Genomic DNA, 288,358 nt, shown 5'->3' with positions numbered 1-288,358 from the left:
GAGGTGGGCCCTTGGGTTACCCACGACTTCTGCCTGACTTGGCCGCAAATCAGTGCTTCCCACTACCCCATCGTCATGCTCAATCACTTGCTAGAATGGCTCACAGAACTCAGGAAAACACTTACCTTTACTGGTTTATTATAAAGGGTATTACAAATAATGCAGACACACAGCCAGAAGAAAAGGTACATAAGGTAAGGTATGTGGAAGGGGTGCAGAGGTTGTAAGCCATTTTCCCCAGTTCAGTAAGCCAGAAGCTCTCTGAACCCTGTAACTCGGAGATTTTTATGGGGGCTTCATCACATAGGCATGATCTGTTATTAACTCAATATCCAACCCCTCTCTCCTTCCCAGAAGTTAGGGGGTGGGGCTGAAAGTTTCAAGCTTTTAATCATGATCTGGCCTTTCTGATGACCAGTCCCCATCCAGGAGCCCACCAAGAATTGCCTTGTTAGAACAGAAGATACTCTCATCACCCAGGAAATTCCAAGGGATTAGGAGTTCTGTGTCAGGAACTGAGCTCAGAGACCAAATACAGAACAAAAGATGCACCTAGAGCCCTTACTGCCCAGGAAATTACAAGAGATTTACAAGTTCTATGGACCCAGCGTAATGGCTCATGCCTATAATTCCAGCATTTTGGGAAGCCAAGGCAGAAGGCTAGCTTTAGCCCAGGAGTTCAAGACTAGCCTGAGCAACATGGGGAGACCTCATTGCTACAAATAATAATAATAATAAATAATGTAAATAGTGGGGCATGGTGGCGCACCTGTAGTCCTAGCTACTGGGAGGGCTAAGGAGGGAGGTTCACTTGAACCCAGGCGTTTGAGCTTGCAGTGAACTATGATTGCACCACTGCACTCCAGCCTAGGCAACAGAGTGAGACCCTGTCTCAAAATAAATAAGAGAGTTCTGTGTGCGGAACCAGGGGCAGGGACCAGATATATATATATATCTTTATATATACCAGATAGATAAAGTATTTTTAACATATATGTATATATAAAATAAGTTCTAAGGCACATGTGCACAACGTGCAGGTTCATTACATATGTATACATGTGCCATGTTGGTGTGCTGCACCCATTAACTTGTCATTTACATTAGGTACATCTCCTAATGCTATCCCTCCCCTAGCCCCTCACCCCACGACAGGCCCCGGTGTGTGATGTTCCCCTTCCTGTGTCCAAGTGTTCTCATTGTTCAATTCCCACCTATGAGTGAGAACATGCGGTGTTTGGTTTTCTGTTCTTGCAATAGTTTGCTCAGAATGATGGTTTCCAGCTGCATCCATGTCCCTGAAGGACATGAACTCATCCTTTTTTATGGCTGCATAGTATTCCATAGTGTATATGTGCCACATTTTCTTAATCCAGTGTGTCATTGATAGACATTTGTGTTGGTTCTAAGTCTTTGCTATTGTGAATAGTGCCGCAATAAACATACATGTGCATATGTCTTTACAGCAGCATGATTTATAATCCTTTGGGTATATACCTAGTAATGGGATGGCTGGGTCAAATGGTATTTCTAGTTCTAGATCCTTGAGGAATCACCACACTGTCTTCCACAATGGTTGAACTAGTTTACAGTCCCACCAGCAGTGTAAAAGTATTCCTGTTTCTCCACATCCTCTCCAGCACCTGTTGTTTCCTGACTTTTTAATGATTGCCATTCTAACTGGTGTGAGATGACACCTCATTGTGGTTTTGATTTGCAATTCTCTGATGGCGAGTGATGATGAGCATTTTTTCATGTGTCTGTTGGCTGTATGAATGTCTTCTTTTGAGAGGTGTCTGTTCATATCCTTTGCCCATTTTTGATGGGGTTGTTTCGTTTTTTCTTATAAATTTGTTTGAGTTCTTTGTAGGTTCTGGATATTAGCCCTTTGTCAGATGAGTAGATTGCAAAAATTTTCTCCCATTCTGTAGGTTGCCTGTTCACTCTGATGGTAGTTTCTTTTGCTGTGCAGAAGCTCTTTACTTTAATTAGATCCCATTTGTCAATTTTGGTTTTTGTTGCCATTGCTTTTAGTGTTTTAGACATGAAGTCCTTGTCATGCCTATGTCCTGAATGGTATTGCCTAGGTTTTCTTCTAGGGTTTTTATGGTTTTAGGTCTAACATTTAAGTCTCTAATCCATCTTGAATTAATTTTTATATAAGGAGTAAGGAAGGGATCCAGTTTCAGCTTTTTACTTATGGCTAGTCAGTTTTCCCAGCACCATTTATTAAATAGGGAATCCTTTCCCCATTTTTTGTTTTTGTCAGGTTTGTCAAAGATCAGATGGTTGTAGATGTGTGGTACTATTTCTGAGGGCTCTGTTCTGTTCCATTGGTCTATATCTCTGTTTTGGTACCAGTACCATGCTGTTTTGGTTACTGTAGCCTTGTAGTATAGTTTGAAGTCAGGTAGCGTGATGCCTCCAGCTTTGTTCTTTTGGCTTAGGATTGTCTTGGCAATGCGGGCTCTTTTTTGGTTCCATATGAACTTTAAAGCAGTTTTTTCCAATTCTGTGAAGAGAGTCATTGGTAGCTTAATGGGGATGGCATTGTATCTATAAATTACCTTGGGTAGTATGACCATTTTCACGATATTGATTCTTCCTATCCATGAGCATGGAATGTTCTTCCATTTCTTTGTGTCCTCTTTTATTTCACAGAACAGTGGTTTGTAGTTCTCCTTGAAGAGTTCCTTCACATCCCTTATAAGTAGGATTCCTAGGTATTTTATTCTATTTGAAGCAATTGTGAATGGGAGTTCCCTCATGATTTGGCTCTCTGTCTGTTATTGGTGTGTAAGAATGCTTGTGATTTTTGCACATTGATTTTGTATCCTGAGACTTTGCTGAAGTTGCTTATCAGCTTAAGGAGATTTTGGGCTGAAACGATGGGGTTTTCTAAATATACAATCATGTCATCTGCAAACGGACAATTTGACTTCCTCTTTTCCTAATTGAATACCCTTTATTTCTTTCTTCTGACTGCCCTGGCCAGCACTTCCAATACTATGTTGAATAGGAATGGTGAGAGAGGGCATACCTGTCTTGTGCCAGTTTTCAAAGGGAATGCTTCCAGTTTTTGCCCATTCAGTATGATATTGGCTGTGGGTTTGTCATAAATAGCTCTTATCATTTTGAGATACGTTCCATCAATACCAAATTTATTGAGAGTTTTTAGCATGAAGGGCTATTGAATTTTGTCAAAGGCCTTTTCTGCATCTATTGAGATAATCATGTGGTTTTTGTCTTTGGTTCAGATATATATTTTTATGATGTCACACTCACCTGTGAACTACTTTCCCAAATATTACTGTCACCTTCCTCACTCAGGCCTACCCAGCTTTGTTCCCCTGAATTTTAAACATGACAACTTTGGCTCATGTTTGGGAGTCTTAAGAAGTATTAACTTCCATTTTGGAAAAAAAAATATTTACAAACTATGCATCCAACAAAGAACTAATATCCAGGATTTATAAGTGACTTAAACAAAACAACAAGAAAAAAACAAAACCTCATTTAAAAGTGGGCAAAGGACATAGACACTTCTCAAAACACATACAAGCAGCCAAAAAACATTTTTAAAATGCTGAACATCACCACTATCAGAGAGAGGCAAATCAAAACCACAATAAGATACCTTCTCATACCAGTCCAAATGGCTATGATTAAAAAGCCAAAAAACAACAGACGCTGGCAAGGCTGCAGAGAAAAGGGAATGCTTATACACTGCTGGTGGGAATGTAAATAAGTTCAGCCAGTGTGGAAAGCAGTTTGGAGATTTCTCAAAGAACTAAAAGCAGAACTACCAATCGACCCAGAAATTTCATTACTGGGTGTATACCCAAAGGAAGATAAATCATTCTACTAAAAGGGCACATGCACTCACACATTTATCACAGCACTATTCACAATAGCAAAGATATGGAATCAGTGCTGGATTGGTGGATTAGATAAAGAAAATATGCTACATATACAGCATGGAATATGGAATACTGTGTAGCCATTAAAAAAAGAATGAATTAATGTCCTTTATAGCAATGGAGATGCAGCTGCAGGCCATTATACTAGGTTAATTAACACAAACAGAAAAACAAATACCATATGTTATTACTTATGAGTGGGGGCTAAACATTGGGACAAATGGACATAAAGATGACAACAATAGACACTGGGGACTACTGGGGGCGGAGGGAAGTAAGGGGGAAATCGTTGATCAATAGAAGCCCAAACCACAACATCATACAATATGTCCATGTAACAAACCTGCACATCTACCCGCAAATCTAAAATAAAATAATTTCTAAATAGAAGTGTAACTCCCATTTTGAGAATTCATTTTATGATGACTTACTTTAACCAAATAGGTTTTTGTTGTTGTTGTTGATTTGTTAGCACTCTACAAGCTGTTTTTGAGTACACGTTTAAGCAGCAAACTGCCCCTTGCCCCTGGGAAAAGTTTACATGGAATTCCAATCTATGATAAAGATCAAAGCCCCCTACCCCCGGGAAAAACCTCATGTGGAATTCCGATATATGAAATCGATCAAAGCTACTTTGGTTGAAACCAGGCAGGGATTTTTTTCCCCTAAAACTTTACTCATCCCTATTCCCAAGCCAAGTGACCCTCAAGTCTTTTCAGAGAACCCCTAAGCTTAAAAGTCATAGGTCTACACCAAACCAGAATCCAGTTTGCTGAAAAGGGAACTGGGAACAATCATCAAAGTATCCAAGTGTGTAGTGAAGTTCTCCCAGGCAACTTAACTTTAAAAAAAAAATGTCTTAAAAGTTCAATTTGGCCAGGTGCAGTGGCTCATGCCTTTAATCCCAGCTCTTTGGGAGGCCAAGGCAGACAGATTACTTGAGCTCAGGAGTTTGAGACCAGCCTGGCCAACATGGTGCAACCCCATCTCTACTAAAAATACAAAAGTTAGCCAGCTGTGGTGACGCATGCCTGCGGTCCCAGCTACTCAGGAGGCTTAGGTGGGAGGATGGCTTGAGCCCAGTAGGTGCAGGTTGTAGTGAACTGAGATCACGCCACTGCACTCCAGCTTGGGTGACAGAGTGAGACCCCCATCTCAAAAAAAAAAAAGAAAAAGAAAAAAAGTTCAATTTGTTCCATTTTTATAGTTGAAGCTCAAGATGAAGCCAACAGCATGGTTATGTTGCAACAGACTCATTTCATCAAGCACTTTCTATGTGCCAATTAGCAGGGCTTATCTTGTTCTATGTGTCTGATAATAATTCTGCTCATGTTCCATTGGCATGAGTCAGTCTATCACAGCTTTACTTGGAATACAGGGGAATGGTGAAATAAACGTGTTTATTTTAAATAAATCTTTAAGTTGTGGTGGGCCGGAATTCAGACAGACATAGATTATACTGAAAGATAACACATTATTTACCAAGTGCTCAATGGCTTATGGGGTCACTACATTGTTCTATACTTCTAGAAAAAAATGCAGCAAGTTCTCCCAGGCCTGGAATCATTCATTCCTGTTCATTAATATTGTCCTAACCACGCAGTGATTTTCAGGCATCATACTGTGATACATTATGCTCTTGTGTTAAGTTATTTGTATAGTTTGTATAGTTATTAACGTAGAATATACATTATAAGTCAATTCAATTATACTTTAGAACTTAGAGCCAAACCACAAAATATGGAAGCACAGTTTAATATACAAACTAAGATTAGACTATAATGCTCTGGGATTTTTCCTTTGGTGTTAGGAGAGAAAGTCACTGTTTAGTTTGCATGGTCTTTCTGATTATGCCAGAGAATTCTGAAACCATCATCTCCTCATTCTTAGATATCCTGAATGTGTATATGAGAAATGAAGACTATAGAAGCCCTCGAGTCTATGCGATTCAAACCTATGCTGTCTTAGACAGCAGACATATAGCTGTCACAACAGGATGAAAGATTCATTAACAGAGTAATTTCAACAGATCCAGTGAGCATGTAAAGTATTTTTTTTAACTTTTAAGTTCAGGAGTACACGTGTAGGTTTGTTACACAGGTAAATGTGTGTCATGGGGGCTTGCTGTACAGATTATTTCATCACCCAGGTACCAAACCTAGCACTCATTAGTTATTTTTCCTGATCCCCCTCCCACCCTCCATCCTCCAATAGGCCCCAGTGTGTGGTGTTCCCCTCTGTGTGTCCGTGTGTTCTCATCGTTTAGCTCCCACTTGTGGTACTTGGTGGTATTTGGTTTTCTGTTTCTGCATTCATTTGCTAAAGATAATGGTCTCCAGCTCCATCCATGTCCCTGTAAAGGACATAATCTTGTAAAGTATTTCTAATGGCAAAACATACAAAAATGTGTCATTACACATTGCAGGAGACAAGGTAGCCTGCTCCCAAATAAGGGCACAGATTCCCAGATTCCCACAGGGTAATCACCAGCACTGAGTGAGGATTCTACCAGACATGAGAGGTTTCCCTTGCCTTTCTTATAGAAGGTTCTGCAAGACCCTGCTGACCCCCAACTCCTAACACACTTTTCAACCTACTTCCAGCTGATCTGAACAGTACCTGCTCACCAGGTGCAAGGAACTGATACAAAACAACCCTAGCACGTTGCTGAATGTTTACCGTGAAACAAAGGAAATGGGCGGCCAGTTTGCCAGGCACAACATCCCCTGGCAGGCCCACTTGCAGTCCAGTCTGGCAACATGATCATGCAGACAGAGTGAAAGGGCTTAAAGTCAAGAAACGGTACCAGGCAGTGTAGAAGACAAGGATAGTGAAACTTCTTGTCCTGTAGTTTCTGTAAGTTAAGGCCTAGCCAGCTGGCTTAGGCGTGGTTCATCATTCATTCATTCACTCATCTACGAATGACATGCTTTTTAGCCCTTTCTGCAGTATATAATGAACAGTAGAACCAAGTTCACATAGCCTGCCCTGTGCTTGTTTCGGGATGTCTATAAAAGCAAGACTTCATTAGGACTGCATAAATGGGAGAAGGATCATTTGAAGTTTTAAATAAATGTATATAATTTACCTTTAACCAGATATTTAAAGGCAAGATTGGAAACTAAGAAAAAAAAATCACATTATTTCTTAGATTTAAAGGACACATTTTAAAAATATATATTTTTTTAATTTAGTATGGACTATGGTGAGACTCAGTATTAATTAGCAGGCAGAAATCGAATGTGGCACACAAAAGCACAATACAGGAAGACTTGTTAGAAGGCAGTGTCAGGTAAAGGCAAACCTCAAATAAACAGGTCCCTAGAACACTCTGTAACACATAAGTATTTGCTTCTTTGCCCAGCTGGTTCTTGTATTCCCAAAATCCTGTGCTGCTCTGAACATGCACTGGGCAGCATATAGAGATTAATGGTTTCTAACTTTTTTGGAGACAGCAAAGTCTGCATCTAACCAGATTTTCCTGGAATCCACCTCATTTGTGGGATGTTGACAACCTCAAGATGATTGAAATCAAAACTTTCATAGTAACAAATAATTCTAGCAATGTAACATTTTCTCTCCTTACTCTTCTTCTTCCCTGAGCAAATGAAGTGTGTTTGTATTTCAGGTCTCCAAATACTATTCACAACATTTAATTTATTTCTGTACTCTCTGACTCACATTGTTTTCAGTTAATGTCATCTGTTCTTCTGTTTTATTTTTATTATTATCTAGTTCAATTTTTTTCTTTTTTTGAGACAGGGTCTCATTCCGTCATCCAGGCTGGAGTGCAGTGGTGTAATCATAGCTCACTGCAGCCTTGACCTATTGGACTCAAGTGATCCTTACGCCACCATGCCTGGCTATTTATAAAATTTTTTGTAACGATGGATGTGGGGGCTGGGAGTCTCGCCATGTTGCCCAGGCTGGTCTCAAACTCCTGGCCTCAAGCAATGCTCCTGCCTCAGCCTCCCAAAGCACTGGGATTACAGGCATGAGCCAACATGCCTCGCCTAATTCAATTTTCAAAAATTAGTTCTCAGTTATTAGCATAGTAAACGTCAATGATTGCTTTTGGCTGAAGTAAGGGCAGCATCTGTGGGAAATCTACAAAAACGATGAAATTATCCTGCCACCCGGCAAAAGCAGGAGAGCAATAAGATCTCCAGAGAAAAACTAGCAGTATTTTATGCCAGAAAAAAAAATGGCACATTCCAGGATGTCTGGTATTTCTACTGCATTTATCTACTGCTTCAGTCCTATCGTAAGGGCCACCCAGAACACTGTAATTCCATTTTTGTTCCCCCCAAATCTCAAGTGTACGGGTAACTTGAGAAAACAAAACTCTGGAAAGTGAACCCCTTCTGATCAAAGATCACTTCATAGAGGAAAATTTAAAACACCTGATGGGATAACACTCTAGAAAAATGGGGAGTCCGTGAATTCCCTAATGTGGCGTACTCTACACATAACCAAAGGAAGCTCACAAACCCCAAATGTGGCCAGAAAATATCACTTATTTTAAAAAGACAGAATGAAATTGACATAGAATAATTATCCTTGTCATTCTTCCAGCATAGCAGAGTCCTTTCATCTACCGTGTCACTGACTGGAGGATGCAGTTTATGCTGGGTGAGCTTCCCAGGAGGAGGAAAAAAACAACAACTCATTTTTGTGCACACAGCCTCAGACAATTGATTCTTTTTGGATGGAAAATTAATCCTAGCTTTATATCACTAGTAGGAAGCTTTCTGTAACATAAAATGCAGGCACAAAGAAAAAGAGTATTTTTATTCTATAGTTCCTGCTCTCCCTTTTTTTTAAACAAAATACTGCATTCCAACTTGCAAGTGAAGCTGTGCAAGCCCTAATTTTCCTCTTTGAAGCCTCGCTTGCCACGGGTGGCATTGGCAAGGATAGATTCTATTTTGCATACATGCCCAGTCAAGCTTTCTCTCAATCTTAGTAACATCTGGTGTCCCTCTAGCCTATCTGAGATCCATAATTACTTCTTTACTATGTTAATGACTGTAAATATCTCTTCCCCACTACCGTGCTTCTTTCAGACTTTTCTCTTTACTGTTGATACATCATTGTAAGAAAAATAAGACAATTTCTAATTCCCTGGTTGAGATCTTTGCCTCACAAAATGATGACCATCACCAGGAAGAATCGTTCATAAGTAATGGTCTGAACCAAGTGATTCTAATACCATATGTAAGATCATAGCTCTTCTCAGAAACCATCAATCCATTGTTCTAGCTTTACTAGTCCATGTAGATCCAAGACTCCTCTCTCCAGGGACATATTTGGCTTTCCAGACTGTGGGGAAAATTTTTTGAAAATGCCAATAATTTGGAAAAAGACCACCCACTATTATGTTGCTTTACTTCCATATTATCCTTTTGTTGGCAAGGAAGACAGATGTTCGAAGCAACATCTCACTTAAGCCTGGGAATATATTTAGCCATAATGGACCTGCCAACCCCTGACTCCTGGGTATGTTTGTTTCTTTAACCAACTGGGAACTCTCAAGCTGTAGCAGGGAAGACACTCCTTATGCATGGAGAGTCCACTGCTACATGAGCACCTCCGAAGTCGCCAACAGCCTTTGTACAAAGTCATACAGAGATTCACACTTCAACTCTTCTAAGGTCAAAGGAAATACACCAAAAGTCAATATTTGCATACATATATCTTTAGCAATGATAATAATAAAATATAAATTTTAAGACGGAAAAATCTGAGATCTCACTGGGCCTGCAACTGGGGCTTTATAGGATCCTGCCTGACATCTGTGGACCATCTTTTACATACTGTGCCCAGATATTCTGGTATATTATGGGGAGTTTGTGAAGTAGCATTTTTCCTTGAGGGGTGTTTTGAGAGCTGCATCGGCATAAGTATTCTGTGACTCTTCCCCTCCTGTGATCTACGGTTAGACTGGGGACAAGAGCCTGGCACACACTATGAAACAGGAACTATAATTCCATGCCCCTCCACACCCAAGAATATGAACACTGTGAGAACAAGGTCCTTGTCTATATGTGGACTGTATTCTCCCCAGTGCCTAGAACAGAGCCTGGCATTTACAGCAGGAGTTCAATAAGTATTTGTTGAGTGAACAAATGAGAGAAGACTTTAGGACAATCCGTCACAAAATGCTTCTCTTTGGGGGTGATATATAAATGTGGGAGGACTTCTAAGAATGAAGAGAATGCATTGCATAGACTGGAGTGCATGGAACAGACATTAGCAGAGATAGCCAGGGAAGGGAGAGTAAGATTTCAATAAGTGGAGGGCTCTCCACTGAATGGGAGTGGGCTTGGGAATAGCAGCCAAGGCCCCCACCAGGCCAGGGCCAGGTGATCTGCATGGAGATTCCCCTTTTTACCTTCTCCACAACCTGCGCTCACCTCTACTTATAGCCACTACCCCGAACCACTTCTTGGAAAGCCAGATATCAGTTCCTTTGCAACTCTGCCCACAGATAGGGCAGAGAGGAATGTGCTGCACCCCCCGCCCTCCATCCCTTCCCAATTCCCAAGAATCTCTCCTCTCTCCCTTCTTACTCTCAATAACTTTTTCTTTTCTATTTCTCTGGAAGCACAGCATCATCTTAATGGGCTTGAACTTTTGTGAAAGAAGAGAAAAAGCTTCTGGTGCTTGTGATTTCCCCACAACACAGATTCTTGGGCTGGGTGTCATGGCTCATGCCTGTAATCCCAGCACTTTGGATGGCTGATATGGGCAGATCACGTGAGGCCAGGAGTTTGAGACCAGCCTGGGCAACATGGCAAAATCCCGTATCTACTAAGAAATACAAAAAATTAGCTGGGCGTGGTGGTGTGTACCTGTAGTCCCAGCTACTCAGGAGGCTGAGGTGGGAGGATCACTTGAACCTGAGAGGCAGAAGTTGTAGCGAGCCGAGATCCAAAAAATAAAAATAAAAAATAAAGGATTCTTGCAGGGGGCCTCCAATAGTGGCAGCAAATGTTAGCAAATCAGGGAGAAAATATCAGGAAAAATATAGGGAGAAAGTATAGGGGGAAATATAGGGAGAAAATGAAAACCTCTATAAATATTTCAAAAAAGTAAGCTTCTAAAATTTCTGTCAGTGGCTATAGGACCTCTTTGTGCTTTCTTAGAGCACAGTAGGTAAAATAATAATGTGGAATTTGTCAAAATAAAAAGAGTTAGAAAGCAACCCCAAATCCTGAGATCAAGCCTGATGTGTATCCTCTGGGGAACTTACAATCTAACAAAAAACGCTGCCACACATCCAGGACCTTTCTCGTCAATGGCCTTGTTAATTAAATATTACCGCAGGGGCCGGTCTGGAAGTAGGACTGCATGCAACTGAGATAATTAAATTGAGGAAAATACAAACTGAACTGAAGCAAAGAGATTTGATTTCATGCATGAGTCATCTCAAGAACGTGACGATTTGCCGATTTGAGAGATGAAATTAAATAACTCATAAACTTGTGACACATCGAGCTTCAACCCCACCGATTTTCTCTCTGCATCCGCTCTTTAGTCTCTTGAGGGTTTCCATGTCCTAGAAATGAAAAAGTCGTGCATGTGCTGCAACCGTGCATAATATTTGTTTTTGGGTGTACAATAAAACCACAGATAGCTGAAGCTCTCAGAGAACAGTCTCAGGGTTGCCTGAGGGTTAGCTAGAGGATGCTTTATAACATGGTTTAGACTCAGTGAGCCCACGTTTCTGTCTCAATAAGCTGAGAATGATGAATAGAATTAAATTCCTTTTTAAAATGACAATAATTATAAAACTTTCCCTGTTTCTGGGTTGTGTTTAAGAGCACAGGTAACTAATCTGGTCCTCCTGCTTCCATTCTCCACCAGCAAAGCCCAGAATCTTCCCAGGAGAAGACTGCTAATGACGAGGATTCATGTCACCCAACCCAGCACACAGGAATGATGTCGCACAGTTAACTACTAATCACACCAACCAGTTTTTTACTTATCCTGGAAATGTTTATTTAATGCCCCAATCCATATATCAGTGGTTTGTCTGTGGGTTTTTTTTTTTTTTTTTTTTTTTTTTTTTGAAGGGGGTGGTTGGGAGGAACCTACAGAAAATATTATCTATTTTAGTGAGAGCTCTAATTACTTGAGCTCCAGTTAATTGGGGTTTTTCCAAGCTTTTCTGTTCTCTCCATATGGCAGCACTTTGTAGAAGAAGATAAAAGGGGAAGCATTTCCAAATTATAGCCAGAAGGAAGTACCAGGAGGGGCGCATGCATAAATTTTAGTAAAGAAGAATTATTAATACTTTGATTCTGAAATCAATCAATCACCATCTGTTACCATATTTGCCACTTGGTATTCTAGGGAACTTCTACTCTATGTTAAAATATAAATTGGAATCATTTTAATTTCTATGTTATGTTCTCATGGTTACTGGGGTGTGGGTGTGTGGGTGTGTGTGCCTAATCTGAGCATCATGAACAGTCCTGAGGTCAGCAGTGGAGAAGGGGGTGGGAGACTGCTGCTGGAAGACAGAACAGAGTGGCCAACCGTCTGCCTCTGGAGTGAGTGGGCATGAATGCATGGTGTTCTTCTGGGTGTTTTGAAGTTGCAAAGTCAACCTTCCACAGAGGTGGAGATAAAGTGGAGGTGATGGATGATGGCTTCCCGTCTTCTCAGGAAGCAACATTTCCTCCATGTGGTGAGGCCCCATCTCTTGGTTTCTTTAGGATGGTTCCTTCCTTGGGGCCGTCATTCCTAAACACTGCCTCCCAATCCCCTCAGGCACTCCCATGCCCCCACCATTCAAAATGTACCTCGATCTACCCCTATCTCTTAAGAGCCTGCTCTCAACTAGTTATCTATGAGATGTGATTTGCTAAAGCAAATTCGTGCTAGGGTTTTAGAGATTTTTAACAACTTACATGTAACTTCTCCCGAATAACAAATTCAAATATAAACCCAAACTGTATTTAAACCTTCCTTCAACTTCTTCCATCTAAGCATCTGATGGTGAACTTTTAAAAATCTCAAAAGAAATAAGAAAGAAATTTATTTTTTTTACTTTATTTATTTATTTATTTATTTATTTTTGAGACGGAGTCTCCCCCGTTTCCCAGGCTGGAGTGCAGTGGCACCATCTCGGCTCATTGCAACCTCTGCCTCCAAGGTTCAAGCGATTCTCTTGCCTCAGCCTCCCGAGTAGCTGAGACTACAGGTGGGCACCACCGCACCCGGCTAATTTTTGTATTTTTAGTAGAGATGGGGTTTCACCATGTTGGCCAGGCTGGTCTCCAACTCCTGACCTCAGGTGATCTGCCCACCTCGGCCTCCCAAAGTGCTGGGATTACAGGCGTGACCCACTGCGCCTCAATAAGAAAGCTTAAAGGGAAATGAGAACTTTCCTGAGCTCTCTGTTGTCACCATGAAAGTGCCAGCCTATTTCTGTGAGTAAAGCAGGGCCTGTGCAGCCTTCCCCAGTATTCAGGGGTAACTGTCGTTGTTGTAGGATTTATCATCCATTTAACTGTTGCTTTAATCCTCCTATTACAGTCTCAGAAGAGCAAAGATGTCAGCTTAACAGAGTACCATTAAGAAAGGAGGTGGCCAGAAAGCTATGACCAAACACTCACCTTCCATTTGTTTCTCACTTATTTGCAGCCTGTTTTTCATTGTGATTGCTGCAGTGGGTTAGGAGCACCGAAGTGGGTCACCAGAAATACGATCCGTGCCTCAGCTGATCTGGGCAGAGTTAGAGTAACATGGAATCTGTTTATTTTAATTTATTTTAAAATGATTAAAGCCCTGTTTACTTTCTCTAGTTATGTTGCTTAGAAACCTCATAATTCTGACTTGAATCCAAGTTATAAATGGAACATTTGGAAAACTATGGAAAAGTGTTCTTGGAACCCTGTCATCATTTAAGGAAATTTTTCTCCATGTTAATTCTGCATACTCTCACACATATGTACAACTGCATAAATCTAATTTAAAACTATCTATTTTGAGTTGCTTGCCTGTGTATCATAAAGGAGGAAGTATTTTTCTCTTTTCTCTAAGTTATTGTCTCAGAAGATAAAAGAGATACTTCCATTAAGTTGGTATTGATGGAAAGAGACTTTTTTCCCTTCTTTCCTCCTTTCATTCATTCTTCCTAGGGAGGAAAAGCAATTAAACCTATGAGCAGCCCCTTCCTCTATCAAGCAGGGGACAATGTGTCAGCAACTAATGCCCATGTGTGGTCTCTTTTATTATTTTTGGCCTTCTCTCTCTAAAGAGATGGTCCTCCTGCAGCTACCCATGTCCACCTCTTCACCCCGCTGTTAGCCTGTTGGGGAAGGGCCTGCCCCTGCAGGGTTAAAGCCAATACTTGTCCAGCTGCTTTGCCAAAACTAAGTTTGTAAATGCAATTCAGGGCACAAGGACTAAGAAGTATCTTTTGGACCCTGGGCAAGCTGCATTCTGCATTCCAGCTTTACCAGTAATGAAGCTATTATTTTGGTTTCATATTCTTATGTTTATTTGCCAATCAGCCAAAAACTTGAGAGAAGGAGTGTGTTTCACTCAAACCCCAACAGGTGGATGTAATAAAATCATGGACTAGTAGCATCTCTCTACTGGGAAGCAGGCTTAGCTGAGCGGTTCCCTCATAGTCTATGAGCAAATTAAGACCGGGGGCATTTAGCAACTTGCCCAAAGTCATGCTGATAGTTAGTGACCAAGATGGGACAAAAACTCAGCTCTCTGGACCTTGGATTCAGTGATCTTTGCATTATTGTTATGTTACTCAGGGTCAACCTTGGTCACACGCTCTTGAAATCTTTGTATCTGTCTCCTGCCATCACCTTTGGGAACTTCAACATCCAAAGCTGCCCCTTTAGCAACCAGATTGCCTCAGTTTTGACTTTCAAGAATCATCAGATTCTTGAACTCTTCACACACCTGTCAGACAAATATCTTTGCTATGATGGAGGACACTTACTGATATAATGGAATCGGTTAGACAGAATGTCAACTCAATTTGTCTCTTCCCTCTACCTCAGAATCTTTAGACTTCCTCTAGGGTCAGTCCTGGTTATTTTTCCCTTCCTAATTTTTATCCATCCCCATGTCTCCAGTGTTGACCCTTTATGTGTTGACCATCAAAATTATGTTTTTAGACCAGACCTTGTCTCTAAAGTCTGGACATATATATGCAACTGCTAACTAAGCATTCCCCCCAGATGGCTGACAAGTAACTCAAACTTACCATGTTCAAAACTCAAAACTTACTGTCATGATGGAATCTGTTGGACAGAATGTCAAAGCATACTGATCCAGCAATGTGGTACGTTGTAATATTCAAAAGCATGTTGCCCCACTCATATAAAGCCTCTCCCTCTATAGATTATTTCAATAAGATTTTGAGTATGCTAAAGTTTCTACCATCTTCAAAACAAGCATATAAACAAGCAAACAAAAGGCTCCCTCCACCACACATTATTCCTTATTACCGTAGCTTCTCAAAAAGCTGCTACACTCTCTAACTCCATTATGTTACCTCCGTTTGCTCCCTACGAGCCTCCCCATCCTACTACACTCACCAGCTAATGTTCCCTTTCTCTTTTCATCTTGCTTGGTCTCTCAGCAGTGTGTGTCCCAGCAGACCACTCCTTCCATCCTGAAACACAAAGCATTGCACTCTCCTCATTTTATCTCCCAGTCTGCTCTACTGCTTGATTCTAGTGGGCATTGTGATTACCTCCTCAGAAACCAAGCAGGCTTAGATTGCAGGGCCTTTCATTTAAGTCATTCTTCTTCATTATTCCTCAAATCCTATTGACCTTCTCTCCTTTCATTAGATCCTAACAAATCTGACTATTCAACTACCTCATTCCTCAACATGGGCAGTTAAATATGCCTGAAGAAAATCACACACCAGTATTGTCCAGGTATTGAGGTCTTGGGTTTCAGTGTCACGGTCAACGAACAGGGGGGAGCTTGACTCCATTCTCGATATTTGCGTGAGTTGTATGTGCTTCACATTCATTAGCCTAATCCCATTCTGAGGTTTAGCAAATTTTGTTTCAGGGCAGGGCATGTGACCCAATTCTGGTCAACAAAAACAAAAGCTTTACTAGGGGTTTCCAAGAGAAAAGCCTTCTTCTTCCTCTGAGACATCAACAATCAGACTCTCCTTTCTCAGAGTGGAAAAGGGAATATTAGCCTTGGAAATTGTAGACAGCCGCCATCTCGCAACTAGGTAAAGGAGTCAGCCTTAGGAGGAAGCTAATACCACATAAGGCAGTGCCCAGAAATGGGAAGAAACTGGAAAATTTATGGCATCATTAAACTGCTGAATCGAATCAACTCTGAAGCCCATGTTGCCACTGGGCTTTTTCATTACATAACCTTTTACTATTCAAGCCAGTCTGAATTAGTATGATTATCTGCATCCAAATTCACTGTTTCTGATTCACTAACTGGCCTTTAATCTTTATACTTCCTCTAGGGTCAGTCCTGGCCATTTTTCTCTTCCCATTTTTTATCCTCTCACATGTCTCCAGTGTTGATCATTTATGTATTGACAGCCAAAATTATATTTCTAGACCAGACCTCGCCTCTAAAGTCTAGACATATGTATGCGACTGCTGACTCAGCATTTCCCCTAGATCAGCAGTCCCTAACTTTTTGGCACCAAGGACTGGTTTTTGTGGAAGACAATTCTTCCACAGGCTGGGTCTAGGGGATGGTTTGGGGATGATTCAAGCACATTACATTTATTGTGCACTTTATGTCTATTACTACTACATTGTAATATATAATGAAATAATTATACAACTCACCATAAGGTAGAATCTATAGGAGCCCTGAGCTTGTTTTCCTATAATTAGGAGTATCCATCTGGAGGTGATGGGACACAGTGACCGATCATCAGGCATGAAATTCTCATAAGGAGAGTGCAACCTAGATCTCTAGCATACGCAGTTCACAACAGGGTTTGTGCTCCTATGAGAAGCTAATGCTGCTACTGAGCTGACAGGAGGCGGAGCTCAGGTGATAATGCAAGTGATGGGGAGGAGCTTAAATACAGATAAAGCTTCCCTCGCTCACCTGCTGTGCAGCCTCGTTCCTAACAGTCCATGATCCGGTACTGGTCCATGGCCCAGGGATTGTGGACCCCTGCCCTAGATGGCTCACAGGTTACTCAAAATTATCTTGTTTAAAACAAAAGTTATCTACTCCACCCACTAATCTCCCCAGGTACTCACACACAGCCGGTTTCCCCTACCAGGTTCCCTGGCTTAATAAATGCACCAAGACTGAAATTTAAGAGTCATCTTTGTCTCTTCCCTCTATCTCACCCCCTACCCCATATTCAATTACCAAACTGTGTCAATTCTACCTCCTAAGTAACTCTAACCCATCTATTTCCCTACATCTTTATCATCTCTACCTTAGTCCAAACCTCCAACATCTTTGCCTGAAATATTCGATAGCTCCTTCTATCTAATCTCCCTGCCTCTTTACTTGCCCCCTCTAATGCATTACTGGCTTTGCAGCCTGAAGGAACTTTGTAAAATGGAAATCTGATCATGATGCCTCTCTGCTTAACCTTTCAGAAAGTCCAGAATCATTATAGTTAATATCATCATCTCACATTAATTCTGCTCCAAAATAATAATGACAGTAGCAACTATAATAGTCATAGCTTTTTGTTTCATTTATTTGGTTCATTTGTTGAGCTCCTATGGTGCTAAGTTATTTGCAGTACTTCATTTAATCTTCCCAACAATACCATGAAAAAGGTACTACACAGCATCCTTTTATGTGAGAGGAAACTGAGCTTTAGAGAGAAGATTAAGTAGCATTCCAGAGTCACCCAGCTGGAAATAATAGAACTGGGACTTAAGCCCAGGTTTGCTTGATTCCAGAGATTGAGTTCATAATTGATACTCAGTATGACCTGCAAGCCCCTGTATGATTTGGTTTCTCCTCACCTCATCTTTATCTCAGGAAACTCTTCCCCAAGGTAATAATCCAGCCACACCAGTCTCATGTTCCTCAAACATGTGGCCCTTCCTCACTAGTTCTCTCTGTCTGGAACATTCTTCCTCTCCCTGCTTCTCTGAGACAGGTCAGGCATCAGAATTTGCAGATGCAGTGCCTCATAAACATCATCCAAGACCCAGCTCTTTACATTCTCTGTTGTGCCATCCACAGCCTCCGTTTCATCCTAAACTAAGTTCTTCTTACAGGCATGAGATGGCTGCTGGCAGGGTGTGGCAACATCCTTCCTTGTTCATGTCTGGTTGAAGAGAGAGTGGGTGTCTTTTCCCCAGCCACGAAACAGCATTTCTTCCCCTCAATTTGACTGGGCCAATTTAAGTCATGGGGTCTCTGTTGCTCAACAAATAACTGTCACCAGAAGTATGCCATATGTGACAAGAGGCGTGGAATTACTAGTGTGACTTAGACTAATATGCGTGTATCCTGAAAGCAGAGGCCAACTCCCCAAACTATACTGCTGTGACATAATGGCTAAGAGGGTGTAATAAATGTTGAAAATATTATGCTCCCAGCATAATATTCTCAACATCAACCCTCTGCCAAGTTAGGTCCCATTAATTCTTCATAGTGCACTTTAAAATTACTAATTGATTCAATACATATTTCTTAGATGCCAGACACTAAATGAAGCAATAGGTTTGCAATGGTGAACCAAAGAGACAGGATCCCTGCTCTTTTGGAGTTTACAGTTTCGTGGAAGGGACAAAGATAACACCGGCAGACATGTAATTGCAATGTGTGATGGATGCTCTATGGGAAAGCAGGTTACTAGGAGAGACAATAACAGGGATTGAAATTAAGATTTGGTATTTGAAATGGCCATACTGAAGACATGCATTCAGCTCAGATGTGAAAGGTGAATAGAAAGAACCAGCAAGTAGTAGCAAGTAGAAGAAACAGCAAGTGACACAGCCCAAGGCCACTGACAATCTAATCCCTTTTCACCTTCACCATTTGCCTCTTTGTTTTCTTCCCTTCCAAATGATATAAGCATCTGTGGAAAATTAGAATGTAAATTTGTAAGACCTACATAACAGGGGTCCCCAACCACCTGACCATGGGCCAGTACCAGTCGGTGTCCTGATAGGAACCAGGCCACACCGCAGGAGGTAAATGGCCGGTGAGCAAGCTTTACCACCGGAGCTCTGCCTCCCGTCAGATCGGTGCATCATTAGACTCTCATAGGAGCACAAGCCTATCATGGACTGTTTATGTGAGGGACATAGGCTACATACTCCTTGGGAGAAGCTAACTAATGCCTGATGCTCTGAGGTGGTACAGTTTCATCCTGAACCATATCCCCACTGTCATCTGTGGAAAAATTGTCTTTTTCAAAACCAGTCCCTGGTGCCAAAAAGGTTGGGGACCACTGCTATATGTTATAAGTATAAAGTTATTACTAATAGAAGGTAAGGGGGGGAACTAAGGGGGAGTGGTTGAGAGGGGGTCAGGTAGCTGATGTTCCATCTTACATAGAGAAGATCTGAAATACTGACTAAACCAATGGGACTAAAAATAAAGGCATAAATACATTATTTAAGAAAAAAGATAAACTTCTGGTTTAAGATGGCAAACTAGACACAAGCTTTCTCTCACCTTCTGTCCCTTCAAAATCTCAGCGAAGTAAAAATATAAAAGTACTAAGATGAAGAAAATAACAAAATAGCAGGGAACAAAAGAGTGGAGGGAAAGGGCCGGGCGCAATGACTTGTAATTCCAGCACTTTGGGAGGCCGAGGCGGGTGGACCACGAGGTCAGGAGATTGAGACCATCCTGGCCAACATGATGAAACCCCATCTCTACTAAAAAAAAAAAACAAAACAATTAACCGGGCGTGGTGGCAGGAGCCTGTAGTCCCAGCTACTCGGGATGCTGAGGCAGGAGAATGGCATGAACCCAGGAGGTGGGGTTGCAGCGAGCTGAGATCACTTCACTGCACTCCAGCCTGGGCGACAGAGCGAGACTCCGTCTCAAAAAAAAAAAAAAAAAGAAATGACAAAGATTGCTTGCAAGCCCCAGAATCTGGGAGAGAAGCATGGAACAGATGTTTCCCTGAGATTCTCCAGAAAGAACCAACCCTGCCAACACCTTGATTTCAGACTTCTGGCTTCCAAAACTGTGAGAGAATAAATTTCTGTTGTTTTAGGTCACTAAGTTTGTGGTCATTTGTGAAGGCAGCCCTAGAAAACCAATACAGCTTTTCATCTGAAAGCTGAATATTCAAATTCAAATTCCATAACACTGAGCAACCTCATTCCTAGGAAGATGTTCAAAGAGATTTTTGCACATGAACAATACCTCATTAATAAAATGATGCACTTTGTTCACAAATGGCACAACTTAATCCAGCATTGACTGGATACTGTGATGTAGTCACGAAGTGAAACATTAATACAGCAATGAAAATGAATGAACTACAGGTGCATGCAACATGGAAAAATCCTAGAAATCTAATGTTGGGTCATAAAGTAAGTCCCAGAAGACTATGAATGGTTTAATTCTATTTTTATATAGCACAGATACTAGCAAGTTTAAGCAAAATATTGTTAATGTATGCATATCTGTGATAAAACCATTTCTTACAAAACTAAACATGTGTTTACCATATGATTCAGCAATTGAACTCTTAGGCATTTATTCCAGAGAACATAAAATATATGTTCACACCAAATCTGTACATGAGTGTTTATAGCAGCTTTATTCATAATAGCCAAAAAATAAGAAAAACAAATGCCTTTAACTGGTGAATAGTTAAACAAACTGTGGTACATCCATACCATGGAATACTACTCAGCAATAAAAAGAAAAAAATAACAATAAGCATAACAACTTGGATAGGTCTCAGGAGAATTGTGTATGAAAAAACCCAGTCTCAATACATTATACTTTATCATTTCATTAACATAGCATTCTGAAAATGACAAAGTAATAGAGGTAGATTGCACATTGAAAACCATAAAATGTTGCTGAAATAAATTAAAGATGCAAATAAAGGGAAATACACCCTGTGTTCATGGATTGGAAGGTTTCATATTGTTAAGGTGTCAATATGACTCAAAGTGATCCACAGATTTGATGCAATCTCTGTCAAAATCCCAAAGGCATTTTTTTTGTGAAATAAAAATCCATCTTAAAATTCATATGATATCTCAAGGAATACTGAATAGCCAAAACAATCTTGAAAAAGGACATAGTTGGATGTCTTACACGTCGTGATTTCAAAATACATTACAAAGTGACAATAATGAAAACAGATTGGAAGTGGCATAAAGACAGACGTACAGACTAATGGAACAGATTAGAGAGCATAGAATAAACTCATGAATATACAGCCAACTGATCTTTGACAAGAATGCACAATGGGAAAAAAATGATCTCTTCAACAAATGGTATTAAGAAAACTGGGTATCTACACACACAAAATGAGAAAAAACAGGAATTGGACCCCTTCCTTACACCATACATAAGAATCAACCAAAATGGATTAAAGGCTTAAATATAAGACTGAAACTGTAAAATTTGTAGAAGAAAACATAGGGGAAAAGTTCTTGACGTGAATCTTAGCAATGATTTTTTGGATATGATATCAAAAGTATAAGCAACAAAAGTAAAAAGAGATAAATGGAATGACATCAAACTAAAAAGATGTTACATAGCAAAGGAAATAACAGAATGAAAAGGAAGCTTACAGAATGGGAGAAAATAGTTGCAAACCATCTGTCTGATAAAGGAGTTAATTTCCCAAATACATACGGAACTTCTACAACTCAATAGCAAAAAGTAAAATAAGTAACCTGATTTTTAAAATGTGTGAAAGACTTGAACAGACATTTCTCCAAAGAAGACATAGAAATGGCCAATAAGTATATGAAATGATTATCAACATCATTATCAAAGAAAGGGAAATCAAAATCACAATGAAGTATCACCTCACATCTGTTAGGATGGCTACTATTAAAAAAAAAGATAACAAATGTTGGCAAAGATGTAGAGAAATTGAAAACTTTGTACATCACTGGTGGGAATGGTGTAACAGCTATGAAAAACTGTACAGAGATTTCACAAAAGATTACAAACAAAATTACCACATGATCCAGCAATATACTTCTGGGTATATATCCAAAATAACTGAAATCAGAATTTCAAACAGATATCTGCACTCTCCTGTTCATTGTGAGATTATGCACAATAGGCAAGATATGGAAACAACTCAAGTATCCATTGACAAAGGAATGGATTAAGAATATATGGTACATATATAATAGAATATTAGTCAGCCTTAAAAAAAATGAGCAAATCCTGTCATGTGGGAAAACATGGATGAACCTTGAAGACATAAAATAAGACAGTCGCAGAGGGACAAATCCTGCATGATTCCACTTACATGATGTAACTATACCAGTCAAACTCATAGAAGCAAAGAATACAATAGTGGTTGCCAGAAGTTGAGGGGAGGAGAAAACAGGGACTTGTTTAATGGATATAAAGTTTCAGTTATGCTGTATTAATAAGTTCTAAGTTCTAGAGAGCAGCATAGTGCCTATGGTTAATGATACAGTATTGTACACTTCAAAATTTGTTAAGAAGGTGATTTTGTGTTAAGTGTTCTAACCACAAAAAATAAAAATAAAAAACAGAGGGACACAAGGAAATTTTGGAAAGTGTTAGATACATCTGTTACCTTGATCATGATGTTACCATGGGTGTTCACATGTGTCCAAACCAATCAAATTACACAAATTAAATTTGTATATCAATTATACCTCAATAAGCTTGGTTTTTAAAAATAGAGATGGAGAACAGATTAGTGATTATTAATGATTAGAGAAGGGGAAGGTAAGGAGAGAGATGACTATGGCTATGAAAGGCCAGCATGAGGAATCCTTGTGATGGAACTGTGTATCGTGACTGTGGCAATGGTCACACAAATCTATATATATGGTAAATTTTCATAGAACTACAACACACAAACACACACAAGAATAAGCACATGTAAAATTAGTGACAATGTGAATACTGATAGATCATATTCATGTTAAAATTCATAATAAATTCCTTCTTTCTCCTGTAACTTCAGACTCACCATTCATTCACTGATTCATTTGTCCATTTAACACATATTTGCTGAGTATATTGTATACCAGCCACTATGCCATGGGCTAAGTATGCAACAGTGAACGAGTTCCACTTGTTGAGAGTACAGTTCCAGTCCTTATAGTGTAGCATGGATGGGACAGGACAAAATTACGTAATTTTATAAGTAATCCATCAAAGTTGTGAGATGAACATCCAATGTTTTGATAACATAAAACAGGGAGACCTCACCTTGTCATTTGAGTCAGTGAAGGCTTTCCTAAGAGAGCACTGCTTAAGCTCAAACTTAATGAGTAAGCAGAAGCTAAATAAATAGCTGGAATCTTGGTGTTGGGAGGAGGAATTGTTTGAAGCAAATATAACATGTGTTCCCTCAAATGTTGCCTTGAGCTGGGGAATAACATGGCTTACAGGAAGTGAAAAGTGTTCAATAAAACTGGAGCAAAGACAGTGAAGGGGATAGAGCTGCCATATACAGACAAAGAGGTAGTCAAAAACTAATTCATCCAAGTAGACTATTGTAAGCAAGAAAATGACCTTAGGAGAGAGTGGCTGAGGAGCAGTGAATAAGATCATTGGACATGATATGTCAAGGAACTAAGACATCATGAAGTTGTATTGGATTGGAGGGATCATGGCAGATGGGAGGCAGGACTAGATTGCAACTCTGACTCGAATGGACAGTGCAGCATGTGGAAGCTCGCATAGTGAATTTTGGCTCCAGAACAACTGCAGGAATAAATCAAGAAACCTGAGAGGACCCACAGACCCCATGAAGGAAGCAGACTGCTCCTGCAGGACCCGGGAGACACCCCAAATACTGTGAGTGCCCAAACATTGGAAGTAGGAAAGGGAGATCATCCGCTCCCAAACACACACCCTCACTGGGGAAACTGAAGGCCTAGATTATGGGAGAAGATTTTAACCTTACTTGGAGCTGAGTCAATATAGAGAGCTGAACAAAATACAAGGGTAGAGGAAGCAGCAGGAAAACTTTGGGAGCTCGCTGGGTCCCCTAGCAACCCATTTTTGCCTGGCCTCCCAGGGGTCCTCCAGGAGGGCAGCCAGACATGCTGGGCAAAAGGCCACAGGGAGAAGGAAATCTCTAGCTGAATTTTGTAACAATTTAAACTGATTGGGAAGCCTCCTGGCCAGAACTCCAGGGAGGCTGTGAATCCAATGTGCAGACTCCACAAGCTGGGGAAGAAGGAAAGCCATATGTGCTTTCGCAGCTGTGAGGTGGGTGGCCTGGGGCAAGTTCTCAGCCCTTCTCACCCACTGCCTGGAAACTTGGTTGGTGCTGTTGGGTTGGGAGGGCCACAGTGGGAGTGAGATCAGCCCTTCAGATTGTGTGGGAGCTGGGTGAGGCCTTGACTGTTGGCTTTCGCCCACTTCCCTGATAACCTGCACGACACAGCAGAGGTAGCCATAATCCTTCTAGGAACATAACTCCATTGACCTAGGAACCTCACTTCCATCCCTCACAGCAGCCACAGCAAGACCCACCCAAGGAGAGTCTGAGCTCGGACATGCCTAACCCTGCCCCCATGCAATGGTCCTTTCCTACCCACCCTGGTAACTGAAGACAAAGGGCATATACTCTTGGGAGTTCTTGGGCCCCACCCAACACCTGTTCCTCCCCATACCACAGCTGATGCTCTCTGGAAAGCGCCACCTCCTGGCAGGAGGCCAACCAGCACAAAAATAGTGCATTAAACCACCAAAGCTAAGAACCCTCATAGCGTCCATTTCACTCCCCTGCCATCTCCACCGGAGCAGGTGCTGACGTCCATGGCTGAGAGACCCAAAGATGGTTCACATCACAGGACTCTGTGCAGACAACCCCCAATACTTGCCTGGAGCCTGATAGACTTGCTGGGTGGCCAGATCCAAAAGAGAGATAACAATCACTACAGCTTGGCTCCCAGGAAGCCACATCCATAGGAAAAGAGGGGAGAGTGTTACATCAAGGGAACAGCCCATGAGACAAAAGAATCTAAACAACAACCTTCAGCCCTAGACCTTCCCTCAGAGCCTACCCAAATGAGAAGGAACCAGAAAACCCACTCTGGTAATATGATGAAACAAGGTTCTTTAACACTCCCCCCCCAAAAAAATGACACTAGCTCACCAGCAATGGTCCCAAACCAAGAAGAAATCCCAGGTTTACCTGAAAAGGAATTCAGGAGGTTAGTTATTAAGCTAATCAGGGAGGCACCAGAGAAAGGTGAAGCCCAATTTAAGAAAATCCAAAAAATGATACAAGAAGTGAAGAGAGAAATATTCAAGGAAATACACAGCATAAATAAAACACAATAAAAACTTCAGGAAATAGGCCAGGCGCAGTGGCTCATGCCTATAATCCGAGCATGCTGGGAGGCCAAGGTGGGTGGATCATGAGGTCAGGAGATGGAGACCAGCCTGGCTAACACAGTGAAACCTCATCTCTACTAAAAATACAAAAAATCAGCCAGGTGTGGTGGCACACACCTGTAGTCCCAACTACTCGGGAGGCTGAGGCAGGAGAATCACTTGAACCCAGGAGGCGGAGGTTGCAGTGAGCTGAAATCATGCCATTGCACTCCAGCCTGGGCAACAGAGTGAGACTCTTTCTCAAAAAAACAAAACAAAACAAAAAAACTTCAGGAAACAAGGGAAACACTTATAGAAATGCAAAATGATCTGGAAAGTCTCAGCAATAGAATTGAACAAGTAAAAGAAAGAAATTCAGAGCTCAAAGACAAGGTCTTTGAATTAACCCAATCCAACAAAAACAAAGAAAAAAGAAGAAAATATGAACAAAGCCTCCAAGACGTCTGGGATTATGTTAAATGACCAAACCTAAGACTAATCAGTGTTCCTGAGGAAGAAGAGAAATCTAAAAGTTTGGAAAATATATTTGGGGGAATAATTGAGGAAAACTCCCCCGGCCTTGCTAGAGACCTAGCCATCCAAACACAAGAAGCACAAAGAACACCCAGGAAATTCATTGCAAAAAGATCATTGCCTAGGCACATTGTCATCAGGTTATCTAAAGTTAAGACAAAAGAATCCTAAAAGCTGTGAGATAAAAGGACTAGGTAACCTATAAAGGAAACCTGTCAGATTCACAGCAGATTTCTCAGTAGAAACCCTACAAGCTAGAAGGGATTGGGGCCCTATCTTCAGCCTCCTCAAACAAAACAATTATTTATTAGCCAAGAATTTTGTATCCAGTGAAACTAAGCTTCATATATGAAGGAAAAATACAGTCTTTCAGACAAACAAGTCCTGAAAGAATTCGCCACTACCAAGTCACCACTACCAATTCACCACTACAAGAAATGCTAAAAGGAGCTCTAAATCTTGAAACAAATCCTGGAAACACATCAAAACAGAACCTCTTTAAAGCATAAATCTCACAGGACCTATAAAACAAAAATACAATTAAAAAACAAAAACAAAAAACCAAGGTATAAGGGCAACAAGTAGCGCAATGAATGGAATGGTACCTTACATCTCAATACTAACATTGAATGTAAATTACCTAAATGCTCCACTTAAAAGATACAGATTGCAGAATGGATAAGAATTCACCAACCAACTATCAGCTGCCTTCAAGAGACTCACCTAACACATAAGGACTTGCCCAAACTTAAGGCAAAGGGGTGGAAAAAGATATTTCATGCAAATGGACACCAAAAGTGAGCAGGAGTAGCTATTCTTATATCAGACAAAACAAACTTTAAAGCAACAACAGTTAAAAAAGACAAAGAGGGATATTATATAATGATAAAGGGCCTTGTCTAACAGGAAAATATCACAATCATAAACATATATGCACCTAACACTGGAGCATCCAAATTTATAAAACAATTACTATTAGACTTAATAAATGAGATAGACAGCAATACAATAATAGTGGGGGACTTCAATATGCCACTGACAGCACTAGAGAGGTCATCAAGAAAGAAAGGTAACAGAAGCAATGGATTTCAACTATACTCTGGAACAAATGGACTTAACACATATATACAAAACATTTCATTCAACAACTTCAGAATACACTTTCTATTCAACAGCACATGGAACTTTCTCCAAGATAGACTACATGATAGGCCACAAAGCAAGCCTCAATAAATTTAAGAAAATTGAAATTATATCAAGTACTCTCTCAGACCACAGTGGAATAAAACTGGAAATCAACTCCAAAAGGAACCTCCAAAACCATGCAAATACATGGAAATCAAATAACCTGCTCCTGAATGGTCTTTGGGTCAAAAATCAAATCAAGATGGAAATTTAAAAATTCTTTGAACTGAACGACAATAGTGACATGACCTACCAAAACCTCTGGGACACAGCAAAGGCAGTGCTAAGAGGAAAGTTCATAGCCCCAAATGCCTACATCAAAAAGTCTGAAAGAGCACAGACAGACAATCTAAGGTCACACCTCAAGGAACTAGAGAAACAAGAACAAACCAAACCAAACCCAGCAGAAGAAAGGAAATAACCAAGATCAGAGCAGAACTAAATGAAATTGAAACAAACAAACAAACAAAATACAAAAGGTAAAACAAAAAGCTTGGTTCTTTGAAAAGATAAATAAAATTGATAGACCATTAGCAAGATTAACCATGAAAAGAAGAGAGAATATCCAAATAAGCTCAGTAAAAAATGAAATGGGAGATATTGCAACTGACATCACAGAAATACAAAAGATCATTCAAGGCTACTATGAACACTTTTATGCACATAAACTAGAAAACCTACAAAAGATAGATAAATTCTAGGAAAGATACAACCCTCCTAGCTTAGGAAGAATTAGATACCCTGAACAGATCAATAGCAAGCAGCAAGATTGAAATGGTAATTTAAAAATAACCAACAACAAAAAAGTCCAGGATCAGATGGATTCACAGCAGAACTCTACAAGACATTCAAAGAAGAATTGGTACCAATCCTATTGACACTATTCTCAAGATAGAGAAAGACAGAACCCTCCCTAAACTATTCTATGAAGCCAGTATCACCCTAATACCAAAACCAGGAAAGGACATAACCAAAAAAGAAAACTACATTCCAATATCCCTGATGAACATAGATTTCCTTAACAAATCCTTAACAAAATACTAGCTAACCAAATCCAATAACATATTAAAAAGATAATTCACCATGGTTAAGTGGATTTCATATCAGGGATGCAGGGATGATTTAACATATGCAAGCCAATAAATGTGATATACCACATAAACAGAATTCAAAACAAAAATCACATGATCATCTCAATAGATGCAGAAAAAGCGTTAGAAAAAAATCCAGCATCCCCTTATGATTAAAACTCTCAGCAAAACTGGCATGCAAGGGACCTACCTCAACATAATAAAAGCCATCTATGACAAACCCGCCACCAACATAATACTGAATGCGGAAAAGTTGAAAGCATTCCCTCTGAGAACTGGAACAAAACAAGGAGGCCCACTCTTACCACTCCTCTTCAACATGGTATTGGAAGTCCTAGCCAGACCAATCAGACAAGTGAAAGAAATAAAGGGCATTCAAATCGGTAAGGAGGAAGTCAAACTCTCACTGTTTGCTGATGATATGATTGTTTACCTAGAAAACCCTAAAGACTCCTCCAGAAAGCTCCTAGAACTGATAAAAGAATTCCACAAAGTTTCCAGACACAAAATTAATATACATAAATCAGTAGCTCTTCTATACATCAACAGTGACCACACTGAGAATCAAATGAAGAACCCAACCCCTTCTAAAATAGCTGCAAAAAAAACAAACTTAGGAATACACTTAACCAAGGAGGTGAAAGACCTCTACAAGGGAAACTACAAAACACTGCTGAAAGAAATCATAGACGACACAAACAAATGGAAACACATCCCATACTCATGGATGGATAGAATCAATATTGTAAAAATGACCATACTGCCAAAGGCAATCTATAAATTCAATGCAATTCCACCATCAAAATACCACCATGATTCTTTACAGAATTAGAAAAAACTATTCTAAAATTAATATGGAACCGAAAAAGAGCCTGCACAGCCAACGCAAGACTACGCAAAAAGAACAAATCTGGAGGCATCACATTACCTGATTTCAAACTGTACTATAAGGCCATAGTCACTAAAACAACATGGTACTGGTATAAAAACAGGTATATAGACCAATGGAACAGAATAGAGCACCCAGAAATAAACCCAAATACTTACAGCCAACTGATCTTTGACAAAGCAATCAAAAACATAAAGTGGGGAAAGGACACTGTTTTCAACAAATAGTGCTGGGGTAATTGGCTAGCCACATGTAGGAGAATGAAACTGGATCCTTATCTCCACCTTACACAAAAATAAACTCAAGATGGATTAAGGACTTAAATCTAAGACTTGAAGCTATAAAAATTCTAGAAGATAACATTGGAAAAACCCTTCTATACATTGGCTTAGGCAAGGATTTCATGACCAAGAACCCAAAAGCAAATGCAATAAATACAAAGATAAATTGCTGGGACTTAATTAAACTAAAGAGCTTTTTCACAGCAAAAAAGAACAGTCAGCAGAATAAACAGACAACCCCCATCATCATAATCTTTAGTTCTCATCCCATAATCTTCACTAACTCCCCAAAGCCACCCAACTAATAGTAGTAGTAGCGATAAAATTACTGATATGGGCAAGAGATCAGTTGCTGTGTGAAGGCATCTTAATTACTAGCTCAGGTTGATTCCTGGGCTAGGCACTCAACCCTTTTGATAGGACTCTCCTCCATCTCAGGTTCTCCCTCTCTATTGGATTCTTCCAGATTCCAGCTAAGTTCATGTATTCCTTATTGTAATATTCTTCCTTAACCTTGTATCCACTCTGGCAACTGCTGACTCTTCACAGCTAAAGTAAGTGAAAAGCTGATAGCAGTGGAAGAGTGGTATCAGAGTTGCCTCTGGGGTCAAGAGAAGGACTTTCGCTACAGAGTCCTATTGAAGATCCCTGTGAGTCACCTATCTGAGGTCCTCCCTAACACCCTTTCAACTCCCACTTCCACACAAGGTTGTGGGAGTCTACTGAAATTATACATTTTTTCTCTTTAAGTTTGGCTTATGAAGAGAGAAGAAAAGCTGGGAAAAAACAAAGAGAAACTTCTATTCATTAAAAAAGCAGAGGAGAAACTTCCTGAAGGCATGAAGTTGGTCAGCTTTATCTATCTAGTCACAAAGAAGCAGCCACAGAGGACTGCCATTTATCCAAGTGAGGTGAAATAGAAAAATATAGCAAAAAAGATTAAAACCCAAGCAGAACATAAATAAGGCTAGAGCCACCTGATAGCAGATTTGAACCTTCTGCAAATGACATTAATGACTAAGGGCTGTTTCACTCACAGCACAATCTTGAATGGAGAAAATCACCTGCCAGAAATTCAGGTGCCATGGAAAGAAACCCAAGTGCATGATCGTTTTTATATTAGAAAAAGACAAATTCAGGAGAGCCATGTGTTGGATGCAAAGCCCCAGAAGATTGCAAAGCAATAAAATAGAAAAACAGGCAACCAAAGTTGCAGGTCTAAAAAGGACGTGGCATTCCTTGTCATAGTGAAGGAGGAAAGAAAGCAAGCAAACAACTAAAAGCTAAAAAGTTTGAAGTCGAATAATATCTGAAAGAAAAGAAGCTGATTATAGATGGTGACTCCATAGCAAGACCAGAGTCATAGGAACCCTCCTGCAATTAGACACAGGCACAACGTCCTTCATTAGATGAAAGTCTGCAGGAAAAACACAAAAAACAAAGATTGTCAAAGGTTAATCTTCTTCCCACATATATTCCATTTCCAGAACTTTCTGATGATATTCAGCAGAAAATTATAAAAATTTTAAGAGGCCAGGTGCTAGGCTTACACCTGTAGTCCCAGCACTTTGGGAGGTTAAGATGGGAAGATCACTTGAGGTCAGGAGTTCAAGACCAGCCCGACCAACATGCCAAAACCCCATCTCTACCAAAAATACAAAAATGCGTTGGATGTGGTGGCACACGCCTGTGATCCTAGCTACTCGGGAGGCTGAGGCATAAGAATTGCTTGAACCCTGGAAACAAAGTTTGCAGTAAGCCGAGATCACACCATTGCACTCCAGCTTGAGTGACAGAGTGAGACTCTGTCTCAAAAACAAACAAACAAATTTAAAAAGAGAGCCAAAGGAGGAGTGAGGATTCAGATAGCACGGCAAAAAATGAAGAGCAGTTGGAGGACTAACACTACCCAACTTCAAGTATTTCTCTAAAGCTATGGTAATCAAGAAAGTGTGGTATTGGTGAACTAATAGACAAATAGATTAATGGAACAGAATAGAGAGCCCAGAAATAGACCAACATAAATATTGTCCACTGATCCTTGACAAAGAAGCAAAAGCAATAAAATGAAGCAAAGAGTATTCTCAACAAATAGTGCTGGAACAACTGGAAATCAATATGCAAAAAAGAATCTAGACACAAACTTTACATCCTTCACAAAAATTAACTCAAAATAGATTATAGACATAAATGTAAAATGCAAAACTATGAAACTCCTAGAAGATAATATAGGAGAAAACCTAGATGACTTTGGGAGTGGCAATGACTTTGAGTATGGCAGTGACTTTTTAGATATGACACAAATGGCATGATCTGTGAAAGTATTGATAGACTGGACTTCATTAATATAAATTTTTGCTCTGCAAAAGCAATGTTAAGAGAATGAAAAGAAAAGCCACGGAATGGGAGAAAATGAGTGCAAAAGACACATCTGACAAAGAACTGTTACCAAAAATATACAAAAAGCTCTTCAAACTCAACAATAAAAAAACCCAATTAAAAATGAGTCAATGACTTCAACAGCTACCTTACCAAAGAAGATACACAGATGGCAAATAATCACATGAAAAGATGTTCCACATCATACGTCATCAGGAAAATGCAAATTAAAACAATGAGATACCGCTACATACTTAGTGAAATGACCAAATCCAGAACACTGAAAGCATCAAATGCTTGGGGGATGAGGATCAACAGGAACTCTCATTCATTGCTGAGAATAGGCAAAATGGCACAGCCTCTTTGGAAGACAATTTTGAGGTATCTCACAAAACTAAACATACCCTAAGCATATAATCCCGCCGTCATGCTCCTTGGTATTTACTCAAAGGAGTTGAAAATGTCCACACAAAAACCTGCACATATATGTTTATAGTAGCTTTATTCATAATTGCCAAAACTTGGAAGCAACCGAGATGTTCTGTAAGTGAGTGGATAAATTCGCTGTGGAACATTAGACAATAGAATATCATTCAGCACTAAAAATAAATGAGCTATTAAACCTTGAAAAGATATAGAGGAAACATAAATGCATGTTACTGAGTGAAAGAAGCCAATCTGAAAGGCTACATACTGTATGATTTCAACTCTATGATATCCTGTAAAAGATAAAACTATGGAGGCAGTAAAAGATCAACAGTTGCCAGGGGCTAGTGGGGAGGGACAAATAAGTAGGAGAAGCACAGAGTATGTTTAAGGCAGTTAAACTACACCATGATAGTATAACAGTGGATATGTGTCATTACATAACTGTCCAAACCTGAATATAGAACACCAAAATTCAGTCCTAATATAAACTGTGGACTTTGAGTGACTATGACATGTCAATATAGGTTCATCAATTGTAACAAATGTACCACTCTGGAAGGGGATGTTGATAATGAGGAAAGTTATGCATGTGTGAGGCAGGGGGTATTAGGAAGTCTCTCTACCTTTCTCTTCCTTTTGCTTTGAATGTTAACTATTCTAAAAAAATAAAGCCTAAAAAATTGATGAGTATGCATATTAATCTGAGCATATTGAATCTTTAATGTTTGTTTCATTTGTTTATTTATAGAAAATATTATGCATCTCCTTTCAATGACCAAAGCTTTATCCTTTGGTTTGCAGTTATATATAAATGGAAGTCCGTAATTCAATTTTAGGGAATCAATAAGATCAGCATATGCTGTGATAAATTATTAAATATCATCCACCCCTTCTGACTATGCTTTTTCAGTAGATGACAATATGACCTTTCCTTCTATCTCTGTCATAAAACCATTGGTACATTCTCAGCAAACTATCGCAAGAACAGAAAACCAAACACCGCATGTTCTCACTCATAGGTGGGAACTGAACAATGAGATCACTTGGACTCGGGAAGGGGAACATCACACACCGGGGCCTATCACGGGGAGGGGGGAGGGGGGAGAGATTGCATTGGGAGTTATACCTGATGTAAATGACGAGTTGATGGGTGCTGACGAGTTGATGGGTGCAGCACACCAACATGGCACAAGTATACATATGTAACAAACCTGCACGTTATGTACATGTACCCTAGAACTTAAAGTATAATTAAAAAATAAATAAATAAATAAAAATAAAACCATTGGTAGATCCAACAGGCATTTTTAGTCCTTGCTATTTTAAGTTCTCTACAGCACTTGGTCCTTTTGACCACTCCTTCTTATGATATTCTCATATCCATCTCTTTCCAGATGCCACTCCATTTGGTTCCCCGTGTACGGCTACTGTAATTCCTTCTTCTAAAACTGCTCTTTGTACTTATTCTCCCTCCTTAGTTCAACCTTCAAAACATTTTAGGGTTCCATGCTTAATTCAACTCAATAAGCACTTTTGAGCATCAAATAATGTGCAAGGCATGATGGTCAGTACTGTAGGTACCAAAATGAGTAAGTCATGCAAATCATGGGAGAAGCATACAAATAAAGAAGTATAATCGAAACTCGAAGTGCTACAATAAAAATATGACTCATCCACGGGGTCACAGAGGGTAAAGCAGTGAACTCTGTCCCCTTCTCTCTTTTCCTAGGTGTTTTAATTGGGCCTCTTCAGTTGTAAGAGAGGTTCACAGAGATGATTCAAATAAGGAAGAGTCTGTTGTAATGACACACATGGGCAATGAAGAACAAAGGTGTCTCACAGGAACGAAAGAACAGGGGTGTGCTCTGTCTTCCTGTGCCACATCACTTATGCCGCGTGATGCTTTCTACTTTCTCACAACTTCAGTTTGCACACAGCCCATAATGGTTCTTTCTCTATCTTGCAGCATTTTGTCAGTTTCAGCAACCTCTACCAATTGCCACATTTACTCAGTGTTTATCAGTGTAAACTCCCGATGGGAAAAAAAAAAAAAAGTCTTGATTGGTCCAGATAATCTTTTTGCACTAGGCTTTGTCAGAAATCACCAGCTAGCCTAAGGATTGAAAACGAAAAATAAAATCCTAAGCCCCCCAACCCACTGAATGGACCCCCTGTTGGCCAAGGGGACCCCAGAGAAGCCTTAAAAACTGAGTTCCTGGCCATGATGGGTCAGGAGGTCAGACAAGCCTCATCATACCCTCTCCCTTTTGAAGTTTAGACATAACAACTTGCCAGTGTTAATATCAAAATAAGGCTGACAGAATGGACTCTTTATGGCAATAAGATACCAAATTCTAAATAGGACCTAAGGCCACACCAGGCAAGGGTTAAGTCATGCACTCCTACACTTAAAATAAACTAAGTTCTAACTGCCACAAGGTTTTTCCTTACTCTGAAGCTAAACAAGCACTGACCTCAAGATAAGCAATATTGAAATAACTGCAGCTCACCCACCATCAGACGCTGACTGACTCCCTGTTTCACAAGCCACAACTACAGTTTTGATTGAACAAGAGACTGATTTCTGTAACTTTCTCCTGATTAGAGACCACCAGCCATGGGCTGACTCTGGCAGGTTTTACAGCCTGTGTACTTGAGTGCCTTCCTGTCTCTGCTTCACCTTTTGACATATCTGGCCTAACTGTAATGCATTTAAATGTTCAGTCTCCACCTCAGGGTGAACATGGGTTGTATGTAACATACATGTTCAACCTGAATGTGCATGATGACCCTCATCATGAATATTCATAGCTCCTCTGTAACCCATTGAATATGTATACTTGGCCAACCTGTTCAGTATAAATTCCTGTCTCATCTTTCCCTTGAGGTGCTTGTTTCTGGGCTTTGGCCAGAGGCTATGCTTCCCAGTCTTTCAGAATGGCCACCTTGCAGGCTGTAACCCTTTATAAGAAATGAAGTCTGCTTTCTAAATTTATAAATTGAGTAGTTGCTTTTCTGTTAACAGAATGGAATCCACTTCCAATCCAACCCTCTGTGGTTAGAAGCGGAGATGAACATGTGATAAAGCCCATTTCAACACTGTCCTTTTTGCAAATCTTCAGAGACTTAGAAAGAACTCTATTCTCATTAGCATGGCCTACAAGGCCCCAAATGATCTGGCCCTGGCCCACCTCTCAAGCTTCATTTCATGATGAAGTTCCTAGACCATGTCAGGTTCTTTCTGCTTAAGGCCCACTGCATATGTCGTTCCTGCCACCTGTATCATGAACTAGAATGTGAGCTCCAGGAAGCAGGGACCTTGTCTGTCTCCATCACCACACAATCACTCATGCCTGGCACAATAGGGATTCAAAAAGCATTTGTCAAGTGAATGTTAAAATAATGGTTTCATTATGAACAAAGTTCATAACAAAGTGAAATAATGAACAAAGTTGTCTAAGGCTCACCTCTACAGCAGAGGCTGTGATTAGGAAGACATAATTCCTGATGCCTAGCTCATTGGCTGAGCAGACGTCCTCCTATGTTTTCCACTGCTAATGTTTTCCACACCTATATATTGTCAACCGAAGTTCTAGTCTCAGTTTCAGACCTGCATTTCCAACTTCCTCTGATCTTCAACTAGACACTCCATGGTGATGTCAGGCCTATTTGTCCCTCAAGCCTGTACCTCTTTCCATATTTCTTCCTTTCTGTGCTTTCCCCATTTGGCCACTCACCAAAATCAGAAACTCGATGATCTTTCCCACCTGACCCTCACTCACCACTTAACCCAATTATCTTATAAAAATCTTCTTATTTGCCCTCCTGAAGTAGCTTTCAAACCTGTCCTTCCCTCCCTGATCTCATTTCCATTGCCTGAGTTAAGGCTTCACTGTCTCTCAACTAAAGGACTGGAATTCTCTCCCTGCTATAGACCAGACGATTCCCTCTTTGTGCCTAATCTTAGTCACAACATTGCCATCACAGCGATCTTTTAAAAACACAAATCTGATCCTAACAATCCTCATCTTAGAAACCTATGTTGATGTCATGGTCGAAATAGTTTACAAGGTTTTTCATAACTGGTCCCTGCCTACGTTTCTGGCCCTATTTCCTCCCTTTTGCTCAACCCCTTGTGTACTGTTCCCCGATATTACTGAATGCCTTGCTTTTTAAAAAATTCCTTATGTGTATGTGCATCCTGTTTCTTCTACTTGGAACGCCTTCCCCACCCATCTCCCCTTAACCTAAACTCCCAGGAGAACAAGTCAATCTTCAAACACTTACATGGACAAACTGTGGGAAAAATTGATGAAGGAAGTTGAAGAGAAATAACAAATAAATAAGGTTCTTGCTATGCTTTTAAAGTCCCTAGGAAAAATAAAAGAATTTTGAGGAAGTGAATTCCAAGTGCCTGGGCATTTTACCCAGAGGACACTCCCAAAAGCAAAGGGGAAGATTATCTACGAAAATACTCAGCACTATCACAAAGAATCGAAATCAGCATAAATTCCTGTCTCCTCTTTCTCTCCCTTGAAGTGCCTGTGTCTGGGCTTTGGCCAGAGGCTATGCTTCCCAGCCTTTCAGAATGGCCACCTTGCAGGCTGTAACCCTTTATAAGAAATAAAGTCTCCTTTATAAATTTATACGTTAAGTAATTGCTTTTCTGTTAACAGAATGGAATCCACTTCCAATCCAACCCTCTGTGGTTAGAAGTGGAGAGTGTACATGAGATTACACTGACTAAAATGGAAAAAAAAAAAAAAAGCTAGCAACTTTTATGTTTCTGTGGAACCCAAATGAACATTCATCATCAAGATTAGAGGTACCTGTGGTGTGAGACTTTAGTTCCAAAAGATATTGTAGGATCTTCACAGTCCCCAAGTTTCAGTGGCTCACCTGTTAAGCTCAATTCGAACCCGTGCTCAGTAAATAAACTGGTCTTCAGCATAGTTATGCCAAAGAAGTGAATTGCCTTGATAAATAACTGATATTGTACAATCATTCAGAAATTGTGTAATCATATGCATAAGGTATTGATTTATTAAATCTGTACAGTTGAAAAACATTTCAAATAGGCAAAAAACTTACTACATACTTTAAATTATTTCCTCCATGAAGTGAAATGAAGAAAGAGAACATCCACTTTTTTAAGAGGGTTATGCTATTAACAGGGAAGACTAGGTCTCCCCTGTTAATAGGAAGGACCTTCATTTCAGGTCGTATTAAAAGAAGGAAACAAAGGATCTACTAGTGGCTCATATTAAATAGGGAAAACAAGAAAATCAACATAAGATGTCCCCTGTTTTGTGAAGCTTTTCTTTACTCTTTACTACAAGATAGAATTAATGCTCCTTATGATCTACTTCTGCAACTTATTAATACTTTTATTATTGCACATATCTCACTCTACTGTGATTATGTACTTATATATCTGTTCCCCTTACTGATCTGTGAGCTATTGAAGGACAGAGACACTTTGCATCATTTGTACTCTCCATATCTGTTCAGTCTGGAGCCTCTGGATGCCTGATGAACTAAGTATACTAAACTAAAGAAGGACTCTCCTTGTCCTTCAGAGAATGTTACTGGCACAGGAATATCTCAGCTTAAGTAAAGAATATGCATTTATTTTATTGACTGGAACTCTAAGACCTACGTAGAGGCAATGTCCAAAATGCAGCCAAGTTCCCTGACAGGTCTTTAAATCAAGCATTCTCTGTTTTCAAAACTCTATCCCAACTTCTTGCTGCCGTGGTCTGCAAACTCTTGGTGATTGCTTAATGATCTCCAGCTGTTTTCACTTTCAAGATTTTAACTTTTTCTTTTGTGGACCAAAATGCACTGAACAGCTTATAAGGAAATGGTATTTTGAGTGAAATTATTTCTTATACTTACCTCCTAATTTTAAGTGGCCCTAAGCACCATCCACCCCAAACATAACCTGTCCTCTCTCCCACCGTCCATCCACTAAGTACCTGTGAATTCCATCACCACTGATTCCAATGGAACCCAGAATTCCTTTCTTATGTACTAGCTTAGCACATCCATTTATCCCAAGGCTTGTTGGCAATGTTGGTAACTCTGCTTTTCATCATATGACTTTGGTGCTGTATATCATTGGGCAATTCATGAACTTGAATTTTCTATGAAAACACCACCGAAGCACAGTCCATCAATTGTTTCATGGAAAAGCGAGCAAAAGAATTAGCCAAGGATGGCTTTGCCCGAGGCCCAATAGCTCAATAGAAAACATTCTTTTTCCATGATAGAATGTCTACCTATCCAGATAAACTCATATTCTCTCTGCATATTCTTTGCCTTGGATGTTTAGCCAAGTGTCAATGCCTGAAGAAAAGAGCAGAAAGCTAAAAGCATGAGTCCAGGGGTTAGACTCAGCTTAGAACTTGCTCTGTAATCTGAGTCAAGTCACCTCCTTCTTCAGTTGTCATTGTGGATTTCACCAGACAAGTACTTAGGCTAGGAAAAAAAAAAAAAAGTATCAAACCTGTGCTAAAGGTACTTTTACACAGTGTCAAGGACTATGAATGGGTCTGAGATTTTACCCAACTTGAAATCTAACAAGCTGGTCAGCCACAATGTCATGGATGCTGACAAAAACAAGATTCCTGGGTCAGAGGCAAGCAGAGCAAGCAGCATGAGAGTTGGCATATTTGAATCAGCACCTCTTGCTCCCGTGCTGTACGGGAGTGACACACATGCACCCAGAAGGAAGCCTGAACACGGTTGCATTTCAGGATAGGAATTCTTGAGTTTGGGGAACGTGAATCTTTTACAATGGGCAATAAGCATGCCTGCTCTAGGGGAAGGCACTCTATGTGCCTAAGGCTGTTTGCTATACAAACATCCTTGAAGAGACAGTTCAGAACAAATGGCAACCAATACCTTACTCACAAAACATGCTGCAATGTGAGAGATCCTTTAAGAATTATCTCCCAACATTTGGCAACCTGTATATATATAAAAGAAGCAAATTATACTTATATATCACTTTACTGGGAAAACTGTTTCCAGAACATATACTTAATTATGGTCTTTCTTTAGAATTCAAATTTAATGCAAATGATAACATGCTTTCCCAATAAACATCTCACTTTATAAATGGAGCTTTATTCTCTCAAACGCCAAGCAACAGTATTGTATCTATTTAATGGGATATCATGCTTATTAGAACCTATCATTATTTGAGACTCCAATATGGACCAGAAACTGCTAGTTTTGTGGTAAACCTATATTATTACATTTTATCTTCAACATTTACTGTAAATTAGACATTATTTTACAGTGTTGGAAACTGAAGCTAAATAAATGATCAACATCTAGGTACATTTGCTTCTTTTTTTTTTTTTGAGACGGAGTCCCGCTCTGTCGCCCAGGCTGGAGTGCAGTGGCCAGATCTCAGCTCACTGCAAGCTCCGCCTCCCGGGTTCACACCCGTTCTCCTGCCTCAGCCTCCCGAGTAGCTGGGACTACAGGCGCCCGCCACCTCGCCCGGCTAGTTTTTTGTATTTTTTAGTAGAGACGGGGTTTCACCGTGTTAGCCAGGATGGTCTCGATCTCCTGACCTCGTGATCCGCCCGTCTCGGCCTCCCAAAGTGCTGGGATTACAGGCTTGAGCCACCGCGCCCGGCCCATTTGCTTCTTAAAGACATGCTTTTTCTACTAACCTGTGTGGTTGGCATGGTAGCCAACAAATAACACATGGATAGTGAAGTCGCCTGAAACCTAAGTCGTAGTCATTGACAACTAAGGTTTACTGAGTGCTGCCTGAACTCTGTCATTCTCATTTTCTAAGCCAGTGCATCAATCTCATGTGTATGAGAGATACCTGAGGAGAATGTGAAGATGTGGATTCTTAAGCTTCAGCCCAGAAGATTCTAGTTCAAATGATCTTTGTTGAGGCCCAATAATTTCTATTTTAAACAAACTCTTGAAAATATTTTAAATGTTGGTGGTCCTTAAAACTCATCTGAAGAACACTAGGAAAGAATAAAAGCTATAAAAAGAATGACATAAGAGCAGTGACAAGGTGGCCACTCTAGAGCAAACTTATAGTTTTACAAAATGTAGGGGTGCCAGTTAATTTGAAGAGCTACTATAGAAGCTAATCAGAAAGAGAAATTTAAACAACAACAAAAACAGAAGCACACATTATTATCAACCAAATGTGGGACTGGATTATGAAAAATACAGGGGAAGATAATATCCAAAATATATAGATATAGAAGTGACCTGGTTTGTTATTTTATTATTTAAATTAAGAATTCCAGATACCAATCTTTTCACAAAGATTTATTTCTTACTTCCCGAAGATTTTATGAGAAATAGAGCAGACCGGCATGCAGGGAAATGCCGTGAAATTTGCAACCTCTGTGAGCCTCAGAAAAATGGGGATAATAAAGTTGGCTTTGTAGGGTTATTATAAAGATTAAAATCATTTTTCAAGTATCTAATGTAGTATCTAGCACACTGCAGGTACTCATTAAATGTAGTGCAGGTATGTGCTTTTCTTTTGTTTTTCCACCAAAGTCACAAATGAGTGAGAAAGCAACAACTGATAAGTCAATCCTGAGTCAAGCTTGGCACCAAGGCTGATTATGAAAGGTTCTTGTCCTGCTTCCAGCGCCTGACTTGAGAGCTGAAGCAGGAAGGGGATGCTGAGAGCAGTCTTGCATTCTAAAGATGAAGGGTTTCTGCCAGAAGGTAGAACTTTGCTTTTCGTGGATACTATGACATTATGTACTAAAGTTCGGTGTATTCTTCAGGTTTGTCTCTAATAGATGTGAATACAAATCAGTGATATTTAATGATTTCCTATGTATTTTATTCAATAGCTTAGGAAATCTAATTCTCAAGGATTAAGTAATTTTAAATGAAGGATATAAGATATGATATAAGAAAAAAGAAAAGTTGCAATATATATTGGGTTGATATCTGAAGATTATTTGTCAGTCTGTGTCTGAAAGCTGCAATGTATAATCCATTTGGTTTTTCATTTCCTCTATTCAAATTCTATCTTCAATATAGTGAGCCCAAACAAAACCAATTCCTTTCATGCCCTCTACTGGATATTTGAAGTTAAACATCAATAACACTGCAAAGTAACCAAAATAATGATACACATAATATCCAGAATGTTCTTTTATAGCCTCTTTAAATAAAAATTCAGATACATTGGTTCACTGATATCAGAATTCCTTTTTCTGCCTAAAAATGCAAATTTCAGAGTCACTTCTTCATATTATATGGAAATTATTTGTTGAGGGAAAAGGAGTGAATAAATGTAGTTTGTATAACTGTCACCTTTGAGGTGTCTCAAAGGAACAGTGGTGTCACTGGCTGCTGTGATACTTAAGCTTCCTTTTTGTTTCTGTCCTGGTTCTATAGTAAAATCTACCAGCAGTTGAAATCTGTATTAGAAGGGTGGGATGGTAGAGCCTACAGCTGAAAAAATTCTCCATATTAGCTGTTCCCATCAGACAAAACCCATCAGAAGGAAGGCAAAGAAGTTCTTTGCTTGGTGATCTGGCTGTCTGTGACCATCTTGGCATCCACTTTAAGGGTGTCTGGAAAGATGTCCCCTTGCCCCCAATTCAGCTCACCTACCCTCTCCCAGGGCTTTGTTTTACTCAGCAGTGCCATACCAATTATTAAATTTGTAAAATTTCTATAGCAGTTGTTACGTGGCCACTGCCGTTAGCTACCATCTGCCACTCACCACACCCTGGCTTTCTCACAATCAAGAAATTGAAAGGTCAAATCCGGGTCTACTCACTCCAGGAAATTTCCAGATCCAATCCACCCAGACCCCTACATCCTTCAGGCCCTACACAGGCCTAAATGGGTGTAGTCCTGTCTATGTCAACCGGGCCTTAAACATTAGCACCAGAGGTGTTACCACAGAGCTACACGTCAGCAGGACCAAGGAAGAAAGGAGGTCCTATGTTTTTCTCTCTATGTAGCAATAATAGGTAAGATTTATGGAGAACATATTACATGCCAGGTACAATACACATTGTTTCATTCACTCTGTAACAGCTCTGTTTTACAGATGAGTAAACAGAAACATCTGATAACTTCTACCTAGTGCATGGAGAGCTAGAATTTGAAGCAGGTCTGACCAATACCAAAGCCTGATGTCTAGTGAATTTCACACCATGCTGCAAATCTGAAGACTCTGCAGCAGATTTTGAAGGTACTTCCAGCAGAGGAGTTTCAGAAATGGTTTGCACAAACACAGGATCACCAAGTGATCACATGGGAAGACCACGTGGGAAGGTGGGTAATCTCAGTCACTCTCAGTTGCACCCTGTACTTCAGGGAGGGGAAGGGAACAAAACTTCGGATTACCAATGATGCAACTCCCATAAAAACCAAATAAGAAAAGCCCCACAGACTCCTCCTTCAGCCTGTTATTTAATATTGGGTGCTGAAGGATCTTTGGGGATGAGAGGAGGAACAATCATGATTCTCATGCAAATGTAAAACATGCTTATGTCAAACTTTCATTTAACTCATTAATTAAATGAGGTAGCAGATAAAATACTAGTAGAAGCTAATTACTCAACATGAAATCCCATAGCTCAATTGCTTGGTGATTGAGAGAACAAGGCTTCATTAACAACAGGTTCAGAGGAAGTCAAAAAGCAGAGACATTTATAGATCAGGAAGAGTGAAATGGATTTGCAAATGGAAACAAAATTGGTGCTTTTTTGTGTGTGGACACGGGGAGAAGTCAATTAACTTTCCACTGGACAGGATTTATTTATATGTCTATGGACATATTTTCATTGCTATCAGTTTTGTACAAGTTAACTTTGATCTCTACAAAATTGTAAAATAGCCTAGTCAAAGACAAAGGTGCATATTCTGATAGGAACATAATCCCCAGCAGTGGTTCTAGCATTACCTTTAACATTACCTTGAAAAGACATTAATCCTGATTAATCTTGTTTGTTTGTGTATTCCAATGTCTTTTTTTTTTTTTTTTTTTTGGAGACTGAGTCTCCCTCTGTCACCCAAGCAATTGTTCATGCAGTGGCAAGATCTCAGCTCACTGCAACCTCTATCTCCCAAGTTCTAAATGATTCTCCTGTCTCAACCTCCGAGTAGCTGGGATTACAAGTGTGTGCCACTACACCCAGCTAATTTTGTTTCCTAACATGGATCAAGTGGTGAAAAAATTAATAGAACTGATTCGTTAGCACTGGCCTACCTTTATGAGCAGTTGCCATAGGGTTTGGATTGGGGAATGAGTAAGAAAGATTAGGAAAATAAAAATTTACCTTCTCCAGCCTCATTCTCAGCACAGTATTTCAGAGATAAAATATAAAAGCAAAGATCTCTAATCCCAGCACTTTGGGAGGCCGAGGTGGGCAGATCACCTGAGGTCAGGAGTTGGCCAGCCTGGCCAACATGGTGAAACCCTGTCTCTACTAAAAATACAAAAAATATAGCCAGGTGTAGTGGCATGCACCTGTAATCCCAGCAACTCTGGAGGCTGAGGCAGGAGAATCGCTTGATCCCACGAGGTGGAGGTTACAGTGAGCCGAGATCGTGCCACTGCACTCCAGCCTGGGTGACACAGTGAGACTACGTCTCAAAAAATAAAAAAATAAAAAAATTTAAAAAGCAAAGATATGTTCTCATTTATTAATTAATGTAACTAGTTCTTATTGACACCTACTATATGCCCCACTCTAGAAGACTATGGGTCTACATGGGTTTCCAGTGAACTAGTCAAGTAACCATGACTACACACATTTAACACCAAACAAGATAAACTACCAATCCAAAAATACAGTGTAGAAAATTCTGTTCACCTGTTCATCACTTAGGCAGTTTACTCACCCATTTGTTTTTTCATGACTGATACAACTTGTCAGTGAATTTTTCCCCATACTCTTGCTCCGCCTACTCCCATCATCCCCAGCTCTAAGGCTGGAGCATTCTTGCTCATTTGAAGGTCTATTAGAACACCCCAGTAAAGTAGTAAGTCTTAAAGACAGTATCACATCACAGTAGAAATGGGATACGATTTTTCTTTGATAGCAAAATCATAACCCTTTCCAAAAAAAATGTACAAGCTGGAGGCCTTCTTTCCGTGCCTTTGATCTTCGGCCTTATTATCTAAGATTTTATTTAGACTTGATTTAAAGTTTGCAAAATTTCAAATCAAATTAGGTCTGTATTGATGTAAACATGGGTGAGCCAGGGTGCCATTGGTGGGCAGAGAGAAAGATGACATGTATCTACCAGAAGGTGGCAGTGTTGTTTCTCCAAACATCTCACAGGGCAGACAGGCTCTAGAATGTCAGGATTAAAAACTAGGTGAGGTTGGCCGGACGCGGTGGCTCAAGCCTGTAATCCCAGCACTTTGGGAGGCCGAGGCGGGTGGATCACGAGGTCAGGAGATCGAGACTATCCTGGCTAACATGGTGAAACCCCGTCTCTACTAAAAATACAAAAAACTAGCCGGGCGTGGTGGCGGGCGCCTGTAGTCTCAGCTACTTGGGAGGCTGAGGCGGGAGAATGGCGTGAACCCGGGAGGCGGAGCTTGCAGTGAGCCTAGGTCAGGCCACTGCACTCCAGCCTGGGAGACACAGTGAGACTCCGTCTCAAAAAAAAAAAAAAAACTAGGTGAGGTTATTTCTTGACCCATTCTACAGTTAATTCTCACATGCCATATACAATAAACAATATGGTCTCAATCTACTGCAAGATTCATATCAAATAATTCCCAAAATATACACAGAGGCAAAACATCATCAAAATATTTTTCTTTTAAAGTATGAGTTGACAGAAATGTATTGATCCATCACTTTGTGCAAGTCTTCCTGCTGAAGTTCTATGTGGAAGACAAATGGAAATAAAGGATCTTTATAAGGTTCTTTAAATTCCTTTATGGAATTTGGGATATACCTGGGAAGAAAAACTATATTCATAAAATCATCAGAATGTCTCTCATTTAAAATTCCTGGCCCCAATCTAATTAGATGCTTCTTTCCTCCTCTTAGACACTAAACTAGTCAATTCTCACCTAACTCTTAGGTCTCTCTTCATCCTTAGCCTATCACGGCCATGCTTTATTTAACCCTTTCACTTCTTTGACTTGAAGTATCTCAGCACTTTACATTTTTGGTGCTGGAAGGCAAAGAAAACAAGTCTCAAGGTAGCCCTTTCCAGTGGAAATCAAGGGGACATTTCTCAACCTTTCTTCCCAGACAGCCAAATAGTTCTGAACTCTGAGATCTTGGGAGGATGCCTGACTTGAGCCTTGCAATTTTCCCAAGGCTTACTAGCCAATGTAACATTTCCCACAGAAACCCCAGCAGCCTATCTACATGGAACAAAATTTAGTAGCCAACAATAAAAAATAAAAAGGCTTATATTGCTTATATTCCCCACAACTTTAACCGTTTCACAACTACATGTTAGTATGTTTACTAATATGTTATAAAAAAGAATGGTTAGCATTCTTTACATTCTCCTCAGCTTGCCTCAACAACAACAATAATAACAGTCATCAGTAGTCTATTGTAGGGTCATTTTCTCTATCATGCAAGAGTTCTTGTTTGGTTGTGATTAAATGAAAGTCACCGTATGAACACCACATCTATATTACTACCATGGCTCAGAAAGCTCATCAATTGAGTGTCTCTGACACAATTTTACATAACTCTGGAAATGACATAGTGGGGATAGAAGGAGTGGTTAGTTGTGCATTAGTCTATTTTACCACGCTTACAGACAAAACAAATACTAAAGTCAGCTAACATCTACTGCTCTCTCTTCTCTCCACCATCTCTCAGATTTAAGGTTGTTTTATTAAAGTTCATTGCTGAGAATACAAAGGCTGATGCTACAGAGGGGGAAACACCAGCTCCACCACCAAACAGCTAAAGCCATGTGCGCCTGCTCCATGAATGCCCATTTTTCATCTTTAGTGGGCTTCAAAGTTAAATAGGACAGACGACACAAAGGAAAATACGACTGCAGCAAAAGACAGAAACTACACTGTGGCTACAATTAAATCTTCATACCAATCATGCATTTTTAATGTGAACGTTTATGGAAATTGTCTCTTAATGTTTAGGTGGTGTTTTTCTTCATTGGTTATTTATGATGCTTTGATCCTGGAAACACAAGCTAAATGAGAAAGCCAGAGAAAGGGATTTACTTAACAACAGATAACCTCGTCCTGTTACAAATTACAAGAAGAAAGCCAATCATCTTTCGAGCTGCATCATCATAAACAAACTTAAAAAGAAGAAGCCATCAGGATTCATGGCATCTTTTTTCCTTCCCAACCTGGAATTCCCCAGTATGCACTGTCTGACTGGTTTCTGTTCTCTAGTAGGGATAGGTCCTTTGCCATGTTGGTTAGCTTAATTGTGCCATTTTAATATTTGGAATGTGAACATAGAAAAAAATTTTCAATAAAATCGAAGAATTAATAGTTAAATGCCTTCAGCCAAGTAGAAATAGTTTAAGGGAGAGGGCGGTGATGGATATTAACATAAACTTAGGTCTGAGAGTAGAAAAGAAGAAAGGGCCTGAGAACCCCAGGAGCGAAGCTGACTCTGAGTCTGTTCAGTTCTTCAGTGTTGATTCAGGTCTCTCAAAGTTAGACCTCCAGAGGGGTCTTTATTCTGAAACGTGAGTGTGAGATTCTAGGAGAATATTATAAATCTACAGTGGACATTGTCCTGGGATTAAGCTTCTTCAAACACATTCACCAATGTGAAAGCCACTGAACTCACATGCTAAGCCTCAAAGCAAGAACACCTTTTATTTGATTGTACCTCTCTCAAATTACTTGTCCGGCCAGACGCGGTGGCTCACGCCTGTAGTCCCAGCACTTTGGGAGGCCGAGGCAGGCAGATCATGAGGTCAGGAGATCAAGACCATCCTGGCTAACACGGTGAAACCCCGTTTCTACTAAAAATACAAGAAATTAGCCGGACATGGTGGCGGGCGTCTGCAGTCCCAGCTACTCGGGAAGCTGAAGCAGGAGAATGGCATGAACCTGGGAGGCAGAGTTTGCAGTGAGCCGAGATCGCGCCACTGCACTCCAGCCTGGGTGACAGAGTGAGATTCCATCTCAAAGAAAAAAAAAAATTATGTATCCTTGGATGATTGCTTAGGACACATATTGATATCAATATGCCTAGGACACATATCATCCAAGAAATTCTGCCATTTTCAGAAAAGCTAATTGATGTTTGGCTCTGTGTCCTGAAAAAAAATGGATTAATCCCCACTTCACACTAGGGATAAGCTCTAGAAATATTATAAACATATTGAAGATGCCTGGAGTAAACAGAAAAGCTAGGAACTTGTGAGGCAGCTTATTTCCGTATCAGGAGGAGATCCCACGAGTCACTCATGACCATTCACATGTCTAAAGGAAACTTTCCAAGTTTTGCTTTTACAAAGCCGAGAAATTGTGTCCCCCATGGTAAATAAAATGCAGCAAACAAGGTAAAAAGAAACTGTCTTAGGTAGTCTCATCAACCAGTTACCCACCAGGGATGACAGCTCCTGGCTACCCTCCAGCCTGTGAACAAAGCCAGACCTCCCAGATCCCGGGGCCTGCTGACGTCTACCTTTTCTTAAGTCCATTCTTTAAGCAGCATCTTCCTGCCTATCAGGCTTGGGCACTCTCTGAGGTAATGCAGAGAGCCAGAAGAGAACTCTACAAAAAGGGGTGAAATCATTCATGGAATCTACAGGAATTGGCATATTGTCTGAAATGGTTCCATGCATGACTTTGTCACACATATTAGCTGGCCTGGCCCAAAGGGCAGGATCGTTATCAAGACTGAGATATTCAGTTTACTGCAGAGGATGAGGACTCTAATAATAACAGTTAAAACCATTTCTGGAAGGGTTCTATAACAGCACCCTTAGACCTGGTGCTAACCACCTTTGAATCCACATACATAACATAAATAAGTGGAGTTTTTAAAAAATGAAATAAAGTCGCAGTTATTTCTTATTCTGAGTTGTGTTCCATGACCCTGTTCACCTTGTGGAAAAGTCGCCAAGCTCTCCACTTAAGAGTGTGTGCATTTCCATATACGTCAGTAAAATGTTTCCTTTAACAAAAAGGCAGAGGATTGTTTTAGATATGGTATCATCAAATTCTGATCTGTAGGGCAAATCCTGCCACCTACTGCTTTTGATGACCTGTGATCTACAAATGGTTTGTATATTTTTTAATGGCTGGAAAAAATTAGAAAAATGTTTCATGGCACTTGAAAATTATATGAATTTATTGCAACACAATTACATTCATTCCTTTATATATTGTCTATGACTGCTTTGGTGCTACAACACCATAGTTAAGCAGTTGCAACAGAGACAGTATGGGCTGCAAAACTTAGAATATTTATATTATTATATGCTATTTGTAATATATAGAAATATTTGTATTCATATCTTTCACTTTACAGAAAATATTTGCTCACTCTTGTTCTAAATTAAAGGGCAAAAGATACAGGACAACAAAATACAGTGCATGATTCTTGATGGTTCTAGATCAGAAAAAAACAATCCTATAAGGAATATTTTGGAAACAATTTGGGAAATGCAAATATGTTTTGTATAAAAGACAGTAAATTTATAACAATGTTAAGTGTCCTGGTGTGGTAACAGTATTGTGGCTATGTGAGAGGATGTCCTTGCTCTAAAGAGATATATACTCAAGTATGTAGAACAGGAAGAGTCTAATATTTGTAACTTACTTACAAATGATTGGGGGAATATGTACAAAGAGTGCACAAATGTATCACAAATGTGATAAAATATTAACAATCAGTAAATGTAGATAAAGGATATAAGGGTTTTTATCCTCCTATTCTTTCAACATTTCTGGAGGTTTGCAAGTTTCCAAAATAAAAAGTTGAGGAAAATAAATACAACCATAAAAACAATCATTTTAAAAGAACTCACCAGTCAGGATGTAAATGATTGATCAGTGCCACATGCTGAGGGTCAATTAGTTAATACAAGTGGTTTGAGGTTTGCATCTAAACCTCTTCAGCAGTTGTATTTTGGGGGTTGTCATCTATCAGCCCACAGTTCTCATCCTTGTGGCTTTTCTGAATTCTCCTTTCTGTTTTTTCTGAGCTGATTCCAGACTGCGAGGGGTTTACCAAAGATTTACTTGTCATTTGATCTCCACATTTGCAGCAAATATGATAGTCAGTGTTTATCCTGTCTTTCAAGAAACTTTTTTTTAATTACCCACATACAATGTGGTTTTCTGTTTTTCCTAGTGGGTCATAGAAATCCATCATTAAGTGTCATTTTGCCTTTTAAGAATTATTTAATTCCTTGAAGATTTATTATCTCTTTAATCAGAGCAGACTCTTAACACACCAGTAATGACCAGTAATGTACCAGTAATTACACACCATTTTCAACCTATATTTCATCTGTGTATTTTTATGGGAGTTTCTTTTCTAAATTATGCTTTTGTCTATGGGCAGTAGTTTTGAGGTTTAGGAACCAGCTGATGTACAGTTTATCTTGAAAGGCTACATATGGATCTGCAAGGGCTTTGAAATTCCATTCAGAAGCACTTGCAGGCAGGGACCATAATGCATTGCTGATTCTGGAATGTAGTAAATGTAATTGTCACTCTTTGGGACCAGTCCCTTGACTTTCATGTCAGGTTGGCTCATTTTAATATAAAATCCATTTTATCACATTTATTTTGTCTCAGATTGTCAAGCAGAGGCTGTGCACGTTGTGGCTTCTCAAGGAAAAGAAAACAGCATTTGTTTTATTAATAGAATCGATGGTTTCTTCAAAGCAAAAATGTAGATCAGAAACAAATTATTCTTTGCCCACTGGCTGAGATTTAAAATATCTCTCCAACTGTCACAGAAAAGAACTAGGCTTAATTCAATGTAAAATGCATGAACCAGTTTCTAAAAATAAAATTGGAAGCACTTTAGTTGCTATAAACTTCATTCCAGGAAAGTGAGTTATATGAGTATTTTATATTGTTTTATGGGACTTGGAGATTAAAATGATTTTTGGTTGACATCGTGTCGGCTTCCTATTTGAATCAGTCCAGAATGAAGCTGAATAGAATTACCGGGGAAAAAATGAATGACCATTACTGGCAGTAAAACCACCAGGCTTTGCCAATAACATTTTAAACACATATACATACACTTTACACCCCTCCACATTTTTTATTGCTTATGTCCACATAGACTGAAAGTTCTACACCAGTGGTTCCTCTCGAAGCTCACTCTTGGTGACTGAAACTGTTTTATGGCATGGTCAGCTCCACAGTTTGGAGGAAGGGCGCAGTAATCATCTCTCTGTGACCCTCATATCCCCAAACTCCCATTCAAAGTCAGCAATAGGTAGTATTAGCTTCTTCCTCTGAAAAGATTAAGCTCTGATGGAAATGAAATATTTGGTGAGCCCTGAATAGGGCTTTTGCAAAAGGAAGTGCAAAAGTTAAACAATCAGACATACGTAGTGGAATAATAGTTTATATCTTTTTTCTTCTTGGTAATTTCTTTTTATTGTCCAGTACTTCCATCATTTCTACTGAACCTTAATGCTAGGGCTTATTATCCCAGTGAAGAAGGAACACTAAAAATCCCAGCACGAATGAAAGAATCAAATAATGGGCTCGAAAGCCTATGTTGAGTTCCAAAAATAGGTTTTAGGCCTATGGCAAAGACAGATTTGAAGGAGATTGGGGGAAGGTTTCTTAAGCTCCAGAAGGAAAAGTACATGAAGCTCTCAGAACATAGTGTTTTACGACAAAGTCTAATCTCTAATTGCAAAAGTACTTGTCCCAAAATATAGAGAGATGATAAGACTTGAGGGAGGGAGCTGGAGAGAACATGGGGAGTCAATCAGCTAAAGGGAGTTAGTGATGTGGTCTCTGTAAGAGGGTTCCACATGCTGCTCCCTCTGGGTCCAAAACCCTGGGAAAGAAGGGATGATGGAAGCCTTCAGAAAGATGCAGGAAGACTCTGTGTCTGAACTGCTGGGAGGAAGCCGCCTTTCAGGGCACCCCATGCCAACATGGAGTGGCTGCAGTAAAATGGAAAGAATGAGGCAGGTTCAAGGAGAAAGGAGATGAGACCCCACCTCATACTCAGATGCCACATTGAAGGAGCCCCTGCAAGTGATCAGGGACTTGAATGAGCACAGAGGGAACTAAAATATCAACTTGCAGAAGAGGAAGAGAGATTCCCACAGTAGAGGCTGTGGGATGGGCAGCCACAGTCAGAGATGAGATGGGAAAATGTTGCTGAGTTTCAGAAGCTAGAGAGCCACCGGCCAATGTTGAGGCAGGAACTACGGGAAAGCAACAGGGGAGACGCCAACCAGCAGAGCAATTGTCCTGCAGTGAGCCTGTTGTGAGAAGAGGCTTTGAGTGACAGCAACAGTGGATGCCAGTGGAGAAGTAATTGCAGACCAAAGGTTTCTCTGCCAATGTCAAGGTCATGTGTAAGTCTTCCAGAGCCTCTGACCACCCCCAGGGAGACGGGAAGGAAAAGGAAGGTGAGGTGAAACAAAATGACTAGGTACCCCCAAAGAGACTGAGTTTAAGCTAAATGCAGTGGTTCTCAGCCAAGGACAATTTTATACCTCCAGGGACATTTGATATGATCTGGAGACATTTTGTGGTTGGCACAACTAGGAAGGGCAGGAGGCTCCTGGCATCTTGTGAGTAGAGGCCAGGGATGCTACTAAACATCCCAAAACATATGGGACAACCTTCACAACAAAGAATTATCCTGTCCAAAATGTGAAGAGTATTGATGTTGAGAAACCCTGAGCCAAAGTAACTGAGTTATCAGCAGAAATAAGAACATGAGAAATGTTTAAAAAGGAAATTTACACTTTTGCACACCCAAATTCCTGTAACCGAACACACACACACACACAATAACACAAAGATAGAGGTTTGAAGAACATGGGGGAGTGGAAGTTAAAATGGTAGTAGACAGCCCTGAGAAATATCAAAAAATTTTTAAGCTCACAACAGCACTTTTTTTTTTAGGCAAAAAGAAGTCTTGCCGAAAAGTTACAAGCAGTCAAAATGTGACTATTAGTGGCACTATTTTGACCTTGTAGCTTTTGCTTCTCCTTGGTCAACAAAAGGGTATGCAAGCTGCACTTTCCCTAGCTGGGTGGAAAAAAAAAAAAAAAAGGGGCAGAGGAAACTGGAATAGACTTCTACTCCACTGACACTGCTCCTCAGACCCAACATCAAGCTAGACAAGCAAGCCCTGGCTGGTCAGTCTAGAGATTGTTGTTCCACCACTGAGTGACACAGGCCATGCTACATTTACAAGAAAAAAATGAGCAGGAAAAACAAGTGTAGGTCACTGGGGTTGAGCAGGCATCCACCCCTTCAAAACTTTGCATGGAAGAGGTAATCCTTATAAGAGGCACAGCTTACCAAGGCACAGACCCTACAGTTCTTGTTGTAGCTGAATGAGATGGTAATATCCTGGCTGCTTGTTTCAAAGTCTGTGACTCAGCAATGTATTCTGGTATCACAGACCTGGGGATCACCATCAAGTTCCTCTGCCTGAGAACCGGATCCCAACCTGGATCGCCTGGCTATGATCGCCTTGATCTTGGGATCCTCCAGGAGGGAAGGGTTCTCAGCCTTGGCCCAGGGGCTGTCAGGAGAGCCAAGGGGACTACAGGCAGTCACCACAATGCCTTTAGAGTGGCAGTACTGGATTAACTTCTCCTGAGTGAGGCACAGGTGGCACTCCATTTGGTTAACTGCTGGCTTATAGTTTAACCCAGGTTTGTTTAATATCCTCTCAACCTGGAGATGGTTGAAGGTGGAGATGCCAGAAGCTTTCACCAGCCCTTCATCCACCAGCTCTTTATGGCCACCCATGTGTCCACAATGTCAGTGTCACTGGGAACCACGTGCCTGACTCATCCAATGGGAAGGATTCCTTCCCAGGCTTACAGCTGGCTGGCCAGAGAACAAGGTAGTAGTCCAGGTAGCCCTGCTTAGGGTCACTGAGCATCTTCTGACAGGCTCCTTTCACCAGGCCCTTCCCATGGTACGTGCACCAGAGTTTGCTGATGATGAAGAGCTCCTCATGCTTCACCATCTGTCCCCTGAACTTCTCCTGAATGGCCACCCCTATCTCATTCTCATTCTGGTACCTGGGCTCAGTCGATGTGGCAGTACCTGATATCAGTCACCACCTTCACAGCCTTGGCCACCTGGCCTGGAGAGGACATTCAGGTGCCCAGCCCCAGGATGGCCATCTTCGTGCCATTGTTGAGCATGAGGTGGCTGGCCATGGATGCAGTGCTTCCCAGACCACTTCCCAGAAACATGCACAGAAACTTCAATATTTAAAGGTTAGGTAGGAAATACCAGTAAAGAAAGACTTGGAAGAAGCCGGGAGCCGTGGCTCACGCCAGTAATTCCAGCACTTTAGGAGGCCGAGGCGGGTGGATCACGATGTCAGGAGATCGAGACCATCCTGGCTAACATGGTGAAACCCTGTCTCTACTAAAAACACAAAAAAATTAGCCGGGTGTGGTGGTGGGCACCTGTAGTCCCAGCTACTCAGGAGGCTGAGGCAGGAGAATGGCGTGAATTCGGGAGGTGGAGCTTGCAGTGAGCCAAGATCGCACCACTGCACTCCACTCTGGACGACAGAGTGAGACTCTGTCTCAAAAAAAAAAAAAAAAAAAAAAAAAAAAAAAAAAAAAAGAAAGACTTGGAAGAGGGACAGCAAGGTACTAAAGACACCAAGAGAGTGTATATTATCACAACAACTAACGAAAAAGGACAGAGGAGCTCAAGGACAGAGTAAACAGTGTAAAATGCCCTAAGAAATCAAGGTGATAAGCTAAATGTGCAGATGAGTTGAATTCTGCTTCTTGTCTATTAGGGGAGGTGGGGAGGAATGAGATCCAGAGAACACATGAAAGGATTCACTTTAAATGAAAGAGATTCCTCCTCCACTGGAACGGGAGAGAAGAGAATAGGTGCTAATACAAGTAGGTTTATAAATCGTATTGCAATAAGTTGTGAATTTCCCACTTAGGAAGCAAAAAATCATCTGCAGAAATTGAGAAGAAGAGAAGAGAAGCCAGAGAGTGTGGAAGATTTGAAATGGCAATTACAGAGAGTGGTGGGCCAGTCAATGAAATCAATTTGGTAGGATGCACGGGCAGCATGGAGTGCCCAGTTGAGGATGGTGACTATGAAACTGTAGTGACAATGGGCAGCCTATACGTGATAACTCCCCAGCACTTCTCAGCTGCCTGATACAATCACAGAGATGACAAAATAGCTAGTTTAGCCAACAGAGGGTTTGGTTAGGATCAGTGGTTATTTAACTGGGATTTGTGTCAGAATCACACTGGGAATTTTTTGAGAACACTCACACACATGCATGGACTATGTCCCTGAGATTCCAGGCTTCATAAACCTGATGGTTGGCCAGGACATTTGTGTTCTGAGGAAGTTTCCCAGTGATGTGCAACAGCAGTTATGAACCACTCATCAGTTCTGGTGCAACTAAAGAAGACTGACAAGGGAGTGAGCAAGAGTGATATTGGAACAATGGGCAGTAAAATCTAAGCCAAATTCAAGAGAAAAGTAAAGACACAGCGTCTCACAGTTAGGGATAATACAGAGATCAATAGGTAGGAGATCCCATAAACTCAAATAACAGGACCTATATAGAAAGAGTGCTTACACCAAGTCCTAGAAAGGGCGAATTTAGGCTGGGCACAGTGGCTCACGCCTGTAATCCCTGCACTTTGGGAGGCCAAGGTGGGTGGATCACCTGAGGTCAGGAGTCCGAGACCAGCTTGGCCAACATGCTGAAACCCCGTCTCTACTAAAAATACAAAAATTAGCTCGGCATGGTGGCAGGTGTCTGTAATCCTAGTTACACAGGAGGCTGAGGCAGGAGAATCCCTTGGACCTGGGAGGCGGAGGTTGCAATGAGCTGAAATTGTGCTACTGCACTCCAGCCTGGGCGACAAGAACAAAACTCCATCTCAAAAAAAAAAAGAAAAAAAAAAGAAGAAAGAAAGAAAAGAAAGGGCAAATTTAGGGGACATTTTTATTCTCATCATAACTTTTTATGGAGAAGAAAACAATAACCTATAGTCTCCCATAAAGCAGTGTTTTCAGGCTGGGCACGGTGGCTCACATCTGTAATCCCAGCACTTTGGGAGGCCAAGGTGGGCAGATCATGAGGTCAGGAGATCGAGACCATCCTGGCTAACATGGTGAAACCCCATCTCTACTAAAAATACAAAAAAAAAAAAATTAGCCTGGGCATGGTGGCGGGAGCCTGTAGTCCCAGCTACTGGGGAGGCTGAGGAAGGAGAATGGCATGAACCAGGGAGGTGGAGCTTGCAGTGAGCCGAGATCGTGTCACTGCACTCCAACCTGGATGACAGAGCAAGACTCTGTCTCAAAAAAAAACAAAATAAAACAAAACAAAAAGCAGTGTTTTCTTGTAAATGATGGCCCAGAAATGCTTGTTATTTCTTTGATACTAATTAAAAACTGAAATTTCCACAGATTGATTAGGTCATAGAATGTTGCCCATAGCGGCTATAAGCATGTGCTCCATTATTCACAGATGTCTGCCCACAGTGGACAAAAACCAAAAAGAAGAACACACTTTAAGTATGGAAAGAGAAAATCCATGATGAGAAGGGCTATCACTACACTGACAGCTGGAGCTCCTGGGGAAGTTTAATCACTTTACCATAAGCCATGGTTTTTTTGTCATCCAAACTGCAAGAGAGTAACACTAAATAAGAGACAGAGGTTGTAACATTCTTAAACAATTCATACTTTGCCATTTTCCTGTACATTTACTTTTATAATTCTCCTTATAGTAAATAAAGTTATCTCTATAAAAGAACATTATTTTAGGATGGAGGCAATAAGAAGACTTTGAATAATGAGAGCCTTAGAAAACAAATTCGAAGAATTTTCACCTCGAGATAACAAATTATTTAGATAGATCATGTTTTTAAGACCAATGAATCTTTAAAGTTGTCTGCTTCTAATTTCAAGAATATTAGCTATGATCTGTGATTTCTCATCCCCCAGCAGCCCTTCTGCCCAACACTACCAACAAGGAAGATTGCTTGTGCATTGGGTTCAGTGTCTAACTCCACTGGCATAGTGGAGACAGAGCCTGTGCACTGGCCTGAGGGGCTGAACAGAGTCTGTGAAGAGAAGAGAACACCCTCTGAAAATTGGCCTCCTAGCCTGGCCTAAGGGTGACTTCTCCTGTCACACTCTATGGGGTTGGCCAATGGTGAAGGAGTAGTCTCTCCTTGTAGCATTCCCTCAGGGACAAGTTTCTATATTAAAATCTAGCGGCTTCTAGAGTTTTGTTTTGTTTTGATTTTTTTCCCCAGGATTGGGTCCAAACTCAATGGCAGAGAAGACTCTTCAGGGTCCAGCCACTGGTTCCATCTCTGGCCCCTCTCCTATCACTTTTCTCTCTCTCTCTTTGAAGCCTGCACACCAGCCACACCAAGTGATAGTATTTCTGGGTGATAACATGCTCTCATGACTGTGTCTTGTACATATGTCTTATACACAATCCCCTAAACCTCCTGGTTGGGAGACAGAGCACAGATTCTATTCCCAGCTTTGCCATCAACTATACAGGTGACCTCAGTTTCTCTGTCTATAGAATAAGGGGGTTAGAGGCTTAATCATTGCTAAGTTGTGGCCTATGGTTCAAATCTGGCCCCATATAAGCTCAGACATGCATTGTGTGTGTGTATGTGTGTGTATCACTCTCCAGTCCAGCCCAGCCCAGTCCCCCACTTTCTCTCATCTATACCCAGCAGTGTTACACATTTACATCAGTTTCTGGCCCTTAAAGGTACATTAATAGGCCACCAAGAGGCCAGATGAGCTCTAAGGTTTCTTCCATGTGAAATAAATTAACTCCAAAAACACAGGCTCAAGCAGATGGTAAATGTGCAAGAAATGCATAAAAGACCTCAGCATCAGGTACTAGAGACCCTATCAAATAGTCCTGGACTGACACCAAGACCTTTATAAAACAATCGGATTGTCTTGACTGATCCCATATGGCTAACGACTTTGCTTTCTTTTACCACGTGGCTTAGCAGGTATTAGCACCATTGCTCCCGGGATGGTCTGCTTTTCCACACAAAATCAAACTGATTTCTCCACAGAACACCTGTTCCTTTTGAAGCTGTAACCCAATGATCAATAATCTTTATTTTCCTTCCTGAATAATAATTTACTCGAGAGAAAACTGAGGTCCTACTATTTCTCATTTTAACATGGACTAGTATCTGCAAGTTTCTGTTGTAACAGAGGAAATCTGGAGCCCATTTCTCTCAACCACTTGATTTTGACAGGATCATGAACCACTGGAATTCCAGTCCACCCTGGGGAAACATGTTGCTCAGACCTGTGATATATGCTCATCTACTCCCAACATCCATTTCCTTTGACACAAAGTATATGGCCTTTCCTCTGACCAAAGCCCACTTCTTCTTAAACTAGTTTGAACCTTTTTTGCACTAAACTGTATGCTGATCAGGTGTGGCAGAAACAAATAAATCATCCAATTTTCCCAAAGAGAAAAGGCTATGACGACTGCTAAAAGGCAGAGGACTGGATCAGAGGGTCTGGTAAGACCCCTTCTAGCTCATCTGTTTTGTACTCTAAGTTCATTAAAAGATTGTGCCAGTCCGGGTGCGGTGGCTCGCGCCTGTAATCTCAGCACTTTGGGAGGCTGAGGCAGGTGGAGCACGAGGTCAGGAGATGGAGACCATCCTGGCTAACATGGTGAAACCCTGTCTCTACTAAAAATACAAAAAAATTAGCCGGGCGCAGTGGCGGGCACCTGTAGTCCCAGCTACTCAGGAGGCTGAGGCAGGAGAATGGTGTGAACCCAGGAGGCGGAGTTTGCAGTGAGCCAAGATCACGCCACTGCACTCCAGACTGGGCGATACAGCTAGACTCTGTTTCAAAAATAAAAAGATTGTGCCAAAACAGTGAATGCCTCATAATAATTCATGAATAGAAATTATTGCTGAAAAAGAAATGTAGGCCGAGTGCGGTGGCTCATGCCTATAATCCCAGCACTTTGGGAGGCCAAGGCAGGCGGATCATGAGGTCAAGAGATCGAGACCATCCTGGCCAACATGGTGAAACCCCATCCCTACTAAAAATACAAAAAATTAGCTGGGCGTGGTGGCACATGCCTGTAGTCCCAGCTACTCAGGAGACTGAGGCAGGAGAGTCAATTGAACCCAGGAGGTGGAGCTTGCAGTAAGCAGAGATTGAACCACTGCACTCCAGCCTGGTGACAGAGCTCCATCTCAAAAAGAAAGAGAGAAAGAGAAAGAGAGAGAGAGAGAAAGAAAAGAAAGAAAGAGAGGGCCGAAGCGCGGTGGCTCACGCCTGTAATCCCAGCATTTTTGGAGGCCAAGGCGGGCGGATCACCTGAGGTCGGGAGTCCAAGACCAGCCTGACCAACATGGAGAAACTCCATCTCTACTAAAAATACAAAAATTAGCTGGGCGTGGTGGCGTGTGCCTATAATCCCAGCTACTCAGAAGGCTGAGGCAGGAGAATTGCTTGAACCCGGGAGGCAGAAGTTGCAGTGAGCCAAGATTGCACCACTGTACCCCAGCCTGGGTGACAGACGCAGAAAAAAGAGGAAAGAAAGAAAGAACGAACAAACGAACGAAAGAAAGAGAGAAATGTAATTGTCTATAAATATACAATACACCTTCCTCTCCAAAAATGAAAACAGAAAATCATTGAGGATGTTCACGTGAACACAATAAATTCTGGACATCAAAGGAAAGGTCAAAGTAACATGGGGCTAGAATACGCAGAGCGGCGCCCAGAGATTTGAGAATTATGTTCAGGTGATGATCTACAGCTCTGGAGACTCCAGACCTGAGATCCTTGGGATGATTTATGACTGCAGAGCTATGTGCAAGAAATGTATTTGGAAGCGGAGCAAAGAAAGATGAGCTAGTGTCTCAATAAGTGCTTGTAATCCTCTGAGAAACAGCTAAGTCCTTTTAAAATTTATAACAAATATATGAACATTTCGGATCTTGATTACCTTTTGGAAATGAGTACGTACTGTGACTGAAAAGATAGGATGGGGATACATGCAACCAGAATTATGGTGGTTTTCAATTAATAGCATTCCTTTGACAATTTATCTTTTATTTCTGAAACTTATTTGGCTAGGCATTATATCAACTAAGAACTCTACAAGTTGACTATATGGTATAATCACACAACTACATTCTAATAACTATTCATCTGCACAGCAGTCAAAAGGGCTGCTTTGCACCTACCTGGCAAAAGAGATCAATATGAGAAAGAAGAAAAAGCAACAAAAGGGAAAGAAAAGTTAATGGGAGGAAGGAAGGGAGGGAGGAAGGAAGGGAGGGAGGAAGGAAGGGAGGGAGGAAGGAAGGGAGGGAGGAAGGAAGGGAGGGAGGAAGGGAGGAAGAAAAAAGTTTTTTAAGTTAAGCAAATTGTTAACTTATTCCATCTCCAAAGTTGAAAAAGATCAGACAGTGACTAAAATAAACAATTTCTCCCCAACTCTATTTTGGTTCTTCTTTTTTGGATTTTTTTTCCTCTATTGCTTTAGTAAGTTGTACCTTTTGTTTCTATACTTTTAATGGTTACCCTAGAAATATAATACCATACCCATGCTTATAAAAGACTAAAGTGAATGAAAATCTTTACCATGTTCTCTGATGATACAAAGCTTAAATTGTGCTAAATTAACAAAACCTATGAAAAGAGAGAAGGGAAGAAAATGAAGAAGGAAGAAAGGAAAGTGGGAGGAGGAGAACACAAGAATCGAGAGAGAAATTTTCTGAAAAGATGTTTTAAAGAATGGCCTTAAGAAGGCAGACATCAAAGTCCTACAGATAGGGTAGAATAAAATGGGAGCTCAAAAAGAGAAAGTGGTTTGCCCAGCATCACACAGATAGGAACAGAGCCAGTACTTGAACAAAATCTAGTACCCTTTCCCGTAATCTCATGCTGCATCACTAGAAACTGCTACTCAGTGCATGTGGCTTCCAAAGAAGTCCCAAAGGCAGGCTGGGCACGGTGGCTCACACCTATAATCCCAGCACTTTGGGAGGCTGAGGCAGGCAGATCACCTGAGATTGGGAGTTCGAGACCAGCCCGACCAACATGGAAAAACCCTGTCTCTACTAAAAATACAAAATTAGCCAGGTGTGGTGGTGCATACCTGTAATCCCAGTTACTTGGGAGCCTGAGGCAGGAGAACTGCTTGAACCGGGAGGCAGAGGTTGTGGTGAGCCGAGATCTCACCATTGCACTCCAGCCTGGGCAATAAGAGAGAAATTCCATCTCAAAAACAAAACAAAAAAGAAGTCCCAAAAGCTACTGCTAAAACCCCTTTGCAGGTCAAGGTTTGCAATGTTTCCCCCCACTCCCACCTCCACTCCACCCCCAAAAGAATGACAGTATTGGCAAATCGATCAAATAGATGTATTTGCAACCAAACAGAACTAAGACTTTCATTCCTAAATAATAACTCTGGGGGAAAAGAGTCTACATGACTGATGGCCGTTTGGAAAACTTAGTTTTTCTTTTCTGTATAAATAAACATCATTAAGTATTTGCATGGTACATCCAGTGCAAATCGAACATAGGTGATGCCAATGAGCCCTCTTAAAAATGCCTTTTTCTGCTTTACCCATCCTTCTCTATATAATCAGCTCCTTGGGAAATCCAAGTATATGCTGGTATGGCATAATGAGCCATACCGTGGCCTTCCACTTCATTTCTTTATCCCTAACATGAAATGCATGCTATCAATTTTAACAGTTCTAAAATTGTCCTACCTGTAAGATGTTATTGCATTACAGTTGTACATTGCAGTGAAATGTACATTACAGTGAAATAAAAAGGAGCTTTTGAAAATGTCTGGATGCTTTTACGGACGTTGCTTCATGAGGATTTGAACTAATTTGGTCATGGGAGAAACTGTTTTAAGGTAATATGCAAAATATGTCTGTATTTTAAATATTAAATTTTACAAAAAATTGGCAGCATGTTTGCCTTGTAGTTTGGGTTTATTTTTCCATTAAATGTGTACAAGGAAACAGTAAATTAATCCTTTGAATTAAAAAAAATTCATTTTGTTTCAAAATTGAGCCCAAAACAAGATTCCAGAACCTGATTTATTAGCTAAAGTTTTAAGGGATTAGATACAGTTCTACTCAAAAATCAGGGGAAAAGTACCACAGTAATGAAATCACCTTGTATGAAATAATCTATATTACATAAAACTCTACCAGTGAATAAGCATCAGGAAAAACATTACACAGTCATTAGGGTCACAAAGCTAAGGGGAAATAATGGTAAATTCAAATGTTTTATAGTTTGAGCTTAGTCACACTGGGATTCATGAAAAGTGCTAAGTAAAACAACTGAGCCCCCACGTCTGAGAGTCTAATAATAACTATTACGTTGCCATTTACGAAGCACTTACTATGCTAAGTACCTTACACACATTATCCCATTTAATCTTCACAATAACTTATGAAGTGGGTAATATTTTTATTTCATTTTTATAGATGTCTAACTAAAGCTTAGAGAGATGGTCCACAGTCACTCAGATGATAAACAGAAAAACTCCTGCGTCAAACCACGTCTGACTCCAGGATATGAATTCTTCATTATTATACAATGTGAACTTTCTATTAAAGAAATCCATTGTTCGTTCATTCAAACAAACACTTCTGTTGATCAAACAGCCAGCAGAAGTTTTAAAAAGTAATCAGATTTGTTTTTTATAAAGCTTTGCAATGGAGTAACAAATGGACTATGTGGAGGAAGAGACTGGTATCAGGCACACTGCTAGGATGCTACTGCAGAAGTCTGAGCAAAACGTGAGGAAAACCCCTACTTAAGCAGGGGCAGTGGAGATGGAAAAAAGGAATCAACTTTAAATATATTTTATAATGATATGAGTAAGCGTAGATGAGAAACTTCATAGTAAGGGGTGAGGGAAAAGGAGTTATTAAGGATGACCCTGTGTCTTCTGGCTTGGAGCCTGAGTGATGCCGCTGATGGAAGGGAGAGTACAGGACGACAAAAAGGCTGAGAACAAGCTCTTGAGGCCAGTGGAGACAATGAATTCAGTTTTGGTGCCTGGGGTCAATCATTTATGTGCACAGCTAATGATAGTCGTAAGAGTCATTACCATGTGGATAGAGGTTAAAATCAAGGGAACAAGTGAAATCACTCAGGGAGGGTTTATAGAGTTAGAAGAGGGAAAAAAAAAAAGTAGTAGCTGGAAGAACCCTGTGGAATACCAGCATTTAAGGCCTGGGCAGAGAAAGAAGAGTAGGCAGCAGATTCATAGAAACAGAGGACTGAGTGGTGGGAGAAATGGAAAGTGCTGTACTCAGGAAGCAAAAGGAGGCAGTTCAAGAAGGAAATGTACAGGGAAGCCAAGCAAAAGAGGATCCAATATAGCTCTTTGGATTTAGGCATTAAAAAGCCATTAGCAGAGTAGATACGGAACAATGGAAGTCAATGTCATCTCAGAGTCATCAGAGCCTGTTTGGGATTAGAAATAAACTACTTTTGTTATGGAAGAAGGCTGTCAGAGTCTTACTATGGCTCTTAAAAATATATAGGCCAGACATTTGGTGTTCCTACAAATTCAGAACTATGTGGTTAGCTGATTCCAGACACTGGCATTGCTTGATCTGTTTCTTTTAAAATTTTAATTCAAAGTCTTAAAGTGAGACATCTTAGATAATAAATGCTTGATATCCCATAGTTGTTTTTATATAAGCCATAGGAGCATGTTATATACAAAGAATATATGTCCAGACACCTTGACTAATTTAGTACTCACATTATGTCAAGAGCTCCATCATTCAGAACTAGTCCTGATGGAACGGAGAACATATTTTTGTTTATCAGCTAAAATGAAGCCATCACATGCCATGAAAGAGTATCAATGTCCCACTGGGTCTGCCAGTTTTTAAATCATGTGATTTGTGATTAATGTTTAATTTGGGGATTCTCATGATCTCAAATTTTGTGCATTAAAGAAAGTTTATTTTTATACCACACAATTTTAAATTGAAATAATTAAAATTCACATAAAATGCACCTATAGTGTTTAAATTCATGTTACTTTATATGTTAAATGCTTAGAAAGGCTTTTTAGAAGTTAGTATTTGACAAATTTAAGAGAGAACATATTTTTACTTTACTATATTACTTTAAAAATAAGGTTTTTTGTTGTTGTTTTGGTTTGGGTTTTTTTGTTTGTTTATTTGTTTGTTTTTTAGACAGAGTCTTGCTGTTGTCGGCCGAGGCTGGAGTGCAATGGCGCAATCTCAGCTCACTGCAGCCTCAGCCTCCCAGGTTCCAGCAACTCTCCTGCCTCAGCCTCCCAAGTAGCTGAGATTACAGGCACCTGCCACCATGCCAGGCTAATTTTTGTGTTTTTTAGTAGAGACAGGGTTTCACCATGTGGGCCAGGCTAGTCTCCAACTCCTGACCTCAGATGATCCACCCGCCTCGGCCTCCCAAAGTACCGGGATTACAGGAGTGAGCCACTGCACCTGGCCAAAAACAAGTTTTATGCAAATGTAAGCTGTATTAGTACTATCTTTAATCAAAATGTTGAAGTCACTTAATAACACCTTACTATTTGATATACTCTTTTAAGCTGATAGAACTTGCAAGGCGTTTGTGTTACTTTGAGCTAATCTTCACTTTGACTGAACTGCCTAGCCCAATCCTGTGTTTTATGTGAAGGACATAAATTATGCTGTTTTACAGTTGAGACACTCGGTCTCTGAGAAACTGAAAAGAACAACTTGAGTTATGGGCAAGTTAGAGATTAAATCAGACAAAGAATGGACAGATTTTTGTGCTTCCAACTCTATTATTTCCTTCTTTGTTATGCCACAAATAGGCTGCTCTCTACCCATAACCAGCTCTACCAATTTGATGGAAATGAGTTGTTTATATATAAAAAGAAGTCCTCATTTTGTCATTTTCACTTGCAGCAACTAGGAAGATAACTATCTTACAAAATCTACATCTAGAAGTATCTATTACCTCAAAATTACATACGCCAATGACATGTAATAGGTCAATATTAACATGTTAACGAAGTTAACATTGATGTCGACTGGAAATAAAATGGCCACATGAAGCAAGTCCAGATGCTAACAATCTGTAGTCACACAAAATAGGAGGGCTCTTTAAAGCTGGAAAGCCATTTAGTTTGAAGGCCTCAGAGGAGATGACTTCAACAACAGCGTTGAAACAGAAGGAAAAAAAAACCCTTTTCATTCACGTTCCAATTCTGCAAAGACTGAATTCTAACTGATTAGAGGGCATGTGACAGCCAAATGAGTTTGAACAATAGAACAGAGTGTGGTGGAGGGATTCAAGTTTGGGGCTAGAAAGCTGGAGTCTTGAATTTTCTTTAAGGCTTTGCCAATGACTTGCAGCCTGGCTTTACCCTAATTATTTATGCCCCCTCTTTCCCTCCAATGTTACAATCCCTTTGTCTATAGAAATCACAGGGAAAATTATTTGTAGCATGCTTTGTACAATGTATGCTGAGATAGCAAACTATGATAAAGAATTCTGTTCGTCCTAGCTGGAGACAAATGGACAGGCTAGACCACCCAGAGGTAACTTGGAACACTGGTAAATTTTTAACAAGTAATTATGTTCCTTCCCTGTTTTACATTTTATTGTGAAAAAATTGGAAAGTACAAAAAATAAAACTAGATAAATAGATAAAAATTCACCCATCATCCCTGCTGATATTTGGTATATGTCCCTTCAGTCGTGTGCTCTGTGTGTGTGTGTGTGTGTATGCATGTGCTTGTGACACACTATTAATACACTCTTAAAGAGAAAAAAATTGTGTTTAGTAAATTACAATCATACTCCACATTGTACTTTCTAGCTTGTATTTTTCACTTAATAGATAATATCAACATTTAAAAAAAAATCTTTCATGACTTTTTGGTGGCTGCCATATTAATATGCTAAATGTACATATTATTATTTAATCAATCCCATCTTGTCAGATATTTAGGTTTATTTTCAACTATTTGTTATTTAAAAAAACCTGTATTAAATATCTTTAAATGTGAATCTGAGTTTCTAATTGATTACATGATTAAGAGAAGTTTTGGTTACTAAAATCACTGAATGAAAGGATATGAATAGTCTGGGCTCTTAACATATATTACCTGATGGCTTTCCAGAAAGATTATACCAAATTACATTTTAGTCAGTATTGTATGAGATTATACAATTCCCTAAACTTTCTCAAATAATGCTGTTATCCCCTTTTTCATCTTTAATATTTGATAGGTGTTTTAAAGCATTTTTTAAAATTTATTTTATTATTACTGAGCAATCTTATTGAATTGGGAATTAGGATAAGTATATGTGAATTTTTCACTGAAGCTCGTATTTTTCAACCTAGAAGGCAAGATCTTTTATCTCACTAAAAGAGTGTCTTGGAAGTGCAAACTTCTGGCTTATACTTAAAGAAGAAAACAGGAACTGAAAGCCCCTGAGGATACTCAGATTTCTGCCAATGGTCTGGAACAGGGATGGCAAGTTTATGCAAATATATAATGCCTTTGTTCTCCCTCCTTTCCCTCTGTTAACTGGCAGACATCACTAATTAATTATGACACTATTTTCTCAGTGAGCCTAGATGTATTCTCAGAATTCTTCCCCACACTACTACTGCTGATATTAGCTATTATCTCTCTTAGATGGCACTTAAGATGAAACCAATTTGCCTTCCTGGCCCAGAGAGCAACCTACATGTCCACAAGAAAAGATAAATGCAGGGAACAGTACAATGTTACATGGCTGCTAGTCTCTTCCTCTGATCTATTTCTCTCCCAAATATACATCATAGAAATGCAGTATTAGCTACACATACATTTTTCCCATTGTGTGTCTTCCATTAATGTATACAATGTGCTTAGGAAAGTTCTCACTCCTTTTCCATGTCCTCCTTAATTTCTGAGATATTACTCCTTGAAGATACTCAATAAATACCTGTGGCTATTTAACAATGTAATTGTCAGGATTCTACGCTCTTAGTAAGTCTAGTTCTCTTCAAAACCCATATAAATCCTTCCTCCAAAGTTTGCCCTCACTAGCCATCATTCAGTTATGCTTATTCTCCCTTCCAATCCCTTTCTATTTTAATGTCCCCTTTTATGCTTTGTTACCATTCCCTAAAAAGGTACCATTCCATGGGATTTGGAATGGCCATGCCTGAGGCAAGTCCATTAAATAAGCATGCAAGAGGGTGAGTGCTGCGTAAAGCATCTTTAGACAGAAATAAAATCATTCTTACATAGACTATCTATCTTAGAGAAATGGTGCTCTTTCATTTTGCTACAAAAGAAGAGAGCAGCTGGTAAATAGTGGATAATAAGAGCTGCACTTTCAATGAACAACAGAAAAGACCAAGGTCAGAGGAACTGATGAGGAACGGCTAGTCAGCCTTACTTATAACGGAGCTTAGCCTGACTCCTAGTCTTTGCCTCTCTCTTCTTCCAGTAGCCTGTGTTACCTATGACCAATCCTGAGCTTACGCAAGAAGAATTTTAAGATGTTTCTGTACCACTTGAAATTAGTGCATCTGGTTCTGACCTTGGGCATAACTGATCATGAAACTTCCCATGTATTCAGTGTCATTCGTGTACTTAACATTTTTGAGCACCCATTATGTGCCAGACACAGCAGTAAACAAGATAGACATAATGCCTGCTAGAGGCAATACAAGGGATAGTTTCGGGAGGCCTTAGACATACCATAATCTCCATTAGCCCCTTCCTCAACCCAAATAAACTCCTAGTCCTTCTTTGTCTCTGTTTCTGTTTTCTGAGACAGGGTCTCACTTTGTCACCCAGGCCGGAGTGCAGTGGCACGAACACAGCTCACTGCAGCCTTGACCTCCCCTGCCCAAGCGATCCTCCTGCCTCAAACCCCCAAGTAGCCAGGACTACAGATGTGTGCCACTATGCCTGGCTAATTTATGTCTTTTCTGTAGAGATAAGGTTTCACCATATTGCCCAGTCTGGTTTTGAACTCCTGAGCTCAAGCAATCCACCTGCCTTGGGCTCCCAAAGTGCTGGAATTACAGGTGTGAGCCACCATGCCTGGCCACTCCTAGCCCTTCTTTTCACTAGATTGTCACTCAGATTCTCTCCTGTAGAGACATTGGAACTACCACTGATCTGATTCTTGTACTCACGGAACTTAGATTTAGTGGGTCAAGCACCAACAAGTAAGCAGTCAATGACAACCCCGTACTGCACAAGCTCTGACTATGGCATTACATGGTGCTGTGAATGCTCAAGAAGGACATCAAATCCAAGTGTCAGAGAAATGACATCCAAAATGAGGCTCATGGTGGTTAATTTTGTGCAACTTGGTTAGGTTAAGCAATGCCCAGATAGCTGGTAAAACATGATTTCTCAGTGCATCTATCAGGGTGTTTCTGGAAGAGATTAGCATTTGAATCAGTAGAGTAAGTAAAGAAGAGCCGCCCTCATCCATGTGGGTGGATATCATCTGATCCAGTGAAGGCCTGAATAGAACAAGAAGGAAGTGGAAGAGTGAATTCTCTCTCTCTTCTTGAGCTGAGGAATCTATTTTCTCCTGCCCTTGGACATTAGATCTCCTGGTTCTCAGGCCTTTGGATTCCAGAACTTGCAGCAGCAGCCCCCTCAGTTCCCAAGCCTTTGGCCTTGGATTTGGACTTACACCATCGGCTTCTGTGTTTCTCAGGCCTTTGAACTTGGGCCAAATTACTCCATCAGCTTTCCTGGTTCTCCAGCTTGGAGATGGAAGATGGTGGCACATCTCAGCCTCCATAATTGCATGAACCAATTCCCATAATAAATCTCCTTTTACTAATCTATCTACTCTCTCCATCTCTCCATCCATCTAACCTATTGTTTGTTTATCTGGAGAGCACTGATAGATACAAGACCTAAAGCACGGTATGACTTAGGTAGCAAAAGAGGCAGGGGAAAAGACTCCTAAGCAAGGTCAGAAGGAAAGAAAACATGACATATTCTAAAAACTGTCAGTTTTGTGGGGTAGAATGTGAGGAGTGAAGGGTAAGAGAAAGAGAGTAAATCTCAAGAGATGAGGATGGGGAAGTGGCAAGGGCCAGTCGAAAGAGAGCCATAAGCCATGCTATGCAGTTTGGACTCTATCCTAAGCTAGACAAATGGGAAGTGAAACCAAGTTTGAAACAAGCAAATAAACTGATCAGTTTGTGTTTAAAACACTACTCTGGCCACAGAAGTGAGAATGGAGAGGAGTCAGTCAAAGATTTTGGGGAGGAATTCATCAGGAAGCTGCCTCAGAGGGTCATATGACTGGAGCCAGGATAGTGGCAATGGGGAAGGGAAGAAGTACAGGGGTTGTATTAGTTTGCAAGGGCTGCAGTAACAAAGTGCCATAAATTGGGTGGCTTAAAACAACAGAAATGTACAATCTCACAGTTGTGGAGGCTGGGAGCTTGAAACTGAGATTTCGGCAGGGTTATGCTTCGTCTGACAATTCTGGGGTGAACCTTCCCTTGCCTCTTCTGGCTTCCAGTGTTTGCCAGCCGTCCTTGTTTCTCCCGGGCTTGCAAGTGCACCACTCCATTCACACGGCTGTCTCCTCCCTATGTGTCTTCACCTCCACCTTCCCTCCCTGTGTCTGTCTCTGTATCTAAATTTCTCCTTTTTATAAGGACACCAGTTATACTGAATTTGAGCTCACCCTAATGACCTCAGTTTAGCTTGATTACCACTGTAATCTTACGCGTACCTTCGAGGTCCTGGGGATTAGGACTCCAACATATCTCTTGGGGGGACAAAATTCAACCCATAACAGGAGTTCTTTTTTACTCCAAGCCCCATTTTTCCCCTGATGCTCTGGGTCAGATGGATGCTTTGTCGTCTGGGCCTGAGCCCTTGTCCTCCGTGATATGGCACGGCCTGGTTCTTCACAGCCCTTCTTCCAAAGGCTAGAGTTGGGATCCTTGGGACTTTCCTACTGCCACTGCTTGCCAGTTCAGCTCTCAAAATATTCTCCGTATCTGAAATCCTCAGCCAAGGCTCTGTCCAGCCCCACAATGCCCCATTCCCAGGATGTGACATACCTGTTGCCAATTGATTTTCCTATCAGCTGTCACCTATTTTGCAACCCACTAGATCAGTATTTCTCAAAGTGTGATCCAGAGACCACCTGCAGCAGAATCACCCTGGAGTACTGTTTACAATGTGGTTTGTTTTGATCCACGTAACCCCACTGAATCAGAATCTCTCTCTAGCTGTGGGGTCTGGGAATTCATGTTTGTAACATGCTGTGCTAGTGGTTTTTGTGAGCACTCCAGGTTATGCATTCTGTTTACCTGGCTTCCTCCCAGCACCACTGCAGGGTCTGCCTCCCAGGGTTGGCACTGCATCTGGAAGTAGGGTTCATCCTAGGCCCACCTCCCTTTCTAGTCTTTCCCATGCTGTCCTGGTTAAGCTTAACCATTCCAAATCACCAACGTGGATCTCACAACAAGAGGAGGAAGAATAGTCTTGAAATAAACTATTCTTATGAAGAAAAGACTCAAGTATTGGAATTTCACTTGGCCTGATGAGGGCAGGTAATTACACACAACTGATGAAAATTCAGTGAGAATAAAGTTATTTATTGATGGGCTCTAAGAATGCCCAGAAACACGGTGGCTCACGCCTGTAATCCCAGCACTTTGGGAGGCCAAGGCAGGCGGATCACAAGGTCAGGAGATCGAGACTATCCTGGCTAACACAGTGAAATCCCATCTCTACTAAAAATACAAAAAAATTAGCCAGGCGTGGTGGCAGGCACCTGTAGTTCCAGCTACTCGGGAGGCTGAGGCAGGAGAATGGTGTGAACCTGGGAGGCGGAGCTTGCAGTGAGCCGAGATCACACCACTGCACTCCAGCCTGGGTGACAGAGCGAGACTCCACCTCAAAAAAAAAAAAAAAAAAAAGAATGCTCAAAAACATTTAAAACTCAATAAGGTATCAACAGCAGAGTCATATAATGATTATGTATATATAATATATATATAACATACTATGATATATAACATTATATATCGGCTGGGCGCGGTGGCTCACGCCTGTAATCCCAGCACTCTGGGAGTCCGAGGAGGGCGGATCATGAGGTCAGGAGATCGAGACCATCCTGGTGAACACGGCGAAACCCCATCTCTACTAAAAATACAAAAAAAATTAGCTGGGCATGGTGGCGGGCGCCTGTAGTCCCAGCTTCTCGGGAGGCTGAGGCAGGAGAATGGCATGAACCTGGGAGGCAGCGGAGCTTGCAGTGAGCTGAGATCGTGCCACTGCACTCCAGCCTGGGCAACAGAACGAGACTCCGTCTCAAAAAAAAAAAAAAATATATATATATATATATATATATACACACACACATATATATACACACACATATCTTATACATGTATAAAAACATAAAATTGATAGTGGAGATAGACTATCCAGAGCCCTGATTGCTTCCGTCAACCCTGAACATTCATCACCACTCTAATTCAAAAGAATCATAGTCTGAAAATTCTCAATCATCTGATATTTAAACAAGGAAATCTACCTTCCGATGGTTTTAAGGATTTGGAGTTTTGAGTTTTACTCCAGTATAAGTGTGTATATGATAGAAGTATGCAAAAATGCTCATTTTTAAAGCTCAGTTCACACATAAATTTTTAGTTTTTGTTTGAGGGATTGAAGTTTCAACTCTAACCCCCAGAAGAGAGCAGGCAGCAATCCCAGTGCTGAAGCAGCACTCCTATGGGTGCCAATAAATATTTGATGATGTTAATCATTTTCTTGCCCAAGGCTGAGAGAGTATCATCAACGGAGGTATAGGCGCACATCTCCTCAATGGTTTGCTCTTATTTATACATAAAACTCATCTCAGACTTTTACTTGTTAATAACGTTATATGTTGTAATGGTAGAGGGTTTTCTAAGTGCAGATGCCTACCAGTTGTATATAAGTGAATCCTTCAGTATGGAGAATAGAGTTGGGAAACTCCAGAACAATGCATGGGTTGACAGAATGATTGATTTCACATTTAAATCGATGGAAGAACTAATGTAATTATTCAAACGGATTAAGCCAAAATAAACCAATTTGGTCTACAATTATATGTCCTGAATACTTCAGTTAAATTGGGCTGTTATTCATTTCATTTGCCCATTTTATAAAGATGAACCCACCATAATTACACTGTTTAAAGAAAAAGATGCTTCCGTGCAATTTTAATTCACCAAACTTGCATTTCTAATAGCAACAACAACCAACCTATATGCAAGCAGCATTTGCTATGCATTGTTAATCTGCTTTTAAACCTACCTTCATAATTTAAAACAAAACAAAACAAAACCTTTCTTGATGTTTATTCTGCCTTCTTTAAACAGTCAATGCTAAGGTGAAGGTGTTTTATAGTAACAGACAAAACCAGAGATTGTTGAGCCTCTGATACCATCAGAGACTTGGCAAAATTTACTGGAATAAGAGGAAGCTTGTCTTTCCTGCCTTCTCACCTCTTTTTTGACCCTGGGCCTACCATATACACAACACTTTCTATACTGAGCTTCAAGTTATCCTCCATTGTACAAAACCTCTTATTGAAACCCCATTGAGGTTTCAAACCCTACCACCCTCTCCAAGTATCCTATAAAATAATTTATATAAAATACTGCCATTCTCATTTTCCCTACTCCATTTCAAAAATATTTTCCTTAGCTAGAAATGAATAAAATCTAGCTGATGAAAGTCATCCACATTAATGTTATATTGTAAAAGAGTATTCGATTAAATACGGAAGAAAAAGAATAAAATAGGCTTCTCAGTGGTCCTCTCCATGGTAATCTACTTTTTCATGACAGATAAACAGGAAGAACAACTGTGCACCCCACCTTTGAAAGAATGCCTCCCCATCTTCCTGTTTACTGCATACTTTGCAATACGCTTTCTAACTGGTTAATCTTAGCCTTTCTAATATAAATGTGACTGTGCTTTGATGATCTTATATGTAGACCTCAAAAAGAGTTACTCTTTCATCTATTCCCATGAAATGGTCCCTCTGAAACCCAAACAGAATGTAAAAAAGCTTTGATTTTTTACTTCATTTTGTCTACTCTTATACATATAATAATCTCTCTGGTTTTAGATACTGTAGGTAATTTGGGAATCCCAAACTATGTAAATAACCACACCCTTCTCTAAGTTTAAAATATCCACAAATTACTTCCATAAAAGACCTTTTGGAAAGGAAAGGCCAGCACTGAAAATATGTGCTGTTTTTTCATTGATCTCAATTTAAAAATAGCCCCATACCATGTTGTTAGTATTTGTTTTTCATGTGCAGCAATAAAATAATTCACTGGGGCAAACAAAAGTTGAGTTTTAAAAGGCCAAGGCAAGGCTGGACCTGGTGGCTCATCTCTATAATACCAGCCCTTTGGGAGGCTGAGGCAGTAGGATCCCTCAGGCCCTGGAGTTTGAGGCTGCAGTGAGCTATGATGGTACCACTGGACTTCAACCTAGATGCAGAGTGAGACCCTGTCTCTAAAAAAAAAAAAAAGGAAAGAAAGAAAGAGAAAAGGTTGGGGAGGCAAGGTAATTCTTTTTTTTTTTTTCTTTTTTTTTTAGTGTTGCAAACTTTATACATTTAAAAATTGTGCTAGCCAGGTGCGGTGGCTCACACCTGTAATCCCAGCACTTTGGGAGGCCAACATGTGTGGATCACCTGAGGTTAGGAGTTCAAGACCAGCCTGGCCAACATGGTAGAAAGCTGTCTCTACTAAAAATACAAAAAATTAGCTGGGCATGGTAACACATGTCTGTAATCCCAGCGACTCAGGAGGCTGAGGCAGGAGAATCACTTGAAGCCAGGAGGCAGAGGTTGCAGTGAGCTGAGATTGTGCCACTGCACTCCAGCCTGAGTCACAGAGCGAGATTCCATCTTAAAAAAAAAAACAAAACAAAATGTGATCTTGTGTCCTTTAGATTTCTTCTTTCTTTTGCAATGAGATACATTGGGTTAGGTTCTATTTTAAAGTGTGTCTATGTCTGAGCCTATACAAAAGAAATAAAAACAAAAGGCAAGGATACTGGTTGCAGGCAAACTTTAAACTCTAAGAGCAAAAGTTACCAAACTGGCTCAACTTAGTGTCAGGCCAAACTCAGTTTAGGGACAGGGCTATGATACAAAACAATAACTGCACAAATAATATTTAACAAAGTAGCATTTGAGTGTAAATCTGAATTACTGTGGGAAGAAAAGTTTATAGCCTTTTTTTCTCCATGTTGAGGTTTATCAGCAGAGTTTCACAATGGGAAAAAGAATGTAACTGTCATATGATAAACTGCATTTATACAGAAGAAATAACGAACTTCATCCTGAAGATAAACAGTTCAATACATAAGCATTTCAAGCTGATAAAACAAGGGTAGATTAAGAGCAATCTACAGCTAAGCACTCAAGAGACCACAGGTAGGAATGCAGCCTGACCCCAATGCTGAATAAGAAGAACATTTGAAGTATTCCCACTACTATGCAATGCTAGAAGCCTGTAGGAAGCCTTTATCTTAGTAGTTGTGGTAGTTAGAATAGAGCCCAAAATACTGTAACAAAGAGACCCCCAAATCCAGTGCCTTAAGTAAGATGGGAGTTTGCTTTTTTCACAGATTACTGCCCAGAGGTATAATAGTTGAGCATTCTGGGGCAAGTAGGTGGCTCTGTTTCAAGGACAGACAGGGAAACAGGTTTGCTTTTATTTTGTTGCTCCACCTTCTGTTAAGGTGTTGTCCTCAGCCTCATGACTGATGGTGGTTCATTAGCAGCACCAGACCAAGTTCCAGCTCTCAGAAGCAGGGAATGAAAAAGGAGAGGGCAACCAACCTCTTTTTCAAGGACATGCTCTGGAAACTGCATACATCACATATGCTCACAGCTAGACACCAAGGAGCTGGGAAATGTCATTCTGACACTGAACAGTCAGGTGTCCATCTAAAACGCAAGCATTTCCCTGCTCAAAGGAGAATGGATTTGGGGATTCAGTTAGCATTCTCTCCCATAATAGTTAAGGATGATAAGCATCAGAATGTGTGTGTGTGTGTATGTGTGTGTGTGTGTGTGTGTACATAGTCATACACAAACATTCTTAAGACATATTAGGGGCTTATATGTAAGGCAATATTCCTTAATGGCTAAGATGGATCGAAGGTAGACTTTGAGGCTAGGAAAACTTGAGTTTGAGTTGATCCTGCATCTCTAACTGACTAAGTCTATACATTTTGGAAGCATTCATTTTCTTACCTATAACACAAAGATAATTCTTACCTCATAAACTGGTATGAGGGGCACATTAAATAATGTGTATTGTTGTACAATAAAGAATTTGTCATAGATTCCTGGCAGGAAGCTCCTAAAATTCTTGGAATTTCCCCAGTGGTCATACTGTCTTTGTTATTTTCATGAGCCCCTCGGGTCACACCTGAGTTTATGCTAATGAGACAGAGAAGGTCCAAGATGGGTACTGGTTATCAGAAAGACCAACCATGTAGTTAGATGGTTGGGGCTTTGAGCCCTGTGATATCAACCAGTCTCCTGATCTCTGGGGATAGGAGAGGGCTGGATATTGAGTTCAGTTGTGTGTCCAATGATTCAATATGTAATGAAACCTCAGTAAAAAAAAACTAGACACTGAAGCTCAGTGGATCTTCCTGGTTGATGAACACATGGATGTGCCAGGAGGGTGACACATCCTGATCCCAGAAGGAGAACGCATGGAAGCTCTGCATTCGAGACCCTCCCAGACCTTGCCCTGTGTGTCTTCTTTGAGCTAGTCTTGATTTCCATTCTTTATAATGAAACTCTAATCATAAGTGTAGTGCTTTTCTGAGTTGTGGGAGTTGTTCTCATGAATTATCAAACCTGAAGGGATTATGAGAATCTCTGAATTTGTAGCCAGTCAGTCAGAAGTGTGGGTATCCCAGGGACCGTTGAAGTGCGGCTGGCATCTGCAGTGAGGGTAGTCTTGTGGAGGGCTGAGCCCTCAACTTGTGGGGTCTGCATCAACTTTAGGAGGTTAATACCAGAACTGAATCTTGTTAATTCCTCTTTGACATAAAGCACATGCCTTGGCTAGCCAGGCAAAGGCAACTTTGTGAGTCCAGAGCCTACTCTTCTACTCTTCCTCATGGTGGCAGCCCTCAGAATATAGGTACAAGGTCACCTTTGGCTTGAATAGAACCCCTCCTTCTCCAGTCACTTCAGATTCAGAAGGGGTCATAAGCCTGTGTATTTTGTAAGGGCACTTGTGCAGGAGCCTTTAAATTGCAGGCAATAGACCAGATGATCTTGGAATATGTATACGATACTTAAAAAAGTACCTGACATGGCCAGGCATGGTGGCTCATGCCTGTAATCCCAGCACTTTGGGAGGCCGAGGCGGGCAGATCACGAGGTCAGGAGATCAAGACCATCCTGGCTAACATGGTGAAACCCCGTCTCTACTAAAAATACAAAAAATTAGCCGGGCGTGGTGGCGGGCGCCTGTAGTCCTCGGAGGCTACTCGGGAGGCTGAGGCAGGAGAATGGCATGAACCCGGGAGGCGGAGCTTATAGTGAGCCGAGATCGCACCACTGCACTCCAGCCTGGGAGACACCGCGAGACTCCGTCTCAAAAAAAAAAAAAAAAAGAGTACCTGACATGTGGTAAGAGTTCAATAAAAGCTATGTGCGAATATTGCTTAAAAATATTTTTTAAATTTTGTTTAGAGGCAAGGTCTTGTTCTGCCCAGGCTGAAATGCAGCAGCACAATCATAGCTGACTGCAGCCTCCAACTTCTGGCCTCAAGCAATCCTCCCACCTCTGCCTCCCAAGTAGCTGGGATAACAGCTACTGCACATGGCTAATTGTTTTTCTTTTTTTTTTCAAGAAATGTGGTCTTGCTGTGTTGCCCAGTCTGGTCTCAAACTCCTGGCTTTAAGCAATTCTCCTACCTCAGCCTCCCAAAGTACTAGGATTACAGGCATGAGCCAGTATGCCCAGACTATTGCTTTTAATTACTATTATTATTAGGGTTATCATTACTTGATTGAATTACTGAAATAAACCATTGAAATAATATTTAAGTATTTTTCTGTAATCCTTTCATCAGAGTTTTGTAAGGGTCTTCCTCAACATGTGGCTATCTGTAAGCTTCTTTCTAGAAACAGAAAGTTGAAATGAGGGCCTTGTGTCTCTACCAAGTTAGCAAAGAAAACCCAGTACACCAGCAAGCCTTGCTTCAGATGAGTAACAACCATCAGCAGCCTCCAATTTAAAGGCTCCTACACAAGTGCCCTTACAAAATACACAGGCTTATGACCCCCTCTGAATCTGAAGTGACTGGAGAAGGAGGGGTTCTATTCAAGCCAGAGGTGACCTTGTGCCTATATTCTGAGGGCTGCCACCATGAGGAAGAGTAGGCTCTGGATTCACAAAGTTGCCTTTGCCTGGCTAGCCAAGGCATGTGCTTTATGTCAAAGAGGAATGAACAAGATCTAGGCAAGAAAGTTATAGGGAAGATTTTTAAAACACGTATGTATGATAGGAAAAACATGTGATTTACAGTTTGGCAGGACTGTGTTCAAATCTAGTCTTTGCCACCAACCAGCTTTATAACTTGAGGCACATTTTTTAATCTCTCTGAATGTGTTTCCCTCTTATATAAAACTGGATAATAATGAGGCACTCATGAGGTTGTTGGAGGGAAGCAATGAAATGATGCACGCAGAATGTTTACCATAGTGCCTGGCCCGGAGTAAGTGACTGAATGCATGTTACTTCCCATCCCTTTCCCTTCATGGGGGCACGGTGGGAGGAAAATCTCTCTACTCGCTTACTATTTAAAAAGCCCAGTGCAGAAAGCTTTCTAAGATCAGATTACCAGTTACTCTTTTCCTGAAAGGCAAGTCTTAGGTTACAGTTTTACTGTAAACATCTCCAAAACACTGCAGGCAGAAAAATCAAGGAGATTTGCAGTTCCTAGAAGGATTCATGATATCCCATGAAAGTTCATATTTCAAGGCTGATCTACTACTGGTTGATGGGATTCTGTCATCAGGGGTTTTCTTTCTCCATGTGGCTTCTTAGAAGATAATCTGACCTTCACAGTTTATTCCCCACAATTTGTCCCTTTGCACAGATATTGTTTTCTATCACATAACCATTTAGAGACTATTCCTGTTCAGTATTTGCTGCAGGGAATGGAACTGGACTCTTCCACTAATGAAAAATCTTTTTATTTAGTCAGAACTTTTAACTCTTCTTTCCTCCTCTCCGCAGTGCTAAAATCCTGCCTGCCAATATTACCAAGGTAGGAATGACTGCAAAGTTCAAAACTGCTTTCAACAGATACCTATTTGTATGGTGCCACGGAGAGGTAGGATACGGATCCTTCAAAGGCATGTGCTTTATGTCATGCATGGTCTGCAAGTTGCTGGGCGAGGAAACATCATTAGACTAATACTAATCAACCAAAAATTATGTATTTGTAATTAAGCATGGTTGCAAACAGTAACTATAAAAATGTTCACTCTAGTATTTTTTAGTGTTTCTACTTCATAAAAAAGGTAGAAACAAATTAATGCACAGCCCCTAAGGAATTGGTTAACTTAGTTACTGAATTTATGTGTAATAATAGATTGCTATTTAGCTATTAAAAATGAAGTTGTAGAAATACATTGATTAGCATATTTACATATTAACAGTCTAGGTGTGCCAAAAAGAAAAGAATAAAATTATGTTGTACAGTCTCATTTTTGTAAAAAAAAGTTTATATATTATATATACACAATGAATATGCCAAGGAAAATATCTAAAAGGATATGCACTAAAATGCAAGTGATAGAATTACAGTCGAGTTTTATTTTCTTTTTTCTACAATATAATTTCAGTTATTTCTATCAAGAATATGTATTATTTGCATATATTTTAAAAGCTATTATAAGAGTAATTAGTTCCTGATCACCTCACTAGGCTCAGTGAGATGTAAGAAAAGCATAATAAGGCTTCACAGTAAAAAGAGTTTACATGCTAGAACAGGCAATATATTAGAAGCCTCAGCCAAATACTAGGATGCTTACCTCCATACTAAACTCTCTCGTGTGCAAGATAACCATGGACAAGCCATATCCCATTTCTGTACCTCACTCTTTCCATATGGAAAAGCACAGTGACATTCCACACCTCGATATGATATCACTGAGATTGGGTGTATACCTCTTACATGCTCTGGGTCACAGGAAAAACCCACATACTGTCAGCACTCTGGATTTCCATTAGTGATATCGGCCATGGGTTTGTCGGCATATTTATTTAGTATTTCTATTTATTTTGCTATTATTAGATTATGTCCTGGAAATTTTTCCATGCATCACGGAGAGAGGCTTCTCTGTGGGAAATCTTAAATTGGTAATCATTTCCATCAGGAGCAAAGAAGATGTTTTACTTTTTGCTTCTCTGTTAAGGTTGAGGAGATCTTTTATACATCTCTGTATTGTTTGGTTTTGCAGTGCAGGCTTTTCTAAAGCAAAATTTCACAGATAGTATGGCCTCTGATCAGAGAGCAGGGTAATTCAGCAAAAGGGAAATTAAGAGTTTGCAGTGGCTATTTAGACAGTGTGCAGGCCACTAAAGAGAAAGTAGATTATAAAATAGAGAAATATCTAAAGTTGCAGGTTGATCTTCAGCTTTTATAAACAGTCTTTATAACTTCTACATGAGATTCCATGGTTCATACTCTTGAACCTTTGCAATGTCTAATGATACGGAAAAAAAATGCTTATCTAATCATTTAAGAAGAGCAGAGAAAAGGGTGATTGCTACCAATTGTTTCTTGAAATTAACAGAATAAATCCGACATTGGGTATTAAAAACTGAATAAATAACAATGTTAATAAGCTTTAAATGGGTTTCTGAGACTCTTCCTGATTAACTATATCATGCACACTTCTACATCTGACAGAAAACTGAACTACTGAAAATCTTACTCTGAGGTTGTAGATGATCAGTGTCAGGTACTTAATTATGATTCATTTTCAATTCCAATTTAACCATTAATTAAAGTAGGTATCCTTGACTTGACATTCAGTGCAAGAAAACCTCAAAAAGAAAATGTATTACACAATTCTGAAAAGCCACTGCCTGGCTCCTTTATATGTGTTGCTCACGGTAGCTATAGTAACCGGCGTTTAAGACAAAAACACACAAAATCAAAGTCTTAGGCTGATGTGACAGTTCTCAAATGGCTTTGTTCTGTGTCTAAGATTTCCCTTCCTCCTCTTGCATCATATTTCACCCCAAAGCCTTGAATGACTAACACACCACTTGGGGATGGGCAGACCAATGTTCACAGGAACAAAGGGGAAAAGCGTGGGCTGGAGACAGGCTGTATTAGGACCACCTGTCCTTTCAGAGAAACTAAAATGTAGATGTCCAGTGCAGCTAGTGAGACTCAGTCCCCTCCGTGTTCTGCTGGGAAAGAAAGAGACTGTTCTGCAACAGCTGTTGCATTGTGTGGGCAGTGCCTGTCCATCCCCCTCCAGGAGCATAGATAGGGTCAGCCCCTGCATTGCTCAGCCACAAACTCACCGTAACCTTGCCTGGGCTGAGCACGGGGTGGGAGGGTGGTTTCTATTTCTAGACTAAAAAAGAACAGATGACTTTTCATGTTTAGTTCTAAGCAAATAAAGAGGAAGGGAACAGGGTGGGAGAGGGAGCTAGAATTAATACTCTGAGCATTTATAGAAAAGAAATTGGGGTAGTGATTTTTATTTGGGCTTAAACACTTTAGTGTATTTCATTTACTATTATAGCAGATGTGGGCCACACGTTCACACAGAAAAGTGGTAAATAGAAACTATTCCATTTGGGCATTCATGTTTTCAACATAAAGGGACATTGACTATTGTATCCAATACTAGCCTACAATGCTAAAGGCACACTTTTCTAATATTCTATTAATTGAGAAAAATTAGGCCACCTCCAAAATATGGGAAATTATAGACCCTGAATATCCCTTTTGGAAAACTACATCTGACATTACATTGCAGGGCATATTATCATGGTTGGAATATTTTTACACATGTAAGCCCTTAATTGAATGACAAACTAATACTTCTCAAGAATTTCTTTAAAGGAAGTTTAATATTTTGGTTGGCAAATGTGCCCAGAGGAAGTATTACATTAATAATACTTGCTTTTAACACAGTTCATTTCTTTATGTAGTCAGAATGCTTTATGGTGGATTAAATCCACAAACTGAATAGAGAATGAATGCACTTGAGCTTTATGACTTATTCTGTCTAAAGAATACTCTTAAGAAGCGCAAAAATAAAACCTTGTCTCATGCCTGAGGGTAAGGTTAAATGATTAATGGCTTGAAAAAAATAGAGAAAGTTACAATATATGTAAGGAAACAATCCATTAATCAGCTATGAGGAGAATATACAATATTGTTTTGCTAATGAAGATCATAACTGTAGTCGAGCCTTGGACCTACTCAAATTAAGTCAGACCTACATTCAATGATGTGGGGATAAAAAAATATTAAAAATTATGATCCATAACACAAATGCTCCATTTCCTCAGGCTCCTGGGTTCAATCACATATGTTGGATGGGTTCTTTGACAATGCTAAGTGGAGAAATGGCTTGTAGAAAAGAGTTCTAGAATTTTCCTAGATGTCTGAAGTGCTGCACATGACATTTATGCCAGAAAAGTTTATTTATTAGCTTAGATCCATGTTCAGTGCCCATGTAAATAGCAGGTGAGGTGAGGGAACTATAAGTCTCATTCTGTTGATCTTACCTGCATTTTTAGTATCAAATCCAAAGGAAAAGCAGCAGCATTTTAAGAGATACAGCTACTGGAAATGCTTTATTTCAGTCAATTGGCAGACAAGTATAATGTGATTACTTAATGCAAAGGGACAGATGCCTCTTAATGTAGCCATTAGCAAAAGAAGGGTGTATCTTATCGATTGCTATAGCTAATAATCATGCTGATAAATACAAAGTTGGCATTTATAAGGCATTATGCCTTGAGCAGTTCAGATATTCACAAGGGGGGAAACAGAACCAAATCAGGGGTTTCCACTACAAGTGACTTAGGCTGCTTGCCTGGCTCTTCTGACAGAGTTGGTCTAGAAGCAGAGCAACATTCTAAATAAAAAGTACATAAGGGCACTAAGTGCAGGCACAAGGGACTTGGGTGAGCTGTTAGGGTACCAAAAGTCCCACCAAAATGAACGTCCTTCCTGGCTTGATCCACCGACAAGCATAGGCTTGGGGTCCAAAGAGATCTGATGTTAAAACATAATTGTGTGAACTGGCACAAATTACTCAATCTCTCTAAACCTCAACTTCTCATCTATAAATTAATGGATTTTTTGAGAAATAACAGATAAAGTATACAAATTGCTTACTTAGCACAGTGCCAAGTACATATTAAGCCTTTTCTCTCTCTCATCAATTTAATTCCCTTGTTATTTACATCACTGTGTTTTGTTTTGTTTTGTTTTTTGTTTTCGTTTTTTGAGATGGAGTCTCACTCTGTTGCCCAGGCTGGAGTGCAGTGGAAAGATCTCAGCTCACTGCAACATCCACCTCCCAGGTTCAAGCTATTCTCCTGCCTCAGCCTCCCCAGTAGCTGGGACTACAGGCGCCGGCCACCACACCTGGCTAATTTTCGTATTTTTAGTAGAGAGGGGGTTTCACTGTGTTAGCCAGGATAGTCTGGATCTCCTGACCTCGTGATCCGCCCTCCTTGGCCTCCCAAAGTGCTGGGATTACAGGCATGAGCCACTGCACCCAGCCTACATCTCTGCTTTAGGTTTAAAGCAGAGATTACATGGCAATATAAAGGCTGTTCATTTGCATATCAATACATTCACTTACTCAACATTTCATCAGTTGTTTGTCTTTTCTTCCCATATTTCCACATTTGAAGGCAAACCATGAAAAAAGCAGAAAGGCATGGAGTTATTGTAAGGATAAAAATAGGTAATGCATATAAAGTGCATGGTGGAGGTGAGCATTCATACATCCATTTTCTCCACTAACAATTACTGAGTACTGGCAATATGTATGTGACTATGCCATACATAGTGGGGCACAAAGGAGAGCTAGAATTGGGTCCCTACATTCAAGCAGTTCACAATCTATGTGGAGTGCTAATGAAGATATATTAAAGTATTGCAGCAGAGTAGGACACCAAAAACGCTCTCCAAAAAGAGGCAATGCTCGAGTTGAATCTTGAGAGAAAGACAAATCAACCAGATTAGGAGTAGGGGAGAGTGGAAAGTGTGTTAAGGAGTTGGGTAGGGGTGGGAAGGGAAGAAGTGCCGGGTAAATACAACATACCTAGATCTTCTAAAGCACCTTTCAGTTCCCTGCTCTCAAACGTAAGCACCCAGGGATTGCCACCCTCTGGGGGAAGCTCCCAACATGAAAGACGGAGCCCCAAACATAGAAACATACCAAAAAAAAAAAAAAAAAAAAAAAAAACAAAGAACAAAAAACAAAAAACAACTTTAAGGAAATACAAATAGGACAAAGAGAACTCTTTAAAAATCATGATTAATATTATGATTGCGATTATGAAAGATACCATACCCATGAAACAAGAACAGAAGGCTATAAAAATTTTAGAGAATGGCCGGGCGCGGTGGCTCACGCCTGTAACCCCAGCGCTTTGGGAGGCCGAGGCGGGCAGATCACGAGGTCAGGAAGATTGAGATCATCCTGGCTAACATGGTGAAACCCCGTCTCCCACAAAAAACTAGCCAGGCGTGGTGGCGGGCGCCTGTAGTCCCAACTACCCGGGAGGCTGAGGCAGGAGAATGGCGTGAGCCCGGGAGGCGGAGCTTGCAGTGAGCTGAGGTCGTGCCACTGCCCTCCAGCCTGGGTGACAGAGCGAAACTCTGTGTCAAAAACAAAACAAAACAAAACAAAAAAATTTAGAGAACAACAACAAAAGAGCCTTTGGAAATTAGAATCTTAAGAGCAAAGCCAAGAGAGTTGAGACATGAAGAGAAAAAAACTAAGGAGATAAAATAATCTTACTTTTAAGATGGACAAAACTGAAATATGTTACTATGTTAAAAATTTTAATTTCCCTTTTAAAGGTTTATAGACAGGAATTATTTCCAGTACCAAAGGTAGCTGATTGTGAGGTAATTAATTATCCCCTTCGGAAGAGGAGGTGCTGAAAAGAATGAAAAGATAAAAATGAATTTTTATTCTGCAGTTTACAAAAATTATTGTTTCCCATCCTGTGAGTGCTGTCAGTGCACAAAAATCATATGACATAAAGTGGGGAGACTCTATTCCCAGTGTTGTATGTGTTAAAGAATATGTATGTATTGGAGACATGGTCTTGCCCTCTCACTCAGGCTGGAGTACAGTGGTGCAATCATGGCTCACTCACCTCCCAGGCTCAAGCAATCCTCCCAGCTCAGCCTCCCAAGTAGCTAGGATTATAGACACACATCATGACATCTGGCCAATTTTTTTTTTTTTTTTATAGAGATGGGATCTTACTATGTTGCCTAGGCTGGTGTCAAACAATCCATCCATCTCAGTCTTCCAGAGTGCTAAGATTATAGGCATGAGCCACGGCACCTGACCGAGAATCATTTTTGAAAGAAGATAAAGTCGGCTGGGTGCAGTGGCTTACACCTGTAATCTCAGCACTTTGGGAGGCCGAGGCAGGTGGATCACCTGAGGTCGGGAGTTCAAGATCAGCCTGACCAACATGGAGAAACCCCGTCTCTACTAAAAAGTACAAAATTAGCTGGGCGTGGTGGCACACGCCTGTCATCCCAGCTACTTGGGAGGCTGAGACATGAGAATCACTTGAACCCGGAAAGCAGAGGTCGCAGTGAGCCAAGATCATGCCATTGCACTCCAGCCTGGGTAACAAGAGCGAAACTCCGTCAAAAAAAAAGAAAAGAAAAGAAAAGAAAAAAAACAGAAAGAAAGAAAGAAGGAAAGGGGAGGGGAAGGGAAGGGAAGGGAAGGGAAGGGAAGGGAAAGGAAGGGAAGGGAAGGGAAGGGAAGGGAAGGGAAGGGAAGGGAAGGGAAGGGAAGGGTGGAAGAAAGAAGGAAGATAAAATCATGACTTCCAAAGAACTATAAAATTAACACTTTTTTTTTTTTTTTTTTAATTGAGACCGAGTCTCGCTCTGTCGTCCAGGCTGGAGTGCAGCGGCGCCATCTCGGCTCACTACAAGCTCTGCCTCCAGGATTCAAGCCATTCTCCTGCCTCAGCCTCCCGAGTAGCTGGGACTACTTTTTTTTTTTTTTTTTTCTTTTTTAGTAGAGACAGGGTTTCACCGTGTTAGCCGGGATGGTCTTGATTTCCTGACCTTGTAATCTGCCCGCCTCGGCCTCCCAAAGTGCTGGGATTACAGGCGTGAGCCACTGTGCCCAGCCTAAAAAATTGTATTCAACTCATTAAGAGTCAACCAATAAGTGAGTACAACTAATTCAGAGACAATTTAAAGTACCACACATTAACAGTGAGGTGAGGAATGCTGAAATGATTTTGAAAAACAAAACTTGGCAAGTGGATTTTGTTTGCCTCGATTTATAATACCTGAATCTTAAATGAAGCTATAAAGTATGCTAAAATTTTATTAGTGTTTGGACTTACAGTAGAGCTGTGATTCTTAATTGTATTACCTCTATGTTTATTTTTAAACTCGTTATTGTCTGTATTAGTCAGGACTCATCAGAGAAACAGAACCAATAGGCTATATACACACATACACATCTGTATAGAAAGAGATTTATTATAAGGAATTCGCTCACACAATTATAGAGGCTGAGAAGTCCCACAACCTGTGGTCTGCAAGCTAGAGACAGAGGAGAGCTGCTGGTAGAGTTCGAGTCCAAATCCAAAGGTCTAAGAACTAGGAGAATCCAAGGTGTAAGTTCCAGTCTGAGTGTAGGAGAAGATTAATGTCCTAGCTCAAAAACAGTCAGGCTGAAAGAATGAATTTGCCTTTACCCCACCTTTTATTTTATTCAGGTCTCCAATAAATTGAATGAGGCCCACCCACATTTGGGAAGGGAATTTGTTTTATTCAGTCTATCAATTCAAATGTTAATCTCATCCAAAAATATCTTCACAGACACACAAAATAATGTTTAACCAAGTACTTGGGCACCTCATGGCCTGCTCCAGTTGACACATACAATTAACCATCATATTCACTTCAATTAAGTAGATAATCAAGGGTTGTTTCTCAAGTATTCATGATCCCATCTTAATTGAAAAGCCAGGGCCAGGCACAGTGGCTCACATCTGTAATGCTAGCACTCTGGGAGGTTGAGGTGGCAGATTGCTTGAGCCCAGGAGTTCAAGACCAGCCTGGGCAACATAACTCTACTAAAAATACGAAAATTAGTTGGGTGTGGTGGTGCATGCCTATAGTTCCAGCTATTCGAGAGGCTGATATGGGAGGATCACCTGAGCCTGGGGAAGTCAAGGCTGCAGTGAGCCATGATTTCACCACTGCACTCCAGCTGGGTGACAGAGTAAGACAGACAGACAGACAGACAGACAGACAGAAAGAAAGAAAGAAAGAAAGAAAGAAAGAAAGAAAGAAAGAAAAGAGAGAGAAAAGGCAAATCTCCTTTGACAACTTTCTGATTTTTGCCTTCCCCCAAAATGGATAAGCCCTTGATAAGGCTGTCAATTAGGTAAATTATTCTTCAGCTCCTTCTTGTCATATCCTAATTTGTATTTTTTCTAGTGTCACAGCCCCTCTCAAAGACCGAACACCAGAACGTGCACTGCTAATTGCCCAAGGTATTCCTTTAGCCAAGCAAAACCAAATGCTAAAGATTTTCTTCTCATCCATCAAACCCATCTATCCTGTGTCTCCTTTCCTAGAATTTTTTATCTTTTAATCTGAAACCTATTTCATGTTACAGAATTATGTCCTTTCCCAGGTATCATTTTCATTTTAACAGTGAAAACATAAGATATATTTAAATATTGACTACGTATTGAGTACCATTTTATGTTCAGCATTATGCTCTACCTCCGTCGTCATACATCGTCAATTTCTGGATTCAGAAAGCTTACATTCTATTATATTAATAATTGCTATAGTAACATTATATATATAAAGTCTCTTCAGGGTGCAATGGCTCATATCTATAATCCCAGCACTTTGGGAGGCCAAGGCAAAAGGATTGCTTGAGGCCAGGAGTTCAAGACCAGCCTGGGCAGCATAGTGTGTCCCCTTCTCTACAAACAAAACAAAAAATGAAAATTAGCTGAGCATAGTGGTATGCACCTGTAGTCCTAGCTACTCGGGAGGCGGAGGTGGGAGGATCACTTGAGCTCAGGAGTTACAGGCTGCAGTGAGCCAAAATCATGCCACAGCACTGCAGCCTGGGCAACAGAGCAAGATCCTGTCTCTACAAAAAAAAAAAAAAAATTAAAGTCTCAGAACTCCTTGATATTCAATTGATTTTAACAATGGTGTCAAGACAGTTCAATGGGGGAAATAATAGTGTTATCAATAAATGGTACTAGGACAACTGAATATTCACATTCAGAAGAATGAAATTGGACCCCTACCTCACACCACACACAAAAATTAACTAAAAATTAATCAAAGACCTAAATTAAGAGCTAATGCTATAAAACTCTTAGAAGAAACCATGAAGTAAATCTTAATTACCTTGTGTTATAGACTTAATTGTGTTCCCCTCCAACTTTGTATGTTGAAGCCTTGATTCCCAACATGACTATATTTGGAGATAGGGTCTTGAAGGAGGTAATTAAGGTTAAATGAAGTCATGAAGGTAGGGCCCTTATCTAATACGACTGACGTCTTTATAAGAAGAAGAAAGGGCATGAGAGCTATCTCTCTCATCACACACACAGAGGAAAGGTCATATGAGAAGGTAGTCATCTGGAAGTCCAAAAGAGAGGTCTTACCAGAAACCAATTCTGCTGGCACTTTAGTCTTGGACTTTTAGCCTCCAGAACTGTGGAAAAAATACATTTCTGTTGTTTAAGCCACACAGTTTATAGTATTTTGTTGTGTCAGCCAGAGCAGATTAATATACACCTTGGGTTAAGCAATGATTTCTTAGATATACAACAACAGAAGCATATGCAACCAAAGAAAAATAGGTAAATTGGACTTCACCAAAATTAAATATTTTTGTGCTTCAAAAAATGCCATCAGGAAAGTGAAAGATAACCCAAGCAATGGGAGGAAATATTTGAAAATCATGAATCTGAGAAGGGACTTGTATCCAGAATATATAAAGAACTTTTGAATAGACATTTCTCCAAAGAAGACATACAAATGGCCATTAAATATAAGAAAAGATGCTTAACCTTCTTAAACCATTAGGAAAATGCAAATCAAAACCCGAATGAGATACCTTATCACACAATCTAGGATAGCTACAATTTAAAAAATACAATTTAAAAAAATTGTTATTTAAAAATAATATAAACAACAACTGTTGGGGAGGATATGGAAAAATTAGAACCCTCATACACTGCTGATAGGAGTGTAAGATGATACAGTCACTTTGGAAAACAGTTTGACGCTTAAGCATAGAATGACTATATGACCCAGAAATTCCATCTTTAAAGGAAATGAAAACATATGTCTACACACAAACTTGTACATAAGTGTTCATACCAGCATTGTTTTTTGTTTGTTTGTTTGTTTGTTTTGTTCGAAACAGGTCTTGCTCTGTTGCCCAAGCTGAAGTACAGTGGTGCAATTTCAGCTCACTGCAGCCTCTGCCTCCCAGATTCAAGCAATTCTCCTGCCTTAGCCTCTGGAGTAGCTGGGATTACAGGTGTGCATCACCATGCCCGGCTAATTTTTGTATTTTTAGTAGAGATGGGGTTTCCCTATATTGTCCAGGCCGATCTGGAACTCCTGACCTCAGGTGATCTTCCTGTCTTGGCCTCCCAAAGTGCTGGGATTATAGATGTGAGCCACTGCGCCTGGCCCCAGCATTGTTCATAATAGTTAAAAAGTAGAAACCTCCCCAATGTCCATCAACTGATGAGTGGATAAAAGTAATGTAGTATATCCATACAGCAGAATATTATTCAGCCATAAAAAGGGATAAAGTATTGATACATGCTAAAATATGGATGAACCTTGAAAACATTATACTAAATGAAAGAAGCCAGTCACAAAGACCACATATTGTATGTTTCCATTTATGTGAAATGTCCAGAAGAGCCAAAACTGTAGACAAAAAAAGTAAATTAGTAGTTGCCAGGGGTTAAGGGGAATGGAGAATGGGGACTGACTGCTAAAGGGTATAGGGTATTCTTTAGGAGTGATCAAATGTTCTAAAATTAGCTTGTGGTGAGAGCTGCATAACTAGGAATATACTAAAAGTCACTGAATGATATACTTTAAGTGGATGAATTTTAAGGTATGCAAAATCTATCTCAAGCTAAATATATGTACATACAACATGTATAATATGTGTGTATATATGTGTGTATATACATATACATATACACACATACATATACACATATATACAAACACACACATTTCTTTTTTTCCTTTTTTTTTCTTTGAGACAGAGTCTCACTCTGTCATCAGGCTGGAGTGTAGTGGCGCAATCTTGGCTCACTGCAACCTCCACCTCCCGGGTTCAAGTGATTCTCCTTCCTCAGCCTCCTGAGTAGCTGGGACTACAGGTGTGTGCCACCATGTCCAGCTAATTTTTGTATTTTTAGTAGATATGGGGTTTCACCATGTTGGCCAGGCTGGTCTCGATCTCCTGACGTCATGATCCACCTGTCTTGGCCCCCGAAAGTGCTAGGATTACAGGCGTGAGCCACCACACTTGGCTTTTAACTTTTTATTTTCTTGAGACAGAGTCTCGCTCTGTCACCTAGGCTGGAGTGCAGTGGTGTGATCTCAGCTCACTGCAACTCCGCCTTCCGGTTCACACCATTCTCCTGCCTCAGCCTCCCGAGTAGCTGGGACTACAGGCGCCCGCCACCGCGCCCGGCTAATTTTTTGTATTTTTAGTAGAGACGGGGTTTCACCGTGTTAGCCAGGATGGTCTCGATCTCCTGACCTTGTGATCCACCTGCCTCGGCCTCCCAAAGTGCTGGGATTACAGGCGTGAGCCACCGCGCCCGGCCTTTAACAATTTTTTATAATAAAAATGCACTTTGAGATAAGAAATAAAAGTTCTTTAAAATAAAAGAAAGCAGAAAATATTATGGAACTATATTAATATTTAAATACCTAAACATTAAAAAATATATAGATATAACAAAACTTCCAGAAACAAAGTTAAAAGAGGAGTCAAACTGGAAAGATATCCATAAATTATGTGTCAGTGGGTAAAAAGAAAAAGAATACCCCAATATAAAAGCTGGCTAAAGTAATGAACTGTGATATATAAAAGAAGAAATGTGAATGTATTTTTGAATAGAAAAAAATACTTAACCTTGCCAGTACTCAAAGACATGAAAAAATTAAAGTAATTTACACTTTGTACTTGTTGGATGAGCAAAGATTAAAGTGAATAATCCAGAGTTGTGTCAGAGTCTGGAAAATGGATTATTTATCATGGTTTTGACAAGATAAATACAGTATAAACAGTTACAAAATTTGGGGATGGAAATTTCCAACTATATTCTGAAACCCTTAAAATATAGCCTTTGACCAGTTGAGAATTTTTTTCTAAGAATATAATCAGATAATTGTATGTAGTGTATGTTTAGCTAACAAAGATTCAAAAGATGCTTCCCTACACTACTAATCTGAGAAACTCCAATCAAAACAATATGCTATCTTTCATCCATAAGACTGTCAAAAATTTTAAGTTTTTGCAATGTCAAGCACTGGCAAGATTCTGAAAATACAGATATATTTTGGTGTTTGAAAGCTAAATTGGTATACAGTAGTCCCCCTTTATCTGTGAGGGATACGTTCCAAGACCCTCAGTGGATGCCTGAAACCTTTGATCACACCAAATCCTATATATACTGCTTTTTCCTCTATGTACATACTATACAGCACAGATACACTGGACAAAGAGACGATTCATGTCCCAGGTGGGAAGGAGTGGGACAGTGCAAGATTTTATCATGCTACTCAGAACGATGCACAATTTAAAACTTATGAATTATTTCTGGAATTTTCCATTTAATATTTTCAGACTGAGGTTGACTGTGGGTAACTGAAACCAGAGAAAATGAAACCACAGATAAGGGGGGATGACTGTACTCACTTTGGAAGACAAATTTGACAATGCCTATTTAAAAAAATCCTAAATATACTCTATGACTCAATAATTCTACTTTTGGGTGTCTAACCTAGAAAAAATATACACATTCACAAAGAAAAACATATAAACACATGCATGTTCATGTATTATTTGTAATAGAAAAAAACAGGGGGCAGCCTAAATTTCCACATGTAAGAGACAGATCAATAAGAGATACGAAGTCATACGATAAAGGAATGAATTACATATATGTATAACTACATGGGAATGGATCCCAAAAAAATTTCTGAACAGGAAAAGCAAATTGCAGAATCATATTTGCAGAACAACATTACTTATGTAAAAAACACAAGGCATTAGTAAATGTTTTTGATACATATATAATATAAATGTATAAAAGTGGGTTGCATTATGTAGCAACTCAGTTATTTCCTCTGAAGAGAGAAGGGAAGGGATGAGAATAGCAAGTGGTGGCCACAGGGAATTTTCATTTTACCTGGAACAGTCTCACCTTTTTAAAAAAAAAAAAAAAAGAAAAATTATTTGTATATTTTTGTATTTTTTAAAAGAAGGATATTTGTATATTTATATATATGAAAAGGCTGGGAAATGATGCATTGAAACATTAGCAGTCGTAATTCTGGGTAGTGGAAATTGAGTGTTATTAGTTTCTGCTTCTGCATTTTTGTTTGTTAAAAATCCAAGCTCATCACCCAGAGAGATGCATATGAAAAATCTTTACCACAGCCTTGTTAATAAAAAGAAAATAAGGCCATATGCAGTGGCTCACACCCATAATTCCAGCACTTTTGCTTGAGCCCAGGGGTTCGAGACCTGTCTGGGCAACACAGCAAGAACCTGTCTGTATTTAAAAAAAAAAAAAAATAGAAAAATTTAAAACAACTTAAAAGTTCCAAAATAGTATGTTAATTAAATTATGTTATACCATAGAAGAAACTATTATTAAATATAATAGGCGAGGCGCAGTGGCTCACGCCTGTAATCCCTGCATTTTGGGAGACTGAGGTGGTGGATCACGAGGTCAAGAGATCGAGACCAGCCTGGCCAACATGGTGAAACCCTGTCTCTACTAAAATACAAAAAAGTTAGCCTGGCATGGTGGTGCGCGCCTGTAGTCCCAGCTACATGGGAGGTTGAGGCCGGGAAATTGCTTGAACCCGGGAGGCGGAAGTTGCAGTGAGCCAAGATTGCACCTCTGCACTCCAGCCTGGGCGACAGAGCAAGACTCCGTCTCAAAAATAAATAAATAATAATACGGATGCAGACATTTAAAAACTAAAGCAAAGTTTAACATAAGTTTTAAAAAGCAAGTGCAAACAGAATTTATGTTACAAATCCATTTTTGTGAAAAAGAAGCAAACATTTCCAAGTGATGAGTCCGTGGGTAACTTCCTTTTTGCACATACTTGCAGCACATCTCAGTTCAGACTAGCCACATTTCAAGTGCTTCTCTAAAGAGATCTTTACTAATTAAGTAATAAAGTTAATCAAAGAAATAAATAGTCTATTGAGAATAGGAGAAAAAAGATAAGTCAATATTAAACCTAGTATCACCCCAGGTGATATTCAATGTTTTAATTTAGCTTCTATAAATTCCTTTCATTATCATTTTAAAAACCTGTCTAGCAACGGCGTTTCCCATGGAGACACAGAGTTTCATGTTGCCAAATGAAACTTTCTAATGAGCAAAAATAATTTGAGACAAAATTTCCTACTAAAATGCAAGTGATTTGTTGTGCTACCTCCTCATATGAGACAACTGACAACACAGAGCAACAAGTTCCAGGTATAGGAACCTGAGTTCTGGTCCTCACCAGTTATTTCTAAATGATAGAGAGCCAGACCTCCTTCCCCAGAATGACCTAGAGTGCTTGTTAAAAATAAAGCTCCACCCGGGGCCTGACTCTTAGGATGTGCTAGGCCCTGTTACGCACAGATTCCTATGCACACTAAAATTTGAAAATTTGTGCCAAAGACTCATCTCAAATTGCTGTGATTTTTTTTAAAGAAACTTTGATTCTTCACTAAAGTGCTGATCCTAACTAATTGTTATGAGGAGGATACGCAGTAGAACCCTTGAGCTGGCTTTAAAAAATCCAAACACCAGTGGAAGCTATTGTTACCAGTCATACTGTCTCAGAGGTGGAATTTCATTTTAAAGAGGACCAGAGACTGAAGGAAATGCTTCCAGCATGGATCATCTTTAAGTAGTCCTAGATAGGAAAGATAATATGGGTGAGGGGATTTCTCTGCATCCAAACCACAGAGGAGACTGTGTAAAAAGCCAGGCCCAGGCCCATCAGATGGTGATGAACATGCCAGGACATGGATCAAACTCCCTAGAATGCAGAGAATGCCTCTGATCCACCAAAAAGAAAGTCTGCTTCTGACAAAGGACCCTCTTCAGTCTTATGCACCTTAAGATGATAACAAGCATTGCTAAACGGCCTTTATGAAGACGTTTTAAACAGTTTTCCTGGCCTGGCGTGGTGGCTCACAACTGTAACTCCAGCACTTTGGGAGGCCAAGACAGGTGGATCACCTGAGGTCAGGAGTTTGAGACCAGCCTGACCAATATGATGAAACCCCATCTCTACTAAAAATACAAAAATTAGCCAGGCACAGTGGTATGCGCCTGTAATCCCAGCTACTCCGGAGGCTGAGACAGAAGAATGACTTGAACCCGGGAGGCCGAGGTTGCAGTGAGCCAAGATCGCGCCATTACACTCCAGTCTGGGCAACAAGAGTGAAACTCCATCTCAAAAAAAAAAAAAGAGGTTTTCACTATCCCTTTCCTGCCTGCAGCCAATTTCTGGCTATAGGAGGTGGCGATAGAACAAGAAAGCGAAGTGCTCCATCCTCAGTAAATGTGAGCAGTGGTACACATGGAGCCCCCTCTGGGGTGGAATGTTCTAGACTTGCATTGCTCCCTCTGGTACTCATTGGCCACATGAAGTTATTGGGCACTTGAAATGTGGCTGGTCTGAACTGATATGTGCTATGAGTATAAAAAACAAACTGATGTTAAAGACTTAGTTAAAAAAAAAAAGTGTACATGATTTCATTATTTTAAAATTGTGTGTTGAAGTAATATTTTTTATATATCTGGTTAAATATATTATTAAAATAGATTTCTTCTGTTTCTTTGTACTTTTTAAATACGACTACTAGAGAATCTTGACATACACATGTGGCGGCTTGTATTATATGTCTGACAACAATCCTCTCGACTGAAAAGTAAGCAGGTGCTGCCTAGCAAAAAAAATATAATAGACAGTGGCCACTCCATTGCCATTTAACTTAGCCCAAACAGAAACATGGTTTCCTTTTGAAAATGTCTCAGTCTGACTTGCACTGAAGTTGCTAAGAGATTTCCCTCCTTTTCTCTGCTGAAGTTTTCTGTGGTGAAAAGAGAGATGCACTCTTGTTTTCAGTCTCTCAGTTCCTCAAGATCGGGGACCATGTTGTACTCTATGTGTTTGTTGCATGGCTGCTCAGTCACTATGCCTGCAAGATAAAGATCTGCCATACATCAGAGATGAACCACGTGATCACCATCAGTGCACACTCTCTTCTATTGGTTCCGCCAGATGGTTGCTCATCAGTATTTGTGGTTTTTCATTAGTGTTCACATTTGTAGATGAAGAATTATTGCTAGTTGATGAGCATTTATTACTAATGAGTAAATCTCATCTACAGATGGTACTAGAATTCTGGTTAATGCCGAACAATAATGCTCAAGGCAATTCAAGCACCAAAAGACACCTGTTTTGTAGAAAACTTGGGGAATAAGAATATATATATATATTCGAGACAGAGTTTCACTCTTGTTGCCCAAGCTGGAGTGCAATGGTGCAATCTTGGCTCACTGCAACCTCTGCCTCCCGGGTTCAAGCGATTCTCCTGCCTCAGCCTTGCAAGTATCTGGGATTACAGGCACGTGCCGCCGCACCTAGCTAATTTTTTGTATTTTTAATAGAAACAGGGTTTCACCATGTTAGCCAAGCTGGTTTCAAACTCCTGACCTCAGGTGATCTGCCTGCCTCAGCCTTTTAAAATGTTGGGATTACAGGCATAAGCCACTGCGCCAGCCAGAATATATTTAACTAGAAAAAAAGAAGCAATAAGATTAGAACTATAAATAGAATATACATTCAGTAATCGTAGAGGGAAGACCTTGATCTAGGAAGGTAATAGCTGGACAGAAAGAATTTCAGATGTGAGTATGGATTTTAGAGCTAAGACGTATCTTCCAAACTGGGGAAAGCCAGAAGCCATTGTAACTCTGTGTGTTTAATTATATATTGAGCACTTCTTATAAAATGATAAATAGCTTGCGCATGTATCCATACATCTGCAACATACCCCAGCACATATATGTGCACATGTGCACTCACACACACACACAGGTAGAGTTCACCTGACATCACCCTCCTTATATGGCTAGAGGCTTCACCATTTCCATAAGAACCCCTTATAGGAAATGTGAAGCTTTTCAAGTATGAATCTGAAAAAGTTTAGAGGATTGTAATGTTTAATCTTGAGACATTTGTTTTTCTGTGGCTGCTTGTACCAGTGAGCAATTATCAAAACAAGGATTAGCTAAAATCCAGCTTTTGCCAGTTCAGGAAAATCTGTGGGTCAAAGGGAGGAGTTTTTCAAAATCACAAACACTTTTTGAGGGATTAAGCAATTCATTACCAATGTGCCTCTCTGTGGGACCTGCCCTGTTCTTCTGTATTCCAATATTCTTTGCTCCCAAACTCTTACTCTGTCTTGTGTGTGTGTGTTTTTTTTTAATTTCATAATATACTGCCAATTGGAGATAACCTGAATTATAAGATTCCTAAAAATAAAAATCGTCCTGTGAATTTACGGGCTATGCTATCAGTCCTTCACATAATTGTGTAAGTCTGTTCAATAACACCTGAGATGCTGTGTTGGAAAAATAAATGGATGGGCTGACTGCGGGGAGAAGGGAGCAAGTAATTTTTGGAATTTGTAGCACTTTAGGAGTTCAGACAGACCTGTAAAGGTGCCACGGTGGAGAATGCAGAGTGCCAGGAGGGAATGAGGGCCTTGTGAGAAGTCATAGCAGCTGCTGAGAGGAAGGCATAAAGGGAGGTGAGGGGAATGTTGAGGACAATCTCCACCTGGTTCCAGTTTTCCTAGGGTACCATACATTGGCTTAGAAGAAGGATAATGTATGCTGTTTCCTCCCTCATGCCTCTCATTCCTGCAAGGACTTCTCCCTTCCCCAACCATTCAGACCTCAGGCAAACAAGATCAATGCTATGACTCAACTCTTTTCTGGGATGCATTTGCTTTTTTTTTCTAGCCTGGGACCTTGATCTCCATCTGTAACACTGATCTTTTTTTTTTTTAAGAAAAAAGAGATATTCCCTAATGCAAGTGGGGGAAGTGGGCATAAAATGGACTTTTAGGACAAAATAATTCTTAAGATATAAACAACCCATATACAGTCATAGATCATTTAACGACAAGATATGTCCTGAAAAATACATCATTAGACGATTTCATTGTGTGAACATCATAGAGTGTACTTATACAAACCTAGATGGTTTCACCCACTACACACCTAGGCTATGTGGTATAGGCTATTGCTTCTAGGCATTAGGAGTATGTGACTGTGCTGTGCAGCATGTTATGGTACTGAATACCACAGGCAACTGTAATACAACAGTATTTGTGTATCTAAACACATCTAAACAGAGAAGGTACAGTATTATAATCTTATGGGATGGTATTATAATCTTATGTGATCACCATATATGGACTGTCATATAAAGTATGGTATTATAATCTTATGGGACCATCATATATGTGGTCCATTGTTATGTGGCACATGGCTGTATATAATTTGCATCCTCTTAATAGCCTCAGGCTTCTAATAAAGTAGTTTTGTAAGTCTTGACATAATTAACCTATGATCCCAGAATAAAGATAGTCCTTTATATAAAAACATTTCATTTCATAAAAAAATTCTCTACATTGTCTTTTTAAGATTATTTTCATCATTATTTTGCAGATTGATGAAAATGTTTTTAAGGATAGCATGTGGGGTGCTGTGTGGTCAGACAGCCTCAGTGCTAGTGCCGCCATTTGGGAATTTTCTCTGCTTTCCATCTGATACCTACACCAGTCCCAGGCTGACTTCCTTTTCTTCCTGGTTCAAAACCACTACCCACTGCAAAACCTATCACCAAATGCCTCTTTCCTGTTTGAGGGAAAATGCTCAGCTCCTGAACCCACTAAGGAACTGGGTTCCTCTCAGCTCATGATACAATGTCCCCCTTACTTCTGCCCAAGTTGAGTACAATGACACACGCTTAGCATCTCCATTTCTAGAACCCAACAGCAAAATGAAATCACAAGGGAAAAATGCAGAGCATTGCATAGCAGTTAGAGGAGGGTTATTCTCTTCTATTACAAATGTAGCAAACCTGCACCTGTATCCCCTGCATCTAAAATAAAGGTTGAAATTATTTAAACAAACAAACAAACAAACAAAAAACAAATACAAGGGGATGGGGATGCCAGTAAGTATTTAACAACTGGATCTCTGAGGGAAGCCCTAATTTGTAGCATTTGCAGATTTCTGTGTTGGAAATACTCCCATTATGATTGATGTCTTGCCACCAGTGTGACATCACTTAATGTGAGGTTGGGGAGAGATGTACAGCAGCACATCATGACAGTACTTCCAGCACCCAGATTCAGAGGGACCACAAGAGCACAAATAATAGTAAAATGAGTAACAATTAACAAGTGATGAGCTTAGAGTATTTATTACCTTTGTTTTCAATATAATTTAATTATGTTTATACCATTTAATTTTTAATATCAGCTGTGTTTAACAACTGGCTCACAAAATTTCTGAAATTTGACAATGGGTTTTGTGAGGCAGGGCCATGGGTTCCCAGCACACCACCGATGTGCATCCACCTTGAGCAGGAAACTCTTCACCTGCACGTTAAGCAGGGATGTGCCTTGTGACAAGGCTTTCTGAAATGATGGCTGTAAGGATCTGCCACAAGTGAATTGGGACACAATCAAACACTTAAAATCCTATGTTCATCTCTGATACATCTGGGTTTTTGTTAGAGATTCCCACCCTAGCATTGACCTTACTCAAAGCTACTCAACTTGCAAATTCTAGCGGGCTTGTATCCAGAGGTAGTGTAGCTTCAAGCATAGTTAACTTACATGCATAAGTCAAGAGGGAGTTGACCCTGTTATTTCAGAATCACTGTTACACGTGTGTGAAAAGTAATGGGGTTATATTTTGCTTGCGTTAACTATGTTTAGATTTAAATGAGTATAATTTTCTAAAACAATAACATAAATCCCAGAGAAGAAAACCTGTTACTTGCAGGAAAGCAAAGCCAGAAACAAGCATTCCACTATCTCCCTTTCCCCTTTAGCTGGGTGGTTAGTCTTCTGACAACCTAAAATATTATTTTAGGAGCTTGAGACACGGAGAGGGCACAGACAACCTGAGAGAAAAGGTTACAATCACAGTTTGGTGAAGAGAAAATACTCTCAAAGATAATATGCCATGACATATTGTATTGAAGTGTGGCTTTCCATGAGAAATTCCACATCACAAGGTTCTCATGTAATACAGGACTCAAGTCGCCCCTAATCTTCAAATCCAGTGTCTAAGTGCTAGCACAACCTGCTGTGAAACAAGCCTCTTATATAAATCCTACACGCTGTAATATTTCTGCCACGAAACAGAACACATTTGCCAGGATAATTCCCAGCAAAGAAAGTTACAGAAACCAAAAGAGTAAACAGAATTCCTTCTCTCCACTCACCCCATCTTTTACTTGTAGACAAGGTTTTGACACACAGGGACTGCCCATTTTAGGGTTAAAGAGCCCATGCAGAGATTTGACCTTTAAAGAGAAAAAGAAAATGAAAATTGTATGACACCCTCAATAGGGGATATTTTGAAAGCTAACTTGGGATGCTTTGTCTAAAATGTATGACCAGGGAATTTTTACCAATGGAAGGTCGGTAGAGTCTTCATCTGAGAATTCCTGACCAAGAGTGACAGGGCTGGATACCCAGAGGCAAGACCTCAGCCTTCACACCCCAAAACAGCACCATGGCCTCCACATAACTCAGGAAGCACCCTTTTTTTTTGTTTCCATTATTTTTGAAAAGGTTCAGGTTGCTATATTCAGTTTTTTGATCCTACCTATATTTCCTAATGAGATGTTCAACAGCTTTAACATCTATGTGACTATGACATAGATGTTATGTCTAAAACACCGGTGCTGAGACCTAGAAAGCCAGTTTTCCCTCATTTCTGTTAACTGAGTATTATGGGTTGAGGTGTATTCCCCCACACTCAATTCGTATATTGACCCATATGCTAAAGTCTTAACCCCCAGGATCTGAGAGTGTGTCTTTATTTGGAAATAGGGTCTCTACAGAGGCGGTCAAATTAAAGCGAGGTCATTAGGGTGGGCCTTTTGTTGTTTATTTGGTGTTTTTTGTTTTTTTTTTTTGAGATGGGATTTTACTGCGTCACCCAGGCTGGAGTGCAGTGGCATGATCTCAGCTCACTGCAGCCTCAACCTCCCAGGCTCAGGTGATCCTCCCATCTCAGTCTCCCAAACAGCTGGGACCACAGGCATGACCACCAAACCTGGCTAATTTTTGTATTTTTTGTAGAAATGGGATCTCGCTGTTGCCCAGGCTGGTCTTGAACTTCTGAACTCAAGCAATTCTTCCACCTCGGCCTCCCAAAGCACTGGGACTACAGGCATGGACCATTGCCCCTGGACAGGATGGGTCTTAATCCAGTATGACTGGTATCTTTATAAAAAGGGGAAATTTGGTCACAGAGACAGGCATGCATGAAGGAGGATAATAGAAAGCAGATGGACATCTACAAGCCAAGGAGAGAGGCCTGTAACACATCCCTCCCCGATAGCACTCAGAAGGAACCAACCCTGCAGACAGGGCTTGATTTTGGACTTGTAGCCCCCAGAACAGTGAGACAATATATTTCTGTGGTACTTTGTTACAGCAGCCCTAGCAAACCAATATACCTAACATATGCTATAGAGCCACATTGTTCTTCCACATCACAGTGGATGACAAGCCCTGGGGCCACATCTCCTTCCTTGAGCTGTTTGGAGACAGAGTTCCAAAGATAGCAGACAACTTTTGTACTCTGACTATTATGGGTCAAATTGTATTCCCCCACACCCAATTCATATGTTGACTCATATACTGGAGTCCTAACCCCCCAGATCTTTGAGCACTGGAGAGGAAAGAAGTATTCCTGCTTTCACAGAATTATTCCAGGGGTTTTATGCCAGCATGGTGACTTCATATGCCTTAGTGGTACTGACACAAGTTCATCTATGGGGAAAAATTTGAGGATGAGAACTTCATCCTAACACATACAGGTCCTGGCATCTTGTCCATAGCAAATTCTGAACCCAACATAAATGGTTCCAGTCTATCATCTGCACAGCTGGGCCTGAGTGGTTGGATGGCAAGCATGTGGTTTTTTGGCAAGGTAAAGAGGGAAGGAATATCTTGGAAGGCACAGAGTGCTTTGGGTCCAGAAATGGCAAGACCAACAAGAAGATGGCCATTGCCAGCTGTGGACAAGTCTAATAAATTTGGCTTGTGTTTTATCTTAACCACCACACTGTTCTTTCTGTAGCTCAAGAGACTATCCCGCCATCCCATCTGCTTGCAATGTCCATTATCTTTGTGCTCTTGTTGCAATTCTTTGGGTTCCATATTTTCCTTATTCCCCTCTAAGTCTAGCTGGATCACAGAGTTAAGTTTATAATTATGAAATAAAGGCTAAAGAACAAGAACAAACGCTTATCTCCCCAAAATAAAATATCACGAAGCAATCAAAATGCTAATGATGTAAAAACATCCAATGAGAGGGAAGATGGCGGGGAGTGGAGGGAGAAATGTTAATATTTCTCCCTCGTTTGTTGGCTCATGGGTGATTTTTATGGCCTTAAGTAGCAATATTTTCTAAATTCTTTACAAAAGACATGAATAACCATTATAATTAGAAAAATATTAAAAAAAAATCTTGGGTACCAGAATACATAAAACAATTTCTTATGGGAATGATCTTGAGATAATTTGGCCTAGTTTTTAATTCATATAAATATTTTATTTTAATAAGTATACATATAAGTGGACACAAATCTTAAGTGTACAGCATAAATTTTCGCAAAATAAAGTAGCCACATAAACAGCACCCAGATAAAAAATTGAGCAACACCAGCATCCCAGAGACCTCTCATGCTCTCTTCTATTACTATCCCCTAAAGATAACTGTTACTGTCTTCTAACACTATCAATGGCTTTACCTCTTTAAAAAATGTTATGTAAGTGGAATCATACAGTATATACTCTTTTTACTCAATGTTTTTGGTGCGGTTCCTCCAAATTTTCACATGTAGACATAACTTGTTAATTCTCATAGCCAGATAGCACGGGTTGGCAAACTGTGGCTTACAGGCTTACAGGCCAGCTGACTGTTTTGTAAATAAAGCTTTATTGGAACACAGCCATACTCATTCCTTTATGTCTACGACTGCTTTCATGCTACAATGGCAGCATTGAGTAATTGTAACAGAGATCATATGGCCCTCAAAGCCTAAAATATTTACTATCTGGCCCCTTACAGAAAACAGTTTGCCAACCCCTGCGATATAGTATTATGTGCCTATGCCACAATCTATTTATCCACTATACCGTTGATGAGCAACTGTGTTGATTTTAGTTTGGGGCTATCATGGAGTTGCCAGATTTAGCAAACAAAAATACCTAATATCTGCTTAAATTTGAATTTAGACAAATAATAAATAATACTTTTAGTGTAAGTATATCCCAGATATTGCGTGGCAACCCTAGGCTATGTGAATATATATATGAATACATAAATAGCATAACTATGAACATTTGAATAGGTGTCTTTTGGTGAACGCGTATACACAACTCTGTTGGGTATATTGCTAGCAGTGAAATTGCTCAGCCATGAAGGATGTGTATGCTCATGCTTAGCAAATACTAACAAAGATTTTTCCAAAGCAGTTTTACCAGTTTACAGTTTCACTAGCAGTGTAAGACTTCTTATCTTTGGCAATCCTTAGTACAGTTGGTCCTTTTAATTTTAACCAACGTGATGGGTATGTAGTGGTATCCCATTATAGTCTTAATGTATATTTTCCTGCTGACTCCTGAATTTAAGCATTAGTTGGGCTGTCTTTTTCATGGTGACCAGTGATTTATTATATGCTCGAACTTCAGTTAGTGAACTAGAACAATTATATATCCTTTCTCTTTGTCTCTTCATTTTCTCTCTCTTTGGAATTTGACTTGGGGAAGAAGAAGAAAAGAAAGTGGGTTTCAGCATGAAAGAATCTAAACAGTCATTAGTGAAAGAGTGTGTAGCAGTGCTGTTCAGTAGACCTTTCCGAAGAAGTAATGGGAATACTCTGTATCTGTGATGTCCTGTATGGTAGCCACTGGCCTCACACAGCCCTTGAGCGCTTGAAATGTGGCTACTGTGACTGAGTAATTGAGTTTTAAATTTTTATCAATTTTAATTAATTGAAATTTAAGTAGCCACATGAGGCCAGTGACTACAGAATTGAACAGCGCATGACTCACAGATGGGCTGAGCAAAGTTATGAAGAAGCTGATACAGGAAGACCTGCTAAAATATGTCAATGGAGGGTTTCTCTTTCTGAACTCCGAGGAGCTTTTCAAATAAGATTGGTCTGGAGAGAGTTTTGGGTGGCTGGAGGTATTTTCACCCCTCCTCTTACTGTGCCTAACCTTACTATTGCTGTCATTCTCACATTTCTGTATTATTCCATCTCCCTTGTTCTGTTCCGATGCTGGTTTTTCAGTTTTTCTGAGCTCTCAATTAAACACAGTGAAATGAATCTCTTCCAAGTGCCTTTTTAGTGACTAAATTGAATAGTTGGCTCAGAATGCTACAAAGTCCTCTCCCTCAGGAAGAACCAAGTTTTACCGTTAAGATCCTGACAGATTTACCAGCTTTACCTGACACCTCTTGGGGTGGCCTCCAGGTTCACACCTTCTCCTTTTTAGGAAGACCCCCAGACACACAGGGATAGGTCCTGAGTGATCATATTTGAGCCACACAATCTTGTTATGCTTGCTGTAGATCCGTGGTTCAAAAAGTTTCAAGTGTGTCTGAATCAGTTGGCGGACTTGTGAAGACACAGGTGGTGGGGACCCATCCCTAAAGCTTCTTTTCCAGTAGGTGTGTAGGTGTGGCCCAACTATCTGCATATCTAACAAGTTCTCAGGTGATACTGATGTTGCTGGTCTGGGGATTGTACTTTAAGAACCACAGCTGTAGATAATGAAGTCAGGGACTGTTGCCTGACATAGGACAATAAGCTTCTCTCAGGAATTTGAAATTTGGAACACAGAGCTCGGAGTCCGAGTGTTGTAGACCAGTGCTCTGGAGAGAAGGGCTGAAAACTATCACTGCTTAGGTTCCTAGTTTGTTGGGTTCCTGTTTGTCTTGAGCCTTGATTGTTTAATCCTTCCAATAAATCCCATTACATTCTTTGTTTTGCATAAACTGGCCATAGAAAGTTTTTGTTGTCTGCCCCTAAAAGAACTTTAAAGCGTGAGTATGTCAGTTAAAATGTTCCACCAAAAAAACAGAAAGGATCCTAAGAAGTATTTAAAACAGAGATAATGTGGTCCAGATAATTGGCCATACTGTGATAGAAGATCTGCGAAGCCAAACACCCAACGCGGAGATTAGCAAGAGCAGGAAGCTATCTCTATTGCTAGGCAGGGGGGACAAAGGGAGAAGGTGGTGTTACTAGGCCAGGGTGACCTGAAAGAAGCTGGAACCACAACAGACCAGTCCAACAAGGAAAATGCTGCCAGAAACATCACCCAATGCACTTCTGAGGAAGTGAAGAAATTTCCTAGCTTCTCCCTCCCTCCTGCCTCCAATCCCCCCAGCAGTGCCTCTCCATGCTGGGAAGCTTGGGAAAAGCTCCCTATGTTACTGAGGATAGCAGGGGGATCCTGAAGAACAACATATAGATCTGAGAACAAGTCAAGGACTGGCACTGTTCAACCCTGAATTTCTCATTTTAGTCTACAAAGTACATTTTGCCTACTTACCAATTAGAGTGAGATAATATGTGCATGCTATATTCTTTCCAATAGTCTCTGTTAATAAGAATTTTTAATTTAAATGGGTTTTTATTACCTTGTCCCATAATTAGGCATGACATTTCTGAGATAATCTTTTGGGAAGAATTGCAAATGATATCAAGAACTAACATTTGTATAGTGCTTTTCAGTTTGAAAAATATTTTTACATGCCTCATTTAATTTAATCCTCAAAAACCTCATGAAATATATATTATTGTTAATCTTATTTTATAAATAAGGAAACAGGCTCAGACAGAATAAATAACACAAATATGCAAAGTAACATGGATCACAAATAATGGAATGGCACAATCCCAAACCTGGACTTAGCACACAACCTTGATTGTTGCAAAACACCAAGCTATTGCATGAAAGTACACGCAAGGCTACAAACTTTCAATTCTTTCTCTCTGTTGATACCTCATTTCCTCCCTTATCTAAAATTCAATATCTAGAGTAAAACCTTGTAACCAGCACTGACAGAGGTGATTTTAAAAGATCATCGTGCCTGGCGCCTTCTCCTCATCCCCTACCTGTATAGACTGTCAATTAAATCTATTCTTAGTGGTCTCACAGGTTCCTAATTAATAGGCCACGATTATGGGATGAGGCAGGGCTTTTCATAAGGTCTTCAGAACAGCAGCAGTTATGTAAAATGAAAAGATAGAAAGTAAAGAAACCCATTTTGACTGATATCAATTAGCTAGACAGAGTGCGTGTCTTTGATGATTTATGAGACTACTTGGCCGCCTAGAAAAAATTAAATGCAAACATATACAATGATTGTGTATGAAAGTGAGTGAGAGTGTGCGTGTGAGTTCCCTTCTGTCTCCATAGAAGTGGTTAAGCTTCCTCTGCTACTAGTTCTACAGACTGTATTTCTCATGTTAAAGAGCTGTCTTTGTTTCCCTTGGTTGCCAATGAAACTGTGCAGGGATCAGTTCAAATCTATCACCACTTGCAGAGAATTTTTCCAAACACAATGCCCTCTTTCTATATCTATTATCTATATTTATAGCTATTTGATAGGAAGAGCAGTTCACATGTGCACTTCTCCACATTTATGTGCTTACAGTCTATTGTGTATGCTGTCCTTTATACGCAGATGACTATGTCACATGGCACATCCCTATAATATTGTTAAAGAAAATGGAATTTTTGTTTTCAGACAGACTGCATCTTCTCTTTCATTACTGAAGAGCTAAGAGAACTTGTTGTAAGGTGATTTCTCCATTAAAATTACTCCTCAGAGTGTGCCTCAATAACATACTTTTATCTACAAGGATAAGCCCCATCTTAACAGAAAGGCTCCACATTCAATTTATTGACTCAATAAATTTCAGGCTCACTGATTATGTTTCAATCTAAAAGCTTTACACAGTTATAAAACTGGAAGAGCTTTAGAATCATCCCAGGTCAAGTTTCTCTCTGAATATTTTTCCACTATGAACTGCATTACATTAAGTCTACCCATTAGTTAGAATATCAGTGATTATACCCCTGATCTGATGGCCAGGGGAATATTTATATTGTCAGGGTTCATTTTAGATAATACTTGAAATGGACGAAATAGCTGAGGACAGAAGAGCAACATTCAAAGCTATCTTCTTTCAGGGGAGGAAAGTGGGTCTTGTCTATAAAGAACAGGCTTGTTAAAAGAAAATCAGAATTCATCGCTAAACATCTCTGAGCAAAACAAAGCATTTCCTCTCCCCTGAGATCCTCAACTAGTTTCATAAATATTTTTTCACTTGAACCCAACTTAGTGTTGCAGAATGAAAGGAGAAAATGAGTAAGAAGAATTTCACCAACACTTCAGTAGGGAGTTGTCTGAAATCTTAATTGTGAACCTTTTTTTCACAAGATGCAGTCTTCTACAGATATTGCTAGTGGAACGGGTATGTGAGCTGATCCTTATATGGAATTGAGAAACATCAAATGCCATTAAAATTTACATTTACAACTCGCGTAACTAAATGCATTGATTCTTTTCATATTAAAAGACACTTGGTATTCACTGAATAATGAAAAATGCCACGGAAAAAAATATGTATTTACAACCTGCCTAAAGTCAGAATTCTGCTACACACCTTTTGCTTACCTTTAAACAAACATTTAGTTGTGTTAAGAGCTGGGCAATTCTTGAACGGCACGATGTTGTTTGGTTTAATGTCTTTATAAAAATATTTGAAAAGAAAGATATGGAGAATGAAGGGAGAGTGTTGTGGATTTAAAAACATGTGTATACACAGATACACAATTTATTCAAACTTTAGACAAGACGTTTTCTTCCTGGGAGTGGAGAGTCACCAGGGCGGGAAGTCCGCTGCAGGGATGAACAAAAGCATGGCTGCGCGATAGTATTATCTTTGCAGCAGCAGCAGCAGCAGCAGCAGCGCCCTGACAGAGGGTTGCGGCGACTGTCTAGTCTATCACACCGCATTTCTGGTAGTGACAACCTCCGTTATTCTGTCAGCTCAGCCTACTAAGTGGTTCCCTGCGTTCTGACTGGTCACCTTGTCTCCGTTAAACGGGGAGGAGAAAAGATAAAGGTGAATTGAGCCAAGTGGGATACAAGGAGATTCCTCCGCTTTGGGACCGGCGTCGCCCCATCCTCTGGGAAGTGTTGAGCGGGGAGAATTCAAGGACCGTACTTAACCCAGAAAACACTAAGTCCTCTGAATTAGCTGCTACGCCTGGGGAAGGCAGAAAAGTCTTAATCGTCCCTTCCCAGCAGGGACCAAGAAAGACCAGTTAGAGCGAGCCTGGCCGGATCACGCGAGCCCCGGACCCCTCCGATCCTTCAGAGCCCGCGCCGGGCAGACTAGAGGTCAAATCAACAGGCTCGACCGCAGGGCAGCCCTCCCATTCTCCCGTGCGGTCCGCAGCTCGGATTCGGAACGACCACCGCTAACACTGCAAGGCTGTAAGGCTGGGAGGGGGCGGGTCCTGAAGGGGGAGGGAAAAGGGGCGGGGCAGAAGAGCCGAGGAGTATGTCGGGAGGTGTAGCTCCACGAGTCCCAACAGCAAAGCTGTCCCAGCCCCGCTAATAGATTGGGACTACTACTCCCAGGAGTCTGCGCGCCCTACCGGAGCGTCCATGCGCAGTGGGAGCCACTTTGTAGCCTATCAGGCGAGGAGAGGGTGATGTCACCTGCGAGTTAGTAACCTACGAGCGGCTGTGAAGGAAACTGTTTAACCGGATCCCATTGTACCCAGAGTGCAGAGGCGCCTTTCCAGCATGCAGGGGCTGCTCAGGTAAGGGGGACGCGCCTCCTTGCCCGTCGCACTCATTCATTAAGTGGCACCGCTCAGTGGTGCGGGGGTGGGCGTGCTTCCGTGGGCCGGGCACTGAGTTCGCGGCGCGCTCTCCCGCTGCCTTCCCGGAGCTCCCGGGCCAGTAGGTAAATATTAAACCCGTCCTTCAGGTTGGGTCTGGGTGGGAACGGGACTGAGACAGCTCTCGGCTGCCTAGCTGGGGGTGGGAAAATGGCTGCAGCGCAACGCAAACCGAGGCAGCAGGGAGGAAGACGCCCCCAAGGACGGGGGTCCCTCCCTTCTTTCTTTCTAAGGCGCCCGGCTGGCCGGGGAGCCGGCGGGGTAACACTCGCTGCCTTGCTGCAGGCTCCCCGGGGCTGGGGCCGCGGGTACTGCAGCGGCGTCCGGGAGCTCCCGGCCCGTCGGCTCCGAGAGGGAGAACCCCGAGGCAGGCTTGGTGGACACGGCGGTGGCGACAGGGAAGGAGGGACTTGTGTACTCGTTCGCGTCCGAGCAGAGCCCCCAGTACCCCTGGCACCCTCACTTCCAGTCCCATTCGAAAGGGACGGAGCGCCTGTAATTCAGACTAAGTTGGACCTAAATGTTTCAAAACAGAGAGAAGGGCGATCGGGCTTTGCGGAGGGAGAGCGGGGTGTTGGCGGCCGGGGAAGCTGCGCCGCCTGCGAACCCGGTTGTGAGGCACCGCAGAGGACTCCTGCCGCCCGTCCCTCTCGAGAGGGCACATCTCAGTCTCCACGGTGCCTTGGCATAGAGCACCTGGGCTGGGGCGAAGCGCCTGCCCTGAAGCCCTGGGCCAGGTGGTGGTGGCGTGGGGGTGGGGGTGTCGGATAATCTAATGATTAGGCTCGCTGTGGAGCAGAAGGGCTGGATAATCGGGTTTACCCAGCTGATGCTGAAAGCCAACTGCTTGTGATCGGCTTGCCCTCTGACTGGAGATGTGCACGAGGCCCAGAGCTCTCAGTCCTCTGGATGTTCTTTCCCTTTCCCTAGTACCTTCATTTGTTCGTTTACTCATTCATCAAACCCTACTAAGGTCTCAAGTTGTTCACGGCCTGGCTTTGCGGAGCTACTTCTCTCCCCATAACATATTTAGTGATGCCTGAACTCCATTTCCCTCTCCTTCATCTCCACTTTCTGGAGGGCATCAAGAGCAAATGCCACCCGTGACCGTTTTTGCTCTCGTAGAGCTGGTAGTTTCTTGAGATTCGAGCAGGACCTAGTGAATTGAAGCGGAGTTGCCTGCAAGATGAATCCCGTTGCCATGGCGACTCCTGCCTTCGGAATCTTAGCTGCTGCCACTGCTGTTTCGATTCGATGTGGCTCTACGGGCAGCTGGGAGGGAGTGGCTAGTGGGTGTGGTCAAACGCTTGCCCTGGCCCAGCTGCTCTCTCTTCCTCGCCCCTTTCACAGCCTGGGACTCTCTCCTTTCTCTCCTAAATAGCTTGCACTCAGTTCTAGACCCCTTTCCCTTCCCCGTGCCACACCTCAGCACACCACCTCCCTCCCTGAAACTAATTGTTTGGCGCCTTTTTCCTGAGGCAAACTCTGAAAATTATAATTTGAAAAATCTCTTCCTTTCGGGCTAGCCGCATCATTTCCCCAATAAGGTAGTTTATGGTGTTGGAGGCAGCTTTGTCATGAAAGGCGCCCTTCCCTGTTCTGCATAAAGAGAGTTCCCTGGTCACCAGTAAAGGCTCTCAATTTGCTCTAGGTGCAGCTGATTGGAAGTGATTAGGGACAATTAATAACGGTTGGAAGTCACTGCAGTCCCTTATGGTTCTCACAAAATCTAAAGCCAGGCTAGAGGGTGCAGGTCCTTGAGGGCGAAGCATGCAGGGCCATAACCAGGAGCCTTGGGTCCTACTCTGGCTCTGTCAGTCACTAGCTACTCCATGCTGGGGTTAACCCTTGACCTCCGGACCTCAGCCTTCTCTTTGGTAATGTGGGGAAAGGCTATAGAGGGTTTCCTAACGTTCATTCTAGGTGCAATAGCCTATGATTCTAAGATAGACTTGGTCATTGTCCTTTTTCTTCCCCCTTTCTCCCCCTCAAAGTTATCTGAAGTTAAGGGTTTAAACCTAGCTTCTGATACTGTGCCATCGGGTTATATGGGCAAGGCAACTAAGTGACTATTTGTAATACTGTTTATACTACTACTACTATTATTCCAGTATCTGGACCCTTCTAATTATACTTTAGTATTATAAATAATTGTTTAGGTTTTGCCTTTTTATAGATTCCTAATGAATGCAGTTATTTCTAATTGCATTAAGTGTAATTGACTTATACAAGTATTTTGTTTCCCCTCTGCTGGCATTTTATACCAATGTGCATTATCACAGATGTTGCAATTCCGGGGGAAGGTGTGTATATGAGAGTGTCTATGCATGTGTATCTGTAGTCAGGTAAATGCTTGGGATTGCTGTGTGCTTGGTGGTTGACACTATCTTATTTTAAGTAGGTAGCTACATCTCATCCCCATGAGGAAACAGGATCAGAAGTTGTCACTTTTTTTCCCCTGGAACTTATCATTAAATGAAAATTTCCTTCATTCTTCTGCTTGTCTACCCTACTAGATTATAAGCTCCTTGAGGGTAGGGTCTTTGTTTTGTCCTTTTCTATCTCCCCAGCATGTTTAGAGCAGTTCGTTGATTTGTAGGTCTTTAATAAATATTTGTTAAGTGAATATTAACTAGCAGAACTATGATTGGAGATCCAAGGTGTGTATTATTTCCACTGATAGTTCTGTCATCTGTGGTAATATTCCCCTTAGCTTTCTATCAAGCAGTTTCATTTCATCATAAACCAAAACTTGTCGGCATAAAAGGCTTTCTGTGGATTTGAAATAGACATATTTCCTAATTATTTGCTTTTAGAATACATTCACTCACATAGACTGTTTCTTTCTAGTTACAATTTCTTATTACCCTTTAGGCATTTCTAGATTTCTCTCAGTTGCACTATCCTTGGCCCAGATAATCTTCCCAGGAGGTGTATGACACGTGATTAGGGAGAGGCACCAAGAGAAAGATACCTAGAAGCTTTTGCCAGGCCACCAGTGTCTCCCAGCTCTTCTGACAGACAGTAGTCCTCTCACCTGAGGTGAAGCCGTTCTGTAAACAGGATCAGTTGTTTCAGGCTGGTTGATGTGAAAGAAATGCCAAAGAACATTTGCCTAATATTTGTAACATGTTATCATCCAGTAGTCGGATTCTGTGGGTTTTCAGGAGCATAAATTAGTAAATTAGTGAGGAGGTGTGATAATGAAGAGGGTGTGGTTGGTCACATCTTTGGGTGGTGCTTACAGGAGCACCATGAGTACGTGCTAAGGAATTTGAATCCTGGTTTTCTTGTTTTGTGGACATGTTCTGCGTGTTAAGGGGTGTGTGTGTGTGTGTGTGTGTGTGTGTGTGTGTGTGTGTGTGGTTTTGAGCTACTTTGTTTAAAAGGCTGCTTTTAGTGTTGGCACTATGGTCCTTAAAACAAATAAGGTGTTTACAAACAAAACAGTTCTGATTGAAAGTGTTTCATTTTGTAAATATTTGGGAGATGGCATAAAGAGAAGCTTGAGGTCTTCTGTGAAAACACTTTAAAGTTGCAGCTGTTGGACCAGAGGAAACATGCTTTTCCAACAAAGCTTGGTACCCTTGAGTGCCTTAGGTGTTTGGTTCAGGAAATAATCACAGAGCTTGTAACTGCTGTGGGGCCCTGCCTGGCTTCAAGCCGTGCTCTGGTATTTCCAGTGTTAAGTCTATCCTTATATTGCCCGAAACAAAGCAAGGTGTCCAATGTGGGTTAGCAAACTTGTTTTCTCCCTAGAGGGGACACCAGTCAAAATGAAAGTTCTATATTCTGTTGTGATTTTTTTCTCTTTGGATGAGGAATATGGTGACTTATTTTGGTATTACAATTTCTAACTTGGTGATAGAGGTAATTTTCTAAATGAATACCTATCTTAAATATGCACAGCATCTGTTGTAGTGGTTTCAAGACCTCAAAGTTTAGAGGAAATTGATTGCACAGGTACTACTTAAGAAATTGGTACTGAGAGCATTTTCTGTATTTCTGTATGTGGCTTGGAGGTAATGTCTGGTTGACAGATCAGGCTAGGGTGGATGATACCCCTCTTGAAGATGCATTCACTTAGCAAGTGTACTGTCTTTTATGTAGATTGTATTATTTAGAGTGGCTGAGGCTGCTGATAGAGACCAGCATTGAAGCGTGGATCTGAATCATACCCCCTTTCTCTGAGCTGTCACCTTGTTTGTAGCCCCACTGAAACAGGGACAGACGAGCATGAGATTGAAATTGATTTTAGTGACCTGTATTTCACTCCAGCAGATTTTTTTTTTTTTCAGAGATAAAAGGTTACCTTTTAATTTTTTAGTGTCCTTTCCACTGTTCCAGGAGCAGGGGGAGAACAGAGCATTCCAGGGAGAGTTTGCATTCATAGTCCACAAGTTTGCATACATAGAACATGTGTCTAAAAATGAACTGAATGTGAAGTCCTAGAAGTACAGCAACAAGTGTACAGAGCCTTCCCCATCACTCCCAATTAATCTGGGGTTGCCAAATACACCTTCAGCTTTGGGGAGCTTGTTTTCCTCATTGATGTTTAAGCGTTCCTGGTTTTTACTCTGTGACTTTCTGCAGTAATGGCTGTCCACGTCTGCAGTGTGCATCCCTCTGAGTGTCTGGATTCTCTTGTGCTTTCATATCTAGCTCAGGTGCCACAGCTTCCAGGAAGCTTTCCCTGCCCTTCCTCCTTAAAGCACTTAGCCTGACCACACAACACTTACAGCTAATTTGATACTGATATTGTATGTGAGGTGCCTACCTCATGCCAAGCCCTTTCTAATACTTTCCATGGGCTATGTTATTGACTTCACAAAATTTTACAAGATAGATACTTTTATTGCCATGTTCTAGATGAGGAAACTGAGGCACAGAGAAGTTAAAGAACTTGCCCAGCTTAGGTCACACAGCCTGTAAGTGGCAGACCAGGTTAGGGACCCAAGCAGTCTAGTTCTTTATACATCCTGATGTTGTCTGGTTTCTGACTTTCTGGCATGTTATTCTCTTCTCTGCAACTGGAGTTTGGGGAATCACAGCTTCCTTTGAGTCTCTTAATTCTCAGACAGTGCTGGGTCAGTAAGTCCTGGGTTAATTGAGAGTACAATGACTTCTTCATGTCATGGGTTCTTACAGCCTGATTTTCTGGAACAGAAAATGTGTGAGATTAAAAATGTTGCTTTTGAGTATTTAAATGATAAAACTTTTTGGAGCTTTTTTTTTGCTGTGCAAACGATAGACAAATTATTTGAAAAAGGAAATGCTCTTATATTACAGCTCTAAATCTATTTGGAGCCTGTCCAGCATTAGACCCTATTTGTTAAGTGAGATAACTTTTCACTGGGTTGAATCCCTCATCTGATAAAAGATCTTCTCACTCAGAACAGGGCCACAGAAGCCTGCATTGAGAGTTAAGAGGGCCCATAATTTCTCAGCTTCCCTCTTCCCTGTAGTCTTTTAACATAAATTGTGAAAGCTCTTTTGAAAAGAAAATAATGAACACTTGAGCAGTAGTCAAACATGTAATCTAATATCGGATAGCCTTAGATATTAAAATAAACTTCTTCCCCCCCACCTCAGAAGAGATACTTTTATTTATTTTTACAGTGGAGCAAATTTGGTGCCAAATAAACAATTTCTATTCTTTTAAACCATAACCACAGTTGTGAATTAAATGGGGAAAACTAGGGAAGCAAGTTCAATTTCCAATGCAGTTGGTGTGATTTCCTGACTTACAATAGATCTTTTCCTTTTGGCTTAAAACTAGATATTGTGCCACTTAGACAATATTTAATGAAGACAATTGACTAAAACACAAGGAAATAATAGGAAAGCTATGCCTTAACAGCATATTGCCAGGAAGGGAAACATGAAAACAAAAGCCTTGTTAGCCATTAGGCTACACAATCATAAAATTTTTTGAACAGACATTGATTTCAGAAGATTTTTTTTTCTTAATCATTCATCTTGTTATACTTTTTTTTTTCTTTGAGGCAGAGTCTTGCTCTGTCGCCCAGGCTGGAGTGCAGTGGCACGATCTCGGCTCACTGCAAGCTCTGCCTCCAGGGTTCACGCCATTCACCTGCCTCAGCCTTCGGAGTAGCTGGGACTACAGGCATCCGCCACCATGCCTGGCTAATTTTTTGTATTTTTAGTAGAGACCTCGTGATCCACCTGCCTCAGCCTCCTAAAGTGCTGGGATTATAGGCGTGAGCCACTGCGCCTGGCTTCATCTTGTTATACTTTTAAAGTATGTCATTCACCTTTAGTAATAACCTGGGTTTATTCTGTTCTATAAATTACGCCAGGATTGGGGTTTTAAGGCTACCTGTATTTATGCTGGCACACAATTAAGGTCACCTATTAAACTGGTCTTTGTCATTTTTATGTCTAAAAAAATACCTGCAGTGTGATTGGAAAATGTTGCCCATCTGATAGACTTCCTGAATTTAGGGAGTAGATAGCCCAGATCCTAGCTTTGGGCATTGTTGGGGTAATACAGATGCCCATCTTTTATTTTCTGAGCTGGGGTCTTATATTCTGGCTTGTTGGCTAAGCTCAGTTTGTTAGTGACATACAAACCAGGTCAAGGGCATGGGTTAGCTTTGCCTTGTTTTGGAGCCACAAACTGTACCTGTAATTCTAGTCAGATTTTTTGTTTCTTTTTTTTTTTTTTTAATGAATCATGCTTTTGGGGACTAGAGTGTACATTGTGGACATATCAGTGCACAGCTATCACTATGAAGGGCAAAAAAAGGTGCCATGTTTTCAAGCGAACTGGTAGGGAAATGCTGTAAGTGAGAGGCAAGACTGCCAGCAGCTTGCTAAGGAACCGTATGCTTCTGACAGTTGTCCTCCTGTGAAGATTAGGTCAGGACTAGGGGCAGCTTCCTAAAAATTTGCCAAAGCCAATAGCCTTGATCTTTTTCCTTTCTTGGCAGAATGACAGATGCCATCAATGTGTGTTTGGTGCTACTTCTGGGCTTACTCTTCGATAAAGTTTTGGATTTTTGTGCCCAAGAAGAAGAGTGGAGGATGGTGGTCAACATTATTCACCAGATGAGATAGATTGTTCATATGTGCCTAAGCTTAAATTTGTTATTAGTTTCATAGAGATTTGGTAAAACCAAACAGTGAAATGTTTAGACACAAGTTAGAACCCGCAGTTCTGTAACAAGAGGTTTAGATCAGAGACCCTTCTAAATCCCCAGAATTTATTACAAAATTAATTGTAAGAAATTGGCTGGGCATGGTGGCTCACGCCTGTAATCCCAGCACTTTGGGAGGCCAAGGTGGGTGGATCACGAGGTCAGGAGATCGAGACCATTCTGGCTAACACGGTGAAACCCCATCTCTACTAAAATTACAAAAAATTAGTCGGGCATGGTGGCGGGCGCCTGTAGTCCCAGCTACTCGAGAGGCTGAGGCAGGAGAATGGTGTGAGCCTGGGAAGCAGAGCTTGCAGTTAGCCGAGATGGCTCCACTGCACTCCAGACTGGGTGACAGTGGGAGATTCTGTCTTAAAAAACAAAAACAAAAACAAACAAACAAAAAAACTAATTGTAAGAAATTAAAGGAAATGAAACAGACAACTTAAACTATTGGAAGAATATTGCTGCATTCTCTATTCTTGAAAGTTGGTGAAATTGTGAATATGGAGAATGTCATACATTTCTGTTCAAGGCAACCCATTTGGAGTTATTTTTTCAAATGCAGCTATAGTTAACCCATTATTAGTGGCTGCTATTTGATTTAGGCTGATGGTGGAAAAGAAAGAACAATGCCATTTCTGTTTGGTTTCCCCATCCTGTTTGTGTGGCAAACATTTCTGCGTTAGAGGTACTTTGCTCAGCACTGTCAGTAATGTGAACTAAAAGTCGGAGGACATGCGATAAATAAATGCTGGAATTGAAGCCAGGGGCTGAGACTGACTGCACCATGTTCTCAGAAGTTTAAATGAACAGGCCTGCTATTATATTTTTCGTATTTTAAAAATCAAGAATAGAGATTGAACTGGAAATACTCTATGACCCATTTAGGGCTTGAGATTCTGTGAGTAGGTGACACTTCCAACTATAGAAGTTCTAGGAACTGTGGCAGGAAACTGCCTTGCCTATGATATTTTCTGCTAAGGGCTGGTTAAAATTTTTTTAAAAATGTATATAGTTTTACATTTAACCCAATTTCTTTTCAGGCTGTGACTGAAGTTACGTTTCTTCCATACCTTTCCTTTTCCTTCTCTACTCCCTGCATTGCAGCTTGACAGTTCTGCGCTTGTGGCTTCTCTGTGGGCAGGGTGAGATGGCTGTTTCCAGTCTGCCAAGTGCCGTATCTTGGGAGCCCCATCACTGACCTTACAGAAAAGCATGTCTTCCCCCCTTAACCCTCTAACTTAGAATGAGAGCTGTGAGGCAGCTGGGAGAGGAAGGCTTAGATTGTAATTCTCTCAAGCTCAGATTGTTTTTCTGACGAACAAGTTGAGGGAAGTAGGTAGAGGGGAGGACAGAGAGAATTACTGGGTTTCACCTCTCTTATCATTTGTTTCCTGCTGGATGGCCTTTGTTTATGCTGTCTCTTCAGGCCAGGAATTCCTCCAACAGAAAGTATGCGTACACTCGGGGACATTCATATCGGGGCTTCCTTCTTCTTGCATTTCCATTTGCTGATTGCCTGTCTTATTTTTTTAAGGCGTAGTCTTGCACTGTTGCCCAGACTGGAGTACAGTGGCGCAATCTCGGCTCACGGCAACCGCCTCCTGGGTTCAAATTATTTTCCTGCCTCAGCCTCCCGAGTAGCTGGGATTACAGGCACCTGCCACCATGCCCAGCTAATTTTTCTATTTTTGGTAGAGATGGGGTTTCACCATGTTGATCAGGCTGGTCTCGAACTCCTGACCTCGTGATCTGCCTGCCTCGGCTTCCCAAAGTGCTAGGATTACAGGCGTGAGCCACCGTGCCTGGCACCATTTGCTGATTTGCCTTTCTTCTCTACAGCCTGATCTGAAAGGAGGGGTGGAGATACTTAACCTGCTTTTAATGCTTCTGTTAGGGGATAAAGAGATTTTAAAACAGTGATCTGCGACAAACGTGGATGACTTTTCTAATGAGGAAAGAGGATAATGCTGAGTAAATGTAGATTTAATTTACATGTAACTTCTGTTTGGTACAGAGTTTAATCACACATGTTTGACACCTTGAATGAAATCTCTTCACCTGTCTCTTGGTGCTTTGCAATTGCACAGAGGGAAAAGACACACTGTTTGATTTTTAGGTTCAGTTTGGGTAATCATGGCAATTCCTTTAAACTCTCTGGGCCTCTCTTTTCTCATTCACAGTGTATTCACATAGAATAAGCTATTTTCTGGATAAAAATTCTAAATTTTTGGAAAGACAGTATCCTCTTAAAATAATGACCTCACTTATGTGGCATTGTGTAATTGTCAAAGTAATATCCATTGAGTTTCCCTAAAATGGAGATCAGTGAGGGAGAACTCCGATTTTTTGCCTCCAGTTTTCAACCTTGGCCGCCCCTGCCTTGGCACAGTGTCCTGAGATCCTGTTCTTGGCTGGAGCTAATCCCGCATGATCTGATCCCCAGTCTCTTCTCAACTGCACAGCTCAGGAGTTCTGTAGGATATAAGGGATGAAACTAAACAGGGTCTTTTGGTGATCATACAGTTCTGTTTAAATTGATCATCACTTTATTTTTTTAGTTTCTACTTAATTTTTTAAAAATTTGACATGAGGTCTTGAACTCCTGGCCTCAAGTAATCTTCCCGCTTCAGCCTCCTGAGTTGCTGGGATTACAGGCGTGTGCAACCGTGCCGGGCTGATCCTCACTTTAAACTGGAGTCTGACCACCAGGGGGTCCACAGAGTGAATGTAGCCGGCTGTCCATGTTTTGCTAGGCCAGTACAGCATTATTTTTAAAAAGGAGTGATATTTTAGTGAGCGTTTATATTCTGATTTGTCACAGACCTTACCACCCTCTAGTGCCTAATGCACAGCCACTTAGTTTATGTGATATTTATCTCCTTGGCCCTTGAAGCCATTGAGTTTGTGATTCCTATTTTCAACTAAATTAAATTGGGATAAATGTCTCTTCAAAGGTTTATCTAGCAGTGGGCTGGCAGATGCCCCATTTTTGTATTCTAACCCAGAGTTTCCCAACATGAGCACTCTTGAAACTTGAAACTGGATAATTATTTGTTGTGAGGCAGATTGTGCTGTGCACTGTAGGATGTTTAATAGCGTCCCTGGCCTCTACCCACTAGATGCCAGTAACATCCTCTCCTCCAGTTGTGATAGCCCAAAATGTCTCCAGACATTGCCAAATGTCCCCTGGGGGCAAAATCACCCCCGGTTGAGAGCTATTTGACAGAGTTTTGGATGGTCTGAAGACTTTTAATCATTGAACCAAGCCTGGATATTTAGGGATAAATTGGAATTCATCTGGGAAACTGTGCCACCCTGCTGTTTTTATTTATTTGGGCAGTTGGTTAGAGCAAAGTAAAGGTCAGTGGATTAGACCCTTTAGGGTCACTTCTCCATTCTTCCATGACCACAGCCTGGGAGGCCAGCCACATTTTAAGGACGTGTCTTTGGTCACAACAGGAGACTTTGTGAGACACTGATGCTGGGTCAGGGTAAGCCCAGCAATTCTAGTAGGTAAACAGCTTTGAAGCCCATGGCCTGTGTTGGTAGGTCAGTAATGCTATCTGTGGGTAAGGAGGAAGAGGCTTTGGGGAAAGGGAAGGCCAACTCTGTCATTATTGTCAAACACCAAAATGCTTTAGAAAAAAAACCTTAAGCTTTAAAAATGACAGCTTATCTCAAGTCAGCAGTGTGGGAAGGGTTCTGAAGAGGTGATGTTCCATTCTTTTTCCTCCCCCAAACAAGAATGTTTTTTAAACTCGACTAAAACCTGGGCTTTGGCAACACTGAAACTTGCCTTGCCTTTCAGAAAAAAACCTTGATAAGATTTTCAGGATGCAAAACGAAAATGTTATAAGGTTTTAAAAACCAACCCAAGTTCCTTTCTTGAGCAACTAATGCAAAGATAATGCCTAAGGAAGCATATATTTTCATATAAAATGTAAAACAACGTTCCTTCGCAGTTGGCTAGGTGGGACTTCTGAGGATATCCAAGCCTCTTCTGCTCTGTCTGGTCTTGTAGTTCTCCGCCCTGGATACACATCAGAATGTTCGCAGTTAATTTTAAAAAAGAGATGTTTGGGAATGTAGCTGAGCTTGGTGGTACACATCTGTAGTCTCTGCTACTCGGGAGGCTGAGGCAAGAATCACTTGAACCCAGGAGGCGGAGGTTGCAGTGAGCCAAGATGGTATCACTGCACTCCAGCCTGGACGACAGTGCCAGATTCTGTCTCAAAAAAAAAAAAAAATCATGTCCATTTAGGTGTGACTATTTAAAAAGCATTTTTTAGAATTTTGAATTTGTGAAAAGGAAAGGTCTTTTACCTGTCATATAGTGTGCACTACCTGATACACTGAACCTAATGCTTCTAATAATGTTGAAGCTCTATTATATTTTGGCAGGTTTAACTGAAAAACCTCTAAATCTGTAGATGAATCAATTTACATTTTAATCTACTGTGTAAAAGAAGGAAATAAACTACCCATTCACAAATAGTCAATACCATCAGCATCCTTGAGATAAAAATTGAGTGGGAGAGTAGTAGTAAATGCTCTTCTTAGCCTTCCTTCTAGAGAAGGATCTAAAATAATCTAGAAGGGATCTAGGTTCTTTCACAGCTACCTCTGTGAGCTTCCTGTGAGACCCTCCTCTGGCTTCATAGAAGTGGGCAGGTCTGTTTCAAGTTTCCCTCCTTTGTCTGTTCCATGTTGCCAGCACTACATCTCATGGAGGACCTTATCTTTGGCCCAGAGTTATAATGACCCAAGCGGGTGGGAGATCAAATAAAATGGCTTTAAAAAAGAATTTCAGATCCAGGCTTCTAGCAAGCATAGCAGAAGCAAGGAAAATGGCTGATTTTTAGGGGAAAATATACTTGGCAATTTATGGACTATCCCATAAACCATAAAAGCAACACCTTAAAACATCATTCATTTGTTAACTTGCTACTTAAAAAATGTTTTTAGTGTTGAGCATATACATTTCAGAATGCTGTATGTTCTTAGAAAAATCCCCAACTTTTTCCTTTGTAGTACAGAAGTCTTGTTTTACTTGACTAAAGCTCAGATCATCCTCTGTCTTCAGCTTCTGAAGTAAACATTACCTGTGCAATAGGTGAAGAGTTTCCCCAATGAAATGCTCTTTGCTTTCCCTGGCAGGTGCTTTCTTGTTTTGCTTATTTGGAGCATGTTCATTTTTTTTTTTTTCAAAGGAATGTTTATAGCACCAGTTATGGAAGTTCTACAATCCCAAATCAGTTTTTAAGATATTTGTTATGCCTAGGGTCAAATCTTCTACCTCCTGTTCTTTTCTTTCCTAAATGTTGATTTTGAGTCTTGAATGCCCAAGGTTTTCTGCTACTAGGGAAATGTGTTTATGATCCCATCAACACCAAATGAGTACCCAAACATTTGGCAATTTAATTTTTAATAGTGTTTCACAGAGGATCATGAATCCAAATTTGAGAAACCTTGAGCTACATAATCCCTGTTAAATAAAATATTTCTTATCCAACACAGTTAGTTTTATAGGCAAGAGTTCATACTTGAATGCTCCTAAACTTGAATCTCCTAAAACCCACCAAAGTGTACAGTGTATATGGATGAATTTCATGGTACACAAACTATATCTCAAAATAAAGCTATTATTGAAAAACATTTAAAAGAATCAGACTAAGTAGAATCTTAGTTTTTTAGGCCTTAGGGATAATATTACTTTCCCATTTGTTATCTTCATGTACATCTCATTTTTTCCTGTAAATAAACAGAGTATGAAATGCACAAAGGATAGTTGTGGCAATTCCGTAATATTTATGGACCACTTGAGATATGGGAATCTTTGTTATAAAGAAATTTTTGTTATAGTGGAATCTGGTCCATGTTTTTCTCATACATCCTAATCATGAGCTAGGGTATTAGAGGATAAAAAGCTTTGTTATACTTTATACCTGCTGTGATGACAAGCTAAGATTTTGGTGATGCCTTTGGCTTGGTCACAATGTGCTTTAAATGTGTTCGTTTGATTATTTTGCAACATGTTTCTGCTGTAGAAGTCTTCATATTGTAAAAAGCATTCAAGTATGAACTCTTGCCTATAAAACTAACTGTTGGATAAGAAATATTTTATTTAACAGGGATTATGAAGCTCAAGGTTTCTCAAATTTGGATTCATGATCCTCTGTGAAATACTGTATTAAAAATTAAATTGCCAAATGTTTGGGTACTCATTTGGTGTTGATGGGATCATAAACCCATGTGCAAAGGTAGGCCTTGAGATACTGTGGTGTTATTTGGTTATAAAATGCTTATGAAGGTCTATTAGTTTTATTACTGCATAATAAATTACCACAAACTTAGTGGCTTAGTAGTCTGCGTATGCTATGGCTAGATTCTCTGCCCAGGGACTTAGCAGGCAAAAATCCAGGTGTCAGCCAACACACTGTAGTCTTCAGCTGGGGCTCAGGGGCTTATTCCAAGCTCATGAATTGTTGTCAGAATTTACTTCCTGTGACCATAGGACTGAGGACCACTAGCTGTGGGCCAGGGACTGCTTTTAGCTTCTAGAGGCCACCCATATTCCCTTCCACATGGCCCACATTGGCAGTTCACAGTGTGGATGTTTGCTTTCTTCCAGGCCAGGTGGAGAACATCTCTGATTTTTTTCCGTGTAATCAGCTGGAGAAAAGACTGATATTAAAGGGCTCACCTGATTAGGGCAAGCCCACCCAGGGTAATCTACTTTTGACCATATAATGAAACATAATCATGAGAGTGGTATCTTGTCATAGTGACTGGTTCCATCCACATTTAAAGTGGGGAAGGAGATTATATGAGGGCAAGGGTAATGGGGTATCATTTAAAGTTCTGCCTGTCATATCAGGTAACATACATTTATGCCATTATACTCTTGATGATTATTAAAATGAAAACACAAAATCTAAAAAATCATCAGAATGGGGCTGGTGCGGTGGCTCACACCTGTAATTCCAGCACTTTGGGAGGCCAAGGCAGGCGGATCACTTGAGGTCAGGAGTTCGAGACCAGCCTGGCCAATATGGTGAAACCTCTCTCTTAAAAAAAATAAAAAATAAATAAATAAAAATAAAAATGAATGGCAACTCACAAATATACTTCACAACTCCCTCTGTCTTCCTGAAATGATCCCCTCATCAGATTTATTGCTTCCTGTTGCTACTTTTTTTGTTTTATGTGGAGTGAAAATGAAGATTTTTTAAATGTTTTATTTATTTATTTATTTATTTATTTATTTATTTATTTATTTATTTTTTGAGATGGAGTCTTGCTCTGTTGCCCAGGCTGGAGTGCAGTGGCACGATCTCTGCTCACTGCAAGCTCCGCCTCCCGGGTTCACGCCATTCTCCAGCCTCAGCCTCCTGAGTAACTGGGACTACAGGCGCCCGCCACCACACCCGGCTAATTTTTTGTATTTTTACTAGAGACGGGGTTTCACCATGTTAGCCAGGATGGTCTCTATTTCCTGATCTTGTGATCCACCCGCCTCGGCCTCCCAAAGTGCTGGGACTACAAGCGTGAGCCACCATGCCTGGCCACGTTTTATTATTGAATGCTTCCTACACATATAGATAGAGAAACTAATATAACTAGTATGAGAATCCTCCGTGTTATTTTGTCCTGTAGAATTTTCCACAGTCTGGAACTCTTGTTACAGCATGATTTTCTGTTTCCTCTAGTTCCTGTAAATTGGTTAAAGTGAAAGTAATTGATGTCTTATACTATCTGGTTACTAGAGGTAGAAAAACTATGTGATAAAAAACATAGTTTTTTAATCACAAAAAACTATGTGATAAAAAACATAGTTTTTTAATCACAAAAAACTATGTGATAAAAAACATAGTTTTTTAATCACAAAAAACTATGTGATAAACTGTGTGATAAACATAGTGTGTATTGGCAAAATTTACTAGGTCCATGTATATAGAGATATTTCAAGAAGCATATACATTTAGCAGTAAAGCAAATGTCAGGTTTTCCAGATTCCTATTATTGAGAGCAGTTTAAGTTTGTATATATTTACACTGTATTAATTTGTTCAAAGTTCTTACAGAAAATAGATAACATATTGTAAGTATATTAAGTGATGTTTGGATTTGCTGAGATCTTTGACCTGAGTGTGTTTGTTGAGTCAGGTTTTAGCTTCTTTAAAAGAAAAAAAAAATTCTTAAAGACATTTGAGTTTTGAGTTTTGGAAAATGACCAGATTTAAAAATTGAGGTCATGAAATAATTACTTTTTTACAGTGAGCCTTTGCTAGTTATTTCATATCTGTAGGCTCTCCAAAGACATGTCTTTTGTCCTTAAAGACATAATATGCTATATTTAAATTCTTTACCATTGGAATATTCTATTTTTAAAAATGCAACACTTTATATTGTGTTAAGAGAATAATTTTTTATGGTTGTCACTAAAGGAAAATAGAAGAGGTTATCTAACTTAAACTTCATTTTGTAGGAAAAGACAGCCTTAGGATGAGATAAACAATAATACAGTAGGTTAAAAGAGAGGATGGCCAACTTTTTCTGTAAAGGATCAGGTGTTTTTGTTTGTTTGTTTATTTGTTTTTGTTTTTTTGAGACAGGGTTCAGGGTAGACCTCCCTAAGCTCAGGTGATCCTCCCACCTCAGCCTCCTGAGAAGCTGGGACTACTATGCCTGCCTAAATTTTGAAAATTTTTCATAAAGGCAGGATCTCACTATGTTGCCCAGACTGGTCTCGAACTCCTGGGCTCAAGCAGTTCTCCCACTGTGGCCTCCCAAAGTGCTGGGATTACCGGCATGAGCTACTGCACCTGGCCTTCAAAGTGTTCTAAACTATGTGCAAATGGAGAACCTGAAGAGATTTTTGCTTAACCTCTCTTGATACATGTAAGTGTAGTTCACTTGATCATTCTGGGGCTTGGGTTTTTTTTTTTTTTTTTTGAGACGGAGTCTTGCTCTGTCATTCAGCTTGGAGTACAGTGGTGCGATCTTGGCTCACTGCAAGCTCCGCCTCCTGGGTTCGTGCCATTCTCCTGCCTCAGCCTCCTGAGTAGCTGGGACTACAGGCACGTGCCACCACGCCCGGCTAATGTTTTGTATTTTTAGTAGAGACAGGATTTCACTGCGTTAGCCAGGATGGTCTTGATCTCCTGACATTGTGATCTGCCTGCCTCGGCCTCCCAAAGTGCTGGGATTACTGGCATAAGCCTCCGAGCCCAGCCAGATATTTCATGTATAAAATAAGATATATTTATCCCACTCTTATTCCAATATTTAAAATTAATTGGAGAAAAGATTAGAGCTTCTAGAATGCAGGGTGTTAACAATAGAAACTCAGTAGGATCAAACTACTTTGAGGAGAAAACTAGTAAGAAATATTGGAAATCAAGTCTACTTTTCCGAAGTTTTGACAAATCAGTTTGTATTATCTTCAGCTACATTTAGCAAAAAATACTGTAGTAGATTTAGGAAGCAAAGTAGAGTCTTGACTGAGTTTGTTTTGTTGAATTAGTAAAACTTATTTATCATAGCTTACATTTGTTTTAAAACATATTTTGATTAATTATTAGTTTATTTTTAATTAGTGTTGTGGCCTGTATGCAGGAACTGATCTATTGGTAGGTAGTTGGTGCTAAAGAATAATTCTCAAAGTTTAAAAAATAAGATTCTCAAAGTTATAAACACATGCCAACAATTTTAATTTATTAATTAATGAGGGAACCATTAAGATGTTAAGGGTCGTTCACAGGAGAATTTGAAGAACAGGTATCTATATGTCTGTCTGTGTATCTGTCGTCTATCCACAATCAGAAATGCTGAAATAAATTTGCTAGTCTATACAACACTGGTTAATATTTTCAAGGGCGGTAAAATGTAATGTTTGCTTATCTTTTCTATAGGCATGTAAGGCAATTGTAACACTCCCAGACAAAATTCATTTGCTTTGCTATGGACAAGAGGCATTACATTACTGTATGTTTTTTGCAAGTGAGTTTCTGCCTCTACAGAGCTGTGAGATAGACTGGTCCAACAGGTTGTCAAACTTTTCGATTTCAGGACCCTTTGACTCTATTAAAAATTGAAGATCCCAAAGAGATTTTGCTGTGTAGTGTATTTATCGTGTTAGAAATTAGAATTAAGAAGCTTTAAAACTATTCATTTCATTTAAAACATGTCAATAATGAAACCTATTTCATGTTATGTGAATGATGACTTCATCATGGCTATTAAAGCTCCTAGAAAATTCTACTCTATGCTTGTTGAGAGAATAAGAGTGAAAATGACAACATCCTAGTGTTATAATGAAATTAGTTTTGAACTCACAAACACATTGAAAAGTTCTCTGGCTCTCCAGAACTCCTCAGATCATACTTTGAGAACCACTGACCTAATTACAAAAAAATCAAAAATCATCTCTGGAGGGCCTCTTAGACCACAAATCGCACTCCATTGAGAGAATACCCAGTAATCTCTTGCCCACTTCTAAATCTTGGGTTTTTTCCTGACAGTACTCCCTTCTCTGAGAAATGTTGCCCTGCCCAGCATGGGGAATTTTCAAGGCCATTCTGAAACTATTAAGTCAGAAACTTATTTTTTGGTTATAATATTAATTTAGGTTCACTGTGGGGAAAAAATCAAAACATAGAAAACTACATAGAAATAGATAAAAATCTTAATGAAGTTTTAAAAATGCTTTTCATTATACATTACCTGCGTTCTTTTGCATTCTTCCCCCAATTAAATGTTGTCATAAGCATTTTTCACGTAATTAAAACTCTTAATAAAATTCTTAGATGGCTGCATTTATTTTCATTTTATACATGGTACTGAGAAATAAAAATAAAATCCTAAGCCTCCTAACTGACCGAACAGACACCCTGTTGGTCAAGGGGACTCCCAGAGAAACCTTAAAAATTGAATTCCTGGCCATGATGAATGGGAGATTTGATGCATCTTAGTATGCCCTTTATGAGCCTTTAACCAGCATTCCTTCCTATGGAGTAAGCAGAAGCCAACTCTAGAAAACAAGAAACAAATGAGTCATAACTTTATCGCCTTCAGCCAATCATCTGAGGCCATGGCCGGACTCCCCATCTTTGCAGTTTCTATGTGGCAGCTCACCAGTTTCATGGTGCACCCCTTCCTAAAAACTGACCGCCATCTCTAGGCAGGTTTTGGCCAACTCTCCCAGGAGGTCCAGTGAGGGTTTTCACGTCCTCTGCTTTGCCTTTTGACATCAGAGGGCCAAAAACTTAACCCTCAGATCATGCTAATGCCACCGTTTTTTGAACATATGACCCATGAATAGGCATCAATATCGTTTGGGTGTTTGTCTGCTCCAGATCTCATGTTGAAATGTAATCCCCAATGTTGGATGTGGGGCCTGGTGGGAGGTGTTTGGGTCATGGGGGCAGATCCCTCATGAATGGCTCAGCACCATCCCCTTGGTGACGAGTGGGTTCTCGCTCAGTTCAGGCAAGATCTGGTTGTTTAAAAGAGTTCAGGACCTTCCCCATCTTTCTCTTGCTCCCTCTCTGGCCATGTGATGTCCCGGCTTCCCCCTTCACCTTCTGCCATGATTGTAAGCTTCCTGGGCCTCACCAGAAGTCCAGCACTGTTGGTGCCATGCATGTACAGCCTGCAGAACCGTGAGCAAATGAAACCTCTCTTCTTTATACATTACCCAGCCTCAGATATTTCTTAATAAAGCATAAAAAAAGTGCCAATACAGGCATGAAGAATAGTTATGCATGTGCATGTTTCTCCTTTCATAAATATTCAGGACTCCTCCTATATGTAATCTGTTAAATACTTATATTTGACCATCGCTCTCGGCATACATTTCTGTTCCCTTTACTCCTCCCTCCAAGTGCTTGCAGGATGGCCAGCCTGCAGGCTGTTATCTTTTATGAGAAATAAAGCTCTCCTTTCCAAATTTAGGAACTTATGACTCTTCAGTTCACAGTACAAGATAACCATTTTCGCTTTTCCATTAAAATTATGAATATATTTTCCATGTTTTAGATTATTTTCTTAGGATAAATTCATAGAAATAAATGAGACAAAAGATATGTAATTTTTGTTTTTTTAAAAGGACAGATGGTCCCCGACTTACAGTGGTTCCACTTGAAGTTTTTTGATGTTACCACAGTGGGAAAGCAATATGCATTCAGTAGAAACTGTGCTTTGAATACCCATACAAATATTCTATTTTTCACTTTCAGTATAGTATCTAATAAATTCCATGAGATATTCCACACTTTATTATTATACAGTAGGCTTTGTGTTAGGTAATTTTGCCCAATTGTAGGGTAATGTAAGTGTTTTGAGCATGTTTAAGGTAGGCTAGGCTAAGCTATAGTATTCAGCAGGTTGGTGTATTAAATGTATTTTCAACTTACAGTATTATCAACGTACAATGGCTTTATCAAGATGTAACCCTGTTGTAAGTCAAGGAACATCTATACGACCAAATTATCCTCAAGGAAGATTTTGCAGGGGCCAGGCGCAGTGACTCATGTCTGTAATTACAACACTTTGGGAGGCCAAGGCAGGAGGATCACTTCAGCCCATGGTTTTAGACTAGCCTGGGCAACATAGGGAGACCCCCATCTCTACAAAAAATTTTTTAAAAATAGGAAAAAAAGTAGATGGACATGGTGGTACATGCCTGTAGTCCCAGCTATGTGGGGTGTGTGGGCTGAGGTGGGGGGATTGCTTGCGCCCAGGATTTTGAGGCTGCAGTGAGCTATGATACAGCCAGTGTGCTCCAGCCCAAGGGTCTGAATGAGACCCTGTCTCTAAAACAATAAAACAACCAAAACCAAAACAACAACAAAGTTTTGACGCTCTTGACAGTAAAAGAGCATTAAAGCATTTTTCACTTCACCATTGCCTACAATGAGTATTATTATATTACAGTTATCTGTGATTGGACAGCTAGCAAAAGCTATCACATTGTATTTTTGTATTTTAACAGTTCATTAAATATAACTTTCCTCCCTAAGTCATTTATATTTTTCCTTTCTTAAATGGCCTGTTTGCGAATTTATCTATTTAAATCTCAATATTTTTGAAATGACCAGAAATGGGAATAAGTAGCAATGCACATAAGCTAACACTTTCATAAATAAGCAATCATTAAACCCTTTGGAAGGAAGCTTATATCTCCAGGTACATTTTAAATGATCTAAAATATTTCTCTGTGATTAAGGGTCTCTGGCTTCAGTTTTGCATAATTAATTCTCTTAACATACCCTCTCCTTATTATCTGGAGGGAAACCTCAGGCTAGGTTCTGTCTTTTTATTGCCAATTTGCATTTCTTGGAGTTTGCCTTAGTGTTTTCTTAATCTTAGTGGTTTTCTGCTGATCGTGTGAATGCTACAAAGAAGGCTTTTCTGAAGGCATAAAAACCAGGGAAATGATACATAGTTTTTCCATTGGACTAAACTTGTTTGGAAAATAAGGAGGTAGAACAATGAAATAATCCAAATATTATGAGGAGAGAGGGAGAAGTTTATATTATAATGATTTATGTGATAAAAGAAATGTTATGCCCAGTACATTTTGTTTATACATGGTGTTGTAAAACAGGTTCAAATACTTGGCTAAAATATTTACAGCATTTCCTGTACAGCACCTAAATTTTACAAAATGCTGTACTTATGGTCCAATTGCCTTTTTGTCAGTATATCATAAACCAATATTGTAGGAGAAATGGGTTTTCTTTTAAGTGCTTTAGGTTTGGTAAAGCACTTTAGGTTTGCTTTAGGTAATTTAAACAGAGAAATAAATCTTCTTCCAAGCATAGAGAGCTTCATGTTTAAAATTTTAGATGGTTATAATAATTCCAGTAATAGAATATAATGCAGTGTTTCCCAGCATACTTTAGAGAAGATATATTGAGTATTATGGTTCTGTTCAGATTTTATTTTCTGGGACTCTATTTTAAAAGTGCTCCATCTGTCTTTAAGAAATAAAACACATGCACGCACATACATCCTGTGGAACTCTCTGGAAGGGCAGGTGTTGGTAGGTAGGTCCCTGTGCATTTGTTTGGGGAACATGTTTGACCGAGTGGTGCAATGGTTGTTAAAAGAGGATTCTCTGGAGTAAGGATGCTGCTGCAGAGGAGGAAGTCACATTTGCCTTCTCCCAAAACATCAACTCATTGTCTTCCTAGCTTGCAAGAATGAATGTTTCTCCCCAGTTGATTTGTTTGTTTCTTGTATCCTTCAAATGCCAGATGGTTGAACTCTATACAATTGACCGAAGGAACAGAATTTCCAAGAGTGCCAGTCGCCTTTCTGAGTAAAATAATCAGACACTTCACTCATATTCTATGAATAAATAACACCGCCAGTGTAAAATGGATTATGAGATGTTTTATCTTAATTTTCTATATTTTCTTGACTTTGCACTGAAAAACATCTTGTGAAAAATCTTTAACACAGAATAATGATTTTAAACAGCCTCTCCCCTGCTATGGATAGTAAAGTTGTGGACTAAAAATATTCAAACATATTTTTCTCATTAATGGTGAGGCATTCCATATTATTTTATGAACTTCTCAAAGATAAATTTTAAGAAATACAAAACACTCCTGTTATTTTCTGATTTAGCCATTCCTTGTTAATTCTTATTTTAAGTGAAATATGTGATTGCTAGATTGACATTTTGGAACTTTCTTTATGTAGGTTTCATTTTTTAATGGGGCTGATCCTAAGTGGATAAAACTTTGATCCATAGTCTCTAAGATAAAGCATCATTCATTTTTACCACGACCGGTAGCTGTTATTGGCTTGTGTTTACTGAGGTTCTCATGTTTCTACTATTTAGGCTTAAAAATATATGACAAAGTATGTGATCGTAATAATGCCATAATTCATTTAGTATAGTCAGCTGGTTGGGAGGTATAAACTTTTTTGAAGTCAGACTTGTTTTTTTTTTAAAAATAGTATTAAATGGGAAGTTCTTATACTATCAGTTGTCACAAGGTGAACAAATATAAGTAATTAAGTCAAAGTTTCGAAGCACATATTATGGCTTATGCTGTTGAAAACTCTCCAGTGTTTTAGTGTAATGTCCGAGTCAAGTTAGAACTCAGGTCTCTGCTAATTGTCATATCTTAGATGATTGTCTGATAAAAATGATTGACGTAGCTTGGAGCACCAAATACAGGAGACATGCCCTTCCCCCACTTCCTATTCCCTCCACTGCCATGCTAGACAATGCTTATCAAATGTGACATTCTTTCCTACCCAGCTTGGACATGCCTCATAATCCTGCTGAAGCAACATTCTAATAGCCACAGCTAGTAAACAAGGGGTTCTAACTAGTTTGTCAGTGTAGGTAGTAGAATCTTAAAAAAATGTTTTTAAAGGCCATTGTTACTGTTTTTAAGAGATCAATTTACAACATTTATTTCAAATGGAATATTGTTTATTTCTCTGTAGCGGTGGCTCCCAATCTTTTAGAATGTTCCTTTTTAATAAAAAAGGATCAGATTCTCACTTGACCTTGAATTTATTTAACACTTTAAATGAATTTTACTTTTATCAATCGCAGCATATAAATTCATTGGAAAAATTGGCATATGTATATGTGCCAGACATTCACATGCTTATGAATGAAGGACCCCATGTAATACTTCTGCCCCCGCCCCTGATTCCACACACCACCCCCTCCCCAGGAGTAGGGATTAGAAACCGTTAGTCTTTCCATTTTGTCTTCTGTGGTTTCAGTTAAAGTTCTAAAGAAGTATTTTACTAAGAGTGGAATTGAGTTTTTGTATTCAGGGGAACTTGTCAGTGGTTTTCATATTATGTGTGGTGGAGTCCCAGGATTCCAGAAGATGCCTCAAGGGAGACCCCTCCCTTCCCCCATATCCCTCCCAGCTTTAAGCAGCCTGTCTGCTTCAAGCTCTTATATATATTGGGATTTCCATGAGATTTCATTTGTATAAATGATTTCACAGCCTACCAAAAAAAAAAAAAAAAAAAAAGGAAAGAAAAAACCACTTATAATCCCACCTTGTTTCACACATGATTAAATGTGATGCCTAGAGTATTTTGGGGTTATCCTGTTAGTTAACGTTGAAGCCAGGTTGAGGACTCTGATTGTCTGACTTGCAGGCCACTATCCCTGTACCCACTGCTATTCCTAAAACTAAAGGAGGATGTAAACTGACACCACCGCCAGCTGTGAGTGCAGCATGTACTTATATGGAAAGAAAAATTGTTTACGTTGTAATACCAGGGGACTCAGATCTGTTTCAGCCCTTAAATAAAGGGTTGCAGGGTATACATATATGTAAATGCTTGTCTTGCCTATGTGTGGCCTTCTCTCACTATTTACGGTGGGTGGAGGGAAGGTGAAGCTTACGTTTTACAAATTTTATTTTAAAACACCGAAGAGCTGATGCTGCAGTCAGAAGACAGTTTATTTTTCTCCCAGAGCTGTACCCCTTCCCTGTTGTGTTTGTGACATACTTTGCCTTGTCCTGATATTAAGCATTGGGCAAGCAGAATCTGCCATCTTTCCTGGATTTCACCGTCTATCAAAGGGCAACCTCAGAGCTCATTTCTCAGCAGTGGTCACCTATTTCCATTATTAAATCAACTTGCTACCAAGATATCAGGCAGATATCATGCTTAACATACCTGGTTTGATTTGGCCTGCCTTTTTTCATCTGAGGCATTAGCACAAAGCTAAATTTCCCTTTGAAGTTCACTGTGATTCCGAGGATCTTTGCTTCAGTTTACTTTGGAAGATTGGGGCTGTAGGTGATTCAAGATAACTGGAGCAGGTGTCTGGTGACAGTTTGCAAAGGGTGCTGTGTAGACCTCAGTTCTGTGCCTGGCCTGAGAAGCCTCTTTGTCTTTCTTGTATACATTGGTTTAAGTTCATGTGGATCACTATGAGGGATGTTAAATGTTTGGCATTTAGATTCTTCCAAGTTGGCAGGTGCAAAGCAGGCCTGGCTGCTACTGCAGACTCCTGACATGCTGCTTTCTTCCTTGCTCTCCTCAGGAAGGTCATCCTATTTGTAGATACTTTTCTGTTAACTGTGGAAAAGCCCGATATCTCACTTTAGACAATAGTTTCAACTTTGTTTCTTCCCATGTAGTTTAACAGATCAACCTCAGCCCTTATCCAGACAACCACTAATCTGCTTTCTGTCTGTATGGATCAACCAATTCTGGACATTTAATATAAATGAAGTCGTATAATATGTGGTCTTTTTTGACTGACTTCTCTCATGTAGTTTAATGTTTTCAAATCTTCATCCATGTCATGGCATGTATTGGTACTTCATTCTTTTTTATTGCAAAATAGTATTCCATTTTATAGATATACCACATTTAAAAAAAAATTCATGGACATTTGGATTGTTTTCACTCTTCAGCTATCATGAATAATGCTGCCGTCAACACTTGTGTTTAAATATTTATGCAAACGTGTTTTCACTTCTTTTGAGTAAATACCTAAATATGGAGTTGCTGGGTCATACGGAGGAGACTTGGTGTTTAACATTTTGAGGAAATGCCGAACGGTTTTCTAAAGTGACTGCACTATTTTATATTTCCACCAACAATGAGTGAAAGTTCAGGTTTCTCCATATCTCGTGTGTTTTTTAAACACTATATTCTGTTGTGTTTACAAAATGTTTCCTCTTGTCTTCATAGGTGAGGGAGTCAGCGACCTGAATGATAATTTTGGAGGAAATGAAACAGATGAAAGTGAAATGAATTATTTTCATATTGGCTCAGTGTAGCTGTGGAAACCTTTCAGCCCTGAGCCTACAAACCTTCCTGTTTGACTGGATATGACATTACCAGGAGTTTTACTTTCCTGCCATTATTTTCCCTGGAGAGAAAAAAGAAATATGTCTTTTCCGCAGCTAGACATGGAAGGTTCAAACAAATATAAAGGACCCCTGAGTTATTAACAATTCCATGGGAACATGTGCTTGGTGTATGTCCAGAATAGTTCCTTTCAAATGATTCTCTTGGTGCTTCTGCACTGTTCTTCACCAGAGTGTAACATAAGAGCTGAATCAAGGCTTGTTCAGTCAGTGTTTGGAAAATAAGTGGTGGCTGGATGCTTTTCAATTGGCTTGGGGCTGTTGGCAAGCTCGCCACTGACCATGCTTTCTGCAGGCAGCAGCCGCTGCAGGCTTGTTAAAGGCCTGCACCAGGCCAAGGTGTTTGCATTTGTCCTGTTTGAGCTCAGGATAACAAGGCCTTTCATAATCCACCACGGTAGTAAGCAGGCAAGTCTGAAAATGTCCCAGTACACCAGCCAAAGGCAAAATCCCAGCTCGTTTGCCCTGTGTCACAGCCGTGGGGAGTAGGCTAGGGTGGGAGTTGAGGTAGGTAAGGAAGGAACCACCAAGGAATGTCATTTGTGTTACATAAATTGATAACTCCAAGTGCCTTCTGGCTGCAATTGATTGCTTTGGGTCATATATTGACAGTAAGCAATTTCATTATTTGTCTGCCAAAATGACACTATAGCATGAGAGGTCGGCCTCTTAGGACAGCCTTTCTCATGTTCGTCCCATTTTTATTCTTGCTGATAGGGACCATATGAATGACAGGCTTGTTTGCAAGGGTAGATTTCTTCCATTCCATTCACGCATGCTTGCAGACCCAGTCACTCTTCTTGTGGGAGTTTGCTACACACAGGTGGGGTCTAGAAGGTGACCTCCCAGCCCTGTTTGAGCTGATTTTCTCTTCTTTGAGTCTCATCTGGCCATACCTCTTCTGACTTCCCAGGGTCCCTCCCTAAAATGCCTTACTCACATGAGGAGAGGACCCCACATTCTGACCTCCTCTCCATTAATGCTGCCTGTCTCAGGCACAGTTTTTCAATGTCCTGTGTTATTTCTGTATTTCTGTCAAGTCAATATCATGTTTTTATTAAAATGACTTTGTGTGTGTGTGTGTGATATTTTTGGACAGCTGCCTGTTTATTATACTCATGCACATTGTCTGTATTCATAGAGTAGGCAAAAAAAGGATTCTAATCAATTTCAAGAGTCAATTTCAGGCCGGACGCAGTGGTTCATGCCTGTAATACCAGCACTTTGGGAGGCCGAAGCAGGTGAATCACTGGAAGTCAGGAGTTCGAAACCAGCCTGGTCAACATGGTGAAAGTCCTTTTCTACTAAAAGTCCAAAAACTAGTTGGGCGTGGTAGCATGTGCCTGTAATCCCAGCTATTTGGGAGGCTGAGGCCAGAGAATAGCTTGAACCTGGTAAGCAGAGGTTGCAGTGAGCGGATATTGCGCCACTACACTCCAGCCTGAGGGACAGAGCGAGACACTGTCTCAAAAAAAAAAAAAAAAAAAAGTCAATTTCATATTACCATGAAGTATTGGAATTCTTTAAAATTAGAGTAACACTTGATGTGTTTCCTGTTGACTAATCCTTTGTGTGATTTCTGTCGTAATTAAGGTATTTGGCTTAGTGACTTCAATTGAAACTATAAAGAACTGAATTTTAAGTATATACTATATATATGTATATATAGTTTTTTTTTTTTTTACTTGTTTGTGGCCCAGCAATGCTTGAAAGTTGAGAGAGAATACCTCCCCAAACACCCCAACATAGGAGTTTCCAGCAGTTTTTAGTTTTTTAAAACAGATATTTGATCCACGTTTGTTTGTCTTGCATTGTGTTTGACCTGGTCTTGGGAGACAAAAAAAACCACAACTGTCTGAAATGGGCTGGTTTTCATGGAGGCGGGGGTGAGGTACAGTAAGCTGGTTCTTCCTAATCTGAATCTGGGCCTTTTTTGTTACTGACCACAGTGGGCTTGGAGAGGCAGCCTGCTTGTCCTGCCAAGCCTTAGGACTGCTCCCTCTGTGTGTCTGTGACTGATTCCTTAAGGGCAGTAAGGATTTAGAGTTTATCAAGCACCATCACCATAACACTTCATGTACCCACCTTCAACCTGAGTACTGTGAATAGATTATCTGCATTACAGTTTTACTACTGAAGGTCTTCCTTTTGTGTCTTTTGAGATTTTCACTCTTGATGGACTTATGATTATATCAGTGTGGTTTGTAACCAGAGTTGGTAAAAGTTCGACATTTGATTTTTTAAAATTTAACATGTCCTATGCTGTTGTTATGGTATTGATTAGCCGTATATAGCTATTTAAATTATAATTAATTAAAGTTAAAGGCTAGGTATGGTGGCTTATGCCTGTAATCCCAGCACTTTGGGAGGCCGAGGAAGGAGGATTGCTTGAGGCCAGAAGTTCGAGAACAACCTGGGCAACATAGTGAGACCCTGTCTCTACAAAAAATACAAAAATGAGCCAGGCACAGTGGCTCATGCCTGTAATCCCAGCACTTTGGGAGGCCGAGGTGGGTGGATCACAAAGTCAGGAGTTTGAGACCAGCCTGGCCAATATGGTGAAACCCTGTCTCTACTAAAAAAAAAAAAAAAAAAAAAAATTATCCGTGTGTGGTGGTGGGCACTTGTAGTCCCAGCTACTCGGGAGACTGAGGCAGGAAAATCACTTGAACCCAGGAAGCGGAGGTTGCATGCCACTGCACTCCAGCCTGGGTGACACAGCAAGGTTCCGTCTCAAAATTAAAAAAAAAAGAATCAGATATACTGGCATGTGCATGTATTCCCAGGTATTCGGGAGGCTGAGGAAGGAGCATCACTTGAGCCCAGGAGTTGGAGGCTGCAGTGAGCTATGATTGGGCCACTGTACTTCAGCCTGGACAATTCTGACTATAAACTTTTTTCTGCCCCAGAGGGTCCAAGCAAGACATTAATCACAGCAAAACAGAAACTTTGCTTAGATGAGTTCAGGTACTGGAAAATTGCTGCTGCCTGTTCCTAGCGTAGAGAGAGATAAATAGATGTGCCATTTTGCTCGAATTTTCTCTGAGTAGTGTTTCCTTACTGTGATTTCATTTGTTTCTAAAGGACTGTGAATATTCAGTAATGAGACTTGCTCATATTCAAATGCAAGTTAAATAATCTGAAACCAGTATGTAAATAGTTATTATCTACCATTCCTTAACATTAGAACTGATACTTCCATGTCCAAGAGAGAAATCAAGATAAATTAAAATTACACTGAGATTAGATTATCACTGTTATTTGCTAATGGCACACACATGTATGAGTTTCATCTTATGTAGGCTTTGTCCTTTGGTAGAGCTAGAGTTTATTTTGGCTTTAATGTCTGTCCGTTGGTTTCTAATTCTGTGGAGATGTTTTTAAGTCTCGGCATTTGTTAGCTATCTTTACCTTGAAATTTGAATTCACAAGTTATAAATTTATAAACAGAAGAATGGAGCACAAATATTCCCTTCCCCCAGCCCTCCACACGTGACTGCCAAGCTATTAATGTTCTTATATGACTGATATGCAAGGGCTGGGACTGTATTACAAGCCATATGATGGACACATAACCTGTTAGTGCTCTAGGAAGTTTCAGGTGAAAGGACAGAGGAGTGGCAGTTATTGGAAAGACCCTTTCTAGTCTGTGTGAGCATTCTTTCTTTCATTTCCATTAACTTGAATAATTCTCAATGGCTTGGGAATGTTTACCTGTGTTCCTTCTAATGTTGGCATTTGGTGGTGATGGTGTCTACATTGAAATTTCATCTAAGGTCTTCCCCAAACTTAAGCCTGTTCGACAACCAGTTTGTAATACTGAAGAGGAACTTGCTACCTTCCCACCACCACCCCATCACCAGCCTATCCTCAGAAACTTTGTAGGTTAAGTTGTGTGGGTTTTTTTCTTTTTTAAAAATAGTCTTTTCAGGAGGGCTAGAAAAACTTACTTTATGATAATTTTGTGCATAAGTCTTTGGGGGGACATCAGCATGCTGTAGTCAGTATCTTGATTCTTGTTCCCTGGTTTCTTCTGGGTATAACAAGAACACTTTTTATTCTTGGCATAGCACTTCAAGAGGTGGCTTATACATTCTTTCCTTTATATTATTTATTCGTTTGTTTAATACCTGCTTATAATTGGTGGTGCTTTTTTCTTAGTCCACGGTAAATTTGTATGTAGACTATTATATGGTACTCTTTCCTCCAAGAGTAAAGTCTAGAAAACTGGAATTTCTGCTTTCTAGAATTGGATCTTAGATATAGTCAAGACTTAGTGACAATGTCTTTCATATGTTCATAAACATCATATAAACATGCAATACTTGATTTGAACATGAGCTTGACCACCCTGTGTTCTGAGTCCTTCAGCCCTTCCTTACTCCTTGTCTTCTTACTGTAGAATCCTCCTTGTCTAATATCCCTTTGGTGTCAGCTCCTTTGCCTTGAGGACTTTGGTGCCATTCCTGGACATGCCTTTATTCATTCTTAGCTGTGGTCCAACATCTTGCTTCAAAAGCTCACGTTTACCTTGTTTGGGTGCCAGCTATAGATTGTGTTTGAATTCAAGAGTGGTTCCTGCTATGGAGCTATTTGTTTTGAAAAATACAGATTTTTTTTTTTTCCCCCAGGATGGCATCCATTGCCTGTCACTGAACTACAGTGAAAAGTGTTGTTTTGGCTTCAGTTCTTGATTTTAAGCATTTGACCAAATTTCAAGGTCTCTCATCCTGAGATTTTGTTTTGCCAGAAGCTTCTGGCAGGAAATAGAATGATAAAGGAAGAGATACACAGAAGTCAGAGAATTGGCAGCTCCATTCTCAGGTGTAATGGATAACTTTAAGCTCCTAAAAGGCAAGGGTGATATATTTTACTTTGTTACCTACACTTAACCTATAAGTGGCACATTGATTAACTCTAGAGGAAACATGCTCAATGTTTGCTGAGTGGATTGTTGTTTGGTCTTATTTTTGCCAACATTTAAGGGAGGTAGAAGTTAAATATTATGTATTAGAAATAAGTTTTGCCTAGTTTTGAAGAAGGAACTGGCTTATGACATGGATTCCTCAATAGCCACAACTATTGCCCCAACAATACTTACTTTATTAGTCTTGGTTTTCTCAAGGAAACAGGACCAATAGGAAATCTATCAGGGGAATTTATTGTGGGAAGGCCAAGGAGTCCCACCATCTGCCATCTGCAAGCTGGAGAACCAGGGAAGGTGATGGTGTAATTTAGCCTGAGGCCAAAGGCCTGAGGACCAGGCCTGAGGACCAGGAGAGCCAATAGCTAATGGTGGTGCTGGCGGAGGGGGACGGGGATGACTTACTGCTGGTGTGAGTACCAGAGCCAAAGACCTAAGAACTAGGGGAGCTCCAATGTGCAATGGAAGGAGAAGATGGATGTTTCAGCTCTAGGAGAGTGAATTCACCCTTCCTCTGCCTTTTTGTTCTACCTGGGCCCTAAACCGATTGAATGATGCCCAAGCACATTGGTGAGACAGGATCCTTCCTGAATCTACAGATTAAATGCTAATCTCTTCTAGAAACACTCTCAGACACATCCACAAATAATGTTTTACCAACTATCTGGGTGTCCTTTAACCCAGTCAAATTACACAAGTCTACCCCTTGTCAACTTAACATCCATGCGCATCCCCTTAAACCATACTTAATCGCCAAATAAAGACAATGGCAAGGTCATAATTCCACCTAACAAGGTACAACGATCCTGTGTACAACTGAAAGTGTACTAATCCCTTCTCTAGAAGAGGAGGTAAAGTCCTTGAGTGATGTTTACTCCTCTCCCGAGACTGTAAGTTAAATAGTATAATAGAAAATTATCATTACTGAAATACTGACATAGTCGTTAATATCTTATATGATAAAGGAATAAGAGAGGAAGGAAAACAAAGATATTTACTTAATATAGGTCTATATACACACAAACGTATTCATAACAAAACAGGGAGGAAATATGGTAATTACAGTCTTCCTTCCTGTAACTGGTCGCACGGTCACAGCTGGTATTCATAACTAGCTTCTACTACCCGTTCTGTATTCCCTTTGCCTTCAGCTGGTTATGATTCTTTATCTGGTCAAATAGCTTAAACCTTCATTTCTGAAGGGTCTGGATCATTGGCAGTTCTGCCTGGATTGGGTTGTTGTCATTTTTCATTGACCTCAGTTGCTGGGCATGGTAATACTAAGAAAAGTTCTAAATTATCTCTTGTATTCCAGACATACTTTTCCTTACCTCCACTGTGCAGTAGTAGTCCAACTTCTCCTTGGTAATCTGGATGGGTCACTCCTTTCTTGGCCTGCTGACTCAGAGGCATGAAGAGCCCAAAGTGGCCTGGTGTTCTTAACTTGCAGTTCAATGGAATCATTGTTGTGTCTCCTGCTGGAAGCATTCTTCCCTCCAGAATGAAGGCCAGCAGAGCATAAGTTGTGGGAATAGGAAGCCAGAATTTACCAGTGACCCACTAGGCATAATGGTGAGTGGTGCCACCCACTCCCATTTCTACCCCTGATTCCTGTACTCGTGAATCTTGGCTCTTGGAGAAACCGTACCATATAGCGGATGCTGACAGAGCATATACAGTCTTCTGGAGAACCTTGCTTCAAGCCCTGCAAGGTGTTGTCAGCTACGTAGCATGTAACTGAGTCTTCAGAAGGTTGTTCCATTGTACAATCAAATCAGCTACTTCAGGATGGTGCTTTATGATGGCAGGGAACATGATAAGACTAGTGAATTCCATGAGTTTGGGCCCATTTCCTCATTTTGTGGTCTGTGAAGTGAGTTGTTTGGTCAGAAGCAATGCTTCTTACTTACCATGATAGTGAATAAGGCATTCTGGAAGTCCATGGTTGGTAGTTTTGGCAGAAGCATTACATGCAGGAAAAGCAAGTAATTTACTCTGTAAATTGCTTTGTATTTACTCTGTAAATTACTTTGTATTTACTCTGGAGATTTGCTCATGTACAGAGTAAATATCCATTCCAGTAAGGATAAAACACTGTGCCTTCCTTGATGGAAGAGGTCCAGTGTAATCAATCTGCCACCAGGTAGCTGGCTGATGACCCTGGAGAATGGTGCCATATTGGGGGCTCAGTGTTGGTCTCTGCTGCTGGCAGATTGGGCACTCAGCAGTGGCTCTAGCCAGGTCAGCCTTGGTGAGTTGAAGTCTGTGTTGCTGAGCCCATGGCTAACCTCCATCCCTGCCACCATGGCCACTTTGTTCATGAGCCACTGGGTGATGACAGGTGGCTGGGAAAAGAGACTGACTGGCATCCACAAAAGGGGTCATTCTGTCCACAAAATCCTCCTCTGCTGAGGTCACTCTTTGGTAAGCATTCACATGGGAAACTAATATTTCATGTTTTTAGCCCATTCAGAATGGTCTGTCAACATACCTCTCCCCCAGATTTCTTTGTGACCGATTTTCCAATCATGTCTGTGGACATCCAGCCAAACCATTGGCTACAGCCCATGAATGGGTATATAATTGCATGTCTGGCCACTTCTTTCAAGCAAAGTGCACAACCAGGTGCACTGCTGAAGTTCTGCCCACTGGGAGGATTTCCCTCCACCACTGTCCTTTGAGGATGTCACAGGGAATGGCTGTAATACTGCAGCTGTTCACTTTCTGGTGGTGCCTGCATATAGTGCAGAATCATCTGCAAACTAGGCCCGAGTCTTCTCTTCCTGTGTCAGCTGATTGTAGGGAATTGCCCGTGAGGCCATAGGTGCAGGCTGGGACTAGAGAAGACGATGTAGCAGGAGTGGGGACTGTGGGCATTTGGGCCATGATGACATGTAACTTACTTGTGCCTTCAGGATCTGCTTTGGCCTGATCGTGTATATACCACTTCCATTTGATGACGGAGTGCTGCTGTGCATGCCCAACTTTGTGTCCTGGTTGATCATCAAATACCCAATTCGTGATGGGCAGTTTGTGTCATATGGTAACTTGGTAGCCCATGATTAAGTGCTCAGTTTCTACCAAGGCCCAGCCCAAGAGCTGTCTCTCAGAAGGAGAGTAGTCATCTGTAGGTGATGGCAACAACTTACTGTAAAACAAGGCCGGTGCTGCAATTCATTTGTAGGATCCTGTTGAAGAATCTAAATGGCATCTCTATCTGCCACTGATAGACACTTCAGGCAGTGTTGGAATCTGCTGGATCATATGGCCCCAGTGGAAGAGCAACTTGCATGGAAGCCTGGATCTATTGCAGAACCTTATCCCATTCTGGGCCTCATTCTTCAAAACTAGCAGCCCTTTGGGTCACTCAGTAAGTGAGCTAGAGTAACACACCCAAATGAGGAATATGTTGCTTCCAAAATCCAAATGGGTCCACTAGTCATTGCACTTCTTGATGGTAGGAGGGGCCAAATGTAACAACTTGTCCTTCATCTTGGAAGGGGTATCTCAACATGCCCCACAGGCATTTCACTGAGGTGGAAGGCCCCTGCATTTTAGTCAGATTTGTTTCCTGCACTCTAACACATAAATGTCTTACCAGTAAGTCTGGAGTAGTTGCTGCTTCTCACTCACTAGATTCAGTCAGCATAATGTTGTCAATGTAATGGTCCAGTGTGATGTCTTGTGGAAGGGAAAGGTGACCAAGATCCCTGCACACTAAATTATGATGTGAGGCTGGAAAGTTGATGTACCCCTGAGGCAGGGTGGTAAAAGTTATATTGTTGGCCTTGTCAGGTAACAGCAAACTGATTTTGGCTGGCCTTATGGACAGGTATGGAGAAAAGGGCATTTGCTAGATAAATAGTGGCATACCAGGTACCAGGTGATATGTTGATTTGCTTAAGCAGAGACCCCATCTGGTACAGCAGCTGCATTTGGAATCACTGGTTTGTTAAGCTTCTGATAGTCCACTGTCCTTCTCCAAGATCTGTTTGTCTTCTGCACAGGCCAAATGGGAGAGCTGAATTGAAAGATATGGTGGGAATCGTCATTCCTGCAACTTTCAAATCCTTGATGGTGGCACATCTCTGTAAACCCTCTAGGAATGCAGTATTGCTTTGGATTTACTGTTTTCCTAGGTAGAGGCAGTTCTAATGTCCATTTGGCCTTTCCCACTGTAATACTTTGGAAGCACATAACTTGTTTGATTTCACAGGCTCACAGCTGGAAGGGCATTTGCCTCAGACAAATCATACATTTGAGTCTTCCCCGTATCTGATTTAGATGGCATTTAGATGAGACTATGGACTTTAGACTTTTGAGTTGGTATTGGACTGAGTTAAGACGTTTGGGGCTATTGAGATGGAATTAACGTGTTTTGCACGTGAGAAAAACATGAATTTTGAAGGGGCAGGGGCAGAATGCCATGGTCTGAATTTATTTTCCCAAATTTGTATGTTAAATCTTAATCAACAAGGTGATGCTATTAGAAAGTGGTGTCTTTAGGAGGTAATTGGGCCCTCATGAATGGGATTAGTATACTTCCTTGCCCCTTCCACTGTGTAAGGGGACAATGAGAAGGCACCATTTCCATGAACCAGAAAGCAGCCCCATACCAGACATCGAGTATACTGGCACCTTCAGCTTATACTTCCCAACCTCTACAACCTCTATAACTGTAAGAAATAAATCTGTTGTCAGGGTGGTGCAGTAGAGTGCTCACAGAGATCTGGCAGACAGAGATCTTGATTTGAGGCTTTCCTTGGGCCAGCTTTAGCCCTGCTAGTACTGATTCTGGGCAAGGTTTGATCTAGTTTCCGTTTTTGTAAAGTATTAAGATGCCTGTTGTCCCTGACTACTGAGAGGGTGCTTGTGTAGATTAAAGGAGAAATAGTACATGGAATCACTTTGCATAGCACTATAAAATATAAGATCCTGCTGTTAAAAATGGTAATATGTTACCCATGTATATCGATGAATTGATATTTATGCTAATTGAACCTTCTTACTGATGTGGCAAGAAACTGAAGCCCCACAGCACTGGGGCAACTAAGAACAACTCTAAGGAGTTTAATGCAACATATGCTCAACATGTGTTTCAGTTGCCTGATGATAATTTTCTTGTTTTATATTTGAATAGTTAACCTGAGACCTCTTATTATTTTCAAGTAGTTTCAGACTAGAACTCAGGATACTTTTCACTGGAATGCATTTGGTAGAATGTCCCCTGGGACTTTCAGCTCGATGGAGGGGTATTGAACAGATACCTGCTTCCTTAGTGTATTGCTCTCTTTCCTGACTTGATTTGTTCCTCTGTAAGAGCATAGAATAGGCACCAAGTAGCACCAAAGGGGATATTTCTTTGTTCTTTTCCTTTTAGTTGATATATCAGAATTATTTTGGTTGCAAGCAAGAGAAACTAAATTTCAGACAAACACACACACACGCGTACATAGCAGAAGAATATGGGGCAGTCTTGTATCTGTAAGGAAAACTGGAAAGCACAGGAGACTTTGGGCATTTAGGGTTCCAGGAAGAAAGTCCATTTCTCCCATCTTAGGTCTGCTCAACATCACATTTCTAGCAGGATTGGGGGTGGGATGGGCCTGACATGATACCAAGAGTGCGAGGAATGGAGGTGGGTCGTTCCTTGTAAAGTCAATCTCTGTGTGCTAGGCAGGGAAAAATAACAACAGATTTCAGTAGGATTCTCAGTTGTCTGAAACTAGAGGCAATTTAACATGCTTATTCACTAGCATGGGTTAAGCTGCCTTTTCATTTTTGCTTAAGTAGAAGTTCAGAAAGATGGAAGAGGGAAGGATCATCACTAGATTGGGAAGCATTTGCTCTTCAAATACAATAGGAGGGCCCTTTCATTAGAATCTGGGAATGGACTGGGACACTAAGTAGCATCCCTGTACTATTTAAAGTGCTGTGGATGGCTACATAGGCTGGCATTGCCCAATTCCAGTCACATAAAGTGCAGCATGAATAGTGCCCCTGGAGTTGTAGAAGTTACAGTTTCTACCTTTCCGTGTCTCTGACTGTGTGTGTCAGATTTCCCCCCACCTTGTTTTGTACTTTAATTAAAATGCCTAGCATACATCTATAGAATTTCCAGTAAAACTAATGACTGTTTTGAATTAAAATATTGAGTTTCCCAGAATAAAATGATTATATGGTATACCTTTAAAGTACTTATTTTACATTCCAATTTAAGCTTCTGGTTCTTTACACAGACTCCCTTACAAATACTATTGGTGCTTTCATAAAGTGACTTGCTATACAGAAATGGGCTTACATGTGAACAAGGATGGTGTGAACAAGGATGGTGTGGTATACCTTTTCATTTCCTTTTCTTTGCCCCTTACTCCTGCAAGCGTGCTTTCAGGGAAGAGGAAGGGAAAAGTCTCCGGTTCCCCATTACAGACTGACTGTGTGGGTCACCTTCTTGTTATCTTACATAGTTTCACTGAGACAGCTGGCCATGAGATTGTGAGACCTGTATTTGTGTGAAGGTCCTGAAGGACTTGTTTGGGATGGCCAGGTACTAGAAGTATGATTTGCAAGTTTAATTTGTTCCAGCACCTAATATTCCTATAGTGTTCATCTTGTGCTGCATAAAATATGCAGAAAAATGGGAGGATTCACATATAGGCCTGGATTCTCCCCACGCCTCGTTATCTCGATTATCTGTAACCTCATGCTTGTTCCACTTTTTCCAGTTTTCCAGACCAGGTGTGGTGCTCCAGAACATGATTAGGAGAAGCTGTTCACATTGTAAACTCTTTCACGAAACTTGATTCTTTTGACGGGTAGGGATAGGTTGTGTTTACATCAGTGCTGGGCACACAGAGGATGCGTAGTCCAAATGTGTTTGAGTTCAATAGAGCACCCATAGGGGCACCCAGGACTAATGAATGGATGGTACTCCCTGTTCCACAGGCATGCTGTCCCAGTGAGACCTGGGAACTTCTTACCCCTAATTGTTGCTACCAGTTTGTATCTCTGCCACATACTGAAACAGTTGAGGCAGGAATCTTCTAGAAAAGGTTTACCTGAAACTGAAGACAACTTGGAGCATAGAACTTGGTTACTAGTAGAAACCCTTTGAACTTTTTTGAAGAAGTGCTGGAATTACAACATGTTTCAACTCACAAGTTGTTTTTTCTTACCACTTTTTTTTTTCTTCTAAATCTTAAGGGAAGAAAAAACCTCCTAGGCTGTAATAATGAAATCTTTTAAATTTGTGGCATGATGGGAAAATGTAATCACAGTGTCAACATTCTGTCATTCTCTATTCATCTTTCTTTATGGAAAAAAAATAATTATGCTGGTTTTCACTGACAAAGTTCCAAAGATCTAATGGTTTCCTATGACATAGTTAGATGTTAAAGATGTGTAACCTACAGATAATGTCAGCTTCTCAGAAAATTTAGAAATTATACTCTTGCCCAGTATTGTGTCTCCCTCCGCTCCCCAACTTCCAAGAAAAAAACTAAAGGAAGGGGAAATTGTATTTTTACTATTGGTTGAAAATGGTTCAGAGTATCACTTGACTTTTATCAAAATCTGGAAACTCACTTAACTCCAACTGCTTTGTCTTCCCACACATTTCGAATGAATGTTAAAAGGAAAATACCTCTGTAGAAACAGAGGACTATTTTTAGATTTCACTCATATATTTGGGTTTCATCACTCAGATTCTTTTCCCTTAGGGCCAGAGAGTCATATTTGTGTGTTCTGTACTTGATGGCTTTTTCTTATTCTCTACTCAGAACCACCTGGAGGCCAGCACACTCAGTCCACATGTCCATTTATAATCTGAATAAATCATGTATTTTCCTTGCCTACCTTTTCCCTCTGCCTTTCCCCCAAGTGTTGTAGATCAAAAGGTTACTTTGTTTTGGACTTAGCTATGGTTTTAAATAATTTATTTCACCTGGATTCTAGTGGCAGTCCGTTGGTAGAATGAATACTGTTTCCATCTTTTCCCTGAGTTCTTCAATTTTTGATTGAAGACTTCAATTTTTGATTGACTTTTAAAAGTTATATTATATTTAGAAAATGTTAGAGAAAGGCCGGGCGCGGTGGCTCACGCCTGTAATCCCAGCACTTTGGGAGGCCGAGGCGGGCGGATCACAAGGTCAGGAGATCGAGACCACGGTGAAACCCCGTCTCTACTAAAAATACAAAAAATTAGCCGGGCGCGGTGGCCGGCGCCTGTAGTCCCAGCTACTTGGGAGGCAGAGGCAGGAGAATGGCGTGAACCCGGGAGGCGGAGCTTGCAGTGAGCCGAGATCGCGCCACTGCACTCCAGCCTGGGCGACAGAATTCCTTTTAATGAGGATTTGGTTATCAATATTGTAGTTCCGATTAGCAAGCAAGTATTAAAACTAAAAAGCATTTAATGGGCTAATTTTGAAGACTCCTCACAGGGTGTTTCTTCCATGTGTGCCATTTTGTCCAGCCCTACATGTCAGCAGTGGAAGATACTGATTTAGTATGTTTTTACCAAAGACACTCCCACTTTTCATTGAGCGAATGATGCATTTTGTAGTGTGTTTTTCATTATGGTTAGAGGAGATCTTCCTTGAGGCCTGTTTGTCATTTGGCTTTTGATTTTTGTGAGTTGTTACCTCTTTAGTCCTAAACTGTAACTTCATCGTGCAAGCATTTAACCCTAAGCATCACCCTAAATGAGGTAGCATTGCATGTCAGGTATTTACTAATTTGTCTTTATGACATACTGATACCTTTTAAAAGCCTATATAATACCCTTGATTTATATATTCACTTCACATTGCTCTTAAGATAAGGTGTAGATAGAACCAAGAATAAACATGCAAACAAGATTAAAATGAAGACCCACATTGACTTACTATCTGTCCTGTCCCTTTGTGTATTTGTTCTACTCTCATTTTTGCAGTAAATCCAGAAGAAAGATTTCTTCTTTCTTTACCTCCTAAGAGATGGCCAACAGTGGAGTCCTAAGTTCTAAAAACATGGTAAGAGTAAATAAAGTAGTGTAAAACCTGGTTGATTAAACTTATTGGTTGAAATTAAATGGAAGGAGGCTTAATCCCACCTTGTGGGTTAGTTTCTGCTTTTAGCAAGCCCTCAGGGGCACTTCAGTGAAGGCATGGCTCTGGCTGGTGGTTTCCATCCTGATAGGTGGCCATGGCTATTTTCCTGTCTATAAATAACTGTTCACTGGGTTGAAATGAATGTCAAATAAGCTTCTCCCACCACCACCCATCTTAATAGTAGAATGTTTGAGATAATGGAACAGTGATAAGGGTAAATAAATTTAGCACTGTCAACCTACCAGCATAAACCTTAGCTGAATTTAAATTTAAGCCCCACTGTTAACTCTCTTACCCTTGCAAATGGAATTTCAGCTATGATGTAATTGAGACAAACCACACAACAGATCCATCATTTCTCTTTGTGAAACAGCAGGTACCTGGGTGTGCTTCTTACCACTTCCTTACAAATGGGTCCCCTCAGGTGGCTGCAGTGGAACTAGACTCTCAGTAACCTTTGTTACTTGGAAGTCTGATTGGGGAAACACAGAGACTCCTGTAACTGGAAGCAAACACTGCAGCCGAGGGGGTGATGCTTAGAGGCTTTTCTCACAAGCTAGGATTCACTTACCCAGGAGGCAGTGGTGAGGCAGTGGTGTGCCGTGGGGGTAACATGGGCTGCTTCCTGGGCTGGGTTTCTTTCTATCTAAACAAATTAAATACTTAAAAAATATAACAGATATTAATTAAATTCACCAGAGACTACTAAGTTATGTGAATGTAAAAAGCATTATTCATTGCAAGTTCTCACTTATTTGTGGGATCTAAAAATCAAAACAGTTGAACTCATGGACTTAGAAAGTAGTAGAAGGATGATTACCAGAGGCTGGGAAGGGTAGTCGGGGGGCTTGGTGGGAGTGGAGAAAGTTAATGGGTACAGAAAAACTCAGAATGAATGAGACCTACTATTTGACAGCATAACAGGGTGACTGTAGTCAATAATAACTTAATTGTACATTTTAAAATAACTGAAAGAATGTAATTGGATTGGTTGTAACACAAAGGATAAATGGTTGAGGGGAGGGGTACTCCATTCTTCATGATGTGATTATTTCACAGTGCATGCCTGTATCAAAATATCTAATGCACCTCAACAAATATGTACACCTGTGTACCCACAAAAATTAAAAATAAAAAGTTTGTAAGCATTATTATATGGCATGTGGGATTCCTTCCATTATCCTTGTTGCCAGAATTTAAAGTGTTCTCTGTTGAACAACTGTGCACTTGCTGTCAGTGTCTTTTGCTGCTTAAAATTATGTAGACACTAAGACAGATCAAATTCAGATATTTCAAGCAGGCAGGTGATGTACTGAGCATGGGAAGGAAAGTACATATCACTTTGTCTATTAAACACACAAGAATATATTCATTTCCACTTCCTTTTTCTTCAAACATATGGCACAGCATATTATTTTCCCACTTAAATCAATATTTTTAATTGACAAATCCTAATTGTGTATATTTATGGGGTACAGTGTGATGTTTTGATATATGTATACAATGTAGAATGATTATATCAAATTAACATGTGGCATACCATCTTTTATTTCCCCACCTTTGATACAAATGCAAGCACAAGAAATATTTTACTTCTAATTTTTCTAAGTAGGAGAAGTGCAAGCAATAATGATGAAAAATGGTGAATGACCTCTAGCCTTGAGGTTAAGAAAGGGTAAGGAGTAGTGGGGACCATGGCAAACTCAGCATCAGATTTGTTGATGCTTGGGAATGAAAGTCTAGCTATTTGGCAATCAATGAAACCACATTTAAAAACACATTATTATTTTTTAAGGGAAGTGTTTTGTCTAGTGATTAAGAGGTTGACTCTAGAGTCAGACAGTCAGGGTTCAGATCTCAGTTGTACAATTTATTATCTGTGCAACCTTGGCAGTATACTTAATTTTGGGCCTCAGATCCTCACTGTATAACATGCCAGTAATACAAATCACATCACTGGCTTGTAGTTAGAACTTGATGAGGTAATCCATTAGAAGATCTCAGTGCCTGGCATATAGTACACGCTTAACAAACTTTAGCTACTGTATTGTTGGTCAACACCGAGCAAGTCTACCAAAGCATGTAAATGGACCTCTGCAGTGGACTAAATGTGTCCTTTCAAAATGCCTGTGTCAAAATCCTAATCCCAGTGTGATGGTATTTGGAGGTGGAGTCTTTGGGAGGTAATTTTATGAGGACTCAGCATGTGATATGGTGGGCGCATTTGAGAAATATACTATTTATTGAGAACTTAGTAAAGTATGCTCCAGCCTGAGGGGTAGTACTATTTTATCCCCACTTTACAGAGAGAAAACAGATAGCAAGTTAATTCTCTTGGGAAGTTGTGTGCTGGATTTCTCCAGCAGTGCTGCTGCTTAAAGATTGGCACTTCAGCATATTTCTCACATTGTTTTTCTATAGCCTGTTCAAGTCTGGTTATAAACACCCATACCTATCACCACACAGCATTTACCGTGAGGAGAGCTTGTTCTGCAGACCCAAGCACTGTCAAGTCTTAGTGAAGGCCAGTTTAATGTCACACCTCCAGAGAATATCGTAACTACTGCTTCTTCCTAAATGTATACTGGTCACTGAGCGTCATGGTTTTATCAGAGAACCTCTGTCTTCGCCTTCCTGCAGAAGACCTTTGACTTCCTTTATTCTTGAATCTAAAAATGCAAAGTTGTCTTTTCAGACTTGTAAATCCCCTAAAAACTCAGAGGGGTAAGGACATTAACAAAGGAGATGGATATGGTGGCTGTTCACCAACATGTTGAAATTCTGTACCCTGAAACAGTCCCCTGTTTAGTTTGGAATGATAAAATAAGCCACGTAGTATATCTCTACAGGCTTTAGAGGAATATATTGCATTTTTTTCTTTTTTCAAAATATTCTTTTTTTTTTTTTTTTTTTAAGTTCTGGGATGCATATGCAGAATGTGCAGGCTTGTTACATAGGTATACATGTGCCATGGTGGTTTGCTGCACCTATCAACCCATCATCTAGGTGTTGAGTCCTGCATGCACTAGTATTTGTCCAAATGCTCTCCCTCCCCTTGCCCCTCACCCCACAACAGGCCCTGGTGTATGTTGTTCCCCTCCCTGTGTCATGTGTTCTCATTGTTCAGCTCCCACTTATGAGTGAGAACATGTGGTGTTTGGTTTTCTGTTCCTGTGTTAGTTTGTTGAGGATGATGGCTTCCGGCTTCATCCATGTCCCTGCAAAGGACATGAGCTCATTCATTTTTACGGCTGCATGGTATTCCATGGTGTGTATGTACCACATTTTCTTTATCCAGTCTATTATTGATGGGCAATAGGGTTGGTTCCATGTCTTTGGTACTGTAAATGGTGCTGCAGTAAACATATGTGTGCATGTGTCTTTATAGTAGAATAATTTATATTCCTTTGGGTATATACCCATTAATGAGATTGCTGGGTCAAATGGTATTTCTGGTTCTAGATACTTGAGGAATCGCCATGCTGTATTCCACAATGGTTGAACTAATTTATATTCCCACCAATAGTGTAAAAGCGTTCCTATTTCTCCTCAGCCTTGCCAGCATCTATTTGTTTCCTGATTTTTTAATAATCGCCATTCTAACTGGCATGAGGTGGTATCTCATTGTGGGTTTGATTTGCATTTCTCTAATGATCAGTGATGATGAGATTTTTTTCCTATGTTTGTTGGCTGCATCAATGTCTTCTTTTGAGAAGTGTCTGTTCATATCCTTTGCCGACTTTTTGATGGGGTCGTTTGTGTTTTTCTTGTAAATTTGTTTAAGTTCCTTGTAGATTCTGGATATTAGACCTTTGTCAAATGGGTAGATTGCAAACATTTTCTCCCATTCTGTAGGTTGCCTGTTCATTCTGAGGCTACTTTCTTTTGCTATGCAGAAACTCTTTAGTTTAATTAGATACCATTTATCAATTTTGGCTTTTGTTGCAATTGCTTTGGGTGTTTTAGTCATGAAGTCTGCTCATGCCTATGTCCTGAATGGTATTGCCTAGGTTTTCTTCTAGGGTTTTTATGGTTTTGAGTTTTACAGTTAAGTCTTTTCTCCATCTTAATTTTTGTATAAGATGTAAGAAAGGGATCTAGTTTCAGTTTTCTGCATATGGCTAGCCATTTTTCCCAGCACAATTTATTAAATAGAGAATCCTTTCCCCATTGCTTGTTTTTGTCAGGTTTGTTGAAGATCAGATGGTTGTAGATGTGTGGCATTATTTCTGAGGTCTGTTCTGTTCCATTGGTCTATATGTCTGCTTTGGTACCAGTACTGTGCTGTTTTGGTTACTGTAGCCTTGAAATATAGTTTGAGGTCAGGTAGTGTGATGCCTCCAGCTTTGCTCTTCTTGCTTAGGATTGTCTTGGCTATACGGGCTCTTTTTTGGTTCCATATGAAATTTAAATTAGTTTTCTTCTAATTCTGTGAAGAATGTCAATGGTAGTTTGATGGAGATAGCATTGAATCTGTAAATTACTTTTTCATGATACTGATTCTTCCTATCCATGAGCCTGGAATGTTTTCCCATTTGTTTGTGTCCTCTTATTTCCTTGAGCAGTGGTTTGTAGTTCTCCTTGAAGAAGTCCTTCACGTCCTTTGTAAGCTGTATTCCTAAGTATTTTATTCTATTTGTAGCAGTTTTGAATGGCAGTTTATTCATGATTTGGCTCTCTGTTTGTCTATTGGTGAATAGGAATGCTTGTGATTTTTGCACATTGATTTTGTATCCTGAGGCTTTGCTGAAGTTGCTTATCAGCTTGAGGAGTTTTTGGGCTGAGATGGTGGAGTTTTCTAAATATACAATCATGTCATCTGCAAACAGAGACAATTTGACTTCCTATCTTCCCATTTGAATACCCTTTATTTCTTTCTCTTGCCTGATTGCCGTGGCCAGAACTTCCAATACTGTGTTAAATGATGAGAGAGGGCATCCTTGTCTTGTGCCGGTTTTCAAAGGGATGCTTCCAGCTTTTGCCCATTCGGTATGATATTGGTATGGGTTTGTCATAAATAGCTGTTATTATTTTGAGATATGTTCCATCAATACCTAGTTTATTGAGAGCTTTTAGCTTTATTGAGAGTTTTTAGCATGAATGGATGTTGAATTTTATCAGAGGCCTTTTCTGCATCTATTGAGATAATCATGTGGTTTTTTAAATTGGTTCTGTTTATGTGATGAGTTACATTTATTGATTTGTGTATGTTGAACCAACCTTGCATCCCAGGGATGAAGTCAACTTGATCATGATGGATAAGCTTTTTGATGTGCTGCTGGATTCGGTCTGCCAGTATTTTATTGAGGAATTTTGTATCAACGCTTATCAGGGATATTGGCCTGAAGTTTTCTTTTTTTGTGTCTCTGCCAGGTTTTGGTATCAGGATGATGTGGGCCTCATAGAATGAGTTAGGGAGGAGTCCCTCCTTTTCAGTTGTTTGGAATAGTTTCAGAGGAATGACACCAGCTCCTCTTTGTACCTCTGGTAGAATTCAGCTGTGAATCCATCTGGTCCTGGGCTTTTTTTGGTTGGTAGGCTATTAATTACTATCTCAATTTCAGAACTTGTTACTGGTCTATTCAGGGATTTCACTTCTTCCTGGTTTAGTCTTGGGAGGGTGTATGTCCAGGAATTTATCCATTTCTTCTAGGTTTTCTAGTTTATTTGCGTAGAGGTGTTTATAGTATTCTTTAATGGTAGTTTGTATTTCTGTGGGATCAGTGGTGATATTCCCCTCTATCACTTTTTGTGTGTATTTGATTCTTCTCTCTTCTTTATTAGTCTAGCTAGTGGTCTATCTATATTTTTATTTTTTTCAAAAAACCAGTTCCTGGGTTCATTGATGTTTTTTGAAGGGTTTTTCATGTCTCTTTCTCCTTCAGTTTTGCTGTGATCTTAGTTATTTCTTGTTTTCTGCTAGTTTTTGAATTTTTTTGCTCTTGCTTCTCTAGTTCTTTTCATTGTGATATTAGGGTGTTGATTTGAGATTTTTCCAGCTTTCTGATGTGAGCATTTAGTTATATAAATTTCCCTTTTATCACTGCTTTAGCTGAGTCCCAAAGATTCTGGTATGTGAATATATTGCATTTCATCCAAACCAGCCAACTGCTTTGAAAGTGTTATGATGGAACACGCACGCAGCTGGTGCACAGAGGTGGAGCGGAGACAGACCTCACTTCGTCAAATGAATAGTTTGGTATACTTAGGAAAATAGGCTTGATAGGCTTGATAATGGTAAATTCCCTTTCTTAAAAAAAAAAAAAATCCCATTTTAAATGGTTACTCCATGGCTTTATAATGAGAAGAGCCCTAAGTTTTGTTCCCCTGAACCCACTTTATTTATTTATTTATTTATTTATTTACTTATTTATTTTTGGAGAATTGCCTCTTTAGTATGAGGTGTCATTTAACAGTGTTCTTTCTTGAGCTGCTAGGCTTTTGAAACTTCAGGTAGTTTTTAGTAGATCAAAGGGAAGAAGTTGTAGCAAAGTGACTAGTTTTCTATCTTGTAGGTGTAATGTTTTGTTTTTTTTAATAACTAAGGACCTGAAGATGGGAAATCATTAGAATTATAATGCTCTCTGCTACTTATCACACATGGTCTGGCTCTTGCTAAGCCTTGTGACCTGGCTTCTTGCCTCTTCCTCTTGTCCACTCTGCTTCAGGTACATTCGCCGCCTTTTTGTTTTTGAGCATACCTCACCTTTTCTCCCTTCAAGCATTTGCTGTCTGGCTGGAACACTCTTTTCTTAGAATTTTGCATGGCTGTCTTCTTGTTGTCATTTAAATATTATTTCAGTGGCATCTTCCCAGATGTTATCTTCATGACTTTGCATTTTCTAAAGAATCACTCCTCCTTTAGCATCTCTGGCCAGTCTCTCTAAATATCCTGTTTTATCCATCTGAAATTAAGAGTGATTATCTTTGTCTCCTCTCACTAAACTGTGACCTCTGTGATGACTCAGGGTGGGGGACGCTCATCTGCCTGGTTCATTACTGGGCCTCCAACACCTAGAACAGTGCCCAAAGGTGTTTGGTGTATGTTTGTAGAATAAATACATTTATTTGTAATATAAGTGGTTTTGAAAACTTTCCCAAACTTCTCTTGTTTCATGTACTTAGTGGAGAGCAGGGATCAGCAATTTTTTTCTGTAAGGGGCTATAAAGTACATTTATTAGGCTTTGGGGGCTAAAAGATCTCTGAGACAACTACTCGGAAAGCAGCCACAGACAGTATGTAAACAGGAGGCTAGCTGTTATCCAATAAAACTGTATTTACAAAAACTGTTGGTGAGGGGGCACTTGGCATTTAGCCCTTGGGCCACAATTTGCACACCCCTAGTGTAGAGTCAGTTTTAACCTACACATCGTGGAATTTATGTGGAAAGGGTGGATTGGAAGAGTGGTTATCTTGATTACAAGCTCAGTTCATTTAGTTTTCAGCTAGGGAAATGTGAACATCTATTCTTGTTCTGTCAGAAGAGAATGTGTAGTGAAAACTATTTGTAGCATGATGGAGAGGGAAACATTCCAGAAGAGAGACATCCCGCAGGTGGTGGAATACATATTAGGGGCTGTTGAAAAATTAAATACTGATCAAGCACTTAAGTACTGTAGGATTGTGGAAATACCAAGAGAAATAGTTCTAAGAACTGAAAGTTGAAAAAGTGTATTTTGATCACCCCTGAGCAAGCTAAGCAAGGTCAGCCTCTTCTTATCTTCTTGATTTTTAAAAGGCACAGAGTATAGCTTATTCAATTTTGTATTCCTGATCCTTCACGTATAACCCCTGACATATGGCAGTTCACTGACTGTTCAGATGAACAGAGTGAGTAAAGCTGTAACTGACCTAATGAAACACTATAATATTACTTTTGAATGATTTTTTTTTGCTTCTCTAGACACCTCCTGGAAGTATAATGTATTGTTCTTAAAACCATTGAATGTATTGCTGACACATGGTAATCATTTATTTCAAACATAATTTGAATGGTATTCTTACATCAGAGACTTTCAGAGAAGGAGCCTAAGGCTAACCTTTATTAGATAATTCTAAGATGGGCTGGCTGTCAGGCAATGCAGAATATCAAAAAAAGGACAGCATGAATTTGTCCCTGCTCTGCTGCTTAGGAGTGGGTGATCCTATGCAGGTCACATAAGTGCTCAGATAGTTACTCAGCTGTAAAGTAGAAATGAAAGCAATATCTGATTGCCTGTGCCTGTCTCTTTTTCTCTCAGGGTTGTTGGGAAAATAAAATGATACTGTGCATACAAAAGTACTTAGAAACCCATAAATTACTTTATGAAGGTAATATACTATTATGCTGTTGTGAAATAGGGTAATGCCCTATGGTGCTAACACTTACTTTTTTTGTGGTTATGTAAAATAAGTAATCCAACCTATAATTAGGACAATTGGCTGTTACCCAAATAGGGCCTCAAGTTCCACCTGTCACACCCAAATCTTGCAAAAAATGATTATAATGCTTAAACACAGTCTCCTTATTATCACACTAGTTCTTTTCTAGATGGAAAAAGAGAGAGGTGTAGCTAGTGAATTTTAAGTCAAGAGCAGAATACTCAGTTTTATTTACCACACTCTTACCTAGTCCAGGTTCTCCATCGGTTTCTTCCATCCCTGCCCCAACTAGCCTGATTCTTTTACCTGTGCCCTTTTTCTTTGACAGGTTCAATGGTAGAATTTTTAGATTCTTGACATTTTCTTACATTGTGTTTTGTTGTATGCTTCCCCTCTGCGCCCCCACCCCCATTCTTGTTATATTCCTTCCCTACCACAGAGCCTGTCTCCCTCAAATTCTGCTGTGGATGGAGTTGGACATGAATGGCTGAAGTTTCAGATTATGGCCATCTTTGAGAAAATGACGGGGGGTCGGGGGGGCCAGGATGGGTAGTAATGTTATTTCTGAAAGCTCCCTGCTCAGCAACAATAATGACTTTTACATTCTAGCAACTTCTTTATCTTTTTAGCACCATACATACCGAGACTTGAATTACTTCCAAGCTCCAAGGAATGATTCCCCCATAGGCTTATTTAAGACTCCTGGAAAGTCAGTCTGGCAAAATTTGTTTCCAAAGTGGGAACTCTTTGAGAAAGGAGGTGTTACATTACTCGTGTCAATTTGTGAACAGTAAAACCAATACAGCCTTCTGTAAAACAAGACATTTGTGTTTGGATTTATGGCTTGATTTTTCAGTTCACTGTTAATTTGATTCTTAGAAAATAATAATGCTGTAGCTTGAAAGATGTGAGATTGTGGCCAGAGGTGGGTATGGCATGAGATGAGACAGGTAGGGTTTATGTCCTTGCTGACTGCTCCTAGTGCTATGGATTTTTGTTATGACTTCATCTCTCGTTTCTTTGTTGTGAAACTATAGTGTCTTCCTAGCATGAGTATGCAAATTAGCGGAAATGATGTTTGTGGAAGGCCCCACATCGTCTCTGACCTTTGAGAGGTGCTCAGTCAGTGTTAGTTCCCATCTTATTTAGTCGAGTGGACCATGAATCAGGGTTCTTCAAATCTGTATGGGACAGAAATCCCACTGAAATTGGCTTAAAGGGGAAAAAAGTTCATTGAATCACTCAATGGAAAGTTCAAGGGGTATTTGACCGAGGACCAGTATATCTAGTAGTTAAATGATGTCGTCAAAACCTCCTCACCTCCCCATCTCCCTTATCCCATCTCTCAGTTCTGCTTTTATCTATGCTGGCTTCATTTTGGGGTAGCTTCTAACACATGGTGGAAAAAGCAACTATTGTAAATTTCTGGTGTTATATGGTGCTCATATGTCATGATTCCAGGCAAAAAAGAGGCACCCTCTCATCTGTAGCATCCAGCCACATAAAGACCTTTGGTTGTCTTTGTGTTGTGTGCCATCCCTAGATCAGTCACTGTCCAGGGGATGGAGTGACTTGATTGGCGAAGCCAATGCCATGTGCCCCTCTCTAGATGGAGAGGAAGAACCACCTGGTTAACCACTTTATTAGAATCACATGGTGAAGGAGATGGACTAGTTCCCATAGGTATGTGAAGTAGGCAACTAGGTAAGAGACATGTCCATTAGAGCTAGTGATCAGAGTTCCCAAAGACAGATACAGCTGGCTGTAACATTTTACTGTGTGTGTGTATGTGTGTACATGCATATGTACTTCAAGGACGTCTTCAGTATGTTATGGTTATGTATTACTTTAATCTCAGTGTGCTTCTGCTGAGGCCTGTGGTGTACTGCAGGGGAAATGAGAACTTCCTGAAATCATATACAGCATTTTGTATGTATGTATGGGAAAGAATTTTTTTGAGTTAATGTTATACAACATGTTCTCTCCAATAAAATTACTAGGGGATTTTTACTTTATAAAATTCTGCAAGGTCTGGCTTGTCTTCTGCAAAGTGTTGGGAAAACTTTAGAAAAGGTCCTTTCACAACTGTTTTTGGAACATCAGCCGTATGGTTCAGATATTTCCTATTTCTTCCAGTGGGACCTCTTGAACTAAGTAGAGTGAAAAGGAAAACATTGGTTTTTGAGACTTGGCTAAAATTGTCGTGTTTTTTAAAGTTTGAACTAATTACTTTTGTGGGAGCTTTTGTGTTTGTAGTTGATAGCTTACCAGTTGTGGTGCATGCTAGTATAAACAAAGGGTAGAAGAAACTAGCTGTTTACATATTTCTTGTTATTTCTTCTGCATAAGGAACTTCTACTGTGTACTGCCATTTTGCCCCTTAGTTCTGCTTTACTGAACCCAATTCAAACATCAGAAGCCGAAGGAAGAGCTTCCCTATGTCTTCTAATTATATTATTTAACTTATCAAGGATCAAAATGGTTTACTCAGCAGTGGATAGAAACAATTGGGCTATGGCATTCTTTGTTTTAAGAGGGATAAGTCATGTGACCTTCATTCTAGACTTGGGAATTACATGTAGACTTTTATACTAATCTTAGATCTGGGGCTTATTTCTTCTGGCTTTCTTAAATCACAAACTGTCTCTCTCTCTCTCTTTTTCCGCCTGTTCCTCAAAATTAATTGTTACTTATACAAGGATTTGATGCTGTAAGGATGAAATTGCTCAAATCAAGGCAGGAACAATATGCTTCTAAAATGGATTATCTTTTATTTCATTAGGTGTTAGAACTGGATGAGACCTTGAAGATTCTCATCCTGCCTCTTTAAGGATAAACAGGTTCAAACAGGCTATGTATCTTAACTAAAGTCACAGAGCTACTAAGAGGAACAGAGTTGGGACTAGAGCCTAGGTTTCCCTTTAGACTAGTAATATTTTTTTCCGGCTATCCCACATTTTCTCGGGAAAAAATTTAACAAATTATCCCAAAAGCTTTCTTTTCTTTATGATAGATCTCAAATATAATCTCTCTGAAGGCAAGAACCAACTTGGTCTTTTCCATTATTATATGCCTAGTAGCAGTGTTAGAAGCAGCAGCAGGGGTAGAGTAATAATAATAGTAACAACAACAACAACAGACACTTATAGCTTACTATGGCCAGACATTATTATTTGTACTTTACAGAGATTTATTTAATCTGAACAAAAACCCTGTGTGCAGGGTACTATTATTATTTTCATTTTATAGATGGGAAAATTGGGCTGCCAGAATATAGAGCCTAGAAATATATGTAGAAGGTACCCAGTAAATATTTGGCAAAAGAATGAATCCTTGAAGTTCAGAGCACTTTCATATTCATTATATAATGTGATGACAATAAGGGATGGTATTTTCCTGAGGAAACCACAGCTCAGAGAGCTTAAGGAGACTCACCAAGGTTAGGGGGATAGTTAGTGGTAGGGCTGGGAGATACTTTGATCCTGGGCTCTGACCCGGTTAGTGTCATCGGTGGATTCCTATAAAAGCACATCCAAAAAGTGAGTGGCTAGGGAAATTCAGAGGCCAGGCAGTATCTGATTTTGTATTTACCCACAGATCAGTCATTCCAGCTTTCTTCACTGCTTTCTGTAGGTCCAGATTTCTGTTTGGTCTTTATTTCTTTCTGCCTGAAGAACTTTCTTTAAAGAGTGTTGAACTTTGTTCTGGTGCACAGATCCTTTTGAGGCTGCTTTTAAGCTTTTTCTAGAGCAGCCTGAGTCTAGGACCCTTTTGAATACTCTTCCTGATGTTTATGTATTACAACGTTCTTCTACTCAGGCTGGTGGGAATGCCAGTCATTTCCAGCCCTGTGTGAGCCCCACATCCAATGTGCAGATCAGTACTCAGCCTATAATTTGAGGCGACTCCTTTACAGATATCAAGAGCTATGGCTGCCTCTGATTCTCTGAACTTTTATCTCTGATCCCTCAATTCAACAAGACCCTTGAACGTGGTTTGGATTTCCTCTTTCTGCACAACAGCCTGGAGTAAGGGCAATCCTAAGGCTTGCCTTACTGGATGTTTCCTTTCTCTCAGCAATCACTGGTCTGTAATACCTTTGTCCAGTGACTGAATACAGCTGTTTCATATATTTTGCCTATTTATTAATTATTTGTAGTGGGAGAGCAATTCCTATAGTAGTTAATCCTTCATGGACTGGAAATGGAAGTCTGGCATCTTGCTTGAAGTTCCAAACATTAGTATCCCAGGGATACCTCTATGTCCCTGTTTCTCAAGAGCACAGGGCTCTTGAGAGTTTCTCTGCTTCCTTTTACTTCTTTCTATTTGATGCTCCCTATTTAAGGGAACATGGAAGTTATTGGTAGACTAAATTGCTATTTGATATGGTTTGGCTGTGTCCCCACTCAAATCTCATCTTGAATTGTAGCTCCCATAGTTCCCATGTGTTGGGGGAGGGTCCTGATGGGAGATAGTTGAATCATGGGGGTTGTTTCCCCTTTCGCTTGGCTCTCTAATTCTCTCTTGCCTGCCACCATGTAAGACATGCCTTTCGTCTTCTGCCATGATTGTGAGGCCTCCCCAGCCATGTGGAACTGTGAGTCCATTAAACCTCTTTTTTTTTTTTTTTTTAATATATTGCCCAGTCTTGGTTATGTCTTTATCAGCAGCCATAAAACAGAGTAGTACAGTATTTGAAGCAAGCAGAATATTTGCTCTTGCTTGTTGAAGATGAGATGGAAAAACAGACCACCCCCTCTACAACATACACTCATTCCTACACTGTTTCTTTTCTCACATAGCACCTGGAATGCTGAGATGGCTTGAGAAGCCAAGGGTGTATGTGGATGTGAACTGATTATAAGCTCTGTGAGGGCAAAGCACACATCTCTTTTGTTTATCCTTATATCCCAAGAATGAACAGGGGAGTGGACACCACTGGCTTCTTCAATGAATGAATGGAAATATACAAATTAGTACACACATGCAGAATTGTGAATCTGGGAGTGTGTGTTGGGGGCAGGAAGAGATGCTTAACTGCCTGCCAACCCTTTGAGGAAAAACCAGTTTGACAGCTGTGTGAATGTGTACGTGTGGTGTGTGTGTGTATTTAGGTTGGTGAAGTATCTGGCATCACTGTCCTGGTTGCTTTTCCAGTATGAGCAAGTACAGTTGTAAACAGCATGTTTTTCTACAAAGGGACTGGCTTTTATGTAACACTACCCAGTGAGGTGGGGCAGTGTTTTTAAGAGGAGTATCCATAAAGGCTAATAGCCAGGTTAGCAAGAACATTTATCACAGCTCTGCTTGCTGGTGATGAGTAGGAGAAGACCCAGTGAAGAACAAGTGTCCTGGTTGATGATTTTTGTGGAAAGGAAAGTGGCACCTGTAAGATAACTGATGATCTCAGAAGTGAAAAGGACAGGGTACCCAGGGGAAAGGTGATGTATGTAGAAATCATGAAATGAATGTGTAGGAGTTAAGCATTTTTTCTACTATGACTTCATGTAGATCGAATGCATCCTTGAAATGCAAAGACTAATTTTCCTCCCTTTGTTATTTTGAGATCTCTTTTAATGTCATATCACCTCTTATTAACTTTCACGTCCTTTGCCTTCATTGTTTGTGATCAGTTGCTGTGTTTCCATTTGGTGCCCTTTTGTAATTTATACTTTCATTACTGTATTGCTTACTTGTTTAAGTTTGGGTCAGAAGCCATGAATGTGACAGGATACAATGTGTTGCTATTTCAGTAGCTTTAGAATCTGCCTTTAGAAAACAGGACCTTGAGATTACCAAGTGAATTTATTCCTGTGGAGTCAAACTTTCTAATAAATATCCAACAAAATATTCCCTAATTAGACACTTTCAGTCTTTTATATAATATTCCTGGGGCCATCACCCAGAAAGTAGATGTTCTAAGGATAAAGATAATAATGTCTACTTCTGTAGCAAAAAAAAATACAATGGATTTAAGAAAATTCTAAATTATACCATTTAGGTGAAAGTGAGCAGCTAGCATTCTGTCACTAAGCAATGAATTGGGGTGACACTGATGTACAGAATTGTCTCTAGTGAATGGTTTGGTAGCTTTTCCCCCATCACCCCATTGTAAATTGATGACAAATTTAAAAGAAGAAAGTCATTGCTCGTATTAGTGTTGTACAGTTGAACAGATTGTTTTCATTTTGAGAACTAACAATTGGAGAGTTGAGTGTAGTAAACTGGAAAATTGCAGAAATGAAAGCATTCTATAAACCATTCTTTAATTACTTTCAGAGCATAGCTATTCATTGACAGTGGCCCGTGTTTCTAGAAAGACAAAATGAGACGCCAAAGAACTCATTGCTTATCTCTGATTAATTGAGATAATTAATGGACTTAAAGTGCATTGAAAGTGCCTAGAATGTTGAAGAGGGTTGATAAATTAAAGTTATTTAAATTATTTTTCAAATTTACCATTTAGCCATTTTTATGTGTACAGTTCAAAGCATATTCACATTGTTGTGAAACATACCTTGAGAATTTTTCATCTTGCAAAACTGAAACTACATACCCACTAAACAAAAACTCCCTATTTCCTGCTCCCCGATCCCCTGGTAACCACCACTCTACTTTGTTTCTATGAATTTGACTACTTTAGATACCTCATATAAATGGAGTCATACAGTATTTGTCTTTTTGTGTCTGGCTTATTTCACTCAGCATAATGTCTTCAACATTTACCCATGTAGCATGTGACAAGATATCCTTCCTTTTTAAGGCTGAATAGTATCCCATTGTATGTATATACCACATTTTATTTATTTATCTGTTGATGACATTTGGGTTCCTTTCACCTCTCTGCTGTTGTGAATAATGCTGTAATAAACATGGCCATGCAAATATCTCTTCAAAACCCTGCTTTTAATTCTTTTGGATATATTCCCAGAAGTATGATTGCTGGACCATGCAGAATTATATTTTTAATTTTTTGAGAAACCACCATACTGTTTTCCATAATGGTGGTTCCACTTCATAATCCCACCAACCGTACAGGGTTCCAGTTTCTCCACATCCTTGCCAACGCTTGTTATTTTCTGTTTTTTTTGTTCTGATAGTAGTCATCTTAATGGATGTGAGATGATGTATTATTGTGGTTTTGATTTGCATTGCTGTAATGATTAGTAATGCTGAGTGTCTTTTTATATGCATGTTGGTCATTTGTATGTCATCTTTGGAGAAATGTCTATTCAAGTCCTTTGCCCATTTTTTAATGGAGTTATTTGTTTTTTTGTTGTTGAATTGTAGGGGTTCTGGATATTAATTTCGTAGCAGAAATAATTTTCAAATCCAATGTCATAAAATTTTTATTTATATTTTCTTCCATAAGTTTTATAGTTTGGGGTCTTATGTTTAAGTCTTTAATCCATTTTAAGTTAATTTTTATGTATGGTGTAAGATAAGGGTCCAGCCTCATTCTTTTGCATGCGGATATTCAGGTTTCCCAGTCATTTGTTTAAGAGACCCCTTTCCCCATTAAATGGTTTAGGCTCCCTTAATCATATGTTTGAGAGTTTATTTCTGGGCTGTCTGTTCTATTCCATTGGTCTCTGTGTCTGTCTTTATGCTAGTACCATGCTGTTTTGATTACTGTACTTTTGTACTGTTTTGAAATCAGAAAGTACAAGACCTCCAGCTTTGTTCTTCTTTTTCAAGATTGTTTTGGCTATTCAAAATCCTTGAGATTCCATATGGCTTCTTGGATGGATTTTTCTATTTCTGCCAAAGATGCCATTGGGATTTTGATAGGGATTGCTTTCAGTCATCGTAACAATATTGTTTTCCAGTCTGTGAACATGCGATGTTATTTGTGTCTTCTTTAATTACTTTCAGAAATGTTTTTTAGTTTTCAGTGTACAAGCTTTTCACCTTCTTGGTCGAAAGGTAATTTAATTTTTAAAAAGAGTAGTTTACAAACAAATATTAGCTAAACCACTCAACTTTCAGAGACAGGTTGATAATTAAGGAGAAAAAATGTAATCCAAGCTCACGTTAAAAAAGAAAAAAAAAACGGAATTACAATGAAAGCAATCTCCATTTCCTTCTCTAGAAGGAGCCACTCTTAATGGGTTTTGGTATCTTATTTTATCACATGCTAAATAATGTCTTTGCATGTTTAAATAAGTATATCCATTTTACATTTATCATATACCATGTTATGCAACCTGGACTGTTTTTTAATATTGTTACTCCTCTAACATACCAGAAAAGATTTTTTAATTGAGTGTACCCTAAATCATTTAAGCAGTACTGTATTGAAAGCTTCCCGTATTTAGCCACTGACGACTTTTGCGTGTTTAACAATATTCCTCAGAATCTGAAGTCTAAATATTAACTTCTATCCAAATACTCCGGCTTGGTAAGTGAGTAGGAGTAATAATTTAAATTAGAACTTTCCATGTTATTTCACTTAGAAAAAATTTTGCAAGAGAGGCAGTCTCTTTAGTGTTTAGTTGTCTCGAATTATCCAATAAAGCAATTAGTGTTCACACCTAATTATTTAGAAAATTACAGTTGGGTGGAGAGGACACATTGGGTAGTATCAGCTTCCTTCACATTTCCCTCTTGATGACTATGGAATGACTTTTTGTTTTGTTTTGTTTTGTTTGACTCAGGCTTAAATAAAGAGTGTGGTAATCCACTTACAGTAATTAAAATTCAGTAAAGATCTTTCTTTGCTTATTGTTTGGCTCCTGCAGTACAGAAGTGTTTGTTTAGCTATGTGAATAACTTCCCAAGGATATTTAGCACATGGAGAGGAATCCCCAGTGAGAAAACACACTCTTTCTTGCTGCTGCTGCTGCTAATTTCTATTTTGGTTGATGATTAGCTTTGTTTAATGAAAAGAGATTATATATGTGACCAGTTTACCCACTCAACACATGTGCTTTTGTGTTCTTGGCTGCTAGTCTTATAACTTTCCTCTACCCCTTCTCCATCCTCAAGGTCTGTGCGTTATTTTTATTTTGTATAGAGTAGGCAGGTTTAAAGTGAATATTAAAAGGAAACGCCTTTGTTTTCCTAAAAGTACATCCCTCATTTGTTTTGTTTTGTTTGTTTTGTTTTGTTTTGTTTTGAGATGGAGTCTCACTCTGTTGCCCAGGCTGGAGTGCAGTGGCACAGTCTCTGCTCACTGCAACCTCCGCCTGCCTCCTGGGTTCACGCCATTCTCCTGCCTCAGCCTCCCAAGTAGCTGGGACTATAGGCGCCCACCACCTTGCCCGGCTAATTTTTTGTATTTTTAGTAGAGACGGGGTTTCACCGTGTTAGCCAGGATGGTCTCGATCTCCTGACCTCGTGACCGCCCGCCTTGGCCTCCCAAAGTGCTGGGATTACAGGCCTGAGCCACCACGCCTCGCCCATCCCTCAGTTTTGTATTTCTTCAAGGCTCTGCTTTCGTGTGACTTCCTTCTACCTGGAAATGACATCATTACCCAGTTCTTCCTAGGTCATTCCAGAAGTCACTTGGAATTCAATTGCCAAAGGAGCCTATTAACACAGCAGAACAAATTCCTGGCATCTTAGGTATTTTCCCAAAGCTTGATAGACATGTTCCATTGGCATCCTTGTCCTGGGAGCCCTGTGTACTTATGTTCTAGAAGTTTGTAACAGTTTCAGAAAAATCCATTGTTCTTTTTCAATGGATATTTGCTTCCAAAATAATGGCAATTTTATTTCACTGGGACTGATACCATGAAACTGCTAATATTTTGCTGTTCTCAAAATCATTGATTTCCTTTCCAACTGTCTGTAATGAATATTAAGTGCCCATATTTGAGGGAATTAGGTTGCAACTACATAAAGTTGGAAAGTGTATTCAGGAGGTAATTAGAGATCTTATAGGACTATTGTTAGCATTCAGACCTCAATTTCATATTTCTTGATAAAAATCATAAGTTCCTTCTCATTCTCAAATACCATCTCTTTCCACTTGTAAATTCAGTCACCATTTTTCATTTTATTCTATAAACAGTGTGATGACTTTTTTATTCATTGATAAGGAGAACTTCAAACATTTTACCCTTTAAAGATAGAACTTTAGGAGCATGTACTTGAGAAAATTACTGGGAACCCGCTTTAAAATTGCTGCAGCCACACATTCAGTGTCTAAGTAGGATAAAATGTGGCTTATATGCACTCTTTTTTACAGTACCTGGAAGTAGAGGAGAGTTTTGGAAATTATACTGAATTCAGTCCTATAAAAATATAAATTTTAAATACATTTGATTGCATCTTTAAAATGTGCCAAGTAGTAAGTTTCATTCATTTATGAACATACTAAAATCTCTTATTCTTGGGTATATTTGTGATACCCCTATGATTTCTGATCCACAAATAGAACTATAATTGAAACAAAGTCCAATAAAAGGAAAAAATTAGTAGAACTCCCCATGTTCTCTTCTAACTGGCCCTGAGACTGTCTGAAGAACTTCTGACATAATGGCTTTAGTGAACCAGAGAGTCTCTTAAAATTACATCTTGGAACATACAGAATTTAAAACAAAACAAATCATTGTTTAAAAGTCGGTCCCATTGTTATCCCTGTAGCTGGTGCCTGCAACCTTGGGAACATTCTTCCTCTCTGTATTTCCTCAAGTTTGCATCTAACATTACATTGAAGTTTTTAAATTTGTTGGCTAACATAGAAAAACTTTTCAATGGACCATTTTGGTGGATTTACAAATGAGTAAAATACTGACAGTGAAACTGTCTGCATTTATGGGCATGGGTTTCAAGTATGCACAGAAAGCAAGCTGTAATTTTAAACAAAAGAGTCAATATAACAACTAAGGAGTTATTGAGGTGTATACTTAGAGTTTTAATGGGGTTATTGAGAAGGCTTGCAAACACCCTTTTTTCAGTAGGATACTGTCACCTGCATTATGCACTCAGGAGAGTTCATTAGCCACTTGAAACTCCATATAGATTCCACAGAGACAAACTTAGGTACACATGGAAATAATAGCTAACATTTATTGAGCATCTTGTGTGTGGGGGCTAAGCACTTGGTTAAATACTTTAGTTGTCTTTCAGTTAATACTTGAAACAGTTCTGGAACTATATACATCCCATATATAGGTATGTACATACATATTGCTGCAAATACAGTTTTTAAACATAATGGTGCTACATATATATTGTTATAAACCTTTCTTTCTTCTTCTCTGTCTTTTCTTCTGAATATGTTCATTTTTTTCATGTCAGTCCTGTGGACCTAGTATGTTCTTTGTAACCCTGGGCATAGGGTTCTTTAGCACTATTTCTCAAACTTTGCTGCACATTGGAATCACCTGTGGGGCTTGGAAAAACACCCATGCCTGGGCCCCAACACCAGAGATTCCGATTTTGTTGGTGTGTGGTACAGCATTGTTGTTGAAGAATGAGATAACATTTATTAAAACATTCCCCTACTAAAAGACACATGATTCTCTATTACAAGTTAGGAAACCTGTTTTCTATTTCAAGGTTGTAATGAACACCTTTGTTGATACGTCTTGGTGCCTGTGTATGACTATATCTGTAGGTCAACTTCTTAGATAAGCAATCTAGAAAGTTTGCTTTCATGTAGCTAGAAAGTGTAAGATGTGGATCAAAGGGCCAGTGCATTATCATAATAACAGACACTGTCAGGTTGCCTTCCACTGAGGTGATACAGTTGACTTTCCCATCCACAGTTATGAGATTGCCTACTGTGGGGCTGAGGTTCTTCCCTCAGTCATCTTTCACTCTGTAGTGTTTGTTTTTTTTTTTCCTTTAAGTTTGTTGTATATTTGGAGGGTTGTATATCTAAATGCTTATGAAAGTTCCCAACATGAAGGGAGGTTGGGGAAGTTCTGTGTCAAGGCGTTATTTCTCTAAGTCTTTTTAATGTTGTGTCTTTGGAATGAAATTTTATAGGCTGACATACCAACTTAATGCCTTTACTTTAATCATCAGAGAAGATGTGTAGCAATACGTCCTAGAGCCACACAACACCTGAAACAGGACAGCATTAGAGGCAGCTGTCCTCTCTACTGCCTTATTTCTATACTTCATCTTGCATACAGTTGAAGCGTTCATCATCTTTCCATGCGCCTCTTTTGAACATCCATTATGTAAAATTTGTAAGTAGAATTTTTACGAAGGGCAGGGTGCTGCTTTTGAAGGGAGTTCCAGTTTTTATAATGTGACTCTGTCATTGTTTCTGGGTGGCTTCTCCTTGCCGCATCATCAGCAGGACGCATTAAGAAAAGCTGGAACCGAGGTGTGGTATAGTGCTGGCCATGATGCAAAGCTCAGCGCGCTGCCCCAAATGAGCCCCTCTGAGCAGCAGGCATTGTGGAGAGACTCAAGCTCTAATAAACAGCTTGCCACACTGTGATTTTCAACTCAGGAATCACCATATACTTAGCTCTCTCTAAACATTTTTTACATTTGTAGTGGCAAATTGTGGCAGTGTCCACATGTGTTCAGAATGATCTTTCTGAGGAAAAAGTGTGAAAGCCAGTGGCCCTGGGTGCTTATATCTTGAGGGTTTGCAGTAGATTTTCTATCTTGGTAATCAGTTCACAATCGCTTCTTGGCCAGAGAAGATACCTTCAGACTTAGAAAGTAGAAGGATAAGTAGATATGATCAGTGACTCAGGATATTAAGGGGAATCATATCAATATTGCAAATGTCAATGTCCTTGCAGTAACTAAATTGGGTATGCAAATGTGAGAGTTTTTGTACAATTGGTTGGATTGGAATATTAAACCTGCTGAATTCTTCAAAATATACAGGAAAGCTTTTTAAAAAAAATGCCTTTTCCCATCCTGCTCCAGAAACCCTCAGAGAATTTCCCACAATTTGAAGATAAGCTGACCAACCTGCAGACCCTTGATTTAGTGATGACAACTGCCCTCTAGAGATTAAACCAGTCTCATGCCAGGAATTTACTCTGCTGATACACACAGGAATGTCAGAGAAAGGAATCTGGTTAACATATTTCCACCAAACAGTAGTTAACAAATAAATCCTTGTCCCCAACTTTTTAATGTAGTTCCCACTTCCCTTTATAGTGTCCACCCAAAAGCCATCAGACATTTCTTGAGTACTTCGGGGCGCTAGATGGTGTGAGGAGACAGAGCATCTCATTTAGCCTTTAGACTACGCCTGTGAACAGTTTCTGCCTGGGCTAAGAAGGAATCTTCCCCTTGGCATGAAACATGAATTGGCATGTTTAATTAGTGGGTAAGAGCTACATGATCCATCCATTTTCTTTTTTTGCACGGGCTGCTTGGAAGCTCACACCGAAGTGTTGTGCTCTAGCTTTCCTACTTTTAGATTTTTTTCATGTACAGCCCCCTGGGTTTCTCCCACTTGACTTTCTGTGTTTCATTCTGTGTTAAAAGTTTGGTCTCATTGTGTTTTCATTGTAAACCATCTTAATTCACTTTCTTACAACAGAGGGGAGGCAAAAATATGTACAACTTTATTTTTACAGATGATAAAACTGAGTTTCAGAGGATGTAAGTCTCTGTCCTAAAGTCATTCCAAGAAAGAAGTGGTGGAGCTGTTATTTGAACCTGTGTTGCAATTCTGCGGCTGCCCATGTGATATTGTGTCTATCAGTTTTTCCCTAACTGGAAAGCACAGGCATCTGCATGAGAAAGTTGGAGGTTTCTTAATTGTTACCAGAGAGTGAGGCTAATTTTCAGCAAGAATCTTTGTTCTTTGTGATGTTTCATTTTCTCCTGTTGCAATTGTATTAAAGTAATCTTGGCATAAAAGTAGAAGAACATAAAAAGAGGAAGGTAATTAGTGAGTTTTAAAATTTGCTTTCAGTATAAACATGAACGTATAAAGTCCCCTGGGCAAAATTTTATTTCTTTATTTTCAGTTCAGTAAACTGTCATTTACCAAGTATGCCAAGAGCCATTTTTCTCCACAGAAGCCCATGTAGAAATAAAAATTATACCTTCTTGGCAATAAAATGCCTCCATGATAAAATACAGTTACAACGTTTGAGAAGGAACAAGATTGAACAGCATCTGGTTTGGGGCTGTAAGGACTGGGAGCAGTACTCACTTCCCCAGGGGACCCTGTCTAGGCCTCACCAGGGAGAGGGACTTAGTGTGACTATGAGCCCTCAGCCCAGAGTACCTCCAGTATCTTCTTTAATCCATAGTAAACTTTGCTTCAAGTTATGGTAAACATAATTGTTGAAATTAAGTATATATGCATTCAACTTCGCATCTCAGAATTCGCCTGCATTATTTCAATTGTGAGGAAGTTAAAAAATGCCTAATAATATATTTCTTTTTGAAACAATGTCTTTTAACATTATTTGCATTTTCTATGTGGATGGCACCAAAGGGTTGACTGCTTGTTTGGGAAGATCTGAAGCCTTAAATACCAAAAGTGTGGTCGTTGTGGTGGGGGGACATTTTCAGAGGCAGCCACATTCACCTATATTTGTGAAGACTGACTTTAGGGATCATACACTTGGATCACAGAGGAGCAGTGTGTGTAGAGTACAGGTGACTGCCGGTATCTTGCAACATACAAGTATTCTTTTCCATGACTGATGGCCTTACTCTCAGATTTTTGAAAGAGCTGCTGGTGATTCAGGAAGGTTGCATTCTTTTGTACATTTGTAAAGAACAAAACTTGGCCTCTTAGATCAGAGGGAGAGCTTTGATGTGACAAAGCTGGCAGTGGAGTTGTAATATTTTATGTTTTTGTAGCCCCCACAATTTAAATTTGTCTTTGTACAGTATCTGAGCGGATCCCTTAGAGGCAGATTGGAACCCAGAGGGAGAAAATTATTTGCATTTCTTTTGACTTCAGCTTACAGTTGTTTATTGACTTAACTCACAGACTAGCAACAGGTCAGCAGAGGGAGGGCACAGCTCTCTGTGAGCTGTGATGTCTTCAGGGTGCTCCAAGGACACTTTGGATTTGGCTCCTCTCCCAGATGATCTAGACGAGATGTCTTGGCTTCCACACTCTGGTTTCTGTCACGTGAACAGCACAAACTTCCTAACTCGAGGACCTTGTTATATTGGCTTTAGGGATTTATACCCTAAACCCATGGTTATGGTATTACGTGACACAGAACAGTTGTTGCCAGCTTTTTAGGATCAAAACTTGGAGGTCCTCTTCTTTGCTGTTTACATGTGGGGTGGGGCATAGTGTTTCTGGTAGGGCTTGGAAAAGGACTGTTAATTACACGCTGGTTGAGGCCTGGTCTGGCCTGAGGGTATGCACGGACTTCACCTGGGTGCCCTCCTCCCTTATCTAGGGAGAAAGTGGGGAAGGAAGTGGGCAGTTCTGGCTTCCACTCTGTGTCCCCTGCCTATGCTGAGGCAGAGAGAGCAGACAGAAGTAGAAAGTGTTTTCAGGGTGCTAATGGCTTTTTTGAACATTTGCATATTGGTTTCCCTGTCCATAGATGCTTTCATTGTTTTCTTCTTGCCTCAGAAAAGTTACTGGGTCTAGAGGATCGACTGCTGGGTGAAGTTCCAGGAGCCACTCCAAGAAGTGCCCTATTAGAACATCCTTTTGGGACCAAGTGTATGGGCAGGGCTGTCCCTCCACTGACACACTGACTGAGAAACGCCCTTTCCGTTTCCTGATGGAGAGGATGTTGAAACCTGCAGGGAAAACACAATTCCCTTTCAGACGTTTCTCCTATAAGCTTTAGACTACAACTCGTGATTTTTTTTTTTTTTTTTTAAGCTCCAAATAGTATTTGGCATCTGGTGTATTTGCAAAATGAAACCAGACATGAGGAATGTGAGAGAGGAGAGGGATGGCCAAGGAGAGAAGCAAAGCAATTTTTTTCCTTTCACATTTTTCTTGATAAGACAATTTGGGTTAACATTATTGTGTTGTTGCAACGCAAATTACATATCAGGGCCTTTTGGAAAATTGCAAAATGTGAGGTAAACTGCAGTTCTGAAAACATGGGTGTGGCAACTAACGGGGAGGGTCCCCCAACCTTTCTCTTTAAAGTTGCTCTTATTGCATAACTCTGTTTTCTTGTCCTTCTTTTTATGGTTGTGACATGAATTCTATTGTTTCAGAAATTCCAGAGACCATTTATAGTACCAGAACAATGACTATATTTTAGTGTTGGCATTATAATTCTTAGGAAAATTCAATGTCAGATGCTGTCCATCTTGATTCATGTAATAGAAGTGGGGAAGAACAATTATGGTTCCCACTGCCCTTTGCAAGTGGATGTAAAAACTCTCACAACTTCTAACCAAGCTGGTGGCTCTCAGGAACTCATTGTCCCTCCCTCCCTTCCTCCAGCATATCTTGACTGCCATTTCCCCTAAACCCCTCCAGCTAGAGGAAAACCTTGGCAATTGGATTCCTCAGTCTGGACAGTCATCTTATAAATGTGTGGCAGAAGTCCTGATGAACCAATTAAAATAGTCTGCATATCAGCGAAAATCTGTTTTGTTATGACAACCTTAACATTTCACTCATGTATTAAATACTGATTGTGTCTTGCTTTGTGGAAAACACACTTTACATATCACATATATTATGACTTGGCATTATCAAAGGAAAGTGTTAGGGAGGGTTTTCTTGTGGACTATAGGTTGTTTTCCAATGTTTTACCGTCATAATTACCATCCTCCACATTCCCTAAAATTTGGCCTCAGTTTTTGACTATTGCTACATTGAGAGTCTTGCTTGTTTTGTTAAAGAGCGGTACAAATGACTCTGACTTCTAGCTAGGCCACAGATGGATTGGATTTCTTCCTCTTTGCTAAGGAAAATGCACCTGCTCCAGAATCTTAAGAAGCTTTTTTAATTGTTTCCTTGTGCACAGCATAGCAATAGTCATCTGTAATGTCACAGATGGATTGCAGTTTGGATGTCCCAGAAGTGACTTCTTCCTCTACAGCAATGCCAGAAGCTGAGATTAGAAGATGTGCTCTGGTTCAGGGCCCAGCTGTCATGGTGAATTAGTCCTCTTCCTCAGGCTGATCTGATTAAAAAGAGACCGATGTGGAAACCTAGGTCCCTAGTTTCAGGAACTATGCATTTCCTCTTCATCGGACAGGAAAAGGACCAACTCCCCTCCCTGCTGTATGTCTGCACTAGTCTGTTATCTCCCCAAATGGCGTTTTGAGTTTTCTTAATCTGTGTCTCCAGTACCTAACACTCTGTGGGTGTATTGAGGAAGTTCAGATCATGATGGCTGAGTAAGTGAATGTTTTCTTGGGCAAAATGTTGACTGAATATAAGATATTGGGGAAATGTAAGGCCGGGCGCGGTGGCTCAAGCCTGTAATCCCAGCACTTTGGGAGGCCGAGGCGGGCGGATCACAAGGTCAGGAGATCGAGACCACAGTGAAACCCCGTCTCTACTAAAAATACAAAAAAATTAGCCGGGCGCGGTGGCGGGCGCCTGTAGTCCCAGCTACTCAGGAGGCTGAGGCAGGAGAATGGCGGGAACCCGGGAGGCGGAGCTTGCAGTGAGCCGAGATCGCGCCACTGCACTCCAGCCTGGGCAACAGCGTGAGACTCCGTCTCAAAAAAAAAAAAAAAAAAAAAAAAAAAAAAAAAAAAAAAAAAAAAAAAGATATTGGGGAAATGTCTAAAAGATTTTATCAGTGAGTCTCTTTTCAATGGCACTTACTTGGGAATGAGTTGAAAAACTACGCACCAGCTAGTTTGGCCAGAAATTCCTCACTCTTGGGAAGCTGGAAAGCTGCAAATATCCCAAGGATGGAATTCGTTTATGAGACTTCTGTCAGCATGAGAAAGCTTGACAAGTGCCTGAGGAGAACTCAATGATCGGATTGGCTTCAAATGTCTTGGTGGGTTTGAAAACAGATCTGCAGACAACTATGGGAAGAACACCCAGTCACATTTCTCTGACATTCAGAGGTAAGACCATCTGTTCACTTAGGCATTTATACTTTTGCATTCAACAAACATTTGTTGAGAATATACTACGTGCCAGGGATTGACTAAAACTTAGTCCCTGCCTTCAGGATCTCATAGACTAGTAGGGGAAATGGACATTAAAAAAAAAAAAAAAAAAAGGACACTCAAGTATGTACATCATGCTAGACGTGTAGAAAGAAATGTGTAACAGTTCTGGGAAAGTGAAGGCCTACAAAGCAGCAGTATTTGAGCAGAATCTTGAATGCTGAGTGGAAGAGTCAGATAAGGAAGACACCCCAGGCTGAGGACACCGTAGATGTGTGGGCTAAGAAGTGCGACCATTGCCGAGGTCTGATGAGTGCACGCGGATGCCTGCGTATGAGGCATGTTTAGGGTATTGGGAGATGTGGGCTGGAAAATAAAGTTGGCAAGGGCCAGGGCAGAGACCACCTTCCAGCATGTAGCTCCTCTGGTCTGGGCCCCGCCATCTTCAGCCTCTTCCTTCCTAGCACCGCCACGACTCAGCATCCACCATGGCTCATTAGGCTTCAGCCACATTGGTCTTCCCTAGTGACTGAAATGTGCCAGCTCCCCACCTGCCCTGGTCTTCACACATACCTCCTTTAACCTGGAATCGTCTTCCCTAGCACTTTGCAAGACTGGTCCCATTTTATCCATCAGGTCTCAGCTTAAATGCCTGTGGTCAGGAGAGGCCCTCCCTGATCATACTATCTGAAGGAGCTGCCCTCCCACCACTACCACCATTGCCCTTCACTTTCTTCTTTGCATCCCCTGTAACATGAGCCAACTTCAGGAATAACGTTTTAGTTTTCTTGATTTTTTTTTTCCTGCCTTCCCCAAAGCACACAGGCATCTTTTTCTCATTTTCATCTCTTTTCCCTTAGTGCCCAGCCCAGTGTTTGGAATATTTGGCTCATAATTTTTACTTGATAAACATTTGACTAAATGATGAAATGGATGGATATGATGGGCTAGGGAAGCTGTTGTTACTTTTATGATGTATGGGCTTCTCTGCATAAACATCTCTACCAGCAAATCAAGTGTGTAAGGGCATGGGCAGCATTCAGGGTATTGGGAGATGGGGGCTGGAAAATCAAGTTGTTAAGGGCCAGTGCAGAGACCTCTCTCCAGTGTGTGGCCCCTCAAACTTCTGTCTTCCTGATGGCCTGCCTTCTTCCATCTTAAGTCTCACCTGTGAAATGGGGATGATGAAATGAAGTGATATGTGCAAATATGAGTATTAAATCATATATACAGGGCAGTTGTTGGAATCACTCGTCAGTGAAGTGCTAGGGCAGTTAAGGTGGGCAGGTGCTTCTGAGGGGTCCAGTGGAATGATTCCTTTTGTTTCCTGTTTTGGTCTATATCTAAGAGACTAGGCTCGGAATAGTGGAACTCCATATATGGGGAAAAAAATGGATGCCTGTTGAAAATCTCCAACACATGCCATCATCTAGAGTTTAGGGATGGGTTTAGGAAAGGACCTTGTATTTGGGGATCCGTGGAGGAGTCAGCATAAAAACTTGGCCTTTGGGTTTCACTGAGGCTTCCATATACAAATTACCATCAAAGGCAATATTTTGGTGCTTATTGAAAGGATTTCAATTAGGTTCTTAAATGTAGTAGACCCTGTGTCTTACTACCCATCTTAGAAACTAGCCAAGAACTTCATATTCTGTTGTTTATAAAACTGTTGGGATTTTCTTTTTAAGACTTGAAAATGCTTTGGACTGATTTTTAGATCTTAACATTACCCCCTACTTCTCGCCCCTCCTCAGTACAGCCAGAATGTAATATAACTTGGGTTTAAGTGAAACTTGTAACATGCAAAAGGAAAACTGTTGCTATGTTTGTTTATTCTGTAAATACTTTGATTGTACCCCTATGTGCAAAACACTAAATGACATGTGCCATGTCACTTTTCCTCACGAGTTGATTCTTCAGTGAGGAAATAAAGACCCAGACCTCTATTTACAGTAACTGTTGGCTGTACATGATGGAGGTCACAAAATGCTAAGAGAGCCCAGACCATATCTAGTTAGGCAGATTAGCAAGACTGCCTGAAAGAGATGGCTGGAAATGAGCTTTGAAGTCTGAATGTGGGCCATAGGACCCTCCATGAGCTGGCCCTTGCCTATTTTAGCCTACTTTATTTTCTTGCCCTCATTTCCCAATAGCCTGAACATTGCCTTCCTGCCCTGTCTTCCTGGGCAACACTTCCCCATCTCCCACAGTCATACAGACCTTGTTGGTAGTCCCAGAATGATCTCTCTTTAGTTTACCGAGGATAAGATATGTGACACTAGCCTGGCTTCCGAGTGGGATGTGGTCCCTGCTCTGAGGACACATACCAGAGACAAATATTAACAGTTATATTTTAATGAGATAGGTCATGACTCCCATGTCCTAATGTACATCAGCACTGCTGCTGCCTACCTGTGTTGGGTACAAGAATTGAGATTAGGTTGGGCACAGTGGCTCACGCCTGTAATCCTAGCACTTTGGGAAGCCAAGGCCGGTGGATCATGAGGTCGGGAGATCGAGACCATCCTGGCTAACATGGTGAAACCCCATCTCTACTAAAAATACAAAAAATTAGCTGAACGTGGCGGCAGGCTCCTGTAGTCCCAACCACTCGGGAGGCCGAGGCAGGAGAATGGCATGAACCCCGGGAGACAGAGGTTGCAGTGAGCCGAGATCACGCCACTGTACTCCAGTCTGGGCAACAGAGCGAGACTCTGTCTCAAAAAAAAAAAAAGAATTCAGATTAAGCATGTAAACTTTTATAGCAATTTGACATTGCTGAGATCTTTCAGTTTATAACAGATTGGATGAAAACAACTAGTTCTTTACCACAGATAGTTTGAAAGCTGGTATGTAGATTAACCTAACTTGGATATTTTTGATAGGAACATTTTTGCATACTCATACTCATTTCCGCCTCTAATGTAAGCAGATAATCATATCAATGGGTTTTTAAAATCTCACTTTATTTATTGTGAAAGTAGTATGTCTTCAATATGCCAACTTAGGAAGTGCAGAAGAATGTTTTTGTTTGTTAAAACAAACAAGGTAATCTCTACATTTGTCACAGAACTAACTGCTGCCTGCATTTTATTTATTTTGTCCTTTTTGCCTGCTCATATATGTAAATTTTTTCTCACAAAAATGGGTCACTGTATTGTTTATTCTTTACGTGTTTGCACGTCATTAAATATTCTTTTACAAAGGGCTGCTTGGTAGTCTGTTATCTAGTTGTACCATAACTTATTTACCTTTTCTGTATGGTTCTTCATTACAAGCACTTATTCTGTGCCCTTATTTGCTCTTATAGATAATGCTTTGGAAACTGCTGTGAAAACATTTTTGATAATGTCTCTGAATATTTCCTAAGCATACATTTTCAGAAGTAGAAATACTAGGTCAAAATGTGTGACCACTTTAAGACTTTGATAAATTGCCCTTCGGAAATGCAGAACTGAATTTCAGCTATCAGCAGCAGTGGGTGTACTCTCAGGATTGGTACTTTCAGGGTGGGAGGATGTTGCTAGACAAAGGCAAGAGCGAGAAGGAATGAGTGGTCTACTTGGGTGGAAGGTGAGAGGAGTGCAAGATGTTTACGGGGCATCGAAAATGCCTGTTGAGTAACGTGTAGGATATTTTTGAGGAATTAGGAAAGACAAAAGTTGAGCTGAAATCCACTGAAAGCCAATTTAGAATGGTATTGGGGAGCCATTGGCAGATTTTCAGCAGGGAGATGAGACCCAGAGCTCTGCTCTGAGAAGATGGTGGTATATACAGCACAGTCTGTACCATACCACTCATTCCCTGTATCCTTCATGCTCCTTCCTACCTCATGCCTTTGCTCGTACTCTTCCCTCTGCCTAAAGACCCTGTTTTCCATATTCTGTCAAAACTCCACTCATCCATCCAGATTCTTAGGTAATTCCTGCTCAGTTTACTTGGCACTTACTGGCATATTACCTTTATTATAACTATCTGGTGAACTACTGTCTCTTACTAGATTATGAGCTTCTAGTGAGTGACCTGTTCATTTCCATATGCTTAGGCGACTACTGTCATTCCTGGTACATAGTAGGTATTAATGCACATTTGCCAAAGGAATCCCAATTATGACATATGTCTCAGTGTGACCTTGCACAAGTACACCCTAGGACAGAAGACATATGCTTCAACACAACAGGACATTGGATGTTTGACTTAGTCTTTGTTTAAGAGCCACTTAGAGCATCATTGTGGACTCTGTGATAGACACACTGCTTTTGTCCTTTCCCTCCCTCCCCATCACAGAACCTCCCAGTTCCTAACGGTAGAGACCACTTTCACTTCAAGTCAGCTGAGGACTACACTGTAGAAGTCTCTGGAAATTATAGTTGTTTATGAGTGCTTTTACTTATTTACATAGTAGTATTAATTACAAAATCAAGAAATTGGCTACACAGTTTGGAGTTGGATTATCTGATTTGGAAGATGCCGCAAGTCAATGGGTTGGAGTTTACTTTTAAAACTTAAGAACAAAAAAAGTTCAAAGAAGGCATTGGTTTTTCTCACTGTCCAGATTTGTTAAATGTTGACAAACTTGACCCTAGTCTTTCTTCTAAGTGTATACTTCTATATTTAAGTGTATAAATAATGCATTCACAGCCTTGTTCTATCACCTTCCCTGACCAAGATACGTTTCTCCTCCCCTGCCCTTCCATCTCTTGAAGGACCAATGCTCATCCTACCTTTTTTTTTTCTTTTAACCTCATCTCTTTTTAAACATTGAAGACTTATAACAGTTATACATCTAAATGTGTCCACTATTCTTGAAAAAGCATGAAAAGAACATTCTTTTTCTTGCCTTTTTCTAATCTTAGTCCACTCTCAGAAGAGAGGAATTAGGGATTTGTTGTCTATCCTTTTGGACCATTTGGTGGAAATAAATGTATACGTATGGCTTTTTGTATGACGTTTTTAAAAAGACACAATGGCATCATGCTATGCCTATTGTTCCTCTTTGACTTGGTTTTTTTCAATAGACAGTATCAACTGGAAATCTTTCCAAGGCAATATATACAGTTGTAACTTAAAACATACCGTCTATCATCATTAAAAACATATTTTTGTGGTGAAAATTTGGATTCAAAAGGGTAAAAGTGAAAATAAGTAGTTCTCCAACCCTCTGTTTTTATTTTGAGGATTACTGCTATTAATATTTTCTTTCATATATTTATAAATACATACATTCTTTAAATCATGTACTCCTATAGCATTTTCAACATTTTCCCATATCTATATACACAAATGCCTTGATTCTTTTAAATTAGTGTATAATATTCTATTAGATGAGAGTGTGTGTGTGTGTGTGTGTGTGTGTGTGTGTGTGTGTGTGATTTAACCATTTCCTTTCCTTACTGGTGAATTCATTTTGTCTTTTCAGTTTGAAAATCTCTGGCCCTTCTAGCTCAAGTCCTGGCTTTATTGTAAATTTTAATTAGTTAATACAATGAACATTTATGGAGTGCCTTCTCTTTTCCTGGCATTGTGCAGGGCACTAGGCGCACAAAATACTTGATGCACAGCCTCTTCCCCTGACTTCAGTTACCACAGTCTAACAGGAAGACACACTTATAAAGAGCTTAGAATGTGATCATGCTAGAATGGATATATATGTCATAGCATATATGTTATTTATTCTATTTAGGGAAGAGACTTTTAAGTCAGTCTGGAATCAGACTTTAAAAGATAAGAAAGAGATCTCCTAGGGGGCAAAGAAGAGAAGGTCATTCTTTCAAGAAGAGTAACAAGAACAAATTAGGTCGGCAGGAAAGGGAATGTGATGTACAAAGAACAGACAGTAGCTCAGTGTAATTAGAGTGTATGTTGTTGGGAGAGTGGCTGGAGTTGTCCTGTTTGCTCAGCAGTTATTGCAGGAAACAGTCAACAAATGAATAGAAGGGTGTGTGTTCTCTGCCCAAGTGGACTCTAAACCCACTCGGTGGTGTTCTTTCTGTGCCCTGCAGGGTGCACACAATGTCGCCAGCACACGGAGCTCTTTCTTGAGTTGGTCTGGGCTTTTAAAAACCATTTTGTCTGTTCCCGTACTCTTAACCAAGTCATATCCTCTTTTTGCAGAGTTTAGTCACATCAAGAAATAGAACAGAATTCAACCATGGCCCCAAGAAAGAGAGGTGGACGAGGTATTTCATTCATCTTTTGCTGTTTCCGAAATAATGATCACCCAGAAATCACGTATCGGCTGCGAAACGATAGCAACTTTGCGCTTCAGACCATGGAGCCAGCATTGCCCATGCCCCCTGTGGAGGAGCTGGATGTCATGTTCAGTGAACTGGTGGTGAGTCCTAGTTTTCTATCCTGGCATTGGTGGGGAGCCAGGGAAGGAGAAGAGGAGAGGATGTGAATGAGTTGGTTTGGTTTGACATGGACTTTTCCTTTTCAGTGAAATGGCCCGCATTCACCTTTATGTCTGCACCCTCACGTCAGCACTAAACCTGTGGAGAAGGAAGAGTTAGAAGAGGGTAGTATTACCACATCCAAGTGCTTTGCTGGCGCTTTAAGTGGGTGGAGGGATTTAGACCTTCAGTTCTTCAAATATGTGGCAGTACTGCATCTTAAGTTGCCCTTCTTAATTTGTCTCCATCCCAATCCTTAGTCTATACATGTATGCATATCCTTCATTTACTTCACACCTATCGGGATTCCCTAATGCTCCCCTACCCCCACACCGAATATACAGTTTTAATGTATTTTTTAAAAAATTAGTCATACTTCCCATCCTGTTGTTGATCCTTCGGTGAAAGACATTATTACTTAAGTACAGCATTATTATTTAGCCTAGTGATAGGATTAGAATAATAACTGTTGTGGGAATCTTTTTATAGATACTATCATATTTTAGAATCAAGTGTACTGAAATGAAGGATGTATCTAGTGCAGGACCCATTCATCAAGAGATGTATGTACATTCTCCAGCTTAGCTTTTCAAGCATCAGTTGGTGTTTCTATTCTGTATTTCAGAAGATATTATGGCATAGTTTAAAGGGAGCTAGCATAGGAATTAGGAAGACTTCGGTTCAAATCACTGCTCTGACTTTATTTTCATAATTGTAAAAAATCATGTTATTTTTCTGATCCTGTTTTCTGAAGGAAGAAAACATCATCTTCTAGGTTTGATATAATGTTTCAGTGAGAACAGTACACACTGGGAGTGGCCCAGTGCCTGGCCTTTAAACTTGCTTAATAAATGTTATATGAATACTGTATCCTGCCTTGATCACCACTGGCATTTTGTAATGGAGTTAGTTCTTCTTTCTTTCTTTTCTTCAACTTTCATTTTAAGTTCTGAGGTACATGTGCAGGATGTGCAGGTTTGTTACACAGGTGAACATGTGCCATGGTGGTTTGCTGCACAGATCATCCATCCTATCACCTAGGTATTAAGCCCGCTATCCATTAGCTGTTCTTCCTGATATTCTCCCCACTCCACCATCCCCTTGCCCCCTGCCACATGCCCCAGTGTGTGTTGTTTCCCCCCATGTGTCCATGTGTTCTCACCATTCAGCTCCCACTTATTAGTGAGAACATGTGGTGTTTGGTTTTCTATTCATGCATTAGTTTGCTGAGGATAACGGCTTCCAGTTCCATCCATGTTCCTGTAAAGGACGTGATCTCATTTGTAATGGAGTTAGTTCTAAATGGACCATTTATATTGTTCAACAGACACTAGAGAATACTATTCATTTTGCATGATTCTTTGGTCAAGAACATACTGTAGGCTGCTTTAGTGTTCTCCTTGGGTAATATCTGAACTGACCATGTCACTCCAACTCTTACAGACCAGAATTCACTTATAAAGCAGAAAGATAAACCAATATGAGATTGGTTATGAAGCTGATGTTTGATTTCTGGTCTGCGTGGAGCGATGGGCCTATTGCCAACCAGAGTTGGTCGGGAAAAAGAAAAGATGACTCCTACCAGTGTACTTGCACTTTATGATCTTGAATATTTTCCATGTTTAAGGAATCTCTCCCTTCTCTGAATCTCCACTGCATGAATAATTCTGTTGCAGGTGTTAACAAGGAAGTTTGAAATAGAAAGCCAGAACCTGCCCCCCAAAGATCTGACAGTAGTAAAAGGAGATCCATTACAAAGAAGATACGATGGCACCAAAAGCATAATCACAAATTACCTAGGTGTGTAATATGTGTTGTGCGGTGTAAGTCAAGGAGGTGAGGAAGGCGGTTAGGGAAGACTTTCTGGAGGAAGTGAGCTGTCAGCAGGAATTGAAGGTGAGAAGAAAAGTTGGGGGGATTCATGTTAATGACTGTCTCAGTCATCTTAAACTAGGTTATGCTGTGATAGCAAAACCCCAGTGGTTACAACAGCAGAGGCTTATTGCTTGCTGTGCTGTGTGTCCACTGTGGGTCTGCTGTAGTTTTGCTCCTTCCTGTTTTCTGTCCAATACCCAGTCAGGGTAGAGGAGGAAAGGCAAACCTGGCAAACCACTCATAGGCTCTGAGCGTATGCTTGGAAATAACAGATGTCACTTGTGCCCACATTTCACTGGCCGGTGCAGATCACATGGCCACATCTGAGTTTGCATGTGAGGAGGCATCGTTCTTCTGTAGAGACTGGCACCACAAGTCATGTGGCCAAGCCTGAGGTCATGGGGCAGGCAGATGACACATAGTCCTCTTCTAGGGAGGGCAGTGAATCATCTACCAAGATAGCAATCAAGAAGGGCAATAATGATGCATTGACAGGCAGGGTTTTATTTCCCACTTAAAATGTTTTAAAACTGAAAGTCTCTGGTTCAAGTTGGTGTTTGGATTAAAAAAAGGAAAAAAAAAGTCAACCAAAGGACGTAGGTGTTGCTGATAGCTAATGACTGCCCTCAATGGTAGTGGAGCTGGTAGGCAGAGCTGGCATCCTCAAAGCATTCCAGGTCTACAGTCCTTTCAGTCATATTCTGTCAGTCTCCCAAAATGAGAGCGAGGAGCCCATGTGGTGGCAGCTTCATGTACATCTTGAAGACAGCTCATTGTTCTGTGTTCGTAAGGGAGAAAATTCCATTCTCTGCCTTATTGATGTTTCTATTCTGTGTGAAAATTGCCTACAGCTGCTAGTTGTGAGAAAGCCAATGCCAAACCAGAACTTTAAGCTGAAACCATTGGAAAACAAATTATCTTGAGGTTTGTTTCTGTCCTGGTGAGTGAAGGATGAATTTTTATCTACTCTTGACTTCAGGGACTAAGACTACAAATCTATCCAATTGTCAGGGGTGGCCTGGCCAGGAGAGGTAGGCTCAAAGCTGCGGCAAGCCTCTGCCCCAGGTTCTCTTGAGTAGTAGCTGAAGCAGTTCTGCCTCTGGTCTGGTACAGCAGAGGGAGGCCACATGTGGTAGTGGACAGTGCCCGGACTCTGGAGTCAAACACTTTCCCCAAATGCCCGCTGTGTAGCCTAGGAAATCTTCTTTTAAGATGATTTCTGTTTGAATTTTAATTGTTTACTTACCTATAAAATGGAGATAATACCATCTTGCTGATAGGGTTGGTGTAGAGGTGAAAGAAGATAACCTTTAAAAAGTCTGGCACCTAATAGATGCTTTACACCCCACAGACTAATACTGCAAGAGGGATGAGAGATAATTCTAGTGTCTTCTAGACACAACACTCTAAGCAAATATTTCAGCTTTTCCTTTTCTTGAAAGTAAATCTGCCCTGGTGTGAGCAGGCCAATGTGGTTCTAACCTATCTGTTAGAAAGCATGTCATCAGAGTTGGTTGTTGTAAGCTGGTTTCCTTTGCCTCATCTGATGAGTCACTCATTTGATATTTTTAAAAGTGATACCAAGTAGAGTTCTTTCAGAATTGCTTACTGAAACTGTATCACCTCATTAATAAAGCAAGCCTCAATAGGAGGTCAGCTGTATGAATCTTTGAAGAAGGTGGGCAGCGTGGAGCACCTTGTTCTGTAGTAGGCTCCCTGCAGTAGCCAGGGGAATCAGAATTAGTCCTACCTCAGGACTTAGCATTGTCTTCCTAGTCTCATCCTGCTTAACTTAAAAAAACAAAACAAACCAGGTTTATTGAGAAATAATTCACTTATGTAAAGTGTGCAATTCAGTGGCTTTTAGCATATTAATAGAATTGTGCAACCATTGCCAAAATCACTTTTAGCAATCACCCTAGCATGTAACCTTGAAATCCATAAACCATCACTCCTCATTCATGCCTAATCCCAACATCCCCTAACAAACATTAATCTTCTTTGTGTCTCTGAGAATTTGCCCACTCTGGATAGCTCATATAAATGGAATTATACAATATGTGGTCCTCTGTGACTTGCTTCTTTGACTTCACGTAGTGTTTTCAAGATTCACCTTATAGCATGTACCAGTACCTCATTCCTTTTTCTTGTCTAATAACATTCCATTATGTGGATATACCACTTTTTTTTTTTTTTTTTTGACACAGAGTCTCATTCTGTTACCCAGGCTGGAGTGCAGTGGTGCAATCTCAGCTCACTGCAACCTCCACTTCCTGGGCTCAAGCAATTCTTTTGCATCAGCCTCCCGAGTAGCCAGGATTACAAGCATGCACCACTGCGCCCAGCTATTTTTGCATTTTTTTTAGGAGATGGGATTTCATCATGTTGGTCAGGCTGGTCTCGAACTCCTGACCTCGTGATCCGCCCGCCTCAGCCTCCCAAAGTGCTGGGATGACTGGTGTAAGCCACCGCACCTGGCCCCTGCCACATTTTTTATATCCATTCATCATTGATGGACATTTGGGCTGTTGCCAATTTTTGGCCCTTGTGAATAAAGCTACTATAAATATCCATATGTAAGTTTTTGCATAGATACATGTTTTAATTCTTGTGAGTATATATGTAGGAGCGGGATTAACTGGGTCATATGATAACACTGTGTTGAACTTCTGAGAAACTTTCAGACTGTTTCAAAGGGACTGCACCATTTTACATCTCCACCAGCAATGTATGCGGGTTCCAGTTTCTCCAGATCTTTGCCAACACTTGTTCTTATTCACCCCCTACCAACTGATAAGCCAACTGCTTTTAAAGCTGTTCTGTAGCTCCTAAAGAACTGAGGACAAAATAACTCGGGAATTGTGTGTGTGTGAGTTGTCAAATAGAATTAAAGTCTTCCTGCTAACAGTTTTTAAGTTATTTGGGATATTTACAAATAAAACTAAGAGTCTGTTTAATCTCTGCTAACCATACATTTTATACCTTTTGAGAATCAATTCTTTTTTACTTTTTCCTCTCCCTCTCACCTCTACTTCCTCCCCTCTCCCAGTCCTCCTCTTTTTTCTCTGCCTCAGTCAAAATAAAGAAATATAACCAATATGAGGTTTAACACTCACCTATTAAAATAAGATTCAGTGATATTCTTTTCTACAGATTTTTAAAGGTCTTAAATTATCTCAAGCAACCTATCCGAAGAGTTGTAAGCATGACAACTCTATAAATCATCCTTATTCAAGTAACTTTTTTCATCTCAATATTAGCAATAGACGATTTACCTTGGAGTGAACAGAAGAATGAGTCATTAGTTGACTGATGGTTTATTTTGATGTGTGCATGTTAAGAGACTGTCTCTGCCGATCCTGAGGTAACTGGTGAGCAAAAGACACATGGACCTATCCTTGATGTTGTAGAGCTGAAGGTCTAGCAGAAGAGAAAGGCAACTAAATGTGCAATCTTTTCAAAGTGATCAAGTGCTATGGAAGTGCTGCTCAAGCAGTACGTTTTGTCTGGGAGGAAGCTTTATTCCCTTGCTGGGGAAGGAGGGTGCTGTTCACTCACACCTACCCCCATGATTACCTAACCCAGTGTGAAGGGTCTTGGAAGGCTTCCTGGGGAAAGTGACTTAATGTGAGGTGTGAAAAACAAGAAGGAATCGTTCAGGCACAGAGGAAAGAAAAGAGTGTTACAGACAGTGAGAACAGCATGTGTAAGTGCTATAGAGTGAGAGAAGGCATGGAAGGCTCAGGTAACTGAAAGAAGTTCAGTTTAGATGACACATAAAAAACAGGAAGCTACAGGGTTTGGAGATTCTGAGAGACAAGCCTGGGAAAGGTGTGTTGGGGATGATTATATTGTTGACTTAAACATATATATCAAATTCTTCCTTGAACCAGAGAAAAGTGCCTCTGTTTGCTTACAGATTTTTTCAGTGAACCAAATATAATGAGGTACATCAAAATATTTTGCTGTCTGGTTAAATTTACAAAAATAACCATGGTTCTGTTTGGTATTTGTGAGGTGTTGGTAAGTTTAATGATAGGTGTCATGTATCCCTGGGTAGATTCTTATCTTAATCCATTTTATGTTGCTATAAAGAGAATACCTGAGGCTGGGTAATTTATAAAGAAAAGAAATTATGATTCATGGTTTTCAGGGTTGGAAGGCTCAAGATTGAGCATCTGCATCTGGTGAGGGCCTCAGCCTGTTTCCACTCATGGTGGAGGCGAAGAAGAACCTGCATGTGCAGATATCAGGTGGCCAGAGAAGCAATGGGGGTAGGGTGGCAGGTGCTAGGCTCCTTTTAACAACCAGCTCTCCAGGGAACTAATGGAGCTAGAACTCAGTAACCCTGAGGGAGGAAATTAATCTATTCATGAGGGATCCTCTCCCATGACCCAAACACTTCCCATTAGGCCCCACTTCCAACATTGGGGATCAGATTTCAATATGAGATTTGGAGGGGAACAAACATCCAAACCATAGCAATTCTGAATATGTTTTCCTTTGAGCTCAATAGTTGATGTGAGGTGCCTCTTTGTTACAACACGCACCTCCTTTGGCTACTTCAATTTTGAAGTAGAAAAGGACAAAGAGAATTACCAGGAGTCCCCCTGCGATAGACTTCTGCATACCCCAAGAATAAGGGTTTCCTACAGAATATTTCATAGCAACAGTGGTATTGGAATTGGGATGTCTTTCTCACAGTTTGTTCCTATGACCCTCAGCTTTTTTAATGAGTGAAACATGCAAAAATGTCCAACTGCTTTTCCTGTGTGAGATTTTAGGTAAGAAATCCAGGTTTAAAACAAGTCTGGTTATTATTCTTGAAGTGTATTGTAGTCAGTGTCACCTCTTACAACACACATATTTGGAATCCATTTCATAGTTTTAGAGGAGAGCTTTCATTTCTAATACACTACATCACTGTAAATTTATGGCTAGTTGGAAATAATATGCAGTATGAACCCAAGTTTTTCTAAGCCTGAAATGTTTCCAATTCCATTTTATACTATTTTCTGGTTAATCTGCCTTCTTTCAAATCCAATTCTTAGACTTCCATTTATTAGGCCAGTGGGTCTGATGTTTGAGGATAATAGAGTGCTGTGCCTTCCAGGAAATGTAAAATATTTTAAACTTGTTGTGAAATTCATCACTGGTCACAAAACCACCGTTTATACTACCAAGGAAATTTAAAAGGAAAACTAAAATCCCAATGAGAAGGTAGTGATGGTGGATACTGTAGGATGATGATAAGATGTGTTCCATCAAAATATAATCATAAATATAATTACTATAGGCCTATGTTATTAAGTACTGAGGACATTCTCAGGATTAGTCATCAGCATAGAATTTGAGAAATGAAGATAGCAGAAATGAAAGAATTTAGATGATATTATCAGATTTAGATAAATTCACAGTCAAGGTAAGTTATGCCAAATGAATTCACTTGAGAGCCTACATAGTAATCTTTTCATTTTTCGTGTATTCTGAAGTCACTTTGGTATGAAAGGAGCTACAGGAACCCAAGTTAGTCCTAAGGATACCAGGGTACACATTTTGTTCTTCTACCAGTCTTGTGAATTGTTACTCCTTTTCTTAGGCTGTCAGCATAATTTCTGTTATGACTGAGGCTTATTTTAAGCTCTCTTAAATAATAAAGTACTTCTGTTGTTACCAAAATCAATGAAAATTTCAACATTTTTTATCTTTTTATTTTTAAAACTTGCCTTATATGTGAAGACCATGAGCTATTCAGTTCCCAGTCCCCAAGAAAGGTGAAAAAAATTGCATGGTAGGAACATTCCATTTTAAACTGATAGAAGAAAAAAAAAAACTGGTTGTAAAGAGTCATAGTTTTAATCTATTGTTTCTTTATTAGAGTGTAAAGGATTGCTCTGTAATTACGCAGAGAAAATCAGACCATATAAGACTTCAAAGATATATGTCTACAATAGTGTCAAAGTATTCAGTTATCTGGAAGCCAAAATTCAGAATCTAATGAGGGAAGTGATATTAAAATTGTTCTGTTTCCATGAGATTAAAAGTTGGTTTTATTTGACAAACCTATAAAGCTTAAAAAGAGAAAATTTTTGTTTAGCTAAAGGAAATAATCAGTTGACAGAGAATTAAAATATATTGGCCAGGTGCAGTGACTGGGGGGGTGCAGTGACTGGCAGGGCACAGTGGCTCACACCTGTAATCCCAGCACTTTGGGAGACTGAGGCAGGCAGATCACTTGAGGCCAGGAGTTTGAGACCAGCCTGGCCAACATGGTGAAACCCCATCTTTACTATTAATAAAATTAGCCAGACATGGTGGCGCATGCTTGTAACCCCAGCTACTCAGGAGGCTGAGGCACGAGAATTGCTTGGACCTTGGGAGTCGGAGGTTGCAGTGATCTGAGATTGGGCCACTGCACTCCAGCCTGGGCAGCAGAGCAAGACTGCCTCAAAAATATATATATATGTATACACACACACACACATATGTATGTATATATGTATGTGTGTGTGTATATATATGTATGTATATATGTAGGAGAGAGAGGGAGGGTGGGAGAGAGATCTTCCTTTGACAGTGGGGCATTTCTTGGTGACTTTGGTGCCATAGGAAAATGCTCAGAATAGTATGAAGATATGCTGTATGTCACAAACAAAAGTTGGAATGTAGATATGGGCTTAAATGTGTGCAGTGCTAAAATTCCTATTGAGTAAATGTGAACTGCTGCCAAGATACAGTCAATTTAAAGGTGATGGAAAATGATCTCATATCTGGGACTTGATCAGTTATTTTGGCCCTGAGAACAACTGATGGTTTATGATATAGGCTGATGTTGACATAAGTGGTTTTGCTTGCTGATATCTGCTGTACTTCTGAATAGAACGTTGCTTTGTTCCTAAAACAGTAGGGTTGGCAGTAGACTCTCATTTCAGTGGCATTATACATTTCTTTGTACTGGTTGAAGTCCACTCTGCTTAGAGACAGTAAGATGGTCAAAATGATTTCTTAAGTTTCCTTCTAATCTTCTGATTCATTAAACACCTCCAGTAAAGCTTAAGATACAACCATAAAACCATTTTATTCCTTCTAGTTCTAAATTTATATTTTATCTTACCGAGATCATTCCAAATATCCTTTCCTACAGGCTGTTAAATTTAGACTTTGACTTCATATTATTTTGTTACCATTTCAATTATTTATTTCTGTATGCTTCTTCTATCTTAATATTAGATCAAGGAGACTGAAATGAGTGGGCATGAAGAGATGGAGGAAAGAAACATGAAAACGTTGTATTTATACGGTACTATAAAACCATCTCTGAATTAATAATGCTGTTGACAAAATGGCTATGGATCCTCTTGGTCCTGATGATTTTCATTAAAATGAATCCCAAAGAGACCCTGAATAGTATGGACCTGCTTAGCTTTTGGCTACAATTTAAAATCTGACTATTTAACTTAGTCCTTATACTACCACGTGCAAATTATACAAAGTTGATATAGTATACTGACATTCCCATTCTCTGTATGTCCTCATATAAGCCAATATAAGTGTCAAAAGGCTGAAGGAATAATTTGATCTTCATAAGTAGTGTGGTTTAGGTAAGCTTTTAAACGTAATTTTTAAAATGTGTTTCAGTAATGGCTAGAAGGATCTGGTAGTTTGTGCAATTAACTGTACATAAGAATATATCTTGATGCTCTGGGAATTGTCTAGTCACCATCGTTTGCTCTCAGAAAACACATGTGACATGGCCTTTGGGAGGTAATTGCTCAATACCATGGATGGTGTTTTTCAGGTCTGAACTGTCCTTGAATATTTTTACTCGCTGTGTCTGGAATCCTCCCCACCCCAACCTTCAATTCCCAGAATTCTTCTGGAATTTCAAGCTGTTCTTGGTGCGTGTTACAAGAGCTCATTGACCAGCTATATCTTTTAGTTATGATTTTCTGGCTTATGGGTGAAGAGCTAGAAGTTTTGTTCCTTGGCAAACCAGATTCCTAAAAAAGTTGCAATATTTTTTCTTATGTTCAGTTTTAAATGAATTTGTTGGCAAGATCTGAAAGCTGCTAGCTGTTTATTTCATTAGTCAGGGCAATATTTAAGAACTAAATTAAACCAATAACTGAAAACTCAGAATTTATATGTGACATGTATATATATATTTGATATATATGTTTATGACTTATATATAATATGTATATGTATAATATGTATATATATAATATATATATAATATGTATATGACTTGTTTTCAGGAAAAATGGGCATTTATATATATAATATGTATATGACTTGTTTTCAGGAAAAATGGGCATTTCTTGAATGTAGAAGGAAAAGTCAGAATCTTTTGCCATCTTTTCAACAATCAGATAGTTTTTTTTCTCATATGAATAACTCATTGTATTAATCCACTATATATATGCATCTTTGCCCCTTCAGAGAGCAGAATGGATCGGGTGTTATATCTGACTTTCTCACACTCAGGATTCTGGGGGCCTAGGGCAGTGCTTGGTTCAGAGTAGGTGCTCAATGAATGTTTTGGGCCTGAATGAATGGACGCATAACTAATTACAGAAACATAACACATGAGATGCACAATAAGTATTTGAGTGAATGTATGCATGCATGCATGAATTAATAACTGCTAAATCCTGCAGCAGTTGGGTTTGTATTTTAATATTCTCATAGTGGTGATAAGTTTGGGCTGGTATTATACTCTGCCTGCACCCTATCCACCTGCTGTCATCCTGTTTTACACTTCCTCCTCATTAAAATGTTAGTTACAATGGGGACACCAAAGTGGCTGGCATGAAAGTTAGCAGATTAAAAGGATAAGGATGATAATGTTTAAGAAACATTCTTTCTCTTTAAAAGTCTCTCTACTGTATATTACGTGGTAAAATAAATAGCTCCAATGTGGGAAGACTTCTTGTGCTAGATTGTCTTTAGACTCAATTAAAGCTTTAAAGTGTCAGATGAGCAGCCAAACAAGCCTCTTGAGGGTGTCGGAGGGCCCTGGGCCGGCAAGAGCAGTGTTGGTGCTATCGAAGGAGGTGGCCATGTGTGGAACTTGGCTTCATGGCTGGTTGTCCACAGGGACTTAGGGTACCTTTCTTGTCTGTCACTTTACAGCTGGTGCTATATCCCCAGAGATGAAGTACTTCCATTCAATTAGGAAAACACTGCTTAGAAATTCTCTCTTTCAGGAACAACAGACACTGGGGCCCATCAGAGGGTCGAGGGTGGGAGGAGGGAGAGGATCAGAAAAAATAACTATGGGTACTAGGTTTAATAGCTGGGTGATGAAATAATCTGCACAGCAAACCCCTGTAACACAAGTTTACCTATACGACAAACCTGCATATGTACCCCTGAACTTAAAAGTTTTAAAAAAATTTAGTAAGACTTCTCAACTGAAGTTGTACTAGATTATAGGTGTAAATACTGGAAATTTGGGTGGATATTGGGAGATGATTCTAACATGTTTAGAAGCAAGTTTATTTTAGATTACCAGAAAACTGCTGATGATGCAGACTATTAAAACTTAAAGTCACTCTAATGAGTTTCTAGTTGAACAGTAAAAAAGCTGACCAAAAAGCCTGTGTGTTTAGCTGCAGACTTCGTCTAGCCAACTGAATATAGTTTGCATTGCTTGCTATTAAGAGAAAAAAGGAAATAGTGTAAAACGCTTCACCACTGGTAGTAAGAAACTAGAAATTATTTCTATTAGTCAGCCTTTGCTTGCGGTGTTTCTCACTTCTTATTTTTATGTATCGAATGAAAACATGTCTGTCAGACACAGAATATTACTGTGTAGGTGGTGGTGAGTCATATTGTGGTATTTCATATAATGACTAAGAATATTGGCAGAAATTTTGCAGGCTGAAAACCTCCAAGGTTTGTTCTCTGTGTTTACCAATCCCTTTTAGGGCTTAAAGCTCGCTCTTGTTTTCCATTTCTGTTTTTCCTGACTGGTTAGGAGCAGGTAATAATTCACTGAATGCACCTCTATGGAAACTGACAAAAATCTTATCTAGCTTTCAGATTTCTAACCACCATCATATTAAAATATTATTCTCAGGGTCATTGTGGTTAAATTTTAAGTGCTTCGTTGGCAATTCATGACTCCCAGATGAGATGGTCATTTGCTGTAATGGGGCTGGATGTGTATATATTTAATGAATTATCATAGCTTTATAGTACATTTTCTCCATGCATTTTATAAAAATGTTTTCTGTTTGTTTGCTGCCAAAGCATCACCCTTCAATCTGCCATTAGCTTCTTCCTCTTGATGTTGTACTTATCACCATGTCATGTGTCTTTAGGTCACAGCTTCTTCCCCTTGATGATGTATTAGCACCATGTCATGTGTCTTTAGGTCACAGCTTCTTCCCCTTGATGATGTACTATCACCACGTCATGTGACTTGAGGTCTGCCCAGGTGCCTCTCCAGGGGCTTAACTTATTTCTGGTAGTGTTGAGTTGTGGGGTGGGAGGAGAGGGTTAAACTCAGAAAAGGCACTGCTAATGTTGAATGTATCCTTGAAATGAACGGGAGGCTTGCAGCCTGCTGGGCTTGTGGGAAACCCTTTCTGGGTGGAATTGGGATAGGTGAATTGGGCCTGTTTATTCTGGACAAGTATCTGAGGTATCTAATTTGAAAAGTACAAGTTAGACTTATCTGAGTAAGAAAATGGTTGGTAATTCTGTGAACTCTGTACATTGAGTCAGATGGACCAGGTACCTTATCAAGGACCATTAAAAAACAAAACAAAACAAAAAACAAAACCCCCAAACACAACCACATACAAATAATGAGTTGATTGGTAGGCTAACCTCAAGGGCCTGTCTTAGCTTCTTTCTCTTGTTTTTCTTAGTCCTCCCGCCCATTCCCCCACCTCAAGCATTATTTGAATGTCCTCAGACCTTCTCTAAATATATATTTGTATGTATGTAAAGAGTTAGTTAACTTATTAGAAATAGATATCCTGAATTTCTTGGTGACTTCTCTTATTAGCCAAAAACTTGAATGTTATCTCATTGAAATCTAATGATTAGGTAGATTTTCAAATAATAAATGCTTTAGATATTGCTTTAGAGGTTTTCTAAATGATCCCATATTTCAGTTTAGCTAAAATCTCTGAAAAGAGCTTTTTGTTCCAGAGTGTTAGTCTTTCAACTCATTCAAGACCCTTATTGTATATTATTTCAAAATTCCTTCCCTTGCTTTATCTAGCAAATCAATCCATTTCCTTCGATTGATTTGTACCATGCCAATTGTTTTCTGATTTATGTAGGTTTCTCTATAGAACTGCCTGCTTATTCTACGGTGCGGAATTGGTGAGGTTTCTTTGTACAGAATCTCTTAGAAGTGGGGCTTAATAATGCACTTTGTTACGGATGAAACCTAGAACTTTAGTTCCCACAGCTGGGCTTCCCTCAGAGGTCCTTCTTAATAATAAAAAAAAAAAAATTTCTCCAAAATATTATAAATATGTAAAACATATAAATATATAAAAGCATAATTAATATCATCTCCAGGAAGAAAAGCCTTTTAATCTGTTGGTTTTAGTTTTTGAGAAACTGAAACTTTCTCTGGAGACGCATGATGTTTGATGCAAAGGCTTCTCCTTTTACCACTTGCTAAATCATTTTCCTTTGACTTTTAAAACTCTATCCATAGAGAATAACATGAAAAAAAAATTCTGTGACCAATGAAAGGAGTTAGGCCACCCAAGTCTAAGGTGTAGTAAGATCTAGATTCTATACTCAACAAAGGTGCTTCCTGGGGTTTCAGTAGTTATATCTGTTTGTAGTCATAGTGAAAAACGTGGCTGTTAACTCATAGATGATCTGGTACAGTAGTCCCCCCTTACCAGCAGGGGATATGGTCCATCTAAAACCCTCCCCTCCCCCGTGGATGCCTGAAACCATAGTACTGAACTCTATATATACTATGTTTTTTTCCTATACATACATATCTATGTGAAACTTTAATTTATAAATTAGGCATAGTAAGGGATTAACAACAAAAACTAATAATAAAATAGAACAGTTGTAACAATAGGTTGTAATAAACGTTAATGTGAATGTAGTCTCCTCCTCTCTTAAAATATCTTACTGTACTCACCCTTCTTTTGGTGATGATGTGAAATGATAAAATGCCTCTGTGATCAGATGAAGTGAGGTGAATGACATAGGCATCAGGAGGTAGTGTTGTTAGCCTACTACTGACCTTGAGATGAAATGTCAGGAGGAGGATCATCTGCTGCGGTGAACCTGGATCTTCGAACCATGAGGATGCTAGTGGTTAGATATTCATGACTAATGAGCAAGGAATGTATACAGCCTGAATATGCTGGATGAAAGGTGATTCATGGCCTGTGCAGGACCACGTGAGATTTCATCACAATACCCAGAATGGCACACAATTTTAAACTTAGGAATTTTTTATTTCTGGAATTTTTTTTTTTTTTTTTTTTTTTTTTTTTTTAGAATTCTTAATTTATACTTTTGGACCACAGTTGGCTGGAGGTAACTGAAATGGCAGAAAGCGAATTCAGAATTTAGAGAATAAGAAAGCACTACTATACTCTTCTGTAGTGCCAGTATTAGGGGGGAAAACAGAAAAAACTGAAAAGGTTCTTAAGGACTTCTTGTTAATATTAACATATCACTTAATTACTAAGGGACCTTGGGGGAAACATTGCCTGTCGCTTGGCCTAAATGGAATACACACTAATAGAATTTATGTAACTTTCAAAGAAAGGATAAGGATATTTTAAGGAAGTGATCTTTGATTTCAAAGGAATGCTGTGTCTGAAATTGTAACATTTCCCAGATTGAGCTACTTACTTTAAAAGGGGTACACAGTTTTCTTTCCTCCTTCTTCATATGCTTCTTTCCAAATCAGTTTCTCTTTTAAACCAACTCCTTGGTTTATCTAATGTTCAAACAGAATTTTCTTTTCTTACTATCTATACAAGGCTGTATTTTTTCTACTTTGTCTACATAGAATTTTTTGTTTGTTTTCCTGGGGCTCCAACAAGCAGGCTTGAATTTTTTTTTTTTTTTTTTTGACAGCTTTATTGAGGGATAATTTATATGTTATAGAATTCACCTCTTGTAATTGTACAGTTTGAGTTTTAATAAATGTTTATAGTTGTTAACCATCACCGCCATAGTTTAGAACACTTCTAGCACCCCATCTCCCCTTGTGCCCGTTTGCTGTCATCCCTGCCGTTGCTGTAGCCCTAATCATCTGCTTTCTGCCTCTATACATCTACTTTTTCTAAGAAATTCATGTAAAGAGGTACTACTGAGATATAGTGATACTAATTGCTTTATTTTTCATGAATGCTTCCTTTAGTATTTAATTATCAAATGTAAAATCTCCTGAAATGTTACCTTGAAGTAATTTGAAGAATGATTTTCAAATTGTTTTGTATCCATTATTTTTTTCTTCTCCCATCAACTTTGCTTTCATTGCCCTCCTTGCCTGGCAACCTATCTAAATGAATATGCATAGTTAGAAGAGACAAGGCAAAAACAATCCAGCTGTTTTGTAACTAAAGAAATACTGAGTGTTATCCAGAAGAAGGGTCTGTGAGAGGGACTGGAGATTCAGACATAGAAGCTAAAACTAAAACCGTACAGCTTCCAGAAAAAAACATACAATTTTTTTTTTAACCTGTAAGGTGTAGAATTTCTTAGAGAAGATTTACAATCATTTACTATATTTTAAAAATGGATAAATTAGACTTCATTAAAATTAAAAAAAAACACGTGGTGATCAAAATACATCATTAACAAAATGAGAAGGCAAGCCACAGGCTAGGAGAAATATTCTCAATATATACCTCTAACAAAGGACATGTTTCCAGGATATATAAAGACTTCCTTTAAATCAGTAAAAATAAGACAGGCAACTCAATAAAAATGGGCAAAAGATTCGAACAGATATTTCACAAAGAACATGAATGGCCAGTAAACATGTGAAAAGTTATGTTTAGCACCAGTTGTTATTAGGAAAATGTAAACTAAAACTACATTGAGATCATACTTAACAGAAACTAGGAGAGCTAAAATTTAAAAAAAACAACACCAAATGTTGATGAGAATGTGGAGTATCTGGAACTGCCATGTATTGTTGACATGAGTATAAGATGGTACCACTAGATTCTGAGGTGTTAAGTGTTACAACCTCTTCAATGTATACCTTTGCCAAACTCAGAAACTGTATACTTAACATTTGTACATTTCATTGTATGTGCATTTTACTTCAAATAATAGGCTTTAATCTTTAAAATGCACTGGGCATGTGCCGTGGCCCATGCCTGTAATCTCAGCACTTTGGGAGGCTGAGGCTGGAGGACGGCTTGAGCACAGGAGGTCACGGGTACAGTGAACTATGATCACACCACTGCACTCCAGCCTGGATGACAGAGAGAGACCCTATCTCTAAACAATAAAGTAATCATCACTATATCTTACAATATCCCTTCCCTTCCTCCCTCCCAGCTTCCCCATCTTCTCTACTTTCTGCACACCTTCCTTTTTTTTTTTTTTTTTTTTTTTTTTTCCATTTCTGCTATGTCAGATTGCTTTAGGTACTGGCAACTAATGCAAAGATGAATAGAACAAATTGAGTTCGTGTCTGTTGGGAATGAGTTCACAATGAGAGTCAGATATACCAATAACATAGCTATAGCAATATGATAAATGCCACAAAGCACAGAGGAGCTGCTCATCCCCAGAAAGGCAGGATAGGCTACCTGGAGGGAATAGCTGATGCCCTGTAAAAGCTTGGATGAATAGGATTACCTCTTAGACGTGGTGGGAAGGGCTCCTTGGAAAAGGGGAACAGCATGTGCAAACTTTCAGAAGTTGATAACTTGTGATCAGAGGTACTAGTTTTAAGTGCTATCATGTTTTTCTAAGAAAAAGGGAATGAGTTACTATTTTTTTTTTATTTTCTCTCCTCCTCTCCTCTTTCCCTCTCTTCCCTGTTTCCTATTAGCCATTCAGAATGCAAATATAACCTGTCACCTTCCCCTCACCAGACATTTCCTGCAGGACGAGTTCTTCTTACTTTCTGTCCCAAGACAGATTTCTCTGCAAGAGTTGACAGTTGTCTTGCAAACCAAAACACACCCGCTATGGAATGTTCACCTCTAGGGAATAGCCTTAAATCTTTCACCCTCTGGGGATTGCCTCGGGACTTTCATCTACCAGGAGGACATATCAAAAGCATGCCGGCTTGGCCACTTTTACAACTTAATTCTGCTCAGAAAGGCACCAACTCAACTGTTCAGTAGATAAGACACCAGGCTAGCAGGGGGACCCCTTGCCCTTGCTCACTACCCCCTTACCTTATAAAGGTGTCCGCTTTCTGCTCCAAAGGTGAAGTGGCATATTTAAAGGCAGGATGCTTTGTGCCCCTTCCCCAAGCTAGCTACGGAGTAAATTCACTTGCCTTCTTGAGACCTCACTCTTGTTAATTGGACTTTACATGCAGTGAACAATTAACCTGCTTTTCAGATACACTAGAAGGTGCTGCTGTTGGAGGAGGAGGAGGGGAGGTGGGAAGTTCAGCAAAAGCCGTGAAGGGGCCTTTACCTGCTAAGGAATTTGGACTTTATCTTGAAAAGAATGGGAACCTGTAAAGCTTTCTATCATCGTGTCTTCCTAACTAGATTATGAATTCCTTGAAATCAGGGATCTGTTATTCATCTTTGTATTCTTTATAATGTCTGGCCCTGGTCCTGGAATGGGTAGGACAGTGAGTAAGTGTTGATTGATCTCATAAGGCTGTGATAGTCTCTTAAAGTGTTGCATGCTTGATTCAGCCATATTATGAAATCAAAATGAGTCAAAGCAGAGATACTTTTGGAATGGAGGAGTAGGGGTCTTATTATTACATCCTGGTCATTGTGCCTAGGTTCTTCCAGTTATTGTCGAATTTAATCTGTGTCACTCTCCTCACTTAGAATCCACCAATCCAGATTGCTCTTAGGATAAAATTAAGTCCACAGTGGCTTTCAAGGCTGCTGTTCATTGTCTGCAGTGCTTTCTACCTCTTTACTTCCTATTTACCTCTAAGCTCTGTACATTTCCTGGGGAAACTCTTCACTGTCCCACCTTTCCCCATAACAAGTGGGTTCTCAGAACTAAACTTAGTGTGTAACATGTTCCCTCATAATGGAATTTTCTGTAAAAAACCCTCATGGCTTCCCTGATTGTTCATTGTGTTGATCATTCTTGAGTTAGTGTGACTATTTGCTTTCCCCTCTGTCTGAATGAGGATTGAGCTCCATGATACTTTCTTGAACCCTGCACCTATCACAATGCCTGGAATTTAATAGATAGATACTCAACAACATTTTTTTTGATAGATGACTATCAGGAATATATGACTATTCTGTCTTTAGATGAAGAAATTGAAGTTCAGGGGCTGAGTCACTTGTGCAAGATTACATAAGCCATAAAGCCAGATGTGGAACTCAGGGATATCTGACAACAAACCCCCACTCTTTTTGCTAAGAGACACTCAGTAGATGGATGCATTTTCATGTTTGTATCAGTGTCATGATTTTACCTACCTGTGTTGACAGAATGAACAGTGTGGTGGTTAAGAACACAGGCTGTGTAACCAGACAGTCTAGACTCGAGTTCTTCCTCCACTGTTTACCAGCTTTGTTGCCTTGAGCAAGCTACTTAATCCACTCTGACTCAGTTTTCTAGAAAATCGTATAATAATATGACCTACTTTATAGGATTGTTATAAGGATACAGTATATTAATCAATATAAAACACTACTATTTAGAAAATAGAAAGTGCTCCATAATTGTTAGCTATTACTATTAGCAGTACCCATTTATTCCTTTCCATTTTCTTACGTAATCAAAAATTATATGCAGAGACCCTACAGAAATTTTTTTTTTTGCTCAATGAAAATTATCTTCTTGCATGAAATCACCTGCCCCTAATTCCTACTTCGTATGTGTTCTTTCAGTTCACAATTGGTCATTTCTGCATCTCAGCAGAAGCAGAAGTTATCTACCTGTAACAGCAAAACATAGTTATATTAAAACCCTTCGCTTTGAGAGGCCAAGACGGGCAGATCATGAGGTCAGGAGATTGAGACCATCCCGGCTGACACGGTGAAACCCTGTCTCTGCTAAAAACTACAAAAAAACTAGCCGGGCGAGGTGGCAGGCGCCTGTAGTCCCAGCTACTCGGGAGGCTGAGGCAGGAGAATGGCGTAAACCCGGGAGGCGGAGCTTGCAGTGAGCCGACATCCGGCCACTGCACTCCAGCCTGGGCGACAGAGCGAGACTCTGTCTCAAAAAAAAAAAAAAAAAAAAAAAAAAACCCTTTGCTTTGAATTTCTAGGTTTTTGGAATCACATGTTTCTTCACACCTCTGCTCAGTTAACAAAAACTGTGCTGTAGTGTAGTAAAGGATGCACGATTAATAGTACAGTTCTCTCTCACACAAACCAAACGTTACCCCAAACTAAGCAAGTTACTATTAGCTGTTTGAATAATTGACCTGATTGTTGAGAAGTGATTTATGTCACCATTATTTTCCCATTCATCAATAGTTACGAGCAGGTATGAATAACAGGAAATTAAAAAGGAAGAAAAATAATTACTTCACATATATAATAGCTGTATGCCAAAATTCTAACATTTTTAACATGTTCCCTCATAATGGAATTTTCTGTAAAAATCCCTCATTACTTCTCTGGTTGTTCATTGTGTTTAAATTCTTAATAGCTAGTTTTGTGGTTAGGGAGTAATACTGTCTGTGTGTGTTTTAGTGACATAACTGTTTACCTTGCCCTTGAAAGTAGCAGTTGATTTGTGTTTAAATGATGAAATAACAACAGTACAGTTGCCACCTCTGTGTCAGGCATTACTGCATGCTTAGTTGATTTTGCCAATCCTCACAACAGCCTTGCAAGAGAAATGATGTACCTCTCCTGGAGATGAGGATGTAGAGGCTTAAAATGATCATGAACTTCCCAAGGGAACTAGCATATTTTAGGCCATAGCTAGGCACTGGAGGTGTGGGTGTTAACAAGATACTGTGTAAGGTGATAACTAGAAGCAAGCCTGGCAAAGTCAGTTGGGGTTGTAAATGGAAGACTTCAAAGGCAGGCTGAGGAGTGGAGAATTAATTTGGTAGGCAATGTGGAACTAATAAAGTTTTTTGAACTGGGAGCTCAAAACAGCACAGGTGCTCCATTTTTAAGGCTGTGGTTCTAAAATGTGGTCTTAGGACCAGCAGCAACACCTGGAAACTTACTGAAAATGCAGTTTCTTGTACCTTTTCCTCCCTGTTCAATCCTAAGTGCTGGATGATAAGTGATTTAAGGAACCTTCCTGGTGATTCTGATGCTAGCTCATGTTTGAAAACCACTTCTTTAGGAGAAATCTGGCCATGTTCAGCAGGAAGGATTGGAAAGACAAAGAGGAACACTGGGAGGCTGTAGCCAGAAGCCAAGGAGAGGTTATTAGGACATAAGTGTTGGTGGTTTCAGTGAGAATGAAACAAAGGGAAAATCAAAGGGGAAAAAAATGAGGTTTTTCAAGGAAGGACTAATAGGACTTGATGACTAAATAGAGGTAGGAATATAAGATGTGAAGTCAGTATCCTAAGCCTACATGTCCATGAGTATTATAGAACTGCAGGTATATACAAGAGCCATTCAGAGGGGGACTTTTAAAATATTCCTTGGAGATCTAAATCTTACTGTGTTTCATTTACATATTTTATTGAAATGGCTAAAATGTAGACTTTCAGAATCTGATGGCAGGGAAGCTCATTTGGTTACAAGAGAAGGTTGAAACCCAATCAAAGGAAAATAGTCAAATGATCCTGGAGTTGAAAGATGAAATAACCATTTTTAAGAAAGAACCAAACTGAACTTCTGGAAATGAAAAAATCGCTACAGGAATTTCAAAATACAATTGGAAGCATTAACAACAGAATAGACCAATTTGAGGAAGGAATCTCAGAGCTTGAATACCATTCCTTCGAAGTAACACAGGCAGACAAAAATAAAAAAGAATGAAAGAATGTAAAAAAAAGAATGAAACCTCAAAGATACGGGATTATGTGAATGCCTATATTTATTGGCATTTCAGAAAGAAAGAGAGATCAAGCTACTTGGAAAATATATTTGAGGATATAGGCAACAAAAATTTCCCCAGACTCACTAGAGGGGTTGACATGCAAATTCAAGAAATTCAGAGAACTCCTATGAGAAACTATGCAAGGTAACCATCCCTAAGACACATAGTCATCAGATTCTCCAAGGTCAATGCAAAAGAAAAAATCTTAAAGGCAGCAAGAGAGAAGAGGAAGGTCACTTACAAAGAGAACCCCATCAGGCTAACAGTGGACCTTTCAGCAGAAACCTTATAAGCCAGAAGAGATTCAGGGACTATTTTCAATATCCTTAAAGAAAAGAAATTCCAACTAAAAATTTCATATCCTGCCAAACTAAGCTTCATAAAGTGAAGGAGAAACAAAATCCTTTTCAGACAGGCAAATGCTAAGGGAACTCATTACAATTAGACCTGCCTTACAAGATCTCCTATCTCCTAAAGGGAGTGCTAAATATGGAAATAAAAGAACAATACCTGCCATGATAATGAAGTCTACATATGCACATGCAATCAGGTCTACATAACAACCATCTAACAACACAGTGAAAGGATAAAATCCTCACATATTAATATGGATTCTGAATGTAGACAGGCTAAATGTCCCACTCAAAAGGCATGGAGTAGCACTTTGGATAAAGAAGCAAGACCCACTGTCTGCTGCCTTCAAGAGACCCATCTCACAAGTAATGGTGCTGATAGGCTCAAAGTAAAAGAAGTGTCAGGAAAGTGGAAAACAAAAAAGAGCAGGGGTTGCTATTCTTGTATCTGATAAAATAGATTTGAAACCAACAATGATCAAAAAGGACAAAGAAAGGCATTAACATAGTGATAAAGGGCCAAATCCAGCAAGAAGACTTAACTATCCTGAATATATACATACCTAATATTGGAGCACCCAGATTCATAAAACAGGATTTTAGAGACCTACAAAGAGATTTAGAGAACCAAACAGTGATACTAGGGGACTTCAACACCCTACCAACAGTGTTAAACAGATCATTGAGGCAGAAAACTAAGATATTCTAGACTTATGCTCAGTGCTTGGCCAATTGGACCTAATAGACATCTACAGAACACTCCACCCAGCAACAACAGAATATATATTCTGCTCATCTCACATGGCACATACTCTTTAGTTGAATGGCATGTTCAGCTATAAAACAAATCTCAGCAAATTCAGAAAAATCAAAATCATACCAGTCACACTCTTTGACCACAGTGGAATAAAAATGGAAATCAATACCAACAAGATTTATCGAAACCATAAAAACACATGGAAGTTAAACAACCTGCTCCTGAAAGACTTTTTGATAAAGAATGAAATTAAGGCAAAAATTTAAAAAAATCCTTGAAATTAATGACAATGAAGACAAAATATACTAGAATTTTTGGGACAGAGCTAAAGCAGTGTTAAGAAGAAAATCTGTTGTGCTGAACGCCTACATCAAAAAGCTAGATCTCAAGTTAACCTAATGATGCACCTACAGGAACTAGAAAAACAAGAGCAAGCCAACTCCAAAGCTAGCAGAAGAAAAGAAATAACCAAAATCAGAGCTGAACTGAATGAAATTGAGATGTGAAAATTCATACAAAAAATCAACAAAGCCAAAAGTTGATTCTTGGAAAGATTAAACAAGATTTATAGACTGCTAGCTAGATGAATAAAGGAAAAAGCAGAGAAAATCCAAATAAACACAATCAGAAACAACAAAGGTAACATTACAACTGACCCCAATGGAAACAAACAAAAAAATCCTTAGAGACTGTTACAAACACCTCTGTGCACAAAGAAATGGATACATTCCTAGAAACACACAGCCTGCCAAGATTGAACCAGGAAGAAATTTAAATCATGAACAGACCAATAATGAGTTCTGAAATTAAATCAGTAATACAAAGAAATACCTACTGACCAAAATAAAAAAAGCCCTGGACTAGATAGATTCACAGCTGAATTCTACCAGATATATGAAGAAGAGCTAGTACCAATCCTACTGAAATTATTCCAAACATTCAAGGAGGAGGGACTCCTCCCTAACTCTCTGAAACCAGCATCACCCTAATACCAAAGACTGGCAGAGACACAAGAAAAAAAAAAGAAAACTTCAGGTTCATATCTCTGATGAACATAGATGCAAGAATCCTCAGCAAAGTACTAGCAAACCAAATCCAGCAGCACATCAAAAAGTTAATTCACCACAATCAAGTAGGCTTTATTCCTGGTATGCAAAGTTGGTCTAACATATGCCAATCAATAAACGTGTTTCACCACATAAACAATAATAAAAACCTTATGATCATCTCTATGGATGCAGAAGAGGCCTTTGATAAAATTCAGCATCCCTTCATGTTAAAAAATCCTCAACAAATTAGGCTTCAAAGGAACATACCTCAAAATAGCAAGAGCCATCTATGACACACCCACAGCCAGCATCATACTGAATGGACAAAAGCTAGAAGCCTTCCATTTGAGAACTGGAATAAGACAAGAATGCCCATTCTCACCACTTCTATGCAACATGCTACTGGAATTGCTAGCCAGAGCAAATAAACAAGAGAAAGAAATAAAAGGCATCAAAATAAGAGAGGAAGTCAAACTCTCTCTCTTTATGATATGTTTCTATACCTAGAAAACCCCATAGACTCTGCCAGAAGGTTTCTAGAACTGATAAACAACTTTAGTACAGTTACAGGATGCAAAACCAATGTGAAAAAATCAGTAGCATTTTTATACACCAATAACATTCAAGTTCAGACCTACATAAAGAACAAAATTCCACATACAATAGCTTCGAAAAGAATAAAATGCCTAGGAATATGCTTATCAAGGGAGTGAAAGATCTCTACAATGAGAATTACACTGCAGAAAAAAATCAGAGCCAACATAAACAAATGGAAAAACATTCCATGCTCATGGATAGGAAGAATCAATATTGTTAAAATGACCATACTGCCCAATTTACAGAGTCAATGCTATTCCTGTCAAACTACCAATGTCATTTTTCACAGAATTAGAAAAAAGTAACCTAAAATTCGTATAGAACCAGAAAGGAGCATGGACCATCAAAGCAATCCTAAGCAAAAAGAACAAAGCCAGAGACATCACACCAGCCAACTTCAAACTATACAGCAAGGCTACAAAAACCAAAACATCATGGCACTGGTACAAAAACAGACACATAAACCAATAGAACAGCATGGAGAACCCCAGAAATGAAGCCACACACCTGCAACCACCTGAGCTCTAACAAAGTTGACAATAACAAACAGTAGAGAAAAGACATCCTGTTCAATAAACGGTGGTAGGATAACTGGCTAGCCATAGGCAGAAGATTGAAACTGGACCCCTTTCTTTCACATAAGGAAAAATTGACTCAAGATAGATTAAAGACTTAACTGTAAGACCTAAAACAATAAAAACCCTAGAGGAAAACCTAGGAAATACGATTCTGCACATCAGCTTTGGCAAAGAATTTCTGACTAAGTCTCTAAAAGAAATGGGAACAAAAGCAGAAATTGACAAGTGGGACTTGATTAAACAGTTTCTCCACAACAAAAGAAACTATCAAGAGAGTAAATAGACACCCTACAGAATGAGAGAAAATATTTGCGAAGTATGCATCTGACAAAGGTCTAATATCCAGAATCTATAAGAAATCGGCAAGCAAAAAACAACCCAATGAAAAAATGGGCAAAAGACATTAAGAGGCATTTCTGAAAAGAAGACATGCATGCAGCCAATATGAAAAAATGCTAATCACTGTACTACTCTGTTTTCACACTGCTGCAAAGAACTACCTGAGACTGGGCAATTTACTAAGAAAAGAGGTTTAATTGACTCACAGTTCTGCAGGCTTAACAGGAAGCATGACTGGGAGGCCTCAGGAAACTTACAATCACGGCAGAAGGGGAAGCAAGCATGTTTTCCTATGGTAGCAGGAGAGAGAGAGAGAGACAGAGAGAGAGAGCACGCACAAAGGGGGGAGTACCACACACTGTTTTTTTTTTTTTTTCTTTTTCTTTTTCTTTTTCTTTTGAGATGGAGCCTCGCTCTGTCACACAGGCTGGAGTGCAGTGGCACGATCTCGGCTCACTGCAACCTCTACCTCCCAGGTTCAAGTGATTCTCCTGCCTCAGCCTCCTGAGTAGCTGGGACTACAGGCGTGTGCCACCACACCCGGCTAATCTTTTGTATTTTTAGTAGAGATGGAGTTTCACCATGTTGTCCAGGTTGGTCTTGATCTCCTGACCTCATGATCCGCCTGCCTCGGCCTCCTAAAGTGCTGGGATTACAGGCTTGAGCCACCACGTCCGGCCCAACCACACACTTTTAAACCATCAAATCTAGTAGGAACTCACTCTCTCATCACAAAAACAGTGAGGGAGAATCTGCCCTCATAATCCAATAACCTCCCACCAGACCCCTCCCCTGACACATGGAGATTACAATTCGACATGAGATTTGGGTGGGGATGCAGAGCCAAATCATATCAATTACTAATTATTAGAGAAATGCAAATCAAAACCACAATGAGATATTATACCAGTCAGAATGGCTATTATTTAAGTCAAAGAACAACACATGCTAGTGAAGTTACAGAGAAGAGGAAACAGTTATATGCTGCTGGTAAGAATGTAAATTAGTTCAGCTACTGTGGAAAGCAGTGTGAAGATTTCTCAAAGAATTTAAAATAGAACTAGCATTTGACCCAACAATCCCACTATTGGATATATATATATGAAGCAAAATAAATTGTTCTCCCAAAAAGACATATGCACTTGTATGTTCACTGCAGCACTGTTCACAATAGCAAAGACATGGAATCAACCAAGATGTTCATCAACAGTGGACTGGATCAAGAAAATGTGGTGTATATAATGGAATACTATGCAACCATAAAAAGAACAAGAGCATGTCGCTTGTAGCAACGCGTATGCTGCTGGAGGCCAGCATCCTTAGTGAACCATCCCAGGAACAGAAAACTAAATATCACATGTTTTGACTTATAAGTAGGAGCTAGACTTTGAAGACACATGGACACAAAGATGGGAGCAATAGAACCTGGAAACTTGAACGGGAAGGTGGTGGGGGTGTTGGCAGGAATGCTACCTTTCAGGTACTGTGCTCACCACCTTGGTGATGGGATCATTTGTACACAAAGCCTCAGTGACATACAAGTTACCTATGTAACCTGCACGTGTACTGCTGGACCTAAAGTAAAAGTAGAAAAAAAATAACAGACTGTGGGTCAAGTTCTTATTAAACACCAATAACTTTTTTCTAAGCTCTTCATATTCATGATTCTGTTATTATTATCCATTACTTATTAACATTTATAAATTGCCTTCCTTTAGGGTTCAGTCTAAGCAGTACATAAGTATAAAGTTAATGTTTCCAAACACTGATCTGAAAGGCTAAACATCTGGACTCGAGTTAAACAGTTCTAAGCTTAAAACACAACTCCACTATTTGCTAGGTGTGCAGTCTTAAATAACTGGTGTGGCCAATCTTCAGCCTAAACTTTTGCAAGCTATATCAGTGTGGATGTAGCAATGAGTGGACCACTTGGGGTGGTTGTGAGAACTACAGTAAATGAGAACATGCCTGCACATAATGTACTGAGTAAATATCAGTTGGTGTTTATGCAATGAGGGAGTCACTGCCTCGTCCAAAACTTCATTGTCTCAATTCATTCAAGAAAATAACCTCCTTAGTCTGGCATTTAAAGCTTTCCGCTATTCACTCCCTACCTCTCCAACCTTTAAACTGATGATCCTTTGCAGAAACCCAGTACTTCTGTTAAGCTGACCATTGTCCCATATACACACTGTCTGTTACCACACCCAGCCTTTGTCTGTTTCTCCCCTCCTCATGTCCAAGCCCTTCAGGGCCCAGCCTGTTAGTGTTTGTGAAGCCATCCCAGCAAACCCTCATCTTTAACGTGACCAATATTTCTAAACTCCTGAAGTTTGACACCTTTTGCTGCTCAATGGACCATAGTCAGCAGTAGACAGTAGCTCAGGATAATTCTGCCCATGCTTGGTCCACTCTCCCCTGACCTTTGGTGACTGTAGGGCTTTACCTTATCCCTCTTGCTGTGCCCCATGCCTAGCCCCCTGCCAGAGACATGCTTTCTTCATGATGGAAAAACATACCTAACTTAGCTTCTTGATCTTTTTCAAGTTCATTTAAATATGTGTTAGTGTTTTCGGGTTTTTTTCTTCTTTGATGATACTGATAACGTTCCCTACAGGAATAACGTTTAACCTATGAAACACTAATTACTTTCTTTCTTCTCAGGATGAACTGGACCTCACAGACAAACACAGAGAAGCCATGTTTGCACTTCCAGCTGAGAAAAAATGGCAAATATACTGTAGCAAGAAAAAGGTAAGATTTTCATTGTGATTATGGTTAATTGGAAAATAATCATTGATTCCATTTGCTTTTCCATTTCACCACTAGAATTGGACAGCTCTTTATAATGTGAAAACCAGATTGAATGTGTTATGTTGTGGCTGTGGTGCTACATGTAGTCAGTGTCAATTCTCTGGATGTTATTTTTGTCAACACTTCATTGGGCTCTTTTCCACCTGTAATCATCATTCATAGTCATATGTAACTGAGACCCAAAATGACGTTTCCTTACACAAGGCAAATTCCCCCCACCCCTGCTCTTAACACAGCAGTCTGTATACAGGTGGTCTAGGACCAGGTATGGGGGTCACAGCCCTCTACAACCACCTTCTGACAACTTTCCATTTCATCATCTCTCTGGTATGGCCCCATCCCATGCGCCAAGGTGACTCTCCAGCCCCTTCATGTTCCAAACTAATGATGGAAGAAAGGAAAGGAGGCACAGGCTCCCCCGCTCCCACTTTGAGGGACACATTCCTGGAGTTATACGCCTAACTCTTTTTCGTATCCCACTGCTAGTTGCATGGCCACATCCACTGAAAGGACCAAAGTCTTTATTCTGGGCAGTCACTTCCCATTTAAGATCTGGGGGTTCTGTTACCTCAAGAGATGGGGAGAATGGATATAGGGGACAGTGAAACACCAAAACTCTTCTTAATTCCCTAGTATCTGTGGCACCAGGCATCACTCCATGGTGACTGTATCTCCTGAAATAGAGTGCACTTTGCCATCTTTTAAACCCTGTAGCAGATTCTGAGGATATCCCTACACCCATTTTGGGGACTAATTCTGTTCATGGCCACCTTTTGCCATTTTCCCTTCTGTTCCAACAGAGACTTAAACCAGGATGGGGTAGTGGGAAGGGCAGGGCTAGCACCTAACTCTCCAACAGGCGTTGGACACTTTGATGACTCACTCCCGACCCAGGGAAACAGGAACAAACTATACAATAATCCAATATTTTTTCAAGACACCACTGTCAGGGAAACCTTTCACTAGGTGAAACCAATCTGCAGCTTGGGACCTCCATTGTCCCATGTGGCATCTATCAGCACGCCTGCCCCCTTTGCTACCTTGTGTAATTGCCCTGTGCCACTCTCCTGGGAGCATCTTACATTACTCAATAAAGGGATTCTCTCTCTAGCAGTGAGCCTATGTGAGTGGCTCTCCACCTGACTTTATGCCTCTGATGAAAAGGCACCATGTCTTATCCATCTTTGTAACTCCAGCATCTGACACTTTGAAATGAATGCGTGATGACTGAACCACTGCATTGTCATTAGTTATACTGAATACTGTCAAAAAATGTAAAGCACATTAATTTTCCACCTGAGCAATTGTAATGGGTAGAACTGTGTGTCAGATTCAGTTCTGGTGGCCTTTTCTGAGAAATGTGGTCAGCCATAACCCCTCAGTATGATTATTTCCAAATAAGGAAATTTGGAAATTTTCTATCAGGTTATTTCCAAACTGAAGCCTTAAGAGTTCTTAATCCAGTAGTAACCAGTAAAATGTCATTGTGAAATAAATGTCTTCCTCTCCTCTTCTGCTATTTCTCTTTATATACATTGAACCAACTAGAAAACCTCTTTTTTTATTGAACTGATTGTCATGGCTCAAGAAACAAATATAATACACTGAGAAAGAATTTTAAAATGGAATAAAATGTGCTCAGTTCTGAAACTGGTATTATATAGCCTTTGGAAACAAGGGAACTTTTCGCACTGCCATCTTAAAAACCTGCTGCTATTCCGTGGTGTGTATGTGCCACATTTTCTTCATCCAGTCTGTCATTGATGGAGATTTGGGTTGGTTCCAAGTCTTTGCTATTGTGAATAGTGCCGCAGTAAACATACGTGTGCATGTGTCTTTATAGCAGCATGATTTATAATCCTTTGGGTATATACCCAGTAATGGGATGGCTGGGTCAAATGATATTTCTAGTTCTAGATCCTTGAGGAATCGCCATACTGTCTTCCACAATGGTTGAACTAGTTTACAGTCCCACCAACAGTGTAAAAGTGTTCCTATTTCTTCATATCCTCTCCAGCACCTGTTGTTTCCTGACTTTTTAATGATTGCCATTCTAACTGGTGTAGGGACATGGATGAAGCTGGAAACCATCATTCTCAGCAAACTATCGCCAGGACAAAAAACCAAACACCACATATTCTCACTCATAGGTGGGAATTGAACAATGAGAACACTTGGACACAGGAAGGGGAACATCACACACCGGGGCCTGTCATGGGGTTGGGGGAGGAGGGGAGGGATAGCATTAGGAGATATACCTAATGTAAATGACGAGTTAATGTGTGTAGCCCACCAACATGGCACATGTGTACATATGTAACAAACCTGCACGTTGTGCACATGTACCCTAGAACTTAAAGTATAATAAAAAATAAATAAATAAATAACCTGCTGCTAGAACTGAGAAAGATAAATCCTCAAGTTGCGGGTATACACAGAGGACATTGTCTGTTTTGGCTCATTCTAGTGTAGATTTTTTCTGAAAATTAGGAAACAATACAAAGGAGGGATTGAGAATGTTCACTAGAGGAAAGGAAAGGGCAGGAAAATGGGAGCAGCTTACTGAGGGGAAAGTTTTCTTCTTTCCCAGATTTTATTACTCCCTTAACAGCAATAGAAAGTTAATCATGGAAACTACTGCCCCTTAGATTAGAAAAGGCAAACCCTGGAGAATAGTAATGACCTCGGGCTTGCAGCTGCTGCTCATTTTTCAATTTCCACACCTATCGAATCCCCTTGAAAACCTCATCTCAAGTGCGCATGATGGGGGGTTTGCTTCTTCTAGGAGGATGGATATGGATGTGGCCACTGGCCTCAGAATCCCACTTTCTGACGGATGGGCCTTTCTTATTAGTACCTGGCTGGATTGCACAAACCTTTGAGAATGCGCTTCATTCCAACAGCTTGGCTTCCTTATATGACTTAGCAACCAGTGGGAAAGCCATTTTAACTCTTTAGGGAATCCCATGGGTTCTAGATTTGCCTCACTTTAAAATGGATGATAGCATTGCTTGACCAAAGATTTTCTTAATTTGAGCTTCTAACACTGTTAAAACTCTACTGTGCCTTTGGTCTGAAACTGAACTTTTTGGGCACTGCAATAAATTGGGAAATACACAATGAATATGAGAACACGAAAACTGAACCAGGAGAAAGATATTATGTTTACCTCTCTTCAGAGAATGTAATTTCCTGAAGGACAGGTTGCCCATTCTCAGAATAGAGCCCCGTGGTGGCCATCCTTAATATTAAGAACAGATTATTTTCCTTGGAACATCTCTCGCATAGCCTTTTCAAACCAGGCTTATCACCAGCAAGCCAAGCCACATCCATTTCTCAGACTGGAGGAAAGCTACACTCCCGGGGCTCTGTCACATTTCCCATCTTTCAAGATTAGAACACGGGGCATTACAGACATTCTCACACATAGTAAAGTCATAGAGTAAGGGGCCTCTGAAGCCAACCGAAACAGATGGCGTGAGTTGGTGAAAAGCAAACTTTCCATGTAAAAATGAACAGAAGTTGTGAAGGCCAATGAGCCTGGGACCTAAAGGCAGGGCCAACCTTGGCTCAGCCAAGTGTCTGTTCCCCTGTCCAACAGTGACTTGAGTCCCGGCAGCAGCTATCTGCTTATCAAGCTCAGTGTTCATTTATGAAACTTCTCTATCTATGTCTCTGGTTGAAAACCTATTTCCAGAGCCAAAATCAAAGCAGAAAATATTTCTCAGACTAAAACGATTCAAAAGAAGTTAACTGGAATTTTGTCTAATTGAGTTATCTGGAGGAGCATAAGAGATGGATGTTGAGGCCTTGTTGAAAGTCCAAACAAATCTAAAACGTACCACACTGGTTCGTCATCCTTACTTTGTCATAGACTCAAATCCACTGTCTTTTTTTTTTTTTTTTTTAACTTTCATGAAAGGTCCAAAAAAGGTTCTGTTAGTTGGGATGGGGTATTTTCAAATAGGAAATGTTTGTGTTTCTTATCTTTAAAGGTAATTCCCTTTTTAGTTCCAATCACAACATACTCTTTTGTTTAAATGAGGTTTTTCCCGGTCTCTAGCCAGAAACTGCATCTGTTAACAATCTTTTGGATTTTAAACTGAAGCTTTTTAAACAATGAACCATCTGACCACAAAAGGCATCTGGCCATGCTGTATTTGCTTATTGTTAACATGATTTTTAAATCCTGGGAACAGTAAGGAATAAGTCTTCAGAGAGGAGAAAATAAAGTGGGTGTATACATGTATCATGCTGACAGCAATCTTATCAGCACAGGAAGAAATCATCTTTAATTGCTGTTCTGCCCAGAAGCAAATGTACAAGTTGTATCACTTAACCAGTCCTCATTAGTATCCAGAAAATGCTTATACCCCTTCTTGGGCTTCAGAGTTTGCCAAGTTAAGTAAATGGGGATGTAGACACTGCTAGCTGTGATGACAGCAGATATTTGAGGCAAAGATCAGGACTTGATGATTGTGCCTCATTTTTCCTGCTTTGTTTCTGATCTCTAAAGCCAAGGCCTAAGTAAATGGTATTAGATTGGTCATATTACATTTCTGTATGTTTTGAGGTCTACTTTGGGGAAGGTGAATTTTTACTCTGCTGCCGAGTGTGTGTTTGATTCTAGCCTAATTAAATCATTCAGTAATCTTGCCTATCCTGGCTGCAGCTCAGCTATCGTGATTTCTGCAAACTGTTGATCCGGTGCTAGGTACATACTGAAGACATCTAGGGAAAGTGGCTGAAAGTTCAGCTAGTACTTTTCATTTATTCCTTAATTTGGTTTGTATACCCTGACTGGATCAATTCCTGACTCTTACCCACAGAAAGGAATTCGTTCACCACATGCACAAAAAGATTAAAGTTGTATTGTGTGTGGCCATGGGGATGCAGTTCTTTCAGTTCCTGGAGAGCTGGAGCCCTCCTGTGTTTGCAGTGCTAGAGAGGCAGTAGCTTGATCAAAACACAGATTTACACAGGTTTAAAGAAACGTATGTTAAAGTAGTAGAATTAAAGACAAAAGAAACCATCCATTTTCTACACAAAGTAGCTGGAAAATGAGACGAGATGAGACATTGGTCTTCTAGTTCTTTCCAATATCCTAATGAGAAGAGGGGTAAACTGGGAAGGGAGGCAATGGCTGGGCACTGGGCCTAAAGATGTGAGAGGGAAGATAAGTTAGATGTCCTCTTCTTTCTTTTACTGTGGTTGATTAAATATACAGTAGAGTGAGCATTGGATTTCCAGGTGCCCATTTTGCTAGGTGTTAAGATTTGGGAGAGGGAACCAGTAAAAGGGAAAAAACTAGACTTCAGTGACAATATTACTAGACTTATTCAGAAGTACCTGGTTTGGTCTTCTGCAATTGAGTTTTTAACTCCAGTGATGGGTTCAAACTGGCATTTGTACTCTTACATGATAAGAGCTTATAGAAAGTGGCAGAAGTAGCAATGATTAGAAAGAAATTTGTCTGCCTTTCCTCCCTACCTCTCTAAAGACTATATAAGGGAAGTACAGTAGCTGCAGGACAACCAGCATTCTAGACTCTGCAGGCTCTGAAATTCTCTCTCTTATCTACATAGTCCCTGGCATTGAGAGATGAGGATTTGTGTATAAGCCCAGATTGAAACAGTAAGAAATAACAAGTTTCAAGTATCTGGTGTTTTACTCACCGAAGCAATGCAGTTGGTAAAGCGTAAGGCAAATTTGTGTGTGATTTGTTTGATGTGTATTGAGTATCTTTTCTGGGGCGGAGAAAACTAGACAGAGAATCTAGACTCTTGGCTAGATTCTGAGGATTATTTAAAAAAATAATAAGCCAAATTTCTTGGAGTGGATGGTCTTGGTAGGAGAAGCAGATAGAATCAAATAATAAAGTGTTGTCATAAGCTCCATAAAAGGGTAAGCAGACAGGCTCTGGGGCACAGAGGAAGGAGAAACCAACCTCTAGGGGTGTGTGTGACTAAGACAACCATTCCTTTACCACTTTGACCCACCATTGGTTACAGCAGTGAGAGCTGATGTTGTGCTTTGATCCCATCATCTAGAAACCAGCTCCTTTTTCAACATTTGAGCTGTGTTCACATGTACTGTATACTTTACCTTTTGATTTCTATCTTGTTCTCTGTCCCTTTTGCCATTGCTTCAAAGGTCAAGTTTGGACTATTGACTGAATCTATTATTTACTAAACACAATTTGTAGAGCCTGTTAGGAAATCTGTAAAAGGCTTGAACTTTTGAACAATGAAGTCAGTGCAGGGGAAGACTAAAATAATTGAAGCTTGTTTATTCTGAGAAAGAGAGAGTCAGATGGAAACTCCATCCACTGGTTTAGTGGATATGCTCCAGTGAAACTGTATTATTGGTCAAAATATTACCAAATTCCACTTGGTCAACAGGAGCTGCCCCAAGCCCTCCCAGTAAAAACCACCTTGCCAATCTGGCCCTTCTCCCAAGGGACCACCAGTCTTCCCCCAGGATTCTAAGGACTGAAGGGCTAACTCCCAGCATGGCACAGCCAGGAACTTCGCTGCCCTGTTCCCACACAGCATCACTGGTCTTATTATTCATGGATCCCCTTGTTATACTGGTTGACCAACATTTTGAACATTGACCTGCAGATGTTGGCCAACGACATTTGGTAATGTGTGTCCAGAGCTTGGAACATTCCTCTTCTAGAAAGTGATAAGAGATGCAGAAAAGGTATATGTGTGAGAAAGTTTTTGGCAATGTTGTCTCTAAAAGCCAATGACTGTAAGCAACTTAGAGAAGTATAGCTACACTATAGCCATAGTCATACTATGCATGCAGACAGCAGAGCATCTTGTAGCCAGTGAAAAGTCATGTTTCTAAAGAAATTTTAATGACATGGGAATCTGCTCAGTGTATAATGGCAAGATTTTTAAAAAGATACAGTAGTCTCATCCCCTCCCATCCGTGGTTTTGCTTTCCACAGTTTCACTTACCTGCAATCAACTGAGGTCCAAAAATAGGTGACTACAGGACAGTAAGATATTTTGACAAAGAGAAAGGGAGACCACACTCACATAACTTTTGTTACAGTCTATTGTCATTGTTGTTCTCTTTTATTATTATTCTTGATAATCTCTTACTGTTCCTAATTTACAAATTAAGCTTTATCATAGGTATGTATGTATGGAAAAAAGTGTATATAGGGTTCAGCACTATCCAATATGGAGTTTCAGGCATCTACTGGGGGTCTTAGAATGTGTCCCACACAGATAAGGGGGGACTAATGTGTAAAACTTTGTAATTAGTATAATCAAATGTCTGCCAAAGTGTATATAAAGAGGTAGGTGGACAGAAAAATAATTGTGAGCTTAGATTATGGGTGATTCCAAATTTTATGAAACATATTATTCTCCTTCTTACCTTAAAGTAGTTTTTCCTGGTTGCAAAAAATAAAATTTCTCTGTTTAAAAATGCATGCAATGTATTTTATATTAGGTTTTAGCCAGAGAAGCGGGACCACTGGGACATGGTCTGTTTCTTTCTGTCTCAATGGATGTGGTTCAGCTTAGCCAGCTTGAGCCTTACAAAGCCACCACATATTTCCATTAAAATTAGGAGGAAAAAATAAATATTTAAAATGCAGCCAATGCTTGTGTTGTCAAGACATTGTTGGCATATTTTTTCTTTGTCCAGTTCAATCTCTCTCTCTCATTGTCTCTCACTTTTTACTCTTCCCCAGAGAGAGTAAAACAAAGATTAATCCATAAACCACCCAGTTTTTTAGCACCATTTACCTATTTAGGCAGTGACTCTGAAAACGTAGTGATGTGGTCCTGATGAGATGCCCTCGGTTTTCTGCCCAGAAACCCATTGAGGCCATGTTTCTCATTGCCCTTGCATTCCTAAGTGCTATAATCTCAAAGCTAGTGACCCATTTCCTTTCTTTATTCCCTCTTTATTGCAAAAGTCAGCACTATTAAAATGAACACCAAATTTTAGATATGAAGTGTGAAATACTGTTCAAAGATTCTCTGCCTCTGACAGTCAAAAGAGTAAAAAGTTATAGTCTAACAAAAGGCAGTTGGTTTTTGAATATTTATTTGCCTCCTTCCTCTAATTCCTTTGTTTAATGATACCAGTGTTGGGCATTATTTTTGTTTTCCTGTCAGCTTTACCACTTGTGTCATTCCAGCTGTGTCCCTACAACCACCCCTGCCTTGTGTATCCAGAATGGTCCTGTGCTCACAGTGTGTGCATTTTCATAAAGGTTGCTTCTCAGTAGATGCTCATTCTCCTTAACAAAGCAGCAGTAAGTGAATGTACTCATAGGCTGAACCAAAAGATTAGCTGTCTTTTCTCTTTGGTGCATGGAGAATTGAATAAATCTGCAAAATTGTGGACAAACTTTTGGAGCCATCTGTTGGGGTATAACATTCTGGTTCTGTAGCAGCCTCTTTGGGGATGGATCTTCTCCAAAAGCCTTTCAATCCAGGGATCTTCATGTAGCTTTCCTGAATTACATTTGTCCCTTATAATTGTTCCGAACTATAGTATGATGTATGTGTAATACAATTTTTTTTCTAAGATAAATAGAAGCCAAATAAATACTTTACATAGTTAAAAGCCATCTAAAAAGTAATCTTGGAAGGGAGGATACATCCATTTACTATTTGCATGACCTGGGGCATGTTAACCTCTCTAATTTCTCACTCCTCTGTAAAATGAGATTAACTTTATGGGGTTGTAGTGAAAATTAAATGAGATGATACGATTTAGTACTTATCAGAGAGCTTGGAGGCATGGTAACATTAGCTATTGTCATAGTCAGTGGTAACAATGATGACTATGCTTGTAATAGTAGTATGAACTGAGTTTCTGCTTATTCACCCATATGCTGACCTGGGATTAATCTCCATTTTCTTGAGTAATGTTGATGTCTGGTTTTCTCAGAACAATAGTGATAATTTCAAAAGTGTTAAACTGCAGGATATTTCCGAGGCAGAAATAGTAAGTTAGGAGGTTCTATTATAGATAAGGGAAGAGACCGAGAAAGTCACTATGCTCAGCACCAGAAGTTGGTAAAAGGAGGACTCATTTGGCAAAAGTTCTAGGGCAATGGTGAACAAAATGCAGTCCGTTGGCTTTTGGGTGGGACCCTGGACCTGATTTCCAGAATTAAGGAACACCCTTAATTTGTGTTAGGGAAGTCTCCGGTCCAGAGAAAGTCAGCCTGCACTGAATTTTTTTTCCTCTTAGCCACGTGCCCTCCACAGTCCTTCAGCATGCTACTGACCAGGTGTAGCCCATGGAGGAGCTCACATGAGTGGGTTTGCTTGGCAGGCAGTTGTCAACACCAACTGAAGTCAAGTCTGGAAAGTGGGTATGTGTGAGTTTGGTTACTTTTTAAATAAAATTTAAATTCCACTCTGCTGTCTAGAAAAGGTAGGTGGTTGATGAATATCTTCAGTTTTGAAATAAAAGTATTTTTTGATGAAAACATTGCTGCTGCTATTGTTTGCAATGGGGGAAAATCCCTTTATAGGACCGACACAAAAATATTTCATTAAGTAAGCCAATTTTTACAAATAAGTTATTAGGTTGGAGTGAGCCAGATTTACAAATGCCCTGTTAAGCCACAAAATTTGCTCAAAGTTGCAGCATTGTAATTCAATAGTGCATTCTCGCTGTGTTATTTCTGAAGTGAACAAAACAAAACTTCAGTGTCGGGAAGATAATAAAATAACGTTTCAGCACATTTGGAGATAATGTTATTATTAGAAGTCTTAAACCTAATTATCAGAGCAACTATTCTAGGTTCCAATAAATTGACACTCTGAAAATTTCTAAAAGAAAAAACTAACCTCTGATAATTTTCCTCTCAATTCATGAGATAAACTATTGCTTTCTGTTTATTTAATTTTTATTGTGAAAACGTTAAATGTACAAAAAAGTACAGAATATAATAAATACCCATATTTAACAAATGCTAATAACGTTTTACCATATTCACCTCAGATTTTTTTTTAAAAAGACATAAAACATAAATATAGTTGAAGCCCAAAGGTAACTGCTCTTCTGAAGGTGGTTTTTGTTTCTGTCTTTTACTTATCCATATATTTATAGCCTAACTCCATGTGCATTTATTCCTAAACAATATATGCTATTTCTCCGTTTTTTTTTTTTTTTTTTTTTTTTTTTTTTTTTTTTTTTTTTGAGACAGAGTCTCGCTCTGTCGCCTAGGCTGGAGTGCAGTGGCCGGATCTCAGCTCACTGCAAGCTCCGCCTCCCGGGTTCACGCCATTCTCCTGCCTCAGCCTCCCGAGCAGCTGGGACTACAGGCGCCCGCCACCGTGCCCGGCTAGTTTTTTGTATTTTTTAGTAGAGACGGGGTTTCACCGTGTTAGCCAGGATGGTCTCGATCTCCTAACCTCGTTATCCACCCGTCTCGGCCTCCCAAAGTGCTGGGATTACAGGCTTGAGCCACCGCGCCTGGCCTATTTCTCCGTTTTAACTGCTGTATAGTATTCCATTTTATGAACATGCCACAGTTTAATTATTTTTATCCTCATTAGACCATGCTTGTTTTCAGTTTTTCTTACTATTTAAAAAACACTGTGATGAACATGTTTGTGCATATGTTCAATAGTTTATCTGGAATAGACACCTAAACATGTAGTTACTGAGTTGTTTGATATGAACATTTTCACCTTTAATTGCTCTTCAAAATGGCTATAACTTACACTGCTGTGAATTAGTTGTCAGCCATGTGAAGAGTTGATACTGTCTGAGGGAAGGAAACTAATATCTCATTGCTCTGATCAATCATTTTATGAAAGTTTAAATGTTTCCAGTATAAGAAACTGTCATTAAAGTTTTTCAGTTTTTCCCCATAAGTCTCACAAGTCAAACTGATATAAAAATTACTGTAATATAAAGTGCTCATTAAAAACAAAAACTCAAGGTTTAGAAAATGAAAAGTATTCTATTCAAATACATACAAAGCCATACAAAAGTACAAAATATTAGAAATATATTGAGGTCTAGACGAGTGAACCCTACACAGAGCAAACCAAATAAATATTGAGTGAATTGTTCATATTGTTCAAATGAACAATTCGCTCAATATTTATTTGGTTTGTTCTGTGTACAGTTTATTCTTCCTTTCATCTAGACCTCTTTGCACCCTGATTTCCAGACCAGGCAAATTGTGTTTCCATCTTTAGCAAGCTCTTGACTGATATTTGCCATCACTGAACACAGGAAGTTCCTCTGAGGCATTTGCCACTTCCCTGGTTGGTGACTAAGGTGCAGGTGCAGAATCAGCACATCTGCACAAGCAAGCAGATGGACTGTTGCTGGACTCACACAATCGGCCCCTTCTTCCTCTAGCCAGAGCAACTTTATCTTGAGCATTTCTTTATAAAAATTTTGAGACTCTCTCCTCTTCCTTGATTCCTTTGGATATTCAGAAGTTGAGAGGTCTAACTTGCTGTCTATCCCCTATTCCTAAATTTTGAGCTCATTTCTACAGACAAGTCAATTTGTGGATTTGGGGGTTGTTGATTCCTTAGCCTGTAAATACTTTGTTCTTCACAGAATTGTAAAACCAGTGAAAAATGTGTCTGCTTTGTGGATCCATCTCTCCTTGTGCTTTCTACTACAGGTTGAGTATCCCATATCTGAAACTTTAAAATCTAAAACTTTTAAAGAGAGTGCCAACATGACTCTCAAAAGAAATGCTCATTGGAGCATTTTGGATTTAAGATTTTCAGATTTTTAGATTAGGAAAGATGAACAGGTAGGTATACTGCAAATACTCCAAAATCTGAAAGAAAAAAATCCAAAATTTGAAACAATTCCAAAATATCCAAGCACTTTAGTTAACCCAAACTTGCATTTCTTTAGTAACACCCCTTCACTCAAGGTCTTGCATTCCCTGTAACTGAGGAACACCAGGCTGGAAGAGAATGGAAGAGAATGTCCTTGTGTTTGTGTTCACTTGTAGTCCAACCATAACAAAAATAAGTTAGCAATATACAGCTGAGAAAAAGTAAGACAGATTGGTTGGACAACCCAATTAATGGGGAGTCATGGAGAACATGAGGGTAGTTTGTCCTGTGGAGCTCTCTTTTTCCTTCTCAAGTGGGGGCTAGAGAAGCCACTCCCTCAGCATTCACTCAGGGCTTGTCACTCATGCCCGCATTGGTATTATACCGTGGGAAGAATGCGCCTGTCTTGGCTCCAATTCCTGGAGGAGACTTGGAACATAAGCTCTGAATGGCAGTCCTGGAGGACAGTGGTTCTTTTTTTTTTTTTTTTTTGAGACGGAGTCTTGCTCTGTCGCCCAGGCTGGAGTGCAGTGGCCGGGTCTCAGCTCACTGCAAGCTCCGCCTCCCGGGTTCACGCCATTCTCCTGCCTCAGCCTCCGGAGTAGCTGGGACTACAGGCGCCCGCCACCTCGCCCGGCTAGTTTTTTGTATTTTTAGTAGAGACGGGGTTTCACCACGTTAGCCAGGATGGTCTCGATCTCCTGACCTTGTGATCCGCCCATCTCGGCCTCCCAAAGTGCTGGGATTACAGGCTTGAGCCACCGCGCCCGGCCGACAGTGGTTCTTGACTGCCACAGAACAGCAATCTTTGGCACCCAAGTTATTTTTTTTTTTTTTTTTTTTTTGAGATGGAGTCTCACTCTGTCACCCATGCTGGAGTGCAATGGCGCAATCTCAGCTCACTGGAAACTCCGCCTTCTGGGTTCATGTAATTATCCTGCCTCAGCCTCCTGAGTAGTTGGGATTACAGGTGTCCACCACCATGCCTGGCAAATTTTTGTATTTTTAGTAGATATGGGGTTTCACCATGTTGGTCAGGCTGGTCTCAAACTCCTGACCTCAGGTGATCCACCCACCTTGGCCTCCCAAAGTGCTAGGACTACAAGCGTGAGCCACCATGCCCAGCCAGCCCCTAAGTTATTCTTAAGCATGTTCCTTTTAACGGCTCTGGTGCAGGACAAATTTGGCTGTGTGTCAGTTGCCGAGGTAGGAGTCCGTGACTGTCTTGGAACCATCCATGGTTGTCACAGAATGCTTATCAACAGTGCTCTGGTGGAACCAAAATTCTAAATGTGACTGTGCAAGGCCCTTTGAACACCTTGCCTGTGCATGTTGAGGAACAAGGGCATAGCTCCCTTTTATTTCCAAAATTCTTCAATCTGCAAGTGCAGAATTTCACTAGGCATGAAAATGAACTCCTGTAGTGTCCTGTGGAACTCAGAGTGAGTTTCTTTAGAGAGTCTGAGCAAATAGTTTCAGTCATCTGAGTAAATAGTCTCTGATGTATATCTCACGTCTGAGAACCCACAAGTAGCTGTTAATTCTGGTTACCACCACCCCAGTCCCTCGAGGGACACACAGCACAGTAGACGTGCTAGATTGATGCACACCTTTTGTTACAGCATTCCTTAGATCTGTGGCTTCCTGCCCTGGTTAGCAATGGAGTACCAATAACCTCAAGCAAAACTGGCATAAAGGTTTATTTTGATTGCTAGCTCTGAACAACTGGGGGTGGATGCCTGGAGCACTTTGGGAAGCATTCAGAGGTTATTAATGATCTCAGTAAGAATACCGCCAGGTGTGATGGCTCACGTCTGTAATCCCAGCACTTTGGAAGGCTGAGGCAGGTGGATCAGTTGAGGTCAGGAGTTCGAAACCAGCCTGGCCAACGTGGCGAAACCCCATCTCTACTAAAAATACAAAAATTAGCTGGGCATGGTGGCGTGTGCCTGTAATCCCAGCTACTCGTGAGGCTGAGGCACGGGAATTGCTTGAACCCAGGAGGCGGAGGAGGTTGAAGTGAGCCAAAATTGCACCACTGTACTCCAGCCTAGGTGACAGAGTGAAACTGTGTCTCTAAAATAAGATAAATAGCAACATCTGCCATGACAGATGGTGGAGAATGTGGCTTATGTGGGAAATATTTGCTATCCCTGTCCTTGAAAGCTCCTCTTGCCACTAGATTATAATCAGATTCAAGTAGCATATTCCATGCTGTCTTTCCTTTGAGCTTCTCTCTGGTTCTCGGCTGACTCTCCAAGTGGTATGGCCCATACTTTCACAGAAAGACTGCCCGAAGGCTGCCTGTCTTCACCAACTCCAACTCTAGGAGATAGGATTATGAAAGACATCAATATGGAAAGAAATAGCCCCTTTAGAAGGTATATCAAAGAGGAACAAAAACACTTTTCCTGTATCTTTCCTATATATATTTATTTTTTCACTAATAGCTCCAGCACGCCTAATACTATTGAATCATGTCATTCTTGATGCATTTCAGAATTTCTCCTCTTTGTAGAGTAGGGAGAAGCTTTGAGCTTCTTGTATATTAGAATGTGCCACTAATAATTTGGGATTCTCAAAATTCCTTATACTTTAGGAACCTGGTAACTTGTGGCACTAGAAATGGTTACAGTAGCGTTTACCAAAGAATAACCACCCTTAAGTTACAGTCTTAAATTCTGTTATTCTTCAGTGTGGTACAGAGCAACATTGACTTGTGCAGTATCCTTTTATCTGTCCCCATACATAAGGAAAAGCATTTTGTTTTCTCAATTTCTAAGAGGTACTTCCCTATGTCTCCATATTGAGATGATTCTGATACAGTGGTGTCTTCTAACTAGTGCTTTTCTTTCTTTCTTTTGCCACAAATGCTGTCATTAATTCAGGAGTACATTGTAGAGTTTACAGTGGTCTAAAATTAGAAATACAGTTCTGACTGTCCTCGGGGTTTGCATCAGCACTTTTTTCTCATTCTGAGGATGCATCCATGAATGGAATATGCCCTTATGTGCTTACTGTTAACCCCTGATTCTCCTTTTAGCTTAATTACTCTTTTCCAAAGGGTCCTCTCGTTATAGCCTTGTGTTAAACATTATATTGCAAATCATAAACACACTTTGATTGTTTTCCCATGGGCTGGTTCCAGAACATCAAAACCTGCTTTATGACATTCTGAAAGGTGGGTTTGGTAGCTACAAATGTGGTAGCAAGATGTGAGGCAGCAAAGGCCATTGACACCACTGATTGAATTTGCACACTACATAAGGGTTTAGCAATGTGTGTCCAAATACGTTAATTTACAAACCAACTGGACCACATTGTACCTGGGTCTGTAGCACTCCATGGTGACACATGTGGATCAAAGATTTGGCTCTTAAGCTATGTAGGAATAATTTGTTTTATGTCATTGCACACTGTTGTGTCATAGGCACAGTGCCTGCCTGCAGGGAAATGTGGGGTTGTATCATTTCTGAAAATAATAATTGGAGAATATTTCTTTTTCTTTGCCATGAAACTGAGGGGGAGTTGTCATACAAATTGGTTTCAGATGTTGGAGTTGTACTGATTGAGAATTTTAGGCTTCAGTCATATGCCATGCTGTGAAGTGCTTTGCCAAAGTAATGACTTGTTAAAATAAATAAAGTAAGTGTCTCATAGTTTGGGAAGTGGACTGTAAAATCTCAGTTCTTAGTTCTAGGTAAGGCTTGTGGCTGCTTTCTTAGATGTACCAGGTGCACATAAAATGTATTCCCCCACATCCCCTCTAACCACCCTGCAACTCCTTGTAAAGTCAGCTGAGGCTTGTTCAGGAAAGAAGGTGTTGGAGCAGAGGGCTCCTGAACTCTTACAGAAATGCGGTGATATTGTTGCTCTTCTGTTTGCTGCTTTTCCCCACAGGGTGACTAGGTCTCTGTAAAGTGGCACTCTTTTCTTGCTTTTCTGGGTGTGTGATTTTGGGGAGAACAAAAATAATAGCTATGTGCTATTTCATTCAGTCCATTCAGAAACTCCGATGATTTTTACCAGTGTAAATAAAGTTTGTGATATATGGAAAATATTAATGTGACATTTTGTGCTATCAGGGAAATGTCTCAAAGGAGTTTTCCCAGGGGAGTTCAGGAATGCTTGCACTGTATCTTTACTTTGAAGTTAGAAGATCCATTGGTAAAAACCAGGGCTTAGTAAAAAGGCAGGAGAGTTAACAAACACTTGACTGTTTTTTGTTTTTTGTTTTTTTTAACATGATGACCAGAGAGAGTGAAGTATTTAAATAGGCATACTTTTTTGTAGCTATACTTGCAAAGACTTAGAATCTATTGTCGGAGTCAACTTGGAATCTTCTCAGAACCTCTCAACTCTAGAGTTCAGAAATGTGTAAGTCTAGGAACTGCTAAGTCTGTCTCAGGGATCACTCACAAGGAAAGCAGGGAACGTTGTTCTTTTATTCATGTATTCCAACACCCAGAATAGTGCTTAGCTCATTATATAATAGAATTCAATAAATATTTGTTAGATGAGTAAAGGAATGAGAAGGAAAGCAAATGCCATTTTAGATTCCACTCAGCACTGTAGATATGAGCTTAGTGAAAACAGTTCTGCTCCTATCCTGCCCTTGAGAAGCCCTGTGTTTAGCAGTGTAGTATTAATGCTGCCACAGAGTTTGGCTGTCTACACAAGTATTTAGATTTTAAAATTCTGCCATGTCTTTGGGAGGTTTAGTAGACTGTGTGTTACTCTAATGTGGCATCCAGGTCTAGACCAAACTGTTAGGGAGCAGCAGTTGAGTATAGCCTCTTTTCTGGCTGGAGGGTCTAACCTCACTGAGTTCACAGCTTTTTTTTTTTTTTTTTTTTTAATCAATAGTGCAGGAAGACTTAGTAATATCCCAAATACTTAACCAACAAATTCCTGAGGGGGATAGAGGACCAAGTGCTCCCTTCCAAGGGAGATGGAATGGAATGGTCAGGAGCTCAGTGGTCTCAAGTTTGAGACTCAGTGATGCACAGATAGAAACCATACCATGCAGCCTAGGCAGGGCAACAGAAATAGACAGAATTGACGTGTAATGGTCAGAATGGGATAGATGTTCTTGAGCAAGAGCTTTGGGCAAGCCTGGGCATTTAGGTAAGTTAGATGCGAGGAGTCTAGAGCAGAGTGTTAGTCATGCAGTGTGGCCTCTACATTATACCTTTATAGATTGTGTTTTCTTCAACCAGGAAGTACTAGTCATGCATCTTTTATTTTGCTAAGCTGCAGTTATAGTGAAATGGAGTAAATATCAGATAGACGAAATATCCTGTCTATAGCACTCTTCAGAGTCATCTCTACTTTTGTCTCAAGCTTATTTCACAAATCTGTCAATTATTGTTTAAAAACCTGATAGCACTTCCAATTGTTCTTATCCATGATAGGCAAATTGAGTCTGATACAATTGACTGTTGCCCTCTTGGCCAGTTTTGCATCTGTTTGTAAACTCTTTCAAATATCATGATGCTTATCATAAGTCTACTCTTTGGGTTCTCCTTTGAACCAGTTGTAACATCTTCCTAGTTCTCTCATTTATTAGCAAGTTTAGTAAAATATTTGACATGGATTCATGCTATGCTTTTAAAAAATTATTCTTTACCAATACGGAATTTTAAACTTAGAGAATTGATAAAGCGGGAGCTAACTGATTCTAAGTGATCTGAAATCCTCAAGTATATTTTATTTTTGAATACGTGATATGGTAGCAAGAGGCTTTCTCTGGGCAAACATGGCATTTTTTATTGGCTCAACTAGTCTTTCTACGTGCATAAACCAAAGAAAAGGAAGGAGCAGAGCCCTGAGGGTCAGAGGAGGTATCAGGTTTCATATGAATACATGGAAGAAAGTCCTGTGACATGTGAACGGATGGTTATACAGGAGAATAGTGGAGATAGCAAAAGTCATCCGGAGGTGTTAAAAACAATGCTCTAAAGGGACTTAAACGTCCCTCCAAATTTCTTGACAGCTGGTGAGTCAAGGTCCTAGTCATGTAGTTTCAATTTTGTTAACTAAGATTTATATTTTAGAGGTAAAGCATCCTCAGTCTTATAATGAGAAAACCCATTTTGCTATTTAGTTTATGGCCAACTTTGTTAAAATATGTATACTTAATAAAGCAAGGACTATACATGTTTCCCTCCACTTAATATGACGTGTCTTTTATTCTAAATCATAAATGTTATCTGTGAGGATTATCAGAGTGAGAGCTTGTTCTGTTCTTATTGGAGAGACATTTTGGATAGAAATCTTCCCTCTCAGTAGAGTTTGTATAGAACTGTGAATACTAATACAAATATGTGAAAATAGTCCTTTTATAGGAGCTTAGTTATGTTTGTTAAAGTTATCCCTGCAAATAATGGACATGAGGGTATGATGAATTTATGGAAATTTTGAGATTTGTTTATGAATTGAGGAAGATAAACTTGTGTTATACAGCCAGTAGAGAATTTCTGGCTTGTAAAAGGGAAGATTTGGGAAGGATATAATCACTTTATTCAAATTGTTTAAATATTTGCTGGGTCATTGTTCATAGGAGAGATTAGACTTATTCCATGCAGTTCCCAAGGACCAAACTAAGGCCAACAAGTGCTTGAAGTTACAAGGAGACATCTGTCAATTCAGTGTCGGGTGAATTTTTTCACAGTTCATGAGAGTGCTTGTCCCAGAAGATTGTGGACCTCTGGAAGCCTTCTCAAGAGCAGATGATGGATCACCTACTGGTAACCTTATAAGGGACCCCTGTGAGAGGAAACTCAGCCCAGGTTGTCTCTAAGGTCAAAGACCAGTTGTATAATCCTATGATGGCTTTGCTTAAAAACATGCATATGTTTTATTAAAACATTAGGAATAATGGAGAAGGTTTACTCTTTCTTCCATGATTTCTCCTGCTACACATGAAAGCCACTGTTATTGCAAGTCATCATTCAGTCTTTCCAGAAAAATGACTGACATTCTGAGGCTTAGGAGGAGGTGTTGGATTTCCTGGCAGATGAAGAAGCCACTGTTCTGTAATCATTCTTTGTGTGGGCCCAACCGGATTTTGGCAACAGACGTACTTGATATATAATTGTGGCAGTAGCCAAAAAATGTAACCAGGATTGGCAGTCCCAGGGACCACATGGCTATCTTGGAATGTGACAACACAGGAATTATTTTCTGAAACCAATTGCCCTTCTTTTGGCGAACTTCAGATATAGAATATAGTTTTACCCACTACCAGGGGTTAAAGTTAGGTATTGAAGGGAGTGAGGAAAGCAACAGTCTCCAAACTCCAAGTTTTAAATCTCCTACTACTTTTTTGCCCCAAAAAGGAAGAGTAAGATGGAAAGAGTTGGCGGCAAATGTCAGGATTTAAAGAACCTAATGATGCTATGCTGTTTTCAAAAAGTAGGATTAAATATAGATTCAAGGAGCAGTGAGCTTGGCAAGAAGGTATTGCACTTCACAGGCATGGTAGGTTACTGCTTCTCTAGAAAAAGTTCAGGTTACTGGGCAAATTCCAAACACTTTATGAGCTTATCTTAATTTATAGCTGCAGCTTGATGCATGAAAAATAGTTGGTGACCAAGTTAGGATTTTGATATAATCCAGCCCTCTTGAGAGCCAAGCTTAATCTAGCTCACAGGGGTTGACAAACTATGGCCCATGGGGTTATTTGGCCAGTCACTTGTTTTTGTAAAGAAAGTGTTATTGAAATGTGGCATTGCCTGTTCATTCAAGTGTTCTCTGTGGCTGATTTCGTACTACACAATGGCAGAGTTGAATAGTTACAACAGGCTGTGTGGTCTGCAAAGCCTAAAATATTTCCTGTCTGGCTCTTTACAGGAAAAGTTTGCGACCCTTGGTTGTTTCAGATTGTTCCACACTTTATCATAGCCATCTTTGAGAAGATGCTGTTTATACTGTTATGAGCCAGAGGGGGAAGTTAGCAGAAATTATTAGCAAGGCCTCCCACAAATATTTTTACATCTTCCATCCTCTCTGCTCCTCATTCCCTGTTGCTTAGACCTGGTCTCATGTTGGCACCTGTTCTCTAACATAAGAGTTCTTTTAGATGCCACACATCGTGGAGACATAGCCTAACAGAATAAACTATTTTGGCCTATCTGCTCTTTTCTGCCTAGGTTTCTTTATAAATTTTAGGGGTAGAGTGAATTTATTTAATGTTTGTTGTATTCATTAGTGTATGGAATTGGACTGGTGTTACCTAGAATAGTAGCGACATGTTTTTTCTTTCTTTTTTTTTTTTTTTTGAAACAGGGTCTCACTCTGTTGCCCAGGCTGGAGTACAGTGGTGCGATCTCAGCTCACTGCAACCTCCGCCTCCCAGTTCAAGCGATTCTCATGCCTCAGCCTCCTGAGTAGCTGGGATTACAGGCATGTGCCGCCATGCCCAGCTAATTTTTGTTTGTTTGTTTGTTTGTTTAGTAGAGATGGGGTTTCACCATTTGGCCAGGCTTGTATCGAACTCCTGGCCTCAAGTGATCCACCCACCTCAGTCTCCCAAAGTGCTGGGATTACAGGTGTGAGCCACCGTGCCTGACCAGTAGTGACTAATTAATGAACAAGGTGACTATTTTGCTTATTAACAATGGATAGAATTTTTTCATTCTATGTATGATTACAGTTCACTTGAAATTTCTAAAAGCATGTTCTTTGCAAAGAGAACAGGTTTTTATTAGCAATTATTTGCCTTTCCCCTGTAATGAAAATGATCACAATAATATTTACTTTGTGTCATACCGAAACAATACTCCTGCTGTTGACATTTGTTTGGTTAAGCCTTAGTATATCTCCACTATATTTGAGATGATGGTATTGTTATACATTGCTAGAAGAGTTTCAGCCAGTCTAGACAGTTAAAGAGTGTGTCTTTCTTCCTTGGCAGATATTATCTAAGAACCTCCTCGATTCGTAACAGCACACATAGAGATTTATGGCTTTAGCTGGCCAAATGAATGTTGCTTCAGCCTGTGATTTGTGGTCTGGTGAACAACCGCAGAGCATGTCCTTTACAATTGATTGACCTTTTGCATAGCTTATTTCAGGCCTTACTAAGAGCATCTTAAACTGAAAAAAAAAAAAAATCTCTGACATACTTTTATATTATTATTTGGGAAATGACCCTATTAAGAAAGTAGCCTGTGCTAACTTCAGAAGAAGTTATTCTTCTTTAAAGACGTAATTTTCTAACTGTATTTTGAGTCTCACTTATATCAATGGAAGACTTCAGCTGCTACCAATAAATTGTCACACAAATTTCTGAGTATATGAGTGTAGATATTTTGAACATTTTAGCATGCTTTGGGTATACAAATCTTGTCCCAAATCAGAGATTCTCTCTCTGCATAAACAGCTGATATTGAGGTTATGGTGAGTTTTAAAAATAGAAATCCAGTAAGAGAAGACAATTAGTAGAGAAATGGTTTAAATTATTTGCTGTGGGAGGTGGAGGGGTGCCCCAGGAGTGGAGGACAGAGACATTCCAGATGCCAAAGGGTCTTGATGCATTCCATGTCACCCTGAACATCAGACAGACGAAAGCTGTTGTCCTGACAGTGCATAATGCTTTAGAACTTAACTTCTATTTTAATTGTAAAAATAGTGTATGTTCTAGGTAAAATAAAAATTTACATTATATAGAAGTTTACAAGTTTGAAAGAAAAAAAAAAACCTTCCTTCTGCTATCCAGAGGTAGCCATTGTTAAGTTTTATTTATATTTCTGGAAATGTTTGTGTGTAGTGTATAGATATTTTTCCTTATAGATGGGAAAGATGATATTCTGAAACATTCTCTCCCCAACAACATATTTGCTTGTCTTTTCTTTATTGTGTGTGAGGATAGGATCTTGCTATGTCACCCTGGCTGGTGAACTCCTAAGCTCAAGCAGTTCTCCCGCCTCAGCCTCCTGAGTAGCTAGGGCTACAGGCATGTGTCAACAAGCCTGGCTCATTGTTTTATTTATTTATTTATTTATTTATTTATTTATTTATTTATTTATTTTGGAGAGATGGAGTCTTGCTGTGTTGCCCAGGCTGATCTTGAACTCCTGGCCTCAAGTGATCCTCCCACCTTGGCCTCCCAAAGTGCCGGGATTACAGGTGTGAGCCACTGCACCTAGCCCCTCTCTATATATATTTGTTCCCCTTTGTATCGTTTGTTAATTCAAACAGTGCTGCAGTGAAAAATGTTCATGATTATATATCTGCGCAAGTGTGAACATGTAATTATAGGCTAAATTCCTGAAAGTAAACTCACAGAGGCAAAAGCTATATGGATTTTAAATGTGAACAATTACTAGCAAAATTTGCTTCCAAACTGGTTGCTGTAATTTTTATAGTCCCAGTTACAAGGACACTGAATGGCCATAACTGGAGACTCTGGAACAGTATCATTATCGTCAGAGGTAGCATTTATTGAGCGTGTTTTGTGTGTACTCTTCCCAGTGCTTGCTTTATTTGTTGTAACTTTTTAAGTTCTCACAAAGATGCTATGAGGAGGCAGGCACCTATTTCACAGGTAAGGAAACTAAAACTGAGTCACAAAGAGGTTACTTAAGAGTCACACAGCTAGTGAGTGACTAAGGGTTCAGATGCTATTGGTAGTGAGAGAAGTGTATCACAGTCATCTTGGAGGTGATAGAGATGATAGTGAAGTCCCAGAAATAGCTGTGAATGTCTACCTCAGTAAGAAGGAGAACTAAGAGACAATGTAAAATTTATTCTTATGGGCAAAGTGATGTTGAGAAAAATAAATGCATCCTTGTACATTTAAAGAGGATGAGAGAGGATCTCTTAGAATTTTTTACTAGCCACTGACCAGAAATTTGGAATGAAAAATGTACTATTTGGAAATGAGGTGAAACTAGAAAGACTGTGTGTTTCTTTATCTTTTAAAAGAGTTGGATGTTTAAAAAAACAAAAGTCAGTGTTCTTTAAGGCACTTTGTACTGTACAAGTTCTCTTTTCTGGCGAAGGGCTCTCCCATCCACAGAATTTGGGATAATAGGAGCAAAGTATACAATCTAGAACAGAAGTTAAAACAGTAGTTAGTGCAGGCTGAGAGCAAGAAGTGTCAAGGTGAATTGCATCCAGCAGGAAATCTTGTCCATGAATATTCTCTTATAGGTGTCTATCAACCTCCTAAGGTAAAAAGAAGAGTTGGATTAGAGAAATAATAAAATTAATGTTCAGATCCCCCCTCTCCTCTCCTCCTACCAGAGAACAATTGCATTCATCTCCTTCTGGCCTATGTTTCTACAGAGCTACAGACTCTTAATGCCTCACGAAGGAGGAGGAGGAGAGTTTTGGTTCAGAGATGGGAGTTTCACATGGCTCCTGCAGCACACATCTGTATGCAGGGACCAGTATTGCACAGTGGAAACTGGAGATACATTGCCCAAATTCAGAACTCTGAGGATCACGTTAGTACATTTACAAGAAACATTCACATACTTTAGCTTTAGCTTGTTTGGTTTTCTCAGCACTGAGGCATGAGAAATAAAAATGAAGCCTTCTTCCCCTTATTTTGATGACAGTATCTACGTGCACTGTTAATCTATTTGCATTATTAAAACATTTCCAAACTGTAGACTTCTCTCTGTGTACCAATCTTCAGTTTCAAGAATGATCTCTCTTCTGTAACTGTTAAATATTAAGCTTACAACAGACAGGCTCTTGTGGGACCTCAGACATGCGACTTGATTTTGTTTTAGTTTTGGAAATTTGCCCTACTTTGGGGGAATGGAGAGATCTGGCACCTTCTACTTCGTTTTATAGGTTCAAATACCATTGAATATCACTGTGAGTTTTGGCTTGTTAAATACATTGGTAAGAGTGGGATTTTGCTAATTTTAATACTCCCTTTTAAGAGGAAAGAAGGGTTTAGCATTTATACTACCACTATAGCTATTTTATTAACATGTTAAAGTATAATCAAGGCCTATTTCTAAAAACTCATCAGATTTCCTAAACGTTTTGAAACCATGGGAGTGTAATCCAGTCTAACTTCAAAGCCTCTTAGTCCCCATCATCTGGCTTGTTCAGTCTCCAGATGAAATTCACACAACTGCCTGAGTTGAGGTATCAGTTACTGCCAGCTTTTAAGGCACTGTAAGCAATAGTTACTTTGCCCCCTTGTTGTGACTACTTAAAAAATAGTTTTGAAATTACATTTCTTTTATTCCACCTGTGTAGACCTGTCTGGAAAGATTTGCTTACAGAAAGTGTTTTTTCAAGGCACAGTATAGGACTGAAATTAAATGCCCCACCTTGAAACCACTCTCCTGAGGGTTGGGATTCTGACATCAGGATATACAGCGCTACTAAAAAAGATGTTAAAACATAGGAGGTAGTCACTACTTCATTATGAGACAGCAGCTGCATGTACATGGCACAGCCTCTTCTCCACTGGGATGGGATATCGATTGTCCTCAGGTGCTTTTTGAAGGTGAAGCTAAATAACCAAAATTTTCCTTTTCAGGTCTGTTTGATCACACAAGTGACTCACAGCCACATAGATGTGCAAACATGCATAGAAATCCCTGACTGCAGTGCCATCTTCTGCTGGGCTCAGTGTTCATGTGGAGCAGAGGCCACAGCCAACGGATAACTGATTTTTTTTTTTTTTTTTTTTTTTTTGAGATTTGGCTTCAGATTGGCATAGATCTCCCATCCACAGAAGCCTTGGGGAGCTTAGGGACTGGCTCCAGGTCACCCTGCTCTGTAAGAGGCAAGGCTAGCTGGGACAGTTTAGGAATTGGTGCCTGAATTCTTTGGGTTTCAGTTCTTTTCCACTCAGAGGCACTACCTTTTCTATCAAAACTCCTAAGCTATCACAGCATGAGGGCTGCGCTTCGGACTAATGTGAGTTCATTTTACTACCTTCCATTCAGTGTCAGGCTTTCTTCTTCTACCTCTTCATCTGAAGCAGTACTTACTTTTTGCCACATCAAATGAAACTCTTCTTCAAGTTTTTACTGCCTGCTGGATTCTGAATACACTAACGGGAAAAGTTTGGTTAATAACTGGCTGAATCCTATGGTCACCTTTAAGGCAAGTTTCCTTCTCTCATGGATTCCATCCAGGTGTGTAGTCTAACAGTACTGTCCAGTGTGACATAGCCCCTGAAGGAAAACAACTTTGCACCACTTAAATTCTTCTTGATCCACGCTTCAGAAAACATCCCCTTGTTACACCTAACTCACACTTCAGCATTCTTTGTGGAAATTGAGGTGGGAAGACCACCCTAGTCAAGTAGGCAGTCTAATCATTTAAAGCCAATATTTAAAAATAAATATGTCCTACCTTTGTGTCTTCTCAAGGCTTGAGTGGGTCATTGTCTGGGTGCTCTGGAAGTCGGATGTGTTTCTAGGTGCTGTGTGTGTATGTTGGGTGGTATGTCACTTTTTTTCCCCCTTTTTAGGACCAAGAAGAAAACAAGGGAGCTACAAGTTGGCCTGAATTCTACATTGATCAGCTCAATTCCATGGCTGCTGTAAGTAGACTTTTATGTTCTTTGACACACCATTTAAAATGCAAGTATAGTACAAAGTACACAGTTGCACAATAAATTCGATTGAGTATGACCTACCAAATGTCAGTACCTTTCCAAACTCAATCCTAAACATTCAATGCTGGGGAAAGGAAAGAGGGTAGGAGGGATACTTGGCAAAGTGATTTTTCCAGTATGTTTTAAATAAAATCAGCACACACTAAAATATAATTGAGTTTAATGTTGTAAGTGAAAATGTAGTCTGAAATCTGGCTTGTATTCAACTTTAACTTGCAATTGCTCTTACCAGTCACTTGCAGCTTGGTTATGGCAACACTATTTTAAAAGTTAATACCATTTTAAAATAATATGATTAAGTGATTTTTTTACTATATTCCTCCCATTCTCTTTCTTACTGAGAACTTGGTTATTTCCTGGCTTCTTGATTTTACAGGGGACCAAGTACTCTTTTACTCATATAATAGGTCAGGAATTCATGAAGTAAGTGGTTTAATGAAAAGGCATCATAATGGTAGTGCTGAGATGTCCTTGGAAAGTCTTTAGTACATGGATTGTTGGTTCAGTAATTGCTTGATATATATTCTCAATGCCTAAAATACGAATTCTAAGTGCATGGATGTCTGTGATGTCAGCATTGCCAGCAGCTTGAGGGACACCTATTCATCACAGCTAAAATTCACAGCAGAAAATAAGTCATCAACCTTTGAGCCTTAGTAGCTTAAATCCCATCCCTGTTGATAAGATTTAGAGGTTGCCCACAGTAGAATGCAGTCTTTGTCTCAGTGGGCACACTCATGATTCTAAGAGTCAATCTGTTATATTCATGTTTATAACATGCAAGTAGATGATAGCTTCAAAAACACTTTCTTCTACCTCCTTCCTGCCTTCCCTTTTTATGGAGAATAAATTTCTTATCATTCAAAACAAGCATTTTAAATGGTCTCCTAACATTTTCCTGCTGCTGGAATAGTTAAAAACTGATTAGAATATGTGAGTCATTCACATGTTTCCTAAACTTTTAGAGGTCTTGACTTTTAGTAACTTCCTCTTTTTTAGCTTTTTTCTTAGAAGATGCTTCTTCTGTTGTCATACAATGAATAATAAACAGCCTGGTTTATATATATATATGTATATATAAAAATTGTAGAAGAAACTACATAAGTTTTTCCCCAAGGGTTTCTAGTCTAAAAGCGTAGCAGAAATGGACAGAAAATAACCACCAAATCCTTCTTATTCAAGGCATCTCACACAATGCCAAAGATGAGAAAAGGGTGATCTCAGCATTTGTGTGAATATGCTAACAGAACGTGAGATTTGTGATGACCACCAGGGATTTTCTGTGCATCTGCCTAAGCAATAATAATTCGGAGCCATTTATATTTCCTGCATATAAAGGCTATTTTCTGAATTCTTGCTCCTGGCTGTTAGGAAAAAAAGAATTGTTTCTCTTTCTAATTAAATCTGCATTGTTTGTTATCTAACAAGAGAAGTTGCTTATTTGTTAATCAATTCCCTTCTATAAATGGGGAAATACTAAGTACTATGTGGATTTTTCCTTTCTTCATGTATAGGACAGTTAGATTAATTTTTCCTTTAGTGACTTAATCCCTGCCTTGTCTGGAGTAGACTTGGCTCATTTGTGTGCTACAGGGTCCGTGATGTGCCAACATGTGGCCCATCTTTAAGAGCCTCCTCTCTCCTCCATCCAGCTCCTTGAACAATTCTTTGCCACATTCTTGAGTGCTCTACATTTTAACTGCTGTGTGTTTGGTTCCTAATCCAAAATCCTTCCCAAGAGCACCACAAGTCTATTAAATTGTCAGTGACTTTGTTACACTTTTTGTGTCAAACACCTAAGAAAGCTTTCTAATGTTCCTTTTAGGACTGAGCCAGCATCTTTCCAGGGTCAAAGGTAAAAGGCATTAATGGTCCATGAATTAATGAGGCCTCAAAATTCCTGCATACTTCAGGAAATAAGGAGATCTGATGAGCCCAGAAACCCTGTGCTGGGTTTTCTGTTTCTCTCAACATTCTGATTGCCACCACCGCCTTGCATAGTTCTGGCTAATCACTAAGATGTCTGTACTGGAGAATTCTTGATAACACACAGCAGAAGTCCTGAAATATTGTACCTGGGGCCATGGAAAGGCACACAAGTCCTCCAGATCCTTTCATGGCCCAGCAGCTAGACTCTTTGGTTCTCTGCTTAGGGCATTCTTGAAGGAGTGTTTGTCCACATTGTCATCACCCATTGTCTGCAGAATCAGCAGCAACTACTACATGACAAGCAGGGTAACAGGCACTTTATATGTTGTTTGAGGTCCCACCAGCATCCTATGCTGTAAATGCTATTTATAAATAAGGAGTCTGAGACTCCAGAAAGGTTACCTTGCCCAAGATTATCTAATTAGGAGGTGGTCATCTAATTGGGAATTTAAACCTACCTGTCTGAGCCCAAAGACTTCTTTCCAATTTGCCTCTCACTCATTCAGTTTTTGAAACCCTGTGGCATGTGAAAGAGGCCTGGTTATCCCACCTTGTCCCCACCTGCAGGCCTAGCAAGGCTGACTTTTCTGAGATGGTATAGGCATCTGTTTTCTTTAATGCCTTAAGAGTCTGATAAACAGTCCAGGTTGAAAACAGCAGCACTTACTAGTCTGTGAAGCCAGCCTTTTGTGGAACAAGTTCAATTACTTTATGTAAGCCTCATTACAAGAATGCTTTGTTCTTTAAAGGACCCCTGAGTGATCTGTTGTCTTTTAAAGAGTGAAAAATAGTATAATAAAGGAGTGCAGCCTAACATCTAGGAGGACCTGGGCTTTTTTATATGTGGCTTCTCCATGCTTTCTCAAGAAAGAAGACTGTGAGGTGAAGTTCAGTATGCTTAGTGGCCTGGCTTATTGATTTCCCACCAAAGAAACTATTCAAACGGGAGCTAAGTTCCAGACTCCCAGCAGGAATGACTTCTGGGCCACATTTGTGCATCTCTGTCAGTTCCAATGTACACCTCAGCAGCTTTGACAGAAAGACCCTCTGCAAGGATGCGCTTTATCCTTTGTCTGCTTCTCATGTGAGCACGTGTTTAGTAAGTGCATAGAGCATTCAAAGAAGCCTCCACAAGGCCTGTACGTACCAGATATTTGGCATAGTAGTCATCTTCAGAAATGTAGGCATCTCCCTTATCTACTAAAAGCTGCAAATTAAACCTTCTTCCTAAATGTGAGGCTTGAAAGCTTTAAATTTTGTATAAATTATTTTACTTTGAAAAGTCACATTTAGAACGTCAACTTCAGCTACATATCCTGAGTTGTCTCAGCACAATAAATATAACCTCAGAACCAAATCTGAACATAGAAAATATATCACACATAGAAAATGTTGTAGTTTCTTCTGTTTTGAGAGAAAGGTTATGTTCCTTACACAGTATTGGGAAAGGAAGTTCCAATTTAATTTTCTTTGACATTTCATAAGTCTCCCAACTCTAGTATGGAGAAGCTTAATATAGACTGCTGCTATTCATGTGTTCCGCCCTCTCCAAGATTTTTAAAAGGATAAATACATGCAGTTTTATTTGTACTAGTGACCCACAGTAAAATGTGTAGTCATTAATTTGGTGATAGTTTTGTGTCATCAAGCATAGGAACAAGGAATGATCTTCATAAAAGGCTTGGTTCTCAGCTACAGATTCAAAGTGATTTCATAAGAGTCCAAATGAGTTCAGTTGTATCATTGGAGATTAAATGTTCTTGGCTGGATTTGTGTGAATTTTCCAGGGGATGGGTCTCTGGGAGCTTTGGGAGAATTCATTGGCTGTCTCTGCACCCAGCTTCCTTCCTCACCATCCCCTGGTTACAGCTGTCCATGAGCATCACCAGCAAGAGGACAACTTTACAGAAACAATAACAAGATTTTAAAAACTGAAAAACTACTGGGTTTTATTTCAGTTGCCATAAATGATACTGGTGTATTATATTTATTTTGCTTTGACCTTTACCCTTCTCATTATGAAATCATATTTAGGTTTTAGTTAACATTTAGTTACTTAATGCTGATACTATTGATTGTCACCCTTGATGATTTATGGTCCCGAAAGAAAGGCTAAGACTGGGTCATTGAGACCCATGGATATGAATCAAGCTTTTCTTTTTTCGATACGGTCACCCCAATCTGTTTCCCAGCCAAGCATTTCTATCAGAATTTATAATAGATAAAAAGATTAAAATAGACAAGCATGTGTTCAGAATAGCATGAAGAAAAGGGACCGGGAGCTCCATGAGTGGAGGATCCTGGAGTCATAAGACTGGGGGTACTTTAGTACAACCGGGTGATCAGAGAGTCAAAGGGAATGGAAAGGACTTGACACCTTACTGGCATTCACAATTTTATAATAACCACAGTCTTACATAGAACCTTGCTCCTGCGGCATCAGCATTGCCTAGAAATTTGTCAGGAGTGCAACTTCTCAGACCTCACCCCAGACATACAAAACCGGGCTCCACAGTTTAACATTATCCTCAGGTGATTTTCATGTACACATTAAAGTCTGAGAAGCACTGCTCTAGCAGATCCCTGGGTAGAAACACACACACACACTCCATATCCTGATTTCTAAATGATATTGAATAATTTCTAGAAGTTAAGCATTTACTCTGAAGGAATTATCTATCCTGGTAATAGCTCTAAATGAATTGTTCTTCTTAAAATTAATTTGATGTAACAAAATCCCTTTGGTCTTGATCACACTTTTTGGCTGAGGAATAGGAATGGTAGTGTGGGAGGACTGCTGCCCACCTCCTGTTTTTAATAATGTGATGGTATTATCTTTAATTGCCAGAATGTTGTATTCAACTACAGGTTCAGTCTTATTTCTATCAAATACAAATAGTAGTATCTACATCAAAGGGTAATTATAGAATAGTTATACAAACATTTGGGCAACATCATCTCTACTAAGATTTCTAAACTTTTCCCTAAAGCTTTATTTAAAATTTGAAGGACTTAACTTACTTACTCATAGATTTGTTGTTTATATTTAAAGTGATAGTAGCAAATAACCTGTAGGTTTGTCTTGTTTGCACTGTAATTAAAAAATAGAATTTGAAGAAGTAACTTCTGTTTTCTTTGCATAGAGAAAATCTCTGCTGGCTTTAGAGAAGGAAGAAGAAGAAGAGAGAAGTAAAACTATAGAGAGTTTAAAGACAGCACTGAGGACAAAACCAATGAGGTAATTTTCCCCTGGAGGGCACTTTTTTTTTTTTTCTCTCCCCGTCCTTCCTTTTTTTGCAATAGTCAAACCTTCTAGGAAGTTTTAAGTTAAAACCATAAAATTAAACCATGAATAACATACTTTAATCATTAACATTTAATAGTTATTTTCTTCTGTGAAAAGGTATGCAGGCAGCCACTAGGATGGCTTAAAAAAAAAAAGAGAGACTTTAGCAATGGCAAGTTAGTAGGCAAGAATGTAGAAAAATTGAGACCTTCATTCATTGCTGCTAGGAATGTAAAATTGTGAAGCCATTTTGGAAAAGGGTTTTAACAGTTTCTCAGAATGTTAAATATAGTGTTGCCATATGACTCTAATTCTACTCCTAGGAATATAGCCAAGGGAAATGAAGACATGTCTCCCAAAAACGTGTATGCAAATGTTCATATCAGCATTATTCAGATAGCCAAGAGTGGAAATAACCCGTATATTGATCAGCTGATGAATGGATAAATGAAATGTTACATATCCACATAATAGAAAATAATTTGGCTACAAAAAAAGGAATGAAGTACTGATACATGCTACAACATGAAACGACCTTGAAATATAAGTGGAAGAAGCCAGTAACAAAAGAGACCACATACTGTATGATTCTATTTATATGAAATTTCCAAAATAGGCCAATCCATAGAAACAGAAAGTAGATTAGTGGTTGCCAGGAGCTGAGGAAGTGGGGAAAATGTTCTCTTTGGGTGATTAAACTGTTCTAAAATTAGCTAGTGTTGTTGGTCACACAGCTCTGTGAATATACTAAAAACTACTGAATTGTTCACTTTAAAAGGGTGAATTTTATGGCATGTGAATTATTTCTCAATACAACTATTTTTTTTTTTTAAAGATGGGTAGACTTTCTGGCTATAGTGATTCATTTCCTTTCTGATAATCAGCTTCTATGTTGTGCCTCCTGCACTTTCATTCCTTTAATGCCACTAGGATTTGGTGAGGTGTTGGGATTCTTATAAGTACGTTTCATGAGCACAGGTACTATGAATGAAGTCAACTGGTTTAACGAGCTTGGCTATATCTGGGTCATGTGGTTGGGTGAAAAGGCTAGAAAATAAAGATTCCCTTTTTTTATTTGACTATAAAATGCAAACTAAGAATAGTCTGATTCATGAAAAATACTGTGTAGTTGTGTGACAGAGATCTAGACTATCCTAACTATATCAGCGTTTGTCTCAATTGTGTTCTGCACTCTCAGATGTCAATCGATATCCAAGCCTAAATACGTTTGGAAAATTATGACATAAACAGGTTATGTTACTTCTGAACTTTTCGATAGCTTTAATATGTACATGTGCATTGTGAGTTAGTCTCATTGATTAACATTAAGTGTAAGAAATATTAATAACGTTAATATGCAATAATAAAGTATTGCTTTATTATTGCATATTATTATTGTATTCAGTGTATACAGAATATTGGGATTTCATGCAGCATGTCATATAAGAGAACAGTTTTGTTACAAAATCTTTGGGATGTAGATTATCATTTGTTCAACAAGCAAATATCCTAAATATCCTGGAATTTAAGGAAGCTTTTGACTTTCATTGATAGGGTATTTGGATCAGTGATCAGCACTTAAAAGTGCGTCAGCAGTCAACCTATAAAAGCACATGGGCCAGACATGGTCACTCACTATGCCGGCTACTTGGGAGGCTGAGACAGAAGATTTGCTTGAGGCCAGGAGTTCAAGACCAGTCTGGGCAACATAGCAAGTCTCCGTCTCTTAAAAAAAAAAAAAAGTTTAAAAAAAATTGACTGGGAACGGTGGCATGCACCTGTAGTCCTGGCTACTTGGGAGGCTGGGGTGGAAGGATCACTCGAGCCCTGGAGTTCAAGGCTGCAGTGAGCTATAACAGAGCAAGACCCTGTCTCTCTTAAAAAAAAAAAAAAAAAAAAAAAAAGGATGGGGGGAGGGGGCATGAGAACTGTGTACTAAATAACACAGGAGCAGCAGATGATTTTAATCTAAGACAAGATATGTTTTCTGAGTATTCTCTTGCTTCTGATTTTTTTTTTTTTTTTTTGAGGCGGAGTCTCGCTCTGTCACCCAGGCTGAAGTGCAGTGGCACGATCTCGGCTCACTGCATTGCTTCTGATTTTTTATGAATATACGATCTGTTGTTTGGTTCTTTGTACCCATTGAGATATGTTTATCACAAATGGAGGGGTTTTTTTTTCACACTTTTGGTTAGACCTGACCATTGGGTCTGTGCCAAGGAAGAGGCATAGAATTAAAAAGGCTTCATCAATGTAGGGCTTTTGGCACGTTAGGAACTAAATCTTTCCCCCACCCTCCAGACTTTTCTATTAGGGGCTATTATAAAACCCCAAAGGCACTTAAGTGTGGTGCGCTTCTCTTCATGACAGGTTTGTAACCAGATTCATCGACTTGGATGGCCTGTCGTGTATCCTCAACTTTCTAAAGACCATGGACTATGAGACCTCAGAGTCTCGAATACATACTTCTCTCATTGGCTGTATAAAGGCGTTAATGAACAACTCTCAAGGCCGGGCTCATGTCCTGGCTCATTCTGAGAGTATTAATGTAATTGCTCAGAGTCTGAGCACAGAGAACATTAAAACAAAGGTGGCCGTGCTGGAAATCTTGGGCGCCGTGTGCCTGGTTCCCGGGGGCCACAAGAAGGTTCTGCAGGCCATGCTGCACTACCAGAAGTATGCCAGCGAAAGGACCCGCTTTCAGGTGGGTGTTCCCTTAGCCTTCTTCACTCACCCCTTCTTTAAAGTCTGCTCAAACACGTGCTTTTCCTGTCCCTGAAGGGGGAACATTACTTGAGATGTCCCCTTGTGGTGATTACTCACAGTGTGATTTAAACATTCCCTTCTTCTTAGGTTTAAGAACCAGAGAATAGAGTATACTTTCAATAGTTGATCAATCTGGGCCTTTAGATTTGCAGAACTTGAAAATGTGGCCTTTCATCCTACATGTCATACAGCACACATCTTTTGAACCCACCAAACTGAGTGTTTCCTGAAAATTTTATAGCTTGCCATTCTTGAATTAGGATCAATATGAATAATTTTTCATATTTCACTATATTACTCAGATGTAAAAAGCAAGCAGAGGTAATGAAGCGAAGGCTTTTGTATACGTGTATGTATGATGTAATAATTTTGAAATTAGAGTTTTTAGGACTCTTCTTAAGGAGAAAAAGGGTGGCTTTCTATGGGTCAGTGTAATCCTGACTAAACATAAGATTTTAAAAGTTAATTTTTGAGTATAAAAAAGTTCATAAAATGAGCATAAGGTTAGTAATGTTTCAGGCCTTTGTTTTTATATTTGTATTTTTGATAGACATTAATTAACGACTTGGATAAAAGCACTGGGCGGTATCGAGATGAAGTGAGTCTCAAGACTGCCATCATGTCCTTCATTAATGCAGTGCTCAGCCAAGGTGCAGGAGTGGTAAGAACCTTCCACAAATTAAAAATATATTAGTAAAGAATAATTTATAAAAAGTGATTATTATGTAGTCTAAAAACCACAAATACATATTTTATTGCCCTTTTATTTTCAGGAGAGTTTGGACTTTAGACTTCATCTTCGCTATGAATTTCTGATGTTAGGAATTCAACCTGTAATAGATAAATTAAGGGAACACGAAAATTCAACATTAGATAGGTAAGTCAGACTGTTAGGATGTGAGAAAGTTTCGGTGTTTTCTATCTGTGTAATGCAGTGCCTCATCAAGTGCTGGCCTGTGGTTACTTGTGCCCTGTCTGTAACATAAAGAGCTTGTATCAGAATGTTAGTTCAGCTAATGACGTCTTTATAGTAAGACTTTGTTGATGAGGGAAGCAACACATTATGTAGAGAACTTAATGTGGGTTTTAGCGTTAGACCTGAATTCATATCCTATCCTAGTCCTGCCTCTTACTCCTGTGTATCCTGGTGAAGTTACTCAATTTTTCTGAATTTTGCTGTTTTTATAACTGCAAAAAAATAGTGCTGGTGGTGATGATGATAATGACAATTATTTTCCAAGTCTGTTGTAAGAACTGACTATAAAACCTATGGAATCACTTAGCCCCTTTGATAGGCATTCTGTGAATGTTAATTTCCACTACCTTGTTCGCTTGTTTCCTTGTTTGCTATCATTTCACTATGTCTAAGCTATCCCAACTTGCTTTCAGAGCTTTTCTCTACCACGTCTCTCCTCTCCTGTATATTCATATACTCCAGCATGCTCTTCTCCTTGATATTCTGTGAACATGTCAAAAACACTCTTGCATCAGGGCCTTTGCACTTGCTATTTCCTCAGCTTCGAAAGATCTTTTGCAGATGTCCAAATTGTTTGTTCCCTAGTTCCCTGGAGAGAGACCTGTTCTAACCACTGTGTGTACATTATTCACCTCACCTGCCATCATTTTCTATTTACTTTACATAAAATGTATCCTGGGTGTGTAGAATACATAGTAGGAGTTCACTAAATATGTGACTGAATAAATGAATGGCACGATCATTTCTTTTGTGAGCTTTAATTCAGCTGGAAGTTAAGTATAGGTATATGGGCATGTTTTTCTATAAAGGGAATCCATAGTGGAATCTGAACTTGATTGCTTTTAAATTTAGTTTTAATTTAATAATTGCCTACTATAGGCTAGGCATCCTAGACTTTTAAATTTTTCTCATATTGTGATCTGTTTCACTCAGGTGATGTCTTTTTTTCTTAGAAAGAACGTAGTTAAGTTGAAGCATTCAAATTTTATTACATTGTTTCTTTTGAGATATCTCTGAAAAGTCAGGAAAAACCATGGTATTAATGTCCTCGGTCTTATGCACCTGTGTTTGTAGGATGTTCTACTTAATAATTTTTCTTTCATTATTTTTCAGGCATTTAGACTTTTTTGAAATGCTCCGAAATGAAGATGAACTAGAATTTGCCAAAAGATTTGAACTGGTTCGTATGCTTACAATTATTCTGGTTTGACTCATCAGTTCACATTATTTCTCTTTGTGTGTTGTAGAGTCCACATGGACCAATTCTGCCTAAAAGCAAAATCAAAGCTCTGTTTTGTTTCCTAAGTGGCAGGATTAGCTTCTGTTTGCTTTGAGTTTACTTTACACTGGGGGAATTGAGGAACTTAGATGTTTGATTTGATTTCTTTTTCCTATAAAATAGGTTCACATAGACACAAAAAGTGCAACTCAGATGTTTGAGCTGACCAGGAAGAGGCTGACACATAGTGAAGCTTACCCACATTTCATGTCCATCCTGCACCACTGCCTCCAAATGCCTTGTAAGTGTGTTTGTGACTCATGTGTGCTTCTGAATGTTTGGACATTGGCCAAAGGGTTCTGGCTCCTGCACAGTGCTGATTACATTGGATGCACACCAGGGATTCCAAGCCTTGGTTTTATGACAGCCCAGTATGTGTGTCTACATGGCTTAAGGGTTGTTACAAAATTTTTTCAATGAAACAAATTAAAATTTTGATTTTAAAAATAAAAAGTATGCCTTACAATCTGTTTAGAAAGGGGTTGAGGGTGCCTCTCAATCAAATAAATGATCATTGCATGTCAAAATTCCATACTTTGGGAAGCATTGGTGCAGATGTTACAAACATCTCTCTGGTTCGGTGGCTCTAAAGGGTGACCAGCACTGACAAATATTTGTCCTAGCTTAGAAACAACTTGAAGATTTTTTTTCACTCTTCTTTTCTTTTTTAGACAAGAGGAGTGGCAACACTGTTCAGTACTGGTTACTACTAGATAGAATTATACAGCAGATAGTTATCCAGAATGACAAAGGACAGGACCCTGACTCCACACCTTTGGAAAACTTTAATATTAAGAATGTCGTACGAATGTAAGTCTTCTCTTATTCTGCTGCCTGTGAGATAATAGTGACAATGTAAGATATTTATTTTATCCAACTTCAGAGTAACAGCTGGGAGAGCCGAAATGTTCTAGGGGTCAAATATGAGTTACTATACACCTGCACTATATCTAAGTAACATCTGGTCTTAAATGGGTTTCAAGCATGCACTGAGGATTTTCTCTGCAGTAGACTATTTTTGTACCTAGGGAGAATGCAGTTAGCAGTGGACCTTTTATATTTTTTTTAATAAATGCTCCTTGAACTCTTATACAGGTTGGTTAATGAAAACGAAGTTAAGCAGTGGAAAGAACAAGCGGAAAAAATGAGAAAAGGTAAATAATAAGGGCCTGATAAGAGAAGAGGCTGTGTTATTGGTTATTGGGTGACCTTGATTTCCAGATATTTTGAAAATTTACATTGATGTTTCTTGACTTGGTGCAAGCAGCCTTTCTTTTTCCATCTTTTAAGGGAATTTTGCACTGGGCTTCTTAAATTGAGCTATTTTAGTTGTCATACTGATTCTCAAATATCTTATCCTTTTATTATAATCATGTAAATATTTTGAAAAGCTTATAGCATTTGCTGTTCAGTATTCCTTAAATCAAATTTTCTTAACTACTAGTAATCCAAACCTTTCCCCTACTCCGTCGTGGCTCTTTAAATCATACTGGGTTTTAAGAAATGTAATAAGGGACTTGAGGGATTATCCAAAATTTTAAAAGAGAAGAACAGGTCACTTGGTTTCAGTAATCCAATTCTGTCCATGACCTTGATTTGGTACCAGTTATAAAAAGGGAAGTCATTCAGAAAATCAGTGACCATTGCTGAGATATGTGTTATGAAACATTAGCTGGCCAGCTATTAGTGTGTATTTGAGTATGTCTTTGATATTATCTCTCAGTATCATATGATAGGAGAGACATTTATGTCCATCAGTGTGCCAGCCATACAGAGAAATGTATGTAATTTTCCTTCCTGTTTTAAAATATTAGCAAATTGAAGTTGGCGCCTTTGTGGAAACAGTCATACTGCCAGCCACCATGCTCTCACCATACTGGTTAACTGACTTCCTTTTCCTTTTCCAAGTTATTCACTCACAGCCAATGAAATACAATAGTGTTCACCCCAATATTTAATGTGCTGAAAAGCAGGTCCAAGAGATGCCTAAGCATTTCCTTTTCTGTCATCACATTTCCATTGAGCAGAAAAGCAGGGCCATAACTGATATCAGAAAATACCAAATGTGAACTAACTGCTGTTATGTTTCGAGTTCCTCATATGTATTCAGATTGCTCTCAAATAAGTGATACTGCACATGCATTTTTTAAAAATTTAAGAAACCGCTACAAAAATAATAGAAACATTGACTAAAAATCAGGGTAAAGGGATTAAACGAAAAAGAAAATAGTCAATGAGTGGATATTTTAGGAATACACTCTAGAGCATGGAGACTCAAGTGTGCAGGTTGAGGAGAGCACTTAGGATGTAAGCTTTCGAGTCATTCATTCATTCGTTCATTCGGTGAATACTTGTTGAATGCGTGTACGTGTCAGACACTGTGCTGAGCTCTGGGTCGGAGTCTCAACTCTCCCCCTTACTAACTGTGTAGATGGGCTAAGTCATTTCCTCTCTTCTCCCCCAGTCTCCACCTTTGCAACCTGAGGATTAATCCTGACTCGCAGCATGGTTGTGAAGATTAAATGGCAAAACAAATATAAGAACATTAGCATAGTATCTGGCACATACTAGTTGCACAATAAATGATAGCCACTGTTGCAGGATTTAGGTGGCTGAGATGGTGCAAAAGAAAATCACCAATGTCGGTGGGAGGAACAGGTTGTTTTCATGTTTTAAAGTGAAATCATGGGTAGAGTCTAAAAGAGGAAAGATTATAGTTAAACGTTAGTTTTTTTTTTTTTCTAGAAGCTTCAGGTGACAAAATTGTATTAAAGAGGGCATATTTTGATAAAGTAGTCCAAGTGTAGAAGCGATAAGGAGACAGAAGTTCTGTGGACCTAAAAGGTAGAGAATATTTGGGGAGAATTCTCTTTAGGGCAGCACACCCAGGAAGTGCTCAATAAAAGCTTAGTGACTGAGTGGTAAATAGATACCATTTGTGGAGAGAGTCATTTAGGCTGGAGCTTCCCAAACCTGGCATACATCAGGATCATCTAAGCCCTATCATCTACATACAAAATAGACTTCTTGGAATAGTGTCTGGGGAGTCTTGAAATGTTGAAACTTCTCAGGTAATTCTGAAATACAGCCAGCTTCATCAAAAGCTAATGACCAGTGAGAGGAAGGCAAGTTTCTAGTCCTAAAATTGTGAAAGAAGAATGAAATGGAGATAAAAGAAGGAAAATGGGATCTAGAGAGGTCATTTTTAGATGTATTTCTAGAAAAGTTAGGGAAGCAGCAACAGAGTGGTAGAAGTGGATTGTTGGCAAAATCCAAGGATTTTAGTGGGTTGAACTCCTCTCTGTAAACTCTAATTTGGGGGAACTCAGGAGAGAGAAGGTCAGAGACAGAGAAAACAAGAATTTAAATGTGTTACCAAATTTCAGAAATAGAGACCAGCTCTATTAGTGTAGCTCTGCCCCAGTGGGTTATACCTCTAGTGGATTTATTGATATAAAAAGAATAGGAATTGGGGCCATGTATTTGAAATAAAAATCCGCAGCCTAAACTTTGTTAGTTCTCTTTTCCAAAATTCATCACGCCTTTCAGCAAGCTTATATTCATTGGCAATGTGAATATGCATTATGCTGAATTGGATGCCCTGTTTTATTATAGCAGGATTGAGGAAGTCAGTAAAACTATAGCTGAGAGTCAATGTTTTTCTCCCCCATGTTACCATGATTCTCGCGTTCTACTGACACCACTCCCCTTAAGATATTTAATACTGAGATAACATTTGCTTTCATATGTCTTAATAATTGTTTACTGAAAGCATAAAATACTTCAAGTAGCCTTCTGAGGGTAGATGGGAGAAGTGACTCCCTCTGGGGACAAACCCTGGGTCTGAAGGCAGCTCTTCCTCACAAGTAAGATCTTCCCTTCCAGCCTTTCTGCTGGTTGGACGTGAGCTGGCAAACCTAACTCATAAAAGCCAAACTACTCTTTGTCTCATTTCTAATTTGTGAAAAGAGGCCATTTGAATATTTATTTTTTTCCTCGTATTGCTAAAGAACCATATTAATGACAAGATTCTGAATCAACTACCAAACAGGTACCATTCTCCTCCACAAGTAGTCACTCAGACTTTTGTTTTGTATTTAGAACTGTTGAGTGTAGACTCTCTTCTTCAGTCTGTTTACAGAATGTAGTTAATAACATCGTTCATCCGAAGCCTACTCAAAGTACAAACATCGTTTAGCCTTGAGTTGCTCCCTTTGATGGAGAAGAGAAATAATATTTACCTAATAAAGATCCTCATAATCTCTGCCATCATCCTCAGTCAATTTTTTTTTTTAGAGAAAATGCTTCAGCTTTGAAGACTCTCCTGTTTTCTTGTCCAATTGTTTTCACGTGTAGAGCACAATGAGCTACAACAGAAACTGGAAAAGAAAGAACGAGAGTGTGATGCCAAGACTCAAGAGAAGGAAGAGATGATGCAGACCTTAAATAAAATGAAAGAGAAACTTGAAAAGGAGACTACTGAGCATAAGCAAGTCAAGCAGCAGGTGGCGGACCTCACAGCACAGCTTCATGAGCTCAGCAGGGTGAGGTCTTCCGCTCAGCTCACGGGCAGCTGCCAAGGCCTCACTGACCCTAGAGCCCCTCACCCTTAAGTAGACAGTTTCATACTGGGGGAATAAAATTTGAAATGACTCATGATTAATCACAATTAGGAGACTCACTCCCTCTGCTATCATGTAGGCAGTGGAGGCGGTTTGGGGGGTGCATTTTAAAATACTATACAAATCTAAGTGCAAAGGAAATTGTATTAGCTTCTTAAAGTGAAAACTGACTTCATGAAAACCAGACTGTCTGTGATGGTGCAAGAAGTGAGAGAGATATGAATGCATCCCAGACAAGTATTTGAGTGTCAGATACAAAAGGTTGACGCAGTGGAGTCCCTGAAGGCCCAAAAGAGTCCATTCGACTTTACCGATCCTTTAAACATTCTCAGAAGGGTGAATTTCTCTATAATATACATTTCAGGCAAAGTTACAGACTCTCAAATCATTCAATGAATTTACTTCTTCCATTGATCTTTTCTTTTCCTATTTTTATCTTTTCAGAGAGCCATCTGTGCTTCAGTCCCAGGTGGACCCTCGCCTGGAGCACCAGGAGGGCCCTTTCCTTCCTCTGTGCCTGGATCTCTCCTTCCTCCCCCGCCACCCCCACCTCTACTAAGTGGGATTCTTCCCCCTCCACCGCCTCCCCTCCCTCCAGGTGGCCCTCCTCCTCCCCCAGGGCCTCCTCCCTTAGGGGCAGTCATGCCACCTCCTGGCGCTCCAATGGGCCTGGCACTCAAGAAGAAAAGCATTCCTCAGCCCACAAATGCCCTGAAATCCTTCAACTGGTCTAAACTGCCTGAGGTAAGCCGTTTGTTCCAATTTTCCCTCTAATGGATAGCATTAGCAGCTCACTGTGTTGTCACTGAAAGGAAAAACAGCCCTGGCTGTTCAGTGATTTCATTTTCTAGTGTGGACCCAGGGTTCTCACTAGCTCAGATATTTAAGTGATAAAGCTTCTGAAATAAATGACACATTGTTTGAAACCCACTCACTTTGAGTGTCTGGTAGACTGAAAAATTTGGGATAGAAGCACTTTTTAAATAACCATGCCTGTTCTTTTTATGTATAACTGTAAACTATAGCACTTATTACATTGATGTTTCTAGAACAAACTGGAAGGAACAGTATGGACCGAAATTGATGATACAAAAGTCTTCAAAATTCTAGATCTTGAAGACCTGGAAAGAACCTTCTCTGCCTATCAAAGACAGCAGGTAACAGCATATGCCCTCCAGACACCAAAAAGGTAGAAAAATCATGTCTTATGCATGATCCCTGGCCCATCAGCCATGGCCATGATGTGACAGGCATATGAATTCTAGGCTGTTGGATCTATCCTGTGCATGTCCATGTCTCTGTCCAAGTGCCTGTCAGTTGTATGTGAACAGTTGAAGGTATATAAGCTCCTTGTTAGGGAGTTTCATATCTGGTATATGTCTAAGACCTAGTCTCTATTGGTGTAAAGAGTTTTGTATGCTGTCACTTGTATTTAGTCAAAATGGTTCACCAGGAGAAAGTAGAAGAGTTAAATAACTTAAATTGTCACCCCACAAGGTTTGTATCTAAAGCTATTTTGGTTCATCTGAATTTTTAAAAAATACATATCAAATGGTTACCATTTGAAGCAGAATGCTTTGTGAAATGGATGGAATTTTGAGAAGTACAAAGATTTTTAAATGACTATAATTTGGCCAGTAGATGGAACTTAGGAGTTTTTACTATATGTCATGAACAGAAGTGGGGTTGTAAAGGCTGAGCAAGTGGGGAGATGGCAGTGGTGCAAATAGGACCAGAGACACTACTGAAAAGTGAGCAAAGCTTTTGTAATAGTAGCAAAAACATGTGATTTGGTGCCTGCTGGTGCTCCACATTGACAGGCATCACTGTGTGAGCCCCGGTCACATCTGTGTAGTGCCTCTTGCTCTTCAAGAGGACATCGTGATAGAGCCTCTTAAAGTTAGACCAGAAGAGAACGCAGCAGGGTGGCCAGGCCTGGAGAGTTTCAGAAGAAAAAAGAAAAGGTAGAGTAGGATCCCAAATCATCAAAGTCTTGAGAAGAGAAAACTTGAGTCCAGTAGTGTGAGAAGAAAGATTCTTAAGTATGACTGAAGAAGAGGAATGATGGGGAGAGCAGAGTTCATCCTAAACAGGAACACATGAATGCTGGGCCTCTTACGGGGCTTTCCTTGGGCTTTACTGAGAGGCCCTTAACTCCCAGATGAATCATGGGTGGAGCATCCTTAAACAAGCAGCAGACTTCCTAGTTGGTTTCCTTGGCTTAGTCCCCAAGAAAGAGTGTATCAGAAAAGAAGTACTGAGCACCAAAAGAGTAGATGGACTCAGACTAGGGGGAGAAACAAAAACTAAGGGTTTTTTCTTTCATTTTGTTTTGTTTTTCAAAATGGCCTTTGATACATTTGAAATGGGCGGGGGCAGGGGGAGGAAGCCAATATTTAAGTGAATATTTTCCCTTAAGAAAGGGAAAGCTTTTCTGCAATGCGTTTTATGCTAGTTTAATAAAATACAAAAATAGAGGCTGTTGCCTGCCATAGTGACATGAACCCTTAAAACAGGAGCCCTCAGCTGCCCACCCCTACTGTAAGTAGAAAGGCAAACTTGGGCAATGTTATACACACCAAATAAGGGAAAATGAAAAAAACACAATGAAGATAAGGCATTGGCCTATAGAAAGCAAAACAATTTATCTTTCAAAGGACAAAAGTTGTCTTTAGAGTCCTCGTGTGGCAGGGACTGTGACCAGACTCATTCCTGATTGGCTGCAACATGCCGCCTCTTTCTCTGTCTGCTGTCCTGAGAAGGTGTCTCCTTGGCCTTGACATGGAATCTTGAGCCATTGTAGCAAATTTCCTGATAATTCAAATAATCTTCTAACGTAGCTACATGTCCCATTGCTTTCCCACTTCAGTTTTGATCGCTGATACAGTTCCGTGCTGGTTGCCTAATATGAAGATTTAAGAACGTTCAGAAGTAAATTAAAGGAAGGAAAAGCAACAGTTGTTCCAAATGATGCTATTCAAGTCTGAGCATGTGGGTTGCATTTATTATAAAGGCAGGTGGTTGAAAGACCTAAGTTTACAAGACTCATAATTAACTGGCTTTCAGCAGAAGGTGCAGAAGGATACTGCCAAAATGCTGTGGGACAAATATGTGGACAGTTCTCAAGAGCTCTGGGAGACAAGATTGCAGAAAGCCTAGCAATTGGGTAATTGTCTCCTAGCAACCAACACTGTTTAAGTAATCAGTAGGCATTCCAGTCAGGAGAGTCCAGAACATTTCAGTTATACTTAACACTAAGTAGACCAGTAAGTAGAATCAGTTGTGACCATATTTTCAATAGCACTTCCTGGAGAAAAATTTCAGTATACCTGATCAGCTTGAGTAATTCAAGTAGGTTTTCCCTTTTGGTGCAAGAATTTGAAATGGGAATTTTTAAACTATAAATATATTTTCTAAATAAGGATAATTTGAGCCATTTTATTGAATTTACTGAATTCTGATAGACAATCCAAAGATATGGACACTGTAGTTGGAATATATAGGACACAGTAAAGGAAATGGGGCACCTGTCATTGAATGTCCCCTTATCTCATGACCAATGGGAATACTCAAGACCTATGCATTTTCATCTCAGTCTTGGTAGTGCATTGTATAATTCACTTGAACTGCTCTCTTTTCTACTCCCAAATGAATACTGTAGATCTGTTTTTTTCCATGATGTCTCCTCTTTCCTCCCTCCAGAGTCATGATACCCTGTTCAAACTCTCTGGACTTCAGCCAGTTTTTGGCTAGATACAATTCCCAGAGAGGCAAAGGAACATTACAAAGGTAATGGCATGAATACCATTACCTGTATGCATGCAACAGGAACCCTGCACAGAGTAAGATTTTGGAAAAATCTCAGTAATATCGGATTAGTATAATTTAGATGAATACTGAGAAATGACACTTATGGGATATACACAGACACACATGTATATGCACACACATATACATATACGCTTACACATATCTGCATAAAATATATCCAGTTGATTTGAGGAATCATTAAAATCAGAACTTATATTGTCTGCTTTGTATACAAAGTAATTCAAAGAATGAAAGTGTGTTAAATTTTTGCACAGGCCCACAGTGTAACTTATAGTATAAAAGCAGAGATGAGAAAAAGCTATAAATAACTATAATATGGACTACAGATGATAATATTCAGCATCCACTACATTCCTGATGCCAAGTATGATATACACAGTTCCCAATCTCATCAACCTTAAGATTTAGTTCTCAAGGAGTTCTTATACTTATTTTCTTCCTTAATGCTCAACCCCAACTCTATGAGTAGATATTCATATTTTATAGATAATAAAAATATGGCTTGGTGTGTATTTAGTGACTCCAAAGGGACATAATTCTCAGTTTCACTTTGTTCTTCCCCATGGTTTTTATTCGTTATAAATATCAGACTTTGTATAGGATTTTCTTTAACTCCAGCTTTAAGAACAAGACTATTCCTATTCAGAATTTTTTTTCAGTGCAAATATCAGAGGTGTGCAGAGCTGATGATGTAAACTTATGTGCCACATAAAATGGGATCTAATAGCAGGCAGTTATTTCTCCACTCACATTCCGAAAGTTCATTTGAAAATCAATGTCTTGAATCTCAGGTCCTCTTTTCCTCATTGAAACTACATTATACATGATTTCCAGGTCAGCCACAAAAGACTGATTTAAATGGTAGCACATTGCATAGCAGTACTTTTCAGATACAATTAAACAATATTCATCTCCATTTTGTGAGAAATCTTCATCCCTAGATGCTATAAATTCATTTCTCTCTATCCATACAATTGAATAGAGGGGAAATGAGCTAAAGGCACTACATTTACCTAAAGGGAGTCATATCTCTGTAGCAACAAATTAACAGCTCACTATCTCTTCCTTCCCCCTGGTCTTTGCTTGAGGACAGCCCTTCCTTAAGGATCCTATTGTCATCACATTGTAAAACTTTTCAAAGCCTCTGCTCTGGGTTAGGAACAAAGAATAACTGTGGTCCCAGGCTCCAGAATCCAACCTCTCCTGCTTATATGTAATACACAAGACATTTTGGGGGCTCCAGTTAGAGCGTTCAATGATATCTTCTGATTTTTTATAAATTATCATTTTCCTTTTTTATTCCCTTTACAATTTTTATTCTATAGATATAATTTTCACATTGAAAAATTTTATGATTTAAGATATTTATTTCAATAGGCTTGATCCTTAGCCATGGCACATGAAAACAGAAGAGAGAATTATAAATAGTGGTGTTTTTTTTTTTTTACTTTTCTTTTTTCTTGAGACCAAATGTAAGTTCTATAACTGGGCTTCATGGTAAGAGTTAATCAGATGCAGGGTTTTATATAAATATAGTGTATGAATTTTTCTGGATAGAGATTCCTAATTTTTACCAGATTTACAAAATTCTCAAAAAGATTTAAAACCATTCACATAAGAATTATGATTATCTGTAAAGTGTTGAGTCATTATCCCATTGTGGAATTCAATCTATAGCACTATCAGCACTGCTTCCTGAAAATGCAAGTCCCAACTTCCTATTTATACTCCAAGCCCTAAGCTTTATGCCAGAAATTGCCTGGAAAAACCAGACATCCTGTTAGGTGAAGCCAAATATAAGTGATTCTACCACATTTGACCCAAGCCAATTAGAAGTGTCTTTTGTTATTTCCCTCTGATTTTTCAGTGAATAAGCTTTCAAAAAGAATGTTAACTTACTTGAAACAGGCCTGGAAGCATCATTATTTCTAACATGCCCCTTTCAATGAAACTCATAAGCTTTATGATTTTATTTCTAATGTGCCAAGTAGAGGACTTCTAAAGAAGTGGAATCTTTAGGGTAATAATTGAAGAAACTCTGGCTTGGTATTCTTCATCCTCACCTCTAGAAAGAAAATATGTTACATAGTTAGTAACTATTATACTTATTGCTGATGGTGGTCACAAATGGGAGATCTTGACCAGCTGTTTTTTCAGCTCAACTGAAAGCAGAGCGAAAGGGGAATAAGTAGACTTGATCATCAGCTTGAAAGATGAAATAATTGTATTATTGTAGCTTTCAAGTACTGAGCTCATACGTACGTGTCAGGTACCTATGTGTCAGGTACTCTACACAACGCATTACACGATTATCCTGTTTAATCTTCACACCAATCAGTTGTTAATTAACCACATTTTACAGACAGACAGACTGAGCCCCAAGCCACACACCCGGTAAATAACAGTTGCCTGATTCCACAGGCCTCTATACTAGAGGTCAGAAGTCTTAATTTCCTGACGCTGGGAACTTATAAAATAGGATGAGTTGCCAGTGAACTTCAAAAAAGTTTCTTCTTTGAGGGTCAGACAGTAAGAGCAGAATCTAAGTTCAACTAGCAACTCTCTCTTTAAGAGAAAAAAAATAGGTTAAGATGACTTCATGGAGTTCACTTCACCATAGTCTTTTTTGCCCTTGAAAGGAAACTGCTTTTACAGGAAGAGTCCTAAGGAGCTTCAGAGTAGACAACTTGGCAGTTATAACAGAGACAAAAGAGAACTGGGATATCAGAGGAGTATCCATTGTTTTTCAAATACCATTCTAGAAAAGCAGTCCCCCCTTGTATGGCTAGAGCGAGGGGAGGACACATTCTGTTTCCCACTAGAGGAATTATGTGAAACAGCTCATCTGTGTAAAATTGGCCTTGGCAGTGCTGCTGAGACCAATGAGACCTTAAGGAATCTGCTGAGCAAATGCTGGTTGTGCAAGCTGTTGGCCCGAAAACTGGGGCGTGTTTTGCACACCAAAGCCTTATTCATTTCAGCATTGCAAAAATATGCGACGTATGCTGTAACTTTCTCACAGCATGTCAGTTACATCTTCCTCATCCCCTTTTTCACTCCAAGTCTTTTCTAAAAACTATTTCCAGAAGAGACTGTTGACCTTGTATACTTGAACAGCCCTGGGCAGTTAGGACAGGGCCACCAATGGCTGCAGAACACATGTATCACTGATTTTCTCTTAATTGCATGTTCTTTTTCCTCATACCTACATGTAGCACCTACAGGCATTATTTGCACTTTATAGGGGTGCTGAGGGTTAATATTACTGACTTGAGTTGTTCAACCTGTCTTTTCTCAATCCATCCTTATAACATAAGATGACAGGAGATTATTTCCATCAGAAAAAGTTTATTTATTTATTTATATATTTTTGGTTTTCCTATTAACAGTAGGAATAGTTTCCTCAAGTTGATGGGATTGATTGACATTCTCCTGCTTCAAGTAAAATCGTCATGTTGAATAAATGGAGCCAGTGGTCATTTCAAAGAGGATTTGTTCCTTTCCCAGCTTGGGTCTTTCTTAGGTGTTTTAAGCCCTGTCTTTTCTGCATTTGATTTTCCACCATTGAAAATTGGGTACAGCAAATGTCATCGTCTTTCTCTACCCTGAATGCTTAGTATTGTGCTCTTCATGGTATTCAGCCAAACTTTCTCATCTTCATCAACTTTCATTGATGATCCCAGGAGCATAAATCATCTCTTACCCTACATCACTTGTTTCCTTGATTGCTTTGACTTTCCCCCATTTGTTGCTGTGACTTCTGAACTGCATATATCTGATTTGCCTTTTCCATGCCTCTGCCATGGCTGTAGGATTTCTTTGTGAACAGTAACTCCAAGCAGGTAAGTGAGCTACTACCTAAAGCTTGCTTAATATAACTCCTTGGCTCACTGTAAGCTTGAAATCTCTTCGTTATCCAGGGTTTTGTTTTTGCTTTTGTTTTTTACATAGTGTAATCTCATGCCTAGGTAACTCCACTTTGGGTTTCAACTCTTAAATGAATATCTAGAGATTCACCTGAAATTTTAGCATGAGACAGTTGACATTCAATCACATTGTGCCTCCTATGATAAATTCCATGGTGCCTTTGTTTTCTGAACTGGTACACAGTTCTAGAGCTCTTTGGTTTCCTTATTTTTTTTTAATGCTACTGTTATTGTTATAATAATTTATATAATTGTTTGGTTTTTTCCTCCTAATTCCTGAGTGGGAAATATTTGAAAAAGGCTTGATGGTGTATATAAGACTTGGACTATTGTCTTCTGATAGGAATCAAGTACTTTTTGTAGATTGCATAGGCTGCAGTTGAATTTCGATGCTTGATAGGCATAGTGTCTGAGCAAGCCAGATTGCAGTCACGTCACTACAAATTCATTTTCTTTTTAAACTGCAAAAATTTAAACAGTAGTACAGACTCATGTTAAAAACAGCAGTCTGATCCAAGATTTTGTAGGTTGTAGAACTGATAATGTTTGCTGTTCTCCATAAATTCACGCTGCTTAGTAGGAAAGTACATAGAATTTTTAGAACTTAAACAGACTTTAGAGATACTACTTTAATTCAGCCTCCTCATCAAATGAGGAAACTCTGTAGGTAAGTTGAATGAAGAATTCAGCTAAGATTCTTTCTTTGTGTAAAATATAGATACAACTTTGTAAAAGAAAGAGCTACTTAATAATCAGTTTTCTTACATTTTTAAAACACTGTAACTTTTTAATTTATTCTCACTGCTAATGAAATCAAACTTGTTATTTATCAAGTTAGCCTTGAACTTTTTATTATTACCAATACCCCTGAAGCTCAGTTTACTCTAACAGTATATTATACTTATTTTTTGTCTGTTCCACCTGAAATTATAACTGGCCATCATAGCTTATAGGTTTCTGTACAGCAACAGAATATGCAAGTAGTGTTTTATTGTTAGTTCAGGTAACTGAATTCATGCCTCAAACTGCCCCTTCCCATTGTCCATCAGGCTCCTGAGTAATGAAAGGTACCATCTGGCTTTGGGAGCTTCCTGTCGTACATGAAGATGTTTGAGAGGTTTTATCGTTTAGCTTTTTTGAGTGCTCAGGATGCAAATGGTTCTGGGGTGAATGGGCCTTGCAAGTGGCTGGACCGGCAATGGCAAGCCTCAGCTGAGCCTGATTCATAGTGACAGTTCTTCTCTCTGCAGTCCATAGGAATTTGGGGGACAAAGGGAGGGCACCACTCACTGATAATTTATGCACACTTAGCATCTTCAACTTAGAAGCACTTTGTTCTTCCAAATAATGCTTTTTCAAATGTGGGTGGTCAGCTTTTCTTATTATTTCCCTTTACCAACTAGACTGTAGCCTTTGTTTCAGTTCCACCATCTCTCCACACTCCCCACCTCACCACCTCAGCTTTGCCCATGTGTGTATGTGTAGAGTGTGTGTATGTGTGTGTGAACAAAAATGGAAAGTGTGTGTCTGAAGTCTGAATGTCCCTGTTGGACTTTGATGGATTTCTTTCGTGCTCTTTACAGAAAGAAGCAGATGCCATTGATGACACTCTGAGTTCCAAACTTAAAGTCAAAGAGCTTTCGGTGATTGATGGTCGGAGAGCTCAGAATTGCAACATCCTTCTATCGAGGTATTGTTGATGTTGAATAAACATTTCTAGTAGGACCAACATTTCCATTCTGTGGCTCAAAACCACATGTTAGTGATTTTGTTTTAATTGTACTCTGCTGAGGTACAGTTCTTTGGATCCCCTTCTGTTAAAATGAGAACAGCTCTTGGTGCTTACTTTTCCTAGTGGAACATATCAGAGCTGGATGCCTTCTTTCTCAAAGTTTAATTTCCACAGACCTCTAAATTTAAAGGCAGAACATCCTAAGTCAATCTTTTCTTCCCAGAAAGCCTGTAAAATGGACTTGACTTTTATTTACACTTCTTGGCCTTAGAGATATTTTGGTCATTTAGTAGCATTGTCACAGAATCAGGACCAACAGATGAAGGCTCTTTGTTTTATTTTGCTTTCTAATGTCACCGTTTTACATTTCAAGGTTATATGATTTCATGCTCTTTTTGAGCATTTTTATAGCTAAAAGGATATGTAAATCTCAAACCTCCATGAAATGCTAATTTATCCAGTTCAGCCCTGTTCAGAAATCTTTCTCATAATTAGTGAACCATCACAGCCTTGGAACTTGAAAAGAAGAAAGGAAATTTGGGAGCCTGGAATCTGATTGCAGCTTTGGGCAATGTTGTCAGGTTGTTCTGGGCATTTCAAATAGCTTTTCTGTATCTAGTTTCTTCTTTTCTCTAAAAGGAACTTTCACATTAGGCAAAGACACCGAATGCTTATGGAGTGAGTGAAGATGTAAAAATCCTGAATGTTGAGGCTTTAAAGATGAGTTACATTCTGGAAGGAATGTTGTGTATGCACTGAGGCTGGCATAAGGCGACTTCTTTTTCAGGGAGAATGAAGAGAGGAAACGTAGTAGTCCTTATTATTTAGATGTTCTTAGAATGAATTTCTTTTAACACAAAGAGCTGCTGCTTGGTTTTCATGGAAGTTGATTCTTAGCCAGATATGTATTACTTCAGGGAGCAAATGTTTCTTTCAGTGAAGAGAAATTTAACCTTAGTGAGAGCTTTGAATTTTAATGCAACTAGTAACGTAACCTGAACCATCCTGTTAGCATTTTATTTCTGCCTCTGGCTGAAAGCTGTGTAAATGGCCATACCCTGTATTTATTCTGACTTTTATTCCATGAACTATGCTCAGGTTAGATAAAATATCTATCTGCCTCAGGAAGACACCACTGAAAACAACTTGAAGGTCTGCTTATTTTTCTTCTACAGTAGTCCCCGCCTTATCCACAGTTTCACTTTCTGCAGTTGCAGTTACTCACGGTCCAGTACAATAAGATATTTGGAGATAAACTGCATTCACATAACTTTTTATTACAATATATTGTTGTAGTTGTTCTATTTTATTTTTAGTTATTGTTGATCTCTCACTGTGCCTGATTTATAAATTAAACTTTACCATAGGTATGTAAGTATAGAAAAAAAACATAATCTACGTAAAGATCAATACTATCTACAGTTTCAGGCATCCACTGGGAGGTCGTGGGACATATTCTTCTCCAATAAGGGAAGACTGCTGTATAGTGTAAACAATTTGTTTTGTTACCTTTTTATAAATAGTATTCCTAGTAGCAAAATTAAATTAACTGGGAAAGTTGTGGAGTTGTTTTACATCCTAGAATTTCTCTCTGTATTTTATGCTTGTGCCATCCGGATGAATGCTTTAAAACGCTTGGCAAAGGGAGCTGTCACAGAATTTTTCTTCTCTTCTCTTCTCTTCTCTTCCCTTCCCTTCCCTTCCCTTCCCTTCCCTTCCCTTCCCTTCCCTTCCCCTCCCCTCCCCTCCCCACCCCTCCCCTCCCCTCCCCTCCCCTCCCCTCTCCTCTTTTTCTTTTCTTTTCTTTTCTTTTCGAGACAGAGTCTTGCTCTGTCACCCAGGCTGGAGTGCAGTGGCATGGTCTCAGCTCACTGCAAGCTCTGCCTCCCGGGTTCACGCCATTCTCCTGCCTCAGCCTCCCGAGTAACTGGGACTACAGGCGCCCACCACCACGCCCGGCTAATTTTTTGTATTTTTTTAGTAGAGACTGGGTTTCACCATGTTAGCCAGGATGGTCTCGATCTCCTGACCTCATGATCCGTCTGCCTCGGCCTCCCAAAGTGCTGGGATTACAGGCGTGAGCCACTGCGCCTGGCCCAGAATTTCTGTAGTGTTGAAATGCCTTTAGAGTAAAAACAGTGACCTTGTTCCTTATTGACAGATTATTCAGTAGTACTAAGTACCAACCAGGGTAATTACACGAGCTATAGATAAGGTTACATCTCTTTCTGGCAGATTTTCCATTCTGTTATTGAGGGAATTCGTTCATATTTGTGGTATATAAATTCCCTTGTTGCCTTAGGCGCTGACACTTTTGAGATGACTTAGAACTTGAATGTATTTAAACTCTTTTAAGACAGTTTTAAGAACTGACCTCATATCTGTCAGATTATCAATTAAAATCCAGTTTGGTGTATAAGTGTTATTACAGCGAGCACAATTTAAAAGTGTGTGTGACAAAGTAATTTTGAGTCCGATTTGACCTGTTGGCCATTGGGCTGTATTGATCAGGATCTGAAGCCCTCTCTCCCATGGATGGTTCAGAGCCCCATCCTTTTGTGTTCAGTGGTCAGTTGTTTTACTCTCTCATCAGGAAAGCACAGAACGACAAGTTAAATGTTGTGGTAAAAGTGAAAAAATTAAGCAGATTTAATTATAATTTGTATTTTATTTAGTTTTTTAACCAATTAGCAGTTTACTTTTCATTCTTCCCTTTTTGTTGGCAATTTATTACTATGCAGAAAAGGAGCTGGGGACATAAAAGGAGAAAGAAATATGAAAACGTGTTTAATACTTATTCTCTTAGTCACCACTTTGGAGCATTTTTTTGCCCAGCACTGTGCTGAGTGCCACAGGACGTACCAAAAGTTAAGATAACGTTGCTGCCTTTGAAAGCACATGGCTAATTGGAGAAGGAAAATGACACCTGTGAGATTTGTGTGCAGTTCAGGGCTTACACTGGTCTGACTGAAGGACACGGAGCTCAGCCATGTAGGAGGGGCACTAGCAGGGCTTATTGTAGAGAGTGGGCCTCAAAGGCAAGGGCCGTTATATAACGAGAGGTGGGGCCAGGAAGGCAGTGTCAAGGAGGCGTGGAGCAGCAAGGATGTGGGAGGGACATAAGCACAGCTAGTAAAGAAAGCCCTGCAATCCTGGCAGAGAATTATCAATTGGGTTGAATGAAACCAGGCAGGAGAGCCCGAGATTCAGGCATTGTGCATTTCTAAGAGCATAAGTCAGCCCAGGATCACATCATAACCTCCTCATCTATAAAATGAAGGTCATGAAGGTAGCAGCCCTGCAGCGGCTTGTGAGAATTCCTCCAGCATGTGTGCAGCGCTGGGAAGGGTGCCTGCGTAGGAGCTGCCCAGTGTCCTGTTTATGTATCCATGGGATCAGAACTGGTGCCGTTTGTTCAGGAGGAGGACACTATGTGTTTAATAAGGTTTTTTAGTTTGTTCTTTCGGTTTCGCAGGACAGGTTAGAAGGGGTTAATAGCTGGACCAGGGCAGCCATCAGATAAGGGTCTCTGTTATCCAGGTGAGACCTGATGACTGACAGACAACCTCGAGGGAGATGAAGAAGCCCTTGAAGGCTGATTTTGTGCTTAGGGACAATGAATAGGAATGTTTCAAAGATTATGTCAGCATTTCCCACCTTGCCACACTTACTATCTTTCTTTCCTGATTATTTCATTCCCAAAAGCTGGTGAACGTCCCTATTTCTTATCTTGCTGTCTAGGGATTTATTTCCTGGCAATGCCATCATTACACCAAAGTTCACCACAGTGAAAGCCTGTGGCATATTCCATGGGCTATATTTTAGTGAGCGCTTGTGTTCACAGTATTTAAGATTATACCTTAAAGGTCTTCCTCATATTTTACAAATGTCAGTGGACCTTTTGGTCAGGGGCACCTGCCACAGCTTTGTCTGGAGCCAAGCAGGCAGTTGGAAAGAGGCCAAGGCAGGGAGGAGGTGCCGGCACTCCCCATGCCTGAGTGAGTAGGATATTTGCAGCATGAGTGACCAAATCATTCGAAGCTTTCAGAAAGAGATGGCCTAAAAGGTGTGCATTTGAATGGGGAGCTACAGGCACGAGGGACCGTACTTTCATGGGAAGAGAGTAGAATGGGCACATCTTAGAGAATTTGTTCCTCAGGTCCTCAGGGAATAAGCAACTTTTCTACTGTCTATGTGTGTATGGGTGACATGTAGCAATTTAAAATTTACTCTGTTTTATTCAGTAAAACAGACCTCTCTCCGCCAAAGGCTGGGGGGTGGCGGGGGGTGGGAGACAGCAACTTGGAAGCAGGTTTATATTGCAAAATGAACCCACTTAAAACACAATTTTATGAAGTGTTCTGCCCTTCTTTTTTTCCAGATGCTCACTTAGCACGGCAGCCTGGGTGTAGTAAACCACAAAAAGCTACTCTAAAGTAGGGGGATTTGGCCTAAATCCACTGAAGCAGAGCTAAGGCTGATCTAGCCATCCATCCTTAACTTATTTTAATTACGCCTGGATGTTCCAATTCTCTTGGCAAATTTTTGAAATACTTGAGTAGAGCAACCTAGAGTTGAATACTGTTTTAAGATGGCTGGTTTGTTTCCTGCCTTGTAAAGAAAGTTAGAGTACATGTCTCAAAAGTTGCCACCCTTCAGCACTTCAGAACACTGCCAAGCTTTAAAAGCAATTAATTACAGAGATTAGAGACTGATTCTGTGGATGACAGATGATACTAAGAACTCTGCAACCTATAGAACCATCCCTGAGGGCGGGGTACTTTTCTTCCCTTTCCCTTAAGGTAGGGTTTCTTTGATCCAACAGGCCGCATGCATGGGGTTACGTTGACAGGTAGATTTTCTTAAGTACTAGCCATTAAAGTTTCCAGTCTCTTTGTGGGCCACATTAAGAGAAACTAAAATTGTTTTGAATTAGAGCTAGTGTTTAGTCCAGACAGCCTCTGGGGGTTGAGGAGCATAAATATATACAATTTCAAAAGCAAGAAGTTCTGTGCTCCATATGGGGAGCTAATGAAATGCAAATCTGATACTTCAAGTATTGTTCTCACTCTGATTTTCAACTCCTTTTCTTTTAAATGCAAAACAGAAGGACTCAGCAGAACTATACCATAAAATGGTTTCTTCAACTCCGTGTGAAAAGGACACAGAACTAATTTACTTTTTTTCCTATAAGCAGAGCTCTCCTCGTGATTATAGATGTTTTCAGAGCCAGTTGGTTTTCATTAGTGGCAGTTTCAGCCCTCCCTATTGTTACTATTCCTTGGCCTTGCATGGCCGCACAATGGTGTTTGGACTTAAATTGACTCAAGGGCTTCTAGTGTCCTGGAGTCTAGGGCTACCCAGTTGAGGCCCTGATGCTGCAAGTCGGTTTTTCCCTGTTGTGTACTTTACCCATGCCAATTTAGCTAAATTGTTCCATTTAAGCAGGGGGAATTTCCTAACACGATATTCTGGGGAACATGTTCATGAGAAAATGGTTGTCCCAACAATGACAAAAACCATCTGAAGAAGTCTGCCAGGGCAAGGGCTCCTGTAACGGCGTAGGGGTTATAACGACACCACAGCTCAGATGACGTGATAGAATGGGCCTTATTTGTCACCTTAAGCAATTTTGCATTTTGCCTAGATGCTTTATTTGGGTTTGAGAACATGAAATAGAAGAGAATGGTATTAGTACAGTGGGATTCCCAAATTTTTTCCTTCTCTTCCCTACTTAATGGCACATGAAATAACATTCAGTTTAAATAGCAAGGTGGATGGTTTTAACATAATCAGGTCCCAAATCTAGAGAAAAAGACAAGCCAGAGGCATCCTTGGTGGGGTGCCTCATCCAGCTTCACCTGGGGCTTCTCTTCTCCTTCGCTGCCTTTGAGTGCATGCTTTCACTTATTCAGCCCTCATCTTGATCTGCATGTGTCTTGAGGATTTCAGCTTATCATCTGGTTCTCCCAATGACTATAATCACTGTTAAAATAAGGACCTCATCTTCTATTTCCTTCTTAACACTCTCAGGCCTCATGGGTGTCATACACAGAGAGGAAACACTGGTGAAATAATGGGTATGACGGTGCTTTGGAAAGTGATCATAATTACCATTATACTAAGCACTGTTTAATGGATTCTTAGCTGCATATGAACATTAAGGATACAAAGGTACTGCTGCTTTGTTTTTCTAGTGTAAAAAATTCTGCCTTGTAGAACGTGCATATAGTTGATTGCATTCTTTCTATGGCCAGGAACTTTGCTAAGCACTTTATGTGCATTCATTTGCTTAATCCTCATGTGCACACATACAAACACAAACCCTTTCTGAGGGGAGGCAGGGGGGATGCAGTTATGTAGTTATTACTATCCTTGTTTTACAGATGAGGAAACTGAGGCTTAATAAAAATTTTTTGCTCTAGTCACACCGACCAGGAAGTATCGGAGACAGGACTGGGACCCAGCATGTCTCACACCAAAGCCCCTACCTTCCAAAAGTTGCATGTGACATGTGTACATCTTGCTCTATATTTGTGTGTTTATGTCTTTATCTCCAGTCCTAAATATGATGATGCTTTTTTAAGAGCATAGACTCAAAGAACAAATCAAGTCATGTTAATATGCCACATTAGTTATAGGTTGTAAGGAAGTAAGATTTTAAAAATAAGCCTAGACCATGCATGGTCGCTCACGCCTGTAATCCCAGTGCTTTGGGAGGCCAATGTAGGAGGATTGTTTGAGGCCAGGAATTCAAGACCAACCTGGGCAACATAGTGAGACCCCATTTCTATCAAAAAAAAAAAAAAAGGAAAAGTCTGGGTCTAATGCTTACAAATTAAACAAAGGAGTGATTCTCTTGTTGCAGCTAATAATGTGATCAAGATTTTTTGCCCTGGGTAAGACTATTGTTATATCTAATAAAAATACATTTTAACATTATGTTTTATATTTTACAGTCAATACTTTGTTGTTCTGACAATCAAGACACAGATTCCTGATTAAATTAGTAAATCATTTAAGCTGATGGTAGACAGAAAATGAGGAAACAGATTTGTATTTTTGCTTAAATCCTTCCCTATGAAACATTAACTAGATAAGGGATATTTGTATAAAGAGTTTGAGATTAGCAGTCAAGAGTTGTGAGTTTGTGGTTACTGTCGTTTTTTATGTTTGACCTTCGACAAATCACTTGGCCATTCTGGGCCCCAGTTTCTCCGTCTATTAAAAAAATGCCTTAACTATGAAGTACTTATACATTTTATTTTGCATATTATCTGTTGCTCAACTTTTTAACAATAACATGTAGTTTCTAACCCTCTCAAAACCCATTTTTTTACCTGATAGCAAACTTGAAACACTCCTGACTTATAAACAGGTCAGAAACTTAGTTCTGTCCTCCCACTTGCAATTCATGGATCCTAAATGTAAAAGAAAACAATTGTGTATGGGTATTTTCCCTAGTTCTAATCTTCCAATCCTTTGCTTAAGGAAACTAAATCATAGAACATAGCAGCTTTGTCCTCTGTGTCAGCAGAGCATTACAAAGCCCTGAAAGAATGTTAAAGCAGTTTTAAAATCCTATTTTTAGGTGCAATATTGTCAGGAAATAAGCTTTCACTGAGAGATTTTGAGAAAAAAGTACTGAAAAATCAGCAGCTGGCGTAGCAAAATGAATTATGTTAAATTTTAATACTCAAACCAATATGGTTAATAACAATATTCTTTCTCCAGGTTGAAATTATCCAATGATGAAATCAAACGGGCAATTCTAACAATGGACGAACAGGAAGATCTGCCCAAGGACATGTTGGAACAGGTGAGCTACCAGATGTAGCTCAGAGCAGAAGTGAAAAGCGACCATCAACAGGGAGAGGGATGTTGAGAACATCCGGTTGTTGCTAGTGGATCATTTCCTCATCTATGAATGAGGTGGCTGAACCAACTTCCCATGTGACTGTGTTAGGAAACTTAATGACCTTATTCTCTCATTGCCTCCCAAACTGATGGGTGAGAAGGAAGATCAAGTTTGTCAAATGCCTGGGACCCACAGCATCCCTCAAGCTGCAATTATGTCATTATACCTCAGTAAATCATATAAATCTAGCTCTAGAAGAAAATCTGTGTTTCACAGGAATACTGAGAATCTCACTAGCACTGTGAGATTGCAAACCATACTACAAAAGCTGATTCATTACTAAATTCTAAATCTAATTTGTGTCTTGGTCACCAGACCCACCACCATGAAAATGAACTTTAAACCCCTCACACTGTCATCTGTATGTAAACACACATGTGTGTCACAAGGCAGTTGTAAATGTCTTGGGGCTAAGTTTTCACCTCTATACATTGTACAGCACCCTCTTGTGTCATAAATAGCAGTAAATTTAAATGCCAGGGGTAGCAAGAATGGGATTTACACCCAGTCAGTATACATCTTTGCCCATAGTATCTTGATATAATTTTTGTTATCCATGACCAAGCAGCCAGTATTTTTATAGCATTTCTTTGTAGCCACTCCAACTGGGTCATGGGCTGTTTGGCTTCTTTGTCTACTTGTCCGCAAATAACAATGTTGTTGATCTCGCACATATTCTAGGGATTTTCACCTGTCTCTGCCCCCTGCCCCCTGGTCTGGGCCTTAACTTTTCTGTGCTCTGTGATGATAGTCTCAGAATGCTGTAAGACTGTTCCATCCTTCTGTCTCATTGTTTTGGGGATGGGCTCACATTTTGAATGGTTTTGGTCAAGAAGTCCACATTTGTTAGAGCCAGGTCTACCTAAGGTCAACTGTGGGCACAAGCAACTAGGATTCTAGACCGAACTCCAGTTGCATCTGTAGGCGTGCCTTGCTCCAAGAGCAGAGAATAAGGGTATTTTGTGTTGTTAACAGTAATCCTGAGTGGCGAAGTTGCTCTGGGTAGAGCACCTGTCTATCTGCACGTGTGTTTTCCATGGTTCTCACTGATGTCTCGAAGGTCTCAGACACCATGCAGGGAGGAATGATGTTTGCAGAGTCACTCCCTAATGGACCTGCCCGCTCCTTGCAACCTCTGCAGCTGGAATAGTCCTGGGGGAAAACCCTCACATTTCCTGTGGAAAAACTCTTCATACTGTCCTTCAAAGGTTTTACTTAATTATCAAATAGTTAATGATTATGTTCTCAAGTCTCTTGGGGTGCTCTGTGTATGAATGGTTTAAAAGTATCCCCTGAACCCAAAATTTATTTTGAGAGCATTTTCTAGCTCCTCCATACACCCTTCCCTCCCTCGCTGTTGACCAGTCACACAGAGTCTTTGCTCTGGGACACTGGAGCCTAGCTCCCTCTGCCCCTCCCAGGTAACCCTGCCTTCAAGTTGCTGCACCCAATGTGCTAACCCAGAGTGAAGGACTATGTGTAAAGCCACTTTAGTCCTCCTGGCTTCAGCTCCTATTAACAAGGTCGTATGTTTTAAAATTCCACAAGATCTGTTTACTGTGGAATTGCATCCAGCAAAATTCCTCCTTGAGGGAAAGGATTTCAAAATCTTGCCAAAAGGGCCTGCAGTGCAAATAGAATGTACTTCAAATAAATGCAAGAAAGAAAACCAGTCTACTGAAGCAGAATCTGGCCAAGTAGGATATTTTTTGACCTGGCCTCTCCTGATAATTCTGTGTGTGTCTTGCTCTCTGGTCATCTCCCACGCTCTTTCTTTTCCTCCCCATTTTACTGTTTGTTCTTTACTTCCGTTTCCTCTATACAACACTCTTCCCAGACAAGTGTTGATGCCAGCATTTCCTTACTCCTATTTAGGATGTGCCTGGTGGATGCCTTCATCCCCTCCTCTCTTGCTGCTTGCAGCTGCTGAGCTCTGATCTCAGATGAGAGCTATACTCTCTTCTTTCTTGGAACACATATCTTTATCCTTATTCCCAGATATTTGCCTGACTACCCATCCTCTCTTAAAACTACCCACATACAGTCCTTTACACAACTCTCCTTTGAGAGGGGACTGAGTTTTAGTGTGGCTCCTGTGCGCTTTTAGGTGACAAAGGAGATGTAGTGACTGTGTTATTCTGACAGGGGACAAGTGGGCTCAGCACAACAAGTTTGCAGGGAGAGAGGGGACTATGCAAATTAGTGAAAGGATCCCTGAGGCTAGAACTCAGTTTCCTTGCCCAGTGGGTAAAAATCCAAGCTGAGGGAGGCTGGAGTGATGCTTTCCTCTCTCTTTTTCTTCCCTTCTTCTTGCCTTCCTCCCTTCCTTCCCTGCACTGAGAAAGAACAAGATACATCCTGAATAGTGTCACCGTTTGAACTCAGGAGCAGAAATGCCTAGAAGCTGTCAGGCCCCCAGACCTATGAACTCCCTGGCATCTACTTCCATCTTCCCCCACTTCCATCCCATTAGGAAGGAGGGGATATCCCTTCCCTTTGCTCTGGCCCCATTCCTTCCTTCTAGTCAGGACCCCAGCTGGATTGACTGCCCCCTCCTCTAGGTCTGCAGCCCCACCCTCTCTAAGCTCATTCAAGTGTCAGCCTTTAGCACATAAACACACCCCTACATACAGTCTCTACACACATATACCACACATACACACCCTACACACACACACCTACACACCCCTACACACACACTGTGCACACACACCCCCATGCACACACCCATTACACACACACACACACACCTTATACACGTGCCCCTCTCAAGACTCCCCATCCCCATCTAGCTACTGTCTTCTCTCTGACACTGCCAGAGTCTTGAAAGCCATCCACACTCTTTCCACCCACTCTGCTGCACTGTCCTCCCCCCCCTAGAGCTCTTCTCAGGGGCACTTGCAACTTCCCTGTTGCCGGACACAGGGGATACTGCAGGGTCCTCATTTTTCTTAGTTTCTTGGGGGTGTTGGCACCCATGGCCACTTGCTGCATGCTGAAATGCTGCCTTCCCATGGCCCTGTGAGCCATGCAGGCCTCTCTGGCTGCATCTCTGTGGCCTCCTTTTAAAGGTGTTTCCTTTTCTTGTCCTGGCCCCTTGAATACTGGTTCTCTCCAGCCCTGCTTTTTTTCTCTTGATGGCACCTCTCCTAATCTCACTGACACCCGCACCTTCAGTAACCTACCTGTTAAAACCAGTGCCATGCTTCAGCTTCCAAACGCATCTTCCTAGGGCTTCAGACCCATTCGTCCAACTGCCTAATAGAAATCATTACTTGGTTCCATGCAATCATTTTGAACATTAAACTCACCTTCTCCTCCCCGTTCTGGCCCACCCTACCTCCAGCCTTCTCTTCCTGGGTTCCCTGTTACGTTATTGCCTAAGCCAGAAGCCCAGGCGTCATCTTTGACTCTTCCTCCCTCATATACTACAATCCATCAAGTCAGGACAATTCCATTCAAGTCTCATAAATAGCTCTATAATCTGTCCACTAGCTCCACCCTATCCAGGCCACTATCATCTCTCACCCAGATTACTTAGATTACTTACTGTACCACTATCTAATCATGACCCCCTCTCATTTTTAATCTCTTCTAATTCTTTTTCCATCCCTCAAGCACGGCGATTTTTTTAAAAAATGTAAACTCACTCTCCTACATGAGATTTTCAAGGTATGTCCCAGTGCCTTCAAAGTAAAGACAGAACTACTTATAAGGCCTTGCTACTCCCTGCCCTTGCCTACCCTGCCCTCTCCCACTGACATTACCACTGCCCTTCTACCTGCATAAGTGCTGTGCTGCCCATTCCAGGCCCTGGCACACAGTATACACTCTGCCTGGAATGTATTCTAGCCTCACAGAACACTTGCCTGTAATTCCAATTCTCCCTCTCTGCTGATGACACCCAGACTAACTGACTTTTCTGAGGTCCCTCAGTTAAATCCAGCAAATATTTGAAAACCTACTAAATGGATCATCTAATTCCAGCATCAAATTCTGGGGAGAGCCTCAAAGTCAAGAAGGTCATGTTTAAAAAAAAAAAAAAAAACTAAGGGCATTTGATCTCCAAAACAGCATGAGTCCACAGGTCTTGCATACACATCCAAAACGTGTGTACCTTGAAAGGAAATAAGACACATACAGAAGCACTGTTTCAGTTTTAAATATTGTTACTATTTCTTCCACATCCCATGCTCATTTCTTCCTTCAAAATAAACTACGAAATTAAAAACATCAAATCCCACTGTGTTCCTCTCACCCAGCTCTACATGGAAGGGGAAAAAAAAGATTGAATTAGATAAACCAGAAAAATAAGAAAATGGAATGGAAACTACAAATGGAATTATTCATTCCAGCGTGATGTAACAGAAAAAGGTGTAGAGCTGGGAGTCAAGAGACCTAGGTTCTATTTCTAATCACTACACAAACTTGCTTTGTAATCTTGGGTGAGTGGCTTACTCTCTCTGGACCTCAGTTGTGTCATCTTCTGATGAGAGCATTGACTCTCTGAGGTCCTTCTAGTGGTCTGTGAAAAAGAGGTTCCAGTAGAGAACTCCCACAATTCTGATTTGAGAGGCAGTAGAGAACAGAAAAGTGCCAGGGATGAATCTTATACCCATTTAACTACTTTCAAGTAAAAATGAAAAGATTTCATCATTTCTATTGTATCTTAACCTGTGAGCAGAGCTTATAAATTCAACAAGAGTTAACATTTTATCTTTGGACAAATTAACTGAAAGGGTGAAAAATTACTACATGGATTTAAGTGATAAACCCGGTTTTAATATTCATGTGTACTTTTCAGCTCTTGAAATTTGTTCCTGAAAAAAGTGACATTGACCTGTTGGAGGAACATAAACACGAACTGGATCGGATGGCCAAGGCTGATAGATTTCTTTTTGAGATGAGCCGGTGAGTTTGAAAATGCTTAGAATGCTTAGAATGTGAAGATGTCCCTTCCCTTTCTAAGCTTCATGAATTTTCAATTCATGTTGAATTGTTTGGGCTAATTAACCTGGCTTAACTTGAAAGCTTTTTCATTCTAAAAATCTTCTCAAGTCTGAGTGATGTGGAATTTCATTGTTCTGTTTATGTCAGTTCTTGCCTATGGGTGAGCCAGGGTGAGGGTTTTTTCACAATTATCTCTATTTCTGGGCCCCTTTGGCCTTATCAATTAATAACTTTTCTTGATTCCAGTCAGTATCATTCTCCTCACCAGTTTGATTTCTTGGGATATTGTCTCATACTTCCAAGTAGCTTAGGATGGCAAGGTGGTTGTAAAATAGAAAAAAAAAATGAAAAAAATATATATATATGGACAGATTCTGACAATGTCAGTCTGAAGCCCACGTAACTGAACAACCAGGGTCTAGATGTCAAATCATGACACATGCAGACATCACTAATCGATCATGGCACTCTTCCCACGGAGCCTTGGCAAGCTCTCTGAACCCTTCTCCAGAAAGCCCTGAGGCAGCCACAGCTTCATAATTAGGTTTGGCATATGAGCTAAGTCGATCTGCTATCTCAGGCCTAGAAAATTGATTCCGCATTAGAGAAGGACCAGTGGTCCTGAAACTCTCAGTGAACCTCAGGGCACAGCTTTCTCCTTTAGGGGAGCAGAGAGGGTCCTCACTGTGAAGACAGAGGGAGGTTTGCAGATGGGAGTGAGGAGAGGACAATGTGGAAAGAGGATACTGGAGACCAGTTTTTACTTTGGAAAGTAAAATGGAAAGTTAAGAAATTTGGAATTTCGGAGAAGTGTAGGGAACTGTCCTTTATTTGCAGTAGGATGTTCTTTACGTTTTCATTCCCTTTTATCTTTTCTATGCTCAAGAGAGTTCCTGGGACTCTGAGGGAGGAGAGAGGGGCTTTAGTCAACAGCAGCAGCAGCAGGCTCCCACTTTCTTTTAGCAGTTGCCTTGATTGGAGCTAAGGACTCTGCTGCAGTTGGCCGAATAGCCCCTGTAGGTCAGACCAAAATGGGCTCTCCAGGCAAAGCTGGCTTCATGTCCTGTGTTCCTGTCCATGAGAGCAACTAATGTATGCGTGTGGGTGGGTGTTGGGGGAGGTGCTTCTAGGTACCTCCACCTCTATATGTCACTAAGTGAACCTAGATATATTAAATGAATATCAATTAGTACATGTTTGCTCTTACAGAATTAATCACTATCAGCAAAGGTTGCAATCGCTGTACTTCAAAAAGAAGTTTGCAGAGCGTGTGGCAGAAGTGAAACCTAAAGTGGAAGGTAAAGTCAAGCTGCCTAGATTGGAAATTATGTTCGTCATTACAACACATTTAAAAGTGCAATCCAAGTGCGTATAGTAAACAAGATGCCCTTGGTGATTTTTTATTTTTATTTTTTGGCTCAAAATCTTTTAAAATTCTGAGGGATGATTACTTAAGGTCAATGCTTGATGCACTGCCCTAATATTGGGAGCTCACAGCACGCCTCCTGGTCTCCTCTACAGGGTTGGGCTTTTGACTACAAGGATGTGAGGAATTAATCTCACTGCTATTGCATTAAACCTGTAATTAGCTTCCTTACAACAGAGCCTGAGTAGATTTGTCAAAGGAAAGATTTGAGGATGTTGTGTGGTTTGATTTTTTAAATTTTTAAATGTTTGAAATGTGGGCAAGGCCACTGAAGAGCACAGCCGCAGAATGCAGGCTGGAATCATGCATCAACCTAAGCTCTGATCCCGGTTATGACACCTGTAAGCTATAACATGTAACACATTTGACCAGTTTTCTGTCAGTGGAATTGATCAATACTCCTGTTACCCTGACTCACACCAGACAAGTAAGTGTTTGTGAAGAAATACTGGAGATGGGATTGCTATTCTAGATATTCCTCAGTGCTTATGACTGATGAGTCAGCCAAGAAAGGCCTGAGAAAGGATAGGATTTTGCAGCTGTCTATGGGTGTTGGTAACAACTTGAGTTGGCTATCCCTGTCCTTGTTGTTTGCTTCTGGTTTAAGCGTTTTGAAAGTACTCTGGGTAACCCAACAACTCAGTCTTACATCTTCAATATCTGTTATTAGGTATGTGAATTTAGAATGGGTATCACTGAAACGTCTTGATTTCAAACAACGAAACACTTGGTAATCATTGTGTTTTTATGTGTTTTGTTTTGAAGCAATTCGTTCTGGCTCAGAAGAGGTGTTTAGGAGCAGTGCCCTCAAGCAGTTGCTGGAGGTGGTTTTGGCATTTGGAAATTATATGAATAAAGGTCAAAGAGGGAATGCATATGGTTTCAAGATATCTAGCCTAAACAAAATTGCTGACACAAAATCCAGCATCGACAAGTAAGTATGGGATCTTCCAACACTTGGGGGAGCCAGGTGTGTAGGTCCAGGCTCAGATTTGTGCCCCTCTGGTCCTCCTCAGCCTTCATGACATTGCAGTCTTCAGTTGGAACTTCTCTTTCTCACTGCTTTCTTCCCTTCTCTGACATTAACTCTTCTCTAACCTCTCTCATGACTGCAGGCATCTGCCATATTGCTGTTGGACCAATTATCCTTCATCCATTTTTGGTCCACAGGGACATCATCTGTTCTAAGTTTTGCTGTTGTTTTTGTTTTGTCCTCCCTTTTTTAAAAATTAGTTTTTTGTAAACTTTTTATTATAGTATAATATATTAAGAAGAGGTCAGTCATCACAAATGTTGGGCTTGATGATTTTTCACAAATTAAACACACCTGTGTAACCAGCGCCCAGCTCAAGGACAGAATGTTACCAGCACTCGACATCTCCCCAATGACCCCTCTATAGAAAACTATGTTCCACAGAAAAGAAAAAACTGATAGTTGGTGCTAGGATATGAAGCTTTTGGGGTTTTTAGGTTATGTTTTTCCTTATACAGTGGAGCTGGCAACTATATTAAAAACTTATGTATAAATGCATTTTGACTATTAATACTCAGTTGCTCATTGCAGGTCTCATTAAAATGCTTCCTAGAAAGTGTTCAATGCTGCATTTTAGGTGAACAGATTCTCATTAAAGATGTGAAAACGTTCTTGTGTCATTAACAGGGTAGGGTCATTAGGCATATTAACTCGAGTTTCCCTGAGAGCTTTGTTTCTCTGAGGTTCTCACTGACTTCAAAGGAACTTGCACAATTGTTTCTAAGGTAAGCTTCTCCATACCCAAATTCTTTTTAGAAATATGGGCTGTTCACCCTAATTATTTCTAACTAATAAGGGCTTTTACCCTATATTTTCTATAGGGTTCATGAAGCATAGTACTCTGGCAACCCTAAATCCATCCTAGAAGAAACAAGCAATGTGTTAATTTGTTGGTTTTGCATCATGTAGAGCTAGATTAATGAAGAGCAGCTGTTGTTATAGCCCTGCTACCTTATTTTTAATGTAAACACTTGATCCTTTTCAGAGCACTTTCACATTTGATTGTCCCACTAGCCTGTGAAGTACATAAGCCAAATACTGTTGTCACCTGTTGTCAGGTAAGAAACTGACTCAGGGTCAGGTGACTCATTCAGCTTGCCTGTGGTTACAACAAGCAAGGTATTCGGCCTTACAGGTATTTGACACCTGTGTTGTTGGTCCATTCACAGCTCTATTAGCAACAGAAGGATCTTATCTGGAGGTTGTAGTAGGGAATAGCAGATCTTATTTGTGTCTAAAGAGCCAGCTACCTTTTTAAGGAAGGGCATTCTCTTCAACTGTACACACACAAAAGCAATCACCCACCCTCAGTACTTACCAATAACCTGGCACTTACATGATTATCTGCTTATTTACTGAGGTTACTACAGAATTTATATAATGTACAAGCCTTTTCAAAAGAACAATCTACAACTATTTCTGATCTTTCCTTTTCCTCTTTTTTTCTGCCTTTAGTATTTGGTCCCCAAATGCAGCGCCCATGCCTTATACACCTGCATGCCTAGCAAAGTGCTTTGCCTGTAAGCAGTCACCCATGAACGTTGTTCCATTGAATCTAATCAGATAGTGTAGGTGGTGGGACAGTCAGCAGGAAGGGTACATTCACTCAGCATTGAATGCTCAGTTACTGGTAATGACCAGGGAAGAATCAAATGTGTGGCTGTTGTTGTTCCTTCCTAAGAATTTGCATTTAGTGAAAGAGGTATTATTTGGATTGCAAACAAATATGGAAGATCGGACGTCATTTTAAACCTTTCTATAGCAAGAAAGGTGTGTATGGTTAAGGAAATTAATTGAAATGTCTCTCAATAGCAAAGCATTTCTTTTAAAAAATGAAAAAAATAGCCTCACTCTTTCTTGTGATGGTGGCTGGCATTTTGCTCGCTCCATGTGCCCCTTAGGTAAGAATCACATGGGCAGACAGGTAGGTTCCGTGAAGAGCAAAATTGGAATGAAGGCCGGGCGCACTGGCTCACACCTGTAATCCCGGAACTTTGGGAGGCCAAGCCGGAGGATCATGAGGTCAGGAGATGGAGATCCTCCTGGCTAACACGGTGAAACCTCGTCTCTACTAAAAATACAAAAAGTTATCCGGGCGTTGTGGCACGCGCTTGTAGTCCCAGCTACTCAGGAGGCTGAAGCAGGAGAATCGCTTGAACCCAGAAGGCTGAGGTTGCAGTGAGCCAAGATCGCCACCACTGCACTCCAGCCTTGGCAACAAAGCGAGACTCCATCTCAGAAAAAAAAAATGAAATGGAAGGATGCACATGAACATATGAAAATAAGTGGCCAAAATCCTTGGCCACTGTTTTGCTTTGGTGGGCAATTGTTTTCTAATTATTGAGAGACTGAGAGTGAGAAAAATGAGGATTTATAAGATTGCATTGTCTCTATGAAAGGCAAGGGTAACCAGAAATGGTTTTCATTGTTATAGAAAAGAAAATTGTTTGAAAACTCTGATTCCTTTGGTTAAAGGTGAGTGGGAGTACTGGGGTTTAGCACTGGGAATTAGCAAACTGCCTAAATTATGGAAGTGTTTTTTAAAGGAATGTATTTTTACCCTCCTAATTCTAACCTCAACAGACAAGTAGTTCTTGATCCTGGATGCTTGATAAAATCAACAGGGAGTTTTAAAGAATGCCCATGCCTGCCTCCACCTCATTCCAATTAAATGAATCTCTGGGGTTAGCCCAGGCATCTGGAGTCCAGGTGATAGGAATGTGTAGCAGTCAGTGACAATGGGATCACAGGAACAGTGTTGCCTAATAGATACTGTTTCCTACGTGCTTGTCTTTTCAATCCAGGTCAATCAGAGTTCAGCCCTGTCACCACCAGAGAGGGAGCTGGCACAACCAACTGTTTTAACTACTAAGAGTGATGCAGTTAGGAGTTGAAGTGTTGCTAAATTAGGAAGTGGATTCAGGGCTGTGAGGATATCACATGGTGACAGTTATGGCCCACTTCCAGGTTCAGCCCCGAGAAAGGGGGCTTTCTAACTTTCTGACCACCCTTTGGGTGAAACCTTATTAAAAAGTATCAATAGGGCCAGGTGTGGTGGCTCAAGCCTGTAATCCCAGCACTTTGGGAGGCCGAGACGGGCGGATCACGAGGTCAGGAGATCAAGACCATCCTGGCTATCACGGTGAAACCCCGTCTCTACTAAAAAAAAAAAAAATACAAAAAAACTAGCCGGGCGAGGTGGCGGGCGCCTGTAGTCCCAGCTACTCGGGAGGCTGAGGCAGGAGAATGGTGTGAACCCGGGAGGCGGAGCTTGCAGTGAGCTGAGATCCGGCCACTGCACTCCAGCCTGGGTGACAGAGCCAGACTCCGTCTCAAAAAAAAAAAAAAAAAAAAGTATCAATAGGTCAGACACGGTGGCTAACACCTGTAATCCCAGCACTTTGGGAGGCAGAGGCGGGTGTATCACCTGAGGTCAGGAGTTGGAGACCAGCCTGACCAACATGGTGAAACCCTGTCTCTACTGAAAATAACGAAAATTAGCCAGATGTGGTGGCTGGCACCTGTAATCCCAGCTACTCGGGAGGCTGAGGCAGGAGAATCACTTGAACCCAGGAGGCGGAGGTTGCAGTGAGCCCAGATTGCACCACTGCACTCCAGCCTGGGCAACAGAGACTCCGTCTCAAAAAAAAAAAATAATCAATAATTGTCATCAGTGAGTTGCTGCTCTGTACTTTAGACTCAAGAATAGCTGCCCTTTTCAGTGGAATAAACATCCCTCACTCTCCACCCCATCCCACTCCACTCCACCGCCTACTAGTTGTAAACCTGCAGGGCACACCCCATTTTAGGGTGAATCCAGTGGGAAGGTAAACTTGAGCTTATCTCCACTGGCAGTGGTTCAGATTCACTTAGATCACCCATCCCATTACCCAGATTTTGAAAGATGCTCATTATGGGCCCAAAATGTAATTCTTATCCTCTTTTTAGAAACTGTGTGCTTCTTTTTGACATCTATCTATGTAATCCCCATGGAGGCTCTCCCATTATTCCCATCTCTTGAGAATCCCTGCCTTACATGAACCTCCAAATTTTAACATTAATGCAGGTAATATAGCATTATTGTAGGTTCTACCATTTGAGCATATAAATCATATGTAGATATTAACTCTTCATATATTTATGTACTTTAAATGAAAATAAATGTTTTATACTCTTCTTCAATTGTAGAAACATTACCCTTTTGCACTATCTCATCACTATTGTGGAAAATAAGTACCCCAGTGTTCTCAATCTAAATGAAGAATTGCAGGATATTCCTCAAGCTGCGAAAGTAAAGTAAGTACTTACAGTGAATGTTAGTTTCTTAAATCACTTGGACTGTGTGTTAGCCATTGAGGTAGTTAGCACTGCATGAAGTCAGTCTTTCTATTTGTTTTCCCCTGAACATTGTATGAAATAAAGTTTGAATCTCATCCAAATCACTCAAATGTGTTACAAAGTTTTGAATATATGTTTGTTCTAGCTTCTTTGGAATACTGCATGAAATTTTTAACTTTCATACTTTTAAAGGGCAGGTGTTTTAAACACAGGTAAGAGCACCCTTAGTTAAATAAAGATGCATGACTAAGCAAATAGAAGACCTAAGTGTCAGGGCGTTGCTAATAATTTTCACATGTGCACACATACTCCCAGAAACCAAGGCGGCTCTTTAATGGGAAGCAGTCTTTATGCAAATGAAGCTAAAAATAAGATGGAAAGTTGCCAAATTTTTATCACAAACTTCACACCACGTTTCAGAGACTGAGAAGCAGGCAATTTTCCTTGCTGTTTTTCCCTCCCTCTTTTGGCTCTTTTTTTAAAACATAAACTGCATCTTTTTGCAGTGAATTTGAAAAGTATAATGAGCAGGCTCATTTTTTCCCTCTGTTCATGGAATCTGGTGGAAATATACTATATAAGGCATGAAATTAACTGAAGTACTGGTGAGTTTCTTTATATGTTGTAAATTATCTGGGAGAATTCAGTTTCAAGCTCTGATGTTTAAAAGCCATGAAATACAAACTGTTATGTATGGGAGAAGCCCAAGAACCTTTCTCTATTTAAAAAAAAAAAAAAAAAAAAAAAAAGATGAAAATAAAAACTAGTTAATACAACTTTAAGAAAAATCATTGTTGATTACAACTTAAGCCATTACCTTGTAATATTTATATTATTGGGGCCTTAGTGAAAAGCAGAACACTGATTATACAGACTACAATGTGAACATGATTGCAGATGAACTTATTTTTGTTTTATTTTCAAAGGGAGCCAAGTATGGCAAGGGATTTATTTCTACATGGAGTAATTTGCTGAAGTGAGATTTTTTTGAGTTTGAAACATAAAATATTCTTGTACAGATGGAAGATATTTCTATTCTGCTATTTTTGACCTATAAAATATACCTGCTGGCTACAGAAAACAAGAAACATAATTTTATACCTACATTTCATGAGTTTAAAATACTGTTGTCTTTCTTTGAGATCTGAGCATGGAAGGGAATTTTAAACATTTAAATTAAACTAGTATGGACTTCCAAGCGTGAAATATTTAAACCCATCTTATATTTAATATGTGTAAGTCACTCGTTGATTGCTAAAACATTGCTATTTACAACAGCATGACTGAGCTGGACAAAGAAATAAGTACCTTGAGAAGTGGCTTGAAAGCAGTAGAGACAGTGAGTATTTGTTTTTTATTCTAATTCCCAGTTTCTTCACTATCTCTAGTGCTGGTGGTTTCCAGCAGATGAGTTGCTGGTTGTCTTGGCATGTGGTATACCCGGAATAAACATTTATTGATTAAAAAATAGGAAACACCACCACAAGAAGCAAAAGCAGGTTATGTTCAGCCTGGCAACTTGATTGCAGGCAGCAGGGGTCGTGGGTGAGTCACTGCAGGAGGAACTGAAAACTGGACCTAGTGTGCCACCAATTTATCGGTGAGGCAGGATTCATCAGGATGAGTGGGTTGGGCTAGATGATCTTCAGGGACCCTCTCAGTTTCCAAGTGCTGCTAATATATGGTGTTCACTTTTGGTAGAGCAATAGAACTTCTCTGTTGTTTTTGTCTTGGTCCTTTGGGGAGTATTTACTAAGCAGACACTGTAGTACATGCTCTAGCCGAGGGTCACGATGACTCAGAATCCTTGTCCTCCAGGTGTTGCAATAATCTGAGCAGCCACTTCCCTCAGCCTGGCGGTGTCCAGATAGCAGAGTGATTACAGAGGTGCCTTAAGGGAGGCAGCGGGTTGAGGGTACTTTGGAGACATGTGGAACAATTGGCCCCTATTAGAGGAAACTTCTCTTTTGGAAAAGAAGTTGAGCTGTGGCTTCGGAGGGTGGGGTAAACTTAGGTGCATAGAGGGAGGTTATCCCAGGCATACAAGACAACCTGGGCCCAGGCCTTTGAGGAAGGAAAACCGGTCAGGCTGGCAGACTGGAGCTGGTAGGATGAAATGTGCCTTTTGGCACAGTGCCCTGTGGGTACTGTGCAGATGTAGCTGCCAGCGAGAGAGGGGGCAAGGATGAGAACAGGCTGGCAGAGCAGCGTCCCTGTGACCGTGCTCGGAGCAGACATAGCTCGGGCCTGCTCTGGGTGAAGGAGATGGACATGCAGGCAGCTTGGACAGGTGCCTCTCATAAGTATCTCAGATCATTTATCGGTAATGCTGTGAGAACTCTCCCTTCTTTTCTTTTTTTAATCATAAAACTGCCATAGAAAGTAGTTGAACTAATTAAAGACATATCTCTAATAAAAATTAAAGTCACAATGTCTAATTTTTTGTTTTCAATAAATTAAGGAACATGTGAGGTTTTTTTTCCTTTTTTTTTTTTTTTTTTAAATGTAGGGAGTCGGGGGCAGTATTAAAAAAAAATAAACTGATTGAACTTTTTCTCCCAGCCCCAGAGGGTCCATGGTCATTATGATGACCCTGAAGCCTGGCTCTGACCCCTGCTTCAGAGCCAGGTCAGAGCAAGGCCTGGGGTGGGGGCTTCTGGGGAAATTTTGTGTTGCTGCTTTATTAAAGGATAGTTTTGCTGAAATCACTCTACCCCTTGGGTCATATACACTGTATCACACTTTTTATAGGAAAGGGGATATAGAAGCCTCCCCTACCCCTGGAGGTGGGTGTGGTATTGTAAGAAAATAGCAGGGGGCAGAGCTTGGCCTGGCCAAATAGATATGTCTTCTAATTGTGCTTTACACAAATTAATTATATTGTTTGAAGGTATCAGAGATGAATATTTATGAAATTATACATTAATGAAACACTTTCAAATGCCTTTCCTGTCCCCACACTGAACACAGATACACTTACTTTCCAGGCTAAAGTGCTAGAATTATGGCAATTTCTTCCAATCAGCGCCAGCTCCCTAACTGATGAGTTTTCACTTCTGTTATTTCATTTGAGTCTAGTGATGATGTGGATATTGCCCCCTTAAAAAAAAAAAATCAATAAACTGCGGCCCAGAGCAACATGCCATGGTTAAGAACCAAATCAGTGGTAGAGCTGAGTCAGAACCCATAAACTGTGTGACGACTACACTCCTGCTTGTGAAGATCTCTGCCAATGCAAGAAAATAAGGGAGCATCCAGTTTAAGTCAATTGGTGTACAACATAGTTATTACCAAGACTCTGGAGTCAGGCAGGCCTGAGTTCAAATTGGCTCTGTCACTGGTCAGCACTACTTCAGGGCAAGTAATATATCCCTTCAAACCTTAATGTATGTGTCTGTATAATGGGACTAGTGATCCCTCACTTATAGGGATGTTGTGAACTTTAAATAAGAATGTGCATCTGGCAATTAACTTAACTAATAACATTAGATTTGGATCATCTGTGTTCATTGCTGTGGTAATGGGGAATATGGATAATTAACAAGAGACTAATTCCCCTACAAGCCTGTTCACAAAAACCAATATGGTATGGACAAGAGAAAAATGGTAGAAGATTATGGTGCCAAATGCTACAGCCAAAATTCTACTGACCTATATCCCACAGTTTAAGAAGTAAATAGACTTGGCTGAGAGGGAAAGAAGAAAAAAGTCAAGACACCAGAATTCTAAGCATGGAATATTGATAAGCAGAGTCTCTTGTTTTCACTCACAAGCCCTTAGAGTTCAGTTTGCCCCCACTATTTGTTTAACTTCTATTAATTTTATCCAAATGCAAATCTGCTTGCTTTCTAAAGTCTGAAAGAGTAATAGATCAAGTACTTAGATTGTTGGTAAATTGCTATTTGCAAATATGCGTGTGCACATGGGCATGGCTCTGGCATGGTGGGAGGAGGGGCAGGGGCACTAGAGTATAACAAAAAGTTTTAGAACAAGTTTTGATGTGTTTGCCATTCTCATTTATTAAATTTAAGGCATGTGAAATATGAGACAAGGTGTGTCTCATGTCTGTATTTGAAGCCTGCATTGACATTTTTCATTTCCTGTGTTTAAGGAGCTGGAATATCAGAAGTCTCAGCCCCCACAGCCTGGAGATAAGTTTGTGTCTGTTGTCAGCCAGTTCATCACAGTAGCCAGCTTCAGCTTCTCTGATGTTGAAGATCTTCTAGCAGAAGCTAAAGACCTGGTAAGTTTCCCCCTTGTGCACTGACTGTTGTTTGAGTGGACTGGGCTTCATTGTGATACTTTCAGTTATTATTCTGTACGGGAAATAGCAGGAGTGAGATCCAAACTTCATGGTGCAGGAAATAAAGTAGTAGATAATTACTTTCCAGATTCCATTGTTTTGTATGACATAGGTGTGTTTTCATTTCCAAGACTGTGATTAATCTGAACACACCATTTTTGTCTGACTGGCCTATGTTGCAAGACCTTGAAGGCTTTGAATGGTATGAGACCAGCAAATACTTTGACAGTTTTCTCTTGGTTGAAATTGGCTTGAAGTACTTATCTCTGGGAGCCAGAAAAGAGTAGATGATGAAAACCAGGGGTAGAATCAAATGTGCAATTCGATGTTACTAAAGCCATGTGCCCAATTATGTAATATGCTCATCTGAGATACAGCCTTGGAGGACAGGATGCTACCTGTATAAATCTCCAGCAGAACTTGCTAAAAGAGATACATTTTAATTCACAGTCTCATTGCAAGAGTTATTTTTTATTTTTAGTAAGACATTTATTTTTATGATTTCTGCTATTTCACTTTTTGTGTTCCCTTAGAAGAGAAATTTTTGTTGGTTGATAACCACGACCTTTAGCTCCTCAGCTTCACCTCACTCCTCTCTATCTCAGGTTGTTTCCTCTTCCAAAATGCATTCACATTCATATACAAGATATGTACAGAGTCTCTCATTTTCTCTCCTCATTCTTTATAAAGTATATTAACACCCTTCCCGCCCTCCCCCACGATTGGTTCTTTTACTCTACCCATCTCTCAGTTGCCACAACACTCTTGCTTTTACTTGAGTCTTGTGTTTCAAAACTTCGGTAAATGGATGTTATTTTTCTCTGGTTACCTGTTTGGTTGTAGATATGGATGATTGTTTATGTAAATGTACACACATACCAATTAAAGTACAGAAGTAGGCTGTTCACATGCGTTAGCTAATCTCAACATTAAACCTCCTCTCTAACCTTATTAAATAAATGACAATATATGTTCAAATGGCCGCTGTCAGAGGTCCAACCTCTGATATCTCACAGTGGAAATCAGTCAACTGATGTCAGCAACCACCATTCAGACCTCCACTGTGAAAGCCCCCATCCGTGTTTTATGTATGCCTCACCACTTTAGAGTTTGTGCTTCATAAAGGAAGAGATTCCCCCTGTCCTGACATCCCACCTGAGCAATATAGCACCTACTTCATCAAGGGGCTCAAACATTTTTGTGTGTGAACTGGCTGTTGTCAGCTTGTTCATCACAGTAGCCAGCGTCAAGCTTCTCTGATGTTGAAGATCGTCTAGCAGAACATAAAGACCTGGTAAATTTCCCCCTCGCACACTGACTGGGGTGTGTGTGTGTGTATAGGGGGTGGAACTTTAATCTGGGCCTGGTTTTCTTTAGATTTCTAAGATTTCAATATACATGACATCATGATCACTAGAATTCCTTGATAAAAAGATCACTCGGGATGGCCTAAAGTACGTGAACTTGAATGTTTCAGAAATCCGGTTGTAGACTGTCTATTGCTATTTTGTTCATACCAGAACTTTTATAAATTAGCATATAAAACCATGGAGCAAGCTAGAGCACTATATATGGTGTCTGAAGAATGTTATGTTTTTGCCCGAAGAACTCTTTTCTAATAGAGTATTTCCAAATAAGTAAAACATTGAAAACTCCTCAGTGAAGACAGAAATGGTAAAAAGGACACTTTTATTACAAATTTAAAGATACAGTAATTATAAAATATATATAAATATAAGCCAAAACTTGTTTTATTTAAAAATAAATGTTGAAAATATTTTAGGTAGATAGTATCACTGAAATATCAGAAGAACCTAACAGTGTAACAAAGACAAAGCAATAAAAATAAAACCAATTATAAACTGTTTGGGGGCACTGCATAAACACAGCGTGGTCTAAATATGAAGAAAACTTAAAATCTGGAAAATGTTGAGTAGTTGATTGGTCATGGGGAAAAATGTATTTGACTTTGAAGCTAGGAACACTATCCTTAGTAGCTTAGGAGTAATAGCATTAGATCCTTACAGAAGGAAGTATAATTTTAACAAACAATTTGACATTGAATATTATTTGGGTAGTTGTAATGCTAAGACTCTTGAAATACATACTGCCTTGAGTTATGAAGATAACCTCTGGAAGAACTAAAACAAGACTGGATATACTATTGTTACTGTATACATATATTTTTATCTAACTTCATAAATTTCTTCCTTGGTATGTTGCATTTTGGCCATTTAAAAAGATTGACACTGGGGCATGTTGCATGTACCCATAGTCCCAGCTACTCAGGAGGCTGTGGCAGGAGGATCACTTGTGCCTAGGAGTTTGAGTCCAGCCTGGGCAATGTAACATTGCAATACCCCATATCTTTTTTTAAAAAACTTTTTTAAAAAAGATTGGCATTGAAAGGGGTTCTAAAACAAAGAATTTGGAATAAAATTGTATTCTCAGTCATACACTGGGTTGCATTAAAGATTCCATACTCAGTTACTGTTTTCTCATTGAGACCCTGAAAATATCCCAAAAATAGCAGCATTATTTATGATTGGGAAAAGCAGCTAAGAGGCACTGGCTCCCATTTGCTTTCTATGTTGACCATATGGCACTAGTAAATGATTTTAAACTACTTCAAAGAAAAGTTAAAAGTACAAGTTTCCCTCCCCCTGCCGAGTTTGCTGTTAGTTTTATGTCTGGGGTGCTGTGCTCTACAATATTTTGTTTTTACTACTGTTTAGTTAATAAAAAGTCATAGGAGGTCATCATACATGTTAAGCTCAACTGAGGTAGACAGGAATAAATGGTTTCAAAAGCTAAGGAGTATTAAAATTTTTACTTAGAAATGATTAAGAGACATGTTCAGCAGCTGAAGATAAATATAGGCTCGCTAGAATCCATCAGTTATGTTTGACTTAGCCGGGTGCAGTGGCACATGCCTATAGTCCCAGCTACTTGTGAGGCTTAAGGGGAAAGATTGCCCAGGAGTTTGAGGCTGTAGTTTGCTGTGATCATACCTTTGAATAGCCACTAAACTCCAGCCTGGGTAATATGTAAGACTCCATAAATTTGGGGGGGGGGGGGGGGGGGGGAAACCAATAACATACGCATTCCAGCCTGGGCAACATGTAAGACCCCATCTCTTAAAAACAAAAACAAAACAAAACAAGAAAAACTGTCAGGTATGGTGGCTCACGCCTGTAATCCCAGCATTTTGGGAGGCCAAGGTGGGTGGATCACCTGAGGTTAGGAGTTTGAGACCAGCCTGGCCAACATGGTAAAACCCCTACTCTACTAAAACTACAAAAATTAGCTAAGCATGGTGGTATGTGCCTGTAATCCCAGCTACTTGGGAGGTTGAGGCTGGAGAATCACTTGAACCCGAGAGGCAGAGGTTGCAGTGAGCTGGGATCATGCCACTGCACTCCAGCCTGGGTGATGGCGAAACTCCAACTCCAAAAAAAATTAATAAATAAAAATAAATGAGCAAACAAAACTTATGCTTGACTCAATCTGGGCTTTAGTCTTTCTAAAGTTATTTGTATTTGATTATGGAATTCTCATGAAACATTGACTTCTTAAAACCCTCTTTTTTCTAGTTCACTAAAGCAGTGAAGCACTTTGGGGAAGAGGCTGGCAAAATACAACCAGATGAGTTCTTTGGCATTTTTGATCAGTTTCTTCAAGCTGTTTCAGAAGCCAAGCAAGAAAATGAAAATATGAGAAAGAAAAAGGAGGAAGAAGAACGTCGAGCTCGCATGGAAGCTCAGGTGAGAGGATGATTAATTGACCAATTCCACCTCCTAGAAGTCCTATGGCTGCAGCCCAGTCAAAAGTATTTAGAGAGCACTCTGACCTGCTGGCAGGAAGGAAGGCTTCAGTGTACTCTCTAGAATTCTGTGGGATTTTAAATTGGTGTTGTTTCTCTTGGGCTATTTAACAGTGTATTTCAAAGCCTTAAAAAAAATATATCTATCCACATCCTTTGCTCTGGAATTCCATTTTTTAGCATTTATTTTAAAGAAATAATCATAAATTTACACAAAAAAGGGCAGCATTCTTTATAATAGCCCCAAGCTAAAGACAACCTAAATGTTTACCAATAGGGCTTGAGTTCTAAATGATGTAACGACTATATAATGGTATATTTACGCAGTCCTTAAAAGACATGTATTTAAAGAGTAATGATACAGAAAAGTTTACAAAGTGATTTCTACATGAAATCTTTTTCTGTTTTGTTTCTTAAGATGTTAATACATATAGAAAATAATAGTGGTGAGATAAACCTCTAAAAAGTTCACAGTAGTAGAATTAAAGATGCTTCCCCCACCTTCCTTTTATCTGAATTATCCAAATTGTCTACAATGTGCATGTATTAGTTGGCTTTTAATAACAGTAACTGTTGTGTATCAGGTTTCAGGCTTCCACAGTAGATGCAAGCTAAGCCTTTGATATAAGGAAAATGGCCTGATGACCATTTGCTTTAGTTATTTGGGGTCTATGTAATAGTGATACCTTTTTTTTTTTTTCATTAGCAAAAACACAAATTGCCTCAATTGCTCTTATTTTAACTAGAATATCATGCAGTTTACCTAGAATCTAGGTGGTTAGGGTCTAACCACAAGACAGTGGTTATTTTTTGTTGTCCATTGCTTCCACAATGGAGACTCCATGTTCCTATTACCCTTTCTTGTGATATCCAAAGGGGTTATAGGATGAGCACAGCTTGGTGTCTGGAGCATTACCATATTTCACAGAATTCATCTCTACTGAAAACAAAATGCAGCATTTTGACATGTTTCTAAGAGGTTATTTCTTTCTATTTGCAGCTCAAAGAACAACGTGAAAGGGAACGTAAAATGAGAAAAGCTAAAGAGAATAGTGAAGAAAGCGGAGAGTTTGATGACCTTGTTTCAGCTTTACGCTCAGGAGAAGTGTTTGACAAAGACCTTTCTAAATTGAAACGGAATCGCAAACGCATTACCAACCAGATGACTGACAGCAGCAGAGAGAGACCAATCACAAAACTTAATTTCTAATCTTCCATGAATACTTTATTTTAGAAAGCTCATTAGCGGCCCTCTAAAGTGACTAGAACGTTTCATTACACTGCCTTGCAATCCAAACAGTGGCAATTTTTTCCTTCATCTGTGAGTGAATGTGTGAATGTGTGTGTATGTAAATGTATGTGTGTATATATTAAAAAATGTATATAGATGTCTGAGTGTTGTCTGGAGACCTCTACGTATGGTTAAAAAGATTTATGTTAATGTATGTGCTCCGAAACCCTTCGTGTATGCATTCACCTTGAGTGTGGCTCATTTTCTTTCCCCGAACGCCATGACTGTTCAGAAGCACAATACTATCTCCTGAAAGAGATGACAGAGACATTCCCTAGATTCAAAGACAAAACAGGAGAAAAAAAAAAAAAAACCTTGCAAAATATTGTATTGTTTCCAAGCTTGATATCCTTTGAAATTATTTTCATTGATGGAACTGGAGTTGGAAAAATACAGATTTAAAATGGTTTTCGATAGCTGACACTGTGATGTAGATGCATCAGTGATAGGACCAGCTTCGGATTTCTGACATCGGTGTGAGGATACAGTCTGTAAATGTTTATTGAGAACATCTTGCACACAATTTGAATTACGTAGAATGTCAGTCAGAATTTTTTGTATATTTAAAAGTTGGACATCAGTTTTTCCCCTAATTTCATCAAGTTATCTCTGCCAAGTGCTCTTGATAATTTCTTCAGATTTTTGGAAAAAAACACTATCTAAATGCAATCCATGCTTTTTTTAAAGAACAACATTGCCAGAGTATGCTTGTTCTAACACTATAGATATATAAACCTTAAAAATAAAATATCTCACCCAAGACTTAAAGGAAGAATTCTCTGAAGGGATAAAGATTACTAAAAAAAAAAAAATTTAATGGGGTGCCTTTTTGTTAGTTTCTATCTTCTGTTTTGTAGGACAAGCTGCATTTTCTGTAAATATAGGTCTGGACTAAAGGACACATAAAGAATGCACAAAATGTCAACATCAGCAGAGATGCCCAGATCTATTTATCTCTAAGTATATTTGAAGTGATTGCTGTTTATATGTTGTCATTTTAAAATTGTGTGTCAGTAAAGCTACCTGTAAAATTTCAGTCCAAAAAAATAAAGCTCTCAGGGAGACATGAATAAAAACAATGAACATTAGAAAATAAAATATAGATGCTTACCATTAACCTACCAACTCTTAATATCCTTAAATTATGTGATATATAAAGAGGACTGTTACTTTTTTTTTTTTTTTTGCTTTGCTTTATTTATTTGTAGTTGGGGATGAGGGCTAACGTTTTCTCTTTTCTTTCTATCGATCCTGTTGTGGTTGAGTTTCCTGTGGAGAGAGTAGTTTGTCCTGTTGCACTAGAACATTATTTACTCACTAAATTGAGTTTTTCATCAATTAACAAATATTTATTAAGTTCCTACTATGTACCAGGCATAGTAAGGCTACAATGGTAAGCAAGACAGAGTCCCTGCCCCCAAAGGCTTAAATTCTAATGGGGATATTAAGGGATGAATAGAATACCAATGTGTGCACTGTACAGGAATCATACTATTTTAAAATAATTTGTATAAACTATAACACTTAGCACAGATGGCAAGGTATCTGCGCTATGTGAAAGCTGTGAAATAGTGCTCTAAGAGTTGTCAAGAGCTGTGGTTTTACATCTTTTCCTCATTGCAAATTTAGTGACTTTCTACACATCAAATGGAAATAAATGACTAGCAAATAAAACAGTCATAAATACAGAGCAGAGGTTGCACTCCCCCAGTCCCGAGTTAACCCAGGTCTGCAATAACACCGTGTTGAAGGTGCAGATAGAGACTTGACTCAGAAAGGCTTGGAGATGAAGATTGGAATATAACGATGGTTTTGTCTGTTCCTTAACTAAAGTGCCTCTATGTATATTCTTTTCTATTTGTAGCAGGAGAAATTTGGTCTGGCTCCATTTTGGAACTGTATTTTGAAAATGGCTTTGTCTTACAGTTTAAGGAATAGACAGGTGGGGGGAAAGTCACATAAAGGAGCAAGTTTGTGTAGCATGTCCCTCTTGCCCCTTTTAATCATCCTCCTTTGATATGGCCATCCTGGTGGGCCTCCTTTGCCATTTCCATTTTTGGTTTCTTTCCCCAAAAACTGTGTGCAGGTAATTCCATGTGCCATTGTTGAAAAGAAAAACAAAAAAAAAAAACTACTTTCTACTTTTTAGATTGGTGCTGGTGTAAGTAGCCACTTTTCTCTCTTGGGTGTGTATTTTGAAATTTTTGTTTGTTTTTTTAAATTAATGCCAAAAAGAAAATGCATAATTTGTGAACTTAATTATATGTCTTGTATCTTATTAGCTTAGTAGTTGGAACCACTTAGTCTTTAGGTGCAAGACTGTCATTAGATAGTACTGAGAAAAAATGTATGTGTTATGAGACTGTACATTTTTTTAAAATAGCAATATGCAATAAAGAGATGAATTCATTGGGTGTACATATGTCTTTCTATGAATTATTAAAACAGCGTCATCAAACTTCTTCGCAGTTTCCACCACTGAATTTCAATTTTGCAAACTGTTCACTGAATCAAATATATACGTGTTTTTAAACTTGTACTTACTGGACCTAGAAGAATATAGTTTTCTATTATGGCAGCATTCAGTATGTTCAGGTTATCATATGCCACCTCTTTCTACACTTGGTTTATGTATGAGTTACACAATTTCTTGTTATAACTCATGTATAGTAGGGCTACTGGTGAAATTACTCAACTGGAGTAGAGAAAATAATCTCTGGTCTCTAGAATCAAAAGCTTTTCTGTTTTGAGACATTTTTTTCTTATTAAAATTTAATTTGATATGGGTCAGTTTGGGAAATGGCACCCATACAGATCAAGAAATTTGTTTTATCAGTATCCTCTGAAAGTCGAAGCTTTCCCTTTGTCCTACATCACATTTGCTGCCTCGCCACCCTTAACTCAATTTAAGGTCAAGTTGGAAACAAACTGCCCCAGTGGTTGATAGAATACCCAAGCAGGCC

The 288,358-nt window shown here is 39.8% G+C and overlaps 1 protein-coding gene and 1 pseudogene across 3 annotated transcripts; one reads left to right on the top strand and one right to left on the bottom strand.

Moving 5' to 3' along the window:
• Window positions 1-52,534: 52,534 nt before the first annotated feature.
• LOC105473633 (aldo-keto reductase family 1 member B1 pseudogene) lies at window positions 52,535-53,542 on the bottom strand (annotated as a pseudogene).
• Window positions 53,543-107,069: 53,527 nt separating this feature from the next.
• Window positions 107,070-287,813, top strand: LOC105473635 (dishevelled associated activator of morphogenesis 1). Of its 3 annotated transcripts, none has more exons than XM_011727498.2 (26): window positions 107,070-107,201; window positions 178,777-178,996; window positions 206,413-206,502; window positions 231,820-231,891; window positions 237,039-237,133; window positions 239,552-239,885; window positions 240,498-240,608; window positions 240,721-240,824; window positions 242,037-242,103; window positions 242,326-242,443; window positions 242,874-243,012; window positions 243,298-243,356; window positions 246,559-246,746; window positions 247,269-247,568; window positions 247,874-247,981; window positions 254,468-254,497; window positions 256,165-256,271; window positions 264,048-264,132; window positions 269,036-269,142; window positions 270,391-270,479; window positions 271,373-271,541; window positions 275,829-275,936; window positions 277,257-277,317; window positions 280,090-280,221; window positions 283,875-284,045; window positions 285,105-287,813. In XM_011727498.2, the coding sequence occupies exons 2-26, from the start codon at window positions 178,814-178,816 to the stop codon at window positions 285,312-285,314; spliced, it is 3,237 nt and encodes a 1,078-aa protein (XP_011725800.1). In that variant the 5' UTR covers window positions 107,070-107,201; window positions 178,777-178,813; the 3' UTR covers window positions 285,315-287,813. The 3 variants fall into 3 exon arrangements, with proteins under 3 accessions (XP_011725800.1, XP_011725802.1, XP_011725801.1); XM_011727499.2 differs by lacking the exon at window positions 107,070-107,201 and adding an exon at window positions 107,241-107,347; XM_011727500.2 differs by lacking the exon at window positions 254,468-254,497.
• Window positions 287,814-288,358: the final 545 nt, after the last annotated feature.

Source organism: Macaca nemestrina, chromosome 7 (genome assembly GCF_043159975.1).
Source record: "Macaca nemestrina isolate mMacNem1 chromosome 7, mMacNem.hap1, whole genome shotgun sequence".
Lineage (NCBI taxonomy): Eukaryota > Metazoa > Chordata > Mammalia > Primates > Cercopithecidae > Macaca > Macaca nemestrina.
The sequence above is the reverse complement of the archived record's forward strand: the minus strand, read 5'-3'. Positions and strand labels throughout refer to the sequence as shown.

What these genes read in the sequence shown, in the direction of transcription:
- LOC105473635 (XM_011727498.2), top strand. Translation starts at nt 178,814, where the DNA reads ATGGCCCCAAGAAAGAGAGGTGGACGAGGTATTTCATTCATCTTTTGC. An exon ending in ATTAAGAATGTCGTACGAAT is followed by an intron (nt 243,013 to 243,297) that starts GTAAGTCTTCTC and finishes ACTCTTATACAG; the next exon opens with GTTGGTTAATGAAAACGAAG. An exon ending in CTGCCTATCAAAGACAGCAG is followed by an intron (nt 247,982 to 254,467) that starts GTAACAGCATAT and finishes CCATGGCTGTAG; the next exon opens with GATTTCTTTGTGAACAGTAA.